The sequence below is a fragment of the Halichoerus grypus genome, chromosome 8, assembly GCF_964656455.1.
Source record: "Halichoerus grypus chromosome 8, mHalGry1.hap1.1, whole genome shotgun sequence".
In the NCBI taxonomy this organism is placed as follows: domain Eukaryota; kingdom Metazoa; phylum Chordata; class Mammalia; order Carnivora; family Phocidae; genus Halichoerus; species Halichoerus grypus.
Genome location: NC_135719.1, coordinates 146,981,178 through 147,266,017, shown reverse-complemented (window position 1 = coordinate 147,266,017; position 284,840 = coordinate 146,981,178). Strand labels below are relative to the sequence as shown.

The following is a 284,840-nucleotide window of genomic DNA, read 5'->3' as shown; positions in this document are numbered from 1 at the left end:
TCCCTGTCGTCAGTAACCACCACGCGCTGCTTCTGTTCCCACGGTCAGGGTTCTAGAGTCGCCTCCCCAGGAGCCTCCCGGACCCTCTGGGGCGGAGCTGGTTATAGCTACCCATCCTCTACTGTCCCCTCCCAGACCTCTGCCGCGGCTCCCTGGATGCTCCCACTCCACGCACAGTGCAGACCTCTGTCTCTGCCACCCACACCCCTGCCCCGGGATACCACCCCCCCAGCGAGGACAGCAGCATCCGGCCCAGCGGAGGCTGGAAAGATGAATTGAGTGAAGCTGGTGCTGTGTTGTGCCCCAGGAAGACACTCAGAGGTGTTTCATCAAAGCAGCAGAAATAAACCCCAATCCCATTCAACAGAACAAGACCAAGGCCCAGAGAGGTGAAGCAACTTGCTTAGGGTCACACAGCACTTGGAGGGTTCAGACTCCAAGTTTCGTGCCATCATGCCTGGCTTCTCTGCACCTCCTGTTGGTTGGAGGGAGGGAGGGTAGAGGGACGGGGGCAGGAAGCACAGCCCCCCTGCTGGTGCAGCTGGGGAAACTGAAGCCTGAGACCTAGATGCCACTACCAGGGGCGGGGGGGGGGGGCCATGTACCTCTCACGCTCAGGTTGGTGTGACCAAGAGTGACCGAGCGCTGGGCTGGACTGGCAGGGAGTGGGGAGCCAGGCTCTTGCTGGCCAAGAGGGACACAGAGCTAGAAAAATCATTACAGGAGGATGAATTATTCACAGCATCGTCAACCTCCTCAGGCCCCCGACAGCCGGGAGCTCGCTGAACAGCCCAGCACATCTTATTACCCACATGTAATGGCCTCTTTTCTCTGTCTCAGAAGAAAGTGATCCAACACCATCAAATATTAATGCAGGGCCGCAGTGGCCACTCACATGCTGGCCCTCCAGCGCTGGCCCAGGGGTCAGGGATGATGCCAACCCGGGAACCAGAGACTCAGCTGCGAGGGCGCAGGTGGGCCTGCCTTCCCCCGGGGGCCAAACCAGGAGGCCCTGCGCACCGCAGCCCCAGCCTCGTCCCTAATCTCAGGGGGGCCCCGGAAGCCACACTTGCTTTCCCACAATGGAGACAATGTTGATTTTGCACCCTGTTCCCAGGCTCAGTGGGTTTGGGGTCCCGGGGTGTGTCTGCCCGGGGCCGTCCTGGGGCTAAGGATGAGGAGGGACTTTGCGGTCCGTGTTAATGTCTTGTGGCCCCATAATAACAGACTAGCACAAGCTGGGGGGCTCGAAAACAGAAATTTGTTCTCTTCAAGTTCTGGAGGCCAGAAGTCTGAGATCAAGGTGTCACAGGGCCGTGCTCCCTCTGAAGGATCTGGGGAAAGTCCTTCCTGGCCTACTCCAGCTTCTGGGGGCTGCCAGCCGTCCTGGGCTTGCAGACCCAGCCCTCGGCCTCTGCCTCCTTCACGCAGGCTCCCTCCCTGCATCTCCGTCTCCCCCGGGCACCCTCATAAGCGGGTCAGCCATTGGAATCAGAGTCCACTCTATTGCAGTGTGACCTCATCTCAACGTAATGACGTCCATAAGGACCCTACTTCCAAATGAGGGAACATTCTGAGGTTCCAGGCGGGTGTACATTGTGGGGGGCGGGGGGGCACTCTTCAACCCATCATGGGAGCCATGCTGGTACTCGCAGAATTGGCCACAAGCTACCTGGTTTCTGATTTTGAGGTCTACCAAGTGCTCCCCACTCCTCTGGACACCTCTCTCATCCCTGGACCTGTCTGGCCCTCATGTATCATGGCCTGGGAGATGTTCTCTGACGGCCCCTCATTGGCCCCCAGGACCCCAGCTCCCAGCGCCTCGGAGCATGCTGGCTATTTCTGCCTGTACTGCTCCTCCTGTCTGAGCGGCCCCAGACTCATCCCAGTGTCTTGTCACTCAGTGGCACAGGGAGGGCACAGGGTGGCCAAGGGCTCAGCCTGTGCCTGTGGGCAATGGGTGACACGGCAGTCAGGACCATGTGGTGACTTTCAGGGACCCGAGGCACCTTTGCCATTAAAAAAAAATTATTTTTTAATTAAATTTTGCAAATGCATTGGCATGAAGACAAATATAATCCAGGCTGGATTCATTATTACTATATTCATTTTTTTTTCTTTTGGTTTTAAAGGAAATTAAACTGAAAACATTTTTACAGTTCCCTAAAACATCAGGGACCCCAGGCCCTGTTCCAGTTGCCCCTCACGGAGCAGCCGGGGGGGCTGCCGGGCCCCACCAGACCCGGCCCACAATGGAGGGGCGCCGGAGGCCGGGAGAACCTGGGAAAGAGAGCTGAGGCCCTCCCGGCAAGTGGCAGTGACCTGGGGCTAGGGACCAGGAGGGAGGGAGCACAGCCCACCCCGGGCTTGCGGGGCTGGGTCTCCTGTTGGGAGGCCACACCGCCGGAAGCTCAGCTCCAGGCCAAACTGGCTACAAGCGAAATTCAGCCGCCCACACCTCCAGCCCTGGGCGCCTGGGCAGATCATTTAATGCCCAGTGCCTCCATTTCCCCATCTGAAAAACAGTGATATCAAACGAAGCACTTGGACTAGAACCTGGCACTCGGTAGGTCCTTGCCAAATGTGACCAGCTGCTGTTATTATTTCCGTTACTACGGATTACCTCCTTGGGTCCACCCAGCAACCTGGGAGGAGAATCATTTTCCCATTTTACAGATGAGGAAACTGACCAGCAGAGGAAAGGGAACTGCCCAGGGTCCCAGAGCATGGTGAGCATTTTCTTCCTGCCAGGGGCTTCCAATGAGGGGCAGAGATTCCAGTCCCCGTGGAGCAGACTAGAATAATCCGAGTTCCAGTGCAGCCCAGACACCCCAGGCAGTGGCAGGGGCAGTTCCTTCCCCTAAATCAGCCGACTCCAGAGCCTGGCCCAGCAGGGCTGGATGTGGTCCCCACTGTATCCTGATTCCAAACCTTCCATGGCAGGCTCTGCGGCTTGTTTTCTTTTTTACTCATGACTCATATTCTGGAGACACCATGTTGCAAGAACAGTGCATTCTCTGAGGCCCACACTGGAAGAATGCAATCATCAGGACCGCCCGGAACCATCTGAACACTGTGACTGAGGGATTCGTATTTCCGTGATTCTCACCTCCCCAGGGAGCGGCCAGAACCCTAACAACAGGCAGGAGGGGGGCCACCTTCAGAGCCATGTACCCCTGGAGCCAGTGAGAGGGTGAGATCAGAGCCCAGCCTCCCCGCAGACCAGCACCCACTTCACCCCAAAGCATCAGCCTGGGGAACGGGAGGCCCCACGGGGCAAGGCAGAGGCCCCTACCTTGGGGTTTTTGCCCAGTGATTTTAGTCATGGGCTGGCATGAGCCAGTATCCGCTCTTCCCTATTCGTTCAGCCTTCATTCCTTTATTCACCAGAAGTCTCTTGCATACCCACGTGGGGCAAGCATCCCTCCAGATCCTGAAAACATAGACGTGGACAAGATGGACCCAGGTCTGGAGGACATGACAAAAACGGACAAGTCATCACACAATTTGCTCTAAACACCCCTGCAGTGAGAGCCAGGGAGGGAAGCCCACACCAAGCTTCTCACCAGCCCAGGCCCCAGAAGGCTTCTCAGCGGGGGCAGAAGCTTCTAGAAGGAGGGTGCCCAAAGAGAGGAGGGAGGGCGGGGCAGGGGTACAGCACGAGATGGGAAGGATCCTTTCTGTTTCACTCGGGGTGTTAGCCCGCATCTTGTCGGTGCCCCCACTGGTGTGTTTGCTCTTGCGCTCAGCAGACGGCCACTGAGACATCACTCTGTGCTAGGCTCTGCCCCAGGCCCTGAGGACCTGCAGGTAACCCCTAAGTCTTGCCTTCAGAGGCCTGATGCCATCATAGGAAGATGGACATTTTTGAAATGTCTCCTGATGCACTTTCCTCCTCCCTTCCTTTCTTCCTTGCCCCTTCTGCCAGGTGGCTGAACCTTGAGGATTCTTGCTTTGGGAGGCGGTGGGGACTGCCAAGAACAAGGGCCTCACTGGGGCTGGGAGATGGGGCCTCTGCCCTCTCTGACCTAGGGAACTTCCCACCTGATGGGAAGAAGAAGCTGGAAGCCAGTGGGGCGAGGTGGTGGTGATGAGGGCCCCTGAAGCCCCCAGAGAATTCCAGAAATGTGGCCAGAGCCCAGGGAAGCATCCATGGAGCCCCTCGGGTGGGGTCTGGAAATGGCACAGGGAAGTGTCTCAGGTAAAACCATGCACTGCCCCTCACCCAGACCGTGCATCAGCTCCTCACCGTGCTGACACCCCAGCCAACCCGCCCTCTGTCTACCCCAAAGCCAGGTGAGCAGTTAAAAACCGAATCCCAAACTTCTGATCTCCCCTCAGGCGAGTAAAAAACTTGGAAGGTGCTACTCAGTCCTAACAACAAGTAAAAAACCAAACAAGCCAGAAAAACCATTCTTCTTAGATCCATAAAAGAAGGAAGGTCACAGTGCAAACTGCTGCCCCCAAAATTAGAAACACCAATGGGCAAACACAGGGCCACAACTTATGGGAGCAGAAACCTTCATGGACACCTGAGCTTTGGAATCGCTGGAGGCTCGGAGTGGACGATCTGAGTCAAAACTCCAGGGAGACCCGTCACAGAGGACCCTCCCACTTCTGAGAGTTTTCACCTCTAGGTTTTTATAGGGAATATCGGAGAAAAATCCCTTCGTGTTTCTGGTGGGAGGAGGGGAAAAGGAACCATCTTGAAGTACACCAGAGCACTCTGTTCTTAACAAGGGCTGCCCTCAGGAGGAACCAGTTACCCCAGAGCCTAACCCGCTGGGGTTTTATCAGAGCCTAACTGACCTGGGGCAGGGAAATATCCAGCTCTAGCCCACTCTAGCCAGCCTGTGCCACCCAAGGGAGAACTGCTGAGAAGCTCACAGTTCAGAGGCACAGGCTCACTAAAAAACCAGGACCTCCTCATAGGACTACAGAAGTCGTCTCTCCCGCCCACACCTCACCACCACATCACTAGAGCCTACGTAGAGCGGTTCATTTTACCCAGTCCATTATGTCCTGCTAGCAGGAAAAAATTGCAAGACATACTAAAAGGCAAAAAAACACAGTTTGAAGAGATGGAGCAAATGTCAGAACCAGACTCAGGTATGGCAGGGATGTTGGAACTCTCAGGGAATTTGAAACAATGATGAATATGCTAAGGGCTCTCGTGGATAAAGTAGACATCATGCAAATACAGGTGTGCAATGGAAGCAGAGAAGGAAATCCTAAGAAAGAACCAAAAAGAAATGCGAGAGATCAAACACACTGTCAGAGAAATGAAGAATGTCTTTGATGGGCTTATTAGTAGACTGGACACAGCTTGAAGAAAGAATCTCTGAGCTTGAGGATATCTCAATAGAGACCTGCAAAACTGAAAAGCAAAGAGAACAAAGACCAAAAAACATGGAACAGAATATCCAAGGACTGTGGGACAACTATAAAGGTGTGACATAGCATAATGGGAAGGCCAGAAGAAGAAAGAAGAAAGGAACAGAAGAAACATTTGAAACAATAATGACTAAGAATTTCTCCCAAATTAATGTCAGACACCAAATCCCAGATCCAGGAAGCTCAGAGAACACCAAGCAAGGATAAATGCCCAAAAAACCACACCTGGGCATTTCATTTTCAGACTAGAGAAAATCAAAGACAAAAAAAAAAAAATCTGAAAGAAGCCAAAGGAAAACAGCATATTATCTATAGAAGAGCAAAGGTAAGATTTATATCCAACTTCTGCTCAGAAATCACATAGCAAGAAGAGAGCGGAGTGGAATATTTAAAACCCACAAATCTAGAATTCTGTATCCTGTGAAATCACCCTTCAAAGGTGAAGGAGAAATAAAGACTTTCTCAGACAAACAAAACCTGAGGGAATTTGTTGCCTGAAGACCTGTTTTTCAAGAAATGTTGAAAGAAGTTTTTTAGAGAGAAGGAAAAAATATAGGTCAGAAACATGGATCAAATGAAGTAAGGAAGAACACAGGGGATAAGTGAAGGTAAAATAAAGCCTTTTATTTTTTTTATTCTTAATTGACTCAACAGATAACAATTTGTTCAAAAGAATAATACTAACAATGTATTTGATTATGTATGCTTATGTAAACATCATACATATACACATATGTGTGTGTGTGTATTCTTATATACCCTTATATATAAGTGAAATGAATGACAACAATGGTACAAAAGATAGGAGGTAGGAATTAGGATCACTTTGTTATTATAAGGTGCTCCTAATACCCATAAAGCAGTATAGTGTTTTTGAAAGTGGATTTGGATTAACTATAAGTGTATATTGCAAACTCTAGAGCAACCATGAAATAAGGAAGGAAGGAAGGAAGGAAGGAAGGAAGGAGAGAAAGAAGAAAGAAAGAAAGAAGAAAGAAAGAAAGAAAGAAAGAAAGAAAGAAAGAAAGAAAGAAAGGAAGGAAGGAAGGAAGGAAGGAAGGAAGGAAGGAAGGAAGGAAGAAAGAAAGAAAGAAAGAAAGAAAGAAAGAAAGAAAGAAAGAAAGAAAGAAAAGAAGAAAAAGAGAGAGGGAGGGAGGGAGGGAAGAAGGAAGGAAGGAAGAAAGAGAGAAGGGAAGGAAGAAATAAAACTAATATGGTAAGAAAGGGGAGAAAATAAAATCATATATAATGCTTAATTAAAACCACAAAAGACAGATTTACAACAACATGGGTGAACCTTGAGGACATCATGCTAAGTGAAATCAGCCAAACAGAGAAAGACAGTGTAAGATCTCACTGATACATGGAAGCTAAAAAAAGTCGAAATTATAGAAACAGAGTAAAATGGTGGTTGCAGTGGATGAAATGGGGAGCTGTTGGTCAAAGGGTACAAGCTTTCTGGTGTAAAATGAAAGAGTTCATGGGATCTAATGTGCACAGCAAGCATGGTGATTATAGTCAACAATACTGTATTGTATACTTGACAGTTGCTAAGATTGTAGACCTTAAATGTTCTCACTACACACAAAGGTAACTATGTGAGGTGATGGACGTGTTAACTAACTTTATTGTGGTAATCATTTCACAATATGTATGTATATCAAATCATCATGTTGCATACCATAAATTTATACAATTTTACTTGTCAATTATACCTCAATAAAGCTGGAGGGGCAGAAAGAATAGTTATTTTAACACATAAATCCCCCAATACCAATTACTTAACACAATAAATATTTCTTACTCCAAAAAGAAAACCCACAAAAGGCAGAAAAAGAGTGGAAGACAAAAATAGGAACAAAGACCAAGGGCAATAAATATAAAACAGTAACAAATATGGTAGATATCAATCCAACTATATCAATAACCTCTTTGAATGTCAATGGTCTAAGTGCACGAATTAAGAGACAAAGATTGTCAGAGCAGATCAAAAAAGAGCCATGGGGCATCTGGGTGGCTATCGGTTGGGTGTCCGACTCTTGGTTTCTGGTCAGGTCATAATCTCATGGGTCATGAGATCGAGCCCCATGTTGGGCTCCCTGCTCAGCGGGGAGTCTGTTTGAAGAGTCTCCCCCTCTGCCCCTCCCCCCTCTCTAAAATAAATAAATAAATCTTTTAAAAAAATAAGAGCTAACTCTATGTTGCCTACAAGAAACCCACTTTATGTATTTATTTATTTATTATATTATTTCCTTTAGAAAGGGAGAGAGGGGAGAGGTGCAGAGGGAAAGGGAGAGAGAGAATCTTAAGCAGGCTCCACATCCAGCATGGAGCTCGATGCAGGGATCAATCTCATGACCCTGAGATCATGACCTGAGCTGAAATCAAGAGTCAGATGCTTAACCAACTGAGCCACCCAGGTGCTCCACAAGAACCCCACTTTAAATATGAAGGTGCAACTAGATTAAAAGTAAATGGATGGAGAAAAATATACCATGCAACACCAATCAAAAGAAAGCAGGAGTTGCTATATTAATTTCAGGGAGAGCAGACTTCAAAGCAAAGAATGTCACCAAGGATAAAGAGGGACATCACATAATGATAAAGGAGTCAATTCTCCAAAAAGACATCAGTCCTTAACGTGTATGCGCCTAACAACAGAGCATCAAAATACATGAGGCAAAAACAAATAGAATTTCAAAGAGAAATAATAAATTCACTATCATAGTCAGAACTTTCACCACCTGTCTCTCAGAAATGCACAGACTCAGCAGGCAGAAAGTCAGGAAGGACATAGCTGAACTCAACAGCAGCATCAATCACCTGAATAAAAATGACATCTATAGACTACTTCATCCAATGATAGCAGATTGCACATTCTTCTTAAGTTCTCATGGAACATTCACCATGATGGAACACATTCTGGGCACAAAACAAAAATAATACTGGAGAATTCCAAAACACTCGGAGATTAAACAACACACTTCTAAATAACACATGTGTCCAAAGAGAAATGTAAAAACATTTTGAACTGAATGAGAATGAAAACATAATTTATCAAAATTTGTGGGATACAGGAAAATTTATAGCATCAGGTTCATATACTAAAAAGGAAGGGAGATCTGAAATCAATCACCTAAACTTCCACCTTGGGGAACTAGAAAAAGAAGATCAAGTTAAATCCAAAGTGAGCAGAAGAAAAATAATAAGAATTAGAGCAGAAATCAATGAATTTGAAAACAGGAAATCAATGGAGAAAACAAATGAAACCAGAAGCTGGTTTGAAAGATCAATAAAATCAGTAAACCTCTAGCCAGGCTAACTAAGAAAGAAAGAGAATTCCAATTATCAGCATCAGAAATTAAAGAGGAGATATTACTACAGATCCCATGGACATTAAAAGGATAATCAAGGAATACTATGAACAACTCTATGCCCACACATTTGATAACCTAGATGAGATGGACCAATTCCTTGAAAGACACAATCTGCCAGAATCCACATAAAAAGACATAGACAATATTCAAAGACCTGTATCTATTAAATAAATTGAATCAATCATTAATAACCTTCCAAAGCAGAAAGCACCAGGCCCAAATGGATTCACTGGTGAATCCTACCAAACATTTAAGGAAGAAATTATACCAATCCTCTACAATCCCTTTTAGAGCATAGAAGCAGAGCAAATACTTCCTAACTCATTCTATGAGGCCAGAATTACCCGAATACCAAAGCCAGACAAAGATGTTACAAGAACCCAAAACTACAGACCAATACTTCTCATGAACATAGATGCAAAAATCCTCAAGAAAATATTAGCAAATCAAATCCAACAATGTATTAAAAAAATCATAGACCCTGGCCAAGTGGGATTTATAACAGATATGCAAGGCTGGTTCAACATTCTAAAATCAATTAATGGCATCCAACACATTAACAGGCTAACGGAGGAAAATCACGTGATCATGTTAATACATATGGAAAAAGCATTTGACAAAATCCCAAACCCATTCATGATAAAGTCTCAGTAAATGAGGAAGAGGCGGGAACTATATGATTCCAATGATGTGATATTCTGCAAAAGGCAAAACTGTAGAGGCAGGAAAAGATCAGTGGTTGCGGGGGTGGGGGGAGGGAGGGATGAATTGGCAGAACACGGCGGATATTTAGGGCAGTGAAACTACTCTGTATGATACCCAAATGATGGATACATGTCATTACACATTTGTCCAAACCTATAGACTACAACACCACGTCAACGACGGACTTTGGATGAAATGAGGCTGTGGTGGCTAATTTCATGTGTCGACTTGGCTGGGCTAAGGGATGCTCAGATGGGTGGTAAAACATTGTTTCTGGGTGTGTCTCTGAGGATATTTCAGGCAGAGATTCACATTTGAATCAGTAGACTGAGTAATTTAGATCTTCCTGACTCCACATACTAGGCTGTGCCAATCCTCAGAAGTCTGTTTTGGGGGACAAATGTTGGGAGGGGGCCTCTGCCAGGCTAGACGGAGCAGGGCAAGACCAGCACCAAGGATACAGACAGTGACCAAGGCAGAGACCCCACAGGCACAGAGGGCATGTACCCAGGACATGGGTCAGGTGCAAAGAAGCAGATGAGAACATGTGTGTCCTGCCCAAGGAGGTGGGCCTAGGTGGTGGTGGGTGGGGCCCAGGCTGGAGAGGGCAGATCCTGTGAGCACAGCAGAGCTCAGCATCGGGCACGGGGTCCCCAAACAGTGGAGTGCACACCTGCTGGGCCTAGACTTCCCCTCACCCCACAGGCCTGCTTATGCCCAGGGGTCCTTGGTATTCTCTGGAGCCAGGTGGTGGGCTCCTGGGGCAATAGTGAATGAATGAATGAATGAATGAATGCATGAATGGCAAGGATAATACTGACTTGTGGGGAAGTTGTGAGTACTAAGTGAGGGAGCCCATGGAAGGCCCCAGGTATCCAGCATCGCACAAAGCAGGTGCATAATTGATGTCCGCCTCTCCCTCTTCCATTCTCCTTGCACCTTTCACATACGTTCCAGGACTCTGAGAGTGGCATTCAAGGCCTGGCCCTCCTGGCCTCGGCTCACTGCTCCTCCTGGCCGCCTCCTGTCCAGCCACTCCCAAGGACCCAGCTCCCAACACATCCCAGGTGACTTCACCGGGGAATCTGCCCAGTGTGGGTTCACCAGTGCCACTGTCCATACATACGGCAGCACGAGAAATAGGAAACACCTGGCGTGCGGAAGTTAGGGATGGGGAAGCTTAGGGTGCTATGCAAAACCCCCTAGAAGCTCCTAGCTCCTGGGGCCAAACCCTGACTCCTGCCAGTGGCCACACCCCACACCACCTCCTTTTGTCTGCCCAGCGGGAGTTTGCCAGACAGGGGACATACCTGTCCCATACTCTCTGGCAAGACTTTCCCCTAATATGGGGCTGCGATGGGTCCCTTTGGGGCCCAGAGCCCACGGAGCCACTGTGGTGTCAAACACTGACCCCCAGACAAGGACACCACGTCTCCATGGTGGAAGGACTCATCCATCTTATGGTTGTGTATGTGAGTTTCCCAGTTGGATATACCTGGATTTAAAGCTAACCCCCAGCCTCTGCTTTCTCACCTGTAACCTGAGGGTATAGGATACCTACCCCTGGGTAACAGTGAGAATTGACTGAGATCATTTTTCCTCCAGGCAGTTGGCATTTATTGAGCACCTACTATGTGCCAGGGGCTGCCCCAGAAGCGTGGGATAGTATCAGTGAACAAAACAGGAAAGAAAGAAAAAAAACCCTGCCCTCGCAGAATTTACATTCTAGTCAAAGGAGGTAGAAAATAAACAATAAATCAAAACCATTACAATGCCAGGTGGTAGTAAATGCTTTGCCGAGAAATCCACCTGCTAAAAGGAGATGGGGTTGGGGGGGGGTAGCTACTGCTCATCTATATTCCTTACACGTCATTAGGAAAGGCCTCCCTGAGAAAGTGGAGTTGGAGGGCAGGCCTGAAGGAAGAAAGGCAGCAAGCCAGGTGGCCACCTAAGGAAAAAGCCTTAAGGCAAAGGGAATAGCCAGTGCAAAGGTCCTGAGGCAGGAGCACAACTGTGTGTATAGGAAGAGCAAGGAGGCGAGTGCAGTGGAGCAAAGCAGGGGAAGGAGTAGTGTGCTGGTCTGGTCCAAGGAACAGCAGGGCAGGGTAACAGGTGGCCTGCAAGACGCATAACAGCCCCGGCAGGTGGCCGCACCACAGGGTTTCGAGAAGATGTACTGGAGACCAGATTGCAGGGACAAGGCAGGAGCCAGGAGATGGGAAGGAAGCTACTGCAGTGGTCCAAGGGGGAGGTGATGGTGGCTGGGCAGGGTGGGCGTCTTGGAGATGGGGAGATGCAGTCAGATTCTGGATATAGCCTAAAAGCATGTTGTCCGGTGTCCAGCCACTTGCCTGAGTTGCCTATTTAAATTTAAGTTGGGGGCGCCCGGGTGGCTCAGTCAGTTAAGCGTGTCCAAGTCTTGATTTGGCTCAGGTCATGATCTCAGGGTCATGAGTTCAAGCCCCGCATCAGGCTCTGCGCAGAGCAGGGAGTCTGCTTGAGATTCTCTCTCTCCCTCTGCCTCTGCCCCTTCCCCCCCAACCCAGCTCATGCACGCGCGTGCTCTCTCTCTCTCTCCAAAAAATTTTTTTAATAAAAAATTAAGTTGCTTGAAATTAAATGAAAAAGAAGTCAGTTCGTCTGTCCCACTGGCCACACGTTAAGTGCTGACCGACAAGGGCAGCTCTCTGCCTGGAGGTGGGCGATGAGGGAAGGCAGAGGATGTCAAGAGTGAGCCCAGGGTTCCTGGGGGGCCCAGCGACCAACTGTTATTATTGGAATCACTCACTCACCCCTGTATAAGGGCCGAGGGGTGCCCTCAGGAGAGCCCGTGTCCCTTCTCTCCAGCCCCAGGGTGCTGGAAGCCTTCCAGCAAACACCCCAGAGGTGAGGCCACCAACCCCTCGCCCCCCCCCCACAGCCCCTTCCGAAGGCAGCAGGCCATCCTCAGGACCCCCGTCTCCTGGGCACGGCGAACGTGGGACAGGCCCGGGAGCTGGCACCCGGCCCCTCGGGTCCAGCTTTGGGCGTGTCCCCTCCCCTCTCCCAGCCTCAGTGGAGTGCTGGGCTCCTCTCATTCTCGTTCCAGGGTGTTCCGGGGCTTGTGGCGAGGACGAAGCCCGACTTGGGGAATGCAGTGGGGGTGTGGGTCTCCGGGTGCTGGGAGGTGGGGACAGAGGCGACAAAGGGACAATTTAACTGGAGAATGCCACCCAGCCCCAAATGAGTCATCTGCACCTTCAGGAGCCAAGAGGCCAATTGTGGCCTTTTCGTAATCGTGATCTGCAAAGTAGGGCCTCCAAGGCTCTTGCGGCAGTGGAACAACGAGCCCGTTCCCAAACCGATGCCTCTCTCGGGCCTCCTGACTCTCCCCCAGATCACCTGCTCACGCTTCCGAGCGCCCCCCCAGCAAAAGTGGACGGTGGAGAAGGGCTCCGGGTAGCAGCCCGGGCCACGGCTTTGGTGTGATTGGAGCAGGGGGGCAGTGACTGGGGGGCTACCACGCCACAAAAGGGCAGCTGACCGCAGCCCGGACTGGGGGGAGCGGTGTGTCGGGGAGGGGAGGCGGTGTAGGCACACCTGGCCGCTGCCAGAGCATTCGGGACACCTTTCCCCCACATGACACAAAAGCGTGTCTCTAACAGGTCACCCTGCCCACTCCGACTGCCTTGTAGCAAGATGGTTTGGGGCCAGGAGGGGACAGTCCCCTGTCCCCTTCAACCCCTGCGGAGATCCGAGATCTGTCTCCACAATGACAGGTGCTGAGAGGTCAAGAACACGAGCCGGCTTTGCCCTTTTCTGCTTCTTCCCAAGGACATCCGGTGACCCGAACCTCGCCCTTGATAAAGCACTCAAACCACAAATTCAAAACAGGAGTCCAAAGAGACCGATGGAAACCAGGAGAGCGGCCCTCTCTGACGTATCAGGATGTTAAGTGCAGCATTTTATAGACCAAAAAGTGTCGAGTTCGGGAGGTGTCTCTGCCCCTTGTTGACCCTCCGTCATGAAGGAGGCAAGGATGCACCCCAAGTTTAGAAACCACTCTCCTGCCAAGTGTTGGGGCTCAATGCACTGGACCAGAGGGCTTGGCTGCAGAAACAGGAGAATGGGGATTTATTTCTCAATTGGCAGGAAAAAGGTTACATTTGAGTTTTCTCAACATAAGTGCCCCCCGACATGTTCTTTGGCCTCCAGCTCCAGGCAGACATCAGGGAAACAAAGGCAGCCCGTCCTGCAGCCGCCTTCAGAGGCGACCACTGCTTTGCTCCTGGCCGCTCTCATGGATGGAGACGCCTCTCTGCAGGCAGGAGTTGGAATGAAGCATATCAATAGTTCACGGCCAGCTCCTTGGTGTCTGCGGCCGCAGAGGGCTCATCCAGCCGGCTCCGGGGTTGTGATCCTCGCCTTCCCGTGCTGGCTTCCTCGCTGCCTTTGCTGGGTTCAGAGCAGCACCCGGCTGTTGGGACACCAGCCCTGGGCAAGAGCGGGCCTGCCCGGGGGCCCTGGCGGCAACGCTTTGACCAGGCTGCGTCCAGCTGTGGGCACTGGCTAATGAGGAGCAGTCGTGCGCAGGTGGGCAGGGTCAGGGTGCTGTCCCCAGGTGAAACTGGCTCAACAATCCCGCTCACCCCGCTTAGCTTTGTAGTGTGGACCCCACGTATCTTAGGCTCTCACTGTCTTAGAAATACACACTCTGCAGTCTGCTCTGCCTCTAGGATGGGAAGCAGACAGACGCAGGGGTGAGGACCCAGCCGCTGGAGTAAGCAAGCTCTGATTCCGAATCTAGACTCTGCTGCTTCTTAGCTGTGAAGCCTTGCATAAGCCGGTTACCCTCTCTGGGCTCATCTGTGAAATGGGGATCATGCCGTCGGCCAGGGTCGTGGGGAGGGTTCAGTTCTATAATGCAAGAAAAGACCTTGGCATCAAAAAGACACTCAGAAAAGGCATCAAAAGCATATATACTAACGATTGTGTTGTTAAAAATGAAGAGATCCATGTACTCATCACTGGATTCTGAGTTTGAACTCTGTGGGGAGGAGCTCCTTGGGGGCGGGGGGGAGGCAGGACCCAGAACGGAGTGAAGGTGCCAGAGTGTGGAGGGCAGCAGGGATGACTGGGATCCAAACTGGAGGCGGCCCTTTGGTCAGTGGGACCGATGGGAGACAGAATAGGGAGAATGGTCCAGGGACTTTTCTCGACTGTGTGGCTGGAGCCCAGCCTCTGTCTCCAGGTCATATCCTCCTCTGGCTGACTGTCACTCCGTTAGCTGTTTGGTGATGACTTTGACCCTTCTCCTTCTCCCAGGTGGGAGGCTGTGGACATTCCCTTTGGGGCCAGCAGATACCGGCAGCCGGCCAAGCAACCTCCTCGCCATGACTCCTCCCCAAATCAGGAGCCCAGGGAGGGAGTCACGGTGGAGAAGACCACCTTGGGCTCCGCTTCTTGTCTGTCTGCACGCCTGCTGTGTGACCCTGGGCAGGTTGTCCAGCCTCTCTGAGCCTCCTCTGCTCATCGGTACAACGTGACGAATAACTACTGTAGAGGCTGTCACCCAGAGGGCAACCCCAGCCAAATTCCAAGGAAGACAGGGCCCAAGCATTGGCTTTAGGACCACTAGGCACTGAATATTTGTGTCCCCTCAAAATTCCTATGTTAAAGCCCTAATCCCTAATGTGATGGCATTTGGAGGTGGGGGTCTGTGGGAGGTGATTAGGTTTGGATGAGGTCATGGGGGTAGAGGCCCCGGGACAGGATCGGTGCCTTTATAAGAAGGGACCGGAGAGTTTTCTCTCCCACCCCCAACCACATGCAGTACAGAGAGAAGGCAGCCGTGTGCAAGAGAGCCATCAGCAGGGACCACATCAGCCAGCGCCTCAGTCTTGGACTCCCAGCCTCCATAACTGTGGGAGATAGCTGTTTATTGTTAGAGCCACCCAGACTACGGGATTTGTTACAGCGGCCCGAGCCGACCAAGACAGAAATGGGTACGGAGGCGTGGGCACTGCTGTAATAAATATCTAAACCGTGGAAGTGGCTTTGGAGCCAGGTAATGAGTAGAGGCTGGAAGAGGTTTGAGATGCATGCTAGAAAAAGCGGATACTGTGAGCAGGCTGTTCCAGGTGCTTCTGGTGGCGGCTCAGAAAGGAAAACGGAGAGCCGGAGAGACGGCCTCCATTTCTTAGAGACGACGCAAGTGGGCACAAACAGAATGTTGGGGGGGACGCGGACGTTAAGGGAGAGTCTGATGAGGTCTCGCATGGAAACGAGGAGCGAGTGAGCAGTCTGCGGAGGAAAGGGGATCCCATTACAAACTGGAACTGTGTTCGTGTCCCAGGTTTTTTGTGGAAGGGAGAACTCGTGGGAGGTGAAACCGGGTATCTAGCAGAGGAGGTCTCTAAGCAGAGTGTCAAAGAAGTGGCGTGGTTCTTCCCAATTGTTGATAGCAAAATTCAGGACAAAAGTGATGGATTGAAGATGGAATCGTTCAGCAGGGAGGGACCGACCAGAGCCTGAAGATTGGGAAAAGTCTCAGCTATCCTATATTGCACAAGATGAGAAAGCCTGTGTGGGAGAAGACACTGAGGCCATGGCCAGCCTCTGGCAGGAGGAAAGCGCGAGGGTGGCTCCGTGCACTGGCCTGTGCCCCGGGCAAGAACGCGGAGGGAAGGAGGCAGGATGGAGGGCAGAAGCGCCCTGGACTACTCCGGCCCCATGGGGCAGGATGGGACAGTGAACTACTCTGGCCCCAGGGACAGGACGGGACGGCGGACTACTCTGACCCCATAAGATAGGACGGGACAGTGGCTGCAAACCTGCGCTATTCTTCAGGACAAGAGGAGTGAGTGGGAAATTAGGGGGAGGGGCCCAAATGTTATGAGATCCATGAGTACTAGAGATAGAACCCAGGACATGGTGACTATTGCAGACACTGCTGTGTGACATATAAGACTGTTGCTAAGGGGCACCTGGGGGGCTCCGTCGGTTAAGCCTCTGACTCTTTGATTTCGGCTCAGGTCATGATCCCAGGGTCATGAGATCGAGCCCCACACTGGATGTGGAACCTGCTTGTCCCTCTCCCTCTGCTCCTCCCCCAGCTCTCGCTCTCTCTCTCTCAAATAAATAAATAAATAAAGTCTTAAAAAAGAAAGAAAGTTGCTAGGAGAGTAGATCCTAAGAACCCTCCTCTCCAGGAGAAATTCTTGTTCTTGTATCTATCTGGATGCCGGAGGTCAACTAAACCTATGTGGTCGCCATTTCACGACGTCCGCCAATCAATCCGTTGTGCTGGATGCCTTACACATACACGCTGATGCACGTCAATTACTTCTCAGGAAAACTGGGGGCAGGGGAGAGGAGGGGAGAACGGCCCAAAGCTGATCCAGAGATGGTCAGGGCTCCCACCTGGGTCTCAACGGGCCAGGCGGCCTCGGATCAAAGCCATGGTACAGGGCTGCCCAGAGCAGTGGGCATGCAAGCCTCCCAGCAGAGCTGTTCGAGCCACCCAGTCTCCTGACTGTCACAGCAGCCCAAGCAGACTAAAACAAGGGCCACGCATTCAGGGTCCAAGAAAAAGAAACAGGAGCAGCCAAGGTGGATACAGACGATGAACCCGTATGTCAGTCAAAAGTGTGGGTTCAGAAGCCAGACTTCCTGGACTCAACTCTGTTCTCCAACACTCACTCACTGCTGTGTGACCCGAGGCCAGTTATCGACCCCCTCTGTGCCTCAGTTACCAGATTAGAAAAACGAAAATAATAATGATGCCGACCCTCCAGGGAAACATGCCAGGGCCTTAGCAGGCACCTTGCCCACCGTCAGCTGTCATAAATGGCCAGAGGACCGTCTTGGGACCCCGGGGTGTGGAGCGTCACACACCTAGGGCCAGTCACATGTGGCCCCCGTGGAGCTGTGCGAGATGGATAGAGACCTGGGCGGAGCCATCTCCACAACTGGATGGAGGTCTAAGGAGGAGCTGACCCAAGGCGGCTTTGAAAGACGGGTCAGATCCAAAGAGGCCAAGCCTCCGGAGCAGCTTCCCAGGGGGTGTCCTGGTGGCCAAGTGTGGTTGCTCCTGTGGGTTTGTCCATAAGCTGTTTTTGGTCAGGAGCATCTGGTAAGGAGGCAGGGGGATGTGGGGCTGAATCAGACTGTGGGGGCTCACAGTCTGGAAGGGGGTGTCTGAACCGGAAACACAGGCCTAAGGTGCAGGAAAGCAGTGCTGGGGCGGACAGCAGCACAGGGCCGGGACTTCTCCGTAACTAAAGAGTCTCCATCTGGGGTCTCCCTTTTCCTGGGAGCTTACACATCCCCAGGGCCTCGGGGTGGGGGTGCAGTGAGACCCCCAGTGCTGTCTGCTCACACCTGATGTGGGGGTTCAGGGAAAGAGGCAAGTCACAGATGCAGCCTCAGCGAGAGCTGGGTCAGGCCAGGCCCAGGGGAGGCAGGGGCTGCCGGAGGGACCCGGGTGCCAGAGCCAGGCCCGGTACCCCCGGGGCCGCCCCCTCACTCCTCCGGGCCTGAGATGCAGCCACTGAAAGAAACTGCCCCGAACGCCAGCCCTCCCAGAAGGGCTCTGTGCTCCCGCGGTCTCGAGAAGGCCTTTGGCCAAAAGCGATACAAACCGGGCCTGCAGTTGAACAATTCCCCATCCGGGCGCCGGCCTCCCCGCCACGCGGCCTCCCGCCAACCTGCCGTCCTTACAGACCTGCCTCCGCCGCTCAGAGACCCCCAGCAGCAGCAGATCGATGCCCCAGTCCCTCCTCACCAGCTCCGGAAGGCCGGCGATTATTATTCTGTCCGACACTCATCAGCCTTCCTGCTCCAGTTTCTCTTGATCAGCGTAGAGGCAAAGCCGAAAATGTTCAAGGGGCCTCCGCACACCAAGCCCTGCGCCCGACCGTCATGCGGTCCCGGGGGGCAGCTTGAGCAGGGAAGAGGCGGAGAGGTCAGTGGACTGGGGAGGTCTCAGAGGAAGAGGAGCCTGCGTTCTCGGGGAGCCGCTGTTCACGAGCCCCCGGGGCCTGCTCTGAGCCCGGGGCTTCACCCACCTCCCTCACCCCACCCTGGTGGGGCTGTCATCCCCATTCCCAGGAATACCTGTGGGCCTCACAATGAGGACAACAACCCCTTCCTCCCCCACCGTGGCCGCTGTGAGTAGGGGTGGGTGGGAGAGCTTGGTGAGGCTTCCGAGAGGAGCTGCACCCCCCTGCCACCTCGGGGCTCACGGTGACCTGGGCACAGGGAGGAACCTGCCAGTGGGGAGGCGTGGCTGTAGGATGTCTGCGGGCCCCAGGCTCATGCTTGATGTCAGGGTATGGCATCTGTCCCGCAGGTCCCCTCCTCATTCCAGCAGCAGGAAGAGGAGGACGAAGGAGGAAAGGCAAGTGGGCACTTGCCAGCCAGACAGGTGCCTCTGAAGAACTCCCCCGGGACCTCCTCTCACACCCTGACAGACCGCCTTCTGTAAGGGCAGATGGGTAAAGTGAGGGGGGTCTCTGCCCCAAATAGGACCTGGGACAGCTGGGCAGCCGGGCCAGGGACAGAGCGGGAGAGGGTCGTTCTGGGTTCCCCCCGGGGGTCCCGCCTTTGTGGACCAGCCTTGGGGTCTGGCCTCTCCCACTTTGTGCCCTGGGCTTCATGCCCTGGGCTTCCCCTGGAATCTGGCTGCGCATGGGCCCGCCGGCCCTCTCTCTGCTTCTCCCCGGCCAGGCCAGAGGGAGGGACTCTGACTGGGCCGCTCATCTTCGCAGGACATGCCCTGCCCCTCACCCTGGCTGCCCTCCGGGCCAGGGGCTGCCCTGGACCAATCAGCTGGAGCTGTGGGTGGGGCACGTGGCCCTCCTTCGGGGAGGGACCCCCGTAAGGGGGCTCAGCCCAAACCTGCAGGGCGGGTGCCTAGGAGCCCCTTGTCCCGGAGGGTGGGTGGCGCTCAGTGCTAGGGTACCCCAGCAGGATGGGGCCCAGCAGGGTGGGGCCGTAGCTGAGGGCGGGCGCAGCGCTGCCAGGCAGACACTGGGGCCTTGGGCAAGCTGCTCCACCTTTCAGCGCCCCTGTTTCCTCCTCTGTACAGTGAGGTCATGGTCATCTCCATTTCATAAGGATGAAGTACAGGGTAAATGAGGGAATTGGCGTGATTGCGCCTGAGCGTGGTAAAGGCTCGGTGCTAGTGGTTGTTCATCACGTCACCACCATCATCAACATCGCTGGTATTCAGAGCCCTGGCCTGACATCTGACCCCTCCCAGGTGGCCTCCCAGAACCCTTCCAGACCTTAGGCCCCGAGCTGCTTGCACAGTCTCCTCTGGGCCCTCCCAAATGAACGATAAGAGAGGAGGTGGGGCGGAGTGAGGGGTGGGGGAGGATGGTGAAAAGCCGTGATTATCCCCGCTCGCAGCCTCAGCAGAAGGGAAGGCGCATGCCCAGCCCACCTAACAATTACCCACAATGAGGATGGTGAAGGAGCCAGATGCACCGCTGTGGGGGAAGAGGCTGGAGGGAGGGATAAGCTAATTCCTCCCCCGTTAAGAAGGTGGTGGAGGAGGGGGTCTTTTTGGAAGATGCCCGGGCCTTCATCCCCTTACCCGATGCTTTCGGAACACAGGTTTCTTCACGTGAAGACACGGTGTCCCAGCAGGCCGTGGAGGCCCCACCTGGACCGGTGCCTCGGCCTCCCGGTCTCCGCCCCGCCCCGCACATTTCCTGTGTTCTAGCGGCTCCGGCTGCCCACCTTTCTGACTCAGGGTGTTTTGCAAGGGCTGTTCCCCTGCCTGGAATGCTGTTCCCTCTACCCTTTGCTTGGCTAATTCTGACTCCCAATTTGGGTGTAAGGGTCACCACCTAAGTGACTTCATTATAGGCCTTCCCTGACCCCAGTCCAAATAGGGTCCTCATTGTAGGGTTTCTAACCGCCCAGCCCGAGGTCCCTGCTGTGAGGCTCCCAAGTCCCCATCAGGTCCATCCTCAGGGACATCCCGGGTGTGGGGATTGGCTTTGGAAACACCCCATGTTGCTGGAAGGTGGCCATGAGCTGAGGGGTTGGGGCGGGCAGGACCTGCTGTAGTCAGGCCTTTCCACCGTGGCTGCTGGCCCCGCACAGACCACCATCTGACTTCCAGCCGCCAACCGCCCACCAGCCAAAGGGCCAAGTTTTACTAACGAAGAATCTTTTCATGCACTTGGGCTGTGGAACTCATGTCTGAGCTAATTAATTTCCAGGTTCCACATGAACGCAAGAGCTGAAAATGAGCGCTTGCAGGAAGCCAGTCCCCCTTTCCCCTAAATTACAGGGGACAGCGCACAGCGGGGGCTGCTTCCTCTCCACCCACTCCCAGGCAGGCCCCCCGCGGGCTCAGGGCCACAGGGGGATGCGGTGTGAGGCCAGAGGCACCCCGGCATCCAGCCAGGACCCGCACACCCGCGCTCTTGGGACCCTGGAGATGCCCCGCCTTATGCCGGATTTCCCCCTCTGCCCACCGCAGCTCCACCCTGAACTAGACTGAGGGCTCTCTGGGGGCAGGGAACGGCCACAGACCTTACAGAAACCCACAGCCCCAGCTTTTCGGCCTGGCTGGGCTCCCTGTGATGGGAGTCCTGCATCTTGCTGTAAGATGAGGATGACACCATCCTCTCCACCCCGGGGGGCCGTGAGGCTTGGATGAGATCATCCGTGACCACGATCACAGTGCCAGTGGCCACTTACCAGTTTTGGAAAACTGAAAGGACTGGACACAGCCCTAGGACTTCCCAAAGACCACCAGATCCTGAGAAAGCTGGAGAGACACTTTCCTTGAAGCAAACTGAGCACAGACTGGACTTCACATCCATGGCAAGCGGGCAAAGTGCCTAGGCTTCGTGTCTGACCAGGCTGGGAGTCAATCCCAGTTTTCCTCGCTGACTCCGACCTCTCCAATCATCGCCCCCCCACTGCACCCCCTACTCCCCCTCGGAACAAGGTGACTACAGATCCCAACTCTCTTATCTGAGCCAAACCCTCAGGGCCAAGTGCCTTTTCAAATTTAGAATTTCTTAGATTTCAGAAAGGTCATGAGATACCTATACCAACTCTTACCTAACACCCCAGTGGGGCCAGGGGTAACACCTCGTAATCGAGCACCAATATCCCCACGGTGAAATGTGTGCACGTTCACCCAAGTGATCCATAAAGACCACAACAGTCTCTCATCAATTCAGGCCGGGAGCTGCTGCCAAAACTCAGGAACGGGTTTCACTTTCCGAGCTGGGATGCTGGAAGGTTCAGATGCCGTGGCCTGCTTGGCAGTGATCCTGGCCCCAGGGGCTGCAGCAGTGGCCACCGTGGGTCTTCCGGTGACAGTGACAAACAGAGTGGCATTTGCAGACGCAGGTGAGTGCTAGGTCCCGCCAAACCGACCCTGTCACGGTCGGGGTGCCTAAAGGAATCCAGGGGGACACAGGGTGGCAGACGTTTGGGAGGCTTCATTGGCACCAGGAGTCCAATTACCCTTGGAAGTCACCCTGTCCTTTCTGGACTCGGAGTTCTTTCCACAAAGGTCATAAGCCAGACATCGTAAGGCAGTCTCCGTGCAGGAAGAGGAGGAGCGGGGGCTTCCCCCAAGGTCCCGGGGTTGAGAGAGCCCCTTCCATCCACAGCCGGGAAAGCTCAGAGCAGGCAGGCAGCTCCGGAGGAACCCAGCCCTCCCATGGCAGCAGCTCCCTCCCCCTGCCGGACCCCAGGGTACATGGGGCGGGGTTGGGGGGGGACTCCTGTTTCAGAAGAGCAGACACACTAACTGAAACCAGAGAGTCACTAAAAAGGAACAGTCCATTAAAAGGGATTATGGGCAGGATCCACCGGCTGCTCAGCGCCCCATTCATGGCCTGCAGCCTGTTTCCTTGTCTGCGGATCCTTCAGACAGGCAGGCGGGGGGGTGGGGGGCTCCACTTCTGAAAGAAGCCCTCATTGCTGCCACCCCCTTTGGAGCCTGGCCTCCGAGTCAGGGCACGTGCCGAGCTGGGGCCGCAAGTGGGCCCATATTAAACTCCTCCCGCCTGCACAACCGAGCTCTTGTTTTTCTTCTGAAGGGTGTTATTTTAGGAGGGGTTCCCATACACACTAGACTTCGCTCAAAGCCCATCGTCCCTAAGGGGCCTTTGTTTTTAGCTCAAACATTACTAATTCTGGTTCCACCACAGGGACCAAAGTCTTCCAGGCTCCCCTCTGATTTATAAAGGGGTGTTCATTTAGAAGTCTAACGGCTGAGACAACCCAGCCCCCACCCCAAACTGCTCAGTCCCAGGCCCTCCCTGGAGCTTCGGCCCTCTCGCCAGGGGACCCCCCCCCCCCCGGAAGCTACAGCTTCCCGCCCCACCCTCCTGGCTCCCTCCCTCACACCCCTGAGGCACACAGTCTCCCCTTCTCTCGGTTTCCTAGAGCTTGCGGATCTTTCCAGTGGCTTCAACCAGTGGACGATGCAAACCAATGGATCCCCCAGACATGTTTGAGACAAGGGTTTTCAGGTGGCCTCTCTGAGGTCATCCCCGGAGACAGAGCACAGGCTGTGTCCTATCCTGCCCCAAACCTGTCCCCCCCCCAACCATGGCCCAGCTTCTGCCTGTCTGGGAACCAGGGCCTGAGGGGGCTGGGGGTTGCTCGGGCAGCTTTGGGTCATGTCCCTGCCACGGAGTGCCACGCAGCCCTCCTGCCTACCGCCCCGCTCTCCCCACCGTGCCCTGTCTTCATCTAAGCCTCTGCTCCCAGGTTACGGCCGCAGACACGCCTCCCCTGACTTGGGTCTCGTGTCCAGATACGGTGGCAGGAGTCACCCCCCAACATGATTGATTTGCTGATTTATGTCTGCCTTCCCTCCTGACGCGTGAGTGCCGTGACGGCAGGAACTGCAGCATCCCCACCACCCGCAGCAAAGCCCAGCACAGAGTAGGTGTGCAAAAATCATTGTTGAATGAATGAATGCAAGCAAAAATGAACAGTGGTGCATGGGATCCGCGGATGAGAACAGGGGAGCATCAGGAGGCTTCTGGAGGTGGGGTGGCAGCGCTGAGCCTGGGAAGGGGCCTCCCAGACAGGATGACAGGTTGGGGAAGGGCACAGTCTGCCTCAGTTTCCCCTGTCCCCCCAGCAGAGTTAGTAACAATTGTTCCGCTTTGGACAGTAAACCATGGGGTTACCTGACACGGTGACCTCCGTCCACCTCAGGCTCACAGCGTAAAGGCGGGGGAAGGACGGGGCCCAAGAGAAGGTTCAGTCCAAGGGCCGAGACCCCAGGTGAGATGAAGGAGCTCCTCGGGGCCTTTCCCTAGGAGACCCTTTTAGATCCTTCTCTTTGAGACACCACCAGCCATGACGCACGGGGAGTCGGGGCAGAGGCTTCCAGAGGCGTGCACTCCAGAGCACCGAGCACCTTCTCGGGGTACCCCCTGGAGTCAGCACCTGACCCCACTTGCCCCGTGGCAGCTCAGGCGGCTGCTCGCCCCCAAATCAGATGCGCTGACAAACACAGTGGTGAGCAGAGGGGTGGGCACAGGCCTGGGGGAAGGGCCCTCAGCTCCCCGAGAGCCCTTCCCATGCTGGGGGGCCAACAGGCAGCAAGTGGGCCAAACGCCGGAGCTGACATCCCCGCGAGGAGAGGGTCCTTCCCCAGCGCTGCTGTGGCAGAGCTCAGAAAGCCTGGGGTCTCCATCTTCCTCTTCACACCCCACTGAAGCCATCGACCATTCAAGCACAACCTTATTTTCTGCGGCTGGAGCCGTGGCCATCTCCTGCCAGAAAAACACCGTGGGCCACACCCAGTGGGCTCAGGTGCGGACGGAGACGGGAGGGGGCAAGCACCCAACTCCTGCTGTGACGAGACCCTCTTATCGGGAGCCAGGGCTCACGGCTGCTGAGGGGTCATGTGCAGCCAAGGGGGTCGGCAGGTCCACATGGGACCAAGGAGCATGAGCAGGGGCTTCCAGGGGCTTGGCGGGCACCCCACGAGCCACTGACTGCCCCCCTACTCCTCTGTCCCCCTACCACTGTCCCACCCACACACCCATCCCCTGGGCCCTGCCCCGGGCTGGAAACCGATGGGATGCATGCCCTCTCTGGCCAGGCTCCGGAAGACCCATCTTCTGTCCCATTGCTTACCCTGCGATGACCGTCACTCTGTCCACGTGGCCTTGGCTGTCTGGGCACAAGGAGGGCTGGGTGACAGGGCTGAGGGTGGGAACCATGGTGCAGCCTCCTGGGGGACACACAAGTTAACCAAGAATTATGATGGGGGAAGGAAGTGTCAACAGCGTCGTGCACGGAGCCATGTGAGCAGGGGCAGGCCCACGTCCACCTAGAGTTCTCAACAGGATCAAAGGACACTCTGTGAGTGTGGCCTCCCAGGCAGAGGGGTGACAGCTGCTTTCCCAGCAACCCAAAGGCATTCCCCACCCCCAAGCTGGGCCTGACCCCAGGTTCCTCCATCAACCCTTCAGAGAAGAAGGCATTGATGGGGGCGCCCCAGGCATCCCTGCTTGACGGGGATATGTCTGTGCATTGTCTGGAGTCACACAGGGCAGCCATGAGCCTGCCAGGCCCCAGGGGTGCTGGGGGTCAGAAGAGTGAGGCAGGAGGGGGCCTCTCCAAGGCTGGCAGGAAGAAGGGAGGCACACACCCAGGGGGCCCGGGATGGAGGCTGAGGGCAGGTGACTGTCGGGATGCACTCTGGAGGACCCAGCCCCATGGCAGGAGCAGAGGGGAGGGTACCCCAGGGGTTTGGAAGCCTCCAAAGCCTGCATTGAGTTTCTCCCCCTGCTCCTCTGGCCCCTCCCACCCACAGCTGGCCCCCATGACCCACCTGTTCTGACTCTGGTTTTCCCCTCCCCTTCCTCCCCTTGTCCCTGCCGGCTGACGCCAGACTCTGGTCACTCTCAGCTCCAGTGCTCCCTCCGCATTGTGGCTCCAAGACGAGCTTTCCATCTGCCGGCCTGACTGAGCCCCCAACCCCATCCCAAAGCTGTGACTGGGCCCCGCACCCATGGCACCCAGGGCAAGCTTCGTGTCTCCCGAAACCCCTGGTCCACCCACCCCTGCAGCCTCACCCCTCTCGCACCATCAGAGCCCCAAGCTCCGCACCTGTATCCGCCAGCCGAAGCCTTCCTGGCCGAAGCCTTCCCAGCCACAGCCTTCCCGGCCACACTCGGTCACAGGCCGTTCCTTCCGCCCGACAGGCTCCCCCTCCCACCTCCACCTGGCAGACCCCTTTCCGTCCAACCCGGATGCTTCTGCTCTCGCCTGAAAGGCAGTGCTGGGGCTGCTCTCGGCCTGGGTCACACCTCGGCTTCACGCTGGTGGCTATGACTGTCCCGTCTCCAGCCCGCAGACATCGGCCGGGCAGGGACACCCCACCCCTCCCCAGTAACTGACCTGTGCTCTCCATCCCCACGGCGGGGGTTGGCACAGACTAGCTGCTCAGTAAATATTAAATGAAGGAATTAATGAATGAGGCCCTAATGAAAAGCTAAAAATGGACCGCCCCTCCTGGGGCCTGACCTACTTTCGGAGGCTCCACCAGCTGCTCGGGGAAGCAACATTGATTCTTCTGACACGCGGCCGCTGCCACATCAATGAGCCTCTGATTGTGCCCGGCTCCAGCCCCCGGCATAGCGGGAGCTCCGGACAGGCCAGGAGCCACCCAGCAGGACAGGCCGTCCCGGGCGGCTGGGCCCACGAGGACAGGAGGGAGGACCTGGCTCTCGGGGGGTCGGGGAGCCAGGCTGACTGAGGTCCCGGGGCTTTGGGGTCAGGCTGCCATTCTGGGAATGGCACGTCCTGTCACATGTCAACTCAGAGCTCCCTGGCCCCGTGGAACCTCGATTTCCCCACCTGTAAAATGGGATGAAGTTGCTTGTAAGAACCAGATGAGGGGCGGCACACTTTCTCTATAAAGTTCCAGATAGTAAATATTTGAGGCATCGTGGGCCAAACTGCCTCCGTCACAGACCCTTGCACCCGCTGGGGCAGGGAAGCAGCCACAGCGAGATGTGAATGACAGCATGGCTATGCTCCAGTGGAACTCTATTTATGGACACTGGATTTTGAATTTCATATAATTTTACATGTCATGAAATAGGCTTCTATTTTTTCCCCCAACCATTTAAAAACATAAAAACCATTCTTAGTTTGCAGGATGTACAAAAACGGAGTGGGCCGGATTGGGGCCACCGGTCATTGTTGGCTATCCGTGAACTAGATTCCAGAAGCACTCCTTCATGCCTTTGTTCCCAGCATTCTTGTATATTTCTGGCTGGTTGCTTCCCAAAAGAGGTGCTTGGAGATTTGATACTAAAATAATTACTTTGTTTTGTCATTTATTCAATATCTAATATTTCTTAAGTATCGAACAAATTTCAGGGCCATCTATAGATGGATTGGACTACTTGAATGGTGGTGAGCTCCCCATCCTTAGGGGTGTGCAAACAATGGAATGACTGGAGCAGGGAAGCTGTACAGAAAATTTAGGCATTGGGTAAGGAGTGCAATAAAGTGTCCATTGAGCCCGCTTTGGGCCAGATATAAACAATTTGCATGCCTATGCTTCAGCTAGACCTAGGCGAATGGGCCCCATCTGCTCCCTCCCTTGGCCATGAGGAGCCATCATCTGGGAGTTGAGTAAAAAATCAATACCCACTTGCTTGGCAGCATGTGGTGCCAGGACTCTGGGAGACCTCAGACCCTAGGTGCTGCTGTCTTGGTTTGGGTTCCCTGGATGCAAGTGGCTTATTTGGGAGGGGTGATTCTAGGAAGCATGTGAAGAAGTGGGGGGGTTGGGGGTGGACTACAGGTTGATAAAGGGTGTGTCAATGAGCAATCGCCACCATGGCCACTGCGGGCTCAGTCTGCAGGAGACCTTCGGAGAGAAGGTGGGGAACACACCTTGCTCGTCCCACAGCAGGGGCTGGGGGTACGGGGAGGGAAGCTGGGGTACCTATCCACCACTCCCTCCCCTAGCCCTTTGCTCCTGGGGTCTTAGCTCTGGCACCATGCCTGCCCAGCACTCTGGGGTCAGAGGAGCCCTCACCAGGCGAGTGCTCGAGTAGGAAGCAGACAGCGCCGCCCGACGGGGCCACGCGCCCCAGTGTCCCCCAGGGTTGGGCCAGGGGCAAGCTGAGGGTCTAGCTCATGCCGGGTCTGGCTCCAGGCCTGCACAGGGCACCTGCTGTAAACAGAAAGCCAGACCTAGGTGCCACCCCCCCCCACAGTCCCGTGCCTTTGAATTGCGTGGCCGTGGCTGCATGGCTTTCCTACCTGAGCTTGAGCTTCCTTGTTGCCATCCCCTCTCGGTGTTGTTGGGAGGGCTTCATCAGAAGCAGCCTCATTCTGCTCTGAGAGTGGCCATGGTTGGCTCGAGCCAATAAGCGTATCCTACCCTCTGGCTATCCAGAGTGGTCAGGGGTGGGCATGTGACCTAATTCTAGTCAATAAGAGGATATTTCAGGATGTGTTGAGTGCTACCAGAAATGACTCTCTCTCTCCCTCCCTCCCTCCCTCTCTGTCTCTCTTTCTCTCTCTGCCCTCGAGATTTAAGCGTGTGAGTTTATAGCAGGGGCGGACATGTCCCCAAGAGGGGAATGTCTGGGGCTGCTGGGGGCACAATTTGGAGCCCAAGGATGAAACTGAGTAGAGAGCCTGAGTCCAGCCGGATCTGGAGTGATAGCATTTTGAGCTGCTGGATCGAGCCTTAACTGAAGCTTCTAACTTTTCAGCGACATAAGCCAATAAATTCCCTTGATGTTGAAACCACTGGGAGTTGGGTTTTTGACCTTTGCAAAGAGTCCTATAACAAATAGAGCATCCCTTTTGGTTGCCTGAAACCCAAGGGTAGGACTGTAAAATATGGGATTCCCTGAACGGGCATGAAGAGCAAGGCCCTTCCAGGCTAGGCTAGTGGGCAGAAGAGGAGGCTGGAAAGCTCAGCTGGCCTCTCTTGCTCATCGCTGCAGCAAAAGCACTCAAGACTCCGGAGCCCTGAGGCACCTGAATGACTGGCTTGGTGGCTGGCCAGGAGCCTCAGCCACAGTCCCGAGGCAAGGTGAGGGCAGTGAGGAGGGGGGGGCGCCACCCCCACGCGCAGCTTCAGGGAGCTGGCCTGCCGCTCAGCAAACACAACCCACAAAAGACACCCAGGGGCTCTATCCCTCTTTCTCGATCATTTCAGAGCTGGAGAAAACCTCCAGCGACATGATCTACGAGTATCACTTTGCAAATCCTTGGAGACCTGGGAGCCGTCCCAGCCGGGAAGCGGGGAGCAGGCAGGGCGGGGAGGTGTGGGGTTCGCTGGAGCTTAGAAATCCCAACTTTGCTTAACACCATTAACACATGTGAGCCTCCAGAAATGCTGGCAAGGAGTTCAGGTGTGGGAATGGTGGGTTTTCATTTTGTAACAATAATACAAAATAGCCACCAGAGCCCGGCCTTCAAGGTGTCATCTGCTCAGTGTGGGGGTGACCTGGTGGCCCCGAGGCCCTGGGCAAGGCCAAACAGAGAAGGAGTAAATGCCTGGAGCCAGAGGGCAGGGCCTCTTCAATGCTTGCTGTTGAAGCAGGTGACCCACCTGCCCACAGAGGTGGGAAAGGGGTGGCAGGTGTCAAATGAGGCAGGCGGCACCAGGGTGACATTTTTTTAATAACCCCGGAGTCGCCAATATTAGACCCATTTTACAAAGGGATAGACTGAAGCCTGAGAGGCAGGGTGACTTGCCCAAGGTCACTCAGACCCTCTGAACCAGAATGGGATTTGAACCCTGCTCTAAGCACCCAGAGCTGCACAAACCGAGCCCTACTTTCTCCCTCAGATATCCACCTGTCCTCCCCAAACCTGCTCCGGCTCCCCCTACCTCCACTGCCACCTACCCAGCCCCTCCCCAGTCATCAGCTGAATCCTGTCATGGACCCAGTGCCCAGGAGAGGTAAGGGACCATGGACCCAGCGCCCAGGAGACGTGGGGGACCACGGACATCTGGTGGGGACAGTGAGACATGCAAAAGGGACGGGAGGGTCCAGGGCACTCTTTGGAGCCAGGGGACCCACTGGGCAGAAGGGGTTTAAGGCTTCCTGCCACCATGCACAGGACCCGAGAGCTACCATGTGGGACCCTGCTGGGGCCATCTTCTGAAACCTAAGTAGTAATGCGGGACCCCGAGTCACACTGGAATTCTTGATTGTGTCCCTCGTGCCCCCCTTCTGCCCCCAACACCCACACTCAGCTGTGGTCCGAAAGCCACTCACTGGGAGAGAAGCAGAGAGAGGGCACCTCCCCTTGACCCCATCTCCCCCTGCCCTCCCCTGGCACCCCACCACCTCCCCCCTCCCTCCAAGCTCCCCAGCTCTCAGCATCGGAGCGGCTGGAGGGCGACAGGGCCCTGGGCATGGTGGCAGGGAGAGAAGTGTCGGAGGGTGTCTGGTGGCCCGCGGAGCAGCCATCTGCTCTCTGCTCGAGCCGCCGGGCTGTGGAGAGGAGCGTGAGCTGGGGGGAGCTGCTGGGGGCACAGCCAGGGACACATCCTGAAACCGGAGCAGGGGCCACCCCGCACTGAGCCAATGGGCCTGCGGACCCGGCATGGGGGAGGGAAGAAGGGCAGCTCATCATCGCCTTTTATGTCATTTCAGAAAAGTACACGAACAAAGAGCGCACAGCTGTGCACCCGCCACACAGAAATGACAATCACTAGCATTTTGTTCCAATTGTTTTAACTCCTTCCCTTTTCTAATGTAAAATATAGAAACATTACAGATAATAATGGAGTCCTCTGTGTGCCCTCAGGGTGGGGTGGGGACCATCCAGGACTCATATGTTTCTTGTCATCAACACCCCTCCCCTTCAAGGGAAGCAACCAAGCACTTCCGGGGTGCCGGTACAGGGGTCGGCCGCCATGAGACCTTTGCCCTTCATGACGATGCGGCAAGTGGCGACACTTGTCGCTGCTTCGTGGCGAGGGCAACCTACCTGCCACCACGTGGGATGTGACTGCAAGCTCTAGGAAGGTGTGTTACCCAAGGCAGGGCATGTAGGGTGGTTCTCTTGGCACCTTGGCAGTAACATCACCAGGACTCAGGAACTTCCGTCCATCTGCTCTCCCAGACTTGACCTGTTGTCCTGGCTGCCATATGCCTCAGGGTGGCCCTTGGTGCCCTGCATCTCCCGCATGCACAGTGCATCTTCAGAGAGAAGAGGAGCTATCTCTGCTGTGAGTCTCTTTGATGGGCTTCCCCACAGCCTTCCAGCACACACTTCCCCCCGCCTCTTCCTCCTCCACCTGCCCCAGTGGCCTCGGGCACCCCTTCCTGAGTCATGAGAGCAGTGGGGCTGCTGTGATTGGCTTGGTGGCTGCATGTAGGAAGCTGGGTGACCAGCACAGACGGGCACTCTGTTGGCAAAGAGGAGGGGCAGGCGAGGGGATGAGAGGAAGGGTGTGGGGTGGACAACAACCCAAGTGTTGGTCACCCTTGCCAGTGAACAGTAGTCAGTGGGAGGCAGAAACAGGAATGAGGTCAGATCATTCACACGCACCCCAGGCCATGCCCTGCACCACACTGCACACAGTACCTGCACCACGTCTACCACCTGCCATGCCCCCAAACCACCAAGCTGCCCTCCTCCTACACCCCCTGTGCAGCTCCACCACTGCACCACTTAGCCCACAGGTCCACCTTCACCACTGCATTCTTCACAGGGCTACATGGCTGCTCTATCTGCCCCCTGCACCTTGCACGATGAGGGGCCAGCAGTGTAGAACCATGTCTGCGGGGAGGCTCTGACGTGCATGGGTAGAGTCAGGAATCAGATCCTGGAGCAAAGGCCTCCATGGGCCAGCTTCAGAGAGTGGAAGAGAAGTCAGGACCAGAGCCAGACGGAATGACCAGTGGATGGGGACAAAGCCAGCTTCATCACTCCCCACTGTGGGTCCACATCCTCTGGGCACTCTTTGACTGGGCATTTGAGAGGGAAATAAGGGTGTGCTGGGATGAGGAGCTGTATCCATTAGAATTAGGTTTGGTAGCAAAGCAGAAAGCACCAAATAACTTAGAATTAAACACACAAGGACGTATTGTCTCAAGTAAAAGAAAATGAGAAGTTGGCTCTGCAGAGGTGGTGGGGCTGTTCCACAATGTCATCAAGGATCTAGGCTCCTTTTATCCATCTCTCTTTTCCTACACCCTTAGCATATAACTTCCATCTTATAAGTCACCTCCTGGTCTAAGAAAGCTCCCGAAGCTCCAGCCATCATGTCTTAATCCCGGGTAACAGGAAAGAGGAAAGGGGAATAAAAAGGAGGTTTTGCCCAGCTGTCTGAATCCCTTCTGAGAAGTCATGATAAGCACTTCCATTTCCAGCCAAAATGGAGAAAGTGCTATCAGATTTACCCTCTGATCTTAAACTAGACACACACACATACGCACATGCATACTAATGAAACTATGGTTTTCAGACACTGGATAAAAGGCAGCCCAGGACAGTGAGACCTGAGAAAAGGTAAACACATGAGGTGAACCCTACAACTGTCCCTGGAGAGAGTTTCTAGCCTACATTTCAGAGAAGAAAAACCCAAACAAAACTCAGAACTCTCTCTAAGTTGGAACCCAGAGTTCAGAGACTCTAAGACATCTATAATTCGTGGTGTAGAACACCAGAGAAAGGAGAGCTACACAGAGAGAAAGAGCTTCAGAGGTCTGCAGAGGGTTCTCCTCCAGTCTTTACTGATCAATACTGATTAGTAAGTACTGATTAGTGCATGAGTGTGAGAAAACCACAAAGCTGAGGGAGGAGCAATAGAAAGAAAGAGGCAGAATCATCCTCTGGGGTCATACAGGAATGAGAATTGTTCATCTTCCCAGGAGCCAGAGTGGCAAGACCTCATAACAATAGGGCATTGAGTAGAGTCCTCAGAAGGGTATTGCCTCTATAGTGGGGTCAAATTTGCCCTAAAGGCTGACCTAGATCTGCTTACAAAGCTGAAAAGCAAGGCTTGAAAGGATCAAACCGTCTCCAAGTAACTTAACTGCATCTCAAAGCAAAGCCAAAAATATTTAAAGGAACATGAAAAACTTTAGCACCTAACAAAGAAAAATTGCAATGCCTGGCATCCAATCAAAAATTACCAGGAATTAGGGGCACCTGGGTGACTCAGTCAGTTAAGCATCTGCCTTCGGCTCAGGTCATGATCCCAGAGTCCTGGGATTGAACCCCACGTCGGGCTCCCTGCTCAGTGGGGAACCTGCTTCTCCCTCTCCTCCCCACTCGTGCTTTCTCTCACTATCTCTGTCTCTCTCTCTCTCTCAAATAAATAAATAAAATCTTTTTTAAAAAATTACCAGGAATGCAAAAGGAAAATGTGACCCATAAGAAGAAGAAAAATAAATCAATAGAAACAGATCCAGAAATGACCAGATGATAGAATGAGGAAAATAGATGGTAAAACAGGTACATGTCCAAGAAGGCAGAGAAAATCATGAGCATAAAGAAGGGAAAAATAGAGTATGTTTTAAAAGACCCAAACTGAACTTCTGGAGTTAAAAAATACAATGTGTGAGATTTAAAAAAATACACAAATGGAATTTAACAGCAGATTAAACACTTTAAAAGGAAAAAATTAGTGAACTTGAAGGCATGGCAATAGAAATCCTCCAAAATGAAACATAGAGAGGAAAATGAGTGGGAGGAAAAGTGGATGGAGGATCATTGAGCTGTCGGACAACATCAACTGGCCTAATATATGTGTAATTGGAGCCCCAGGGAAGAAAAAGGAGAGAGGACAGAAAAACTATTTGAAGAAATAATGACCACAACTTTTTCCAAATTTGATGAAAATTATAAAACTACAGATCTGTGAATTTCAATAGCCCCTCACAGGGGGGAGAAAGGAAGAAAACTATGCCAGGCCATTATTATAATCAAACTGCTGAAAACCCACAGAAGAAAATGAATTCTCATTATGTACAGAGATACAAAGATAAGAATGACAACAGACTTCTTTTTGGAAACAATCCAAGCCAAAAGATACATGAAGTGATGTATTTTTTTGAAAGAAAAAAAGCTGTCAACATACAACTTAATACCAAGTACATGGAGGTAAAATAAAAACTTTTCTAGACCCTAAAAATTTAGAGGAAATTCATCACCAGGGGACCAGCTCATAATGCTAAAGGGAGTCCTTTGAAGCAGAAGAAAATGAAAACAGAAGGAATCTGGATCTACACCAAGGAGTAAAGAGCCCAGAAATGGTGATTATGTGGGTAAATATAAAACATTTTCCCTCTTGTTTTTTAAGATCTCTTTACAGGATACTTTACTGTTTAAAGGAGAAATAACAACAGCGTATTGTGGAACTTACAACATATGCAGAAGTAAAATGTACAACAAAATAACCCAAAGTCATAAATGGGAAGAAATGGCAGTATATTGTGGTAATGTTCTTATATAATTCATGAAGTAATATGGTATTATTTAAAGGTAGAGTCTGATAAATTAAAAATGTATACTGTAAACTCTAAACCACTAAATAGCAACAACTCATAACCATGCACAACCAAGGCAGCAGAGCTGATAAGCCAATAACAGGATAAAATGGAATAATAAATATTCTTCAATTGATCAAAAATATAGTCAGGAAAGTAGGAAAAAGGGAACTAAGAACAGATGGGCCCAATAGAAAATAAGTATTAAGATAATAGATGTAAACCACTGTTAATAGGGGCGCCTGGGTGGCTCAGTCGTTGGGCGTCTGCCTTCGGCTCAGGTCATGATCCCGGGGTCCTGGGATCGAGCCCCGCATCAGGCTCCCTGCTCCGCGGGAAGCCTGCTTCTCCCTCTCCCGTTCCCCCGCTTGTGTTCCCTCTCTTGCTGTGTCTCTCTCTGGCAAATAAATAAATAAAATTTTTTAAAAAAATAAATAAAAATAAACAACTGTAATAATAATCATACTAAATATAAATTGTTTAAGTTGACTGATTAAAAAGCAGAGATTGTCAGATAGGATGAAGAAGCACGACCCAATTGTACAGTGTCTACAAGAACCACAATAAATACAAAGGCACAGTTGGAGGAACAGTAAAAATGAAGAAAGAGATATACTATATTGGCACTATTCAAAAAAAGCTGGAGTGGCTATATTATTATACAAAGTAGATTTAAGAGAAAAAGAATGTTACCAGGAATAAAGGGGGTCATCTCATAATCATAAAGAGTTCAATTCTTCCTCAAGAGTTCCTAACAACCTTAAATGTTTATGCACCTAATAAAAGAACTTCAAAATGCATGATGCAAAAATTGTAGCACTGCAAAGGGAAATAAACAAATCCACAGTTATTAAATGGAGATTTCAACACTATTCTCTCAATAATTGATAGAAGCAGACAAAAAATCAGTAAGGATATAGAAGATCTGAACAACACTATCAATGAACTTGACATTTGTAGAATACTCTACTCAACAATGGCAGAATACATTCCTTTTAAGACACATAAAACGTTTACCAAAATAAAATATATTGTGGGCAATCAACAAGTCTCAATAAGTTTCAAAGGACTGAAATCCTATAAAGTATATTCTTCTATCACAATGGAATTAAATTAGAAATCCATAGCAGACAGATGTCTAGAAAAATCACCAAACATTTGGACACTAAACAACACACTCCTAAGTAAACCATGGGTCAAAGAAGAAATCACAGCGGAAATTAGAAAATACTTCAAGCTGAATACAGTGAAAACACAGCCTATAAAAATGTGTGGGATGAAGTTATCATGGTTGGAGGAAATGTTATAGCACTAAATGCTTCTTGTATTATAAAAGAGGAAAGGTCTCAATGACCTCCGTTTTCATCTTAAGGAACTAGAGAAAAGAAGGGAAAAACCCAAAGGGAGCAGGAGAAAGGAAGTTATAAAGAGCAGAAATCAATGAAATAGAAAACACTAAAACAATAGAAAAATCAATGAAACCAAAAGATGATCCTTTAAGAAGTCAATAAAATTGATAAACCTCCAACCAGACTGATCAGGAAAAAGAAGAGAGAGAAAAAAAAAACATACATTACCAATATCAGGGACAGCAGAGGGGACATCACCATGGATCCTACAGACATTGAAAAGCTAACAAGTGAATATTTTGAACAACTTTACGCCAAGAAATTCAACAACTTAGGTGAACTGGACAAATTTTCTGGAGGATATAATCTATTGAAGCTATTTCAAGAATAAATAGGTATCTGCATACCCATGTCCATTAAATAAGTTGCATATGTAGTTAGAAACCTTCCGTAAAGAGGGACACCTCAGTGGTGCAGTCGGCTGGGTGTGTCTGACTCTTGGTTTCAGCTTAGGTCCTGATCTCAGAGTCCTGGGATCGAGCCCCACCCCCCGTTGGGCTCCGCTTCCCCCTTCTAAAATAAATAAATAAGACTTAAAAAAAAAAAAAACCTTCTATTAAGAATATTCTAGACTCATCTTGCTTCTACCAAACACTTAAGGAAGAAATAATACCCATTCTAAAGAAACTCTTTCAAAAAATGGAAGAAAAGGGGATTCCAGCTCATCTTCTGAGGCCAGCATTACCCTGATCCTGAAACCGGACAGCAACATTATAGAAGACTACAGACCAGGGCGCCTGGGTGGCTCAGTCGGTTAAGCGACTGCCTTCGGCTCGGGTCATGATCCCAGGGTCCTGGGATCAAGTCCCACATGGGGCTCCCTGCTCAGCGGGAAGCCTGCTTCTCCCTCTCCCACTCCGCCTGCTTGTGTTCCCTCTCTCGCTGTGTCTCTCTCTGTCAAATAAATAAATAAAATCTTAAAAAAAAAAAAAAAAAAAGACTACAGACCAATACTCCTCCTGAACATACACAAAAAATTCTTAACAAAATATCTGCAAATTATCTCTGACAAAATATAAAAAGAATGCCATCATGTCACAGTGAGGTTTATCCCAGCAATATGAGATTGGTTTCACATTTGAATATCAATCAGTGTGATTCAGCATATTAACAGCCAAAAAAGAAAAGAAACAAAACATATGATCATCTCAATAGATGCAGTTGTTCGTTTTTTTTACAAAATTCAGTTTCCAGTCCTAATAAAGGCACAGTAAATTAAGAACAGAAAGGAACTTTCTTAATCTGACAAAGGGCCTCTAAGAAAAACTTTATAGGAAGTTACACTTAAAGGTGAAAGATTCAATGCTTGGCCCCTAAGGCACATAACAAGGTAAGGACGTCTCTCCACTCCTATTCAGCATTGCAGTGGAGGTCCCAGACAATGCAACAAGGCAAGAAAGCAAAACAAAACAAAATGAAAGTTATATAGATGGTAAAGAAAAAAGAAAAACTGTTCTTCCACGCAGAGGGCATAGTCATCTCTGTAAAAATATCTAAGGAACTTACAAAAAGGCTAATAAAATGAATGTGTGACAGAGCCTGGGTGGCTCAGTTGGTGAAGCATCTGCCTTTGGCTTAGGTCATGATCCCAGGGTCCTGGGATCGAGCCCACATCGGGGCTTCTCCCTCTCCCTCTGCCTGCCGCTCCCCTTGCTTGTGTGCTCTCTCTCTGTGTCAAATAAATAAATAAAATCTTTAAAAAAAAATAGAATGAATGTGTGAGATTAGCAAGATTGCTAGACAGAAGATCACTGTATTTCTATATACTAGCAACAGACAGTTGGTTAGGAAAGAGTCCCTGCCACAATTAACACAAATGATCAAAGAAAAAAAAATTGATAAAGTAGATTTTAAACTTAAAATTTAAAACTTTTCTCTTTGAAAGACACTTTTAAGAGAGTTAAAAGGCAAGCAGAAGACTGGGAAAGAAAACTTATAAAGCAGGTATCTGACAAAGAACTCGTGTCCAGAATATAAAGAGAACACTTACAACTGAGTAATAACACAAAAAATCCAGCTGAGAAACAGGTGAAAGATTTGAAACCGGGGAAAGACTTTACTAAAGTAGATTCTTAACATCATCAGTCATTAGGAAAACGAGAATGGAAACCACAAAGAGATATCACTACACACCTATTATGAGTGGCTAAAATTAAAAAGATTGACCATACCAAGTGTTGGCAAGGATATGGAACAACTGGGTCTCTCATGCTTCACTAACAGGAATGTAAAATGGTACGATCCCTTTGAAAACAGCATGGCCACTTCTAATAAGTTAGAGATACACCTACCATAGGATCAAGCCATTCCACTCGGACAAATTAAAGCAATATGTCTACACAAAGACTCGGACACAAATGTTCATAGCAGCTTTGCTTATCATAACCAAAGAGTGGGAAAACCCAAATGTCCATGAATAGGTGAATGGATAAACAAATCAGAGCATATTCTGGACTATGGCTCAATCATAGAAAGGAGTCAACTATCATGTTGAGCGGAAGAAGCCGCCACACTCCCGAAAGAGAGAGAGAAAGAAACATGATTCCACTGATAGAAAACTGTAGAAAATGCAACTTAACCTATACTGGTAGAAAGCAGATCGGAGGTTGCCTGAGGACGGGGTAAAGTGACAGGTGGTTTTCAAAGAGGCTTAAGGAAGCATTTGAGGTTGATGGAAACATTCTCAATCTTGATTGTGGTGATGGTTTCACAAGTGTACACATATGTCAAAACTTATCGAATTGTGCACATTGCATAAATTGAGCCTTTACAGTACATTCTTGTGCCTCAATAAAGCTGTACAAAACAGCAAAAGGGATCCCTCTCGACAACCTCTTCCACACAGTTCCCAGGACTCAGTCACTATGGGGACGCTGGGGAAGGTCAGCACTGGGCTATGCCTCGCTGCCAGCCTGCACCTGTTAAGGGGAGGGGGCAGCACACACGGGACACGCCGCATTCCTCCAAGAGAGCTGTCTCAGGGCTAGCACCCCCTGGGGACTGAGCACGGGGTCCCGGGGGCGCAGACCAGAGTCTGGGAGCCTGTGTGGCCCCTGCCCTCCAGCCCAGCAAGGACTGAATTCAGATTTGCCCCCTTTGTTTCCAGAGCCAGCACTCTCTCTGCCCTCTCCCCGGCGCCCCCTGGCCCAGGGGTGCTTGTTTGGCCAGAGACGGGCAGGAAGTGACAGAGTACAGGGGTAGATGTCCAGATGGCAGACGGCCCTGAGTCCTGTCCTCAAGTCTGGGCGAGGCCACCTGGAGGAGGAGCAGGGTCCAGGACCGGGTCCCAGAAGGGCAGTTCCACCAGTAAAAGCCCCCAAGCCCCTCAGGAGTGTACTCAGGTCCTGGCTGAACCCTGGAACTGGCCATCTTAAAAAATACCAACCTGACCTCCCTCCCAGCCAAACGCTTCCTCAGGTGAAGCCCTCCCTGATTTGGTCCCCCTTGTGCTGGAGCCCCTCACTACGCCTCAATTGAACTTTTTGCCTTGAACCATCAAATGTTCTTTATCCTGCCTGGGGTGACCAGCTTATCCTGGTTTGCCCAGGACTGTCCCATTTTAAAGCTGAAAACCCCCTGTCCTGGGACCCTGTCAGTCTCAGGAAAACTGGGTCAGTCACCCTACTGGCCACGTGACAGTCACGGGCCCCACTGGCCCTGAGGAGCACCCCGGGCTCAGGGACCTCGGCTCTGGCACCACTCGCCCGGCACTCTCGGGTGGGGGGATTTGGCTGTGTCCTCCCTGAGTCTGACCCCCTCGAGGTGGACGCTCAGTTCTGGCCCCTCTCGCACAGGGACTGTCTATGTCTCCATTGCGTCACCTCCGGGCCCCTCCTCTTGGCTAGCCCTGTTTCTGGTCAAGTGAGGCCACTGGCTGTGGGCAAAGAGCTCAGACATTGTGGCAGACAAATCTGGGTTCAAATCCCAGCCTCTACTTCCTGAGCACGATCGCCTAATCCCCATGCCTCAGTTTCCCCCTCGCAGGGGGCTGCGACTCCTTTCCTCACAGGGCTGCTGGAAGGATCAGCGACAGAGCACACAGGTGGCAGTGGTTCAGTGCACTTTTCTTTCTGGTCCCTTGCTTTTTAGGTGTGAAAGCCAGAGTGGGTCCACCGCCCTGGTTTGGGGGTCACCAGGGCAGAGCCCAGGGAAGAGGAGCTTGAGAGGCCCGAGGGTCCGGCCGCCCCAGCTGCTCCTGCCTCCCGCCCTCCACCTCGGCCAGAGCGCTGTCCCTGCCTACTGCGCGACTTAAAGTTGGCTGCGGCCACGGCTCAGAGCAGCCTCTGGATCTCTTGAAGGCATGGGAACCAGCTGGAACGCAGAGGAATCAGCAGAAATAATTTTCCTGCCCAGTGGAGTGGGGAATATTGGTGGCCACCTCTGTCACCCAGGCTTCAAGGAGGGCAGCTGGCTCAGCCCCACTGCTGCCTCGCTCCCTGTGTGTGGAGCTCTGTGCCTGGCACGGAGGGGGGTGCCCCGGTTATTTGGCCCTGGCACCAAGACTGCAAACTCCGGGACAGGGCTGTGTCCCTTGGCTCACGGTGAAGAGTTTCCGAACCGTCAGGTGAGAAGACAGGAGGGTGGCAGGTTCCCATTCTGCAGATGAAGACACAGAGCTCAGAGAGGGACGCTGGTGGTAGATGCGGCCAGAGCCAGACGCCTGACCCCTGGCCATTTGGACATCTCGGGGAATTACAGGCCCCCTGTGTGCTGACTGGCACTGTCCTGGGGGACAGCCACGGGGGGGCATCCACGACCAACCACCGTCTGGACGATTCAGAGCCACTGCAAGTTGCACTGATGAAATCCGGCGTGTCCTGAGGGCCAGGAAATGGCAGTCTGGGCAGAGGGCCTCGTAAGACCCTTCTCCCTGGGCACACCCTTCCATTCCAGGGGCCCAGAGCCCATTCCCATGAGCCTCTATTTTACTGGAGTGTTGCCTCCTGGTCTGAGCAGGGACGAGAGGAAGAGAGGCTGAGTGGGCATGCCTGGGGGTCAATGGGGTGGAGGGTAGTCTGGAAGGGACATGACGGGGCAGAAGGGCCTCAGCATCTGTCAAGAGTAGCAGCACCATGTCAGAGACTCAGGGAAGCCCATGGAAGGCCTTGAGTACCAGATGGGAGGTATCAGGGAGTAGGGAACGAGGCTCTCCATCACAAGGAGGTTCATCCTCCAGCATTCATTCGTTCCTTCATTCATTCAGCTAACATCTGTCTCGACTTCAGGTGCCTCAGCTCTGGGTGATGGGTCCCGGCAGGTTTTGGGGAGGCATGTGGAGCCAGGGCCAGCCCCACCTGCAGGGCCCACTATGTGGCGGAGAAGGAAAGTGTTGGGCGGTGAGAGCCACTTCACCGTGGGGAGGGGGATCAGGGCTCTGTGGTGAGCCCTTACTTCAGGGCTTCGACTCCCCTATTTCTCTATTAGCAAAATGGGGACCCTTTTGTCCTTTTGTTTCTGTCTTAGGTTGTCATCCAGAAGCTGACACTGAGTCCTCGATTTTTCCGAAAGCGCTCCCAGGAGAAACAGGTGAGGGATGGGGGGCAGCAGGATGGGGCAGGGGTCATGTGGGAGAAGTCCAGCCCTGGTCTTGCAGGGGGGCCTGGAGCGTAAGTTATAGCATCTTCGGGGGGCGTGGAGTGAACTGGCTCCTCAACTACCCGGGGTCTCCTGAGCTCATGTGCCTAGAACCTTCTCCAACTCCAGCCTGAGGGAGGCGGCAGGGAAAGGAAGGCTGAGGCCTGGTCAGCAGGACTGGCCAGCTTTGGAGTCCGAGGGGCTGGGAGGGGTGTCTGCGGGAGCCTCGTTCTCAGTGACCCCTACCTGCTGCCTTCCCTCCTCCACTCAGCCACTGGGACCCGAAGCCTGGCGTCGGTGGGCCAGCCTCCTCTGGTTCTCCCTCCCTCCATCGATTCTGTGATCATTTGTTCACTCTCCCCCCCACCCGCCTCCCCCATGTAGGAGCTCAGTCTCCAGCTGGGGAGATCGGTGTACACACCTAAACAATTACGTCAGATAACACTGGAGAGTAGTTAGAACAGTGAAGAAAATAAAACCAGGGAATGGGATTGAGAGATGGGGGTGGGGATTGTGGCCAGGGTGATCAACAGAAGCCCAAATGAGGGCAGGAAGCCATGTGGACAAGAGACCTACAAGCCCCAAGGTATGGTTTTTATAGGCCAGCCACTTTTATCCCTTCCTCCCACCTGCAGCTAAAACCCCACCTCCTCCAGGAAGCCTGCCTGACTGCTGCCGGTGCTCTAGGCTCCGGCTGGCTGCACAGGCTGCAGAGGCCTCTACAGACCAGCCCATCTGGCAAGGATCTTCAGGTTGCGCCCCTGGGTGTTCTCAGAGACACCTGGAGGTGGGTCTGGTGGGAGACAAAACGTGAATGGGGGTGACCACCAGACCAGATTGACGAGGGTATTCAAATCCCAGCTCAGTTGCTATTTGCTAAAGTGGCCTCAGGCAGGGGACTTTGCCTCTCTGAGCCTCAGTTTCCTCATCTGCCAAAGGAGGCTAGTGCCACCTCCCCCACAAGGGCTTTACAGGGATTAACTGAGACCCCCAGCCTGAGCCGGCTTCCTTCTCTCCTTCCCCTCACTGTGAACTGGGGGAGAGGAGGGAAGAGAGGGCTGGCAGGGTGCGGACGGAGGCAGAGGCGGGGCAGTGTGCGGGAGGGGCTCTCCTGGGCCCTCCCAGGCAGGCCCAAGCTCAAGTGTGCAAGCTGCCTGAGCTGAGGCTGGGCCGCCCCCACCCCTCCCTGCCCGTCCTCCGCCTCCCCAGCCATCTGCAGCGTTCGCAGCAGCCGAGCCAGGGCGGGTGGCGAGTGGCGAACGTTCTGGCACCATCTGAACAGGACCAGTGTCTGGGGAGGAAATGTGGTAGAGCCCTGCGTGTACGCTCCGTCCACATTCCACCGTGACTGTTGTCCCCTTGGAGCCCGGGGAGGGCAGGGACATTAGGGCTGGCAAGTAGGGGGTTAGCAGGCTGGGCTCCACTCGTCTGTGCGGCCTGAATGGTCAGGATCCAAGAGGGCAGGAGTGGAGATCACAGAGCCGGCCCCCACTCATGATGGGGAGACCAAGGCCCCAAACAAAGACCCCAGTCCCACAGAGAGCCTGAAGCAGGGACTCAGCCCACTCCAAACTGCCACCTGTCCTTTTGTCCTGACCCTCTGAGCCCAGAGGCAAAAGGGCATCCCTGATGTCCTGGGGGTTTGGAAAGCTCCCTGAACCTCCCTTCCCCTGTGTGTTATCCAAAAATGTCCCTGGGGCCTGAGGCAGAGGAGAGGGGGCTTTGCCTAGAAACCAAAGCCTCCAGTGGCTCTTGGCTGTCCCGTCTCCTTTACTTTCCTGTCTCCTGTGGATTGTTTTTCTTGCTTCCCTTGCTGCCAGCTCCTTTTCTCAGCGCTGTCCTGTGCCTGAATGTAGCAACCTACTCCCCTAATTAACTGAGTGGAGTAGAAACTGCGAAGTATATGACATATAGAATACAAGACTGACGGTGGTGATGGTTGCACAACAATGTGAGTGTGCTTCATGCCACTGAACTGTGCACTTAAAGGCAGTTATAATGGTAAAATATTATGTTATGTGTATTTTACCACAATGAAAAAATAGATAAAGTATTAATTGGCAGCATTTTTAATCTGCCATGTGCTTGGGAATGATATAAACATGTGTAAACTATGAGCCCATAGGTCCTGAGGGAGGACAGGAGTAAAGTGCATATGCTTTGTAACCTCTCTTTCCAACACGCAGGATCCTTTCTGCCCCCGCTCGCCCTCCCCCCACCTCCCGGGACGTCTTCCTGGGTTCATAGGCTAGCTGCTGCTGGGCTGGCTGGGCTGGCAGATTAGTCCCAGGGAGCTCTGAGGTCCTCAGAACTGAGGCTGGTTCTTGATGAGGTTCCAGCCTGGCTTGGGCCGTCAGAATCACCCTGTCCCAATGTCTCAGGGGGGGAGAGTGAGTGGTTCATCCCACACCCTGATTTCTCAGGGCCAGGACTGGGCGAGCGTGGGGCTCTGCTGGGGGCAGGGAAGGAGGTGCTCCACCTGGAGGTTCCCGGAGCAACACTGACCCTCCAGAGGCTACGTCTCCCTTCTGAGAGCTCAGGAAGTAAGGAAGCTCCTCCCCCATCACTTGGCTACCCTGGCCCAGGTGTCTGGATTCGGCTGAGAAGGAAGGCGGGAGAGGTACCTGTGGTGACCCAAGGGACGCACTGAGGTCGGGCTGGGGGCGCGGTAGAGTAAGGGCCCGGAAAGAGGTAGCTTAGCTTGGCCGAGTCAAGCCTTTCGTTTCCCCCCCACCCCGCCCCCACTCCCGCAGGTTCTACATTTGTAAACTGTGAACTCCAGGAGCTCAGGAATTTGGCGTCGTTCCCTGCGGCGTTCCCAGGCCTAGAGCAGGGCTGGTATACAATAGGTGTCCAATAAATGTTGGGAACTGAGTGAATGCGTGGATGAATGGGTTAGACAGGTCAGCACCTAAGGTTTCCCGGCTTTAAGGGCCCATTCACTCTTTCCCTCGGCGTTCCCCTCGTGCATTCGTTCCTCATTCATTCGTTCCTCCCGCACGCACACCAGGCACTCATTCATTCATGCGCTCCGCCATTCATGCTCGCACGCGTTCATTCATTCCCTGCCCCGCCGCCATTCCTTCCCCCGCTCCAGCGCCCCCCGCGGCACCCCCGCGCCGGGTGCCCGGCCCCGAGCCCCCCGAGTGCGCCCCGGCCCTGCGCGGCAGGGGGGAGCCGCTGAATCAGCCGCGGCTGCGCGGGGCCCGGGCTGGCGGGGAGCCGGGCTGGGGGCGGGGGGCGGGCGCTCCCTGCGGGAAGCCGGGGGGTGGGGGAGCCCCGGCCGCGCCGGCTCCCGGCGCGCTCGGCCTCGGTGGGGAGGGCGGCGGGACCCGAGCGCGGTGGCGGCGGCGGCGAGCGGCGCGGCTGCCCCGGGGCCATGTGGACGGGCGGCCGCCGGCCGGGCCGGCTCCGCCGGGCGGTGAGTACCTGCGAGCGGGGAGGGCGCGGCGCGGGCACCGGCGGGGGGGGGGCGGGGCGGGCGCCACCCACGCCCGGGGCGGGCTCTGCTCCGCACCCCCGCTCCGGCCGGAGGGGGGGGCGGGGGTGGGGGAGGCGGCTGTCCAGCCTCCTCTCCGCTGCCCGCGGCGCCCCCTCCGGTGCCGGGGCGCCAGGGCCCCGCCGCGGAGGTTTCGCTGGCCCCGGGAAGGGGGTGGGGGTGGGGGTTCCGGCCGGCCACTCCTGGGAACCGGGCGGTCTCGGGGCGGGGCGGGGACTCGGCCTCCGCGCGCGGCTCTGCCCCTCCCCGCCCCCCGCCGGCCCGAGCGCCTGGGTCCGGTTTGCGGGCGATCGCCCCCCAGACCCGCGCGTCCCTGCGGCGGGCCGGAGGGTGGGGCGGGGGCCCGGGGCGAGGCCAGGGGACAGGTGGCCGGGTGCCGGCAGGCCTCGTCCTGCCCAGCGTCAGGGGGCAGGGCCAGACCCGGCTCGGGGAGGCCGCCCCAAAGGCCGAGTGGCCGGAAGGAGGCTGGACCCCAGGCCGGTTCACCGAGCGTTTGCAGCGCGTGGGCGCGCGCCAGCCCCAGAGACCCTCCGTCTCGTTCAGGACCTGCAAGGCAGGGGCTGACATTCCCCTCAGTTACAAGCGAGGAAACTGAGGCCCAGGGCCGCTCAGCTGGCGCTCCCACCCTCCCAGAACCCCGGCGCGTTGGATGGGAATTTCTGCCCTAGCGCTTCCGCTTCCTGCCTGATTTAGAGGTGTTTCCTTCCTCGTCTGTGCCCCACCCCATCCCCAGTGTGGTTCCTCTGGGGCAGGAACAGCGTGGGCGACCTCCTGGAGTCTCCTGAGCAGCGGGATGGGAGCGAGTAGGCACCCAGGAGTGAGTGGGGGTGGCCGAATGAGGAGCAACTGCAAATGGGTCCTGCAGGGCCTCGGGCGCCCGCTGTGCACAGCAGGGGTCAAGGACTTGGGGCTCTGTGGGGCAGGGTCTCCCTGGGCCTGGCTCCTTCTGGGGTCCCATGCCCTCCATCTCTAGGGGCCATGGACAGATGGCTTCCCTTCATTGGGCCCCAGTTCCACCACCCACCAATGACAGCAAAGACCCTTTCTGTTCCCTGGGGTCCAGGGGACGTGGGAGAAAGCCCCTTGTAAACTGTGGTGTGCTATCCAGCCAGGCCCGGCGTGGCCCTGCTGGCTGGGGCAAGTGGCCCATGGAGGCGGCTCTGCCTGGCATCTGTGACGTGCAGGGCGGGGAGGCAGCAGCAAGGGCCCTGGCAGCGTCCCCGAAAACCCTTAATTTTCCCGACTCTAACTATAATCAGGGCGGCACAGAAAAGCAAGCACAGTGGCAGATGCAGCTTCTTCCTGGCTGCTCAGCACAAAGATGCTGGGCGAGGGGCGGCTGTGCCTCGGTGGAGGACCCTCCTGAGCTGCGGGCTCATATTTATAGCTCTGTGCTCTGCTGATCCTCAGAACCTGGAGCTGTTCGCACCTGGAATGCTGAGGGAGGAGGGTGAAGGCTTCCAGGAGCCTGTCTTATGGGATGGACTTTCCATGGGCTAAGGTGGGATGCAAGACATTTCCAGGTCTGGGTGGGAAGTGAGTCACAAGCAGTCTGTTAGATCATCTCCCATTCACTTGCAGGGACTCGGGCACAGAGTCTGGCCCACGATCCGAGCCATTTATTGAACACCTACTGTGTGCCAAGCCCAGGATCAGCAGTTTCAGGCATCATCCCCACAACAGCACTCTGAAGGAGTGCCCCTGCTCCTGTAGGCACTTGATGTTGACGAATGAATGAATGAAATGGAATGAAATGAAATGAAATGAAATGAGAGTAGCCCAGGAATCCGTGTCCTGTTTTGGAGACAGTCCATAAATAGTTTCTCAAATCCCAGGAGGTGAGGTCCGGGGCTGAGTCAGAGCTGAACACGTGAGGGTAGTGGAGTGTCAGGAGCAGCATGGGTCAAGAGCTGGGGGTAAGAGGGGAGAGTACCAGGATCAGAAGAGGACATACGTCCTATTGGAGTATGGATGGAAGGATCTAAAATGGATGGACAGATGTCAACAGATGGATAGATGGATTAAGGGATGGGTGGATACAGGAATACATGCCAGGATAGATGGATACAGGCATGAGAAAATGGATGGATACTAAATGGATTAGTCAGTGCTTGGATGCTGGGACAGATGGATGGGTACTCAACTGTCAATAAGATGGTGGATAAAGGAATGAACTGATGGATGCAGGAAGAACGGAGGGATAGGTACATGAGTGTATGTTAATGAATGCTTGGATACAGGCATGGAAGTGTGGATCAGTGCACAAATGGACACATGTCAATGGATGGATGCATCCGTGGATGGGCAGATGGATGCATGGATATGAGATACAAGTAACGAGGATGGATACATGGATGAATGGGTGGATGGATGAATACAGGAATTAGAGAATTAGTAGATGGGTGAGTACAGGTCAGCAGATAGCAGGTACAGTCATGGAAGGATGCACGAATGGGCACATGTTAACGGATGAATGGCTATAGGGATGGATGGGTTGAAGGCTGGTTGGTTGGATGGGTGGAGCATCTTGATTCCCTAGATGCTGGTGTCTTGTTCACATGACCCCCAGTGCTCCGGTTCCAGGATAGCAGAGTGGGGAGGCTGCAGGGCTGGAGAGACGGAAGGGGGCCATTAGGCCTCTCCAATTACGTGTTGTAGGATGAAGTAGCTGTGTAACCTCTTGTAAAGACAGGTGACCAGCAGGGAGTCCTGCAGGGAACTCCGTGCCCAGGGAGACCTCCTGGAAGGTTTGGATAGCTCAAGTGCACACCGCTTCTAAGGAAGAAAGGCTGGGGCAGAATCCAGGGTGCAAACTCCGATGGCACAGAGCATGCGCATGGATGCTGAGGACTCAAGAGAGCTAAGGCCTGTGGCTGCCCTCTAGGATTCGTTTTTGGTTTTTTAAAGATTTATTTATTTATTTATTTGGGAGAGAGGGGAAGAGGGAGAAATTCTCCAAGCAGACTCCTACTGAGCTCAGAGCCCCACATGAGGCTCAGTCTCACAACTCATGAGATCAGGACCTGAGCTGAAACCAAGAGTTGGACACTTAATGGACTGAGCCACCCAGGCACCCCTGGCCTCTAAAATTCTCAGGCCAGCGGGGAAATATCCAGAAGCAACGAGACAAGGTGGTTAAAAAGTACAAGTATGAGAATTCGCAGACCCTCCACGCCCTCATCCATGAAAGGGTGACAGTAATAGAAACTTCTGCACTGGCATGAGGGAGGCCCCAGGAAGGGGACTGCGCTCCTGCCAGTGTTTATTGCAGTCCTTGGCCTAGGGCAAGCCATGGTTGTTGACCAATGACCTCTCCTCAGAACCCAAATCCTTCTCTGTGAAATGGGGTAGCAAATCCTAGCTCGGAGGGTTACTGTGAGAATAAGTGTGGTGATGTCTGGAACCCTTAGTGGGTGCCCAGCATGCCCTGTCCATCCTGTAGGGTCCCACCAGCACCCTATAACCAGGTCTTCCTGTTCCAGCCCAAGAGGCAATGGGAAGTTGTGTCCCTACTCCCTCCAAGCTCACAGAGGCCAGCTTCACACCCATGAGATCAAGGAGGGGCCAGGCAGTGGTGGAGGGGCTGAGGGGGTGCTGGAGAGGAAATAGGGTGAGTACTTGACCTATGGGGTTCCCCTCCTGGGTCTCAATGTCAGAGCCATGGGACCTTGGACAAGTCACTTGGCCTCCCTGAGACTGCTTCTTTTAGCATGAAACTGAGTTCACAGCCATCCCACTTCACAGGGCTGGAAGCGGATTTGGGCCATGATGCATGTGCACGATAAGCATGGAGCTTGACACACAGTAGAGACTCAGGAGGTGGGACTGCAGCAGATGAGTCAAGAGGCAGGAGCCGCCAACTAGGAGCTGTGGAGCCCTTTCAGGAGTGCTGAGAGGTGAGCAGGCCCAGGATGCAAGCTTCGGCAGCCGGCAGCATCCTCTCGGGCCTCGGGCCCAGGCGGCAGGGAGCCCATGGGTTGTTATGACAACGGGAACTTGTCTGATGCAGCCGGTAACTCTAGGAGAAGCTCAGAGGACCAGCTGGCCAGAGTCCCTAGAACACTCCTGTGACCACACATACACAGGGAATGGGACACATTAGAGCTCTGTGTTTTAGGCGTCCTGAGGTCCTACTAGATGCCAGGCTCTGTGATAGAGGCGCCTAGCACCTGTGTTCTCACACCGCTTCCCACAACGGTCCCTGAATGGGGCATCCATCTGCATGTGACAGAGAAGGGACATGACTTGTCCACAGTCATTTTGGGAGTGTTGGAGAGGGATTTGACCTTAGGTCTGCCACCTCCTGCTGGTGATGGTGACAGTGATGGATGTGGAGATGGTGATGGTGATGGAGATGTTGATGTTAATGTTGAGGAGATGGTGGTGGTGATGGTGATGGTGATGGAGATGTTGATGTTGAGGTGATGGAGATGGTGGTGGTGATGGAGATGGTGTTGATGGTGATGGAATTTATGATGGTAATGGAGATGGAGATGGTGAGGTAGATGGTGATGGAGATGGAGATAGTGATGGAAATGGAGATCGTGATGATGGTGGTCATAGTGGAGAAGGGGATGGTGATGGAGATGGTGATGGAGATGGTGATGTGATGGAGATGGTAATGGTGATGGAGTTGGGTTATGGTGATGGTGGTGGTGATGAAAATGATGATGGTGATGAACATGGTGATGGTGATAGAGATGGTGACATGGTGATGGAGATGGTGATGGAGATGGTGGGGTGATGGACATGGAGATGTTGATGGTGATGGAGATGGAGTTGGTGATGGTCATGCTGATGGAGATGGTAATGGTGGTGGTGATGGAGATGGTGGTAGAAATGGATGGTGATGGTGATGGAGATGGAGACAGTGATGTTGACAGAGATGGTGATGGAGATGGAGACAGTGATGTTGACAGAGATGGTGAGGGAGATGAAGTTGGTGATGGTGAAAGTGATGGAGATGGTGGTGGTGATGGTGATGGAGATGGTGGTGGTGAGGGTGGTGGTGATGGAACAGAGTTGCTGATGGAGATGGATGGTGATGGAGATGGAGTTGGTGATGGTGATGTTGATGGAGATGGGGATGGTAATGAATATAGGGATGGAGTTGGTGATGGAGATGGTGATAATGATGGAGATGGTGATGGTTGATGGATATAGAGTTGGTGATGGTGATGGTGACGGAGATGAGGATGATGATGGAGATGGTGATGGAGACAATGATGGAGACGGATATGGGGATGCTGATGGAGATGGACTTGGTGATGGAGACGGAGTTGGTGATGGAGATGGTGATAGAGATGGTGGTGGTGATGTTGATGGGGATGGTAATGGAGATGGAGATGGAGTGGGTGATGGTGCTGGATACAGAGTTGGTGATGGGGATGGAGATGTGATGGTGATGAAGGTGGGGATGGTGATGGACATGGTGATTGTGATGGAGATGGTTGATGGATATGGAGATGGTGATGGGGATGGTGATGGAGATAGGGATAGAGTTGGTGATGGAAATGGGGATGGTGTTGGAGATGGTGATGGAGATGTGATGGTGATGGAGGTGGTGATGGAGGTGGTGATGGAGGTGGTGATGGAGATGGAGATGGAGATGGATGGTGATGGAGATGGTGGTGGTGCTGATGGTGATGGAGATGGACTTGGTGAAGGAGACAGAGTTGGTGATGGAGATGGATATTGATGGTGATGGTGATCGAGATTGTGATGGAGATGGGGATGGTGATGGAGATGGGGATAGTGTTGGAGATGGGGATGGTGATGGTGATGGAGGTGGTGATGGAGATGGGATGGTGATGGCAATGGAGTTGGTGATGGTGATAGAGATGTGATGGAGATGGTGTTGGTGATGGTGATGGAGGTGGTGATGGAGATGGAGATCGTGATGGAGGTGGTGGTGGTGATGGAGATGGGGATAGCATGGGTGATGGGGATGGTGATGGAGATGTGATGGTGATGGAGGTGGTGATGGAGATGGGATGGTGATGGCAATGCAGTTGGTGATGGTGATAGAGATGTGATGGAGATGGTGTTGGTGATGGTGATGGAGGTGGTGATGGAGATGGAGATCGTGATGGAGGTGGTGGTGGTGATGGAGATGGGGATAGCATGGGTGATGGGGATGGTGATGGAGATGTGATGGTGATGGAGGTGGTGATGGAGATGGGATGGTGATGGCAATGCAGTTGGTGATGGTGATGGAGATGTGATGGAGATGTGATGGAGATGGTGATGGTGATAATGATGGAGATGGTGATGGTGGTGGTAATGGACATGGTGGTGGTGATGGAGATGGTGATGGAGATGGAGATGGTGATGGTCATGGAGATGGTCACAGAGATGGTCATGGGGCAGGGGCTGGACAGCTGCTGCCAAGGGGGCTATCCAGGTATCAAGGAGTGGCTATCAGGGGACTGCAAGGCTGGAAGGATGCTTGGCTTTCTAAGAGCCTGAGATCCCTGCTCCCCCATGTTCTCCTCCCCAGTTCTCAGCCCAGAAGGGGTCCACTCCAGAACTACTTATTGAGCACTTACTATGTGCCTAGGCCTGTGTAGAGAGTGAGGACAGAGAAAAGCTTGCATTCCTGGGGACACAGAGAATAAACAAATGATTGCACATGTACCCTTTGCAGTTGGGGGCTGTGCTATGAGAAGAGCAGGGTTGACAAGAGGCTTTTGCAAGGGAACCTGATCTGATCTGGGGGCTGCAAGGGACAGGCTGTTGACTCGGGCCCTGAAGTTAAATGGGAGTTAGGTGAGGAGACAGAGGGAAAGAGAGAGGGAAGGAGAGTGATTCTGGCGGGGAGAACAGCACATGCAAAGGCCCTGAGACTAGATAGAGCTTAGCATTGTCAGGAACTTGATGGAGGTTCCAGGGGGCCCTTCAGGGTAGAGAAGACACCTCGGTATCTCTAGAGAAGACACTGGGCTGGCAGGGCCTTGCAGGGCATATGATCATGTGACATTGTCTGGTTATCTGGTCTGTTAATTTTAAAGTTCATACTGGTATGTTTGTGGGAAGGACCAAGCTGGACCAGCATAGGGTCAGGGGCCCCAGGGAGGGGTAATTGCAGGTGTACAGGTGAGACATGGTGGCACCTGGGACCAGCAAGGTGATGTTGGGGATAGAGGGATGTCCTGAGGTCTGAGAGAAGCTGAATTGCCAGGGCCTGCTGGTTGGCGGGGGAGGGAGAGGAGAGGAAGAAGGAGGGGTCCAGGCAGCTCCTGTGGAGCTGAGCTCATGGATTTGTTCAGACATTCAGTCACAGATGCTGTGGGGACATTCAGAGAGGTGTCTAATTGAGTCCAGAAAAGAAGGAGTCCCTAGCACTTGATATGAGACATCTAGGCACCACCAAGTGGGCAGGGGCCCCAGGTTCACACCCGTGAGTTAGCACTGCCAAGGAGAGTCAAGGCCATGCTCTGAGCAGCACCAGAAGCCCAGGTGGTGGTAGTGGCCAGGCGTTGGCCAGCCAAGGGCCTGGGGCTGCCACCTCCCAGTGAGACTTCCTTTGACTCATGCAGGTGCATCCCAGGAAGGAGTCCTGCCTCCTATCTTCCTGAGATGCCGGAGGCAGGCACATCTCCCTCCACACAAAGGAGAAAGTGCCTAGGCCTGGCTCTGGCCTTTCCTCTGGGTTAATCTCCTCCATTCTACTCCCCATTTAATTACACCCTGGGGCCCCATGAGCCAAAGGCTCTTCCCTCATTGCATTATCAACCACTATTCCTTGCCTTATCCCCTGTGTATTGTTGAGGAATTGCACACAGCTGCTAGTGACAGAAACTGGAAGTAACTACAGCTCACATAGACAGGGGGTTATTTCTCTCAAGTTAAAGCACCAAAGGCAGGTGATCCAGGGCTGATGTGATGACTCAGTAACCATCAGGAACCCAGGTTCCTTTTGTCTTTCTGCTCTTCCATCCTTTATATATGGGTTCTGCCACAAGTTTGCCTCATGGTGCAATGTAGCTGCAATAGCTCCAACCATCACTTCCATGTCGCAGTTAAGAAGCAGGAGGGTGGGGTGTGGGAGCAAAAGAAGCACATGCAAGCTGTCTGATCCCTTTTAAGGAGCTCCGCCTGCAGTCACACCCAATAACTTCTGTTTATATCTCCTTGACTACTCTTGGCTGCAAAGGAGCCTGAGAAATGCAGGCTTTTAGCTGAGTATCTTGCTTCCGGAATAAAATGAATTCTTTACTAAGGACGAATAAGAGAACGGTAGGCAACCAGCAGTCTCCACCATTCCCTCCCATTTGGCCAGATCAATGATGTTCTGATTTCCCCTTCTTCAGGCCCTGTGCTCGCCCTGTCATGGCAGTTGTCACAGCTGTCTCTGTGCTGCCTGTCTCTCCATCTCCATGCACCCAACACCACACGGGCCAGAGGAGATGAAGAGACATGAGTGGCGTGCTTGAGGCCCCGCCCCACTCCGTACACAGCAGGTGCTCATTCAGTGCAGGCTTCCTCCCCAGACAGACACAGAGCTCAGGACATGACCTTCTCTGTAGCACTTTCTAAGCCCTGAAGCCCAGCTCCCACTTAGTGAGAATCAATTTAGGGGGTGGGAGCCCCCCTGCCACGTGCCCTCTGGATCGATGGGCAGGCAGGCATTCAGCTGATCACTCTGGCCAATGAGGGACAGATGGCCCTGAACGCCCCCCAAGAGGGTGTGGGGATCCCAGTCCCATGGGAGGAGAGAAGTAGGGGTCCACGAGGTACTTGGAGAGGCTTGACCTTGGACTGACTAAGGAGGATGTTCTCGGGGGCCGACTCCCAGGCATGGGGCCCGGACCCTGGCAGCCCTGGGCAAGATGGCCACAGCTCCTTCTTGGAGCCCCAGGCCGAAGCCCCTAGGAAGGAAGCATGCAGAGAGGACCTTCAAAGCCGCAAACCAAGTCCCACTCTGGGCCAGAGCCCCGAGGGCCAGACATGCTGCCCCAGCTGGGCGGCACGGCCGGGCCAGGAAGAGACACAGGCATCAGCCGGCCTGCAGTCCACCCCAGAGCCCCTGACGGCCAGAGGCCCCCTTGCCCGGCTGGGCCGCCGACGGGAGGCCAGGCTGCCCTTCTCCAGGTTCCTGGATGAAGTCACTGTGCGAGTGCTCGACCCCGGGACCCTGGAGGCCTTCCGGGGGCCCAGAGGCCGCAGCCCGGAGCCCTCCCCGGGGGAGCAAGGCCCAGGCCCCGCCCAGGAGCCCCTCACAGGGGCTGCAGCTCCAGAGAAGACCCTGGCCTTGAACCCTCCGCTGTCCTCAGCTGAAGCTGCCGGCAGAGCGGGGTCAGGCCGGGCCGTGGAGACTAGTGGTTCTCGAATAGGCAGCGGCAAGCATGGAGGCCAAGCTGCCTCCCCCCGGAAGCCTCCAAGCCGGGTGAGTCTCATCCTCAGCCCATCCTCCAGCCGGCAGCTAGGCAGAGGTCTGCTGTGGTCCCCTCCCTCCTTCTTCCATGCGTCCTTTCTCCGTGAGTCCTTGCTGACCCCCTCCGAGTTCCCTCCTCACACCCCTTTGAGCATATCTGTAATAGGCAAGACCTTAAGAACCAAAAGAATGAATCTCTAAGGTGAAATTTCTGGCTTGGGGCAGGCAGAATAGTTCTGACCCGAGTGTGCATGAGTTTTTGCCTCCATGTTTTACCACAGGATTTCATATGATTATCCCTTCGAATGTTTGAACCTCAGACCCCTCCGTGTGAGGTAGTATGTCACTGTCCTATCGGGCAGATAGATGGATCTGTGTCCTTCACTAATTCCCCCATTTTACAGAATTGGAAACTGAGGCTCTGAGGGGATGCCGCTTGCCCCAGGTCACATGGGGGGTGGGTCTGGGCTAGGACCGAGGTCTTCAAATCTCAGAGCAGGTGTCTTTCTCAGCATCTCTGCACCCACGCCCCTGGGCACACAGACACCTTGGCCTCACTGATGGGCAGCAAGACGTGAGCCCCACGTAGCTGTCCCGGGGACCTGGGTGTGCAGAGCAGCACCCCCACCTTGGTGCTGACCTCTGTCTCCCAAACCATCTGTGTCCCCTGGGGCCAGGATGGGGCTTTATGGGCTCTTGAGGACATAGCCCCATCCGGACTTCTCCAGGCACAGGACCGAGGTGGGGGCCGCAGGGCCAGGTTGGCGGAGCTCGTGACCAGGACCCTCCCAGGATGGCTTCCCTACAGGGAGAGGTTGTTTTAAAAACAAAATTCTGGGTGTTGTTCTAACTCGTGATCCCAAGCACAGTGCACCCCTGGGAGGCTGGTGCCATCATTATGCTCCCAACGTCCAGAGGAGGAAACTGAGTCTCAGGTCATGGCAGAGGAGCCAGGGTTGGACCCAGGCAGTCGTAACCTCTCCCTCTGCCCCTCTGCTCCTCGCTCTTACCCCCCCTCCCCCCCACGGGACCTGCCTCATTCTCCAGGGCGAGCCGGGAGCAGTTTGGCCAATTAGGCAGCCTCCCCCTGCGGCTGCTGGGGCCAGCTGCGCCGAGCTCAGCCCCGGAGTCCGCAGCTTCGGGTAGACTCGGTGCAAGGACCCTCTGCGGGTGATGTGGACAGGTCACCCACCCCCTCTGGGCTTCGGTTTTCCTGGTCATGAAGAAAAGGCAGGAATGATCATGATCCTTCTTTTGCCTTGTCACAGGGAACTTCCGCACCCAACAGGTGCCCTCCTCCACAAGGGCCTGGCCCTGTGGGACCCCCGCCTGTATGCCACTCAGTCCTGCACATGGCGCAGCCCTCACTCTGGGGACATTGGGCCCTGGGGGAGCCCCATGACACCCAGGCCTCTGGAGGATTCCGCGTCTCAAGGCTCCTTGCACGTACCTCCCAGGACTGCCAGGCGGCACAGGGCTGCGGGGACCCGACGGGGCCCAGCAGTGGGTGCCTGGGGGCAGGGCTCCATCCTGAGGCCTGGGGAGTGTCCTTTCCCAGGGAGGGGGCGGGGGGCATCAGCCCTACACACTCTGCACCCCCAGGGCCAATAAGGTGTGATGAGCATCTGTTCTGGGTCCCCTCTGCTCCAGCCTCACATCAAATACTCAAAATAGGTGGGTCCGAGAGACACCGGGATCAGGCCTGTTTCACAGACCAGGAGCAGACTCAGAGAACAGCGGAGGCCTCCATGTCCGCACCGGTGTGTGGCGGCAGGAGGGTTAGAGGTCATGGGTAAAGATGCCTGGCACACAGTAGAGGTTCAGTCCCTGGCATGATGATAGTGATGAAGGTCATGATGGTGGTCCTTCGGCTGTGTGTCTCTGCCCTCCCAGCATGGACAGGCCTGTGTCCCCAGAACTCCCCCCAGGCTGGGGGTGGAGCTTTAGGGTCGCAGGGCAGACCCCTGGCCTCCAGTCCTTAACCTGAAAGCCCTTTTTTGAGGATAATGCCTGGAGTTTCACCATTAACACCTTGGTTGGGGGCGGGGGGGGCAGCTACAAACCAGGGGAGGGACCTAGATTTTAGTCCAGCCTTTGTCCCATCTGGCTGAGTGGCCATGGGTGACCCTGGTCCTCCTCTTCATTGTCTAGTGAACATGAAGCCACAAAAAAGGCAGGCCTCTGAGACCTCCAGCTCTCACTGCCCACAGGCCTGAATGACAGTATGAATGACATGAGCCAGCCAATTCCTGAGGTCAGAAGAAGAGAGCGGGAGGGCCAGGGCCAGGGTCATGGAAGGAGAAGCAGGCTGGGGTCTCTGAGGTTGCCCAGGTGGGGTTGTGACAAGACTCCTGATGCCAGGCCTGGGGGTCCCCAGATCCTGTCCCAGGGGCTTTCCCACTGAGTGACCCCGACAGTCACTCCACCTTCCAGGCCTCAGTCTCCCCAAGTCTAGCTAAGCTGTCAGGTGAGTTAGGTGTGGACGATGCCTCTCCCCAGTGGGGGCCCCCCGAGGTGCCTCTGAGGGGGGGCAGCTGCTTCCCAGCTCCCCAACTGTTGCCACGTGGGAATGTGGGCCGGAGTTGCCAGATCTTGCAAATTTTCAGTAGAAGCCAAAAATATGGAATTTAAAATGTAAACTCTCCCAATTTTTAAATGTTGGCTCAAATGTTTTTAAAAAAATTTTTAAAACCTCTTGCAGGCCAAATACAACATGCTGGCAAGCCAGATTTAGCTCTGGAGGCCAGCTTGCAGCCGCACTCAGCTGGGAACCCGAGGCCCTGCCTGAGGCTACTCATGGAGCCCGGATAGAGGCGGGCAGGGTGGGGAGTGAGACGCGGCCAGGCCTCTGGAATCCCAGGGAGAAGGACACTCCTGGCCCCATCTGGGGACAGCAGTGCCAAGCCAGGGCCTGTGTTCAGCTCCCCAGCTTGCTGGAGGGACCTTGGGCAAGCGCTCACCCTCTCCCCTCCATCGAGTAGGGACGGGAGAGCACACAGCTCCCCTTGGTCCTGCAGCGAAGGTCTGGGCAGGTGATCTGCTGTGTGCCCAGCACAGGCCAGCCCTGTGAGGGATGCTGAGGGACACGAAGCCAGCTTCTGACCCAGGGCACAGTCTGTGAGTGCTGGTCTCCCCCCTGCTCCTGGAAAACCCCGTTCTCGTCCTACCTCCCTTTGCTCCTTTTCAGTGTCCTTGGAGGGCTCCGTCCCTCCCAGCACCCTGAAGTAGCACCTCTGCGCCCCACACTCACTCCCTTGGCGCTCCTCCAGTCCTGTGACTTTTAGTGCTGCGTCTACACGGGCCGATCCCAGATTCACATCTCCTGGACCTGTGCACCCGCCCCCTTGGCCATGTCCCTACTGGGACGTCTGTCACCTCTGGACCTGAGGCCCGATCTTCTCCCCACCGCCTTCCGGCGGCGAGCACCTCTCCCACCTGCACCCTGGCCCCGCAGGCCTGGACTGGTCCTGGCGCCTCCGGCTCGACGCCAGGGGCCCTGCACTCAGCCTTCAGCGCGTCCCCCACGCAGCGGTGCCAGGGACAGTCCTCTGTTTGGCCCTGCAGGGCTCCCGACCCACTCAGGACAGAAGCCCAAGTCCTTACTGTGGCCCGTGACACACCCCCCTGCTCCCCACGGGTGACCAGATGCTCCCAGACCCACCAGGCCCCCCACGCCCAGAGCCTGCTGCTCCCACCAACTCGCCGTCGTTGCTCGCCCTTCATCTTGACCTCCCTGTGGCCAGTTCCAGCCCCAGCCTTCCCTCCCTCACATCAGACACTGGGGCAGCGGGGGCGCTGTGCTGACATCCCCTCTAATCGGAGGTGTCTGCACCATCAGGGCGCAAAGCTCCTCAGGCTCCTTCCCCGCTGAGTCCCCTAGAACAGGGCACACGGTCCATGTTTGTTGAATGAAGGCAAGAAGACATCTTCGAAGGCTGTCCACCCCAGATGATTAAATTTAAAAGGCTGGCTCTCCAGAGGAGCTCTAGCCCCAAGACAGTCCCTTACACATGGCTACCTTGTCAGTCGCAATGTCCTTTAAAACTTTCCCATGCTCCCTAGATGAGGGATTGAGCTCAGAGAGGTTGAGAGACTTGCCAGAGGTCACACAGCTGTGTAGGAGGCCTGAGTCTTCATCAGCGGGAGGTGAGTGACCCCCGTGGTAGCCGCGCCTGGGATTCGAACCCCCTGTGTCCCCTCCACATTGTTCAGCTTGTTTCCTCTCCTGGAGATGGAAGTCGGGGAGCAAGATAAGGGGGAAACTGAGGAAGTCAGAGCCCCGAGTGGATTTACAGAGACCCCAGGAGTGGAGCACTAGGGTCGGGGTCTGAGAGGTCAGTCCCTGGCCCCAAGGGAGGGCAGGGACTGGCCCAGGGTCACATGGTGAGGCAGAGCTGGGACCAGAAGCCAGTCTCCCTGTGTCCCAGACATGGCTCTCAGCACCAAGCAGGCCCGTTCCCAGACAGGGACTCTCGTTCCTTCTCTCTGTAGTTGGGAAACAGAAGGACTTGGAGTGGAATGGGCAGCAGTGCAACCCGGCCAGATGGTCCAGCGGAGGAGTCACTGGCTGGCGGGGGGTGGGGGGGGCGGATGGAGCGGGAGGACCCACAGCCTCAGAGGAGCTCCCTGAGCAGGACTCTGTGCATATGTGCCGTTGGGCTCAGGTGCCACCCAGCTGGGGGAGGGGCATGGGGTGGTGAGTGAATGATAGGAGCCAGGAGGGCAGGAAGGCGCTTAGGGTGGAGAGCAGGTGCCTCTGGCTGGGGAGAAGGCCAACTGCAATGGTTCTGGTGTCACCACTTGCCATTGAAGGCCCTCTGTGCCAGGCCCTGGGGATAGAGGCACAGTGGCAGAAACTGAGGGCCCTGCAGTAGGGGTGTCGTTTATAGGGCAGGGGCAGGGTGGGAGGCAAATGACCAAGGAGGAGTCCAAAGAGACCGGCGAGATGAGAAGTCTTTTGGTGGGCAAGGAGCTACTTCAGATGGGTCGTCAGAGAAGGAAGGCACTGGCCACACAAGATCTGGGGCAGAGCATTCCAGGTGCAGGGAAGAAGTGCAAAGGCCCTGAGGCAGGAGCCAGCTGGGTGAGCTTGGGACCAGCAAGGAGGCCAGTGTGGCCGCTGTGTGCCAAGTAAGGGGCAGGTTGGAGGTGAGGCCGGAGGGTTAGGCAGACTTGCCTCCCTCTATCGCCTCTTGGGAGTGTTTCCTGTGTGCCAGTCACCGTGCCCAGGTGCCACTAGGAGGATGGCATTCGGGGACAAAGACAGAGAGCAGGTGGGCTGAGGCAAGGGGCCAACAAGCAAGGCTCACGGGATGTTTTAGGAAAATAAAGGTGGCTGCTGGGCTGGACCACCAGGAGCGGACAAGGTCACAGTGTGTTGCAGGAAGAGGCGTGGGGCCATGAGTATGGGAGTCCCCAGAGAAGAGCGCTGGGATCCCACTTGCCTGCGGGTCCCTGGAGGGGCCAGAGGGGCCCTGAGGGTATTTCCTGCCCCATCATTTCACGCTGAGGACTCTGGACGTCCCACAGGCCCCTCATATTCATGGTCCCCAACCATCCCTGCCCTCCTCCTATAATGGAGGCACCACCTCCGGCCCGAGACCCGGGCAGTGCCCCCTTTCTCCTCTATCCAGCCCACCAGGCAGGCCCTGGCTTACTTTAGGTGACTTTGAATAAGCCCATTTCAGGCTCTGGTCTTGTTTTTCTCATCCGTAAAAGGGGCATCTCAGGAGTATTCCCAAATCTTGTGCTTATGAATAGCAGCGTCAACACGTGAACCTGGGGCTCTGGCCCTAACACCAAGACCATTGCCAAAGCCATAGCACCTCCTCACAGGGCTAGCCTCACTGCTCACCCTGCTCCCCAGCCACATACAGCTGTGAATGCTCATCACATGTGCATCCAGAGCTGTGTCCAGGCTCCCGAACCCTGGGTAAGGTGCTAGGCTAGCCCTGGGACATGGCAGGGAAAGGCCCTGCCCCAGGGATTATGCATCTGGTATGGAGACCTAAACCAAACAACTCCACTGGGTCTCCATGGAGGGCTGCCTGGAGGAGGCGACCTTTAAGGATGAGGGCACAGGCAGTGGGTCTGGGGAGAATTTGAGACATCGTGGAAAGGTCAGAGCCAGGCTTCGGGGTCTGGAGTAGCGGAGTGAAGGGAGAGGGTCCAAGGTGCCAGGACTAGAGCCCCTCTCCTTCCCCTCAGCCTGCCCTGCCCGCCCTCCCCCCCCCCCCCCGCCCGCCACCACCAGAGCAACTCAGTGGCCTCCCCTGACATTCCTTCTTGGGGGCGAAATTCCCAGACAGACTTTTTAGAAGAGCTGAAACACTCAATATACATAATTAATGCTCAATTTTTAAAATTAAATTTTAATACATTCTTATTAATTTTAGACAAACTCCCTGGCAGGTCATTCACTGTGAGTGATTGAGACAACTGGAGACATATGAGGGGTGTCCCTAGCCTTTGGGAGGGAAAGGCCTCTCTCTAAGGGCTGGGTTCCAGGCCCTGCTGGGCTCAGCTCTGGCCTTTGCTTTCCTTGTCTGTAAATTGGGAGTGACTGCTTCCCTGCTGAGCTGTCCCCGAGGAGCCACGGAGCCTCCAAGGTGTAAGGCTAAGGCATGGGGAGGGTGTGTGTTGGGGGGGGGGGTACTGCCAGTATTTATCCTTGCCATTCTGCTGAGGGGGGCTCCCAGGAAAGAGCGGGGGTTTCCTTTCTCAACCATTAGCCCCCAGAGGGCAGGGCTCACCTCATTGGCTGCGCCCTCCCACCGCAAGAACTTATCCCAGAGCTAAGGAATGTGTGAGAAAGCCTTGGTGGACGGAGGAACACTTGGACTTTTGGGGTTGGGTATGAACCTGGTTGGAGCTGACCCTGAGAAAGCACGGCTCCTCCCACCCTGCACGGGGCCCTGTGGAGGCCAGGCCTGCTGGGTGCTGAGGGTGCCCTGGTGAAGGGACAGGGCTCCCGCCTGGAACTCACAGCCAGAGACAAGAGGCAGGAAAAGACAAGCCACAGTGGTGTAGGATCTAGGCATGCACTGTCCGTATTTATTGAGCGCCTGCTGTATGCTGGGATCTAGTGTGCGGAGCTCGGTGATGGGGACCCGGGAAAGGTGGGCCTGGGTGGATATAGGGGGTTTTCGGGGGAGGCACTGGCCTGGCGGCCAATTCTTTGTCTTTAGGGGAGGAGGGTATTTAGAGGGGGTCTGGGCTCGTGGTCTCCCACAACTTTTAGAGTGAGTGTTGCGTCTGGCGGCCAATCCGGGCCCCCGGCAGATCCTTCCTTCTAAAATTCCTTCCCCCACCCAGCCCCTCCGCAGCCCGCCGGTGCTGAAGGGCCGCAGAGCGCTTCGTCCGCCTCCCCCTGCCCCCAACCCCGGCTCGCAGGTGAGGAAACAGGCCCGCGGAGTCCCGGGAGGGCCTGCCCCAGCACCCGGGGAGTTGGCGGCCGAGCCTGGCCGAGGCCCCCGGGCCGGGCCTCCTAGCTCGGCGCTGTTGGCCGGGCTGCGCCCTCGCCCGGCGGGGCGGTGGGGGAGGCGGCGTGGGGCCCGGACCGGAGCGGAGCGCGCTCCCGGCGGACGCGGCGGCGGCGCCCGGAGCGAGGGGCCGGGATGGGCAGTCATCAGTCTTCCCAGGTGTGTCGCGTGGTCCCTGGGCTCAGACCCCCGTCCCCCTTTAGTGCCAGTCGTGGCACGGAAAGACGGGGGGAAAGCCCCCGGGAGCGGCCTCTGCCGGGCGATGGAGAGCCCGCCCCGCGCCCCCCGCTCCGCGCAGGAAGTGCGATCCCGCCCGGGCCGCTCGCGGTCCCCACGGCTCGCCGGCGCCCGCAGGGTTAACGGCAGCGGGTGGGTCTCCCCGCCCGGCGCGCGGAGGGGCTGCCCGGCTGTGCGGGGCTGGGCAGGGAGGGTCTCCTAGCCGCGCGCGGGCGGGTCTGCGCAAGCCCGGCAGGGAGCCCCGCCGGCGAGCCGGGCGCGCAAGGGTTAATCCCTCGGGCCCGGGAGGGGCGAGCCAGGCCCGGAACCCCAGAATCTGAGGGCAGCGGGGTCTCTGATTGAGGAGTCTGAGGTCCCAAATGCCATCACCCTCGGATCGTGTGAGTGTCGTGTTCTGCAATCCCGTATGGCTCCCAATTCCCGGATTCGAACATTCTCCGACTAGGAGATCCTGCGATTCCGGGCTCGGCTTCCTCCGGGAGGGAGCGCGGAGCCGGAAGGGTTAACGGGCGGGGCGGGGCGGGGGGGGGGTGTGCGGTGAGCGGCGGGGGCCGCGGCCGCGGGAGAGTTAACGGGGCCGGGCCGGGTCCCCCTTCTTCGGGCGAGACCGGGATCGCCCCGGGCCGTGCCATCCCGAGTCCCCGGGCCGGTCCCCTCTTCTCCCCTCCCCCCGGGGGGGGCGTAACTCGGTGCTGGGGAGCGCGGCGGCCCGGGCGGGCTCACCTGTTACTCGGCCGCGGCCCGGCGCACCCCCCTGAGTCTCGGGGACCGCGGCCGGGGGGCAGGGGCTGGGGGCGCGCGGGCCGGGCTTGCGGCCGACAGAGCCGCGCGGGGCGCCCCGCCGCCGCGCCCGCCCGTGCCCGCTGTGCCCGGCTCCGCCCGGCGCGGCCGCGGAGCGCACGCCTCCCGCCTGCTGACCCTCTCGTTTGGTTTCTCGCAGGCCTCTGCCGCAGACATGGAGAAACTCAGGTGAGTGCAGCGGCTCCCGAGCCGCGGCTCGCGGGGCCGGGTCGGGGTGGGGGCGGGAGGGCGGCGGGGAGGGCTCCGCCCGGGCGCAGCCACCGGGCCCGGGCCGCCTCGGCGGGGCTGGCGCGGGCCGGTGTGCCGCCGCGGGGTGCGTGTGTGCGCGCCGCGAGACAATGGGGAACCCCGCGCGCGGGGGCTCCTCGGCCCGGGCCGTGGCGGGGGGAGGGGGTGCGCCGCGAGGGCCTGCGCCGGCCCCCCCACTGCCCAGTGCACCGCCCCGGACTCTCGACTGCCCCCCCACACCCACCGGGACCCTCCGGGCTTCCGCGCCCGCTGTGCGCTGGGTCCCCGCGCCGGCTTGTCCCCCCCCCCCCCCGCCCCCAGCTGACAGTTGCCTGGTTCTGAGCTTTTAAGTTTCCGCCTCGTGGGGGCGGGGGTGGGGGATGGAGTCCTCGCGGCTGGCCAGCGAGGCGGGCGCGTCTTGGAGCCATTTTGGGGGAATCCCGCGAGTCTGGGGAGTGTCCCCTGCGGCCTCCCTCCGGGTGCTAAACTTTGAGCCATCGTGGACTACACCGGGCTCCCTTCGGGGCAGGCCAGGGATCAGCCGATGTGAATATTCGCGACTTCCTCCTCGACTTCCCTTGGCCACCCTGACCCCCACTTTGGGAACACCCCTCCCGTGTTTTCCTTCCGGAGTCTGAGCTGAGGCGTTGTGTGGGCAGCAGGCCCAGCTCTGACTGCTGGGTTTCAGCACCGTCCCCAAGGTCCAGAGGGTCTCTTGACCTCCCCCCTCTGGCTGCCCCTCCTCCCAAGGCCAGAATCAGCATCCATGGGGAACGTGCTAGGTAGCCAGGACGCACATTCCCTGAGGGTCTGGGACCTAGCAGAGCCCAGGCTTGTTCCAGAACATGCCCCAGGGTCTAGGGGAAAGAGACCCAGCTGGCCCTTAGTGCTGTGGGTGAGTTGGGAATGCCCAGGGGGCAGCCTGAGACAGGTGGGCTCACACAGAGGCCCCAGACTGGCTGTTCAGAGCAGGGCCATCTCCTGGCCACTGAGCTGGAGTGCAGCCCTCTCTTGTGGGTCCCACAGGGCATGGACACAGTTGTCCCCGGCTGGGAGGAGGGGTCCAGTGTCTTAGGTCATAGGAGCTCAGACTCCAAATCTGATGTTCAGTCAGACCCGCCTTGTCATGGTCAAGGTCCAGGTGGGGCCAGTGAGGCCCAAGGAGCAGCGGCCCTGGCTCTGGCCCCACAGATGAGCTTAGGCCTCTGACCTCAGGACAGGGCCCTCCCCCGTACCCGTGCCCCCCGCCTTGGCTGTCATCTCACTGGTCTCCCCACCTGGGATGGGTCCCTAGGAAGAAGGGGACACTACTTAACTCAGCTGGGACTTGAAAGCAAGGTGGCATTCGTGGGGCACCCCAAGACCATCTTGGGGAATGGGGGTGGTTCTCTTTCTCTTTCTCTCGCTCTCCATGCCCAGCCAAGGCCTTGAGCACCCACCCCTGCATGCTGGGCAGTGCGGACAGAGAGGACACAGGTGGGCCGGTGAGCCAGGTGAGCCACCTGGGCAGATCCACTGCCTGAGACGCTAAGGGCATCAGGCATGGCTTTGCCAAATGGGCTGAGGGCTTCCCTGGGCCGAGTCCCAAAGGCCAGTGGCAGTAGCCAGGGCCTGGGCTTCTGGGCTGCTCTGGGCCACTTGGGCTTTCAGCCGAGGCAGGATTTTGGAGCTGGTGGGAATGGGGATCCCATGGGGCCAGGACGCACGCAGCATAGCATCCCACAACTGGGGAGGGTCCTGCCTTCCTCTTCTTCTCGCCCCATTAGTGTTCTCAGAGCTACGTCAAGGGCCTTTCCAGACCCGTCCTTCCCAGCCAATACAGGGGCTGCCCCTGTAGGGTTCCGTCCTGCATTTAGTGCTGGGGGTCCAGGACCAAGAGGTCCCGAGGGATGTAGGGGAAGTTGGTCAACAGGGGTAGGTCATGGGGCTTGGGGTCCCACAGATCTAGTGTCTGGCCTCAGTTTTCTCATCTGTGAAGTGGATATCCTAATCACCCCCCCGCCTCACCCCCCGCCCTGGCAGGGCTGTTGGGAGAATGATGTGCCTCACCTGAGACCTGGCCCATAGCAGGGGCCCGGATGGAGGTTCACTATGGGGCATCTGAACCACACTATGGTGGGATCCCCAGGCAGGAGCAGAGGCATTTGTGGTCGAACTGAAGGGGTCTTGGGGTGTCCAGAGAATGACCCTGTGCCTGGGCCCCGCCTCCTGCCCCTAGAGTGCATTTCTGCGCATTGCAAGCTGGGCCTGGGGGTCTGAACTGAGCTCCTGGAGGGCAGGTCCTTTGCCCCATCCCGTACTCGACATCCCATCCTCACTGTGGGGTCTGGAACCAAGCCTGGCTTGTGGGAAGGTCCAGGAAATATGTGATGAGTGAACAAAAGGACCCTCTCACTTTGCCCCTCAGTGGCTCCCTTTGTGGGTTCCCCTTGCCCCAGCCCCTCTGCCGACTCCCTCTGCTCACCACCCACCCCATACTGAAGTCCCCCTTCCCAGTCCCAAATAAGCTGCCAGACCTTTCTGCCTTGGCCTGTGCTGTCCTCCTGCCTAGAATGCCCTTCCACCTGCCTTCTTGTCCACATGACAAACTCTTTGTTCTCCCTGTCACCTTTTCTCTGTGGCTTTTGTGCCTCTCTTGCCCCTCACTCTCCCACCCCCTGAGTGGACTCATTCCCTGTCTGTGTACCGAGTCCTGCACTGGGCGCTGAGACTGAGTAAGACCCAGGCCAACCTTCCAGGGCAGGCGGGGGACACAGGCCCATCAACAGATCTTCCCAGGGATCCCAGGCCAGGGACACTGGCTTGGAATATCAGGGAGGGCTTCCTGGAAGTGGGGATACTTGAGCCAAGGCTTGAAGAATGAAGATAGTTTGCAAGGAAGATAGACTGGACAGACCTCCCAAGAGGCCCAAAGGCCATGGGAGGCCCGAGGAAGCAGGGATGCGTTTTGGGAAACAGGTGATGGGGTGGGGAGCGCAGGTTGATGGAGTGCCCTCCAGCGTACCCTGGAGGGGAGCCCCTTCTAGCAGAGCCTGGGTCTGCCCCCTCGATTTTTCCAGCCGCAGCGCTGCACAGGGGCTGGCCCGCGGTCGTGCTCCCCCAGGTCGGGCCACCTCTGACCTGGGGGCCCCGCAGGGGCTGGCCCACAGTCGTGCTCCCCCAGGTCCAGCCACCTCTGACCTGGCGTCCTGGGTCCCCCTGCCCTCGCTCCCTTAGCCCTCCTGCCGCTGACAGCTTGCGCAAGTCTTCCTGTGACACTCCAGGATTTGTGGCTATTAGCGAGTCCCGGCTGGCTGTCTGCGCGCGGGGCGCCGCAGCTAATCCCCAAATTAATCTGCTCCTCTGCCTTCCTCTGCACAGGGTCCCCTCTGCGTTCGCTCCTGCCGTGGCCACTTTGTCTGCCGCAGGCCTTTGGGCAAGCCCCGTCCCCTCTGTGATGTGGGAAAGTGGGTCAGCTGCTGCAGGCACGGGGCAGGTGCCCCGGAAAGCAGAGCTCTTCCCGCTGTGCGTCCACCCCGCCTGCTCCCCCAACTAGCATTTTTCAAAGTTGTGAACTGTGACCAGCATGCAGAAAAGGGAACAAATATCTGTGCAGTTTAGAGATTAAGTTTAGAACGGCCAGCACCCAGGTCAAGAAGATGACTGCTGCCGGCCCTCCAGGGACGCCCCAAGACCCCTCCCCAGTCGCGGCTCCCTCCGGCTCCTCGGAGGCCTCCAGGGCCCTGGCGTATGTGACAAGCAGTTCTTTGTTTTCTGCATCATTTGGCCACCTGAGAGCATCCCTAACTGACAGAGGTCGTTTTTTGCCTGGTCTAGAACCTCACATCCACAGAGTCTTCCAGCTTGTACTTCAAAGGCTGGTCTTTTTTCACTAAAACGTCATGTTGGCGTGCTGGGGGGGTGGGGATGGCCCACAGCTGGCTGTCTTGGGGCAGCACGTGTGAGTGACGTGACTGCCGTCCCTCTCTTCGCTGCTGGAGGAGTGGGGGCAGCTTCCGGCCTGGGCCACTGTGGACGGAGCTGCTGGACCTTCCGTCCAGGTGCTCTGGGGGCCGCGTGCTGCATGGCTGGGGGTACGCACCGGAGCAGAGCTGCATGGTCAGGAAGAAGCAGGGGGCCACGCTCGGCAGGGTGCTTCAAGGACCCTTCCAGCCCAGGGTCCCTGGGGGGCCCTGGGTCTCCACGGCCACCCGGCACTTGGCATCTTGGCATCATCGTCAGGGGAGGGGGGCATGGTGCTGTTTCTTGGGGTGGCGCTAACTGCACTCCCCTGGATTGCTGCTCATCGGGGGTTCCTCTTCTGTAAGTTCTGTGTGTGTTTTCCCATCAGGCTGTCTGACCAGCTTGTGGGTGTTCTTCGGCCTGGTCCTTGTCGCTCGCGCATGTGCGAATCCCCCCCCAGCGGCCGCTTGTCCTTGAAATGGTCCTCTGATGAGCACAAGTTCTTACTTTTAATTCTGTTGACTGTTTTCGGCTTTTCCTTTCGGATTAAAGCTTTTTGCACAGGGACACCCCAGTGTTCGGGCCGACGCTCTTTGATGCACTCAGATGACTGATGTTTGTTGTGGTTCTGCCCCTGTCGGTGGCCACTCTCCAGGCTGGAGACGCTGTGGGGAAACACCAGCCTGACATCCTGGAGATAGAAATGGACATCGGGTCGTGGCAGAAATGTCAAATCCCACTGACCTCCTCTCCCATGACTCTCCCCTCTAGTCACCTGGCCTCCTTGCCTTTCCTCAAACACATTGGACAGGCTCCTGCCCCAGGGCCTTTGCACAGGCTGTTCCTTTCGATCTGGAATGTTCTTCCCCAGATATCCACATGACTCCTGCCTTCCCTCCTTTCATATCTTTTTCAGATGTCAGGGGGATGGGGGGTTTCCTGACCACTCATTCCATTTATAATATCAACCCTCTACCCTGCCCCCCTCTGCCTTGATTTTCCCGGCCACCCCGATCTCAGCTATCTAATGATTTGCTTTATTTCTTTATCTTGTTTATTATCTGTCTCCGCCCCCCACCCCTGTCCAGAACAGCAGTCCACTGCTGATCCCCAGTGCTTAGAACTGGCATGTAGTAGGTGCTCAGTAAATGCTTTTGGATGAGACCGCACTGTGGCAAACAGTGGCCGTCCCGCTCCTCACAGTGCTCTAGAGGGGGGCCTCTCCCTCACTTGTGCCCCCCAGCCTACCCCCTCGGCCCTCAGGGACTAGTGTTTTTTTATTATTATTTTTTTAAATCACCCCCTGAAGGGTATTTGGTTGGCCCAGTGGTTAGAGAACATAAATCACCCCCTGGGAGGCCCTCAGAGCTGCGAGAGCCTCTGGTGGAGGGATTTGGCCTCAACAGGAGATGGGGGGCCCTACTGAGATGAGGAGGAGCAGGGACGGGGGGCTTCTGGCTGGGGGACCATTAGGGGCAAGAGCCTGGGGGCAGGTGGGAGAGGGGCACGTGGAGGCAGGGCCTGAAGGTGGGGCACTCTTCCTCACCGGGTGGCTGAGCTCTGACCTTCCCGGTATTCTCCGCCTCCCGCCCTCCCAGCAGTGAAGGATCACAGAGCTACGTCCCCAAGCATCAGGACAGTGCCCAGCTGGAAGAGTCCTGTCTGTGTTTGACCAAATGGTGCAGCCCACTCACCTGTGGATGCCCACGACACCTGTCCCGTCAGACAAACAGGCTTCCCATCCCCCCCTTCCAGTAGCCCCCTCTTCCGGGCCACACCAGCACCCTTCCTGAAGCCCAGAGCCGAGGGCACACTTCTGACAGCGCCAGATCCCCGCTGGCCCCCAGAAGACCCAAACTCCTGTGTGGCACCCAGGCCACCTTTAGCCCCGCGCATGGCTGCTCCCCGGGCTGGTCACTCAGAGGTGGCCTGTCCTGCCTCCCTCCAGACCCTCCTCAGGGACCCCTTCTCCCACCCAGGAGGCTCCACTGCCTTGGCCCTCTGGGTTGTCACTGTCGATTTAATTTGCTCATCGATTGCATGCTTGACAAATATTTATTGAGCACCCACTCTTGGCTAGAGGCTGTCACAGGCACTGAGGATACAGAGGGACCAAAAACTTCCTCTAGTTAGGGGAGACGGAAAACTTTTTAAAATAAGTATCACAGTGACCAGTGCTATGGAGACCAAAAATGCCCCCAAACAGAAGGGCAGTGAGTGGGTTGGGTTGGGGCCGCACAGCCTGGGAAGCCCCCCACCCCGGGGAGGTGATACCTGGGTGCAGGCCTGAGCAGGTGAAGGGTCACCAGGCCCGTGAGTGGGGGAAAGAGCTCCAGGCCGAGGGAATGGCAGGTGCAAGGTGCAGAGGAAGGTGCTGACCTATGAGAAATGGGGACAGGCCAGAGTGGCTGAGCAGAGTGATGAGGAGGCCAGGGAGGTGAAGGGGACAGATGGAGGCTGGGGGTGAGTGGGGCCTGCTGAGCGCTTGCGAGCAGAGCCACGGTGTGGCCGTGTCTGTGTGGAGCGAGGGGGCAGAGCTGGGAGGTCAGGACGGAAGGCAGGGCAGGGACCAGGAGAGTCGTGGTGGCAGCTCTGACCGCCCAGGCAGTGGCCGTGGAGGTGGGCAGAGGGTTCTGGTGTATTCGGGAGGAGAGTGGACAGGGTCTCCTGATGGGCTGGGTGTGGGGTGTGAGGGAAGGGGGGGCAGCATCCAGAACAACTGCTGGGTGTTGGGCCTGAGCAAAGGATAGAGCCATTGTCACCTGAGATGGGGACAGCTGCAGGGGGAGAGCAGGTTTGGGGACGCATAGGCTGCCATCTTACCCACAGGCCTGGGGTACCCCTGCCGCACACCTGCTCTGGGCAGACCCCCTGTCCTGGAGGGCAGCTCCATTCTCTGGGCAGGGTGGGCATGCAGTAGGCGTTCATTGAGGGTTGAAGGACTGGCTGGCATTGTGGTCTCAAACCTGCCAACTCAAGGAGAGGTTTCCCGGGGATTGGCCACCTGCTGAGACCCCTCTGAGGCCTCCAGGATTGCCATTGGGTTTTGTCCCTTTCCCCCAGACTGCCTACTCTCCACCTCTTGTCTCCTCCACCCCACCCGGCAGGCCCAGTCCCTCCCTAAGTGGGGTCCCCCAAGGCTCTCTGCCCTACTTCTAAACCTGACCCTAGTGGAGGAAGGCTTAAGTGCTAATTCTTACTATGGTGTGAATGACTACCTCACTTTGATTTCTCCCTTTGGGTTTCAAGGCACTACAAAGAGACCCTCCACATAGACTATTCTTTCTTCTGTCCTTCCCTTCAGAGTTTCCTACCCTCACAGTACATATGAGTCCCTACTCCCCTGGAAAGCCTCCCTGATGAAGTATGTGATCAAGAAGGTAGACTCACCTGGGTTTGAATCCCAGCTCTGTCACTTCCTGGCTGTGTGGCTTGGACAAGTTTCTGAACCTCTCTGATTCTCAGTTTCTGCATCCGTAGAGTGGGCATAATAATAATAGCACCTACATTAGAAGGTTGTTTCCAGGATTACATTTTTACCATGGATCTTGGCACGTGGTTAATGCTCTGGCTGTTAACTGCCTGGCCCTCTGAGAGTTGCTCCTTTTCCATCCCTCTGCGGGCCCCTGAGGTGCTGGGGCTAGTGGGCCGGTCAGGGGGCCCGCATCGGGGCAACAGTGAGGCGTCCGTCTTGCTGGAGTCACCGCTCCCAGAGATGGGGAAGACAAGACGGTTGTCGGGTGAAGGCAGCAGGACGTGGGGCCAGGTCTCCTGGGGTCCTCAGCCCCTCTTCCCACGTCCCTCATGGCCAACAGCATGGGGGTGCTCTGCCGGGGCAGGTGCTGTGCCTCTGTGTCCAGTGTCCTGGCAGGAGGGGTGGCGGCCAGGGCTGGGGGACCCGCGGTGACGTTTGGAGGGGCCGCCCTGGAGAAGGGAGGCCATCCTGGGAGAGGTGCTTACTAGGAGCCGGTACTAGCCTGGTGCCCTTTGAAGAGGCCCTTGCCCCTGGCCATGACTCCTTTGTCTGCCGATGGGCGGCACCCCCACCCAGGGAGGTGAGGATTCAGTGAGGACACCCCAGTGGTACACGGTACGTCTCACTGGGTGACTGACTGACTGATGGGATCATCGCAGGGAGCCATTTCCAGGAGGAGGTCACGGTGGTCACAAGTGCCCCTTTGGGCTTTGAACCTGAAGCCCAGAAAGGCGGGCTCCTTTCGGCCCACCGTCATAGCTCCCCTTTTCTTCCAGATGGGGTTTGCCCTCCTGGAGACCATCTCCTGCGGGCCTGGAGAGGTGCAGGGGCGGGGGTAGACGGGGAGGGGAGGGGAGGGCGGGACGAGCCAAGGGCCCAGAGTGGCGGGGCTTGGAGGGAGCACAGGGTTGGGGCAGGCTGGCCATGCCCCGCAGTGTAGGGGTCCCCGATAAGCCTCCCACAGCTCTGATTACTTTCATGATCCCCAGAATTCCAGAAAACAGGCCCTCCCACTGATCCAATTAATGTGTGCCCGTGTCTGTTTGCCGTGGCGAGCCGGCCGGTGGGGTGGTCAAATTAGGAAGTCAGCGTGGGTCCCAAAGGTGGTCATGAACCCCATCATCGAAGTATTGAATGGTGGCGCCTTCTCGCCGGGGCTCCAGGGTGGGATGGCAGGTGCTGGGAGGTTAATTTGGGAGCCCCTCGTCGCCTATGGGGCCAACTCCATGGTCATTCCATCCATCCATTTCCCCGTGGGTGCCCCCCCTGAACACCGACTCTGGGTGGAGGGCAGGTATGGCCTCAGGGCAGGGGAGGGGTCTGGGGCTAAGTGTTCATGGTCCCGCCTTCCAGGCCCCCCAGTCTAGAGTAGGAGACCAGTGAAAGGGCAGATGACCCGCGGTGCCCAGCTGGGTGTTATGAAAGAGGGGGTCGGGCAGGAGTGCCCAAGGAGCCCTCACAGAGCCAGGGGTTCTGGGGACTTCCTGGGGCCCCTGTGGCTTGCCCCACCCCGCCTGAGGCAGCCACCTTGGGTTCCCCTTGCCGGCTCAGCCCCAAGCCCAAGCCTGGTGCCCTGAGGGAAAGGACCAGACGCTTGACCTGCACTCGGCGCCTTCTGCCCACGTCTCCCTGGCCAGCCCCTAGTCGGCCCTTCCCCCCCGGCCTGGGCTCTGGGATGCACCCTGGCCCCCGCCAGGATGTTCTCGCCTCCGGACCTTCGAGAAGGAGAAGGAGGTGCTCGTGGGCCAGGGAGGGCTCAGCCATGCCCTTGGCTTCGTGGGTCCTGACAGGCTGGGAGCGAGGACGGACAGCATTCCCACGGAGCAGGAGGGATGGGGCAGTACCTGGAGGGTCAAGGGAAGGTTGTTCTCGATGTGGGAGACGTAACTCTCTCGTATGCCAGAGAGAATGCTCTGGAAGAGAGGGAGGGGCTGGTGCTTGGGGAGCAAGGGGAGAGTCGCTGAGCTGCGCCGGGGGGGGGGGGCTGCCTGGCGGGCTCTGTAGTAACAGCGGGCGGTGCCGGGTGTCGGGCAGATGCGGGTAGGTGGCTACACCTGGTGGGGACATCTGTGCGCGCTCCCTCGGGCGGCTTCGTTTCCTCAGCGGAGAGGGAAGCGAGGTGATCGGCTGGGAGGAGTGGGGCGGGCGCTGAGCAGGGAGCAGAAGGTGTGAAGTCGTTTTCCAGGCGGTGGGAAGGGGGTGGACAGGGGACGGACAGGGAATGTGAGAACATTCCAGATCATTGTGTCGGATGAGCAGACAGTGGGGCCCGTCACGCAGCTCCGTGATTTCCTGCCGTCCGTGGAGAGGTGGCCTTCACCAGGCTGGGGTTTGGCCCCGATGAAGGGAGGGCCGGGGAGGGCATGTGGAGAGTGGCGCCCGGCGCCCGGGCCCGCCGGGGGGGGGTGGAGGGACGGGCATCCCCGTGGTGAGCTGGGAAGAGAGCAGGGTGTCGGAAGTGGGATCACCGAAGGGAGGCGGCATTGGGGAAGGCCAGCGGGGCGTCTCCGTGGGCGTGGGAGCTGGTCCGGGCACTCCCTCCCTGCCCCTGGAGCGCAAGCCCCCCGCCGCGTGCCCCCTACCCCCGGTCATCATTGCAGTTGTGCGTTTCCACGTGCCAGCCACATGCTGGGTACCCGCGTTCTCTGCCACTGACAGCCCCCTCTCCCAGCTGGCCTCCAGAGGCCGACACACCATCTGTCCACAGGCCTTTGTCGCTGGAGGGGGTCGACAGGGCCCCGAGCCGGGTGTCAGGAGGCCTGGGTTTGGCCTGACTCACACATGACATTTCATGTGGGGACCATCATGTGGCCACTCAGGGCCAGGTCTTTGTCTATAATGCAGACGTGATGAGGACCCGTGTGGACAGCAGTGACCCGCAGAGAGGGGGCCAGCGCTGCCCCCACCAGCCCTCCGCAGGCCCCAGAGCCCGGCTGCTTACCTCTGTTCCTCTTTGGGGGCCAGAGTCCTCAGGCCGCCTCCTATGGGCCTTTCCTGAAAAGGCTGCTGGGAGCTCAGCTGAAGCCAGGGCTGCCCAGAGGCCGTGGGCACCTCCAGCGCTTGGCCACCAGGCTCCGCCATGTACCTGGCCCTGCACCAGGCTCTGGGACCCTGAGGAGGAGGTGCGGACACAGCCCCTGCACCCGGACAGCACCCCCTGCTTTGTAAGACGGGCCCAGGATAGCAAAGAGGGCTTCTGATCCAGCAGGAGGTCTGGGAGGGCTTCCTGGAGGAGGTGAACCAAAGAACCAACGAGCCAGGAAGGGATGTGCTGAGCAGGAGGGGCAGCGTGTGCAAAGGCTCGGGGGTGACTTGCAGCCGCTCTGGCCACTTGCCCAGGTCACCTGCCGTGTCCCAGCCCTGAGCACCCCTGGGTCTGCCCAGCCGCCGAGGGCTCACGAGGCCGCAGTGTTGCCAGCACAGGCAGCACTCACAGGCCCTCACGGGGGGGCGGAGGGGTGGGCAGCGCCCCCTCGTGAGCACGCTGCAGGGGAGGTGGTTCCAAGAAAACCACAGAGCACTGCAGTTTGCATTAAAATCTGTCATCCCAACGTCAGGGGAAGAGCAGCTGGCCAGGCATTGAACCCATGTGACCTCAGAGGCACCCCACTCCTTGATTGCCATGCATCTCAGTGTCCCCAGCTGTAAAATGGGTGTGGTGCACACCTCCCCCCTGGGTAGTCTGAGACGAGACGAGCAGGTTTATGCACGCGCCTGGGGCAGGTGGGCCCTTGGAAGGCTCTGGAGGTGCTGGTTGACCCTTCATGCCCACCTGCCCCTCGGGGGAGATCCAGCCAGGGTGGGCTCCCTAGAGGAACAGAGAAAAGGCTCTTCTGGGACCGGCAGGAAAGTGGGGACCACTGAACACAGGCACAGGCTGGGGCACAGGAGGGGCTCGAGGCAGGAGAGACGACACCGAGGTCCTGAAGGGACCGTCTCTGGCTCCTCCTGGGGAAGGCACGTGACACCAGGCCTTCTGCGGGGACCCGCTCTCGGGTCCAGCGGGACATCCTTCGGGCTTCACACAGCGGTCCCAACGAGCCCCCCGGAGGCCTAGCTGGGAGGGGCTGGGCTGGGCGCTAAGGACGGCAGGTGAACGAGGAGGGCGAGTCCCACGGAATAGCAGGCAAGGAAGCAGGGTGCTGCCCCCTCAGGAGTGAGACGGAGCGGGGACGGCAGGCTGGGCCAGGGGCCGGGGCCTGAGAGAGGAGGGGCGGCCCGGAAAGAGTTGGGAGAGCATGTCCCTGGCCGAGGGAGCAGCAAGGACCAAGGCCCTGGGGTGGGAAGGAAGGGGCCAGGGTGATGGAGGGGACCAGCACGGAGAAGGGCAGAGCAGTGATGAGTCCCGGGGGACAGGGACTTGGGATGGACACACGTGGGGGAATTTTGACCAGAGGTGGCACATGGTGTGACCGGGTTTCCTGGCATGCCATCTGGCTGCTGGGGGGAGACCGGAATGCTGGGGGAACGGGGCGTGGGGGGTGCGGGAGCCCCAGGCACCGCTGCTCAGTGACACCCAGGAAGCTTCTCAGCCCCTAGTGCGCCGCGCACCTGCGAGCAGCGACCAATCCCTGCCCCGGGGACCGCCTGGGCTGGGGCAGCAGGGGGGCGGGGGGGCCCCCCTGACACCAGGCCCTGGATGTGGAGGAGTTAACCCGGAGCAGGAGGGAGTGCGTGCGATCCGGGCAGAGGGGACACGGGGACAAAGTCACCAGGATGAGAAGCTGCCTGCAGCATGTGAGCAATGACAAGCAGTTTGGGGTTGCTGGAGCATGACTGCCGGGTGGGGCCCGGGCGCCACGAGCCGAGAAGACAGGCTGTCCTGTGGGGGCGCGCCGCGGGGACACCGGGGCCCAGAGACTCGCGGCGTCTGGGAGCTGGCAGGCCGCGGCTCCTTCAGCCAGCACGCCCTCCGTCGGCCTCCTGCCCGCCCCGCCTCATCCCCACAAAGACTTCAGCCCCCCACGACGGGCGCCGCCGCCGGCCCACCAGGTGCACCCGACCCAGTAACCTTGTCAACACCTTGGAGCGGGGCAGGATTTCCTCCCGGCACCCCAGGGCTCCCGGAGCTCACAGGCCCTTCCTCCCCATGCCCAGCGTGGCACCCAGTGCCACAGACATCAGGGGGAACAGAGAGGGCCAACGGCCCAGGCCCGGGCCCCAGGAGGTCCTGAGGGATGGAGGAAGGGCATCAGGAGGCAGTCTGCAGTCCGATGGGGACAGAGGAGGAAAGAGAGGGAACCTTTAGTGAGCAGGAAACAAGGAAGGCTTCCAGAAGAGGTGGCATTTGAACAGAGCCTCGCAAGAAAAAAGAGGCTCTGGGGACTGAGAGAAGGGAAGCCAGGACATTCCAGAAGAGGGAACAGCATGGGCAACTGCCTGGACGGTGGGTGTGAGTGTGGCCGCATTTGGGGGATCAGACAGGAATGGAGAGGGCCGTGGTCCTTTCCCCGCAGGGAGAGGAGGAAGGGGGCCTGGTGTGCGGGGGGGAGGGGGGCCTCAGGTGTGGCTATAAGCCCCTTCCTCCCCTCCCTCCCCTGGGCCAGTCAGAGGCAGCCACAGGTGGCCACAGCCATCTCACCTGGATGATGGGGGATGATGAGGTGAGGTGGGAGAAGTGCCCGGCGCTCCCTGTGTCCCCTTCTCCACCTCCATCCCCTCGGACCCTCAGCCCCTCAGAGCTGGCCAGGCTGGTCTCCCCACCAGCTCCCTGAGCACGCAGACCTCCTGCCCCTCCCAGCTGCCTGCCCCCCCAGGGTCCAAGGTGCCTCCCAGGCCCATCTCACTGGGTCAGGTGGCAATTGTGCCCCCCTGAGGACACCCCCTGTCCACGAGGGAGCCGGGATCACCAAGGCCCCGGGGCTCAGGGCAGGTCGGCTTCGGCAGCCTGGGCAAAGCCTCTGTCCATCTGTCTGCCCAGCAGTCCCCAGGCCCTTCGGCCAGCAAGGGTGGGAAGGTGGCTTTGCGGGCCCAGCGAGGGATGACACTGTGACGGGGGCCGCGGCTCTGCCATGCCAGGCCCCACTGGGGCAGTCACTGGCCCTGATGGCAGCCGGCAGCTGGCCAGGAGAGCCCACTGGGAGGCGGGTAATTCCTTCCTCCGCTGTCTCTCCGCTTAAACACTTGGCGTGCCTGTTGGGGGGGGGGTGGCCCTCCCTCCCCGCTGCCGTCTTGTCCTTCGGCACAGATGCCCCGGGAGGGGGTGGCAGCCCAGGAGAGGCCAGCAGATCTGGGTCTCCTCTCCTCCTCACCCCAGGCTTGCTGTGTGATCTTGGGAGAGTTGCTTAGCCTCTCTGGGCTCCCGTTTTCTCATCTCCAGGATAGGGGCACTCCCCAGCCTCAGGCTGGGAATGAGCCTTTGTGTCAGAACAAGAGTGTATTGTCAGCAAAAAAATGCCCTGTGTGTGACCAGAAGCAGTGTCTGGGTCAAGCCACAGCCATGCCCCCTACTCGCTGGGCCTCCAGGCAAGCCCTGCCCCTTCCCTGGGCCTCAGTTTCCCCCCAGGCCTCAGCCTCTTGCTACTCTTCTGAAAACTCACCCACCAGGAGCCCCCCCTGTGGAGGGGCCCTGTGGAGTGAGGACTGGCTGAGGGCCGGGAGGGGGACTCCCACAGGATGGGCTGTGGTCCAGGTACCCAGGGCAGACTGGCGGTTTCTGGATGCTCCCAAGGGCACCGGCCCGTCCTGCCCCTGCTCTGTTCACTCGGCGGCATTGGGGTCATCGGCCAAGGGTGGACACTGGGGCTGGAATTTCAAAGTCCCATCCACCCAGAGACCCAGCCAGTGCCCTGCCCACCACCCGTCCTCCACAGCGTGCTGGGGCCCCAGCTCAGGAGACCAGGGTCAAGGGCAGCCCATCTTACAGATGGGGACACGGGGGCTCCCAGAAGTGGAGACCAGTGTGCGGGGCACAACCCAGGGCTGAGAGCTTCCCCGCTTCCCCCTTGACCTGTCAAGTCTTTTTTTTGGGGGGGTGCAAAATTTGATCCTTAGTAAATTTTTTTTCTGATTTCTCATCACTATAGGAAATATGACAAATCTAGGAAAGTATAGAAGAAAATTTTCAAATTACCCAGAGCCCCACCACCCACCCATGACAACACTAACACTTCTTTCCCTACCTTACTCTTTGTGGCTGTCGATATACAGATCTTTTTAAATGGGATTATACCGCTCTCTCAATACCCGTGTCTCTAAGCGGTTTTTGGAAGCCCGATTTCCGGGGCTGCATCCTCTCATCAGATCTCCGCTCTGGCTCTGGGGCCAGCGAGGCCACCAGAGCGTCCCTGGAGAGACTGCGGGGGACAGTGGGGGAGAGCGCTCCCAAGCAGACTTGGCTGGGGCGCTGATGAATGTCCTGGTGCCCCCCGCAGGGTGGCACCGAAGAAGGGCAGGGCAGACCTGGGTCCCCTCCCACATCCACCCAGCCGATCCCGCTCCCCATTCCCCCAATCCCGCTCCCCACCCCCCTGCCCTGGACCCCTAACTTCTGCTAGGTCCCTCCGCCCCCAGGACACCCCTCCCCTGTCTAGACGTGTGAGCCCATCACAGCCGCCCAGCACAGGTGGGGCCTGGCGTCAACTGTCCCTCCACGCTCCTTGGCTCCTGGGATCTCCAGCCAATGGGTCCTGCCAGATGGGAGCCCAGAGCTGTGGGGACCCTGCCCCCATGACTCTTCTCTGAGGCTGAGACCTCGAGGCAGGCCTGCCGGTGGTGGGACATAGTACCACCGCTGGGCTCAGGCACCCAGAGCCAGCAGGTGCACCGGCTTGCCCCGCCCCCGGTTCCCGCACCCGCACCCTGACACCTTGCTGACCAGAAGGAGTTCTGCTGCCCGGTGGGGGCGGGTTCCACACCCCCCTCTCTCGGTCTGTGCCCATGGCGGCCCCGCCCCCGCCCCCAGCCCCACGCTGAGCAGCTCTGTCCTCTTCACCCACAGGCTGCGCAGTCCCTGGGTGCCCTCGTGCCTCGGGCAGCCCCGCATCCTGCAGGGCCGGCTGGCCAGGTCCTCGCCCTCGCTCTGGGACAGGTAACACACCTGTTGTCTCCCCGGTTCCTTGGTGTCTCTGCGTCTGTCCCCAGACATCCCTCCCTTGTCTGCGTCACCTCGCCCGAGACCGATGGGGAAGGGCCCCCAGCACGGCCTCACCACACCGTCCTGCACCATCCTTCTCAGAGCCAAGGCCCTGGACGCCCCACCGCCCGCACCCCCTGGCCCTAGCTGAGGGCTCTGTCCTGGGGCTCAAGCCTCCCCTGAGTGTCCAGGGAGGGCTCCTGGTAGAAGGCGGGGGTGGGGCGGGGGGTCTGCCCTGGGACGAGGCCTGCACTCCTAAGCTCATCGTTCTTCTCTGGGAGGCGGGAACACGCATCCAGGGGCTTCCCATGGGCCGGGAAGGAACTGAAAAACACCTCCTCACCCCCACACACCCTGTCAGGTTAGGTGCACATCCTGATTCGATTCACCAGGACCCAGGGCAAAGCAAGGTGACTTCACCAGGCTACAGTCTGAGTAGGGTTTCCTGAGCGCCCGGCCTGGGAGCGTGGCCCTTACCGAGGGCCTGGCACTGGCTGGTCTGGTCACAAAGGACTCCCACACCCTCCCTGTGCTTCTGTTGAGGGGCTGTTTCCAGACGCCAGAGCCTCCTAAGTCGACTCCTTGCTCAGGGGGAAGCAGAGGCCCCCGGGCCCAGGCAATCTCCCCAGATTCCCACGTCCACAAGGCCCTGGCCTCTAGCATCATCTCCCAGTGCTTCTGATGAGCAGGGGCAGGGCACGGACCACACGACGGCCCTAGCGCCCCGTGTGTGGGTGCCCACACCCCAGCTTTACAGACATGGAGACCAAGGCGGAGGTCAGGCAGGGCTCAGGTTGATGCCTGGGGAGGGGGCAGCCCTGGCAGCGATGGGGGCACCCCCCAGGTGACCGCAGACCCCCGGATGCCCAGCCCGGGAACTTCCTGGACCAGGCCGAGGAGGGGACATGTCCAAAGCTTCTGAGTAGCTGATCACCAGGACTCAGTGACCGCCTGTGAGGGGCAAGGGGCGAGGAGGGGCCACCACGGCCACTCGGAGTCTGACTGGGGACTGAGGGTAGCTGTGCCCTTCTTGGGGGTGGGGACCGCAGAGGGCAGGGATGCGGCAGCATTGAATGCACAGAGTGTCAGGTGCCCGTGGGCCGTGGATGGCTGGATGTGGGGGAGTGGGCCAGAGAGAGGCCGGGGCTGGAGATGGAAGCATGTGGGGCCAGGGAGGTGCTCCGTGTGTGGCCGGGCGGGGAGGAGATTCAGCCTGAGATGTGCAGCGAGGGGCTGGGGGCAAACAGGGCCCTGACGATCAGCCTGGGCAAAGCCGAGGGGTCTGCAGACTGGACGGAGCCCGAGTGGCAGAGATGGGGAGAGACGGGGTGGACTCCAGCCGTGGGCCTGGGCCTCTGCTGAGACTGAGGGGTCAGAGGTGTGTCCGGGGCTCAGGAGGGGCGGGAGTCCGGGGCTGGGGGTGCTGTGGTCCCAGGCCTGGCCGGGGCAGGGCTCGGGGGCGGGTGGGAGTAGTGTCTGAGGGTCGGTGGGATAGATCCGCCCCGTTATGTCTGGAAGGCCGCTGGGTGCCACGAGGCTCGGACGGGCCAGGCCGGCGAAGCGGTCGCCTGGTGAGGGGGAGGCCGTGACCAGGTGCCCACCTCATGGCCCTGTTGTACGCTTGTCTCCCCGCGGAACCTGTTCCGTCCAGATGGTAGGCTCCTCCGGGTGGGGGCCGCGCTGCAAGGGGCCAGGAACGGGGTGCGGCGGGGCCGGAGAGGAAGGGAGGACGGTCTGGTATGGGTTGGACGTGTGGCTGGGTCACATCAGGACTGGGCGGTCTGCATGATGGCAGGATCCGTGCTGTGGCTGCAGGTGGGTGGCCATGGTTGGGGGGGAAGGTCACTGGCTCTGGGTGGCAGGGGGTGGCCACTCACGTGGTCACACAGGTAGACGGACGATGCTCTCATCTTTTCCCGAGGGTGCAGAGCCCACCTGTACCTTGTGACAGAGGGCTGTGGGTGGGCCTGCAGCCCCCACGGGACAATTGACTTCAGGGGCTGCTGCCCCACCCCCTCCCCCGACACTGTGCCTGCAGGGGGAGCTCTGGCTGACATGGGAGAGTCCCTAAGAAGCTAAGAAGCTCGCCACCACGCTGGGGAGAAGAGCTGGGGCGGAGGACCATCTGGGATCTGTAGCTGCAGGGTGGGGCAGTCCGGCATGCTGCCTGGAGGAGGCAGCCAGACCTGCGTGGGCAGCGGTGGGCACTGTGCTGCAGGGCTCTCCTGGATTAAGGCTCTGCTTCCTCCTTGGAGTCTGACCCCCGTGGGGACCTGCCCCACCCTTCTCTGAGGTTCTCGCAACGTAGGCAACTTTTTATTTTTATTTATTTTTTACTAAAAAATGATGTAGACGTGGGCAGGAATCCAGGAATATTTAATGGAGATCTGTTGGGTGTGCGCCCGTGGTAACATGAGTGCTTACATGCTGGGCTGGAGACGGAAGGAGACTGCCTGCTCCCTAGAACACTGACTCCGGTTTGGGTCTCGGAGGTCCTGAGAACACGGGCTCTTGCTCAAGGTCCCACAACATCTCTGGGCAGAGTCAGGGTTCCCGAGCCCTGCCTCCCGCGGTTTTCAGCGGGACACCTAGGGACTCCCCTCCCACTCCCCTGCAACAGTCTCCAGTGGGTGCTGTCTCTAGTCCTCTTCCCCGGGCCCCCAGTGAACGCACCAGAAATGACCATTCAAAGGGGTGTTGGCTCCAGATTGTCCCCTGGGGCTGTGCACTTGTTCCAGCAAACTGGGCCCGCTTGCCCCCCCACCCCCCACCTCGGACCCAGGGAACCTCTCTGGGCAGAATTTTTCCCAGAACCTGGGCTTTGTGTCCCAAGGGCAAGATGGGGGCGGTCCAGTCTTTCCAGGGGGAAGCTGAGGCCTGATAGTGGGCAGCCTGGGGGCCCGTGGCAGCAGGGACCGGCAGCGAGTCTGTGTGACAGCAGCGGCCCTGGCCACCCGGTGATGCCAGGCTGGAGTTCACCTGTGCGCGGCACCACCCTGCGTGGGCTTCCTGGTTACGGAGCCCAGGGGCGTCCTGAACGGAGCTGGAATCCTAGCTCTGCTCCTGCCTGACCCCCAGCAGGCGCACCTGGTGCCCCGCACCCGCCGGGCAGCCCCGGCCTGCAGGAAGTCCGCGCTCTTGGCCCCCCTCTTAGAGATGAGGCCCTTCGAGCTCAGCCTGTAAAGGGGGCCGCGCATAGGTCAGTGCGTGTTTGGGAGTAGGGCTGGCTGTCCACAGGAGGGTGTGGCCCTTGCCCCGGTGGAGTTCACGGTCACCATACTGGGCGCAGCCACCATACTTGCCCCTCCTGCCTTTGGCCTGACTGTAGAAATGAGGGCATGCGGACAGTGGGCCATGATCGGGTGTCTCTGTTTCCTGGGGCTGGGGGCTCAGCGTCCTGGCGTGCTAGAGGAGCCCACGGTCTGTGGAGAAAATGGAGCCTCAAGAGCTGGGGCTGGGGCTCTGGCAGGCTTCCTGGAGGAAGGGGGGGCGCGAGCAGGCCAGGGCTGTGCAGAGTTTCCGAAGCTGGGCGCAGCTCGCTGGCCACTGTGGCGGAGGCTGCCTGGCATGGGGCGCACAGCCCATCCTCTCCCCGGCCCGGAGGTCACCCAGCCAATCCGGGGACGAGAGGGCTGCTGGACTTCAGCTTCTGCAGCCGGGCGCCATGCGGGAGCCAAAGCGGGGGCCCCTGCAAGCTGTGCCATCCGGAGGGCGGCCCCGAGTCGGAGAGCCGGGGGCTGACGAGCGCTCCTCAAACCAGGGTCCTTTAAGCCGCCCCGAACACTCGCCAGTTCCGGGGGCCAGCGTCCCTCCCCCGGGGGGACTGCGCAGGGATTTACTGAGGGCGGGGCGCCGCTGGAGGCTGAACGACCGACTCTCGGACCTCCCGCCCCGCCCGGGGAGGGGTGTTCGGTGCGTGCGCGCGCGTGCGCCCTCGCGTGTGTCCGTGCGGCCGGGCGCACACGCTGCGCACCCACGGCGCGGCGGCTGGCCCGCTCGGGCTCCGTTTCCCGCGCTCAGCGCCGCGGCCCGGCCCGCCGCCGCGTGTCGTTGCAGCGCGCTGCAGGAGCAGAAGGGCGAGCTGCGCAAGCGGCTGTCCTACACCACGCACAAGCTCGAGAAGCTCGAGACCGAGTTCGACTCCACGCGCCACTACCTGGAGATCGAGCTGCGGCGCGCGCAGGAGGAGCTCGAGAAGGTCACGGAGAAGCTGCGCAGGTACGGGGGGGGCGGGGCCCGGGGTCGGCCGCCAGGGGAACCCTGCCTGCCCCCCCCTCCCCGGGGGCTGTGGACCCCGTTCACCGACGCCAAGTCCAGGGCTCAGGGAGGGCAAGCTCCGTGTGCCAAGAGCGGCTGGGTCGGGATTTGACTCTGGCTCTAGGTCCTGCCAGGACAGGCTCTTCCAGGCACCTCTCCATCCTCTGTTCGTTCCTCCCATATATTCTTGCCGGAACAGCAGCATGACACACGGGCAGCCATCTCCAGACCCCTCCTGGCCCACCGGGGCCCCAGCCCCTGTCCCCTGGGTCCCTGATAGGAAAAGCGATGTCTAGCCCGGAGACGAACCGGTGTTTAGGGACCGTTCCCTTGAGCAGCGTGGCAGCAAGCGAAGTGTGGGGCAAGGTGTGCTGGACCCTGACTGGTTACTCCCTTAAAAACCAAACTTTTCTAAAAACTTGGTTCTGCATACTGAAGATATTTTCCTACATCTTACACACTTTCCAGCCTTTAGGAAGATACAAAGAGAACACAGAGTCTGCCCTTGGCTTGGTTTGTTTTAAAACATTGATGGCGCATAGGCTCCTGCTGTCCCGGCCGGGATCTGCCAGGAGGGCCGTTTGTCCCAGCCCCCACCCCCGCCCCGAGCGAGCCCTCCCCCATCTAGTTGCGTGGGAACCAAGCTTAGGCCTCGCAGTCAGACCTCGGTTAAGGTGTCGCCTCTGCCGCTTACTGCTTGAAGCACCTCCACCTCAGTTCCCCACTGGTAAGACTGGGCGGGGGCGCACAGTGACACGGCACCCAGGTTGTCGAGAGGACGCACACTGTCCCAAATCCTCTTCCACCAGCACACCACATGTAGTGGGAACCCGGCTCCTGATTCCCACCCAACACCTGCTCCCGCCTTCCCCCTTCTTCCCCGGGGAGCCCGGTTTTAGCCAGCATGTGTCCCCAGCACTCAGTCTGGGGCTCCCCGAGCGGCAGTCCTAAGTCTCTGCCCTGCTAACCTCGAGACCGAGTGAGTAAATGTGAGTGAAACACTCTGAGCAAGGACCGGACAGAGTCGCTTGGGAGTAGAGGCCTTCCCTTTTCATCTCCAGGGGGTCCTCGACCCTGGCCCAGGAAAGGCCTCTCCACATTTGCTCTTTGCTGTGTGCGGAGGAGCAGGTAGACCAGGGTGGGACCCGTGGGCAGGCTCAGGCGGCCTGTGTTCAGCCCTGCCCTGCCCGCCGGCTGGCTGTAGGGGTCCTGGGAGGGTCGGGCCGGGCACCGCAGCCACCCCATTGTTCCAGGATTCAGAGCAACTACATGGCGCTGCAGAGGATCAACCAGGAGCTGGAGGACAAGCTGTACCGCATGGTGAGGGCCACCACCCCGCTGCCGCCTGGGGGACGGTGCTGGAGGCCTCCTGGTCCTGTATGGCTGGTGTGTCAGGGCAGGGCCGGGCGGGATCTGGCACCTTCCCTCTCCGAGAGGAGTTCCCTCTCCCTCTAGTAGGTTCCGGGCTTGTTTTGTTTCTGAAAAATCACAAATGGGCCTTCAACACCTGCTGTCTTAGAGTCTGTCGGAGCAGAGACAGCTCGGCTTGGGACCCTGGACAAGGGCCCTTGCCTTTCTGAGCTCAGGTGGAGGCTGAAAGAGGACAGGCTCAAGGCAGGAGGGGGTGGGGTGCAGGGAGAGGGGCCAGGCTTTGTGCTGAGTGCAGACTCAGGAGGTAGGCATTACTGTCCCTGTGGTGTGGATGAGCAAGAGGCTCAGGGAGCCAGTGACTTGCCCAAGGCAGTCTGGCTCGTCCGTGCTGGAACACAGGTGGATTTGAACCTGCTGCTCCTAACCCCACCTTCCTTGGCCTTGCAAACACCTCATCGTTATCGACTGCAAGAGGGCACCCGGGAGGCCTATGGAGCAACTGGACTTGAGGCCCAGGCCTTGGCTGACCCCTGACCGGCTCCTTCCCATACCCCCCACCCCTCGCCCCAGGGCCAGCACTATGAGGAAGAGAAGCGAGCGCTGAGCCATGAGATTGTTGCCCTCAACAGCCACCTGCTAGAGGCCAAGGTGACCATCGACAAGCTGTCGGAGGACAATGTGAGTGTTGGACCACCGTGACCCTGGGGGCCCAAGCCCAGGCCCCGTGGCCTCCAGGCTTCAGGGGCTGGTACAGGCAAGGTGGAAGGACAGGGCTACCTCACCAGAGATACACTGCCAAGGGTATTCAGGAAGACCCTCTGCTGGAAGGAAATAGGGCTTGAGGTAGCTACCCCTGGGCCATATTATCCCATTCAAGGCGGTGCTTCCTGACCCCAGGTTTGGGGCATGCTCGCTCCTGCCCCAGCCAGCCCCCGTGGGCATCAGAGCCCATGTGGATGCTCTGATTTCAAGGGCCCCGTGAGACGGGCCCAGCCCCACTCAAGGACCCCTGACAGCTGACCATACATTCACTAAGGAGTGTCTGCTTCTTGCCAGGCCTGCTGAGGCTGTGAGATTATGGTGTGAACGACGCAGGCAAAACCCCTCCCTGCCCACGTGGAGTTTACACCTGAGCAGGGAAGACAGCAAGCAAGATAGATACGCAAACCGCATAGCGTGTTAGAAGTGCTGAATGCCACAGGGAAAAACAACACAGCAAACGGTGCTAGGGAGTCATTTGGGTGCTTCTGGAAGAGGCTGCTAGATCAAGACCTGAAAGTGGCCAGAGAGGTGGCCACGGGCACCGGGGGAAGAGCCTTCCTTCCGGTGGAAAGAACCGGAGTGGCAGAGGAGGGCCTGCAAGAACAGCAGAGGGTCCTCCTGGCGGCGGAGGGGGGGCAGGGCAAGGTCTGAGGTCAGAAATAGAACAAGAGGCCACACGGTGCAGGCTCCTCTAGGAATCTGAGTTTTATTCTGGATGAAGTAGGGAGCTACGGAAGGTTCTTGAAGAGAGGAGTAACATGACTGGACCTACGCTTTTCTGGGCTCACCGAGAACAGACAGTGGGGACAAGGGCTCATGTTCTGGTTCAGAGATGGAACCCACGGCATTAACGGGGATTTTGGACGTGGGGTGTAGGGGAAGAGAAGGGTCCAGCCCAACTGCAGGGTTCAGAGCCCGAAGGAAAGAAGCGACCTGCTGTCTCGGGGTGGGTGTGTGCCTGGGGAGGAGCAGGAGTGGGGCTGGACCGGGCACCGGACAGCTGCAGGGCATGCCCGGACGGCAGGTTCTGGAGTTGAGGGCGGAGATCAGGGTGCAGGTGCGGTGAGGAGGGAGAGGAGTGCAGGCAGAGGAGGGGGAGGCCCCGCACAGGGCCCGGGGCCGCGCTGGGGGTCTGTGAGGGATGCGGTGGCGGCTCTGAGCTGGCCAGCCAGTGCTCACGGCCCCTTGAGGCCAGGGGCAGCGGGTCTGGGGCCTCACCGGGGGTTCATTCTCAGCTTTCGGCCGACTGTGCCCTTCCCAGGGGACTCAAGGAGACATTGCGGAGGCTGAGGGCCCAGTGTGTCTCCACTTGGCAGGCCAAGCTGGGGGCACGAGGCTCAGCGCAGATGGTGGAGGTGGGGGAGCCTCCAGGATCAGGGGCGCAGGGGGCAGTGGCCCGTGCCTTCCATAGCCCGTCTCCGCTGCAGAACACCTGGTCCTGGTTGAGCTGAGACCGGGGGGAGCAGGAGGGTCTTGGGGCCCGTTGCTGGACCCCAGATTCCTCACTGTCAGAGCCCTCACAGCGGAGGACCCCCGGCTGGGGGCAGGAGTGAAAGGCCCAACCACAGGCACATGCAACAGAGATTTTCCAAAGATGAAAGCAAATCCTCTCAAGTCCTACTGTTTGCATCTGTTTTCGGCTCAGGAGGCTGAGTCCGTCCCTGCCCGGACCTTGGGTCACACAGGCCCTCTGCCCCTCTCCGCCCTGCCCCTCACCCAGCCCTGCAGCCACCCCCATAAGCAGGCCACACTTTAGGAAGGGGGTGTGCGGAGCAAGTCTGAGACGCGGGGAGGCAGGGGCCGCGGGCACGTTCCTTACCACTGGCTGGTGCCGGCACTCTCCGCTTTGGGGGGCGGGGGGACAGGAAGACCAGGCATGCTCTCCATGCCTGGGGCCTCCGGGAGTTCAGGGGCCACTGGAGGCCCTTCTTCCACCACCGCCCCCACCTTGTGGGAGGTTCCCATCTGGGGCGGCAGCAGAAGTGCCTGGCAGGGCCCTCTCTGCCCCAGCGGCTCCAGGTCGGAACCGAGGCCCAGACAGGGTCCTGCCCGGCCTGCTGCCCAGCCGGCTCCCCCCACACCCGGTGTCCGTGTTGGCCCTGGGCGTGGGCAGCAGGGACCTTGGCGCGGGGCAAGCCGGCAGCAAACGCCTTCTCTTGTCTTGTAGGAGCTCTATAGGAAGGACTGCAGTCTAGCGGCCCAGCTGCTGCAGTGCAGCCAGACCTACGGCAGGGGCCGTAAGGTGTCCGAGGTAACGTCAGCCCCGCCCCAGGGAGGCCAGCCCTCGCCCCAGGACTACTCGGGGCGCCTTTTCTGCAGGTCCCACCCCAAGGCCACTTCTCCCCTTTGAGGGGAAGGCGCTGGTTGAGCCTGGAGCCCCCGTCCCTCCTCACTCCTGCAAGTATCCTGGCTTTTCTGAACCTGGTGGAGGGCCACCCCCCCACACACCTCCTCATCCATCTGGGACAGCCTGCCCATTCCCTTTGGTCTCCTCTGGGGGCTGCTCCTTGTCCCTGCTCCAAGGCCTCAGTCCACTGTGCACTGATGGGGCAGAGTGAGCCCGACATGGGGGTGACTCAGCCAAGGCCCCAGGGCCCCCCCCCCCCCGCCAGGCTGCCCCAGCTCCACGCACTGCCCTCACCCAGACCTTGGTCCTCCGTGTCCCCTCTCGCCTGGGCCTGGGCCACACCTGAGACACTCACAAAATAGATCAAACAGTAGTGGGACGGCCCCATGAGGCACCAGGGGCTGGTGCAGAAGCCGCTGGGCGCCTGGCCCTCAGTCTGTGTTGCATCTGAGTCTGTCTTGTTCAGGAGCACCCAGGCCTCATGACCCAGCAGGGGTGCCCCCGACAGACCTCAGGGCTAGGAGAGCAAGTAGGCCTCTTGGTGGGAGGAAATGAGGGGGGCTGTAGCCCCGAGAAGGGCCCAGGTCAGACCCTGGTTCCACCCTCTGGGCTCTTCAGGCCCAGTTGTTGTGGGCTGGGGAGACAGAGGTGACCGGGGGTCCTCGGGCGAGTCTCAGGAGCTTGTGACATACAGAGTCCTGGGTGCTGGCTCTAGCCGGTGTAGTTTGAGAAGCCCTGGGCAGGTCCCTTTTCTTCCGTGTGTGCATCTGTTGGTCACGGTCAGGGCTGCAGGTGCCAGGCTGACTGCTACCCCTGTCCCTGCCCTCCCACCACCCCCTCCCCCCCCGACCAGCTGCCCTCCGACTTCCAGGAGCGCGTGAGCCTGCACATGGAGAAGCACGGCTGCAGCCTGCCCTCCCCGCTCTGCCGTCCGGCGTATGCCGACAGCGTCCCCACCTGCGTCATTGCCAAGGTGCTGGAGAAGCCTGACCCCAACAGCCTGTCCTCCCGCCTGTCTGATGCCTCAGCCCGCGACCTGGCCTTCCGGGATGGGATGGAGAAGCAGGGCCCACGGCCCCCCTACAAGGGGGACATCTACTGCAGCGACACGGCCCTCTACTGCCCCGAGGAGCGGCGGCGCACCCGGCGGCCCAGCGTGGACGCGCCCGTGAGCGACGTGGGCTTCCTGCGGGCTCACAACTCCACCGACAGCGCGGCCGAGGAGGAGGAGGAGGCCGAGGCGGCCGCCTTCCCCGCAGGCTTCCGGCATGAGGCCTTCCCAGGCTATGCGGGCTCGCTGCCCACGTCCAGCTCTTACTCCAGCTTCAGCGCCACGTCGGAGGAGAAGGAGCACGCCCAGGCCAGCACGCTCACTGCCTCGCAGCAGGCCATCTACCTGAACAGCCGTGACGAGCTCTTCGACCGCAAGCCACCCGCCGCTGCCTACGAGGGCAGCCCGCGCTTTGCCAAGGCCACGGCCAGCGTGGCAGCGCCGCTCGAGGCCGAGGTGGCCCCGGGGTTTGCGCGGACCATGTCTCCGTACCCCGCCGAGCCCTTCCGCTTCCCAGCTTCCCCGGGCCCCCAGCAGGCCCTGATGCCCCCAAACCTGTGGAGCCTGCGGGCCAAGCCGGGGACAGCCCGGCTTCCTGGGGAGGACGTGCGGGGCCAGTGGCGGCCCCTGAGCGTGGAGGACATTGGCGCCTACTCCTACCCGGCCACCACCGCCGGCCGCGCCTCGCCCTGCAGCTTCTCGGAACGCTACTACGGCAGCGGGGGCAGCCCGGGCAAGAAGGCCGAGGGCCGCGCCAGCCCCCTCTATGCCACCTACAAGGCTGACAGCTTCTCGGAGGGTGACGACCTCTCCCAGGGCCACCTGGCAGAGCCCCACTTCCTCCGGGCCAGCGGCGACCTGAGCCTGAGCCCCAGCCGCGCGGCCGACCCGCTGCCCGGCTACACGCCCAGCCAGGGGGACGCGGAGAGGCTCGGGGTGCAGCTGTGCGGGGCAGGCGGCAGCCCTGAGCCGGAGCATAGCCCCCACAGTTCCAGGGACTCCCTGGAGCCCAGCTCCATGGAGGCCTCCCCGGAGATGCACCCCACTGCCCGCCTCAGCCCCCAGCCAGCCTTCCCGCGGACTGGTGGCTCGGGGCTCAGCCGCAAGGACAGCCTCACGAAAGCCCAGCTCTACGGAACCTTGCTCAACTGAGCGCCTGCCTGCAGGCCGCGGCCACGCACCCCACCTGGGCCCCGAGGGCACAGCGCGCCTCTCCCCGAGACACCCGCCCTCCCCAGCGCCCCCCCACCAACCAGGACCCTCTCTGCCACCCAACCCAGTCGAGCCTGAGAGGAGGTCCCCTCCCTCCCCACAGCATCTTGTCCATCCCAGCCCCACCACGGTGGAACGTTTTTCATACCCCAGCATCCTTCCCCACCTGAGATGAGCATTTCCCCCCTTTTATAAAGTGAAACTATTTTTATAGAGAAAAAGGGTCTTTCTTAACGCACTTGGCCTCCAGCTCCCTGGATGGCAGCCTTGGCGTTTTCAACACAAAGCTCCTTTATTTTTCAGGGGAGGACAAGTGGGGCCTGCCCCTGGGAGGGGAAGGACGCTGTCTATGGAGACACCCCCAGTGGGCCGGTGACCAGGGAACCCGAAACTCTGTCCACGAAGAGGGGAACTGGAATGGGTGGAGGGATGTGAAATGTTTTTAAACTGTTTTCGCCGTGTGACCGATAACACCACCCCAGCTCTCCTGTGGTCCACTGTCCCGAGTGGGGCCGGTGCTCGTCCCCCAGTGTCCCGCTCCCCGGCACCACCTCGCTCTACCTCAGACGTATTGAGGCCCTCCAACTCCCGGTTTCTGTGGCTTGCTCTCCTGTTGTCTGCGATGCATGCCCTGTCTCAGTACTGTACTTCTGTTCATTAATAAAAGACATCGGTGGAAAGAACTTGGCTCCGGGTTGTTTCTTCTCCCCACTGCCTTTTGACCACGAGGATGTGTGGCCCTGGCTGCCGCCCCCCCTGTCCCCCCCCACCCCAGCATCTTGTGCAGCATCCAAGCACTTCCACTGTTTCAACCCGCTAGGCATTCTTGCCCTTTCTAGGATGTGCCTTCTGCTCCCCTTCCTGTTTCTGCCCCCCGCCCTTTCTCGGCTCTCAAACTTGGCTTCTGCCTGGAGATTCCTGAGGCTTTCCTTCAGAGCAGCTCTCATTTCTCTGAAACGTCTTTGGCCCCATTGTGAAGGGTGTTCTCACTGGGGAGGGAGGTAGTGGGGGGGGAGCTCCCCAACACACACACACGGAGATGCTGTTGGCGCTGTCCCTGGCCACCTGTTGGTGTGGGGATGCCCGTCCGTCCATCCATTCGTCCGTGGGGAGCTGTTCCTCCTACGGTAATCTGCCCTTCTGCTCTCCGGCCCCTTCAGATCGTCCCTCTCTTTGTCTGCAGTTTCCCTGAGGTGTGTCTGGTTGTGCATTTATCCTTCCTGGGAATTCAAAAGGGAGTCTTGTATCTGTGGACTGGTGCATTTCATCAGTTCTGGAAAATTCTCAACTTTCTTTTTTTAGTTTTCTGTTTCCTCTCTTCCTGGGACTGCCTTAGACCCCTGGCAGCCCCTCTCACTGCACCCTCTGGGCCTGCTGCCCTCCCTCCTGCATGTCCTGAGCTCAGCCCATGTGATTTGCCTTCCATTTCATGAGTTCTCGCTGCTTTGTCCACGTGGCCACCAAACACAGCCACTGGGTTTGTAGTTTTCCATTAATTTGTCCATTCCTGGATGTTCTGTTTGGTTGTCTCACAAACCTACGCTGCCACTTCAACAGTGCCCTGTTCCCTGGAGATCTTTTCTAGCTTGCCTTTTATTTCCCTGAACACATGGGCACAGCTGGTTCAGATAGGGTCTGGCATTCCTTCATGTGTTTCTCTTGTTTCCTGCTCTTGCTGCCTCCTTTCTTCAGGAGCCTGGTTATCTCACACACGCGCATCAGTGTCCTTGAAAATCTACTTGTGGGGCTCTGCAAGGCCTAGGGTGGAGGCCACTCCTCACGGGGCTTTATGTCTGCTCCCTCCAAGGGCCTGGGCCCTTCCTGCTGGAGACTAGCCGGGTCTGGGCGCAGGCCTTCAAGTGGCCTGGCTCACCCGGCTCCCTGTAGACCCAGGGTGGGTCTGCCTCTTGCCAGGGAACCCAAGGAGGGTGGGCATCAGCAGGGGCTCCCAGCATCCCTGCACTTGACCTGCCTCTGCAGGAGAGCCCAGCGCTGGCGCAACCCCCCTCCCCAGGAGATGTGCCCCAGGAAGCAGTCTCCTCGAGGAGAGGGAACTGAGAGAGGCTTGGGAGTCAGCTCCCCTCTGGGGGCCCAGTGTCCTCGCGGGCCAGACAGGAAGCGACCCTGAATGAGCTGGGGAGCAACTGGCAGGGCACAGGGAGAAACACGTGGCCCCTGGCACCCAGCAGACACTGAGGTGTTCCCAGAGGGGAACCCGAAGCTCGTCAGCCCCACACATCAGCTGTGTGAATGGGGGGGGGGGGTGCCTCTTCCTGGCCTCGGCTTTCCCTCCTCTAAGTGATCAAGTCCTGCCTGGCTCTAGCTCCTCAGGGTCGATGGAATCAGAAGGGCCGGGCCCTGGGTAGCAGGGTTGGGGATCCTGAGGGCCCTCTCAGATTCAGGACTTTAGCCCCCACATCATCACCTCAGAGCCTGCGGCCCCCCTAGGGCAGCCTCCAGACCTCACAGAGCTGCCCTGCCATGGCCTCCAAAACCAGCCACAGTCAGGGCTCTGAGGGGTTCTTGTTCCCAGAGGGCCCTGCTCAGACTTCTTTGGCTACAGAGCCAGGCAGCCTACAAAGACGGGCTGGCCTGGCCACACAGAGTTGGGGGGTGGGGTGTCTAGAGTTCCATCACATAACTTGAATAGCAGGGTCAGGCTGACACCACCTTGAGTGGGGGCTGGCATGGGATGCTATGTAAAGCAGTCCCAAACCACTTCTTGTAGGGCTGAGCTGGAAAAACTTGGTTTTCTCCCAAATTCCCCTGGCTCAAAACCAGCTCCACAAGACCTTGGGACTCATGAGTGCAGGTGGCTCTGGTCAGTGACTCTCTCAGAACCCCCTGGGTGGGGACTTGGTGCTTCCCTCCTCTTCCTGATAATGGGGCCGGCTGGCACCAGCCCTGTGCTGGCCATGGAATCCTTACTCTGCCCACAACAAATTCAGAGGCTGGGGGGAGGCAGATGGTGTGACTTTAGGCTCAAGGCTTCAAGAGCACAGGGCCATCCAGAGAGGCAAAGGTCCCTACTGCTCCAGGGGGAAGAAAGCAAGCCTCCAGGAGGAGGCTCATGCTGGGTGTTGAAGGATGAATAAGAGTCCATTGGGCATTTCAGGCAAAGGGAACAGCCTGTGGAAAGGCACAGATGTGTGATAGCTGAGGAGTTCCAGAAATGGCTCTATGCTTCCATGTGCCTGCCTGAGGGTTCAGCCTGGGGGCCCGCAGTTTCCCTCTGGATCTGTGCTGGGTGTTCTGCTAGATGGGAATTTCCGGGCTATGGTGAGGCCTTGCCCTCTACTTTCTTAGCCCCATCTACCCAGGCAGCCCGCCAGGCCGCAGTGTGGGCTTCCCTCCTCCAGCCCCTGCCCCACCCCCACCTGTGCATCCACCACCCTCCTACCAACCCATGCACACTTCTCCACCCCCACTGGCTCTGCCACTCCCTGGCCATGTGACCTTGGGCCAGTTTCCCCTTCTGCAGCCTAGGGACATTGATGAGATTCCAGGGGTCCCCATGACAGTTGGCTGTCCCGGTGCACGGGGAGCCACAGGTGAGGCTGGACAAAGCTTCCGAGAGGGGAAGAGCACACTTCAGAGTCAGACGGGTTTCCAAGCAGCAGTCTCCTCAACTGGACAGCAGGGTGGGGCCACCTAGCAGGGGGCTTCGAGCATCAGTTCCGCCTGGCAGCACACACAGCCACACTGGCACCCTGACATGAAACCGCTCTTCTCCCATGAAGGCTTCAGATCTGTCTCCCAGAGTCACAGGTGAGGGTAAAGGTAAGCACTCAGCCCCGGGAAGGTGGGTGGAAGGCACAGCCCACATTTCTTTTCATTCCAGCTCCACACTTTCTAAATTTAGCTCCCTTATTTTAAGATTGCAAATGATGAACTCCCCAACACCTTGCAGAAGATCAGAGTGAGCCTTTAAGAAGTCTCTTTGGAAGATAGCATTAGGGAAAAGAGAGCGATAAAGGCACGGAGTATGCCTGCCATTCTTCCCAATAAAAGAACCTACAAAAGGGGGGGGGAGGGCTGGCAGCCAGCTGGCACCTGCGGGGCCCGGAGTTGAGGAATCAAGTCCACAGAGGACAGCACCAAGAAGCAGCCAGAGTGGGGAGCCCTGGATGTGCCCCTGCCCCGGGAGGATCAGAGCTTTGGTTGGCTCAAGGTGACCTGCGTGGAAAAGAAACAGACTTTGGACAGAGACTTGGATGGTGTTTGCCCCGAGTGAAGCTGAGAAGGTAGCAATCCGCAAGCACTTTCCTCTGCATCTTCTCCCCTGCTTGTTCCCACGGGCCCACTCTATATAGATGAGGAAGCAGGCTCAGAGAAGCGAAGCACCTGCCAACATCCCAAGCAAGTGAGTGATGGGCTTGGGGCCTGAGCCGGCCTCCCAGCTCCAAACCCCACAGGGCTGCAGGCAGCCGGGGTGTGTGCTCAGCAGAGCAGAGGGGGCGGGCGGCTGCTGGACAGGGAGGTCATCCTCTGGCCACACCCAGCACTCACAGCAAAGCCTGACTGAATATAGTCTGTCAACAGTGCTCATATTAAAAAAGTGGTAATCGGGGCACCTGGGGGGCACAGTCGGTTAAGTGTCCGACTCTTGGTTTCAGCTCAGGTCAGGATCTCGGTCGTGGGATCGAGCCCCGCATCAGGCTCCACGCTCACCACAGAGTCTGCTTCAGATTCTCTCCCTCTCCGTCTGCCCCTCCCGCTTGTGCTCTCTCTCTAATACATAAATCTTAAAAAAAAAAAAAAGTGGTAATAATAACAGCTCACAGTGGGGAAAGCAATCAGAAAACCATGTGCTGAAATTCTCACTCAGAAGATACTCCACACAAGAAAGGCAGAAAGCCACCCAGTTCAGGCTGCGCTGGACAGCAGGACATCGGGACTCTAGGATCTGGGGCTGGACGGTGGAAAGTGGGGATGGGACAGGCAGATGAGAGGTGCCCTGGGAAAGCCAGGACCCCTGCACCGCAAGCAAGGGCAGCCCTTCCTCCTGGCCTGTGTCCGGATTCATTCACACATCACTACTCGTTCATCCGACAAGCGTGTGCCGAGGGCCTGTTCAGGCTGGATCTAGGGAGACACACCCTTATGAAAACACTTGTAACGGGTCCCACCACTCTCCCCTCCAGCTATGTAGTGAGAGCTATGCCTGGCCGAGGACTCCTGGTCCGGAGTGGGAGTGCACCAGAAGCTAGTCGATCAGAGTCCTTCCTGAGACTTGTCAACCCTTGGAACAGAGGAAGGAGGCAGCCCCTCTCTGGGGGCTTCTGCCACGAGAGTGAACCAGGCTCAGGCCGAGGCCCAAAGGACGAGAGAGGGTCTCATCCATCCTTGGCCTGCCATGATGAGGCCTGAGAATGGGGCCAAAATGCACCGTCTGGTCTAAGCTGGCTCAGCTCCTGCATCAACTGGTGGTGGGCGTATTCCTAACACTCCCAGCTGCTGTCTCCTGAGCGCCTACTGTATACAGGTCCTGCCAAGAGCTGTACGGACCCAACCTCATGAATCCTCACAAGCTGGGTATTACCAATTCTTATTTCATAGAAGGGGAAACCGAGGCACTGGGTGGCTCAGCACTTGCCTGCAGCCACACAATGAAAGGTGACGGCAGGGTTTAAGTTTGTCTATCTGACCCCAGAGCCTGTGTCCTGCCGATGGACCACACATGCAGTTATTCATCAACCGCCTACTGTGGGCCAGGGGCCAGGCGTACAGCAGGGAACAGACACCTGGAATCCTGGGAAGCTCACACTCCATGCACACACCTTGTGTCGGGGCGGGGGGACAACCTCAGGCAGAGCTCAGCACTTTAGGTAAAAAGACCGAGAATGACGGGAGCGTGTTAGGCACAGAGATCAGGGGAGGCTCCCTGAAGGTCTGCTATCTGCACATCCCATGAGACAGGCAGGGAGCCGGGGGCACTGGGGGAAATCACGACCCAGTGGAGGGGACGGCAGGAGCAAAGGCCCTGAGGCACCATGCCATGGGAGCAAGGTGGGGAGTGAGGAAGGGGGGGAGCCATTAGCCTATCAGGGATACGGGTGATATGGGAAGGCTCCATTTCACAGAGAAAGTGACCTGAGAGCAGGCTCCTAGGATCACTGAGCTTCCCACACAGAGCAGGGGAACTCATTTAGAGGGTGGGGGGTGAGAAAGAGTGTGGGCGAGAGGCTCAGCAGGGCAGCCCCGCGAGGGGTGAGGGAGGAGTGCCCATCACCTGCACCACGTTCCGAATCTGCTCCTTGGCCGCTCTGCCGGGGACAGTGCCTCATGGGGGTCTCCACCTCCATAGGGGACCAGGCCCTCGGAGCATGGGATGTGATTCTCTTTCTTTTCACCAAATCTGCCATTCTTGAGCCTAAAAAGAGAAAGTGCTCCCAACCTGAGCTCCGCCAACACCCAGCCTGGCAGCAGACAGAGTCACTGGGACCCTGCGTCCTGCATGAGCCTGGGGGTTCACATCTCTCACCAGCCTGAAGAGCACGTGCTCCCCCACCCCACCCACATGCTCAGCTCCAGCCTCCCCACCCCAGTTCAGGCACAGCAGGGGCTGTATCCACTCAACACCCACTGCCTGCCAGGCTCCGTACTGATAGTGGGGCGGGGTGTGGGGGCAGGGATGAAGGCTAGAAAAGGAGTAGGCCCTTAGGATAAGCCCCACCTCAGGGCCTTTGCACTGCCCTTCCCTCTGCCCGGAACGCCTGACCCATGAACCCCTGAGTAAGTCAGACATACTGAAATAAACGCATTTACGCACCAACCCTCTGCAAGCTCCAGATGCCCTTCCCAGGAATGGAACCCCTGGCGTGCCGACACCTCCCACAGACTCGACCTCCTTGGAGCCACACAGCAAGCCCACAGGCTGAAGGTCCTGACACCGCCTCACAAATGGGGAGACTGAGGCTCAGAGGAGAGATGACTCACGAGGTCTCAGCTATGCTGACCGCAGAGCTGGCCTAAAACTCAGGTTCTGGAGAGGCAAAGCTGGGCACCCCGTGGCTCCTATTCCCATGGCTCCCCCGCCCATGGGCCTCCTCCTTGGGTCCTCTGCACTTCCTCACTGACTCCCCTGCTGGGGATGCCCTCCTCACCAACTCACGGTCTGCCTCCACCAGGAAGCCTTCCAAGGCCACAGGGACACCCCTGCCCTGAGTCATGGTACCTGCAGTTCCTCACCTAAGTGGATCCTTGGGCTCTTAGGGTGGCCCCTCAATTATGGTCCTGGTGAGACTTAGTGCTAGAGCTCACCTACCTGCTCAGACCCCGGGGGGCTGGGTCTTCCTGCCAGTCTAACCCCTCAGGGCTCCTCAGGAGCCTTCTGCACATCGCTTCTTCACTGGGACAGTGCGCATACCCTATAGGCAGTGGGACTCCCTGGCCCATGCTTGGTGGGGAAAGGGAGGCAGCCTGGGCCCTATGACACTGGTGGGGACTGCCATGCTCCCACATGGAGTTCCTGAGGGCAGCTCTCAGACCCAGAGCCCCCACAGGCCCCTCATGGCCCCGGGAGTCAGGTCCATCGGCAGGATCAGCAGAGGGGGGCTGCCCCATCTCAAGCTCCCACTGGTCTGTCTCGGAGCCCCAGAAGGCCTGGGAGGGGGCAGGTGCAAGGAAGCTGCCAACACATATGTGTCGCTAAAATAACCTAAGAAATAGCAAAACACTCATGTTTATTGAGCACCACCAACAACCTGCCAGGCACTTCCGCTAATGCGGTCCTCACAACCCTGAGGCAAACAGATCTCTGTCCCCATTTTACAGATGTGGAAACTGAGGCTCAGAGTGTGGTGGAGGTAGCCTCCACCCAGCTTTGATCAGAGGCAACCTCAGTGCTTCCTCACACCCACCCACCCCAAGGAGGAATGGGAGCCCAGGGCCGGCCGGCATCCGGAGGCTCTGAACGAGGAGGCTCAGTGCCAGATCTTAATGTCGCCCTCCCAGGAGCAGGTGGCGAGGACAGAGGGCAGCACAGGGTGGAAGGTGGTGCCCACGCAAGCCTGGGCATGCCCTTGCAGCGTGCGCGCCCGGCTGGCAGTGCGGAAGCTGTACAGCAGGACCCGGCCGTCGGCACTGCCCGTCACCAGCAGGTCACCGTCTGGGGAGCACTCGCAGCCCACCGAGTAGCCTTCTACCTGCAGAGGGCAACACAGAGGGTGAGCAGGCCACACAACAGCGGCTCCTCCAGGCAGCCCGTGAGGGGGGCTGTTACACCCATCCTACAGAGGGGCAGCCTGAGGCTCAGGGCTAGCCACCCAGCATCCCCAAAGCCAAGGCCCGAGCTCCCCCCATAAGGCCGGGGTCCCAGCATGGATCCTGTTTCACGAAGCCAGTTTAGTGGAATGCAGCTGGAACAGCTTTTGCATAGCTGACCGTGTCTGGCCTCACCAACAGCCACTGAGTCCCTGGCCCCTTCTGCCCCAGTGAGGCAGGCCTCAGTGGGGAAAGGGGACAGATGCAGAAATGGCCCCCAGCCCTGTTCTGTCCTGTCTTCCCTCCCCCACCCCCATGACCTGTCCATGTGAGCCATTAAGTCAGGGAAAACCTTTCCTGCCCAGCACCTGCGGCCTGGAGATAGAACCAGATGTGGCCAAGGGCCGTCAGTGAACACCAGGCCACATGGCATGTGGTCACCTGGGAAACAGAAAATGGAATCTACCCAGGAAGAGGGTCTGTGCACTCTGGGGCCCCAAGTCCACTGCTGATGTTGTCTGGCAGGCGGCTCTGGGGCCAGGGCTCCACTGTCGCCCTGGGGGAGAGGAACACAGTACCTTGTGCCCTTCGTAGCGCCGCCTCCTGCTCATCCGGTAGGGCCACACGGCGGAAAAGAGAGCCAGGTAGTTGCCATTGGTCTGCGCCAGGAACACGGGCTCCCGGGGGTGCAAGGTGAGACTGGGGCACGTGTATCTCTCCTGAGAAACAGGCCACAGAGAGGCTGGAAAAAGCTCCCAACTGGGCCTCTGCCGCCAATAAACATGCCACCCAGCACTCTACTCCTGGATCCTTGTGTCCAACCCCCAAACCTGGGCTTAGGGGTCTGTTTCCCAGGCCTGCTCTAACAAAATGCCACAGACTTCATGGCTTAAAACTACAAACATTTATTCTCTTAGAGTCCTGGAGGTCAGAAGTCTGACACGGGTCTCACTGGGCTAAAATCAAAAGTGTCAGCAGAGCCGTGTTCCTTCCGGAGGTTCTGAGGGTAATCTGTTTTCTTGCCCTTCCTAATATTCCTTGGTTCATGGCCCTAGTGGTGGACTGAAAAATGGTCCCCCAAACTACAGCTATGTCCTAATTCCTGGGACCTGTAAATGTCACCTTATATGGCAAAAATGTGGAGGGGGTGTCTTTGCAGATATAATTAAGTTAAGCTTCTTGAGGTGGGGATATTATCCCCTATTACTGCCCTAAATGCAATCACATGTGTCCTTATAAAAGGAAGGCAGGAGATCAGACACACAGAGAAGGAGACATGGAGACAGAGCAGAGGGTCTGAAGAAGCAGGGGCAGACTCTCCCCCAGAGCCTCCAGAAGGAATGGGCCCTGACAAAACCTTGATTTCAACCCAGTGAGACCTATCAGGCATCTGGCCTCCAGAACGGAGAGTGAATTTGTTAGTTTAACCCACCAACTTTGCAGTACTTTGCTACAGAGTGACAGGAAACAAGTCTACACACCCGCCTCCCGCCTCCACAGTGAGTCCTCAGGGTAGCCCCAGCCCAGCCCAGGCTCCTCGCAGCCCACACACACAGTAACTGAGGAGGTGAACGGCCAGGCAAGAAGAAAAAGGCATGAACAAAGTGTTCAAAGCACAAGGCAAGAAACTGTCACTGTTTGACAGGCTGGGTCACATGGAAACACCCCTACAAACTCCCTTCTCAACTACACCTGTCCTTCCTTTATTCTAAGTGTCGTCCTGAAGCCACACTGTCTAAAAGAGCCCAAACTCAGAGAGCAAAGTGGGGAGCAGGTAGAAGAGAGCTGCAGACTACCATGTCCGTCGGAGGCGCCAGGGCCACGGTGACCTGACAAGCTCCCAAGCATGCTGCTCGCCTGCTCACCCGCACGGAAACGGAGGAGGTGTGATTTTTAAGAGGGCATTCAGCATTTTCATCTACCTCACCCACTTGCCCTGGTTTCTGCACAGGCTGTTGGAGGCAGGCCCATTCAGCCCCCTCCCAGAGCCTGTCCTTCCCAGCGGGCTCACTAGCTCCCTGCAGTAAAGGTCTAGAGACTGGTTTGCTCAGGGTCATGTAGAACCCTCTGAGAAAAGGAAAAGCAGGGAAGGGGAGAAGGTATATATGTACACCTAATATATATTTTTAAATTCGGCAGGGGGAGTACCAAAGAGATTAGCCATAGCTTAACTGAAATCTTATAAAATGATGATGATGAAGATGGTAGTGATGATGATGATGATGGTGGTGGTGGTGGGTGGTGATGGTGATGGTGGTGATGGTGGTGGTGATGATGGTGGTGGTGGTGGTGATGGTGATGATGGTGGTGATGGTGGTGATGGTGGTAGGTGACGGTGGTGATGGTGGTGATGATGGTGGTGGCAGTGATGGTGACAATGATGGTGATGGTGGTGATGGTGGTGATGATGGTGGTGGTGGTGGTGGTAGTGGTGGTGTGGTGGTGGTGGTGGTGATGGTGACGATGGTGGTAGTGATGGTGGTGATGGTGATGATGATGGTAGTAGTGGTGGTGGTGGTGATGGTGGTGGTGATGGTGACGGTGGCGGTGATGGTGGTGGTGATGGTGGTGGTGGTGATGGTGGTGGTGGTGATGGTGATGATGGTGGTGGTGATGGTGGTGATGATGGTGGTGGGTGGTGATGGTGATGGTGACAGTGGTGATGGTGGTGATGATGGTGGCGGCAGTGATGGTGATAATGATGGTGATGGTGGTGATGGTGGTGATGGTGATGGTGACAGTGGTGATGGTGGTGATGATGGTGGCAGCGGTGATGGTGATAATGATGGTGATGGTGGTGATGTGGTGGTGGTGATGGTGGTGGTGGTGGTGATGGTGACGGTGGTGGTGGTGATGGTGGTGATGATGGTGGTGGTGATGATGGTGGTGGTGGTGGTGGTGGTGATGGTGGTGGTGATGGTGACAGTGGTGGTGACGGTGGTGATGATGATGGTGATGGTGATGATGGTGGTAGTGGTGGTGGTGGTGATGGTGATGGTGGTGATGGTGGTGGTGATGGTGGTGACGGTGGTGGTGACGGTGGTGATGGTGGTGATGGTGGTGGTGGTGGTGATGGTGGTGGTGGTGGTGGTGATGGTGGTGATGGTGGTGATGGTGGTGGTGATGATGGTAGTGGTGATGGTGGTGGTGGTGATGATGGTGGTGGTGATGGTGGTGGTGGTGGTGGTGGTGATGGTGGTGATGGTGGTGGTGATGATGGTAGTGGTGATGGTGGTGGTGGTGATGATGGTGGTGGTGATGGTGGTGGTGGTGGTGGTGGTGATGGTGGTGATGGTGGTGATATGAAGGTGGTGGTGATAGTGGTGAAGATGTTGGATTTGATGGTGGTGATGGTGATGATAGATAATGCATTTATGGAGCACCCCCTGTGCCTGGCATTGTGCTAGATCCTTTATAAGCATTATCTCCTTCAATTCTCAGAACGACTCTAAGAGGTAAATAATATTCTCATCCTCAATTTCCTAAGAGGAAAATGAGAATCAAAGAGGCTACATAATGGGCTTGTAAGTGGTGAATCCAGGACTTTAACAGAGGTGATCTAACCTTGGGTCCCTGCTTGAACTTCCAAGTCACAGCTCCTGCCAAACACACTGAGCAAGGGTGGGACAGAAACCCAGGGGCTGGCTGGGGTGGCAGAGGGAAGGTAGAAGTGTCCTGGGTTGTGTGGCAGTCTTCTACTGATCTGGATGGATGGCCCCTCCACACCCTTCCCCTACAGAGTGGCCATGCCAGGCAGAGGATGAGTAGGACAGTCATGGAGGTGCTGTGATCTGGAACCTCTGGAAGGCTTTCCAGGCAGGCCTGGACCTACGCTTGTCTACCCGACCCAAGAGATTTCAGGCACCTGAATGGTCTCTAAAGATCCTGCCTGCTGAGCCACCCCCACCAGGAAGTGACCTAGGATCTCAGCAGCTTAGGGCTACATGGCTACATCCTGCAGCTGAAACAAACTGAAAAGCAATGCCAAATAGGGTTTCTCACGTGGAAAATCTGGTTGGAGATTTTGGCAGAGCTCCGGAAATCCCAGGCAATAATGGTGCGGTCAGCAGAGTCCCGGCTCGAAGCATCTGTGCTGCTCAGAAACTCAGAGCCTTCCTGGAGGAAGAGGATGTCCAAGGTCTGCTGGATGGTCGCCTTGTAGCTTCTCACCACCTGCAAGAGTGGGCACCTATCATGCTGGTGGGCCTCAGGAATACAGGGCAGGCACCCACAGGGAGGGCCAAGAGCCCAGCCAGCAGGTGGGTCCAGTGAGAGCAGTGCTGGGCTGCTAGGAGATACAGCCTTGCCTGATGGCCCCTCCCCACAGACAGTCCTCCCTGTCGCGTGCCCACCCCACGTCTACAGACACATGACCACCATCCATTAGCCACCCAGGGAGGCGTGATGATCTCTCCAATCACACCAGTCCTCTAGACAGCAGCTGGTGCCTGATAAAAGCGAGCTTTGGGAAGGGCCCATTGCCCAAGGGCACCAAAAGGGCATCAATGATGCCCACTGATACCAGGCCATATATTGTGAGAGGCTCTTGCTTCTAAAGACATCACATAATTCACAGCTCACAAAACCCCAGCCTACTCTCTCTGGAATAGTAACTGTACTGCAGAAAGCCAGAGTCCTTGGAGACCATAAAGGCAGAACCACAATACACAGATTAGCTTTAAAGATACTTTTACTTATTAGCATCATGGCCAATATTTCATAGCTGCCTGTCTTGTAAACCAATGTGATTAACTATCAAGCAGTTCTTTTTTCTCCAGAGCATTTTATCACATTCACCTTCCATTCTAAAGCAACTGGTTTAGGTTGGGGGAGGGTCCCAGTATCGGGACTAACAAGTATCTCCACTTAACAAACTCACTGACAGCATGCTTTAGACTGCAATATTCAACAAGAGGCCAATACAAGGTGGCCTCAGGCCTTCCGGCTGGTCCTGGCTGGCCTGTTTACCAGCTCCCAGGGCGCCACCATGTGGCCACAGCATAAACACAGTTCTCTGGTCCCTCACCTGCTGACTGGGGAAAAAGAAGTCTTGACAAATTTTTTTTAAAAAACTGGAGTTCACAACCTCTAAAATTTTGCAGATATATTTTCTATCATCCTCTTTCAAATGTATATAAGTCAAATTCACATTACACGCAGCACTCTATAAAGTCAATTTAGGCTGTTTTGAGACCCGTTCTCCAGATGAGGAACACTGAGGCTCAGAGATGTAGGGATTTGCCCAAAGTCCCACCACCAGGGTGGTGGCCTTCTCCCCATCCCTGCTGCTTCCCTGGGGCCCACAACCCAGTCTCCTACTGGCCACTCCCTACCTCCATAAATAAGGAGACAATTTCCTGGGGGAGGATAGAGGCAAATGACTGCTCTTCTCTGAGCCTCTTCAGAAGCAGCCCCTAGCCAAGTTGATTTCAGGGTGAGCCCCCCTGAAGCCTGAAGAGTGATCCAGAGGCAGAAAAGAGGGCAGCCCTGCAGGCCTCTGAATACAGGGCAGAAAGCCAGCCTGTGGCTGCTCCCCAGCCCTGAGCCTCACAGAGTGTGGAGAGGGGAGGACGTCTCTCCGTGCCCCCAGCCAGAGGGGCCCAGTGGGGGTGCTGGTGGCCAAATGCTCCACCTGCCCAGTCTGAGGCTGGGGCCTGGGGCGGCGGGGGGTGGGGGGGCATGGCACGGCGCCGCATGCCTTCACAGTCTCCAATATGAGCTCCCTTGAGTTTGCACAACAGTCCAACTCACAACAGTGCCACCCCAAGGCTGTGTTTGGAATCCACTTTGGTGGGGAGGGGAGGGGCGGGAGCAATGCCCATAATCATGGCTCTGGAGCAGTCTCTCTGCCGGCTCCTCCCATCCCAGCGCCATTCCAGTCACCCCTCACTTCAGCCACCCCAGGCTTCCATTGGCCCAGGCCACACTGGGCCTCGACGCCTTTCTTCCCCTTTTCCCAAAGCCCTCTCCGTCACCACCGTTCAGGTGAGGGACAGGAAACCCAGAGATGGCCAGGGTAGCAACTACCAAGAGAAGAGTGTCTGGCCCGACTCACGCCCCTGGCTGCGGCTGGCGCACTGAGCAGCTTGCCCTCCCTGGTGGAGGGGGGGAGGCACGGGGTAGCCCCCAGAGCAACAGGAGCTCACACAGAATGGCCACTGGTGGGCTCACACACGCGCCGGGCACTTCCCGGCTCCCTGGCAGTGAGGACCAGGAGCTCTTGGGCGCAGGTTCCGGCCTACATGCCACAGACCCCTCTCCATTCACAGCACCCTGATCCCCACAGGGGCTTGGGAAATGCACTGACCCAGGAAAGGAGACAGGAAGAAGAGGGCCCCCCTTGCTGCTTCTGAGTGCCAGGTAAATGGCAGCCACTGGGCAGGGGTTCCACATAAATGGTCTCATGAGAACAGCCCAGAGGTAGCTTTTCCCAGAGGGTGGCGTGAAGGCCCAGAGAGGAGCACGGTGCCAGGGGCCCTCGGCCTGTCCGTGACAGAACTACCCGCGAGCCCGACACACCTGCCTCCCAAGACAAACTTTCCAGGAGAATGAAAACCGTTGTTCTGTACGTTCCTGAGAATGGATGGAAACGGCCCAATTCATTAGGGCGCCATAAAATTGAATGGCCGGGAAACAAGCCGTGTTATGGGCGATCCCTGCCAATGACGCGCTGTAAGTGGAAAGCTGACCTTTGAAGTGATCGCCGCCGAACGTGATTTACTCGCCTTCACAACTGCTCCTGCCCCGGGAAAGAGCAGAGGTGCCATTTGTGCGTCTAGCTGGTGGGTTTTATGGCAACCTTAATTACAACGACAGCTGGTGTGTCCCATCCCAGGGGCATGGGATGGTGCTGCGCGGGCCTAACTAGCTGGATCCAGAAGGGAGCCCTCCTCAGACTCTTCTGGCAGGAAGCAGATACTTGGCTGAAGGCTCTGGCTTTGGGGAAAGTGGGAGACGTAATCCACACCACGACATACTCAGGTATGAAAATCACTCAACATCCCTGAAATCTGACAACTGCTCGGCCCTCCAGACAAACGTGGGAAACTCTGGGCTGACTCTGATTCATCCTTCCTCGCATTCCTGCCACTTCCAAAGGGCGCAGGGTTGGGGGCGCAGGCTGGGCTCCGTTCCTGGCCCAGCTGCTGACATACTGTGTGCCTGGGGGAGTCCCTTCCCTCTCCAGGCCTGGCCTTTTGGTCATCACCACAAAGGGCTTGGACTGACAACAAGCAAACCTCTGCCTCTCGGCGCTGCTGGACCCCAGACAGGAGGAGGACTGGGGTGCCCTAGCCCCCTGACCCCACCCCACCACTCCTCTGCACCCAAGCCTGAGGAAAGGCAAGGGGAGACACTGCTCTGGGTCCCATGGGACCCCATGCTCCCTCAGTCACCTGCCGACCCCACAGGACCGTGAGTTCCTGGGGACTGGCATCTGTCACATCTCCAGGTCGCCCTTGGGCAGCACTGAGTCTGCACAGCGCAGGCATTACTAAGGTGTGTTGAACCGATGGCTGGATAAGTGAATGAGTGGATACACAAATGATCAGTGAACAAAAGGACAGCTTGAAAAGCAGGGACTTTGAGGTCTCTAGCTCCCAGCAACATCCTGGCACTTGGGGCTAAGCCAGCACTTGGGGAGCCGTCATCCCTGCCCCATTAGACACCCTGGGGGATGCCACTCAGTCACAGGGTCCTCCTGTGGTCCTGGACATGGAGACAAAGGAAACCTGACTCTCAAGGAACTCTGAGGCCACAGTGGGGGTGGGAGGCAGAAGCAGAGCGCCTCATTCAATGTCACATCATCGCTGGCCCTGGGGAGTCTGGTGGAGGCCTCCCTCCCCCGTGGGAGGGCCCAAGCTCTCAGGCAGACACCCTGGGGGCCTGTTGCTAAACTTCTGGGTCCCGGGCAAACCACGCTTCTCTGCTTCAGCCTCCACACCTGTAAGGTGGGGAGAGAAATGGGGCCTACAGCTTGGGAGCAAACAAAGGCAATGTGCCTGGCTAAGTGGCTGACACGAGGCAGATGCTCAGAAACCTTCTCTTCTGGGGCCAGCCAGAGCCAAAGTCCCCAGCTCAGAGCTGTGGGTCCTTGGACAAGTTCCTTCTCCCCAGAGTTCAATTCCTTCTCCCTGTAAATAAACATTGGGGTCTCTTCAAATGCTAAGATGTCAGGAATCTATGCATAAAAGCAAGCTGGAGAAGGGAGCAAAAGGGCCTGTTTCTATAGTTTAAATTCACACAAGTAGCCAATCACAGAGCACACCAAAAGCACTCTGTCAATAAATTCAAAACGGGTCAGAAACTTATGTTAAAAAAAAAAACAAAATAGAAAAGAGGACCTGATTGAGTTTTTCTACAACCTGGAGCTGGGGGAACTTTCCTAGCCATGGCTCTGAGGCCAGAAGCAATGAGAAGAAAAATGGGTTAACCTCGCTACATGAAAATATTAATAATTTTAAAAACCATTGCATGGCACCAAAAAAAAGTAAGTAAAAATGACAAATGGGAGAAATATTTGCAACTTATATTAGAGGCAAAGGTTACTATCCCTAATACATAGTTTCTCAAAACAGGTGAGAAAGACCCAGCACCTGTACAAAAAAATGCTAGAAAAGTGAACAGAGTTCACATAAAAGGAAATGTAACTGGTCCTTTCATTTGCTCATAACAAGAGAAATGCAAATTTAAATTACACAAAGATACCATTTCTTACCTATCCAATGAGCAAAATCCCAGTTTGACAACACACTCCATTAGGTGGCTGTGGGGCTTTAGCTAACTGTACACACTGCTGACAGAAACACAAAACCATACAATCCCTGTGGAGAGAACTGGGGCAACATCGAGCAAACTAACACATGCCTTGTTTCTCAGCAATCTGCATGACCCTGCAAAGCAACCTGTAGGAGCGATCCCAAAGGCACACTGGCAAAACCCCAAAAAGATGTAAGTACAACACCACTGAAAGCTGCAATGCTTGTAAAAATAAAAAACTGGAAATAACCCAAATGTACATCCAGAAAGGACCGGTTGAATAAACCTTAGTACATCACATTCCAGAAGGTGATGCAGCTGCGAAGAGTGGGGCCTGCCCTCCCGCCCTGCTACGGGGCGGCCTCCAAGACATACTGTCCAGTGAGAAAAGCCCCAGGTGGCAGAGAAACAGTGTACAAGGTGAGTGGAAGAGGGGACAGGAATACGTGTGTGTGGCTTGCATCCATTAAAAACAACAGAAAGATAAACCAGAAACTAAAGAAGTAAATAAAGAGAACGGAGGAGACAGGATGAGACAGGATTAGAGATAGTACTTAGAAGATGTCTGTAAGGGGCCAGACAGTAAACAATTTAGGGTTTGGGGGACACATACAGTTACTGCTGCGTACTCTCCTGTGTGCATGTACATGTGTGAAGGCATGTGCCCAGATGTGTACGTTACAACCATTTGAGAATGTAGAAACCATTCTTTTCTTAAGATTTTATTTATTTTAGAGAGAGTGAGAGAGCATGTGCAAGCGCAAGTGGGAGGAGGGGCAGAGGAGAGAGAGAATCTCAAGCAGATGCCACGCTGAGTGCAGAGCCCAACAGCGGGGCTCGATCTCAAAACCCTGAGATCGTGACCTGAGCGGAAATCAAGAGTAGGGACACTTAACCGACTGTGCCACCAGGCACCCCAGAAACCATTCTTAGCTCAAGGATCGTACCAAGCCGGTAGCAAGCCAGATCGGGCCTATGAGCTACAGTTTTCCAATCCCTTCTCTAGAGTCAGGTATATATTTTATAAAATGATGCAACCAAATTAACATAAAACAGGCTCTAAGATGTGAAAGCAAAATTAAGCAAATAAAACTAACCATGTGTTGAGCTGGTGGCTTAGCCACACAAATGGGATTTATTTTGAGAGACACTAAAGGACACTAACATAATGGCACATCCTTAGTTGAATATACATTCTGAACAGAAAATCAGTAATTTGATGGTAGATCCTAACTGGACATACTCTGGGGACCAAAAGAACCACAAGAAATCTTAAACTGTCTTCAGTCATCGCATAGCTAGTGTTGATATATATACCCCAAAAATTGTGCGAAGGCAGATAGAAATAAAAATTTCCAGTATAAAAAAGAGAAAATATATAAAACCAAAGAAGTTAAAGAAAAATTCTATAATCCTAAATTTGAATTGGGGAAAAAAATCAGTATTTTTTCTTTTTTAAGATTTTTAAGTAATCTCCACACCCTACAAGGGGCTCAAACTTACAATCCTGAGATCAAGAGTCACACGCTCCATCGACTGAGCCAGCCAGGAGTCCCTGATGTATTTCTTTTCTTAACAACAAAAATATTTCCTAGCTCTGTCCACAGAAGGGGTCTAGAAACAAGGAGCAACCACATCACTCAGATTACGGTCTCTAAACCCAGCTAAACCCAGAAGTGATAGATGACAGACCTCGGCACCACAACAGTGATTGTAACTGTCTAGCATACATTTAAGAAGGTAAAAGAAAGCGGGGCGCCTGGGTGGCTCAATCAGTTAAGCGTCCCACTCTTGATTTCTGCTCAGGTCATGATCTCAGAGTTGTGAGATCGAGCCCTGCAAAGTTCTCTCCCTCTGCCCTTCCCCACCCCAACGTGCACTCTCTCTCCCTCTTAAAAAAAAGGGGGGGGGTAGAGGCAAAAGTGACCATGGTAGATAGAGACGTGGAGGATGTAGGAGTCCCCCATTGAACTTCTAGGGATGAAATACACAATGTTTGAGATGAAAAATACATTAGATGGGATTAACAGCAGATGAGTTGCTGCAGCAAAAAAAAAAAAATAATGAACTAGAAGACACAGCAATTGAAATTATTCAAAACATACTGAAGAGAAAAAAAAAAGACTGGATTTAAAGATGAAATCTAGTTTTATTTAACCCAAAATGGAATAAGCCTGCTATGGCCTCTTATTCTCTCCTACCAATTACAACTAAAAGCTCTGGACAAAATTCACAAAGCAACTACCTAAAGGCTTTAAAGAGTAAATAACAGCAAGTGGGTTGGGGAGGGAAATAAAAATTTGCAAGGTAAGGGCCTAGATTTGTGGGGTTTGGGGGAGGGGGTTGCTTGTTTGTTGTCTTTTAACTCCTGACTTTGACAAATGGACTTACTGAATTAAGGAACTACATAGTGAGCATGGACAGCAAAAATTCTGAAATAAATCTGTCATTCTGGTCAAAGGAACAAGAAAATGGGCCCCTGTAAGCCAGAGAGTATGGGGGAAATTTCAAAATACATCCTCTTGCTCTCCTGCCCTGACGCAATGCCAGCCCCAACCGCAGGACCGCAGTGCCCTGGGTGCGCAGCACAGGTACATAAAACCGGGAAGGAAAACAACCGGATAGAAGAGCTGAGGGAAAGGACCTTTATTATAACAATGGTAAGGGGAAAAGCCACATTATTTTCTTCCTCTATTTTCTCTGGCTACTTCGCCTTGAAAGGGATCCCAGTTATAGATATCGTGACGAGGCAGAAGGCTAACAGTCTGAGACAATGCCATCTCTCTGGGCAGAAGAACCAGGAAAGGAGGCCCTGGGGGGCCAGGCGGTGTGGGAGAAGTTCCAAAGAGGAGAGAGCTGAGAATCCTCTAGTTCTATGTGTGAACTGACAGGCACCCCAGAACAATCCCTAAGCAATACAGTCATGGAACACACTCTCAGAAGCACAGCCAAAACTAGGAGAAGCAGAATACCATATAACCACTGCCCAAGTCTGAAACTAACCCCTTCGTGGCCCAGCATCACAAACGGTTTGAACACTGCAATGAAAATGGAACCACTGCCCAAAGAAAGAGAGAAAGAATTTGGAATCTGAATCTAACATGGTCACTTGCCTGTTAAGACAAACAAATCACTATTCTCCATAGGACTTTAATAGGACCCAGGATTTTACCATATAATATTCAAAATATGCAGGATATATTCTGAAGTTACTTGACATATAAAGAATCAGGAAAATGTAAATAGTAACCACCACAAAAGAGAAATGATAGATGTCAGCCCTGAAGTGACCCAGATGATGGAATTATCAGACACATTTAAATAGCGATTATAATAATCCTCAATGACATAAAGATAAACACTCTTTTTAAAAAATATATATTATTTATTTATCTGACAGAGAGAGAGTGTGTGTGCATGAGCAGGGGGAGCAGGAGAGGGAGAAGCAGGCTCCCCACTGAGCAGATAACCCAATGCAGGCCTCGATCCCAGGACCCTGGGATCATGACCCGAGCCGAAGGCAGACACTTAACAACTGAGCCACCCAGGCGCCCCAAATAAAATCTTTTTTAAAAAGATTGAAAAGCAATGGAAATACCAAATATGCAGGGAAATAGAACATACTTTTCTATTATTAAAATATTTTAAAAATAATTTGCCGTTTCCAGCAAAAATAACAATGTATTGTGGGGACTGTAATATATGTAGAAATAAAATGTATGCCAACAACAACACAAAGACTATTAAGGGGAAACTGAAGATCTGTACATTGTAAGATGCTCACACAAAACGTAGAGATCTGATAGGATTTGAGGGTGGGCTGATAAGATAAAGACATATACTATGAACTCTAAAGCAACCACTAAAAGTAAAAAACAGCACAAATCCACAGATTAAAAAAGCAACAAAACAGATAAGATGAAATCATAGAAATACTAGTTCATCCAAGAGAAAAGGGGAACAAAACACAAAAACAAAGGAGAGAAGAGAACAGGTGCAACAAATGAAAACAAGATGGTGAGTTGAAACCCAAACACGCCAATGATTGCATTAAATGAAAACAGGATGAATACACCAGCTCAAAGGAAAAGACTGGTACACAGAACTAAACTAAAGATCAAGATCCAACTAAGTGCTGCCTACAAGAAACACATTTTACTTATTTTTTTATAGTTTGTCATCTGCGGGTCAGGTCATGATCCCGGGGTCCTGGAATCAAGCCCCTCATCAGGCTCCCTGCTCAGCGGGGAGTCTCCTTTTACCTCTCCCTGCTCATGAGTGCTCTCTGACACACGCTCTCTCTCTCTCAAATAAATAAATAAAATCTTAAAAAATAATAATAATAAAATAAATAAGTTAATTTATTATTTTTAAAGATTTTTACATTTAATTTTTTAAAGATTTTTATTTATTTGACAGAGAGAGAGAACACAAACAGAGGGAGTGGGAGAGGGAGAAGCAGGCTTCCCGCTGAGCAGGGAACCTGATGTGGGGCTCGATCCCAGTACCCTGGGATCATGACCTGAGCCGAAGGCAGATGTTTAACTGACTGAGCCACTCAGGTGCCCCAGATTTTTTTTATTTTAGAGAGAGCAAGAGGTGGGGAGGGCAGAGAGAGAGGGAAAGAGAATCCACAAGCAGACTCCCCACTGAGCGCAGAGCCCCATGCAGGGCTCAATCTCACAACCCTGAGATCATGACCTGAGCCGAAATCAAGAGTCAGGTGCTTAACCAACTGAGCCACCCAGGCCCCCCATTTATTTATTTTTAAGTAATCTCTACACCCAACGTGGGGCTTGAACTCAAAACCCTGAGATCAAGAGTTGCATGCTCTTCCAACTGAGCCAGCCAGGTGTCCTGAAACACATTTTAAATATAAAGACAGAAACAGGTTAAAAGTAAAAACATGGCAAAAGATGTATCATGCTGACAGTTATCAAAGTAAACCAGGAACGCCGAGGTTAATGACAGAGGAGATTTCAGAATAAAGAATATTATCAGGGATAAACAAAGTCTTTTCATAATGATTAAAGAGTCAATTCATCAGGGAAACAACAATCTTCAATGGTTATGTACCTAATAACAGAGCCTCAAAATAAACGAAGGAAAACTAATAGAACTTAAAAAGGAAATAAGACAAATTCACTCTTCTAGTCACAAATTTCAACCAGCTGCTCTTAACTAAAAGAACAAATGGACAGAAATATTAGAAAGGATACAGAAGACTTGAATAACACGATTTGCTAACTCAATCTAATTGAGACGTATACAACATTACTCTCAACAACAGGAGAATAAACATTATTTTCAATTACACACAGAACATTTACTAAGGTAGACCATATTCTAGAACGTCAAACAAGTCTCAATAAACTTAAAAGGATTTAAACACACAATGTATGCTCTGTACCACAACGGAATTAAAAATCAATAAAAGATATCTGGAAAATTCCCAAGTATTTGGAATCTAAATAGCACACTCCTGCAATAATCCATGGACTAAGAAGAAATAAAAAAGGTATTAGAAAGTATTTTCTTCATGAATAAAAATGAAAGCACAATATATCAACAGTTGTGTTAATGTAGCTGCAACACCCAGAGGGAAATTAACACAACAGTCTCCCCTTTCCCACGGTTTTGCTTTCCAGAGTTTCAGTCACCGAGGTCAACTGTGGTCTGGATGCAGATGATCCTCCTTCTGACATACTGTCAGAAGGTCAGTGGTAGCCTAATGCTACGTCACAGTGCCCATGTCACTTACTTCACCTCATCACACAGGCATTTTATCATCTCATATCATCACAAGAAAAGGAAGGGTAAGTATAGTTTAACAAGATCTTTTGAGAAAGAGACCACATTCACATAACTCATATTATATTGTTATAACTAAGTTGTTATAATTGTTCTGTTTTATTGGGTATTGTTGCTAATCTATTACTGTACCTAATTTATAAAGTAAACTTTATCATAAGCATGTATTTATAGGAAAAAACATAGTAGATAGTATGTATATACAGGGTTCAGTCCCATCCCTGCTTTCAGGCATCCACTGGGGGTCTTGGAACATATCCCTCATGGATAAGGGGAAGCTCCTGTGATACTGATCTAGGTTAGAAAAGAACAAAAGTCTCAACTTCTACTTTAAGAAACTAGAAAAAGAATATAAAGTTAAACCCAAGGTTTAAGCAGAAGGAAATAGTTAAGAAATCATTAAATTTTAAAAAGGAAAAGAAATAAAGAAAATCAATGAAACAAAAATCTGGTACTTTGAAAAGGTCAACAAAATTAACAAGCCTCTAGACAATTTATGCCAAAAAATTAGATAATTTTGATGAAAGAAAAAAGCTTCTTGAAGGACACAAACTACCAAAGGTCACTCAAAGAGAAAGAGAACACTGGAATAACCCTATATTTATTAAATAAATTTTATCTGAGATTTCAAATCTTCCCCAAAAGAAAATTTCAGGCTAAGATGACTTCACTAGTCAATTCCAGCAAACATTACAGAAGAAATAATAGCAACTCTAAACAAACTCTTCCAGCAAACTGGGGAGAAAGGAACAATCCCAAAGTCATTCTATGAGGCCAGCATTGCCCTGATATCAAAAGGAGACAAAGATATTACCAGAGAAGTACAGATCAATATGCCTTTGAACACAGATGTGAAAATTCTTAACACATTTTAGCCAACAGAATCCCAAATTATATAAAGGGGATAATAAATCATGATCAAGTGGAGTTTATCCCAAGAATGCAAGGTTGTTTTAATAACTAAAAAATCTATTGACAAAATCCACCATATTAACTGAGTAAATAGGAAAAACATTATCCCTCAAAAGATGTTAGAAAAGCAACTGACAAAATCCAGCAGTAATTCACGATAACAATACTCAACAAACTAGGAATAAAAGGGAATGTCCTCAAATTCATAGGGGCATCTACAAAAACACATAGCTAACATATGTAACTGTGAAAAAGAATGAATACTTCCCCTATAATACTGGGAACAAGGCAAGGATGTCCACCCTCGCCACTTCATTTCAACACGGGTCTAGAGGCTTAAGCCAATGCAATAAGTTGGAAGGAAGGGATAGAATGCAGCATGGGAGGGAGGAAGAAATGGCACCCAGATTGGAAAAAAAGAATTAAAGCTGCCTTTATTCACAGATGAAATGGTCATCTTTGCAGAAAATACAACAGTATCTACAAAAAAGCAACTAGAACTAATAAATGACTTAGAGTTATGGAATTCAAGGTGAATACACAAAAATCAGTGTATTTCTATATACCAACAATATACAATCAGAAATTGAAATTTTATAATACTACTTACAATAGTGTAAAAATATAAATACTTAGGGATAAACCTAACAACAATGTGAAAGAGTTATACAGTAAAAACTACAATAAGACACTGGTGAAAGAAATTAAACTAGACTTTTTTTTAAAAGATTTATTCATTTTAGAGAGAGAGAGAGCATGCACATGTGAGGAGGGTGGGTAGGGGCAGAGGGAGAGAGAGGTAGAGAAGCAGACTCCTCGCTGAGCGCAGAGCCCTATGCAGGGCTCAATCCCAGGACCCTGAGATCATGGCCTGAGCAAAAATCAAGTCAGACAATTAATCGACTGAGCCACCCAGGCGCCCCAAACTAGATTTAAATAAATGGAAAAGTATACTATGTTTATGGATTGGAAGACTCAAAACTGTTAAGAATTCAATTCTCCTCCAAAATTGATTGGTACATTACATACAATATCATTCAAAGTTCAAGCAGGCCTTTTTTTGGTAAAAAATTGACAAAGTGATTATAAAATTGAAATATAAGTGCAAAGAACCTAGAATAGGCAAAACAATTTTGAAAAAAAAAAAAACCTGGAAGACTTATACTACCTGATTTCAAGACTCATTAGATGAAAATAATGAGAAAGATAACAAGAAAACAATGGGGTATTGGTGTAAAGACAAAGAAAGCAATGGCAGAGACAAGATTACAAAAATAGACCTACACATATTCAGTCAACTGATTTTCCATAGTTGCAAAGGTGTGGGTATTGTTTTCAACAAACGTTGCAGGAATACTGAATATCCACATGCAAAACCATGAATTTCCATCCATTACCTTGCACCATGTGCAAAAATTAATATGAGATGGACCACAGACTAATATAAAACCCAAAACTATACAACCTCTGAAAATAAACACAGAAGCAAATCTTCGTGGCCTTAGGTTAGGCAAAGTTTGCTTAGACGCAACACTAACAACATGATCAGAAAAGAAAAACATTGGGAAATTAAACTTTATCAAAAATTTTAAATTCTGCTCTTCCAAAAATATAAGAATGAAAATACAACCCATGCACTGGAAGGAAGTATTTGCAAATCATACATGTAATAAACATGTATGTAAAGAACTCTCAAAACTCAGTAACACAGAAACAGTCTGATTTTTTTTTAATGGACAAGAAACTTAAACAGACATTAAAAAATATACATACAGATGGCAAAGAAGCTCATGAAAAGATGCACAACATCAGCAGTCATTTGAGAAATGCAAATTAAAACCACAGTGAGATGCCACTACACTCATTTCAGAATGGCTAAAATTTAAAAGGCCTATCATAGCAAGTGTTGGCTATGATGCAGAGCAATCACATTGTGTGCAGACCCTCACACAATGTTTGTGGGACTGTAAAATAGTGCAACCATTTAGAAAACTGGAAGTTTCTTCAAAAGCTAAACATATACCAGCATATGACCTAGACATTCTAATCCTAGGTATTTACCCAGTATCTTAAGTCTGCTGAGGCTGCCATAAAAAGGTACCACAGTTTGGGGCTTAAACAACAGACATTTATTATCTCACAATCCTGGAGGCGGGGAGTCTAAGATCAAGGTGCCCGCAGGGCTGGTTTCTGCTGAGGCCTCTCTCCTTGGCTTGAAGACTCGGACTTCTTGCCATGTCCCCATGTGGCCTTTTCTCTGCAGCACAGAGAAAGCTCTGTTGTCACTTCCTCTTCTTTTAAAGACACCGGTCCTACTGGATTAGGGCCTCACCTTTACGACCACATTTAACCTGAATTATCTCTTTAAAGGCCCTATACAGTCACACTAGGGGGTAGGGCTTCAACATATAAATGGGAGAGGGGCACAATGTAGTCTGTAACACCCAAAGAAATGAAAACATGTACTCACTAAAAGGCTTGCACATGAATGTTCATAGTAACTTTATTTGTAATAACCAAAAGCTGGAAACAACTCAATGCCCATCAATAGTAAATAGATAAACTATGGTATATCCTACTGTGGAATCCTACTTATCAATATGATGGGATAAACTATTATTTGTACACACAATAACATGGATCAATCTCAAATAATTATGCTGAATGGGGGAAAAAGCCACATTAAAAAAGAGTACATACCCTATGACTATATTTACACAAAAAATTCTGGAAAATGGAAACTAATTTATAATGACAAAACAGATCAGTGGGTGCCTGAAGACAAGTGTAAGGCATGGAGGGGCAGGAGAAGAAATTACAAAGGAGCACAAAAACGTTTGAAGATGATGGATATATCACTTAATTTGACTGTGGTGATGGTTCCATGGACGTATACATATGTCAAAATTTATTAAGCTGTATACTTCAAATATGCAGTTTAATGTAGGTCAATTATACTTCCATAAAGGTATTTTCATAAAGGGCTGACATGGAAAAAACAAAGGCAAAATAAAGATGTTTTTTATAAACAAAAACTGAGATAATTCACCACCAGGAAGTCTGTACTACAAGAAATGTTAAAGTAAGTTCTTCAGACTGGGGGAATGACACCAGATTGGTACCCAGATCAACAGGAAGGAAAAACAATGAAAAATAATAAATAATTAATAAATAAATAGTAACAACAAATGAAATATAATGAATGAATGAAAGTAATAATAAAAAGTAATGAAACAAAGGCGCCTGGGTGGCTCAGTTGGTTAAGCGTCTGCCTTTGGCTCAGGTCGTGATCCCAGGTCCTGGGATCGAGCCTTGTATCTTTCACTTGCTCTTGCTTACACCTGCTCTCTCTCTCTCAAGTAAATAAATAAAATCTTTTATTTTTAAAGATTACTTTTATTCTTTAAAGATTGTATTTATTTATTTGAGAGACAGAGAGCCTGAGAGAGAGAGCAGAGGGAGAGGGAGAAGCAGGCTCCCCACTGAGCAGGGAGCCTAATGTGAGGCTTGACTCCAGGACCCCAGCTGGGATCATGACCCAAGCTGAAGGCAGACATTTAACCACCTGAGCCACCCAGATACCCCAAATAAATAAAATCTTTAAAAAAAAAAAAAAAGTAATGAAATAATGTTAAGATCAATTTGAGGCCAACACATTTGACAACTTAGATGAAATGGACAAATTTCTTAAAAGAAAAAAGTTTACAAAAGTGACTGAAGAAGAAACAGAACACCTGAATAGCCCCATATATACCTTTAAAATATTTCTGTAATACAAAAATCTTCCAACAAAGAAAACCTTGGGTCCAGATGTCTTCACTGGTGAATTCTGTCAAGCATTAAGGAGGAAATAACACCACTCCTACACAAACATTCAGGAAGTACATGATGAGAGATTTCTCCACTCATTTTTTTGAGGCCAATATTAATCTTACATCAAAACAAGACTAAGACAACACAAGAAAGAAGTATAAGCCAAACAGAAATCTAAAATCCTTAACAAATTATTAGCAAATAGAATTAACCATATATAAAAAAATAATACATCATGACCAAGTAAGGTTTATTCCAGAAATGCATGGTTCATGTAACATTTCTTTTAAAAATCAATGTAATTCACCATATTAACTGAATATAGGAAAAAATACAGATATGGTAAAATCATTTGACAAAGTTTAACACCAATATATGATAAAAACCTTCAGAAAACTAAGAATAGAAGGTAACTCCCTTAAACTGATTTAGGATATTTTCCCAAAACCCATACCTAACATCATTCTTAATGGTGAAAGGCTGAATGCTTTCCCCATAAAGTCAGGAAAAAGACAAGGATGTTCATTCTCACCACTTTTATTCAACATTGTACTGGAGATGCTAGTGATTGCAATACAGCAAGAAAAAGAAATAAATGCATACACACTGGAAAGGAAGCTAAAACTGTATTATTCACAGACAATGTGATTGTGTGTGTGAAAATTCCTAAGTAATCTATGAAAAAGCTATTAGGACTAAGACATAAATTTAGTAATGTCACAGGACACAAGGTTAAGAAAGTTAATAGTATTTCTACATATTAGCAATAAACATTGGAAAATAAAATTTAAAATAAAATTCCACTCACAATAGTATCCAAAACCATGAAATACTGAGAAATAAATTTAATACAATATGTCCAACATCCAAACATTGGAAACTACAAAACACTGCTCAGGGAAAGAAACTAAAGAAGACCTAAATAAACACAGAGAGATGGTACACTCATGGATCAGAGGACTCAATACTGTTAAGATGTCAATTCTCCCAAAACTGGTCTGTAAATTGGACACAATCCTAATCAAAATACCAGCAGGCTTTTTTTTTTTTTTTTTTTGGTAGCAATTGACAAGGTGATTGCAAAATTAAAATGGGAATATAAAGAACCTAGAATAGCAAGAACAATTTTGAAAAAGAAAAAGTTGGAGGACTTGCACTACCAAAATTCACACACTGCTACAAAGCCATGGTAACCAAGAGAATGTGGTCAAGCAATCAATGGAACAGAACTGAGTATCCAGAAAGACACCCATGCTTACATGGCCAGCTGATTATCAACCAAAGGTCCAAAAACAATCTAATTGGAAAGGAATGTCTTTTCAGAAAATGGTGCTAAAACAACAGAGTATTCCACACAACAAAAATACAGGAAGAAACCTTACTGATACCGTACACAACAATTAACTCAAAAGGGATCACAGACCTAAAAGTATAAGCAAAAGTGTGGAAAATTTTATTTCTTTATTTTTTAAGTAATCTCTACACCCAACATGGGGCTCAAACTCATGACTCTGAGATCAAGAGTCACAGGCTCCCCTGACTGAGCCGGCCAGGTGCCCTGACAGTGTGAAACTTTTAGACGAAAACATAAGGGAAAATTTTTGCAACCTTAGAGTAGGCAAGAATCTCTTAGATAGAACACAGGAAATCATGGAAGGGGAGAAAACAATCGAAGAATATACAAAGAACTCCTAGAACTACTACTACTTCTGCTGCTTCTCCTTTTCCTTCATCATCATCATCATCATCATCATCATCTTAAGTGGGTCAGAGATTTGAACAGACCCTTCACAGAAGATACTCAATATTCAAACCCATGAATCAGGAATGTAAAATTAAAACCACAACCAGACACCACTGCACACCCACTACAGTGGCTACAATGGAAAAGAAAAGACTGACAAGGCCAGGGGCTGATGAGAGTGTGGAGGGAGTGAAACTCTCCCACACTGCTAATAAGAAATAGTTTGCCAATTTATCATAATTTACACATACACACAGCATACCACTTAGCAATTACACTCTCGGTATTTTCCAAGAGAAATGAACATATATATCCACACAAAGACTTGCTCATGGATATTCACAGCAGCTTCATTTATGGTAACCAAAAACTGGAAACAACCCAAATTGTCCTTGAACAGTTAATGTATAAACAAACTGATACATCCATCCACGGGAACACTACTTGGCAATCAAAAGTAATCCTGATACATACAAAACGGACGGACACCAAACACACGTGAACTGAGAAAAGCCAGATATAAAAGAGTACCTACTGTATGATTCCATTTACATAAAAGTCTAGAAAAATGCAAACTGCTCTGTAGTGACAGACAGTGGATCAGTGGTTGCCTTGGAGATGAAGTACAGGGAGGGATTTATTGCCAAAGGGCAGGAGAAAACTTTTGGGTGATAGAAATATTCTGTATCTTGACTGTGGTGGTGGCTCCATGGATGTATCCATCTGTCAAAACTAACTGAATTGTGCACTCTAATGCATGACAGTTAACTGTACATAAGTGATACTTCAGTAAAGTTGATTTAAAAAAAAAATAAAAAAAGACACAAGACCCAGGGGGCAAGGGTGGGGGAAAAATTAAAAACAAACAAACAAAAAAAGACACAGAAGCCTACTTTAAAGAGGTTCACTCACCAAATATAGGGCAATCTGAGTATTGGAATAATAGCCACAACTGATTGAAACATATCAAATATGTTATAAATCCATGAGTTCATAATGATACTTAAAAAAAAGCAAAACAGTGGCACCGTTTAAACGGCCAACTCTTGATTTCGGCTCAGGTCATGATCTCAGGGCCTTGGATCTAGCCCCAACTCAGGCAGTGAGGAGTCGCCTTGAGGATTCTTTCTCTCCTTCCCTCTCCCTCTGCCCCTCCCCCTGCTAACGTGTGTGTGTGCATGCTCTCTCTCAAATAAATAGGTAAATCTAAAAAACAAGAAAAGAAAAGAAGTGTGTCTTCTCTGGCCCTACTCCAGACCCACTGAGTCAGAATTAGAAGCAGAGCAGCAAGCACCCTGGGTGATTTGCGTGCACACCACAGCGTAGGAAGCACTGCTGCAGCTGTAACCACCAGTTTATAACACATACAGGGAACAGAGGAATGTGATAAATGACACCACAGGGGATGCAATAAGGAAAAGGAACATCCAATCAACGTATTCCCCAATGAGTAAGTTACAAGGTAAAAAGAAAAGGAACATATTAAACAAGACTTGAGAGATTTATCAACCAAATGTTTGGATTCTGATTTAAACAAAGCAACTGCTTGAAAATGTTTAAAATTATGAGGTAATCAGGGAAATCTGAATATGAATTGGATATCTGACTATATTAAGGAATTACTGCTAAACTGTTGAGGTGACAATGCTATAATAATACTTTTTTTAAGTCCTTACCTCTTAAAGAAACAAAAGTACGTACAAATGAAATAATAGCATGTTTCTGGGATATGCTTCAAAATAATCCAACAGTGGGGGCTGGAGGGAGGAGATTGCTGGGAAAATGGGTATGATTATAGAGAAAAGCTTGGCTGTAAATTTATAATTGTTGAGACAGCATGCTGGTTGCATGGAGATTCATCAAGAGTCTCTCCACTTTGATATATATTTAAATTTTTCAGTAATACAAGGTCCCTTTACAGTGCTCTGTGGGGAGCAGTAAGCTCCGCTAACGCTAGCTTTTCTTAGTGTCAGCAAGGTCTGAAGTAAGCAGAGCGGGGACTTGCTAAAATCAAGCAGTAAGTATGGAACAGACACAATTAAAGTAGAATTACAGCAACAGCAATACATATGTGTCCTGTTTTGTCCAGAACCCTGTCCCAGCCTGCCAACAGGACCCCAGGGTCTTCAGAGGCTGGGGCTGAGTCACCAGGCTGGAGGCAGCATGTTGTGTAATGAGACTCTGGAGCCTGGCAAATCTCCTACCTGGGTGCCAGTGGTTTCTATAGAAACCACCAGAGAATGATATTTCAGAGAGCACAAAGCGTCTCTACTGGCCTCCACCGGCTTTGTTCACACTTACCCATCAGCATCTGAGATCCAGCCTATCAAAGCAGGCCTCATGGCTCACTTTTAAAATAGGTACAGCTCATTATAAAGCACCTGCTCTCAAACGTTTCCAAGGAAACAGAGGCCCCAAGACGCCCCTCTCTAAATTCATTAGCATTTAACACGCCTTAATGAGGCTTAAAGATGGCGTGCTTTAATAACCATACGCTGAGGGAGGACACCTTTCCCTTTTACATTTAGGTATAACTGATGAGCTGGCTCAAGCTCCCAGAGGACCAGCCTAGGCTCCAAGCCTTCCTTAAAGGGAGTGTTGGGAGCACTATGTGTCTACACAGCTGGGAAGGGCTCCCTGTCTCTAAAGCCTCCCTTGGGGTGTTCAGGTCTGGGCCACAACTTAAAAATGGCCAGGATGAAGGCCCTGCATTGATAGGCTAACCTTATTTCCTAACCCCCCTCTACACACACACACACACACACACACACACACACACACACACACACCCCTATGTGCACTCCAACCAGACAGACTCCTTACCATTCCCTCACCTGTCAAGCCCATATTTTATGCCTCTTTACCTTCATGCCTTTGTGTATTCTTTATGTCTAAAATACCCTACACTGACTCTGCTGTCTAGAAAACTCCTATGCATCCTTTAAAACCCTCTGCCCACCAAGCCTCCCAAAAGTGCCAAGCAGACTCATCAGCTCCTTCGGTGGGCCTTTCATTACCCCTCCAGGGCAGCTCCCATCACTCTACATCCTAACTGCCCAATAGTATCTGTCCCCTCCCCTCTACTGTGACCTCAGGGTTTGGGGCAGGGGTGAGCCTCATTCTCCTCCATCCCATGGCCACTTGCCACCCAGCAGGTATTCAATAAGTGTTGGAAAGATTCCCTGATAAATCAATCTAAACCAAGCAGCTCGAGGACATTGGTGGGAGTGAGCGGGTGAGGAACAGTGAGTTATGTTGGGGCCTCTAGCCCCCCTGACCCTGGGAGAGGGAGCAGACACTCACCGCATGAGGCCTCAGCTGAGCCATTCCCAGCTAAACCCTAGCGCTGAGGAGGGGGCTGCTCCATACAGACCACATCACAAAGTTCAGCCCCTTTCAGACAGATGGGAAAACTGAGGCCCAAATGTGGGGGACTCACAAGGGCCACTTGGGCCTTCTCCCCTTAAAGGGATGGGGCGGGGGGAGTGGAGGGAAGGTCTGTGAAGCTGCTCCGCAGACAACTCAGAGAGGAAGATGGCACCATCTGTCCGGAGCTGCATGGGAGGGCGAGGATGAGGGCCAGGAGAGCAAGGGGTAGACCTCTCCCTGAAATTCCTGGAACTGTCTGGGGGTCCTGCCTGGGGCACCTTCTCTGGGTCCAAGCAGAAGCAGAACACATACCCAAGGGCAGCCTTCCTAGGTGTGACCCCTCAATGCAGCCTGAATTGCTGACCAGGTTGCAGGGAGGCAGGCCATGGGCTTCAGGCCTGGGGAGGGGGGACATGAAGAGGATCCCTGGGGAGAAGCAGCCATCCGTGTCTCACTCTCCAGGAGCCCCACCGACCACCCCTGGACAAGTCCTGAGCTGCCACCTTCTGTTGTCTCTGGGGGTATCTACTGGCCAGGTTCCTGGGCATCACAGACCCTCGGACAGCTGCTGGGGTCCCTGAGGCCAGGGTTCCCACTGCAGCATCTCCGAAGGTCCTACTTTCAGTTCTTCCCCCACATTCTGAGCATCTGTACTTCCTAGGCAATAATTAATTCATCTCTCTTTTAAAAATTAATCAAAGACATGGGGGGAGTGTATATGGGAGTCTCTGATCAGCCTGGAGGACCTATGTTCTCACACTGGGCAAGAACATCCTCAGCCAAAAGTGCAGACACTGGACATTGCGGTCAGGCACACTGCCGGGCTAGGCCAAAGGCACAGTCCCCACTCAGCTTTCAGCAACACTGAAGACCGCTCGTGAATGCCGATTTCCAGATCTCCTGGGGGGCACACCCTGTGGCGATCATCATCTGAGAACACCAGGATGGCAGATGGCACTAAGTGAACACCTACTGGGTGCCATGCACGTTACTAAGTGCTTTACATTGACTTCACTTAATCCTCAGAACCAGGGATTTGGGATTACTGGCCCCACTGTGCTGCTGAGGATGCCCCGATTCAGAGAAATAAAGTGGCCTGCCCAGGATCACACAGCTGGGTGGAGGCAGGGCCAGCATGACACCAATCTGTGGCCCACACTGGAGCCTGGCCCCTCCCTACTGCACATCACAGGCTGCCCAGCCAGAGGCACAGAGTAGCTGCTCAATTAGTGCCTGCTGAATCTGAAACGAATCTGAACATACCCACCAGAGAAGCCGTCACGTCAGAGACTGAAATTTTAAATTACGGATACAGAACACTAGGGAAAGGAAGAAAAGCAGAAAGAGACAATTACATATGTATCCACATTGCAGATCCTCTCAAGTGAAAAACTGGTTTTCCTCACTTTACAATGGAGCCACGAATTAAATCGGGTTCTAACAATACAGCCACCCCCCAAGGGCAGCCCAGCCCTGCAGAGTCTGGGCCCCTGTGCTACGCATGGCCTATGAGCACCTCTTCCCGGCATCCCCAACACTTAAGAAGCAAGGAGGGGCAGTGAACAAAGGCTCAGGCCTACTCTGGACAAGAGATGGAGGCTGTGGAGATCCCCTGTCTAGCCCCAAACACCAGGTCCTACCCAGTCCTGACGACTTCAACCAGGACACTGTGGGGGGGTAGGGAATCTATCTCTCTGATAAGTCACAGGAACCAACAAAGGCCACTGAGCAGTGCACTGGCCTTGGGCTGGGCTATAGAGAATGCCCCATGCCCAGCACACCTCCTTCTGACCACCACCCCTGTCCCTACTTCTCACTGTCCAAAGCCAGAGTGGATCTCACACCACCAGGCCTCTGGAAGAAGGAGCAGAAGAGATGAGCTGGCCTACCTCCCAGGCAGCCAGTCCCTGGGCAGAAGAGGACGAGGAAGAGGGGAAGGGCAGGACCTCTTCCTGGGTGCAAGCAGGCCCGGAAGCACACAGAACCACAGTAACGTGCAGAGGAGAGTGAGTGAGCGCCCCCCTCTCCCAGGGCACCTCCTGTGTCCCCACACCAATGAGCACACTGGAGACCAGCAGGAGCTGACCCATCTGATCAGGATCCTCAGTGAACACAGAAGAGGTGAGGGGAAGCACGAGGCTATGGCGTCCTCCCAGAGGACAGAGTGGGATCCTAGGGATCCCCCGGGTGGGGCCAGGGCCTGGGCAGCAGCAGGGGAGGGTGAGAGCACTGGGCCCAGAGCCAGGGGAACTCTGGGCAGGCCACTCCTTGTCCGTGGCTCTCATCGGGGACAAGCATCCTGCTGCCTGTGCCGTTAACAGGGGTACACACTCTGCTTCACTACTATTGTTCAAAGTCCCTGTGGCCCACAAACCAAATGGCTGCACTTAGGGACGGTGCATGAGAGAGTCCTATACTGACAGCTATCTGAGACTTGGGGCCCAGCAATCTCTCCCTGTAAGGAAAGGCACCTTCTCTAAGAAGTCCCTCCTGGTCTGCCCTCAGAACCACTCACGTACCCCCCCAATGGGCGCCCCATTTCCCAGTGCTGGTAGTCCATGAGAGCTTAGGCCCCTCCCCTGGCATCTTAAGGACACCTCTGCTGATTTCCAATCTTTCTATCCCACCTAACTCCAAATCCTGAATTCTACACTCATCAGGCTGCAATCCCTGCTGGCCGCCCGTCTGAGGTCTGAGGCTGGGGTGACTGGCTGATGTCAAGAGCTGAGGAAGATGAACCAGAGCACGATGGACTTTGAACCCTGGGACCAGGTCCGCGACCAAGACAGGGGCCCCAGAAAGAAGCAGGCCTCGCTGCGCTGGCCCTCAGCCCCACTTCCTTCTGCCTCATGTAGGTGGCAGTCCCTCCTCTAGCACCCCCTGCTCCCTCAGCCACCCCACTTTCTCCCACCCCCAGCCCATCCATCCTGCTGCACCGGCTCTGCCTCAGGATGGAGGTGAGCATGCATAAGCTGCACCTATGCTAAAAACCAACAAACTAACACACCAACCCCATCCTTCAGGGTGAACAGGTAATCCCTCCTGGAAGGGAGGGGGCAGTGGTACCCAGGACCTAAAACCACACACACCTCTTAATCTGTTCTGCATCGAGGGATTTACACACAGAGATGTTTGCCTTAGTGTTGTAATAAAGGAAACACTGGTATGATAAAAAATGAAGGACTGGTTAAATACATTATAGTATATTGAGTAATTATTAAAAATTATATCATCCAAAAACTTTTTAACAATATCGGAAACACTAATGCTATCATATTAAGTTGGGAGAAAATTACATAAAAATGTAAATATGCACATAAAAACCCTGAAGGAGGGAGACCAGCTGTCAGCGGTGGTTGCGGCTGGGTTGGGAGTGAGTGAGTGATTCTCCCCATCAGTTTTCCGTTTCCCAAGGAGCCGACAAAGAGCATGTTGCTTTTGCAGTCAGAAAGAGTGTGTGGAGAACGAGCCCCCTTCTGCTCTCAAGGCATGGGCGCACATGTGTCTCCAGGTCACATGGACCCTCCCCCAGCTGAGACGGCCCTTCCCGCGACCTTGCAGTCCAGGATCCAGCTCTCGGCCCGAGATCTCAGGCTGCTCCTTCGTCAATTCCTCTCCTCCATCTTCTTTGGAAAATAATTTACCTACTCTTTTTATCAAGAGTGAGACCAGCTCCTAGCAAACAAGTCATACCAGTCCGGGAAGGTGTGAAGTCCTCCTCCGCCACCACCATGCCCAGGCCAGTGCTGTGAGCTGGCAGCTGCAGGGAGGGCGTGGGGCAGGCCCTGTGCTGGGACCCAGGCTGAGGGAGACAGGCTGGGCGGTGCAGAGCCACCCGCACCTGCATGGGAGGCTTGGACCTGCCCCCGTGGGCACTGCAAGGTCAGGAGGAGCTCCAGGTAAAAGGGGAATGCATTCCGATTTGCGTTGCCAGAAGATGACACTTGCTGCAGGGTGGAAGACAGAAAAGGGTGGGCAGTGAGTGGCGCTGATGGCCCCAGGAGAGAGTGAGGAGCAGTCCTGGGGCGAGGCTGTGGGGACAGAGAGGGAGTGGATTTCATCGGGATGGGCAGCAGACGGAGGGGAAAGGACAGGGCCATCCCTGGCCCGTGTGGCACCCTGGTGCATATCAGAAAAAGACACCCCATTAGGTGGAGACCACCCCACACCCAGGGCATGACTTGGCCAGCAGAGCATGGGCTGGATTCCAGCCCAAGCCACTCCTCAGCCAGGAGCCTGTGTGCAGTGAACAACCTGCACAACCTCACATGTTGGCCCCAGAAGAGGAAAGCACAGGGGATCAAGGTGGTGGGAGGAGGGCAATCCTAAAGCTGCCACCGAGGTTTCTGGCTTGGTCTAGCAACTGGGTGGATCGAGGTGCCAACAGCTGGGCGTGAGGTGTATCCTGTAGCTTCTCTGAATCCTATAAATTAAGAAGATGTCCTACACATGGCAGGTGCTCAGCAAGTGTTCAATGAATAAATGAATGAGGCGAGACAGATAACCAGACCTTTTTATAGAAAACATTTAAGTCAAAGACTATAATTAAAAACTGAGAAATTTGCTTGATGTAGAAAGGGCACACAGAAGGTGAGAAGGGGCGTCCGCCCTGCCTTTCCTCTCTGAACACAACATAATGAGTGGACCACTCGGCACAGCCTAATCACAGGATGCACAGCGGCCTCCTCTCAGCACATCCTACCTCCTTTCTCAGCCTTCACGCCAGACCCGCTAACAAGTACCATGCAGTCTTCCTTCAGGGCAGTTTGGCAAGGCTGTGGCTGCCAGGACAGTCTGTCCACTGATGGGGCACAAAGAAGATCCAGTGCTTATTAAAACTGCACAGCCATCACCACCACCCCATACCTGAGGATCTATTTGCTGGGGCATGGATTTGGGTTCCACGAACCTTCCTAAAGTCATAAAATCTTGGTGGAGTTAAGTGGCAGATTCACAGTAATTTGCTCAAGAAATACTGCCTGAACCACTGACCCTGTGCCAACGCACAGGAGTTCTGGGGCTGCCAAGCTGGACAAGCCCATCGTGTCCCCCAGCCCTCACGTGGCTCACAGCCCGGTCGGGGAATGACACTGACAGGCAACTAGAACCCAGACTGAGGGAGGGAGGCGGCCAGACCAGTGGGGTTCGGGATCAGCTCCTGGAGAAGAGATGTGGTGGAGACTGCAGGACAGGTGGCATCTAGCCGGTAAAAGAGGGGAAATTCAAGGCCAAGAGAGAAATAGGCTCAAAATCCATGTGGGGTCAAGTTGGAGAGTAAGCCCACTGCAGTCTGTCTCCCCACTGATTACAACTGAAACCCTGGGCAAAATACAAAAAGCAACTCCCTGAAGATTCTCACAGAGACGAGAAGAGAGGTAAGGACGTGAAGTGGCTGGCTCAGACGTAAGCTGCTATTTTCCATCTCTTTCCCTTATTTTCTCTAACAGCTTTGACCTGAGATCAGGCCCCCAGTGGAGCCCTGGTGGCAGCTTCAAAATACAAAAAGCAGAAAGCAAAAAAAAAAGATAGAACCAAAAAGAGAAATACACAAATCCACAATACTGGTGGGGACCTCTCAATAACTGAAACAATAGAGACAAAAAATCAGCAAGGATAGAAGAACTAACTGAACAACACCATCAACTAACGTGAACACACTGTCATTTATAGAACTCTCCACCTAATAACAGCAAAATACACATTCTTCCCCGGAGCACATGGAACACAACAAAACAGACCGTATCCTGGGCCATAAATGAATCTTAACAAATGTTAAAGGACCGAATTCATGCCAGTTATGTTTTCTGATCATAACACAGTTATTCTAGAAATTAATACCAGAAAGATATCTGGGAAGTCTTACACATTTGGAAACTAAACAATATACTTCTAAATACCCCACAGGTCAAAGAGAAGTAAAAATAAACTTAGAAAATATTTGAATCAAACAGAAATTAAATACAGTGTATTGAGATTTGTGGGATGCGTGCTTAGAGGGAAACGGGGAGCATTAAAATGCTGATTATATTTTAAAAAACTTCATATCAGTCATCTAATTTGCCACCTTAAGAAATCAGGGAGAGAGAATATTAAACCCAAAGCAAGGAGAAGAAAATAAAAATAAGAGCAGAAATTAATGAAGTTGAAAGTAGAAAAATAGCACAGAAAATCACTGTTTCATTGAATGATCAATAAATCTCTAGTTACACTGATTAAGAAAAAAGGAAAAAGAAGAAAACACAAATGCCAGTATGAGGAATGAAAGAAGAGACAGAATCTAATAATAAAAGACAGAATCTGAAGGATAATAAAGGTGTAACTACTTTGGAAACAGTCTGGCAGATTCTCGGAAGGTCACCAGCAGAGCTACGCCACAACCCAGCGATCTCAGTCCTCAGTCAGACACGAGAGAAACGAAAACATATGTCCACACACAAAAACTTGTAAATGAATGTCCATAACAATACTCGTAACAGCCCAAACATGGCAACACCACAAATGTCCACCATCTTGGGAATGGGTGAACATAATGTGGGGATGCATACGATGGAATAATACTCAGCTATGAAACAGGAATGGAATTCTGGCTTCTGTGACAACATGGATGACCCCTGAAGACATGATGCTAAACAAAAGAAGCTGGTCACAAAAGACCACACATTCTCGGATTCTGTTTATACAAAATGTCCAGAATGGGCAAATGCACAGAGACCCTAAGAGCAGTGGTTGCCCAGGGCGGGGGGTGCAGGAGAGGGAGGGGTCAGGGGGTGAGAGGTGACCTCTAAAGGGCACAGGGTTTCTTTCTGAGGTGATGAAAGCATTCTAAATTGACTGTGGGTAATGGCTATAGAACTCCAATGAATATACTAAAAACTAATGAATTGTACACTTTAAATGAGTGGGTTGCATGGTATGTGAACTACATCCCAATGAAGCTGTTACCAAAAAACATAGTAAGTACTTAAAGCATAGTAAGATAAAAATAGCTAGGGCATCAAACCCATGATTTCTTTGGATGCCATTAGTTACAGCAAACTAAAAAATGGTTTCAAGTAAAACAAATTATGAGTCAATTTCAATAAAAATATGAAGATCTCAAAAATCTCAAAAACAGGTGCTCAGTGTAACACAGATTATTTTAGTGACAAAATGCATTATAAAGGACTCATAGGTTAGAATTATATAAATATTATATTTACATAGTCATTACAGGTCCAGAATCAATGCTTTTTATTTTCTGAAATACCTTATTGCATTTTTAAGGGCAGAAGTCATCAAAGGGGTGTTAAAAGTCTCAGGCCATCCCTCCTGAGTACCATGGGTCTCCTGTTGCCACCCACCGAGCTCCAGTCACATGTCGGACTGGCAGCCCCAAGAAAGGGCAACAGAGTGGAGCTGAAGAGAGAGGGCAGACTGGGCGGCAGGTCTCTGAGGTTCTGGTTTCTGGTAACCATTCCCCCAGCTCTACCCAAAACTTTGGAGGACCCAGGAGACACACAGGGACCCCCCAGCTGCCTGTGAAGGCAGCCAGTGAGGCAGACAGATCCATCACACATCAAAGAAACGTACGTCCTCAGTGGGGGTTTCCACAGTGCCTTCTTCTAGACTGGTTCCTCCTAGAGGGCAAGGACTAACTGGATTTTGTCACACCACATGCCTGGTGTCTGCTGGGGGCTCATAGCATTTTTATGACATCAATAAATGAAATGTGCAATTAGGGGGAGGGAAAATTTAGAATAAGCCCTGGGTTCAGATCCACGCCCCACATGGCTGCCAGCCCGTGCCGACAGCGACCCCCCCTTCAGAACAGCTTCCTCACCTACACCTTGGGGGCAGAAAGGCTGCAACTCACAGACCTGCTGGGACTATGTTTTCAGGCCTGAGGCCCACCAGAGCCCTGACACCAGGCACAGAGCTGCATGTGGCCAGGCTGAGTGAACATCTGAACAAAGCACACAGCACTCACTGACAAAGTGCTTTTCTTACACACAAGACTCAAGTTTCATTCATGCTGTGAACAGGAAGCCCTGCAAGGGTGTGGGGGTCAAGCCACCTGGTTCAAGGTCTTACCCCACTATCAGCGGGCCGCGCATGCTAGCTGCATGCTGAACTGAACCCTCCCGAACCTGGATGCCCTGCCAGTGGAATGGGGAAACAGCTGCCCCAGACTGCTGTGCACTGGCTGAGCTGTCATACAGAGTGCTCTGTATGGGGGCCGGCAGGCGGCAGGGATCAGCACCAACTGCTGACAGCGGCCAGAGAGCACCCCAGCCCCACTCCTGCTCAACAGATGGGGCACCAGTAGTTCAGAAAGGACGGAATCAGCCAAAGTCACAAGGAGTACAGTGGCCACACTCCTCTCTGCACCAGGCTCTCCAGGCCCTTCCCCATCTCTTCGTCTCTGTTAGCCTCCTATTCTCATATGCACACAAAGTTTGGTTTGAGGCAAAACTTAGAACTGCAGAAAATACAAAGAGTCCAAATAAAAAGTCTTTTTAATATAAACCTGATGAAAGAGACAAATGGAAAGTAATCAAAACCTCATTAGGGCAAATAAGCAACCTGCCTGCAACACACGAGAACTAATGGCACGGAGACTCTCAGGCAGCTGCCATCACGGGAGTGCACATTCCAGGGCAGAAACCCTACAAAATGCCACTCGGGATGCTCACCCAGGCCCCCAGACCGTGGCCCCCAGGGCTGTGGTTCACAGCTCTGACTCAACATTAGAATCACCAGGAGAGTTTCCGAACCTCATGCCCTGGCTGCCTCTGTACAGGGTGGGGGCTGGGCCAACCATGTTCGCTGATGCTCTCAAGGTGCTTCTGGCCACTGCATCAGGCCAGGTCAGCAGCCCCTGGCTGCTTAGCCGGCTCACAGCATTCCCACTCAAGGGAAGGATGCCCACGGCAGAAGCGACAAATGAGCAAATTAATGAATGGTGGCTCAGCTTCTGCTTCCTGGATGGGCTCACTAGATGGGATTTTTAAAACTTGGTCTTGATCAGGGCTGTTAGTCATTCATGCACTAGTACTCCCCACCTTCCCACCCAGGGCCTACTATCAGGTCAACACTTTGCTAGGTGCTAGGAATAGAGCAGCAAATGAAGCTAAATCGCCGTCCTCGGGGAGTTTCCGTTCTGCTGGGAAACTACACACACGAGGGAGAGGCTGTGATAAGAGGCCGAGGTAAGGGTCCAAGCAGTCGGGAGGGAGAGCCAGCAGCCTCCCCCACTGTCACCTGCATGTCAGGACACACACTGGCAGAGGGGCTGGGACAAAGCTCCAGAAGGAGGTCAAGAAACTAACACAAAATCTGGAAGTCAAGACAGCCCTTTACAAGCTTTATAAAAAGAGAAAGAAAAAGATGTAGAACAAGCATGAAATATTGATGATTCATGTCAAACCAATACTAGAGCAAAAGTGAGCTGACCTGTCAGAACCACGTTATAATGAGAATTTAGCCTAGAACCGGTGGGGGCCAGTGTTCTGGAGGCCCAAACAGGGGTCTGAATGCAACTCTCTTGGGAGCCAAGCAGAGCCCCAGCTCTGCCCACAGAAGGGAAGAGGAACCAGGGCAGAAGCCAAGATCCCAGGTCAGGAGCCACATGTCCTAGATTTGCCAGAGCTTTTCTAATTTCCAATGCTCAATCCTGCTCAACTGAGAGGTAATTTGCTGAGGTTGGGGTTCCATAATTTAATCTTACAAAAAGGGTGATTCACTAATTGTGCATTATGATTTGATTCATGATACAAGGGTGAATTTAAAACCTATGTTAACTTGGCTCAAACTACATAGTCATCTTAAAGTGAACTTTAAAGTAACTGCAAAGTAACTACCCTGAGCACTCCCCACAGTGCTGGCAGGCCCTGGAGAGCTGGGACCCTCTTATATCTCTGTGGCTCTACAACCCCCAGTCCCTGCTGCGCTCAGACCAGGGACATATGAGGCTGGAGGTAAGTGAGGCCAGTTACTGTCATTTACCAAACACCAGGGAGCGTGAGAGCTCAGAGCTGGCCAAGCACCACACTGTCAGGACCATAACAACACACCTCATCTGATGTAGGATCACCCAAGTCCTCTGCCTCTGTCCTCACTTCCCGAGTGGCCAGGTGCAGCTGAACTGCAGCTAGCCTTTATATCCCACTTGTTGGAGGGCCATTCCATCTGTATAGATCCCAGGGTAGCCGCTGCCCCCAAGCTGGGGGGGTGGGGGGGATGGGTGCTGCTTCAGGGCTCCATCATGATCAGAGGGATAGCAGACCCAGGTTACTCCATGAGCACCTGTCTGGTCCAGGCCCTGTGAGAGATGCTGGGGCACAGGCATGACTCAACTCAGCCCCCCACGGGCAGCCATAAATACCTGTCAGCTGAAGGAACTCACAGTCAAGAAAGAAGGCAAGGAGCTATCACTGAACTAGGTCACAGACAGTGCAGACCAATCAAGGATGAAAGCCAAGGGAGCTCACATGACAGAAGCAAGTAACCTCTATGTTCAGAGGCCCTCTGGGCCCCGGCTTCTCAAAGTGTGCTCCATGGACCATTTGCCTCTGCATCTCCTGGGAGCTTGTTAAAAATGCAAGACCTCATCTGCAATGGACTGGATGTGTCCCCCCAAATCTATATGTTGAAGCCCTAATCCTCAATGTGATGGTATCTGGAGGAGAGGCCTTTGGAAGGTGATAAGGTTTAGATGAAGTGATGAGGGTGTGGCCCCCATGATGGGACTGGTGTCCTTCTAAGGGAATGAAAAGATTGGAGCTCTCTCCCTCCATTATGTGAGGACACAGCAAGAAAGGAGCCCTCTGCAAGCCAGGAGGAGAGTCCTTACCAGAACCCACCAGGCTGGCACCCTGATCTCGGGCTCCCAGCCTCCAGAACTTTGCAAAATAAATGTCTGCTGTTTAAGCCCCTATGGTACTTTGTTCTAGCAGCCCCAACAGACTAAGACGTCATCCTCACCGCAGACGGCTGACACAGAATCTGCATCCTAACAAGAGCCCCAGGCGCTCGCCAGCACACGGGTAATGTGCAAAGCCATGCTTTATGGATGGCCTTCTCCTGCCCCCTGGCCATACCCACAGAGAAACCACGGCTGAGAGAGACTGTAGTCTGAGGGGTTTGCCTACAATCACCCAGCTGCATGCGTGCTACGAGGAGGCCGTGAGCCCAGGTCTCCTGTAGCTCAGGCCAGCAGCACTGGAAGCTGGGAGGGGCTTCTGGAGAGAGGGACCCCACAGTGACATGAAAAGCAGCCCACAGGTCTCCTGGACTCTAGGCCACACCCATGTTCAAGCACACTGCTGGGAGGAAGAAGTCAGAGATCCCACTGGTATTACACCAGCTCGAGCCTGCATGCTCAGCCGGCTCACACAGAACACATACTGCTGACCTGCTGGAAAGGAAGTCAAGGCACTTTGTAGTGATGAGAGATGTGCTCCAATATTCAAACCCAAGGCAGAGAGAGATCGGCCAAGAAAAGAAGAGAGGGAAGCCAAACAGCCCATTTGCTCTAATGAATTGGGCTGGCCCCGAAAAGTCCAGAATCCCAACATTCATCATTTGGCTCAGCTTAAGGGTCAGAAAATCATATGACTGGAAAGTAGCTTAAAAGTTATCTGTTCCAACTACTCTTCAGACTCCATTCTCTCAGAAGGCGGTGAGAGGTTGTCTGGCCCTGCAGTTGAGCTCCGGTGATGGGTTCTATCCCAGAACAGCATGCCTCAGCTCTGTCCTTGGAAACCTACCCCTTGCCTTCAAAATGCTGATTCACAGTGACCCAGTGATTTGAGTTCTGGGACCCAAGCTTAAGGAAGTAAACATCAAATATGGAGAGCACTAGATGCACAGGTGTGTGTCTTACAGAACTGGGTAGTCTGTTTGGAGATTATAACAACAGAGAGAAACTTGACTGAAGAACACAGTTCTCTGGAAAAGACATTCTCTGAGCACAAGTTCTCTGTAAGGAGGCTTCTAATACAGTGAGCACAGGGGCACCCACCTTGTCAGCCAGATTGGAAGGCTGAGTCTCCATAATCAATAGAATGACAGATGTCACAGCCAGACCTAGCCACAGCAGGGCCCAGCCAGGTTCAGCAACCCATGTGGTCTCTGTCATAACTACTCAGCTCTGCCACTGTAGTGTGAAAGCAGCTCCAGATGATACACGAATGAGTGCATGTGGCTGTGTTCCAATAAAACTTTACAAAAGCAAACAGAAGCCAGATTTAGCCCTGGGCTGTAGTTTGCTGACCCTGATCTCCACCTTCACATCTATTTAAGTGGCAAAAAGAAAGAAAAAAGGAACTATCCTCAATGTCCAACCTAGGGAAATGGTTTAATAAGTTAAACTGTTGGAAAACGACTCATTCGACCCGTATTTATCAAGTGCCGGTTTATGTCAGACTCTGCTCTGAGCACCAGGGATAAGGCAAGAAGGAAGTCAGCTAAGCACTCTGCAGCAAAGGGATGGATTGAAAATTCTTCAAGAGTTTGTGATAACAAGGAAAACCCTTACATTACAGTGCTGTGTGAAAAGCAAAATATAAAATTATGTATAAAAATAAGACCAAACAATGTTTTAAAAAAGACACACACATTTAAAACACACACACACACACACACACACAGGGGAAAAGAACAAAGAAAGAAAAATACTACAATGTTACTATTGTCTACCTTTGGCTGGCTCCACTACCCCTTCTCTTTACTTCCCCTCTATCTTTCAATTCTTCATGTGATCACATACTACTTTTACAATAAAACAGTCCCTCCTGTCGTATTTAAAAGGGGAAGCTGGTTTTGATTTTAATCTAAAGTCTGTGTCCCTCCTGCCTCCACCTGCAGTTTTCACCACTGTCTCTGAGGGCAGTCCAAAAAAGCCAAGCGGCTCGGCCCCAGATGTTCAACCACAGAGGAGAGAGCTGGAGAGTTCAGCACCTGGGACAGCGCCATGCACCCTGGCAGCCCGCCAGGCTCAAAAGTGAGCCACCCCAGGTGGGAGCCAGAAGAGCGGGGAGCCTGTGCCTTTCCTCTCTGGTCCTCTGGCTGCGCCCACTTGAGACACTCAGGCAACACCTGTCAGAGGAAACATAACTGAAGCAGGAGAGAGAGGCTGTCTCTGAGCCTGTTGATGCAAAATGGAACTAGCCCTGTGACCCAGACGGGGAGGAGAGGCAGTTGGATTGCTGGTAAAAAGGAAGTAAAAACAAACATTGCACAGATCCCTTTACCCACATTATTAGCTTGGGAGAGACTCGCAAACATGCCAATACCAGTCACAGCAACATCTGCTTCTAATTGCTTCTCCCCCAGCATTTTCAGAGCTTGTCAGATGGTGTCAGCCCTAGGAGAAAATCCAATATTTTTAACAAACTCTTAAATCAGATGGCGTCCTTGGTGAGTAATCTCTTACGTGTTTGGTCTTTGAGGCTAAAAACAGTAAGCACACCTTTAAGGGACATGGCCGTCAGCAGGGGCTGGGTAATCGAAGGTCCCTCTTCAAACAGCATGACTAAGAGTTTCCAACACACACAGCCCAAATATAAGTGTTCCAGTGTTGTTGTTGTTGTTTTTTTAATTCCACTGTGTCCACTTCTTTATGGGTAACTTTTCTCTCTTTTCCAAATATTTTTGTAAAAAGAAGTTTATGAAAGAAAAATATGAGATTTTTTAAAGAGTACATCTCTCCGTGCTTTAATTTTCCCACAAGATACCTACAGACAAAACTTTACATTTTCTTTTACAGACACTGTTTCTGTTCTTAGGTTCTCAAAACACCAGCAGCCCCTTCCAACAGCCTGTTGGGAAAGCGCCTTCCTGCAGTGGCTACCTGAACCTTCAAATCTGGGAAGTCCAAGGTGGGGCAGGAGGCAGACCTGGAGAGGAAGCCTTCAAGGAAGAACCTTTTGGTCCTGCAGCAGGCTGGAGCCCTTCAGGGTGGGACCTCAGGACATCCTGAATCCCAAATGCAGGAGGATACTCTGACAGTCTGTACCTTCTTCTTTCAAAGTTAAGCTTAACATGGGCTTTATTATAAACTACCCTGGCTGGGTGCCTCCTTTAGATCAGGGCAGTGCTTCTCAGATCTTGAAAATAAGTCATCCTAAAGTCATGGAGCACCCCTAGAGGCAGCCTGGCCTTGGCTCTTCCTCATTACTCCTCCATGAACCCATCATCCTCAAGCCCTGGCTTCTCACTGCTCACCCAAACCAAGACTCACATGACTGAGCGCCTCTCTGCCCAGGGCCAGTCTCCTTGCCTGGAGCCCACGCCCTGCCAGGTCAAGTCGGTCACTGGTCCCCATACACATTTCATACTCCTACCTTCTGTACATACACATTCTGCATGGCTGCCTTCCTCCTTTATTCCCTCACTCAGTCAACCAAGGCTTGCCGAGTACCTACTATTTTCCAGGCACGATTCTAGGAGCTAGAAGTCAACAGCAAACAAAACAGACAAAAATCCCTCCTCTGGCAGAGCTTATGTTCAAGTGAAGGCAGACAGACAAATAAATAAACGTAAAATCCACATACGCCAGGTGATGATAAATGATAGGGAGAACAGTGAGGTAGCAAAGGGGACTAATGAATGCCAGGGGGTGAGCATCAAGGTGGTCAGAGAAGTCAGAGAATGCCTTATTGGAGAGGTGGCATTTGAACAGAACCCTGTAGGAGAGAGGGAGGGAGCCTCTACAGAGAAAATGAGAAAAGAGCATTCCAGGTGGTAGGTGCAGCAGGTGCAAAGGCCCTGAGGCAGGAATGTGCTGATGTGTTTTAGGAAAGGCAAGGATGCTGGCAGTGAGAAGGCAATGAGGGAAGATCATGTGGGCCTTGTGGGCCACTGTGGGGACATTGGCCTTTACTGGGAGCGAAATCAGAGCCTGGAGGGTTCTGACCAGGGGAGAGGTACATCTGACTTGCGCTGTGACAGATCACTCTGGCTGCTGTGTTGAGAACAAACTGTAAGGAGCGGGGGAAGAGAGATACCACACTGGAAACTACTGCAATTATTCCAGCGAGAGTCAATGGCAGCTTCAACCAGAGTTACCACAGGATTTGCTCATGGTTTGGATGTGGGGGTGAGAGGAAGAGCAGAGACAGGGATGATTCTGATGGTTCTGGCCTGAACACCTAGACGGGTGGAGCTGCCATTTATTACGTGCGTGAAGGTAACAAGAGCAGCGCCTTGGCGAAGGGGGACGGGGCGTTGGCTGGGGTGGAAACCACTTCTCTGTGGGACTGATCATGACCAGCCTCTTAGCTCCAGAAGGAACATGGTCTCTAAGAAGCCTTCCTCACACCAAGCTGAAAGTGCTCACCCCCTGAATGTTGGCCGCCTTTCCCTCACTCCCCCACAAATCTCTCTTTCTCCCTCACACACATGCACGCATACACATGTGCATGCATGTGAACGCACACACATGAATGCATGCATGCACGCATACATGCACACGCACAGGAACGCACACATGTGAATGCACACACACGTACACGCACGCACACACACATACACATACAGTGCCTCTCCACACCAGTTATCTGCATCCACACATTATTCCCTTGAGTAACCCAAAAGCCAATTCATTCTATACCATCTGGAAACATTTGCATACAGTAGATGCTCAGTAAATGCGTTCAGTAACAGGCTACATAGAATCACACCTCTGATGTTTCAATATTCTAACAACTCAAGAATGTTCTTTAAAAAACAACTGCACATTACGCTGACCATGGATGAAACATGAATGGTAATTACCCCATCTCCAGAGTCCTGCACTTAGATGCTGGCCCACCCCCAGGCATTCACACCACCACGGCAGCTCCCCTGTGGAGAGGCCGCAGGAGGAAGATGGGCGTCACCTTGCCGGTCCTTATATCCCAAGCTTTGACTTCAGGGTGGAAGCCTCCACACACAAAAAGGCTGTGGTCTTTCGGATGAAATTTCAAGGTAGTGATCCTGAAGTCACTCTGACCACTGAAGAGCTGGGTTCCTGCAACACCAAACAGAGAAGAATGAGTTAAAAAATACTCAGATCACAAAATATATACCTTAAAACTCAGATGCCATCTGGTGCAGAGCTATAGGCAGACGCAGCCCATCTGGGCCCGAGGGGGCCACGAGACTTCCTGGAAGCACAACAGGGGCAGCAGCACTTTCTGCCTCACGAGCTAGCCAGCCCCCCCCCACCCTTGATTAGCTGAACTCCCCTAGGGCTAAGCTAATGGCCGGACCCATGCACGCCGCCACCTTTCCTGTGTTCTATAAATACTGCGATTCAGCTCATCTAAACCACACAATGCCCTACACCTGCTCCACAACTGGAAAAAGCCAAGGCTTGGGGAGATTAAGTAACATTACCAAAGCTGCACGATTAGTACGGAGATTATTTACCTAGGAGTCTAAAAACAAAAACGCAGAATGCTCCAAACTGGTCTTTTTAGGACCAGCCATCTTACAGTCATGACCTTACAACAACCCATGAATGGCTTGCTACGGGGTGTGGCAGGTAGGGGTGACACGATACTCTGGGCAACAGATGAGAACACGACACCACGGGGGCCTGAGCGCCAGCACGGACAGATGGTGTGGCCAACTGGGGGTCTCAGGATTCAAGACAGTCCTTGCCCTTTACCTATCTGTCATGAAACTGCAGTCAGGCGCTCGTGCACCTGCAAACGTGTGTGTACATGTACACATAGTGTGGAAAATGTCTGTTTTGTCACTGGGATCTTTTAGAGGTAAGCTATATAAATAGGCTGAACTCAGGGAATGTGGGGAACAGATCTCTGACCCTGAGCTCAGGTCTGTGGGGTTCCAAAGCCAGTCCTCCCTTCCTGTATGTGGTGCCACCTTATATCCCAGAGCACTGGCTATAGTTCTCATGTGTTCAATTCAACACCACTGAAAATGCATCCAGAAACCAGACTGGCCTTGGAAGCCATTCTCACGAGTGGCAGTCTCAGTGCTGCCTCTGAACACACCCCCAGAACCAGGCCATTCCGCAAATCCCAGGCATGGTAGCTGCTATGCACCACACCCACCAGGAACTGGAAGGTGGCATCCCTCAGAGATGTCGGCAAGGGCTCCCACAGCCCAAGAGGGACCACCCTGACTGCCCTTGGCTCACAGAAACTCCTCCGCTGGAGAGGCAGTGGGCAGTTAGGGACACAAGAAGCCGGTGCCCAAGAAGGAGACCAATGTGACACCAAGATCTCAAGCACCGCTTCCTCTTCTAGGAACCCAGAAACCGTGTTTGCTCATTCATTTCAGAAAGCACTCCCAGCTGCCCTGCTTTGTGTTCAGGACCCCCACACAGTGCTCTACCAGCTCACCAGGTAAGGAAATGAAAGTCACCGACTAGTACTCTCAAGTTACAGCAGGAGCCTTTATAAATCCAATTTGCCTAGATCCGTGGTCTCTGCACTCTTCTGACAGCATGCCCCATCAAGGAAAAGCCCTTAAGCACGTATCTCCGAGATGTGTGTTTGTTTATAAGTACACAGTGTGCTACCATGCCAATAAATTATGAGCATTAAAACACCAAAAATAAACCATTCTAAAGGATGAGACAAGGACAAAATAACCAGTATTTTCAAGTATATTTTAACATGCCATTTACTAAATGCATCAACAAAGCCCTTTGAAATCATTAAATCAAATGAGTTAACAACATTTTTAGTGAGAGCTACCGAACTGGCTCCACTTCCGTTTTTTTTTTCAAATGTAGGGAACTTTCTGTGACTCAGTGATTTGAAAGTAGCCCAGTTACGGCTTCAGTTTACTCATCGAAGCCTGTCAGAGCTAGCAAAGACTTCTCCCAGAGATGCACAGGCCTGGACAGAAGACATTCACCGCTGGCATCAAGGGAGATGTTGTCTACTCCCATCTGCCACTGATCCAAAGGAGTGTGTGAACATTTTACTAGGAAAGCTCCGTTTCCCCTCAGGTCAAAGAATGGTTCCTGCGACTAATCAGAGGGTATTACTGCATTCTCACATTTTTAACAACCAAATTCAAAATCCACCAAAATTTTCATTTAAAGGATTTTAAAGCAGACTAGAAAAACTGCTCCCAAGTTAAGAGTGCAGATATTAGCGTTTTTAATAGGTGACACATTCACGTACATTTTGGCAACAAAAGTTACAGAATGATGGAAACAAAAACATCTGTTTTCAAAACGTTCTTCCCATAGTACAAACTTCTTGGAAAGCAGTTACTCTCTTGTTCTTTATTAAAGTGTCACCTTTCCCATGATGGATGATTGTGATTTTTTTTCTAACATCTTCTAGGGTCCCACAATGTGCAGTTACTTATCATCAGAGAAAATTTGGGAAACACTTGAGGTTTTGTAAATGAAGATTCTACACTTCTTTAAGCTCAACAAGCCCCTGTTGCTGAAACACGCAGTGCACAAAGATTTTCATGGTCATCCTATGTCACTGCAATGGTGTCAAGAGCTGGCCACCTCAGGTCCTATCATCCGTAATGGTGAAGGGACTATAAACAACACTGTCCAACCCAAGGAGAGCAGTTAAGGCAAATATGGGTGTCTGCCTGGTGGAATGTTGAAAAGCTGTTTAAAACTGGAATCACAAACAGTGCTCTTTGGCAAGACGGACAGTACCTGATGCCTATTCTTGAATTATAGAAGAATTAAGTAGAGATTGGTATGGATAGAGACTGGGAAAAGATTCACCAACTTGAAGTGAATTGTTCTACGGGTAGTGAGATAACTTCTTAAATTATACTAATATTGTTGTCATAATGCTTTTTTTTAATAAATAAAGAATTCTTCCGAAAAGGCATCGGAAAAATGAACAGACTTAGTCTGGGGCCTATGTGTCTCTCTCATTAGGTCAATAGACAAGCAACTCTCTAACAAACAAAAACTCCCCTCCTCAGGAATTAACTTAACTGGAAACCTGGTATTCCTTGAGCTTCCTCTTCTATCCTGAAACTCGTTCAGGCTACAGTTGGTGGTCAGAAACCACCCATGATGTGCCCAGTTAACAGATGCCCCCTCCTAGGGAGGATGGGGCAGAGGGATGCCCACCGTGGTCTCCATACATCCGGGCCAGGACACGGAGCAGCACTTGTGGGGACCTCAGGATGGGCATCAGACTGCAGCTCAGGCCCAGGATGCTTGCTCCAGCCAAGCAGCTAGGGGATCCATCCAGGGGATGAGGAAAGGCACGACCATTATGTCCCCCAGATGGAAAAGGGGCACATAGATGCCACTGTGGCCCCCACACCACCGAGAAGGCCCCAGCAGGCCCGAAATCTGTCCTCCTGACAGAGGCAACTGTGCCCACTGCTGACCTCTTGCTCGTTCAGATTCACTGCCAGTCCTTAAGCCCAAAAGGAAGAACAAACGATCTGCCTAGAGAAAAATGTTCCTTGTTTCTTGGACCATGGCATATAACCATATGCTTATTTCAGAAACGGCAGTGAATTAGCCATATTTTTTCAAAAAGTGCAGTGATACAGTCTTGCCAACAATGGGGAAAAGATGGGAGGAAAGCGAAAGCTGAGTTGCTAAAAGATGAGGACTGAGCTTTTTCTGCTAAAAAAAACCCATGTATTTCTGCGTGTTATTCTTCAACCTCCTAAAGAGATTGAGAAGAGAATCTATGTCTCTTAAGTACTAAAATGTTCTTCTTAGAAGACAAGCTTTATGTCTTTCCTCCTAGTTTTGTTTATAAGAACTAAGTCTTTGCTGTATTTGTTTGTTAAAAGGGTCCGAAACTAAAAGATTTTATAATTTCTAATAAGCTTCCAGATACATAATGGGAAACACGAAGGGAAGGAGGTCGAGCACAATACTGTGGCTCAGAAATCAGGACCCCAGCCACCATTGTCCAGCACTGTGCTCGGAACAGGAGGTGGTGCAGTCTCAGAGGGGCTGAAAGCCACACAGACCCAGGTGCCATCCCAGCCCCGTCACTTCCAGAGGAGGGACCTTGGAAAGGTCCCTTGGGCAGGTCCCTCACTGTGGTGTGTCCAGGGCCACACAAGGCTGTCCGGAGGGCAACACACAACATACATACTACATATAACATAAAGTGTTCTGGAGGACTTGGCAAAGAGCAAACAACAAAAGGGAGCCTTTGACTATTTGAAAAAAATTAAACCCCAAATTACTGAATTCATCCTTGCTTAAATTAAAAGCTAAAACCAGGGGGCTCCTGGGTGGCTCAGATGGTTAAGCATCTGCCTTCGGCTCAGGTCATGATCTCAAGTCCTGGGATCGAGCCCCACATCCGGCTCCCAGCTCAGCGGGGAGCCTGCTTCTCCCTCTCCCTCTGCCTCTCCCCCTGTTTGTGCTCTCTCTCTCTCTCTCAAATGAATAAATAAAATTTAAAAAAAAAAAAAGAAAGAAAAGAAAAAAGCTAAAACCAAAGGCTGTAAGTTTTTAACAGCAGGAACCTTGAGAGAGGAATGATCTGGAGTTTCTATCTTGAGGCTATGAGAACACAATGCCCTGGGCTAGCCTTTACATTTTGTTGAAGAGACATGGACAAAGGCTGGAAATATTTATCGGAGACTATCTCCAACGTGAACACTAGCCACGCTGAAGGTGAAGGTCCTTTCTCGTCAGATTTGTTCCCACTCTACCTTCTCATACATCAAGTACCTTGTTTATCACGTCCTCTGGCGATGCTACTTTAAGGACAATGGTTAGTTGCTACGTAACCTTTAACCCTGAGACTATCTTTGCTTGTTTACATGTTTGTTATAGAAAGTTCTATTTATTCACTGTATGCTGCTTATAGGAAATTGAGTTTTTAAATATTTAATCCACTAACACTGGCTTTATTGATCTGGTTATAATGAACTCAACAAGTACAAGAACTGTTCAGATCCTCTTGGAGTTAGGAAAAATCACTTCTTTTCCTCCTTGAATCAATAATGATACAAATAAACTGTAAATCGTCATTAGAGCAAAAATATGTTTAAAACAGATTGCAGAAACTTAATTTGTTCTCTTGACACTATTATAACTACCCATGCTACCATCACCAATGATGCTAAGATAAGGCAGCTGGTAACACTAGCCAGGGAATTCCTCAGAGTTGCCCCCTTCATTTCTCAGCTGGAGACCCAGGTGACCACCCACGTGGCTGGGGCAACACTGCCTGTCCACCCTAACACCTACCTTGGGGAACACTATCGTACGCAAGGCTCTGGGTCCCCAAAGGGTCCTCCTCTTCCACTCAGCATGTCTGGCCCCCAGCCTAGTTCCTAGCACACAACAGACATTTGATCCAGGTCAGATGAAAGCCAAGTATGGGACCCCAGGAAAGAGAGGGGAAGTTCATGCCCTCCTCTGCAGGGAGATGGCCCCTGTTACCTCCAGGCTTGCGTGCGGCTTGCACGTGTCATGCCACAACCCTCTGTGGCAGGTGTAATTAGCCCATTTCACAGCAGGAGAAATGGAAGCTTAGGGAGAAAAAAAAAAAAGAAAGCAAGCAAGCAAGCTCAGGGAGGTGAGGCCTCGTCCAGGGCCACACAAGTCAGCCATGCTGGGAGAGAGGCAAGACCTGTCTAACCCCAGAGTCCTGCTCTCTGCACCCTTCCTTGCCTGCCTGCAAGCTATCCGTGACCTTTCCTTCTCCTTAGCTCTTTGTTCACATCCACGGACTCACGAACATGTAGGGGAGATGTTGACAAGGGAAAGCTGATGCTGTCGGCTCGTGGTGATTGAGCTTGTGTTCCCAGGCAGGCGACATATGACTCATTTCGCTAAAATCAATATCGTTACACTCATCCTCTGGGAAGTACTTGGCCAGCTGTAAATCTAACCATTCTGACTCAAAGTTAACGAGAAAAGGAGCTTACTAACTTTCAAATCAAACTCTATGAATCAGAGGGCGCCTGGGTGGCTCAGTTGGTTAAGCGACTGCCTTCAGCTCAGGTCATGATCCTGGAGTCCCCGGGATCGAGTCCCGCATCGGGCTCCCTGCTTGGCAGGGAGTCTGCTTCTCCCTCTGATCCTCCCCCCTCTCATGCTCTCTGTCTCTCATTCTCTCTCTCTCTCGAATAAATAAATAAAATCTTTAAAAAAAAAAAAAGAACAAACTCTATGAATCAGAAACAGGGGCCGTCTCGGCATGCCTGGTGGAGTCCTGGGAAGGGTCCGGGTGAGAGGCAGACGGGCCTGTGTCTGCAGGTCCCCCGTGGACAAGTGGGGGTCTCTGGGTCAGCCCAGCGGGCCTCTCCAATCTGCAAACCAGCAGAATGAAGTGTAGCTGAAGAAGCTGTCCTGAATCAGAAAGAGGCCCAGCAGCCGCAGGCCCCAGACCGATGACAGGCCCGCAGACGGCGGCTGCCTGGCGGCAGCAGCGAAAACACAGCAGCCGTGGCGGTGAGCTCTCTTTTACGTCAAGGCCGCCCACTGCTCTCAATTATCTGGACAAGACTGAATTTTCTAAAAATTAAAAAAAAAAAAAAAAAAAAAAAGAGTTCTGAACTTGCAAACAAGGTGTGTCCAAAAGTTTTGCCTCAAGTTGGCTTTCTGGGGCCCCGCAGGCTCCTGTGTTCAGGCTCTGGTCGGGTTCCGGTCAGTCCCCAGAGGCTGCTGACCCGCAGGGACAGCCACACGGCCGCACAGCTGCCACTGAGCATGCACAGAGCCGACGCGCCGCCCGGGCCGTGATGGTAGCCAGTGAACTAGCACCGTCGAGGAAAACCCGCCTTTTATCCACCCAGAGGGTGACGGCACGGGTGTGTATGGACATGCGGCAGGACCTGCAGGCACCTCCCAAAGTGTGAGACACGGGCTGGCAGGGTGTTTCGCTGATGTTGAATAACGGGATTTAATATCCGTAACTAGGGCCGGCTTCTCACCCCAAAGCTGTACGGAAAGAGGGGAGGAAACAAGGCTGAGACTGGAGAGAAAAACTCTTCAGAGTGAAAGGAAAGGGTGTGCGTGGGAATGGGGCGGGGTGCCCAGGGCCGAAGAGGGCACAGCCCTGAGAACAAGCTCGTTTAAAAGTGGGCCAGGAACGGGGCATCAGTGAAGGAATGAGCTTAGAAGAAAGAGGGGTGGTTGAGGACAAGGGAAAAGCAGAGGAGTCAGCGGGGGTTGGGGGGGGCACCTGCATTAGCGGGAGGGAGGGTGGGCAGCTGCTCTGGGCAAGAAGGCACTGGAAGGGCAGCACCAGGACCAATGTGAGCTCAGACCTCACTGGGCTCCGGAGCCCCTCAGAGACTCCGTATCTAGATCCAGTGGCAAAACCCCTGAGCCCAAAGGCCTGACGACACAGAACGTGCCAGGACCACCAGGAGCTGCACGTGTGCCCGCTGGCTGGGGGCTCATGACGTAGCTGGGTGTCTGCCCTCCTGGCCTCCACAGGCACCTGAAGGATGCCTGAGTCCCCCTGAGCTGTACTGGGGGGACACTCAGTCATGGTGCTCAAAAGCCGAAGAATGGAGACGCCCAGGCCTCTCTGCAGGCACCTCCTCCAAGACCTGGTGGGTGGCACCACTTAGCCCAAAAGGAGCCCCATCTGCAGCCTCTTCTCTAAAGCCATGAGCTCCTGGTCCTCTTCAGCAGAGTTCGAATTTGGATGCTTCCCACCCTTCCCAGGCCAAGGGTACGCAAACTGTCAGGGCTAACATTTCTCCCGCTGCAGTGGTGGCTGTCAACAGCCAGAGAGGCCTCCTTCAGAAGGCCCAGGCAAGATCCATCTCAGTCGCCTTCCTCCTGGAGACCCTAAGTTATCCTCCACAGGTGGCGAGCCAGCTGCCCAGGGGAGAGCCAAGCAGGCTCCCTTAAGCAAACACTTCGTCCATGGCAGGGAAACAGACGTGGCAGCCTCTGCCAGTCACACAGGCCAGAGGTGGATCCCAGCTCTGTTACTGCTGGCTGTGAGGCCTCGAGCAAGTCCCTGAATGTTCCCGGCCTCAGTGTCTAGGTCAATTAAATGGGGATAAAAACACTGTCTTCACAGGTTAGAGTAAGGACTAAATACATAATAAGCAAGGGGACTAACATCTCTTTACTCATCTCAGCTGGATACAGGCCAGAGTGCTAGGAACCGGGGCTACATCACCCAGGGCCTGGCCCACGGTGCACACTCAGCCAATGGGATATTCCCCTTTCCTAGAGTGCTTCTGTGATGGGGGCCCCAGTCACGATGACCAGAACACACTTCTTGGGAAAACAAGAGAAAGGGTCATGTATGGGTCCAGTCCCAGCTGGCTGCTCATTTTCATGCCCCATAACCCCCCAATGAAAGACACAGGGACCCCCAGAGCAGGAGGAGATAACCAGGGGCTGGGGATGGCAAGGCTGCGGGCAGTGGGTATCTGAGTAAAGAAGGCCATGGACCTTCTCCAGCACTGGGTGCCTGGAGCTCTGGAGAGAGGGTCAGGCTGGGCTGTGGGAGGTCTGCATGCCCACCCAAAATAAAGGGCAGCTGCCATCCCATCGCCAGGAGGAAGCGGCTAGCCTACCACCAGTACTATTTTGTCATGGAGAAGCAAAACATGGAGGAGAAGCTGGGAGAACCCAGGAAGGCCTGTTTTCTTCCCAGCCTGCCCCTCAGACCCACACAGGGGACCAAGGGCCACACTAGTAAGCCGGCTGGGGGATCATCAGACTAAGGGCTTTTGAAGCCGAGCCACCAAAGCCACCCTGTATGAGGAAATGGCCCAGCAACTGGGGTTCTCTGGACACTCAGCAGGAACAAGGTCATTCTTTCCCACCATCTGACGGGTCTCATGGGGCAGTGATGGAGGAAGGGAAGGGACATCTTTTGCTGAGTGCCTACCTTGGGCCAGGCATTCTGTAAAGCACCCACAAACATTATCTCAGCTATTCCCCTCAACCACCCCACCACCAGACAGGTCCTGTTACCCCCTTCCACAGATGCGGAAACGGAGGTGAAGGAACTTTCCCCGAGGATACCCAGCTCAGGTAAGTGGAAGAACACACCTGCACCCCGTCTGTGCTCCTTCTATCCCACTGCGCTGCCTCCAGCATCAGGCACCTGGGACCAGGTGGTATTGCACAGATGTCTGGATTCACATCAAGAGAGCTGACCAGGCCAAAGGAAGGAGGACAGGGTGCCCTCTCCAGCCAGGGCCATGGGGCTCCAGGGAGAGGAAAATCTCCTTTGCAGCCAACAAATGCAAAGTACGAGGCCCTGCGTACCTCTGAGGCCTTAACAGCCAGGCTGGGGGCAACTGCCCGAGGGGCTGGAAGCTGCAAGAGACCAGTGCCAGCAGAACTGAACTGAACAAGGTCTTCGGGGGGATGCTGAGGAGACTGGCCGATTTGGCGTGCAGGACAGCTGACTCATAAGCCAGGTGACATTCGGGCCCTGGTGGAGTCGGCCAGGGTTCCCTGAGGCCACCTCAGCCTTATGCACTAAAGACGTTTTGTTAGGAAGATTACAGACTGAAGCGGGAGCACCAAAAATAATGAATCTGTGAGCGGATTTTATTTAGGTGTTGATTCATGGTTGTCTTATAAGCCAACAGCCCGTCAGAACTATAAATTAACGAGATAAAATGTTGCTGGCCCTCCATATTTCAGGCCGGGTATTGACATTTTAGAATCCACAGATTTTTAACTGTATTGATTGAAGACACCAGGATAAATGGCCTTGGCGCCAAATTCCCATTAACGACAATGGGCACCGAGTGACTAATTCCCAAAGCACTGCGGTGAGAACGCCCTGCATTGCCTTCTCCTGGCAGGGAGTTCTAATTAGATTGAAATGAAAAAGCCAAATCGCCAAGGGCGGAAAGAGGCAGATCAAGTAAAAAGGAAAATCAGACTCAGTGATGAGAAAGGATGAGATAAGTCAAACCAGGCCGAGAGCCATAGGGGCTGCCCAAGCCCACCAACCTCTGCTAAAGAAAGCACCTAGTACAACCTGGGGTGGGGATGCAGAGCTGAGGTGGGAGACCTGGGGGGAGCCTACTCGCCTACCGTGGCAGCCACTGATGGGTTTCACTGCCCAGCAAGGGCCAGCCTCCACTCACACACTGAGCAGCTGCTCCGAGCCAGCCCTGGCCAGATGATGGAGACACCAAAACTCCCAGGACAGGTCCCATTCTCAAGGAGTGCCCACACTAGTCAGGGAGACAGACACAGAAACCAGCAACCCCCTTGGCAAGAGAGGTCCCATCTAGGGGCTGAGGGGCTTCTCCAAGGGTAAGGTCCAAACCCTGAGACCCTTGTCCCCAAGGGACAAAGAATATCCAACAAGCTCACCAACAAGCTCACCCCACCAGATCTTGTACATAGTAGGTACTCAGTAAGTACCTACTGAACGACTGGAACTGAGCTCTCAACAGATGAACCAGGTGAGGAGTGCTATTCCCGGGAGGTGGGTGGACTGGAAAAGTCCTCCATCTCAGGCAAAGCCCTGAGGACGGGGCTGCGCCTTCCCTATACCACCCACCACACCACAGCTGGAGGAGCGCGCTGGGCCTGGGGCCAGACAAGCTTCTCTCCCTGAAGTTCTGCCACCAACTGGGCAAGGCATGCCTTCTCCCCTCCTCCTGCTCTCCACCCTGCCTCGGGTCATTCCCAACCAGCTGCAGACACTAGGGAGAACTGCCCAGAGTACAAATCAAGCCGTGATTCTCTCCTGCTCCAAACTCAACAATGGCCCCCTACCGCCATCTGCTGTGGCAGTCCCTAACTTGTCAGGCAGGAAGACTTTCAACATCTAAAAATTTCGGAACCACCCCCCACACACACACCCCCACACACAATGGCACTGTCTCTTTAACATCTGTTGATTGAGAAGATCCATTAGGACAAAGGGCCACTAGGAATCCATTAATGTTATCAAATGAACTTGTACTTAATTAATCCAACATCCCACCCCCCCCCAGTATGCATCACTCCTTCGCTCCGTGGGTGGGCAGTGCAGGTACCCAGGGGTGCTCAGTGACCCTGGAATGGGGAACAGTGCCTGGAGAATGCATACCTCATAGGCCAGGAACTGCATGAAGCTCCAGCTCCCGTTCCTGCACCTCCAGACTCGCTGCCCCAGATCCCCGCACCCCACATTTCCACACACACCACGCAGTTCATGTTCCTGTACCAACTCTGTCCTCACTGTCCTGTCTACTGAGAACCCATTTCTCTCCCCCTCAACCGTGCCCCTTCACCTGGATCCTCTGTCCCCCTCATTCCTGCCTCAGGGTAGGTTCCGCTTTCTCCCAGAAGTCTTTTTTGATCTTCTAGGCTAGACGTTCTTGCACTTCCTGTATCTCACTCCCTCACTGTAATCTGGGATTCTCTCTGCACTTCTGTCTCCCCCAGCAAACGAGAGCTTCTGGGGTGGATTTTGGGTCTTGTTCACCTCTGTGTCTCCAATGCTGAGCATGGCTTACTGGGCACATAGAAACACGGTGAGCCGAGCAGACCTGTGCGTGAAAAGAGGAGTCTGGTGGTGCCGGCCCTGAGGGGTGAGTGGGGCCTAAGTGAGACCCCGTTTGTAAGGCTGTAGGAGAACATTACCTGCTGCAGTCACCACCAACTAAGTGGCACCAAACCCCTGAGCCACGGCCCCCTCATCGGCCCTGCGGGGCTCACGGTAAGATCACAAATGGTTGGGGAAACACTTTGTTGAGAAGAAAAACACCACACAGATGTAGAAAGAGCACAGGATTTGCACTTGCAGGCATGGCTCTAAATCCCCACTTGCCACGCGCCACTGGGAGGCTCTGAGCAAGCTGCTCGCTGCAGTGAGCCTCAGGCTTCTCACCTATAAAACGGGGGAAAGCAGCACGGGCAGCAGGCTGGGGTGAGGACGGCACGTTCTGTATAAAGCCCGCGGCACAGTGCTGGTCACTGACACAGCCGTCGGTCTTCTCATCAGCCCCACTGAGGGCGCGTGGGGCTCAGTCAGAGGAGCTCAGGACCGCCCCTCAGCAGGCCAGAGGGGATGAGGGTGCTCGGGTCGGGAAACAACCCCCACAGTTACCCCAATCCATCCACTGTGCTCCTTCCCTGCACCCCCTCCATGCTGCGGGGGAGGAGCTGTGTGGTTGGGCCCAGAACTGTCATCTCCTGCTTGCCAGGCCCTGGGAGACTGCTGAGCGGGAGAGGCCTCTCTGAAGACTGAAGGGGACACCCCAGGGAAGGGTGGGAACTCTGTCCAGCAGAAAAGTGACCAGAAGAAGCCCAGGGAGGCAAAGGCAACATGGGTGCTGAGACCAGCCAGCCTGAGTCAGGGGCAGAGGTTTCAAGCCAGCTCTGGCCTCACCTGAGGAGCACAGACAGGACCCCACTCGGGGGGCTGTGGCTGGATCGGGGGCTGAGAGTGCCTGTTGCACAGGAGCCCCCGGGAGTGTCAAGTTCCTTCCGCTGCCTTCTCTCTCCTTCTCGCCCTGCTTGTCAAGAGCCCCCTTAGGATTTACCCAGCACAAATCCATCTTACCCAAATGCCTTTTCAGTGTAGGCACTAAAGCAGAACTCGTTTGCAGACTTTCCCTATGAGCTGGAATCATTCCTTACAGCCTTTCAACGATAATGAATTGACAGGAATTCTAAACTGATTTCAACCAAAGGACACCGTGATAAAGCTAAATCTATTTTGGTACAAATTACATGTCAGAAGTTGATTAAAAAGCCACCTCTTTATCCAGCCCCACAGCTTGGGGCTGAGACAACCTTGCGGCTCTGTCCTCTGTCTCTCAAACCCCCTGTGGAGAGTCCTGGTTCTGGGCAAACGCCCTGGAAACCTGCTCACCAAGTGTGAGCCTCTCCTGCGGGCTCTCTCCTACTGCCCTGAAACCGCGTGCAGCTTGTGGCTGCTGACCGTCCAGAGAAGCTTCCGGGTGAGGAAGGGGTGCCTCGGGGTAACAATGCCGTGAAACACACCTGTTTCAAGGTCTGTTAGGTGTAGAGCGAAGTCGAAGCCACCGCTGAGGATGCGCCGGCCACAGGGAGACCAGCGGGCAGCCCGCACCGCCTCACTGTGCAGGGAGTAGGTCTGCAAGCAGCGGCCCGAGTCCACGGCGTTCCACACCTACAAGGCAAACACAGTGCCAGATGTCAAACATGGGGGCCTGACCTCCGGGGCTCAGCCTGGCCCCTCTACAGGAGGAGAGGGTCTCATAGTGGAACTAGATGCCTGTTATTTTACCAACCAAACAATACTGTTAGACTTTTCCTTGTTGAAGTGTAAAGGCTTGGGGCTGGCGAGGTGAGGGGGAGTTTTTCCCAAAACCTTTCCTGGGGTTAAGGGAACCCCCAAGAAAACAGCATGCCCAAGTTCTGCCACTCAGCCACCCAGCCCTTCCCATCCACTTTGCAGCTGCTCACCACCAAACATCCTGCTCTGTTCACTGTCTTGTAGCCCAGTCTTGCCTGCATCTCTGACATCTGTCCTCTGAGACGGGGCTTTGTGAGCCCTGGAGTGGACACTGCACCAGGTCAGGCTATCTTCAGGGTCCCGCTTTAAGAGTAAGATCCAAAACAGCCTTGCCACACCTGTGCTTACAGTGGGGTAAAGAGCCAGTATCTGCCCAAAGGGCCAGCTGTTCTTTTTTCTAGGGAGAAGGTATGGTCCCTCATTCCCACCCTGGCTTTCAATGGTGATGAGGCCCGTGGCAGAAAGCCCCATGTACATTCAATGACTTCTGAAATACATTCTTAAACCCTCAAGTATAAACTGCACATTCTAAGAGCCAGGGCCACCCCACACATGAGAGAGCCCTTCACCAGCTCTCCCAGGAACCCCAGGGAAAGGCTGGTTAGCATGGAGCCTGACAGGGCTGGCTCTGGGCCTGGCACGCACACACACTTAGTAGGGCTAGGCTCCTACCTTCACTGTCACTACAGGAAGCAGGGGATGCTCCCAGCCACCATTTGAGGTGGCTTAGAGGATCGAACATGAGAAGCAGGGAGAGCACCGGCAGCCAGAACATGGGCATCGGAGCCAAGTGCCTCCCATGTGATGCTTCTGCTTGCAGGTCATGTGACTTGGCCAAGCAGCTTGGCCTCGCTGGGCCTCAGTCTCCTCCTCCATGAAGTGGGGATAAGAAGAGCCCCATCCCAAGGACTGTGGTGAGGAATGAGTGGGGCTGGTGGGCGTGCTCCTTGGGGCTTGCCACACACGCAGCTCTTACCAGCAGTGCTCTCTGGCCCTCTCTCAGTTACATCAGAGAACCCAAGCTTCATGTCCTTCATTTCCCTGATAACCCAAAGTGTACCCACACATCCACAGACCCGATCCAGAGACAGACTTCCCTTTCAAGATGGGAAAATTTATCCTGCTGCATCCAGAAGTTCCTCAAAATGCAAAGGATCAGAGTTCTGAAAGTATGTTTCCTGGGCATATGTAAATGTCTGAGCTTAAGAAAACAAGAGGTCAATAGCAGCCATCAAAGAATGCTAATAGAGCTCAGATCCTTTTTTCCTTCTTAGGGGTTAATAGCTGGGGTCTCAAACTGAAAAATCAAGAAAGAGCAGCATTTACATTTGAAATATGGACAGAGGTGTGCCTGGCTAGCTCAGTTGATACAGCACGCAACTATTCTTTTATTTATTTATTATTTATTTTTTAATTTTATTATGTTATGTTAGTCACCATACATCATTGGTTTTTGATGTGGTGATCCACGATCCATTGTTTTCGTATAACACCCAGTGCTCCATGCAGTACGTGCCCTCCTTAATACCCATCACCGGGCTAACCAATCCCCCTCCCCCCTCGCCTCTAAAGCCCTGTTTGTTTCTCACCATAGTCTCTCATGGTTCATCTCTCCCTCCAACTCCCCCCCCCATTTTTCCCTTCCTTCTCCTAATGTCCTCCATGTTATTCCTTATGTTCCACAAATAAGTGCGCAACTCTTATCTCAGCATGAGTTCCAGCCCCACATTGGGCATGGAGCCTACTTAAAAAAAAAAAAAAAGTTAGAAATATGGACAGAAATAATGGAAGAAACAGCCAGAAGCCTTCAAAGTGGAGTGGGAGTTTGTGGTAGAACAGAGTGCAGTTTTTTCAAAACTATGTACAAGTATGACTCTTTAATAGAAAAAATAAAGTAAAATTAATGAATTACACCTACAGGGTTAACATGGCTGAGCAATAAAAAACATAATATTGATTACATAAGACAAGCTGCATATATGCAGCAAGATACCATCTAAGTTATAAAAACAGGAAACATTGCTTCTATCAAAAAAAAAAAAAAAAAGAAGAAGAAGAAGAAAGGAAAGAACAAGTGTTGGGGAGAATGTGGAGAAACTAGAAGCTCCGTGCACTGTTGGGGGGAGTGTGAAAAGGTGTAGCCTGTGTGGACACAGTACAACAGTTTCTTTAAAAATTATGCGAAGAGGCGCCAGCGTGGCTCAGTCAGTTAAGCATCTGCCTTCGGCTCAGGTCATGATCCCAGGGTCCTGGAATCAAGTCCCACGTCATCCTCAGGCTCCCTGCTCATCGGGGAGTCTGCTTCTCCCTCTCCCTCTGCCCCTCCCCCCTGCTCATGCTCTCTCTCGCACTCTCTCTCAAATAAATAAAATCTTTTTAAAAAATTATGCATAGTCACCACAGGATCCAGCAATTCCACTTGTGTGTATATACCCAAAAAACTGAAAGCAGGGTCTCAAAGAGATACCTGCCCACCAAAGTTCATAGCAGCATTATTCACAGGAGTCAAAAGGCGAAAACAACCCTAGTGTCCATCAACAGATGAATTGATCAACAACACGTGGTCCATCCATATACTATTCAGCCTTGAAAAGGAAGGAGATTCTGACACCTGCCCCAACATGGATGGACCCTGAAGACACTATGCTGAGTGTCTTCTGACATAAGCCAGACACAGAAGGGCAAATACTGTATCATTCCACTTACACGAGGTTCCTAGAATAGTCAAAATCATAGCTATAGAAAGGAGAATGGAGGGGGAGTAGGGGCTGGGGGAGGGGAGGGTGGGAAGTCAGTGTTTAATGGGGATAGAGTTTTAGTTTTGTGAGCCAAAAAGAGTTCTAGAAATGGATGGTGATGATGGTTGCACAGCAATGTGAATGTGCTCAATGCCACTGAACTGTGCACTTGAAAATGGTTAAAACAGTAAATCCTGTGCTGTATGCTTTTTATACAATCTTAAAAACACACATGATGAGGGGGCGCCAGGGTGGCTCAGTCGTTAAGCGTCTGCCTTCGGCTCAGGTCATGATCCCAGGGTGCTGGGACTGAGCCCCGCATCGGGCTCCCTGCTCAGCAGGCAGCCTGCTTCTCCCTCTCCCACTCTCCCTGCTTGTGTTCCCTCTCTCGCGCTGTCTCTCTCTGTCAAATAAATAAATAAAATCTTAAAAAAGAAAAAAAAAAACACGATGCAAAATTCTATCATGTTTATTTGTGCATTTGCAGTAAGACTGTAACAATATGTATGAAGATGAGGGTCACTCCAGGGAGTGGCGGGGGAGGGCGGGGCTGACAGAAGGGTACTGTGAACACTATGCTGTATTTCTGAGAAAGAAAGAGAGAGAGAGAGAGAGAGAGACTGACTATGCTCTGAAGCAAATATTCCAAAATGTTTCCATCTATTAAACTATTCATTTTTGGGACCCCTGGGCGGCTCAGTCAGTTAAGCATCCGACTCTTGATTTCAGCTCAGGTCATGATCTCAGGGTTGTGAGATCAAGCCCCGTATTGGGCTCCGTGTTGAGCATTAAGCCTACTTAAGATTCTCTCTCTCCCTCTGCCCCTCCCCAACTCTAAAAAAATAAATAAAAATTTTTTAAAAACTCATTTTTTCATTCATTCAACAAACATTTCCTGAGTACCTGCATTAGCCAGGCATTGTTCAGCAGTAAACAACTAAGACAAAAATCTCTGCCTTCAATGAGACAGACACTAAACAAGATAAACAAGCAGAATCTATGTAGCATACAAGGTATTGGTAAAGACCGAGGGCATAAGTGAGCAGGAAAGGAGCTCTAAGGTCAGGAGAAGGAGTTGAAATGGTGGCCAGGAAGAGCCTCTCAGAGAAGGTGGCTTTGAAGGAAAACCTGAAGGGGTGAGGAAAGGAGCTGTACAGAAATTGGGGAAGAATCCTGCAGGCAGAAACAGGACCCCTCTGGCTGCTGTGCCAGGAGGAGCATGCGGGGCAAGGGAGACATGGGAAGACAGTGTGGAGCTTCTGCAAGAATCCAGGGGAGAGAGCAGCACGGTTGGAACCAGTTGGAGGCAGTGGAAAAGTGGCCTTGCTTGGAAGGTAGAACCAACAAAATAAGGAGGAGGAGAAAGTTAAGAAAGGAGGAAGAGGAGGAGCAGGGGAAGAAAAGAGGAGGAGAAAACACCAAGGCCCAAAGCAGCAAACCGGTGAGTCTGAATTCGTGGCCAGGGGGCCTTCTGAATCAGCCATGGAGACATGTTTAAGGAAATCCATCAATCTGTAAATTGTCCGATAACTCTCCTCTGAAGTGAAAAATGCATACTTGGCTCTCCTGGTTGATATATACACAAGCATAGTGTCAGAATCAATGCAGACCAGTCAGCCACTTCTCAAAGCTACCCAGGGTGAAGGAGAGAAGAATCTCTGCTAATCGCTCTCCCTAATTGAATTTAATGTTCACTGTCAGGTTTTAAAGATTAATTCCCAAACACTGTGGCAGACTGAAGTGTGTACCTTTTTTCAATTAAGTAATTAGAGATCCCAATCTGCCTCCATGGAATTAAGGAGTTAAGTCTTCTGTCAAATGTTCTAAGATGACTTGATGCATTAACTAGAGAGAGACATTCTATGTGTCCAACAGAAGTCAGATTCGGAAAGAACACGACAAGTAAAATGTACATTTGCTTGGCTGTCCCATATTTACTGTGGTTTCCATGTCCTGGTTATTGATACACGGGCCCACCAGGAGTTCCTCACAGTCTCTTAAGACCTACTGCTTTAGCAATGTTCTTCCTGCCTACCTGTCCACCTTGTTTTTGATTACAAAACAAATACAATCTCCTTGTAAAATATTCAAATTATATAGGTATGCAAAAAAACAATATCCCATAGGAATCAACTATAAGACTGTGGTTTCTCTGATTATATTAGAAGTCTGCTTGGGGAGGGGTGGGGGAGTGGGGGACAGAGAAACACAAAGAAGAAAATAAGAATCATCCATAATTCTACCACTTGGACATAATGGCTATCAAACTTCTGGGTGAACCTTGCCTCCCATTTGGCCCCTCCCTGAGAGCTCCTACCTTGCAGACCTTCCTAGTTCAGCTGCACCTCCCGGCTTCTTCTCCACCCCTTGACAGCCCCTGCTGCCCCAGGATATCATTCTAGAGACCACTGTCAGACTCACTAGCTCAGCAAGCCTGTGCAACCAGGGCCCAAACCTTCACCAAGCCACCTGCCTACAAAAGCTTTGGGATTCCTTTACAGTGTGTGTGTCAAGGGCTAGAATTGCACTGAATCTACAGACCAGTCTGGGGGGATGTCTTAACAACACTGAGTCTTCCAATGCATGAATAGGATATGTCTTTCCTTTTATTTAGGTCTTCCTTAATTTCTCTAAGCAATGGTTTGTAGTTTTTTAATGAAAAAATCTGCACATCTTTTGTAAAACTTATCCCTAATTAGTTCATGTTTTGATATTATAAATGGTATTTCTGATTTTTAATTTCTGGTTCTTCATTTCCAATACATAGAAATACAATTACTTTTTGCATATTGACCTTGAATTCTGCAATTGCTAAACCAACTTTTCAATTCTAGAAGTTTTTTTTGTAGATTGAGTAGAATTTTCTACATAGACAATTGGGTTCTCAGCAAATAAAAGACAGTTTTACTTTCTCCTTTCCAATATGGATATCTTTTGTTTCTTTTTCTTGCCTTATTGCACTGGCTAGAATCTCCAGTACAATGCTGAATAGACATGGTGAGAGTGGACACCCTTGCTTTGTTCCTGATCTGATGGGGAAAGCAGTTTTTTTACACAGTTAAGTATAATGTGAAAGCTAATGTTTTCATAAATGCCCCTTATCAGTTTGAGAAAATTCGCTTCTATTTCTAGTTTGCAAAAGTTTTTATCAGACATGAATACTGTACATTGTCAAATGCTCCTTCTGTATCTCTTCACATGATCATTCAGTTCTTCTTTTATAGTTAATATGCTGAAATGCACTGATTGATTTCCAAATATTAAATGAACCTTGCATTCCTGAGACAGATTTTACTTGGTCATGATATTATAAACACATAGAAATAAGTATGTATGTATACATACACACACACACACACACACACACAGGTGGATTAATCTGCTAAAATTTTATTTAAAAATTTTGTACCTATGTTCATGAAAGATACTCATCTATCACTTTCTTCTCTTACAATGTCTTTTTCTTGTTGGGTATAAGGTAATGATGGTCTCACAGAATGAGCTGAAAAAAAGTTTCCTTCTCTATGATTTTCTAGAAGAGTTTGAATAGAATTGTGTAGTAGCTTCCTAGGGCTGCCATAACAAAGTACCATAAACTGAGTGGCTTAAACAACAGAATTGTATTATATCTCATGATTAAGGAAACTAAAAGTCAGAAATCAAGGTCTTAGCAGGGTTGGCCCTTTCTGAGGGCCGTGAGGGAAGGACCTGTTCCAGACCTTTCTTTTTCACTTATATATAGCTCTCTTCACATTCACATGGTGTTCTCTCTGTATGCTTGTCTGTCTCCAAATCTCCCCTTTTCATTAGGACACCAATTATACTGGATTAGGGCCCATCCTAATGACCTCATTTAACTTGATTCATCTCTGTAAAGACCCTATCTCCAAATAAGGACACATTCTGAGGCACTGGGGATTAGGACTTCAAAATATAAATTTTAAGAGAGACACAAAACTGGTATTATTTCTCTTAAATATTTGGTTAAGATTCACTAGTGAAGTCATTTGGGCCTGGAGTTTCCTTTGTGGGAAGGTTTTTAACTATGAATTCAAGTTCTTTAATAGATATGGGGCTTTGGGAGTTATCAATTTCTTCAGGGGTGAGTTTTTCCTATTTGGGTCTTTCAAGGGATTTATCCATGTCATCTAAGTTGCAGAATTCACTGGCATAAAGTTGATCATAACATTACCTTAGTAGCCTTTTAATATCCTTAGAATTTGTATTAAGTCACTTCTCACATTATGTTAGTAATTTGTGTCTTTTCTATTTTATTCCTGATGCGTGGCTGCAGGTTTATCAGTTTCAAGGATCTCAAAGAACCAGCTTTTGGTTTTACTGATTTTTCTCTACTATTTATCTGTTTTCTATTTCAATTATGTCTGCTCTTATCTTAATCTCCTTTCTTTTGCTTACATTGGGTTGAATTTGCTCTTTTTTTGCCTCATGTCTTAAAGTGGAAGCTGAGATCATGGATTTGAAGTTTTCTTTTTTTTTCTTTTATTAATATAGGCATCTAGTGCTATAAATTACCAGCTGAGAACTGCTCTAACTACATTCCACAAATTTTCATATGTTGTGCTGTCATTTGCATTCAGTTCAAAATATTTTCTAATTTCCCTAACAGTTTCTTCCTTGACCCAGGGATTATTTAGAAGTGTGTTTTTAGTTTCCAAATATTTGGAAATTTTCCAGGTACCTGTTATTGATTTTTTATTTAATCCCATGACCATAAGAGAAAATACTTTGAATGATTTCAATCCTTTTAAATTTACTGAGACTTGTTTTATGGCCTAGAATTTGGTCTACCCTGGTAAACATTCTATGTACACTTCAAAAGAATGTACATTCTGCTGTTGTTACATAGAGTGTTTTATAAATGTCAATTAGGCCAAATTGCGTGACAGTGTTATTCAAATATTCTATATCTTTACTGATTTTCTGTCTACTTGATCTATTGATTATTGAGAAAAGGGTGTTGAAACCTGCAACTATAATTGTGGATTTGATTATTTCTTCATTCAGTTCTACAAGTTTTGCTTCATGTATTTTAAAGCTCTTATTAGGTGTATAAATATTTATGCACCTAATGGTACGTCTTTTGATGAATTGACCGCTTCATCATTATAAGATAATTCTATTTCTGCTAATATTCGTTGCTCTGAAATCTATTGTCTGATATTAATATGGCCACTCTAACTTTTTTATTTTTTTTTATTTTATTTTTTTAAAGATTTTATTTATTTATTTGAGAGAGAGAGAATGAGAGAGAGCACATGAGAGCGGGGAGGGTCAGAGGGAGAAGCAGACTCCCTGCCGAGCAGGGAGCCCGATGCGGGACTCGATCCAAGGACTCCAGGATCATGACCTGAGCCGAAGGCAGTCGCTTAACCAACTGAGCCACCCAGGCGCCCACTCTAACTTTTTTAAATTAGTATTAGTATGGTATATCTTATCCTATCCTTTCACATTTAACTCCTTGCACCTTAATATTTAAAGTCAGTTTCTTGTAGGCATTGTATAGTTGACATTTTATCCAATCTAAGAATCTTTGTCTTTTTAAATGGGTATTTAGGGGCGCCTGGTTGGCTCCGTCATTAAGCGTTTGCCTTCAGCTCAGGTCATGATCCCAGGGTCCTGGGTTCGAGCCCTGCATTGGGCTCCCTGCTCTGCAGGAAGCCTACTTCTCCCTCTCCCACTCCCCCTGCTTGTGTTCCCTCTCTCACTGTGTCTCTCTCTGTCAGATAAATAAATAAAACCAAATAAATAAATAAATGGGTATTTAGACTGGGGTGCTTGGGTGGCTCAGTCAGTTAAGTGCCCAACTCTTGATTTTGGCTCAGGTCATGATCTCAGGGTCGTTGAGACCAGGCCCCAAGTCGGGCTCCATGCTGGGTGTGGAGCCTGCTTGGGATTCTCTCTCTCCCTCTGCCCCTCCCCCTGCCTCCACTTGTGCATACTTTCTACATACATACATACGTACATATATACATAGATAGGTATTTAGACCATTTCATCTATTATTGATACAGTTTGGGTTTAAATTTGCTATTTACTTTCTTGTGGTTTTTTTAAGGATGCTATTAATTTCTTTATTTGAGAGACAGAGAGAGAGAAAGAGTCGGAGCCAGGGAGGAGCAGAGGGAGGACAAGCAGACTCCTCGCTGAGCACAGAGCCTTACTCAGGGCTTGATCCCACGAACCTGAGATCATGACCTGAGCCAAAATCAAAAGTGGGGTGCTTAACCGACTGAGTCACCCAGGCACCCCATGCTATTTATTTTCCATTCATCTCATCTATCCTTTGTTCCCTCTTTCCCTTTTTTGCCTTCTTTTGAATTGAATATTTTTTGTTTCATTTTATCTCCCATTGTTAATTACTAATCATAAATCTTTGTTTTGTTTTATTACTAGTTATCTTAAGGTTTATAGCATTCATCTGTAACTTACCACAGTCTACCTTCAAGTAATATTAGTGCTTGTTTTATAAGAACCATAATAATAATACATACCATTTCCCCTATCTCAGCTTGTATGCATTATCATACATTTTATACAAACCCCATAAAAAATGGTTATTGTTTTTATTTTAAACAATCATCATTTAAAGTTATTTTTAAATAAGAACAAAAATTATTTACATTTATCCACATATTTACCATTTCTGGTGCTCAGCATTCCCCTGTGTAAATGTAGATTTCTATCTGGCATCATTTTCCTTCTGCTTTGAGAAATTTATTTAACATTTCCCATAATGAAAGTCTGCTGGTGATGAATTACTTCAGCTTATAAATGTCTAAAAAAGTATTTTGCCTTTCTTTTAAACACATATTTTGCTGGGTATTAAATTTTAGACTGACAATGGTTTGGTTTGTTCTTTTTTCTTTCAGTACTTTACGTTGTTCCACTGGCTTCTGGCATTATTTCCAATAAGAAGTCTGCTGTCATCCTTATCTTCATACCTCAGTATGTAACTTGCCTTTTTCTCCCCATCTGGCTGTTCGCAAAATGTTTTTCTTTATCATTGGTTATATGAAATTCCATTAAGACGTACCTTGGTGAACTTTTTTCTTCATGTTTCTTGTGCTTAGGGTTCACTGCGGTTCTTGGTTCTATTCTTGTTTCTAATTTTCATCAAATTTGGAAAACATTCAGCTGTTATTTCTTTAAATATTTTCTTCTGCTCTTCCTTTGAGGACTTCAATTTCATGTATATCAGGTGAGCTTGAAATTGTCCCACAGCTCAGTGATACTCTGTTCATTTTTTCCCCAAGCTTTTTACTCTCTGTATTACATTCTAAAATGTATCTATGACTATGTCTTCAAATTTGCTAACGTTTTGGGGCGCCTGGGTGGCTCAGTCGTTAAGCATCTGCCTTCGGCTCGGGTCATGATCCCAGGGTCCTGGGATCGAGCCCCGCATCGGGCTCCCTGCTCAGCCAGGAGCCTGCTTCTCCCTCTTCCACTCCCCCTGTTTGTGTTTCCTCTCTAGCTGTCTCTCTCTCTGTGTCAAATAAATAAATCTTTAAAAAAAAAAAATTTGCTAACGTTTTATTGTTTCTGATTTGCTATTAATCCTACCTAGTGCATTTTTCATCTGAGATTTTTTTTTCAGTTCTAGAGTTCAATTTTGATCTTTGTTCTATCTTCCCTGTCCCTCCTTAACATGCTCATGCTTTTCTCTGCCTTTTTTGCATATATCGAGCATATTTATAATAGTTGGCTTAATATTCTTATTGACTAATTGCACCATCTGTGCCATTTCTGGGTCTGCTTCTATTGATTGACTTTTCTTCTAATCATAAGTTGGATTTTTCTACTTCTTTGTCTTCCTTGTAATCCCTGTTTGGATGCCAGACACAGTGAATTTTACTTTAGTGGATGTTTTATATTTATGTATTCCTGAGGTTTGTTCTGGGACATAAATAACTTGGAAACCATTCACTCCTTGCCAGGATAGTTTCAAGCTCTGATAGAAGGGACCAGAGCACCACTTAGTCTAGGGCTATTTTACCCTGCTACCAAGAGAACACTCTAATGAATTATGAGGACTTCCCACTCTGGTTTGTGGCACTATGAACTATTCTTGGCCTTGTGAGCTCTGGGGATTATTCATCCTATTCTTTTTGAGTGGTTCTTCTCCCGCTTCAAGGAACTTCCTCACACACATGCTGATCAAGTACTCCACTGAAGACTCTGAAGGAGCCTCCTACAGATCTCTGGAGCTTTCTCTTGGTGCATCTCTGTGATCTCTGCTTCTCTGTCCTAAGAACTCTAGTAGCCATGATTTCCTGGACTCCCAGCTTTGTCTCCTCGGGTCAGAATGACCACTGGGACCCATCTGGGTTTCTCCTCCCTGTGCTGCAGTCTGGAAACTCTCACCAGGCAGTCAGCTGGAGCACTCACAGGGCCCATTTCATTTTGCTTCCCCCTCTCTCAGGCATCACTGTCTACACTGCCTAGTGTTCAATGTCTGAAAAACCACTGCTTCTTATATTTTGTCTGATTTTTTAAATCATTTAAGATTGGAGCATAAATCTGGTCCCTATTACTCCAGCTTAGCTGAAAGTGTAAGTCCCCATAAGTTATTTAGAAGTGTGTGGCTTAACTGCAAATGTTTATAGTTTTTCGTATTGTTCAGTATCTCATTATTTATTACTAATTTAATTCCACTGTAAACAGAGACTAGGCTCTCTGTTGTTTCAGTCTTTTTAAATGACCTTCAATCCTTTGTTTATGACCTATCTTAGTAAAGTACTATTTGAATTTGAAAAGCAAATGTATCCTGCACCTGTTATGTATAGCGTTCTATAAATGTCAATTAAGTGAAAGTAGTTGATCTTCCATCTTTTTTGATCTGTCTAGTTGTTCAACCAATTACTTAGAACGGAGTGTTAAAATCTCCATGTATAAGTATGAATCTTTTTATTCTCCCTTAATTCTATGAAAAAATTTTCATGTATTTTGAAGCTCTGTTATTCAGTGCATAAATGATTGTTATGTCTTCCTGATAAGTTCTTGATTCTTGAATCACTATGAAATGTCTTATCTCTTATCTCTGATAATGTCCTTTGTCTTGAAGTCTATTTTATTGGTTAGTATTAACAATACTTCCAATTTTCTTTTATGCCTACTATTTGGATGGTATCTCTTTATTCCAGCTACTTACTTTTAGCCTATTTCTTTCTTTTTTTACTTAAAGTACACCTCTTTTTGAGAGCATATAATTTAGTCTTACTTTTGTATCCATTCTGACAATCTCTTTCAACTGTAGTGTTTAATCCATTTACATTTAATGTGATTGTTGATATGATCAGATTTACATCTATCATTTTGCTATTTTCTGTTTTTACCTCTGTTTTATTTCTCTATTCTTCCTTTACTGTCTTCTTTTGAAATAACTATTTTTACAATTCCATTTTACTTATTGGCTTGTTAGCTATTCCTCAATGTTATTTTTTTAGTGGTTGCTCTGGGGCTTATAGTATGCATTCTTAATATTTCAAAGTCTTTTTACAGTTAATATTGTACCAGTTTACAGAAAATATAAGAAGCTTGAAACCATGTCTTTTATCCAAGCCCATTCTTTACGCTATAGTTGTTGCATGTATCACATCCACATGTTATAAACCCCACAAGTAATATGATCATTTTTGCTTTAAATAGTCATATGTATTTTTTTTTATTTAAGAGGAAAAAATGATCTTCTATATTTTCCCACATATCTACCATTTCCAGGCTCTTCACTCCTTCCTGAAGATCTGAGTTCCTATCTGGTATCATATTCCTTTATCCTAAAGAACTTCCTTTAACATTTCTGTAGTGTCTGTCTGCTGTCAATGAATTCTCACTTAGTTGTCATTTATCTGAAAATGTCTTTAATTCACCTGCATTCTTAGGGAATACAGAATCATGAGTTGACATGTTTTTATGTTTTTTTTATCAGCACTTTAAAGATGCCATTCCACTGCTTCCGAACTCCACAGATTCTGATGAGAAGTCAGTGATTTTCATATCATTATTCTCCTCCACGTAGTATTCATTTTTCTCTGGCTACTTTAAAATTTTTTTCTTTGGGGCACCTGGGTAGCTCAGTCGTTAAGCATCTGCCTTTGGCTAAGGTCATGGTCCCAGAGTCCTGGGATCGAGCCCCACATCGGGCTCCCAGCTCCGCGGGAAGCCTGCTTCTCCCTCTCCCACTCCCCTGCTTGTGTTCCCTCTTTTGCTATGTCTCTGTCAAATAAATAAATAAAATCTTTAAAAAAAAAAAAAAAAAATTTCTTGGGCGCCTGGGTGGCTCAGTTGGTTAAGCGCCTGCCTTCGGCTCAGGTCATGATCCTGGAGTCCCTGATCGAGTCCCGCATCAGGCTCCCTGCTCGGCGGGAAGCCTGCTTCTCCCTCTCACACTCCCCGTTTGTGTTCCCTCTCTCGCTGTGTCTTTCTCTGTCAAATAAATAAATAAAATCTTTATTTAAAAAAAAAAAATTTCTTTACCTTTGGTTTCCACATTTGACTATGATATGCCATGGTGTGATTCTCTTTGTATTTGTCCTGCTTAGAGTTTGCAGTTTTTTTTTTCCTTTGAATCTGTAAATATACATATTTCATCAAAAAAAATCGGGGAAGTTTTCTGGCATTAGTTATTCAAATAGTTTTTTCTTCCTCATTCTCTCTCATCTCCTTCTGGAACTCAATTATACATACAGTATTACACTATATATTACACAAATATCTTTGGATATTGTCCAGAGGTCCCTGAGTATCTGTTCTTTTTTCCCCATATTCTTTTTCTCTGTTTTCAGGTTGAATAATATCTATTTGTTTTATCTCCAAGTTCACTGGCTCTTTCTTCTGATATCTCCATTCTGCAGTGGAGTCCAAATGATGGATTCTTTATTTCAGATACCGTATTTTCCAGTTCTAGGATTTCCATTTGTTTTTCTTTATAGATGCTATTTCTCTACAGAGATTTCCTATCTTTTTTATTCATTGTGAATATATTTTCCTTTGTGTCCTTCAGCACTTTTATAATAACTGTGTTAAAATACTTTGCTAATTTCAACATCTGGATATCTTGCAGACAAGCTTCACTGATTGCCTTTCTCTTGACTATGGGTCCCCTCTTCCTGTTTCTTCCTATAGTGAGTAATTTGGGGTAGAATACTAGATATACCAAATTTATGTTGTATAAACTCTGGATTGTTATGTTTCTCTGAAGAACAATTTTTTTTAAAAAACAGTCAGCTTACTTGGCTCTACTCACATTTTAAACTGTCTCCTCTGTTGTATGCAGCAGCAGAAATTTCTATTCAGTTCTCCTAGTCTTAGCTGAGCTGCTTAGGACATCTCTGCTCCATGCATGGGTTCAGAAGTCATCCAGAGATCTGGGTAGAGCCTATACACAGAATTTATGGCTCCTCTTCTCTGATTCTTTCCTTTCTAAGATTTCCCTCCTTACTTTCCAGCTGCTGTGGTTGCCCCAAAGTCTGTCCTCTGCTTCTTCAAGTCAGTAACACTGCAGGTTTTCTATCCAACTTTTAGCTGCTCTGCTTGGCACGGACTGGAGCCCACCCTTAGGCAGGAAAACATAAAAGCAGGAGACTCACCCAGTGCCATTTCCTTGTTCTAAGAGCTCCCTTCCAGTATCTGCCTGCTTTTTGTTGCTCTCCAATACCTTCAGGTAGCTTCTTGTTGTTGTTGTTCAGAGTTTATGGCTGTCAGCTGTACAGTTATTCTGATAGGAACTGCTCCTTCATTACTGGAAGCCACATCTAATACCCAGTTTTAAGCATCTGTTTTGCAGTACTGGAGGGTAACACATCACCCCACCTCCCCACTTCCACCCCCATGCCTGCCATACACACACAACCCTTTACCCTAATACTTCAGTAACAATCTCCCTGCACCCTGCCTTCTGGTAGGAATATTTAGAAGAGTGAGGAGATTGGAGTATTTGTTGTGTGTGTGCGCTGCTGTGTCACAGAGGTGACAAGAAGGCCAGGAGTGATCTATAAACTGCAGGCAGGAATGAGAAGCCAGGAATGATTTGAGGAGACGATCCCACCCACACTACCCCAGCCCTGCCAGCTTCAGGAAAGCTTGTACAGAGCCTGGGAAACCTGCAGGGTTCCTAGGATACATGGCATAGAAATTTGAACCAGTTTCACTTGATTCCCTAAGGGCAGGGTACCTCGGCTGATAGATGTGTTACAAGGGGCACACATTTGCAGAAATAGTGAGAACCTAAGAATCTTTTCATTTTACACCATCTTCCTAAGTGCTTCCTAAAATGTTTTCTATACCAAATGATGCAAGATCCCTTAAAGGAAAGAATGAGGAGAAACTCAATTAGAATCTGTAAGTACATGAGCATTCATTATACAGAGAATTCCAAGAAATTATTCTCTCTATTCAATAAGGTCAGTACAAAGGGAAGGAGTTTTAAATGTCAGCAGAAGCTGCAAAAGGGCAAAGAAGAGTTTTCTTAGCATAGAAAGGATTAAGAGCAAGACACATCACAGAGGTTGCTAAAGAACGCATGGGGAGCTGGAGGTCATCAAGTCCACCCTCCTTGTAGAGTGGGGTGACCCCTCAGCAGCCTGCAGGGTCCCTAGCAGGTGGTGCAGCATGTCCAGCAGTGATGAGTACAGGACTCCAAGAGGAGTCAGAGCCCCTTCTGAAAGCATCACAATCCCGGACATTATTCTGAGACAAAATACCACCTCACCTCCCACCTCCAGGTAACAGTCATCAAGAATTCAGCAGTTAATACACATCAGGCATGCTTTTAAGCACTTTGCAAGAATTAACCCAAACCTTACCACAATCGATGAGGTAGATATTATTATAGATGCTATCTGACAGATGAAGGAACTGAAGCACAGAGAGGTCATCTCCCCCAGGGTCACACCGTGAGAGGTAGAGCAGAGAATCGGGACCAGGCAGTCCGGCTCAAGAGCCTGCTGGCTTAACACCAACACTCTTCCACCTTCCACCTGCAACATACCCCATGATCCGCCAACTGCTCCTAACCCTGCTCTGTGGAGAACACAGCACCAAGCCAGACTGACCCCTCTGCCCACTGACAGCCCCTTAGCTGTTTCACATTAACTCCCCCACTGAATCACTGCCTCCTAATGTGGCGCTCCAAAGTACTATAGACCTCCTCAGGTGCTTTCCCCCTCACCTGTCAGCTCCATCGTCCAAATATACCCCAAATGTATCCACTTCTCATCAGCTCTGCTGCTACCACCCTCATCTGAGACACCAACAACTCTCCCTTGCACCCCCACAAGAGCCTCAAAACTGGGGTCTCAGCCACCACTCAGCCCCACAATCTGCTGCCACACAGCAGCCCAAGTGGCCCTCTGAGTCAGAAGTCAGGTCCCACCCCTCCCCTGCTGGACACCCCCCCCCCCCGGCCGTGGTTCCCCATCTCCACTCAAGCCACAGTAGCCACCTGGCTGCTCCTTGCACACATCAGACCCTCTGCCGCAGAGCCCGTGCACCTCCTTTCCCCATACCTAGAATGCTCTCTCCAGACAGGCACAGGGCTCACTCAAGTCTCTACTCAGACACAGTCCCTAAACCACCCGATTTAAACACTGCTCCCCTCACTCTCCTTCATCTTAGCTGGCTCTACTCTACTTCAAAGCAACATATTTATTTCATTTGTTTGTTTGTTTTTTGTTTGCTTCTCCCACTAAAATGTAAGTTTTGTGAGAGTAAGGATGCTATTAATTCTCTATCTTGTTCACTTCTATATTCCCAGGGTGTTGAACAGGGTCTGGCTCAATATATATTTGTTGGATAAATGAAGGGATAGATGGAATGGATGAATGACAGATGGATGGAGAGACATACAGATAGATACAAGGATGACTATCTTAGCTACAGTCATCTCCAGCTTGGACGAGCAGATCTCCCCTCCATAACACCAATTTGTTTATTATTAAGTTGTGGAATCAAAGAATGCCAAGTATAATGCCCTTCGGCCACGAGAGACCTTCCCTACTCTGAGCATTAATCATGAATTCTTTCAGTTGGGTGCTATTTTTCAACAAGCCATGATTATTCACCTGGTAAACACCTCTCTCTCTATGTTCACAAGAATAGCCTGGACTCTGGCACCACGGGGACTTTGGGCTGGTTCCTGCTCCTCTATAAAAGAAGGATGAGATGAAATCTCTAAGTTTCTAAAGGCCTGGGTTCTTTAAGAGTCACCTTCCAAATCAAGATTCACTTGGTCTCCGGCCTCAATACACACAGATCCTATGAGCCTAAGAACTCACAGAAGGATGAATGATTTTGGTGAATGAATGCTGGTTCTTGGCAAGCACATCTGTCTTTAATCCTGCAATGCCCTGGATCCTACTGCCAGCCCAATGTCCATTTGCCCTTTTTCTGGTATGAGCATCCCACCCTTCCATGGAGAACCATTCAAACCCCACTCAGTCACTGGGGTACATGAGGCACTGAGTCTAACTTCTACAAAGGACATGTAACTCAGGCCTGGCCAACTGGAGGCAATGAGGTACAAGCCCAGGCCTTCCATGGGCAGTAAAACGGAAGAGGCATTTCCTTTCCACTGGGGTAGCAAAGGAGTCGCCCTGAAGCCAAAAGGGGGCCACCAGAGGCATGACATGTCCCTGGGACCGGGGCATGCCAGAGACAGAGAAGATGAGACCAAGACACAAGGACACCTGGGCCCCCGAGGGCAGCCATGCCTGAAGCTGCACAATCCTTGACCTTGTCACCTCTGAGCCAACAGACTCACTTCTCTGCTTCAGCTACTAGGAACTGGGTGTTCTGTTGCTTGCAACCCAAAGTTTTCACACAAATCCTTCTAATCCTTCTAGAATTTTGCCATGAGTCAACACTAGTGTTACTGACGGCTTCTTACACAATCTTTCTTCTCTCTCAGAAGACAGGCTGCAGTCTTGCGTCCTCCAGTCTTCCCAGCTCTGCCATTCCCCATCAGCTCTCAGCATGGCCACACCTGGAAGCCCTGCGGGGCCTCACTCAGCAGTGCCAGATGCTCCTGCACACCAGCCTCGCCTGCTGGGAGCTGGGAAAAGCATGGGGGGAGCTTTCCAGGCTGCCTGTCACATCATCCTTCAGCCACACCTCTCTCCCATCCTGAACTAAGAAATAACTCCCTGCTCTCTACTCTTTTATGCTAAGAAGTACTCTCTCCTTCAAAAACGAGAGGGGAAAAGAGGAGCGCCTGACCTGGTTAGAAGCAGTAATGATATCATACTTTAACTTTTGTGCACCACATCCCACAGCACTTCCCAAATGACATGGACTCGCAAGTCAGCAGGGAAGTTACCTCCATTTTACAGGTGGGTAAATCCTGTAAGGGAGACTTAGAAAGGGTGGACCAGGAGCACCCGGGTGGCTCAGTCCATTGAGCATCTGACTCTTGGTTTCAGCTCCAGTCATGATCGCAGGGTCATGAGATCGAGCCCCGCCTCAGGCTCTGTGCTCAGTGGGGAGTCTGTTTAAGATTCTCCCTCCCCCTCCCTCTGTCCCTCCCCCCCAAATAAATAAATAAATCTTAAAAAAGAAAAGAAAAGAAAAAGAAAGGGTGGACCACTCTCATTCATTCACTGGTTTTATTCAACAGAGAATTATTCAGGGCCCAGTATGTGCCGGGCATGTTGCTCACTGCAAGAACCCCAGGGGAACAGAGCCGCTCACGAGAGCCTAGTGAAAAAGACAGACACTGAGCAAATGCATAAATAGATACCCCTGGAGAGAAATGCCATGGAAGGAGAGAACAGGGCTCTGGGAGGTAGTAACAGCAGGTAAAATGTAACTTCAGCTGGGGAGGTGGGCAGGCTTCTGAGGAAGGAATGAGGCCAGTGGGAGGAAGCCTCCAGGGAGGGGAGGGGGCAGGCCTATCTCCCTCTGTGTACAATAGCAGCTGAAGGGTTCAACGAACCAGAGCAAAGCAATAATCAGATTTTCCTTTTTAGAAAACTCATGCTGCTATATAAGAGGCCAGAATAATATGGGGAGACCAGTGAAGAGGGTGTCCAGAGGGACAGGCCGGGTCCCAGGGGACAATGGGCAAGCCAAAGAACAGAGGACACACTGGACATCCATTCTGGAGAAGGGTCACCAGGATTTGGGAGTGGATCAGAGTGGGCAGTGAAGTGGAAGGAGAGGAGCTGAGAGGTGGGGTGCTGGGGCTGTGGGGACGCCGTATGGGAGCACATGCTCCCGATCACACTGTGATTGCGGCAGGGAGAACAGAACCTGGGACTTCTCCTTCTCATCACAGTGCCACCTTTACAAGTGACGACAGTAGCAGGGAGTGGGGATACACCCCCACCTGAGCCAGGACAAGGAGCTGGCTCAAAGTCACTGTGTCTGCTTCTTCCACATGTAGAGACAGGGGCTCCTCTTGGCAGTTACTTAGTGGGGGCTCCGTAGAGCACGGTCTTATTTAGTCCTAATGGCCTCCAACCTAATTCCTTCCACAGGCCCAGTCAGAGGGTGGGAGGTGGGGTGGCTGGGGGGGAACCCTGGTGTCCTGGCTGTCATACACAGCCTTGTCCCAGGGGGTGGCCTCCTGAAAGCTCTTCCAGAGACCCAGCTGAGACAGTCTCTCCCACCTGCACCCAACAGCCAGCCGGGGCAGGGCCCTATAACAGAGGTGACCACTCTCAGAAAGTGAGGTCACTCAGGTCCTGCTGCCATGGCAACCGCCACAGGACAGTGCCAGGCTGTCTCCACTCAGCACCAGACTGAGCTCTGACAGGCCCACACTGCTGGCCAAGGCCATGTTGTCACCAGCTCTCCATGATGGGGTTGGGATAGGGGTGGTCGTTTTCATCAAGACTCCTCAGTACGCATAAAAACGAATGCCAACCCCACTCCCAAAACTCTATCCAGAAACCCAATAACGAGGTACTCTAGGAGTTTTCTGGTCGTAGGGACTTATCTGGCTACAGGCTTCTGCTGAGCACACCCAGGGGCTCAGAGGGGGGTTGTAAATGAGACCAGCCTAAGAGGAAAGCCTTCAGCTGACGAGGGAGGCCCCACTCACCTGTCTAGCCCCACCTCTCACCTCTTCCTCCTTCACACATCACCTTCCAGCCACGTTTCCCAAATGTGCCCTACTCTTGGCAACCTCTGTTTTTACACATGCCCTTCCCTCTACTTGAAGCAGTTTCTTTCCTCCCCACCAGGTTGGCCCCTACTCTTCCTTCCAGTCTCAGTTAAGATGTTCCTTCTTCCAGGAAGCCCTCCTGATCCCCCAGGCTGAGGTAAGGTACCAGCGGATGTTCTCACAGTGCTCCATGCTTTCCCTCTGGCAGGGCTGGATGCACCATGTGGTAAGGGTCTGGTTGCCATCTGACCTCCTCTGTCCTGAAAACAATTCAAGAGTGATCATGGTGGCTGGAAAAGGGTGGTTGGGGGGTCGTGCAGCTGGCAGGAGTGCTTGATTTTTCTATTTTTAGTCATTACTCCTTTTCCCCATTATCTTATTTATACTGTCCTTCTGATTTTGAAAGGAATCTATGCATTTTTATAATATTTTCATAACCCCCATCAGCACCACAAGAGCTATCATTTCTTTAGACCCCCACATGCCCCACACTGCCAGCTGCTTCATTACCAACAGGTGAGGAAATGGTCACACCCCTTTCTGGTGGGTGTACCCAGGCCGTTTTACAGAGGAGGAGCCCGAGGCTCCAGGTACAAAGGAAGCAACACAAAGTTACACAATGAGCCAGTCACAGGCCCAGGACTCCTGGCCAGAGTCCATGTGCTTCTCCCTGTGCCAGGGTCACCACCCTGGGCCAAGAGCAGTGAGCAAGGCACCAAAAGGAACACAGGGTGACACTGAGTCTAATCCTTGTGCTCAAAGGCACCGCTGTGAACCCGCTGCCAGTGTCTTTGCAGTATTTTTCTACGCACACTTTGTTTTTCCTGAGATCCTACCGAATATACAAATCTGGCATCCTGCTTTCTTCACTTAACATTTTCCAATGTTCTTAAAAACTTCATTTTCAGAAATACAGTTACTCATCAATTCCAGAAAAGCCGAGCACAGATACAGCAGGGGCCTTGAACTTGACCATTTTCCCCTGGTGCCAACAGCTACATGCACACAGCAAGAGGATTTAACAGCCTGATTCAGCACGGTGGGAAGGAACAAATTGCTTGAGTCTGGGAAATACATTACCTCAATCTCACAAATGGTTTTCGAAAATCATTAGGCCACAGAAATGTCATTCTGCAGGCCTGGCTTCTGCTGCCTCCCCACCTGCCTAATAGCACCCCCTGTCACCACATCAGGCATCAACAAACTCAGAGCACTCAAGTCTGGGGTGGGAGCAGGCTGAGCCCCTGAGCCCAGAGGACCCCAAACCCCTCCTGAAAGACAAGCACAGTGTTCCCTCGGCCCACCCTGATCTGCTCAATTCAGCGACAGTAAGGTGTGGGGGGGGCTAAAACTTGACAAAGAACAACTCCTGTCTCCACCTAGAGGTTCGCATACCCACGCCTCAGCATAAGTTGCTGCGTGCGGCCCAGCACCACTGTTAACTCCCCAGAAATTATCTTTGTGATCTCCAGGTTGGTGTCCAAAAATAAAATCATAGTAGATTTACAGGTCTCAAGTCCAATGCTCAGAAATAATCCTCAAATCTAATTACTTCTAAAAGGGGCCAGCTAAGAACTAACTAACCAGTTCACTCAAGCTCAGGCCAGGCCTGGGGTTCTTTGGGGTTGAGTATTTATCACTCCCTAACAAACCATACCTTGAATGCATTAAGTGGTATTATAAATGCAGCCCCCAAAATCTCTAATAGTCTTGAATTAGTCTGACATTACTTCAATGAGCACGAAATTATTTTACCTATAAAAGTTTAACAAGTGATTCTAAAGGATTAAAAAGAGTCACATAATGGGGTAACAGGAATAAGTCTGTAGCACTTAAGTCAACGACCTTTGTGGTCACAAAGCCTGTAATTTACAGAAGCTGCCTGGCTGTGAGCATGGCAGTCAGAAATCCCTTCATCTGTGGCTGTGCTGACAGCAACAAGAACCTCTGTGTCAGGGAACAGCAGCTCCTCCAAGAGCCAGGTGCGATCAGCAACATCGGTACTGACTACGGAAAACCCACTTGTCTATTAGTTAATCCGAATCCCCTGCACTCTTGTTCACTAGCTTTTGGACATGACACGGCTTCCAATTTTTTTTTTTAACAGAAAAACAGCACAACTGCCGCTTAACTTCTAAGCTGTTGTTTTTAAATTAGTTATTATCAGTACTGTGCTATGTGCCCCATGTTGCAATTTACACATTTTTACTGATGCTGATCACCAGCAATGTACCGGTTGTGGCTCTGTGTCATTTGTGAACACCCCTCAGGCCCCCAGGAGCAGGTGTGTACAAAGCCAGGCCCGCTTCTCCTCTGGACCTCACGGCCACTTCTTCCCACCTCCCAGGAAGAGGATGGGCCACAGGGCTGAAATAGATGGGCATGGGGGGGGAAGCAGCACAGGGGGTCCCAATGTCAGCAGGGCCCAAACTTAACAGGCTGAAGGCTTGGAATCATTACAGATTGAGCCTTCTTTTCCTTTACCAGGACTGCTAACCTAAAGTCCTTCCCCTTAAGGTCGGTATCACCTGGCAGGCAGTGCTGAGTCCAAGTGCAGGGTACTAAACCCCACAGCAGTGGAAACAGGCTCCTGGGGGGCTGCCTACACTTGACACTTGACACTCAAGATTAGGATGGAGCTGTCTTTCTCTCCCAGCCCTTCTTCCTACAGGGAAGTCAGAAGCTCAGTGGAGCAACCAAGGGGCTTCAGAACAAAGGTGTGTGGATCCTGTTAATCCATAAATGATAAGCCTGTGACCCAGCAGGTCTCCCTTTTGGCTCTGGCAACTAGGCGGCCTCCGGCTGACTTCCCAGGCCCTAGGTCCAATGGCTGGGCTCATCTCTCCTCCACCACTCCCAACCCCTGGGCTCTATGGTTTCTAAGCTTTCTCATCTTTACAAAAGTAAGCTTTAAAATCCTCTTGCTGTGTATAACTTTTTATGATAAACTAGTTGAAAATCTCTTTTGGAAGTTGTCGTGGCATAAATTATAAATAAAGACCAACAAAGCGAAGGCTCTGAGGCAAAAATCTTATTACCACCTTGAAGGAGTTCAGTGTCATTTTTCTTCCAGTAAACATGTAAATCTGATGTCCAAAACAATACAAGCTGCTTTATTCCATGGCTTATTTGCATGATTTTTAATGGCAAACAATAATAAAGTGTAACTGAACCCTCTGATCCTAAATTCATCTAGACTTTGCTGCAGAGAAATGCATTAATAATAAATTCCAGAGTTCATGTGACAACTCATAGTGTAGGACTCTGAGACTCCAGGGCACAGGAACACTGAGGAAGCAGGGGGGTGGGGGGGAGGAGGACAACACACAAAGGGTGACAACAACAAGGACATCGGGGCCTGGGTTCCACAGGGCACATCAGACACCCCAAATCCTAACCCCACTGTGCCCCTTCCGAGCAACATGGCCTGAGCAGAGGACCATGTCTCTGAACTGCCATTTACACAGCTAAAAAATGAGGCCAACACGACCACTTCCCAGAGTCGTGGGGAAGTTGCACAAAGTAGAAAGCACAACTGAAGTCACCATGAACCATTTGTTCTCTTTCTTATCCTTCACCACCTGCCGCCAAAATGACCCAGCAATGGTGCACACGGGGCTCAAGACCCTAAAAAGTAAGACTGAAGAGGAGCTGTTTGGGCGCCTTCCTTTAGGACCCTGGCCAACCAGATGAGTCAGGAGCATGTGTGAATGTATCAACTGTCCACCCTCAGTCCAGTCCCAAAGCCCCAGCCCAGTGCAGACCTGAGGGGGACATCTGAGGCCAGTGCAGAAGAAGGTATGATGGGCCCTGCAGCCAGTGTGAGGAGGAGAACGCCTGGGCCACGGGCATCGGAATGACAACTGTCCTGACAACTGCTGTCTTGGCCTTCAGGATCTGCCCTGGCCTTGGCCTCAGCGAACAATGAGACCTGTCCTAAGCCAGGACAGAGCTGGCCCAGGCCTTGGATGGAGTGAAGCCCGGGAGCCCAGAAGACCAGGCCTGAAGGGGTCCCCCTTATACTGCGGGCTTTAGAGAGACGTCAGCCCTGCGGTTCACGGTGGCAGCTTTCCTGACCCACATCTAAAGGGAAGAGGATGTGCTTGAGAGCACGCCTCTGTGTGTTTCCACATCTCTCAGAAGGATAAACCACTTCTCTCAAAGTAGAAAAATGACCCCTGGCTCCAGTGAAGCCCGAGCCCCTCCTGCGTGTCTTCCAGCTTCACCTCCCAGCCAGGCATGACTGCATGCTTCTCAGGCACATCCCTGCCACCCTATCTATCATCCCCTGGGCAGCCACTTGCGGGACTGAGGGCACCGTTGGTGGTCTGAGGACCCAGTGGGGCCTGGGGGCCAGACACCTGGTGTTGGGGCCTGGCTCCGTCCCCTCTCTGAGCTTCAAGACCCTAATCTGTAGGACCGAAAAGGTAATATCCCCCCAGCCAAGGCTGCCGGGAGGCTGAGAATATGCACAGCGCCAGGCACTAACAACAGCGATTATTCTTACTCATGCTCCAATCACTCAACAAATATTCTTCATGCTTTCCAAATGCACTCATTTCACATCAGCCCCGAGCGCTCCCAATTAATGAAAGAACAAATTAAACTGTCATTACTTTGCTTTAATTCTGTAATTAAAGAACTTCAAGAGGCGACAGGCTCTAAATAATGCATGCTTTTGTCAAAGAAATGTTGAGTGCTGGGCAGAGAGAAAAAAGTAAGGGGGGAAAAGCTTCGGGGAAAAGGGGCGAGAAGAAGATACGAGGCAGGAGCCATGATATTTATCCCCAAAGATCAGAGGGAACAATCAAGTGACAGCTGAAGGACTTAATTTGTTTTTGAATTAAGGCTTCAGCTATCACAGAAAACAGGAAAATATATGGCCCCCAACCCGCACTCCCGCTCTGCATCTGCCAGAAACAGAAACGGTGTCGGGAGTAATTCAATCGGTGGCTTTTCCAGTTGATGAGGCAAAGCACGGCAGTCATTTTGACATCTGCTTGTGTGTGACTCTCCTTTTTATGTCAGTTCAGGGGAAAGAGAAATAAAGGAAAAGCATGTGGCACGTAAATTTTTTTAAATGTGTATCTCTTACCCAGCAGATCATGCAGCTGCCACACGTTACAAACCTAACAAGGTTGTCCTGTGCAGGGGTGGAGAGAGACAGGCTTGGGGTTGGACGAATGGGATTCAAACCCAGCTCCGTGGTGCCCTGACCCCCCACCCCCACCCCCAGCAAATCCAGGCCCCCACCTCTGGGCGAAACAGGGGCAGTGAGTGAGCGTCTGGTGAATCAGCGCCTGGGGGCTGACGACCAGAACACGAGGTCTGAATTAGGAGCCAGCAACCAGGCCTGCAACTTCAAATTAAATAACTTACTGAGATGTTTTCTTCTCGTTAGGCATTAATGTTTTCATAAATCTCATACACACTGTAATTGCTGCGTCCTGATTCTCTGAATCACAGAAAGAAATGGCTTTCAGACATGGCTTCCATTTATGCTTCTATTAGCTGCAGAACCCAAAGGATGAAATGTTATTAAATATAACTTTTTTTTTCCTGCAATATCGCCAAGTTCCAAGAACAGCTTGGAGGTTTCCCTGAAAAGGTTGGCAAATGTGCTTAGTACACAAAATAGCAGCTGCTTTACAAACTGCATACTTTTATTAAATTACTGCCCCTGCAACATCCTGCCAGCCACAGGATTAAAAGGGAGAAGAAATTAAACTGATGGGAAAGGCTTCCATGCAACAGGTCCAAGTCACAAGTGATAAATCTCCTTCTAAGTCTGTAACATGTGGGGAAATGGAGGGGGGTTTAGTTGGGGTTTTTGGGGGGTTCTAATATAAAATTTTAATTAACACGTACCACTATATCAACATTGAAATGTCACTTACTTATCCACACTGCTAGACACGTGATATTTTTTTTTCTTTCCTTCTTTCCCCTCTGGGTACCCACCAGGGTATGCAGGGTCTGGCCGCATGCCTGGCCTGCCGTGGGCACTTACTAAATACTGGCTTAGTGACCGAGTAAGTGTGTGTACCCCCAGCAGAGGGCTGGCCACAAAACAGGTAGTCAGGAAAGGTCAAACTCCTCACTCCATTCGGGGGCAGGCCACATCTAAACCCACTCTGCTACACACACCTACTTCCCTTACTGGAGCCCCCCATACCCCGAGGCCTGCGCTGCCTACACAGCTGTCTCTCTTCCGCAAGGAAGCACTCAAGGGCAAGCAGCGGCCCTGTATCGGAGCCTCTCTCCAGCCCTGTGGGACCCTGGGCAGCTGCTCAACTCTTAAGAAGAGGTCTCTCAGCTATAAAATGAGAATCAAAAATACCCAACGGAGCCCAGCACACACATGCAGTAAGTGCTCAATACATGATCGCCGCTGCGGCAACTGTATATCTTCACAAAGATCCCTCCTCCTCCTCCAACAGCATCCCTGCAGGACTGCATTGACCGGGCTACCCTGCCAAGCACAGGCTGGTCCAGAGCTTTATTCCCACTGTCATTTCATCCTAAAAGGACCTGACAGATGTGAGGGCATGACTGCCCCCATTTCACAGATGGGGAAACTTAGCACAGAGAACTTCAGTAACTTGGGAGGCAGGCTAGGAAGCAGCAAAACTGTTCTCAGGAAGATGTGGTCCATATGAAGATGTGGTCCATATATACAATGGAATATTACTCAGCCATCAGAAAGGATGAATAGGGCGCCTGGGTGGCTCAGTTGGTTAAGCGGCTGCCTTCGGCTCAGGTCATGATCCTGGAGTCCCGGGATCGAGTCCCGCATCAGGCTCCCTGCTCGGCAGGGAGTCTGCTTCTCCCTCTGACCCTCCCCCCTCTCATGCTCTCTGTCTCTCATTCTCTCTCTCTCAAATAAATAAATAAATAAATAAATAAATCTTTTAAAAAAAAAAAAAAAGGAAAGGATGAATACCCAACTTTTACATCAACATGGATGGGACTGGAGGAGACTATGCTAAGTGAAATAAGTCAAGCAGAGAAAGTCAATTATCATATGGTTTCACTTATTAGTGGAACTTAAGGAATAGCATGGAGGACATTAGGAGAAGGAAGGGAAAAATGAAGGGGGGGAAAATCGTAGGGGGAGACAAACCATGAGAAACTATGGACTCCGAGAAACAAACTGAGGGTTGGGGGGCGGGGGGATGGGTTAGCCCGGTGATGGGTATTAAGGAGGGCACGTACTGCATGGAGCACTGGGTGTTATAGAAAACAATGAATCATGGATCACTACATCAAAAACTAATGATGTAATGTATGGTGACTAACATAACATAATAAAATTAAATTAAATTAAAAAAAAAAAAAACATTCTCCAATAAGCCCCCAGCCTATCCGCAGGGCCAAGTTGAGCTCCACAGGACACTCTAGCCAGTGGCCCTATATGCCCTTCACCCTGCCACCCCCACGCCCCTCCGTGCCAGCACTCCAGCCTCTGCCTGGAAAACCCCTGAGGTGGGAGAGGTCCCCCCCGAGATCCAAATCACCTCCCCGCAGCAGTGCAGACAGCCTTAGTCCTGCCGCCAAAGATTCAGGTCACGCAGTTAGTCCCATGGACATCTATCCATCCCCCACCCTGCAGTGATGGCTCCCTTGAGGAGAGGACCCTCAATCCACATCCCTGCACATCAGGGCCCAGCACTTAGTAGCAGCTCAGCTAATGCTTGATGCCTAAGTGGGTAAATGAACAGAGTTGTCTCCTAAGTGTCCACCATGATGCTGGTACCAGAATGTTCTGAAAACTTCAACCAGGAAGTGGAGCCTTGGCTCCCTGGCCTGGTTTCAAGACCAAATCAGGCAGGGCTGTGTGTGCCTTGTTTGATTAAAGTGATTAGCAGGAAGTAAACACAAGGCTGTTTATTGGCTCCACACAGAACCCTCGCTCAAAATGCCAGGGACCCGGCACTTTGACACAAATTCAGGAGAGGCATCTTTAATCATTTCAGGGTTAATAAAAAATGTCAATTACATTTGTCATCATGGCTATCCTGGGGGAACAATCCCAGCACAGACAATCTCTGGCCAAATGACAGCCTGGTCTGTTTGTCACACATCCCTCCAGCTGCCTCGCTGACAAATTAATCGAGTTGGTTACCTCCCCCTGGCCTGTCCCTTCGTAAATAATCAGAAGTAATATGGATCTCCCAAATAATCTGACCTAAGAATTGCTGCTCTCACTCTCCCTAAACAAGAAAAGAGAACAAAGCAAGGAATGAGACTGTAAATATCCTGAGGGTGCAGACTGCCTGAGGGTGGGTGTGGTGGAGCCCAGGGGGGCCTGTCTTTCCACCCCAAGGTGCCTCAGTGCCAAGCACACCCCCACGGAGCCAACAGTCTGCATCACACTGGCCAGGCCCCCACCCCTGTAACCCTATGAGGGGTCCCATTCTACCCCCATTCTAGAAGCCAGCAAACAGCAGCTGAGAACAGACTAAGTAGATGCCACAACGGAGACTCAAACCCAGGTATCTGGCGCCACCCTGCTGCCCGCAGCCAAGGGGATCCTGAGTGTGGCTGCCTGTCTACATTTTGAGAGTAGCTATTTTGCAATCAAGGAATTCCTGCACATTCAAATTGCCAGGTGCAAACGCATCCAAGAGGAAAATGCTCCCCTGTGTAACTGACACTTAACACATAAAGATAGGAGTGGAGTCAGGTTGAAATTGGAAAAACGGAAACACTGCTTTCCACCCCAGGACCACTTCAAATGCTCTGAAATCGTTAAATTTGCCTAAATTAAGCATTCCATCTTTATCGGAGAATGACGTGAAAATGACTATCCAAGGGCTCTCCAGTGACAGTTTCCCACATTTGTTTTTAAACAATGAATCTTTTCCTTGATATGTAGATTTGGCCATGGACCAAAAGTCAGGGTCCCTACCTTCCCCAACTCTAAGTGGGGCTGGGGCAGACCTCTCAGCCGCCCCCATAGCACATGGGAATGGGGCACACTGGTGCTGCTCCGTCTACCACAACATGCTTTACAAGTGGGAGGAGTTTTTGTTACATGAACCTCAAATATTCAAAATCACTTTTATTTTCAGAGAAAACACAGAGAGTATGAAGAATATACAAGTATTTCCCGGATTTGTTTTAAAGGTTTTGCAGTTTGAAGGGTTAAGCTGAGCACAAGTCCTCTGAGACCACTGTTAATTTCTGCAACTCACTGTCATATAAAAAGCCTCCGCCCCCACACAGCAATCAGGGGCTGCCCGACTGCCCTTCCAGAGAGTTCTGTCTCCAGTGAGAAATCCAGATGACACTTTTTCGACAGCCTAACAGTCATTAGGTTTGCAAGTTAACTTTCACGAGACAGGCAAAGGCTCTTATTTTGATGGCTTCCCTCCATTTTGGCATTTTATCACCTTCATAAACACTAATAGCTCTTGAATACCTGCTGTGGGTGTGGCATGCTGTGCCAGGCTGAACCGCACAATGCCACACAAAATGCCATCAAATGAGTCACCAGTCTCCACTGGCAATCAGCTCTGTGATGCCCAGGAGTCCGGGGGCTGAAGCCATGGCAGCTTCCTGGCCAAGACTGGTGCTGGCAACAGGCAACAACTCCAGAGGGCAGGGCTCCTCGCTGTAGGACCCACCAGGTGCCAGACACAACCCAGTATGACAACATGACACCCTTTCATGCACCAGTGCAGAAAGAGAGGGTCAGAGGGGAGAGAGGCCCCTTACCAGGGGCCCTGGAGTTAGAAAGTGCCCAGGAAACTGAAGCCCCATGCCGTCTCCACACCACCCCTTGCCTCTACTTACAGGAGGGCGCCCCCACCACCAGAGCCAGGCCATGTTCACAGGCAGGTGGTCAGTCATGTGCTGGAGGACATGCAGAACCCCAGAGGGTTTCCAGAAGGAACTCTGGCTTTGGAGCCAGAGGGTTCTGTGTTCAAATCCCAGTTCTGTCTCCTACCAGCTGTGTGACCCTTGGCACATCACTGCACCATTCTGAACCTTAGTTTCCTTAGATGTAAAATAGGGAAAATGCATTGAACTTGAACTTCACAGAGGAACGAGGGTTTGAGAAGATTAAATAAGATTCAATGAGATGAAATATACAAAGTCACCCAACCTGTCTCATCTCCCTAAACAGCCCTGCATGTAATCAGCTGGGGATGAAAGTGCATAAGAATCAGACCTCACATCAAATCCCACCTCCCATATTTGCCAGCTGGATGACCATGGACATGGGGTATAACCTGGCTGGGGCTCCTCTGCCCCTCCCCCCGCCCCGAGCCACCATACAGGCGGTGCAAGGGTTAAGGAGACTATGTCTGGCAGGGAGTGAGCGCTCAATAAAAGCTCATTCAATTCAATTTGACTTAATTAAAAAACCTTACTCATAGCCTCGAGAATGGCAGGAGCACAGAGGGCTAAAACTACAAACCCAAATCCATTTGAAGCCCATACATTTTGTATCCTGCCGATGAATGCATTTTCTTATTAAGCGACAATATCATAAACCTCTTCTGAATTCCTGGCAATGTAAGAGTCATATCTTCATTGGGCTGAAAGCTGTTGTCAAATCACAAAGAACTTGAAGGGTTCTAAAAGAACTGATGAAAAGGAATAACTGAAACCAAGTTTACTGAACAAATCAAATTATTTCACTGCTGCGCCTGTCTTTGCAAAGCTTCTCCAAATTACACTTCATTATGAGACTAGGAAATTAGACACCAGTAACAAAATGAGAAAACCAGAACATATAAATATTTACATAATCATCAGAATAATATTCTTCTGTGCAAATCCACCTACAACTTTGTTTATTCTTATTAACTCAAGTTTAGAAATGGGACAATCGTGTGAAACGGGGCCCTGGGGATTTCTCTCCCTGATTCAAACCATTTCTTTTTCTCATTTTTCTTATCTTTTTTTTTTTTTTTCTTAAGCAAACAGTGGTGCTCCAGGAGAGAAGAGGATGAGAGAGCAAGGAGGAAGGGAGGGCAGCTTCGATCCTCAGTTGTGAGCTCAGGCCCCTGAGCAGCGTGGCCGGCTGGCCGTGCTCCTCTCCCCTCTCCAAAGGACACGCTAACACCCTAGGGCTGTGGGTGAGCACAGGGATGGCGAGTGCTAGCGAGGGACAGTGTGAGTGGAACAGTAATAGCAATGACAATGACTATAGCAACCCATGTCCCCGTGTCTGGGCGCTGGGCAGTACCCAAGTTACCCCAAATTCCCACAACCACCCTCTGCTCACTGAGAAGTAGGATCCCCATCTACAGATAAGGAAACCAAGGCTGCTGGAAGTTGAGTAACCACCTTGTCCCAGGCCACAAAACTAGTGAGCAAGAGCCAGGGTAAGAGCCCAGCTTTGGGTGGTTTTTTCCAGCAAACCAGCACCATGTACCAGGTACTAAAACCACAACTGCAGTGAGGCTCGGCCCCGACAGGTACTGGCTGGTGCCTCGATGTTGGTCTTGCTACAGCCAAGCTGTGGGGTCTCTAAAGGGGAGGGCAGGGCCAAGGCCGGATGGTGGCAGTGATGGTAGGGGCCAGCTCTCTGTGGCTAGATGCTTTCCCAAGAGCAAGGCTAATAAGCGGGCTAGTCCTAAACAGAAGTCCCTGGGATCGGGTTTCACCTCCCCCTTTCTCACCATCACCTTCGGCCCTTAGTCATAACAATCATGCATTCACTCATTTATTTAACAACCAAGCATTGAGTCCCTACTCCAGCTCCAGCCCTGTGCCAAGCACTGGAGAGACCCAAATGGCTAAGGAGCAGCCCCAGCCCTAAAAGGGCCTTCTGTGCTCCACCAGGCAAGACTCTAACTGTTGTGCCACGTTTTCCAAAACAAAAAGGCAGAACAGATGGTTCAGCATATGGCATGGCACAGGGACAACAACTGAAAGCAGGGCACCCTAGCAAACTGAGGCCCTCTGGAACCAGCGTTCTAGCTTCCGGGGTGTGTGTATGCCCGCCACATCTCAAGCGGCTTGAAGGCAGACACTCAGACTTTCTCTTCCACAGAGATGATGCCTCGCCAGATGTCACTAGGTAGGAAACAACCTCAGGGACAACCCAATGACCTGGCGAAGTGAAGCCAAGCTACATAGAGACTGACTTTCTCTTCTCCTCTCCGCAGTGCATGGAGGCCTTCTCACCCCAAGAGACAGTGAACACCCGACTCGGAGGCTCCTCGACCAGCCTGAAGGGCAGCTCAGGCCACAGTTCATGGCCATGCTACCACATGGTGCCATTACACGGGAAGTTAGGATGACAAAAGTATCTGACTGCATATCCATGGAGACATCATTAAGATGCCATTAAAACACCATTAAAACATGTGAGCTCAATGTAAAACTATTACATTGCAAATTATACTGCTGTAAAATAAACAAAGGAAATGGATTCCAAAAAGCATTAAAGTAACATAAAGCAAACTGAACCCCTTTTTCAAGTACAAGAGAATTCTAAGTAAGAAAAGCACGCAGTCCATGGTGAAAAGCCAAGCCCAGACTCAGCAGTCAGCCCTGCATTCCCACCTTGCCACAGTCTCCAACTAGCTGTATGACCCTCCACAAGCATTTAATCTCTCAGAGCCTCAAGGTCCTGTATGAGAAATATTGCACTGATTAACTGATGGGAGGATTAAATGAAATGAGATGAGAGAGAGAAAGGCACACGGCGAGGCTCAGACCCGACATGTCCCAAGAGCCAAGGAATGCAATGTCTGAGTCTGGGCCCCGAACCTCTCCACTAATCTGAGAAGACTCGAAGGGCCCACCCTAGGGGCTAGTGCTGTGATAGTTCCCCACAAAGAATGAGATTAATGACTGTGCCCAGTCAGCAGCCACGGTTCTCCCCTCCTCCAGGCCCCAGAGGACCAGCCAGCCCTTCTTCATCTGAAGACACTCATCTACACTTAGGGCAGTCATGTCACGTGGGTGGCTCTCCCCGGAGATCCACACAAGGAGTTCTTCCCAACTGCCCTTCAAGTCCTGGGAGTCCCCATCTGGAATGGAATCTGCTCCCTGAGGTCTGGGCAACACCCTCCCACTCACCACATTAACCTCACTGCCCAGGGCCGAACGAAGTGAATGAATCAATGAATATGTGACTCCTGCCAACCCTGCCCCCCACCACTGGACCTGAGGCCCAGACATGCTCTTTCCACTCCAAGACAGCTAGGAGAGCAATTCATTAAGTGGCCCCCAAATTTTTTTTAATCACATTATCACTATTATTTTAAAAAGATTTTTTTGAGCATACAACATTAAGTACATAAATTCTATGCCACTGATATATTACATACATTATAAGACATGTACACACACAAACAGAAATTTTAGAAAGATGATACGAAAAACATCTAAGTGAAATGTCCAGTGCTGTCTCCTGGATCTGTTTACACAGCACCAGGGATGTGAGCCCTGCTTTTAGGAGCATCCTCTGGATGATCCTCATCTTCTGACCAAGGATAGGCATCTAGAGACATGTGAAATCCTCAGCTCCAGCACCTCACAAACTGACCTCAAACCCCAGGACCCAGCTCTCACGTGCGTAACATGTGGTCACGCCTCAGTTTCCTCCTCCAAGCACACTGCCACTCTTCTAACATGAGGTGGAAACGAGATGATGTCCAGGAAGGTGGATACTATCAGCACCACCTAGATACACAGAGTACAGTTCGTTGTCATGCACCCAAATAACAGCCACAGAGAAGGGAAATACAATGGAATACTCTGCAGCTATGACGAAGCACCAGGGGAGCTCTATGGACTGGTGTGGCCTGACGGAACACGTGGGTAAGTGGGGGGAAAAAAAGCAAAATGCAAAAGAGGATCTAGAATATGCTACTTCTTATGAAGAAGAAGAGCAAATAAGAAATAACTCATTTGATGGGGCACCTGGGTGGCTCAGTAGTTAAGCGTCTGCCTTCGGCTCAGGTCATGATCCCCGGGTCCTGGGATCAAGCCCCACATCGGGCTCCCTGCTCCATGGGAAGCCTGCTTCTCCCTCTCCCTCTCCCCCTGCTTGTGTTCTCTTTCTCACTGTGTCTCTCTCTGTCAAATAAATAAATAAAACCTTTTTAAAAAAAAAGAAAGAAAGAACTCATTTGAGCAAAAAGAAACATGGGAGGAAAACCTAAAGACTAATCAGACTGGCTACCTAAAGGGCAGGGCTGAGAACTGGGCAGATGGGATAAAGGGAACGGGGTGGGAGTGGAGGGGATACCTCTCTAAATAGAACTTTTTGTATAGACTTGACTTTTGGAAATATGTTAGTGGTTTGCATGGATGGAAGGAAGCGGGGGAGGAGGTGGAGAGTAGGGAAAGGGTAAAGGGAGGAAGTCTACAAGAATTCAAAGAAAAACAAATGAACCAAACTGTATTTCAAACAAATAATAAAAACCACTCTGAAGGAGGAAAGAGAAAAAAAAACCAGGCCAAGGAACATCTGAACACATTTGGACTATATGCTCTCAAGCTAAAGGCAAAAGAATTCTAAGAATGAATTCAAATTAGTAAGCTTTTTTGCAGAGGTTAGCAATCCTGAAACAACTTTTTGACATCCTGGTATTGAGCAAGTATGTAAATATGTTGTAAAAATGGGAGCCAAGTTTCATACTACTGGAGAAGGGAGTTACAAATGTGAAAATGGAAAAAGGCAGAATGAACCACCACAGTACTGGATAGAAAGATGAAAAATCCATGTAAACTCGCAGTAATAGAAGGAAGCGGACAGAGGTGTGTACGGGTGTGTGTACGCACACATCTCCTGCCCACATCTGTCTTCTGAGAAGTACTGACATCCCAGTAGCAGTGAGCACGCCTAACACCCAAATCTTGGTTTCTAAATGCCTTTCTCCACTAAAAGGAACCAGAGCTCCTTGGAGCTCTTTAGAGATGCAGCAGAAACAGAACAAGATAAAACTGGAACATCTTGCTGTGTAAAAAGTAAGAACGTGTTCAAAGAATGATGGAGACATCTCAAATGGAGTCAGGAGCCAGCCTGAAGGAGCTTCTATTGGTCAAATTATAAAATCAGATTAGAATTTATTAAAGTAAGTCCATGAATCCACAACAAAATAAATAAACAGACTGATTGAGGGGGTAGGGGGATGACTCCTCTTTATAACAGGAAGAAATTATAGAATTAAAAATCACCATTTGTCCACCATCATCATAGGAACTGATACAGGTAGGACTCATCAAAGAAAGCTAAATCACTGGATAAAAGTCTGAGGAAAAGCAGGTTATCTAGGTAGTGTCAAAGTGTCTCCCCACATGATACTTAATTACAAAAAGTAAAATAGTAACTATACTGGAGAAACCTGGCAGATGTCATCCTAACCAAATGATCAAAATTAACACCTCCAGCAATCGGATCAATTGACAGCATGTGCCTCCTGATATGATGCACCAAGAAGACACAGCATCACCCCCGGGACATTCCTGCCAGGAAGTCCATAATCTGAATCTAATCATAAGGAAGCACCAGACAAACCCAAAATGAAAGACGGTTTACAAAATTACTGGTTTGCACTCTTCAAATATATGAATGTCATATTTAACTGTTCTAAACTAAAGAAGACAGGACAATAATGGTAACGCATGATCTTGAATTTTCTTTTGTTATAAAGGCCATTATTATGACACTGTTGAAAAAAATCTCAGTAAGATACATACAGTAGATTAGACAATAATGTTGTTTCAGTGTTATTTTCCTGACTTTGATCACTACACTGTGCTTATGTCAAACAATTCCTTGTTTTTAGAAAAAACACACTGTAGTATTTGGGGTAAAGGGCCATCAGTCTGCAACTTACTCTTAATGGTTCAGGAAAAAAAAAAATGTACGTGTGTATGTGAATGTGTATGTATCTATATACCTACACATCCATACCTCTATACATCTTTATATACGGAGAGAAAAGACAAAATAATATTAACATTTGGGGAATCTGGGTAAAGGTTTTCTGGGAATTCTTTCTACTATTCCCACAACTCTTCTGTATGTCTGAGATTATGTCAAAAAAATTTTTTTAACAATTTTATTTTTTATTTTTTTATTTTTTTAAAGATTTTATTTATTTGAGAGAGAGAGTGAGAGCACGAGAGCAGGGTGAGGGGCAGAGGGAGAAGCAGACTCCCCACTGAGCAGGGAGTCTGATGCGGGGCTCAATTCCAGGACTCTGGGATCATGACCTGAGCTGAAGGCAGACGCTTAACCGACTAAGCCACCTGGGCGCCCCAAATTTTTTTAAAAGAAGAAGAAAAGAGACAAGTTTTCTTTTTTGGGTGAGTTTTTTGTGAGGTTTCTGTTTTTGCTTTTGTTTTTGTGTAGGCTGGTAAATTTGATGCAATTATTTGTAAAGTCCATTATGGCAGGCTACAATTTTGGGAGAGTTTTGGCATTGTGACAGTAAGCTTTCCAAAAAATAACTAGTAACTGAGAGGAACTGAGTCTTACAAGTGGGCTAACAACCACTGACTTATTACATTTTCTTTACAGTTAGTGTTTCTACAAAATGGTTTCCTTTTCTTTTCAATTCTTTCTTTATTTTCAAACTGCTATCTTTGACAGACTTCTTAGCTCCTAACCTAAGCGAGATGAGAATAAACCGCTGAATTCTCCCTGGCTCTCTGCTTTCAACCACTGTCCTAATTCACCACTGGCTGCTGCTGAATTGAGATGCGCAAGAGTAACATGTCTACTGCACAGAAGTCACGCACACAAGAATAGCACTCATCCTTGAGGGAGAGTCACAGCGGAAGTTCTGAACAGAAATGCACGCCTGTTTCTCCAGGTCAAATAGCTCTCTAACTGTTAGATTCTCTGCACACCGCCCTCATAATTAATTCAGCACTTATGGATTTTTTTCCCAATATATAAAGAGGGAGACTTTAATAAATAATCCTTTAACTCCTTTTATCAAATGTATATTACTTTTAATTTGTATTAAGCAAAACCAAATGAAAAACCAATTTCTTTCAGTTAACTAGGGAATTGAAGTAGCTTGCCAGGCAGTTATGCAATTCTAGAAAAATCCTTTAGAAAATATAATTAAGTCTAAATGTTCTTAAACCACTAGTCTCAAAAGTTGTTTTATTAACGGAAGCTCCAAGGATACAGATAACCAAATCAATTCATGTCAATATTTTAATGTCATGCATTAATTAGCCACACTAATAAAATAAGAATGCACCTGAGAATGAATGTCAGGGGCCAGAGAGAGTGACAGGTTAACTAGCTGAGCCGAAATAGCATTGATTTAAACCTGTAAGTGTGGTTAATGTCTCCTTCTATTGACTCACTCACTTAGGAAATCCTTGCTACCTGGAGACCCTAGACAAGCCAGAAAGAAGGCCTTCCCCAGCAGTTTGTCCAAGCAGGCTGAGGCTAGGGGGCGCCTCTGGAGTGGGCACCTCCAGGGCCCCTCCCCACTGGCCAGAAAGACACAGGCGCCAGGTGCGGGGAACCAGGAGTAAGCCCCATCCGTAAGGTCCACCCAGCCTGGTCCTCCCGAAGCTCACCCTACTCCCTCCCTGAGCCCAGCAGGGCACAAGCCCCCTCACTGGTCACCCGGAACAAGCCACAAGTCCCCTCTGTGCCTCAGTGTCCTCGAATGCCAATGGCAAAAGCAGACCCGCCTGTCTTAAACTGCAAGGTTGCCAGTGCGGGAAGTCATTTTGCCCACCACTGGGACCCTCCGTTCTTTTCATTAAGTCAACACACATTTACAGAACACCTACTTAGTGCCATGCTGGTGATAAAACAGTCAAATTCCCTGCTTTCCTGGAGCTAATTGCTCAAAAATCAAGTATTATTATTAATAGATTAAGAACCCGGGCTCCACAGTATATGACTCCATTAGTACCTTCACCTCACCTTAACCAAATGTTACAATTCTTCCGTTTCCCCCGAGAGGGTCGGGACGTCAGAGACCAGGGGTTCTGGAGATGGAGGGGCTCAGATTGGAAGGGCAAAGGTGGACCTCATTTCCAGCCTGCCACCCGCCACTGGCCAGAGCCAACAGGCTGACCTCAGGACTTGCCTTCCTGAGATCAGACACCACTCCCTGGGGACTCCCAGTCTTTAGGATCTGGCCAGAACCTTTACGGCCAATTCCATTTTCTCTTCCTGGACCCTAAAATCTTTCAGATTCAAATGCAATGAACATTCACTGAGCAGAACCCACCATGTGTCAGGCGATGTACTACATGTGTTATAGACTGAACTGTATCCCCCCCAAAATTCACATACTGAAAGCTTAACCCACAGTATGGCTGTATTCAGAAGGGACCTCTAAGAAAGTCATTAAAGTTACATGACGTCATAAGGGTGGGGCCCTGATCTGATATTAGTGTTCTCAGTAAGAGACACCAGAGAGCTTGCTCACTCCCTCGCTCCACACGGGAGAAAAGCCCATGTGAAAATACAGTGGGAAGGGAGACATCTGCTCCCTAAGGGGAAAGACCTCACCAGGCTCCTGCCACCTGCTGGCACCTGGATCTTGGACTTCCAGTCTCCAGAACAGCGAGAAAATAAATTTCTGTTATGTAAGCCACACAGTCTGTGGTGTTTTGTTATGGCAGCCCAGGCAGACTGAGACATGGCATTTCATATATATTATTGGACTGAATCCTTGATTTTCTGAGGCTCTCAAAGGCTGTATGTGTAGGGCGGCGTAGGCCTCCCCCAAGCCACTGGGATCTTGTTTATAACAGGCATCTTGACAGATAAACAGTGAATTCTCCTGTAAGACGGAGAGACATATATCCTGAACCATTTGAGCCCCTGGGACTGGAAGGGATGGCTCCTTCTCTTTCCCTCCACTCCAGGTCCCACTCAGCTGCTGCAAGGTAAGTCTCTCGTCAACCCCAAGTGGGGAGTGCATGAAGTGCCCCCCTCCTCATGGCAAGCTGGCCCCTGCTGTGCTGTCTTGCCCCAAGAGCTCCCCCTGTCCCCATGGAGAAAAGCTGCTGGTGACAAGCTGAGGGTCAGAGTTCTAGAAGGGGGTGGACCTCCTTTGATAGAGCAGACAGCTGAGGGCAGAGGGTGGGGACGGGTCCTGTTCTGCAGCCACAGATCAAAGCCAAGGGAAGAAAACACAAATGGAGAAACAAAATGTTCCGAAGTTTTACAAATGAACACCCGCACTAGGTACAAAGTCTCCAGTGGCCGCACCACACACTGACTCAGGAAGCGCGGGTCTGAAATGACTGAGACGGAAGTGAAGCTGACACGCTCTGGAAAACTACATTAGATGACTCACAGTGCCCGGGGGACCACAATGACTCCAGTGCCAGAGCCGCCAGAGAAAGCTCAGTAATATTGCTTCGTGAAAGGTAAGAAGAAAAACAAACCAATATCATGAAATTAATACATATGAGATTTTAAAAATGAATGTGCAACTAAATTAAAGTTACATTCAAGGTAGAATAAAAATTAAGTAAGGTACTATACTTTTGAAAGAAGTATCAGATAAAAAAAAAAAAAGAATGAACTACATATCCTTCTGATTAGAGAAGTGAGATGGCTCCTCACAGGGGCAGCTCCAGGTAGGGCACCTCCAAGGGAAAAGCAAGAGGGAAGGGTCTGCTTGCCTAGTGAGGCTTAACAGGCCAGACCCGCAGTCAGTGGCCTGAGTGACCAGCTCAGGGCTAAGCACTCAACGCTCAGGAACTACCCTGTCCATAGATAGAGGAACTGAGGCCCAGAAAGGCTGAGATGGTGGCCCATACACATGGCTAGTGAGTGGCAAAGGTAGGCCCAGCGCCCAGGCCACCTGACCCTGGACACCATGCTGACCCACCTTGCCACACACACACACACACACACACACACACACACACACGGAGCGGTGGGGAAGGCGCCCGAGCTCAGGTCCTCCTGCCCCTCCAGGGCCCCCCACCTCCCAGGCCACCCTTGCTGTCTGGAGGCAGAGGGCACCTGCACCTAGCCTGTGTCGGGGGACCCAAGATGGTCACCGCACGGCCGTCTGTCTCACCGCGGGCACTGCACACACTCAGAGTTCTGGACGCCACGCTCTCATGCACCAGTGGCTATGCCTTGGTCAGAGCACACCACAGATGTTCCCTTGGAAAGGGACAGTGGCCTCGGTGAGCACTCCCCAGGGACCCAGGCTTCCCTGAGAAAGGAAAGGATGCAGTCTCCAGCTCCAGGTGAAGGAGCACCAGAGTGAGGAACGGCCAAGTCACAAGAGCCAGCTGGCCGTCCTACAAGGTAACCCACCCCAGTCCCCACGCCTCTCCCCTGCTTGGCCCTCCCTCTCCCCGCCCAGAACACTAGCAGGGATGACGAAGGAGCCAAGACTAGAGGTCAGGTGGCCAGCGCTGCAGCCCCTCCCCTCCTCTCCAACCTCGGGGTCCCTGTCCCTACAACGGGGTGTGTGTGGGCAGTGAAGGAAGCCCCTCAGTGCGGGCCTACGGCCAGCCCCACCAGGCCCAGTGCTCTGGCCAGAAGTCATTTTTCTCACGGGCAGCGGCAGCCCAGACACCCCTGAACTTGTACATTGAAACCGGCTATTTTTCCCTCAGTGGTGAAGGATGTCAAGTGACAGGACCAGTTTAATAAAGAAAGTGATGACTGGGGCCCCCGCGCACATCCCTCACCACGTGCCACTTCCAGCCCGTGCCTTGGCAACCTCCATCAACACGCTGACAGCTGCCAAGGCCGTCACCTGCACCGCAGTGGGAGGCCGGCCCCACAGAGACAGCTCCTTCCTCCGGGGAACTGTGTGTCACTCCACAAATGTTTACAAAGCGCCTACTGCGTGTCGCTCACTGTGATCATGCTGGGGATACAACAGTAAGCAAAGCCATGCATCCCTGTGCCACGGTTTACAAATGGGACGCAGTCTGCGAGGTGACAGATAAGCGCTGTGAGGGAGAAGATTAGGGGCCAGTGGGAGGGGGCACCTGACCCAGCCTGGGGGGTTGGGGCGGGGGCTTCCTGGGAAAAGGAGGAGGAGGAAGTACTCAGATGAAGCACGAGAGGTGAAGAGGAGGGCCCCAGAAGGCCTCAGAGGCACACTGAGGGATCTGGGCTCTATTCTGGAGACAGAGGGGAGCCTTTGGAGGGCTTTAGGCAAGACACTGGGTGCTGGACTGGTGTTTAAGATCTGCCTACCACTGCAGTAGCTAGAGGAGCGGGCACAGCCGGCTATGGACACAGCCGGCAGGGTCTCCTAGGGTCTGGGACGCGGACAGCAGGGACGACTGGGCAGCAGCCACACCCGGCCGCATCTCCGGGGCAGGGGACCATCTTTCGTTCTATGTGCCCTACCACCCGGCCCCACACCTGGCACCTAGCAGGTCCTGGTAAATGGGGCATGGAGGCTCTTCCCCTTCAGTGGGAGAGATGCTATGAGACAGCGTGGGGCGGGCACTCATTCCAGGGGGCTGGGGCTCCAACAGACCTCGCACTACGACAGGCTCGGGGGCACTGGGAAGTTGCAGAGTGAAAAGCAATGGAGAACTCACTGTAATCCACCTTCTAATCCTGAAAAAAGTACATGCAGAACACTTGACAAATGCTGGCTGGGTACAAGCTGGTGCCTGAGGACTTTATGGACTTCTGACAGCTCTACACGCCCGCTGAAATACAGTGCCACAGCGCCATTGTCTAAGATTCATGCTTTCTTCAGAGAACTTGGAGCACAAATTTATAACTTGTTGTCAAATAGATGCCCACTGTTCTCTGGAAGGGCAATCCCATTTGGGAAAAATAGCCAATAACTCTTCTGAGTTGGAAGCCCATTCTCGGGTTGATTTCCCAAAGCACGAAAGAAGAAAAACAAAGAAAAGTGTAATTGCAGAAAACAATAACCCTATAGACATAACCCAATATAGAGCCCATTATCTTCTCCACACTGACTTTTCAATAATTTTGTGATGGATTCTCCCGGAAAGCTTAATTTGTACTTTTAACCACAAGAGTTAGTGGGCCAGAAAAAATTAATTCCAAGCACTGGCTCATAGAGAAAGAGAAATAAAGGACATATCTATTAATTCTTTAAACTGCCCCGTGCGAAGCTGCGGAATGCATATACACGATAACACCGTGCCAAGAATAACCATACACTCGTTTTGTGCTTATGCAAATCCAGCTCAGGGCGGAAATGTCAGCACAGAGCCCCTGGAAGGCTCGGGGTCTAACCCTGACCCCGCCTGGATGTCCCTTGGTGCATGTTGAGGGCTCCTCCCCTCAGATGACTTCTCTGGCTACATACTCTTGCCTGAAACAAAGCTGAAATCATTTTAATTCTGCCCCCAGCTCATTATATGCAAGAGCTTTGGTAAACAGTCCACATGTTTCAGCCCGGAAACACCGTTAGATTAACAAAGACCCCTGAAATGAAGCCTGTCATTTTTGAGAAGTCCTTCAAAACAAAAACTTGACCAGGCCGTCATGACAGCCTGCCGAGTGCGTGCTGACATGGGCCCTTCCCACCATCAGCGACTTGCGATAGTGCTGCCTAATGGGTTTCATGCACGGGCCCGCCAGGCTGCCAGGGACACTTACTGTGAAATAGACAGGTCAGGCTTCGGCCTGGGTATGTCTCCCTGTCAAGAATTCAGTAATCAGTGGGAGGGGCAGAAAGAGTAGAGGTTTTAGACTCTAACAGATGTGAGTCCAAATCACCATCTCCCTCATTTTCAGCTGTACACCCTACGGCAACATTTGTACATTCACCCAACAGCTACGCCCTAATATCTGCTACAGGGCTCCCCCGCGCTGGGCACTGGTCAGCTTGAGTGCCAGCCCCGCCCTGTCACAGCTCAGGCCCATGGGGGCCCCCGGATGGGCACACTGAAGGCAGCGGGCTGGAGACAGGCAAGCATCACACCGAGGAGGGCAGGCCTGATCCTGAGCCCCGCGGGCTGTGAGGCTAGTGAGCGACATGCGGATTCGGGCTGCCTAGCGGGGAAGGGCGAGGCCAGGGAAGAACATTTCTCAGACTGCCGTACGAAAGGGCGGTGGCACGGACCAAGGAGGTACCAATGAAACCTGAAGGAGACAGACCAAGAGGCACTTCAGAGGGAAGCCACAGGCTATACAACCGACAAGAGGACGGCAGGTGGGGGCGGGGGGGAGTCACCAAGCAGGCAATGGGATCATTCACCATGAGGGGCAGGCAGAAGAAGCATGTGTGCAGGGAAAGCTATCAGCTTGTCAGGGCTCAGTTTCCCTATCAGTACAACGGAATGATTAAATTCTTGCTCTGCGTGACTGTGAGACGCCCAACAGAGTCTGGTCCCTAGCAGATGCTCCCTAGCTGGTGAGGGTGGCAGCCGCTGCCGGAAGGAGCCCTGAGATCAGCCCAACTCCTGAATCTCACTGACTGGGAAACCAAGACCCTGACCAGGAAAGGCTGATCCCAGAAGCCAAGCTCTGGCCCCCGAGGCCCAGGATGCTCCAGCCCAGACACCAAGCAGCTGGAAGAGTCCTCACCTTCAGGACCCCAGAGGAGGTTAGGGCCCCTTGGCTAAGCACAGGCAGTCACATCTGGGTCATCAGACAAAACACCCTGGGGTCAGTGGGTAGGTCCCCAACAGCAAAGAGTATGTCCTGCAAACTCTCAATATGCAAATGAGGTCTGAGGTCTGATTAGGATACCAGGTGCTAGTGTTTGTTTACATACTATACAGACTGTTAGGCCGTGAACAAACTTGTCACAGAAGTGCAGCTAATGCCCTGCCCCCGTTACACTTTCGCTGGCACCTAGAACGTGGTGTGGAAACTCCACAGGCCCTGCAGCTTGGCTCCTCTACGTGGTATGGCCCTGACAGGGCCTGGGCTCAGGGACACCCACTCCGCCAGCCTAGGAGGCCGTGCCCAACTAGCCTGGGCCGACCTAGCAGCTTTCCACGAAAGAGGAAATGAACACATCCCAAAGCCTTCCTCCCCTGAGAACAAGAGATAATGAATTCCTCATGTATACCCACTCTGGTTGGTACAGGGAGAGCCCGGTGACACAGGCAGTGGCAGCACTGGTTGTCCCCCCTGTTCTGTGACGCAACACCGGTCACCAGCCTCCCCAGAACCAGCCACGAGCCTGGCCTGAGCGAATGATCCCCCTGCACTTCCTGGAGTGACCTATGCCCCCACTGCAAGGCACCCGCGACACTGGGGGGAACATACTGCACCCACCCAATCAAGAAGATTTGGCCAGCGCACTTGGTTCACCAGGGCCCTGGTTTGGATGCAGAGGCTGCTTCCAGAACATCTGGAGAGGGTCTGAGCTGACTCTCGGTACACAGACGAGGCTTCATTTCCGCAGCAGAGGCTCTGGTTCTAAACACAGATAAGAAGCCGAACACCCCTTCACAGAGTGGCAGAGAAGATAATGTTCTCTAGCAAGCCACGCACAGAGTGTTCAGACAGAACCTGATTAAATTTAAAAGTAGCCAAAAGTTCACTTTTCAAGGAAAGCTTATGAATTCATTTTTAAAACTCGTGGTCAAACATGGTCTTTTTCCTGAGGTTTTTAAGAGGCAGTAGGTCAGACTGATCATTATAACTAAGCATTTTGAATTATTTGGTTCAGTGCATATTTCCTGAATGTTCCCAGGTACGAGGCTTTGTTGCCACACCTGAAGGTGATGGACTGCCCCCTGTGACCTCGTGGTGTCACTAAACAAGATGTGACTGAGCAAAGGGGTGCCATGAGGCCCAGAGGGTACCCCAATGCAGCTCATGGGTCCAGGTGAGCCTCCTTACCCAGGGCCTGCCGACCCCTGACAGCAAGTCAGTTCAGGATGGCATTCTCCCTGGAAGCTTCCTGCAAAGACTGTTCCAGCAGGAGACCGGAGTGGGGGAAATCAGTACCAGAAGTAATTAAATGACCAAGGAGACAGCAAGAACTCGAAGAGAGACACGTATTGGCACCATTTCTTATTACTATTATTGTGATAACACATAGCAAGAACAGGACTCCCAGACAAGGAGAAAGCAAGCTTCGGGGCATTTTTAAATTGGGCAAATTACAGAGAGGTGAGAGATTAAATGAAAATCCATCACATTACAGATACAGCCTGCAGTTACTGAAATCATATTTTTTTCATAAGTGAGTCATACCAATAGAACTCCAAGGTCTTCATAATAGTTTGCAATAAACTCTGTGGGATACTCACCACTTCTCTCTTGAAAAATTGACATCATAAGCCAAAAAACAGCACTTTGACGTTTCTGTCTTCTTAAGGGCAACCAGCTGGAAAAGGGAATCCAACACCATCCCAGGAGGGCGGCGCAGAGCTCGGACTCACCAGTGGGCAGGCAAATTAAAACAACAAGATCCTATTTCACACCCACCAGAGGGGCAAAAATCAAAATCCATAACAGCAAGTGTAGGAGAGGGGGTGAAGAAATGGAACTCAAGTACTGTGGTGGCGTCAGCGGAACAAACACCCAGGATAGCAACCCGGCCACATGCCACCTGGACACCAGGGTGCGCACCTGGAGGGGTCTGAGAGCCTCCCACAGGTGCACACAAGGAGGCACACCTAAGGGTGTTGGTTTTAAAACAGCGTGCACCCTCTGTGATGCCCATCCATTATAAGTGGGTCCCAGTTCCCCTCCCGCTAAATGGGAGCCAGCCTTCGAGACTTGCTTCTAGATGCTGCCTGCCTTCTGAGGCTAGCTCATAAAGACAATCCAGTTTTGGCCTGACTCTCTTGCTGCCCTGTTGTGAAGAAGCCCAGACGACACGGAGAGGCCACGTGCAGTGCTGCAGCCAACAGCACAGCTAGGGACCCGGCTGACATGCAAAAGCACCCTCAGCTATGGCAGCGAACAGGTTCCAGCCGCCCCACAGGACACCAAGTAGAACGCAGATGAGTTCTTCTTACTAAGCCCAGCCCAAACTGCAGGTTCATAAACAAAATACACATTACTGTTTGAAGTTACTAAGTTCAGAGGGGCTTTATTATACGGAGGTAGATAAGTGGAACACATGTTCACTGCCATCTTATTTCCAAGAGACAAAAGAGTAAGAACAATTTAACCTTCAACCAGTGGGGGAATGAATAAACTCTAGTTTATCCACACAGAGGAATACTGCACAGCCGCTACAAATGAATGTTCCAGACAGATAGACAGATGTGTCTGTGTGTGGAAAATCTGCAAAAGCATGTTTCGTGTTTTACAAATTACAAAAGAACATTGAGTGTGGTAACATTCCTATAAATCTTTAAAATACGAAGCTAGTATTACATACTGTTTATGGTTAAACACAGTAGTCAGCGTTCAAAAGCATACCCCCCAACCTCAGCACAGTAGCCATTGCTGGGGAGGGAGGCAGTCAGGGCTTTAGCTACATCTGCAATATTTTACTCCTTACAAAACAGAGAGACCTAACACAAATATGGCAGAATATTAGTGACTGTTTAATCTGGTGGTGGGCCCATGGGAGTCTTTTATTACCTTTTATTTTCGGTAGGATTAGAGTAAGTCACAAATCACTCATTTCTATGCCCGCTTGGCTTGGTTTATGTGACTAACAGTAATGGTGTTTCCGTCTCCTCTCCTCTTCCGGGAGCTCCCTGAAGGCAATGCGTGCACTCACAGTCCCCCTACACCCAGTGGGCACCTGACAGACTTCCCCTTGCAAGACTAATCAAAGGAACTGCCAGGCCCCAGGGAGATTCTGTTCCCTCCCCTGGTGTAAGAGAACCAAGCAGAGAGCAAAGGATATTTTCTAACCCAAGGGACCTGGCAGGACTAGAAACACAGGATAAAAGACGACAATCCCATTAGAAAGAAAGATGAGCTCCTTCCTAGTCCTGGGGTGCACTCTTCTCTTCTCCGCCTTAGCACTGCTAAAATTTCAGCCTTGGCCGAATGGTATGTCACAAACAGGCACTTGCAAATGCAGGATAGGCAGGGAAAAAAAGAAGTAAATATCTCACTATAATGGCCCCCAATGCATGAGATGCTGTCTGAGGACCAAAAGCAGGCAGAAATAAAAAGGCTCACCCAGTGGAAGAGGTGGGAGAGGCAGTGGAGAGGCGGGGTAAAGCTGCCCGGGGGGTGAGATGAAGAGGAGGAAGAGGAACGGGGCTGGCAGGACACGGCCAGGGACGAGAAGGCAGAGGGAGGCAAACAGCTAGGCATGGCTTCACCCAGGAACCAGCCCTGGAGACAGTCAGCCTCCACCCTGTTAAGCAGCGCTCAGGGGGTCTCCTGTTATTTGCGGCCTAGCACATTCCTAGCTGACACAGTGGTGAACATGGCATGATGGGAATCTGGCCATCTTGATTTTCCTCTCTCTACCTTTTTCTATTTTCTAAATACTATTACCATAATAAGAAAAATTTTATTTAAAAAAAAAAAAAGTTGTACTTGGTCTTGGCTAGTAATTGCGGCCCTAGGAATCAAGCCTAAGAAAATAACTACACAGAAGCTAAATATTATGTACATAAAGATGATCACTGAAGTCTTGCCTATAAAACAACAATAAAAAACCTGCTGGAACAAACCTCAGTGTTCAGCAATAGGGATGCAATTTAGTAAATTGTGGTACAACCACATGAAAGATGATGACTATTTTGAAGGCTATAAAAATAGGGATAGAGATTAAGTTTCAAAAACAGGATCCAAAATGATACACGAACAATGCTTAGAGAACTGTAAAAAATATGTTCACGAGAGAAGGGTAAAACACCAAACCCAAGTTATTTGCTGTGGGCTGGGATGCCGGAGCCATCAAACGGAGGTGGGGGAGGAAGGGGCCCGACACCTTGGGCAGGTTGGGACCATGGAGGCAGGAAGGGCCTGCTTGCCCAAGAGGTGGCAGCTTCCAAGCCTCCAGGTGCCCTCAGAGGTCCAGGCAACACAGCTGGGTGAGGGAGGCACTCCTGGGGTGCCAAGGGTGCTGTCCACTCCCAGCTGCCTTCTCACACAGCCCCAGTGCATGGGGCACCTGACATGAGGAGCCAGGAGAAATTTCAGAACATGGGCTGGTGTGTGCAAAACTCTTCAGAGAAGAAAATTCCCCATTAACTTCGAATATACCTGTTCTCAGAGGATTTAACACAGGAAGAATTTCTGCACATTTACATGCCTGGCCCAAAATACAAAGCCTAGCCTGGGGACGTGAACTGCCTGTGTTTGCAATGTCACGCCATTCGTGGGAGATTAGATGTGAGGTTCCACCTCCTTACCCGAGATCTTCCTCCAGCTATAAAAACAACTCTTGATGTCAGTGTCTGAAATTACTTGCTCAAAATTGTAATTATTATATTAATGTGGATGTCTGTAAAACTATACCTCGGCTTTCTAAATGAAAACGCCAGGCTGCCAAACCTTCTAGAAGAAATTAAACTGGTAATGTGTTAAAGACTATTACATCCCCAAAGACATTACCACAGAATATTCCCCCCATTTCAACAAGGCAAGATGCTGGACTATATTGGAAACCTCTGTGAATTGCCTAATTATAGTTAATAAGGTCATCATCTTCCCATGAAATAGCCTTTTCTGTTTTCCAACAGAGCTTTCAACAATTCTAAAAACTGTTCATTTGAAGACTCCCTGAGAAGGCTATCACATTATAGGGCAGACAGCAGGGGAAGGAAGTGAGAGGCAGGTGGGAAGACGAAGAGCCCGAGAAGCCACAGACAGAAGGCCCCCAAGGAGAAGGGAAACAGAACTTTCTTAGAGTGTGGCATTTGAAGGCCAGAGTCCCAAGAAAACAGAGAAGAGGCAATGGGGTGAGTCGGGGGGTGTGAGGATGCCCCCATTCCTGCCCCACCCCGTGGGCCCATCTGAGGGGGAGGAGACTTCCACTCACTAATCGTAGCCCAAGGGTGAACCCCAGGGCTGTCCCGTAAACCCATAGAACCTGCCCTTTACCCTCCTGGCTAAGACTACCATAACCAGGGTTCAAATGTTTCCATTTTATACGTGCATGGAAGTCAGAAAGTCAGTAGGGGGGCGGGGGGAGCCGTGTGTACAATGTACAAAATCATGGGCAGTGAGAAAGTAGGTCATAAGGACATCAGTAATGACCTTCATGCCCATCTAAAAGAACATGCACAGAGCCTAAGCATCCAGGCCAGTGCGGGGGGAATCGGTCACCATGATGAGCCCATCCATGACGGAGGTGACGGAAGGTGGAGAGCAGTGGCCAGGAACAGCTCAGGGTCACCACAGTGAGCGAGAAGTCGGGCGGAAAATGGGATCAAGGCTCTGTGTCTGTCATGCAGACACATCACACAGCATCAAGGTAGAGGAGACGTGCTCCTGACTCACTCTCCATGCCTCACTGGCAGTCAACCAGGAAAAGACTCGGTCTCTAGCACCCCTATCTGCAAGAGGAGGTAACACTCAGGCAGCTCTTCCTTCCCTGCAGGGGAAAAATGGCTCACAGCAAGCAGCCTCGGAGCAGGGAGGGGGTGGCTGGAGCAATAGACTGGCTGTTCCGGTCCTTCCAGGGGAGGTTGCCCAGGTCGTGGGAAAGAGCTTGGCCCCAAACCTTGCTCCACCTCTAGCTCTGCAGGCCTGAGGTACTCTCTCGTGACCTCACTGAGTGACTGGAAGACTGAAGTATGGAAAGCACTGGCACGTGCTAAGTGTTTTTCCTAAGAGCTCCTCGAGGTATGGCTGCTGCCTCCCTTAGCTGGTGTCAGTGCTGGTCTGGCATGGGAAATGCCCACAGGTAACAGATGGGTGAGGCTATGAGCACAAGAATTGGCCATGGAACGCACCCATAGAACAGCCCTGGTGCTAAGTAGGCCTGTTTCCCTAGGCCCACAGAGAAGGGGGACAGGGGTAGGATTCAGGCTTGGCTCACCGAGGCTCACCCCCTTGTCCGGTGTAGCTGGACTGTCCTGCAGGGACTCTTTCCTCCAAGGTTAAATGATGCTGCCAAGTCACAGGCTTTGGGGAACAATGTGATTTCCAAGTCGCTGGCCCAGATCTTACCCCTGGGCCAGCATGGGTCCTCCGGACCAGGGCTGGTGAGGGTGACTCTCCCTGGGATGGGTAGCATGGCATTTTCCCTTCAGTTCACATCAAGCAGCTCGTGGCTGCCAAGGTATGAGATCATACACGTAAGCCCCAAATGCCTGCTAGATCAGAGTATCACACACAATCCGTGACATCACTGTGCTGCTCCCTAGGGTCACATGGCCCAGCAGTCCCTTTCCAGTGAGTACAAAGGCAGGTCAGGTGGACCGTGCTGCAGTTTATGGCAGCCTGGAATAAGGGAGCCATAAACTGCAGCAGACAGAGACAAGGGGATCCTGGAGCTGAGTCCTAAGGGATAAATAGGACTTTGACTGAAAGAGAAGGAAGGAAAAGACAAAGGCATAGAGGGATGTGTCATGTTTAGGGAACAGCAACCAGACCAACTGGGAAGAGTTCAGGCTCATGGAAGATGGCTGGTGATTCGACCAGCAACAGGGGGAGGGTGAAACAGGGTTTAGCTTGCATCCTGTATTTTCTGGGCCACATTCCATACTGTGGGCTGGGGCAAAAACAAAGGGTTTACATCAAGGAGCAACAATCAGACTTTACAATAATCAATAACATAAATACCAACAGCAGTCATCATTTGGATATCTACTGTTTACCAGGAACTGTACCAGGCCCTTCCCCAGTACCCCCTTGCTCTTGCAACAACCATGAAGATACATATCCCACAGAGACAGACCAAATGGCAGTGATGACAGAGAGGATGAAGTAAGATGAGTAGTAAGTCACAACTTAGCAATGGACAGAACAGCAAAGGCTGAACAACATTTGCTCTGTGAGGACTGAAACCCTATGTGTCTTATTCACACGGTCTCCTAACCCTCGAGCTGCCACTAACAGGTACTCAACAAGGATGTGGGCAGCATCTACAGAGATGCAGAAGGAAAGAGCAGCGGCAGGGCAGGGAGGAGGCCTTACAGCCAGCGGTGCTAAGGCAGCCCAGAGCCATCATCAGGAACTGCAGAGGCTCTGGGGCGCCTGGGGGGCTCAGACGGTTGAGCATCTGACTCTTGATTTCGGCTCAGGTCATAATCTCAGGGTCATGAGACTGAGCCCCACATCGGGCTCCGTGCTGGGCGTGGAGCCTGCTTAAGATTCTCTCTCTACCCCTCCCTTGAGCGTGTGCTCTCTTGCTCTCTCTCTCTCAAAAAAAAAAACTGTAAGCTCTGAGATTACCCTGCTAGTCACCTAGCAAGTTAGTCTGTCACAGTTTTACACATACCAGCAGAAGACATGAGACTCCCGGGTCAGAGACAAAAAACAGATTATCACTTAGAGCAACAGTAGTAGCCAGAGTAAGAATGCAGCATGGGTTCCAAGTCCCCCTTCCCCCAGGGTGACTCGATGAAGGCCAGGTGTGACCTGCACAGAGTGGGATGCATTATAGGAGGGAAATCCTGACGTTAGGAAGCCCCAGTCTTAGATAAGGGGCTGCAATAAACCTGCCCAACCTCTCTCCTGGAGGGAAACACTGTCTTTATTCTTGGAATACAAGTAAATTCACTCCAAATGCAAACACTATCTCTAATCTTCCAAAACTGCTGGCTATATAAACATCTTTGAAAAGGTAGGCCAGAGGAAATTAACTGTTCATGGCTTTGCTTAAAAGACTGTACAGAAATGTGAGTGACCCAAGTACTGTCTCCCAGCAGCCACCACATGTATGCAGCCAGCGTGACTCCTACCTCCACTTAGACACCTTTAGCTGCCTGCCCCCCATCTGAGCATCTCCTCCCCTTTTCTTGTTTAGAAACAAAACTAACATTTACTTTCCAGTGCCACTGGGCAGAACAGAAATGAGCCTCCGAGAAATGAAGTAACAGGCCCAAAGCCTCCTGGGTCTTCCCAGTTCTGTCCGGGGCACCTAGAGTCACCTGTGACTCCCAGCATCATGCAATCTATCACCAAGCCTCAGCCATTCTGTCCCCAAACCATCCCTCAGAGCCAGACACTGCCCCTCTGTCATCCCCCTCCAGCCACTGGCCTCACTTGCCTGACACTGCTAACAGCCAAATCGCAGCTCTCTCTGCTTCTAGCCCAGCCCCTTCTCCATCCAGAGACAAAGGAACCTTTTAAAGATGTAAATAAAGAAGCGTCACACCCCTGCTCAAAGCAGGTAGTTTCCTACCTTCTTCCTCTCCCTCTTACCACACAACTCAGCAGTTTCCACTCCCAGATACTTACCTAAGAGAAACGAAAGCAAAGGTCCACACAAGTGGTCAAAAAAGTACTATCTCTAGGGGTACCTGGATGGTTCAGTCAGTTAAGTGTCCAACTTTTGGTTTCAGCTCAGGGTCATGATCTCTTGGGTTGAGATCAGGCCCTGCCTCAGGCTCTGTGCTCAGCAGGGAGTCTGCTTGAAGATTCTCTCCCTCTACCCCTCCCCTAACTTGCTTGCACTCTCTCTTTCAAATAAATATTTTTTTTAAAAGTACTATTTCTAATATCTCCAAACTGGAAATAAACCAAATGCCCATCAAGCCCAGAATGGATAAACGAAAGTATGGTCTTTTCACCCAACGGAATACTATTCAGCAATGAAGAGGAATGACGCACACAGCAACAGGGATAAACCTCACAAACGTTACGTCAAGTGAGAGAAGCCAGACCCAGAAAATTACATGTTGTATAATTCTATTTTATATAAAATTCTACAACAGGCAAAACTAATCTGTAGTGACAGAAAGCAGATCAGTGGTTGCCTGGGGCTGGGGGGCTGGAAGGAAGAGATAGACTGATAAAGGACATTTGGAACTTTCTGGGTAGTGGAAATGTTCTCCATCTTGATGGGACCAAGGGAGGGGGTATGCACAAGTGCAGAGATTTGTCAAAACTCAGCCAACTGTACCCTGAAAATGGGTGCATTTTATTATATGTAAATCACCTCTCGATAAAGTTAATTCATTTTTTTTAATTTAAAACTGTCAATGGCTTTTTCTACTTCATTCTGAATAAAATCCTAAGGCCTAGGGGCGCCTGGGTGGATCAGTTGGTTAAGCGGCTGCCTTCGGCTCAGGTCATGATCCTGGGGTCCTGGGATCAAGCCCCACATCCGACTCCCTGCTCAGCGGAGAGCCTGCTTCTTCCTCTCCCTCTGCCTGCCACTCTGCCTACTTGTGCTCTCTATCTCTCTGTCAAATAAATACATAAAATTTAAAAAAAAAAATCCTAAGGCCTAGCATGTCATAGAGACCTCTCACAATCTGATCCCTACCTAAATCACCAACCTCTCTCCCCTTTGCTAATATCAACACAAACCACTCTCCCCTTTGTTAATATCCCAAATCTAAGGCAAACCACAGGGACCTCCCTTATTTTTCCAATAATAAGATTAAAAACAAAACAAAAAGGCTACAGATCATCTTGAATACGTATACTTGTAGAGATACTGAAGAAATAATCAAACATCTATATTTATACTTATTAACTTAGCTTTACATACATATTTAAAATCACCTATTAAAACAGATTTTAAAAATACCGTATTTTCCCATTACCACACCCTCTCTCTAGGCATCCTCAAGATCAGTGTCTTCCTGGGGTGCCTGGCTGACTCAGAGGAGCAGGCAACTCTTGGTCTTGAGGTTGTGAGGTCAAGCCCCAGATGGGGTATAGAGATTACTTAAAAAAATAAAATCTGGGGCGCCTGGGTGGCTCAGTTGGTTAAGCGACTGCCTTCGGCTCAGGTCATGATTCTGGAGACCCGGGATCGAGTCCCACATCGGGCTCCCTGCTCAGCGGGGAGTCTGCTTCTCCCTCTGACCCTCCCCCTCTCATGCTCTCTGTCTCCCATTCTCTCTCTCAGATACATAAATAAAACCTTTAAAAAAAAAATAAATAAATAAAAAAAAATAATAATAAAATCTTAAAAAAAAAAAAAAATGAAGGGCACCTGGGTGGCTCAGTCGGTTAAACATCTGCCTTTGGCACAGGTCATGATCTTGGCGTCCCGGGGTCAAGCCCTGCATTGGGCTCCACACTTAGCATGGAGTCTGTTTCTCCCTCTCCCTCTGCCACCCCCCCCCCCCGGCTCCTGCTCGTTCGCTCTCTCTCTCAAATAAATAAATAAAATCTTAAAAAAAAAAAATCAGTGTCTTCCCCACTCTCAGGACACATTGCTATACCAGCTAAAGGGAACCTCTGAGGTGGAGGAACAGAAATTATTACTAAGCACCTAGTACCGGGCACTACCCTGAGCATTTCTGGGTAGTGGTAGTGGATCATTTCATTTAACCTTCACAAAACTGCACAAAGTAAATACCACTGCAGTTCCCAAACAGTGCACCACGACACCCGAGGGAAGCCCCGCAAACTCACAGAGGTGCCAAGGGACACTTTAACTTTTTAAAGAAAACACAGCAGTATCTGTTAATACCATGCAGACTACTAGCTGAGGTACTTAACCATTCCAACATTAGATCACTCTGTATTTCTTTCAATGACATCATATCTTTGTAAAGCTGGGTTTTCAGTAATTGTTGTGATAAAGAACAAGTATCACATGAAAATCAACGTGGAACAGGAAAGGAGGGCGGCAGTGCCCACCAGCCTCCAACATCTGAGAACCTGTGTGTGCCCAAGAGGTGTGAAGTTGCTAGGACCCAAATACTCACTGTCTGGCCCCAACACCTTAGGAAACGGGACCAGAGGGCTGCTAAGTGTTTGTATGGGCCTGGAAAATGGGGGGAAAGTTACTGTGACACAAAGGGCGCTGTGAACTGAGAAAATCTGAGGCTGTCTGTACAATTTTCTCTATTTTACAGATGGGGAAACTGAGGCACCAAGAGGTTACAGAGCTAAGGTTCAAGCCCAATTACAGAGCTAAGGTTCAAGCCCAGCACAAAGACACATGCCCCTCACAAACCAAGTTGCCATTAATTGGTTTACCAAAGACTGCGTGCATGGTGGGCAAACGGTTCAAACAAATTAGGTGGTGGGCAAAGTATCCAAAGACCTGCTCACAGGTCTTACAGTTTGTAGTCCAGAATTAAGACGGTGTGCTATAATCTGAGAAACTCCTTACCATTCAACTATAAAGAAAACGTCTTCTCTAAGGACAATTTGAGGACAAGCCTGGCTTTGCATGCTGCTTCTTGCCATACCAAACTGTTCTCAGCCTCTGCACATGCTAGTCCTTCGCTTGTTCCCTCTGCTTCACACTCCTGAGTCTTCACGTCTCCAATCTCTGCCTGCATGGCATCTTCCAGGGGTTCTCCCCTACCCACTGGCCATTTTTCTCTCTTCCCCAATAAACAGCAGTTTGTAATTTATAATTACCTTGTTAATGAATTAATCTCTTAGTCTGTGAGCTAGTATAGCTGGCCCCGGCATGGTGTCTGGCGCCCCACAGGTCTTCAATGAGTAGTGGCTGCTATTATAAATGTCCTTCCGCCCCTGGGCCACAGGGTCAAGAGCCAAACAGAAGCAGCATGGGAGGCCCATGTTCTATGCTCTCCATCCTCCCTGGGAGGCCCTTGAGCGTATCCAAACTCCAGAAGGGTTCCCAGAGAGTTCCCGGAGGCCAGGGATTGGCACTTACATGTTTGATGGAAGCAGCTCTTGCTTCTTCCTAATCTCAGTGGCTGCAGTCCCCAAGATCATTTTAAAAAATAGAGCTTTAACTATCTCCCTCTGGAAACTCAGAAGGGCCCTGTCCCGGAGTATTCTTATTTTAAAACACCTATTTAATAAAATGGTAAACTTTTGAGGCTACTGCAAACAATTAAAATTGAGAGAGATCCATGGGGAGATGGAAGAGGAGTGGGTAATTATTATCAACAAAACCAATGAGAGGGAACAAATGTATTGGGCCAAAAATCTAATAAAATAAGTATGAGAATTCTGGCACAGCTCTGCGGGAAGCAAATTACTCTTCTGCGTCTTCACAGACAATACACGGGAGAGGCAATTTATTAACTTGCGCCATGTTGGCCTCGGCATTAACCTATATCCCTAAAGTACTTAACTCTTACCCAGGAAACTGCTTACTTAACTTGCATTAGGACACGCAGGGCCAATGTAGGCTTACTATTCACAGCTTCAAATTCAATTTAAAGGGATTCCTGTTCCAATTTCCTGTAGAAAGTTACTCCATGTTCTAATACATCAGTGTCAGGAAACACGGCCTTTACTTAATTTCTTCTCATTATTCATACAACCAGGGATCACCCAGAGCAATTTCTCCTCCTTTGTGTGCCTAACAGCAATGATGGGGCTTTTACTTTTCATCTTTTCAAGCACCAGCTGCTGTAAGGTCTCCCCTTCCTTCAAAAGCATGCCCTTTAGAGACCCTTGATCAGCTTCCTGGGGGTCTCTGCATGGTGACATAGCTTGTAACAATAACATTCAAGTTTAACTAATATTTCTAACTGATTCATATTCCAAAAGGCAATGAATGCAGAGTCAGAAAGCACAAAGACGAGCCCCAAGCCACCATGTCACTTAGGCCAGGCACATCTCCCAGTGTCCTCAGACTCCTCACTTATAAAATTACAGGCTGGGTCCGGAACACCGAGTCCCCAGCCTGATAAGCCATGGAGCCATTTGCTCAAAGACAGTCATGTGAAGAAGCCAGGTCATGAGACAGACAATGCAGAGCTACTGGGGGGAGGGGGGGGGCGGGGGGAGAACCATGTCTCAAGGCCCCCAGCTCACCCTCCCCAGAGGCAGCCCCCCAAAATCTCCATGGAGCCCTTGAAGCCCCCAAAGCATAGGCTGCAAACCATCGATCTGACTTATCTCAACAGGCCCCTCAAATAAAATAAGTCTAGTGCTCCAAATTTCCTTTGCAGAAGCAAAACATTTTTAATAAGACTGTAATGGAAAAATAATTCATGCATTTTATTTCCTATTTAATGCATTTATGTATTTTCTACAATGAGCACACATTATTTTAATAATCAGAAGAAAACAAACATTATTAAAAAGAAAATAATTCACATAGCTTTAAAAACACACAAAACACCCGAGGCACAGAAAAGACCAGCAGGGAAGGTTTGCGTATTCTTCCAGCGTCATCTACCAGCGTTAACTGCTAATTACTTTCCTCCCTCCAGAGCAGCAAAATATCACAAGTGTTTGGAAAAGGTCTGATGAGTCACCAAACGCTCTGTGGTTCTCAGCTGCGTCACTGAATCCCATGCAGACCTGCGTAAATATTCCTAATATTTATACCCGCCCCCAACCCTAGGCTTCAGAGACTGGGGGAGCAGGGTGAGGAGAGGCGGGGGGTGGGACTGGAGGAAAAAGGAGTGGCACTGAGGGGGTAGGGGGCCTGGGCTGTGGATCCTTCCCCATCTCAGGTCTCTTCAGCCCTAACACCGACCACACAGGGCTGAGCAATATTGGAATTCAATATATGTAAAAGTGGGTTTTCAATAAATGGAGGCATTTTTAAGCCCCAAAATTTTAACTGCATTTATACTTAAACCTTGGGAGTCTATAATAAAAGAGGGGGATAGAGGCAGAACTATCTAAAGTCAGGGCTAACACAACCCCACCCCTATCTGCTCTATCCTCAGGGCCCAGATTATATCACAGAAGCATCATGGGAGGCCTCCCCAGGGGTTTTCCCTCCAATTCCACACCCACCCGTTCTGGAACTTTCCATGGCTCCAGTTCCTATAAGAAAAACTCTATATTCACCCACATGCCTCACAAAGCCCTGACCCCCCCCCCCCAGGCCATTACCATGACTCTCTATCTTAGCCCTCTCCCCTGCACCTGATGAACAAACATCTGTGCTCAGCTCCCAGGGCCCTCAGCTGGCACTGCCTCTCTCCCAGCCCCACTGGCCCTCACCCCAGGGCCAGCTCAAATGTCTCCTCCCGCGCCATCAGGTGTGGCTCTCTTCCTCTTTGCTTCCCAACACCAGCCAAGCATCCTTCCCAAGGCCTATCTCGATTTATTTGTCTGGACACTCAGCAAGCACCTCGAACTCTCAGGGGAGAGTCCCCACTCCAACCTCGGGATTCCAGACTCAATCTAGCGAAACAGGGCATTGGGTCCTGTTCAGGCCCTTAAGTGCAAAACTGTGGTTCCTCCTCTTAATAATTTTATGCTTCAGGGGAAAGCTGCCACCAAAGCCTGCAGAAAGAACACAGCCAGAGCTCCCAGGGTACAATGTGATCCAAAGGGTTTCTCTGGCTTCCATGTAATAAGCAGCCACCAGTAGCCGCTGCCCTGGGAATGCACCAGCTTCCAAAAGGACACCCCGAAGAAGGCAGTGGAGGAGTTTAAAGGCATCCCTCTGCCCCTGCCCACCACTGCCGCAGGCCCCATCCAGAAGCTGACCACCGCCACCCAGGAGGCCAGCCACGCTTATCTCAGCCAAGCTGACTTTCCAATCCCATCTCTCCTGAGTTGGGAAGATGGATAGGGCTTTGAATTAAAAGCTTTTCCTCACTGCCTCCTGGACTACGAGAGGCATGTGGACCTGAGAGTAAACGGGGGGTTATTCATGTCAAAGGAGGACAATTACCCAAAAAATGCGAGCACATCAATAAGAATGTGGAAAGCAACTTTTCCAGAATATAGGACACAATGCAAATTAAATGTCTGAGTGCTGAGTATATATCATTACCTAATCTCTCAGAAACTCTCCTATTACTGTTACCACGCTAACTGCCAGCTCAGCCCAGCATCAACCTTCTTCCCCTGGAAGGACCTCAGCAAACTTTGTCTTCTGTGCGTAACCCACCCTGCTCTGGAACTGCGGCCACCATCCTGCTGACCCACACAAGGAGTTAACAAAGCAGGCTCCTCGCACTCAGCACCTTCAGTCCTGGTCAGCAACCCTCTGCCAGGGAGCGGCTCGGAGTCACCAGAAGAAAGAGAGAGAGAGACAAAGAAAGGAGGGAGCAGCTACAGATCTACTGCCCCATCTTTAAATCATGTTTCACATCTGTCCAACTGCCCTGGGCCTGCCCCTCTTTCTCTATCCCATGTGTGTCATTCATTCATGCATTCATTCATTCACTCGCTCATGACACAAATGGCTATCCAGCACCACTCAGTGTAAGGCAGAGAGCACAGGAAGTTGCAGCCCTGACCTTAAAGAGCTCAGCCCAGGGGACAGAGAGAAGATGGGCAGGTGGCTGCACACATATGGCAGGCACTTGCTCTGGAGGTGCACAGGGACAGGAATTAGTGAAGTTGGGGGGTGTGGATTCCAGCTCTGTCACCTGGCAGTAGGGTGACCCTGGGCAAGCCACCTGAGAGGGACCTGGTACCAGCCACCCTGCTGCCACACGGCCTTCCCCATTCAACTCCCACCTCTTCACACTAAATACAGACTCCATCTGCTCCAGTCTCAACTTCTTCACCTGCAAAATGAAGAGAAAATGCCTAAAAGTGACTTGTGGAAAGTGGGGAATTGTGAGCATATAGTGAACACTAAGGAGATGGCAGCTACTTTCTTAGTGTATCACTGAATTATCCCACACCTGCCTCGGTACCCGGAACAGGAGGCATACCCGCCTTACCTTCCTCACTCAAGCCCACACCGTCAATACTGAACAATCCAAGTGGCCTCCAAAGCCAATCACTCCAGGTCTCAGTGCTGGGACACACCTCTAATGAGAATGAGCACTTCAAACCTCCCTACTCTGTCCTCTGCTCCGAAATTGGGCCCACATGTTTTGATTGAGCTGGAGCCTCTAAGCCTTGGGAGAATCCCAACATCTGATGTGTCCCTTCAGGGGCCACATGGGAGAATGGAAAGAACTTGGGCTTTGGAAGTAAACAGTCCTGGTCTCCTGTCCTAACTCTGCCACCTGCCAGTGGCATGCTCCTAGGCCCTCTGAGTCCCCTTGACCACAGCATGGGCATGCTACCGACACCTCAGGGGGTTCAGGAGAATTCACTATGTACACGATGCCAGGCACTGAACCGGGCACATAGTGGGATCTCAGCAAATGGGAGTCATCATCGCTACCAAAATTCAATCCCAGGGAGCCGACCATCTTGAGTTCTTGTGATACCAGATAAAGTCCATGCTGGCACAGCATCCTTCTACTCAGGGCCTTCATCAGGCAAGCCAGAAGCCAGGCCAACAGGAATTAACTTAATGCTCCGTTTGGCAGTGCTTCCCTAGGTCCATCATCCATTCTGATTCCCTGGAAGCTGCCGGCCAAGCAAACCGGAATATTGATCGCAGCAATCATCCCAATGCAAGTCTGAGGGCCAGGCACTTTATGTGCGTTTCAATTAGAAGAGTAGGCTTGCCATTCTAATTCTGCTTCATTCCAGCCAGCTTCACTCTGGGCAACAAATGGGCTCCTAAAAAGTTGAGTTAATCACTAATCTATTAATGGAATCACACCTCCACATTGATTTTACATTATCATTTCGAAATGATGCATATTCATTCTCCATCTTCAGTTTCAAGCATGGGAAAGGAAGCAAGAGTTACCTGTGCCTATGCCAAGCTCCAGGCATCACTCAGGGCTGCCATCTTGCTGACTCTGCATGACAGCCCCACTTCACAAGAAACAGGCGGGAAAGGCTGAAGACCTTCCCTGGGCACCCCAAAGATAACCACGGCTCAAGGACAAGCCTGCCCAGCTCCTTCCAGGAGTCCCACTGATCCCAATCATTCCTGAGGCTTTTGTGTCCAATTCACTCCCTCGATATTTGGCCATGCGTGCTTTGGTTGGAAAGGTGGCCAGGTCATTCTAATTCAAATGAGCCCAAGTCAGATTTACTTCCTGCATGGGGGCTGGGTGCTCCCTAAGATGCGGAGATGAGTAAGAAACAGATCCTCCAGAACCAGGGCAGGGGATCTGGTGGCAGATGGGGTGGAGGGGAAGGAGACTCGTTTTTCTCTGTACATCTTTTTGCCTCTTTTTAATCTTGTACCAAAATTTGTGTACTTCTATTCTTAAAAATAAGTTTTCAAATGAAATAAGGAGAAATGGTTTCTTCCCCTTGAGGAAGCTTACAATCAAACAGGAGGGATCAGATGGATCTACAAAGGAAATTTTAATTCCCCCCAACAACCATTTATTGGGCACTTTTGATATGCAAGCCCTGAGCTACTCAAGACAGGTTCACACATGTAGTGAAACTCAGCTGTCGATTCCTCCGGGAGGAAAGAACCTCGTGACATAAGGGTGTCCTCCCAGTGGCTCTCCCCAAAGGTTGGCTGCCTAAGTTTCCTCCCCCTGGCATTTTACTTCATCCCATGGCTTTGCTCCCCCTGTGGCCACAGGTGTTATTAACTTCTCTGCCTGCTTAATGACGTCCTCTGGAGGTCACGTGGAGAGAAAACTGATTCAGAATCCCGAAAACTCATTCAGCAACTCTGCGGGAAGACTTGGGAGGGACACCTGTACTCCTCTTATTACCTCATTTAGCTAAAGGTAGCTTGGAGATCACAAAACCGCTCGGCATAAAAGGGCCTTGGAGATCACAGTCAAACCTCTGTGTTTTCCAAATGAGACACCAAAGCCAGAGCTGACCTCACTTGCTCAGGGTCTCAGCTGGTGAACGGCAGATCCACACATGGACTCCTGGCCCCTGACAGCCAGCTCATTGCTCTCTCGATCCCCCGCGGCCCACCTGTCTTGTCCGTGTCCACAGTAATAATCACACAAAGAAATGAGTCACTCACTTGCCCAGATCACGCCTGTAAAGTCAGAGGGTTATTTTTTTAGGAAAAAGTAATAACAAAGGAAAGGGGAAAAAAGTATCTTAAATAAAGGTTGTCTTCCGTGACACGATGGATGGATGGAAAGCTTTGGGGCGCGCGATGGAATGGTGTGTGATTACACGGAGGTAATGATGGCTATCACATGTCAAGAGAGCAGACGTCAGTACCTTTTGACAGAGGGCACTTGGGAAGAAGTTACAAATAGAAAGCTTTCCCTTTACTTTCCAAGGGGTAGAATAATAATTCACCTGAATTGCCAAGATCTGTTCCAGACAGCATCTGTGCAATAAAGAGAGGGACAGAAAGCTCTGCCCCCACCAAGCCATCACAGGCAGTCATAAGAAAAGCAGTCAAAACTGGGTTTTTTAAAAGCCTCACACAATTGAGCAAAAGTACTGTCCAGCACTTACTACTTCACCAGCACCTTCTAATGGCAGTCACACCCCAGGAAGAGGCACCTAGGAGAATGAAGTGGGGCCCCTCCCAGGAGTCCGTGCTAAGATGACACCCTAGAACTCCAGGGGGAAAGGGCCAGCGCCAGCATACAGAGGACAGAGAGCTACCAGCAGTGTGAGTTAGGGGTGATTCATCACGCCCCGGCTTCTTAAACTCTCCAGTACTTTTCAGTTCCTCTATATGAACAGTTTTTCTTTTAGAATTAGAAACAAAGTGAAAAGCCAAAAACAAGAAAAAATTAAAACATTTTTTAAAAGGAGCACAAGAACCTGCTGGCACTAAGCTATGGGGAGAAGGAAGTGACAGATTCCAGTGGGAGGCCAGGGGTGGTGTGGAGGGGGAGGGGGCATCCAGAGGAGACAATCTGAGGAGCCCAGACGAGCAAGGACTTGCATCACGGTGAAGTGGGGACATGGGGATGTGGGCTCAGGGTCACTTCTGCCAGGGCTATGGAAGGGACAAGAAGCCTAAGACACTGGGGGGAAGGCAAGGGTCTGGCCCCCAGGACACTCAGAACTCATGGGCAGGACTGGTCTGAGACTCCTGAAGCAACCAGAGGTGATAAGCAAGGAAATGCTTAATTAGGTGGTGCAAGGGGGGATCCAGGCGGGACTGAGGCCACCAAGGAGGCTGGGCAGAAGCAGCTCAGTACAGCAGAGGCTGCGGCCGCAGGGGAGGGGGAGAGACCCCGCCTGCTCCCGCAGCCGCCAACGCGCCCCGGAGGCCCAGAGGAAATATTATTGCAAGACAAAAACTGAATTATGAAATCCGCAAGCAATAATTAGTTTAAATTACTACTTCTACTTGAATAATTAAACACGCTTATTTTCACTCACTGATGTTTTATTCATTACCATACATCTTTCCTGAAAGTTGTTTTTAACGTGAATATTCTTTTATTTGCAAAGATCCCACAGAGATTTACTATGCTAATTTCAAATCTTTCTTCTAAAATAAAAACAACAATAACAAAAACACTCCAGATTATCATCCATTAGTGACTGCTGTGTGGGGTCCATTATCAACTTAAGTCACAGCAACTGACTAGAAATACTGTGGGTAGTTGTAAAGTTATTCACACACCAAAGCTTCCTTCCTTTAAAATTCACTACTGAACGGGTAATATTTAAATAAGCTCGGAATGAGTACGAAAATAAAAAGAACCAAGTGCAGCAAGACCATTTAGGCACAGACAGAAAGAGCCTTGGCTTTTTATCACACTCTCTATTAATGAAAATGTTTTTGCATTTCCACAAATAACGTTTGGATTTTATAAGTCTTATTTTTACACCCTGGAGCCAGGATACCCATAAGCACAGTAATAAAGGCTTAAGGTTTTTATTAAGCAAAGTTACCTTTGGGAATAAGTACTAACTTAAATATAATCCACGAACTAACTCTTCCCTGCTGGGCTATTAGCTGGTGTTGGCTGAATGGCAAAACTCCAAATCCTAGCTAATGCCAACAAGCTGAGCCTAAGTCAAACCCTGAACAAACAGCAAGGAACAGCCTGCCACCACTATAAACCAGCTCCACAAAGGCCCAGAAGCCAACAGCCCTCCGAGGGGCCCACAAAGCCTACTTAATGTGCAGGCATGCGGGTTGTTCCGCAGAACTGACGAGGCTGCACTCACTGGATTACTCTGACAAATATCAGGGAGTGCCAGTTACTCTGCCATAAGGCACAGGCTGCACCGCGCGCGCAAGCGCACGCACCCAGCTCTGTGGCTCAAGCACAGCCTCCCCGCCCCCCCCCCGCCCCCGGGGAGGAGCACCCGACTTGAACCCACAACTCCTCCCAAAACATTTGCTGAGTGAAACTAAGTATCTGAAGATTTTTTAGGGCCCCAATTATATTTTCTCTGTCCCCCAACATCCTTTAAAAGCAGTCATCCATCTCAAGAATTCAGCAAATGTGTAGACCCACCTCCCACGTGAAACTTAAGATAATCATGGAGCCTATGGAGCCACCACCTTTCATGCGGTGTTTTCCCTCCGTTAATATAAGTAAATTCAGCTGAATATTTTTCACACTGGTTGCAAACAGTCTTCCGGAGCAACAGGAAAATGGATTACTCAAATTTTGAAGTTTCCAAATCAAAAATGACCATCTACTGAACAGAATTATGAGCTGTGGCACTGGTTTGGCCTTTGGAAAATGAAAGGACTCCAGAGGCCACAGGCCAGGGCTTAGCTGATTCTAGAACTCAACAGTATCTGCGTCATCATCATCGTTAGAAGCATCCAGAAAGCAGAGCAGAGCTTCTGCTGGGCTTGTTTCCGTGGCAACAGCTTCACTGGCCTGTTGCAGGAAAGGAAAGTAGGAAGGGCATGGGAGCTGGAGAGGGAGAGAGAGAGGCAGAAGGGGGGAGGGCAAGGAGGAAGAGCAGAGAAGAGAAGGCGAGCAGGGTGGGCATGGTGGAAGGCCCGAGAAAGCAGGATGGAAACGGTGAAGGAGGAGAGGAGGGGAGAGGGGGAAAGGCAGAGAGGAGTGTGACCCAAGGAAGGGACAAAAGGAAAGCAGGGACTCCTGTCTGAGGCTGTACATCCACCTGTGCACAAAGAATGTTCTCCCTTCCCTCACTAAAGGTCACACTTCACTCCTAGTCACCACCTCAAGACACACTCATCTGGTAAACATGGGGAAGCTGAGGAGAGGTCCAACTCCAAGCCCTCACAAAGGTCAACAGAGGTCTGGCTGGGTTCAATCCAGAAGGAAAACAGCAAGCAAAGGAGAAGGCATGGGGATGGGTTAGCACCAGAGCAGCCAACTGGGAGGGGGGGGGGGGGACAACTGGCACATGAGAAGTGTGTTCAGCCTCATTAAGGCGAAAATCTTCCACGAGTCGTGCTCAAGATTCAACAAGGGTGAGATTCAGTCTGCTCCCTGCCCCCGCCCCCCTCCCCAAAAACATTAACAATAAAAAGAACAAGGGCTCTAGGGCGCCTGGGTGGCTCAGTCGGTTAAGCGACTGCCTTCGGCTCAGGTCATGATCCCAGGGTCCTGGGATCGAGTCCCACATCGGGCTCCCTGCTCTGCGGGGAGCCTGCTTCTCCCTCTCCCACTCCCCCTGCTTGTGTTCCCTCTCTCGCTGTGTCTCTGTCAAATAAATAATAAAAATAAAATCTTTAAAAAAAAAAAAAAGAAAAGAACAAGGGCTCTAAATGCAACATCAAATCCTGGGTTGGATCCTGAAACAGAAAAGGGACATTAGCAGAAAAACTGGTGAAATCTGAAAAACTCTACAGTTTAGTTAACAGAGTTATACTGATATTCATTTCTTAGTTTTGACAAATGCACCAGGATTATGTAAAGTGGAGGGGAAGGTAGGTGACGGGTACATAGAAACTCTCTGAATTTGACAACTCTTCTATAAATCTAAAATTATTTTCAAAAGTTTTAAAAGAAAAATAACAAGGGCAGTTTAAAAACAAGACTCCTGTTTTTCTAACAATGATTTATCTTTTTCATATAAAACCAATGCCCTTGATAGGGTTTAACTATCATAAAGTTTTACGGAATGCTGGCTGAAACACTACACTAAACACTGTACTCCTGCAGCAGAAGCGAATTATTAAATTCAAAACGTGTTAGCAGCGTCCCTTCCCTCCGAAGCGAAGCTATAAGGCGCGCCTCCAGCCATCAGGGAGCAAGGGCCCGTGCAACAGAACGAGGACAGCTTTGAGGAGCCTGCCCTCCCAGTTTCATGGCACTCCACGAGGAGTCAAAAAGGTTCTATGTGTAAGAAGTGAAGGAAGCCAGTCCTTCTAAAAACAGATTCTGTGCATCGCACTCCTGATTTCCTGCCTCCTGAGTCTTTTCCAGACAGTCCTCCTCCCTTGTTTTACAAGTCCAGCCCAGCACCCTCACCCTATACCCCTGCAGTCTGCTGGGTGGCAGCACGCTCCTCCACACCCTCCAGCCTTGACACGTTCTGTTCCTTCTGCCCAGAACGCTCTTCCATCTCTTTGCCACAGAACTACTACTCATCCTCTGAGACTCCTTGTGACTCCCACTGGCACCGCCCCTCCCTGGGGCTGTCCTTTGTGCCCCATAGCATTTTATCCTCCACTCCACGACAGCAGGTATGATGCTACACTGTAAGTATCTGCCTACCCGTTTCTCTTTCCCAGAGGCCAGGAGCCTTTCAAGGAAGGGTCAGACGCCCTATCCATCTCAGTATCCCACTCCCTAGCACCCAACTCTTGCATCAGATGTGGAATGAATGAAATGAGTCAAGAATGCAGGCAATTCTTTTGAAAGAGAAAATATCAACAACAACCTTCCCTCTTGTGTTAAAAGGCCAAAAAGGTACCATCTGTAAGAAGTGAAGGAAGCCAGTGCTTTTAAAAACAGAGTTTGATACGGAACCACAGGTCCACTTCCACAGACATAAGCGCTGTGCAAGTATCCTCTTCCGACTGGGAGGCTGAAAGGCTTTTCCAAGGTTTTGGTTTCCTTGACAACAGCATGGCCAGAGACAAGCAGGGAAATAATTAAAAAGTATGTTCCCTTCGTGTCGAACTTCTTAAGTGTTTTTAAGCAATAATGAAGAGGCCACGCTCGGTGTGGACAGCGTAAGTACGGACAGAGCCGAGGGCGGGCAGGGGCGCAGGAACCACAGCCCAGACAGGGCAGATTCACAACTGCACTTTCCAGGGGCCACGTCCTGGGCCAAACAACACTGCATGTAATCCTCACAGTGTCTTGGATGGTTCGTGGTATTATTGCCCACATTCGGCAGCAGAGACACTGAGCTACAGAAAAGTGCCCTGAGCCTTGCTGCACCCCACTGCCCCCAGGCTGGCCTCTAAAGAAATGCCCCTTGGCCTCCCCTCTGACCCTTGGATCTCATCACAGGGCAGCCAAGACACGGCCCTGGAAGAAGCTGCCTTCCTCTGAGCACCACCATCCAGCGGGCCCACATCCCCACCCAAAGCCTCTCGTGCTGGCTCCAGTCCCCTCACCCTGCCCCCGGGCTGCAGGAACCTGCGAAGCAAGATGGAAGGCACCGGCCCGGGAATGGTGGTCAGCTCTGAACTTGATTTATGTGTCTCCTTCTCTCTTCAGGGTGGCTTTTCATGGTCTGTTTTGTTTTAACAGCTTTACTTTATTCGTATCTTTTATGGTAAGCCTCCTGAAATCCTTTCTGGATTTATGATTTATAAATAAATAATAAATAAACAAACGCACAGGCTGCAAGGATCGGCCCAAGTCCATTACCTGGGAGTGTAAACACAAACATTTCAACAGATGGGGAGGAATCACCGCTTTGATTTAGCTCCTGGCTACAGTCCTCAAAGCCCCCTCCAAAGCCTGCCACCACCACCCCCCAGGGATGCTTCCTGCACGGGCGAGAGGTGGGGGGAAGGGCCAAGGCATGCAGGCAAGATCACCCCCAAGACTCTCCATCCCCCTGAAGTTCAAGGAGGCCCACAGGAGCGTGGTAGACTGAGCAGGGATCATTCACTCATTCACAAGTGTTGCTTAAGCCCCTACTATGTGTTCAGCTCTCCTCTGGGAACTGGAGATACAACAATCAAGAAAAACAAGTTCCCTGCATAATGGAACTTACATTAGAGTTCTTCCCAGTGTGCAGATTAATTAAGACTCAAAAAGATTAAGGACCTTGCCCACACTCACGTGACTACTTTCTGGAGCTCCCAAGCAGGAAGCTGACACAGAACCACCCCAGAATGCAGAGGCAGAAAAGGGTAAGTCCAAACACCAGCTCCGTGTTTAGGAGTCACACTTCCTTCACTGTCCATCTCTGATCCTCCATTTTCTCATCTGTCAAATGGGCTTGAGGATACTGCTGACGCTTATGTAATGAAGCACTTGCTACATGCCTGGTACTCCCCTAAGATCTCCCCATTTTTCTTCTTTAAACCTCAGAAAACTGAGATTGATGCTATTATTATCCCCACTTACTAATGGAAAAACAAAGGTCTCAAGAGTCATATAACTTAGACCAAGTCACAGAAAGCACAGGGCCAGGGCTGAGCCCCACAGTCCTATGCCCCAGCTGTGGGTAAACGAGGTGCAAAGCCCTAGTGCGGTGCCTGATCCAGTGTAAGCACAAGAGGCGGCAGCCGACCACGTGCCCTGACTGTCAGGCCGAAAGCCGCAGCAGGTCCTGCCTGGCTCCCTTCCGTGGGCACCATCACTGGTCCCTCCCTGCAGCATGACAGTCAGAGCACCGGGCTCTCCTCCCCACCCACCTGGCTGCTCATCTCCTCACCTTCCGGGACCCAGCTCCACCTCCCCCTTCCCCAGGAGCCTGTCCTGCCTTCTGCCCCCACCCTGACAGACACACCCCACTCCCCTCTGCAGGCCAACACCCTGCCCAGGTGGCCCCTGGAGGGCCTCTCACATTTTCACACTCTAGTCTGTTTCGATGCCTGGCCCCCATTAGCTTTCTTGTCAGCAAGGGTACATCTGGTCCCTCTGAGCCCAGAGCCTGCACAGAGCCAGCATTTTTTTTTTTTTTTAAGATTTTTATTTATTTGTCAGAGAGAGAGAGCAAGCAGGGGGAGCAGCAGAGGGAGAGGGAGAAGCAGGCTCCTCACTGAGCAAGGAGCCCGATGTGGGACTCGATCCCAGGACCCTGGGATCATGACCTGACCCGCAGGCAGACGCTTAACGACTGAGCCACCCAGGCATCCCCAGAGCCAGCATTTAATCGACGGCTGGATCAGTGGATGACCAAATGAAGAAAGAAGGGGAGACACCAAGTCTTCCCATACTGACTCCAAGGGCCATCTCCCTCATGCACTCTGTGTCACCTGGTCCCTGGGGCCCTCACTGCTCAGACTGCAGACAGAGAGCCTAACACAAGGCCTGAGCGATTCACTGGCCACACAAGCCTAGCAGCACATCCCAACCACCAGGAGCCAACATCACGCTGGAAAGCCGGAAAATAGGAAGCCCACATCTGGAAGAGCCCAAGTTCCTTGAGAGGCCTGCTGGCGTCCATGGGCGCACACCATATTATATGTTCAACGAATCAAGGTAACTGGAGGCAAATTGGATGGCAAGCCTCCCATGTTTAAGAACTTGGCTTCGCAGGCAATTACAGAATAAACCCTGGCTTGAAGTTCTTGATAATACCTTCCATTTGTAAGGGTTTTACAGTTTACAAAGTGGTTTCACACACCCAACCTCGTCTGATCCTTACAGCCCTGGAAAGTAATTATTTCACAGATAAAGAGTGTAGAAGCCCAGAGAAATCAGGGTGGGAATGTGCCAACCTCACGTGCATACTCACAGCTTGCCAAGCGCCGGGCCAGGCTCCGGCCCCTGTATTCAGGGCCGGGCTCAGGGCTCTCTCCAGGGCAGCACACAGCCACCAGGGGCCTGGCCACAGGCACCCACCATTCCAGAAGAGGCCTCAGAGTCCCTGACCCCCGCTTGCATCTACTTCCTAGCCCACTGGCAACGTGGGCTCCAGCCTGCACTGAACCTTTCCATCCTCACCCCTTTCCAAGGGGTGGATACTCCCCAAGGTGACCAGTCCTGAGTGCTGGAAAGTTCTTCCTCACAGGGTGCCAACCTCTTCCCCCATGTTTCCACCATTAGTCCTGCTTTTGCCCTAGGAGCAAACCAGAGTACAGCCCATTCCTCTTCCCAACACAGCCCTACCAGCACCTGAGGACAGCCACCATGCTCCCCCGCATGTCCCTGTCACTGGGCTAACGGCGTCATGGCAAGACTCCAAGGAGCCAGGGTATTTCAGAATACACTTGAATGAGAGCAAAGAACATGGAAAGAGACCAGGACGAAAACAAACAACTTTTCTAACCAAAGGTTACAATGAAAATGTGTTTTAATTTGTGTTTCTGTACCTTTCAAAATAACACTTCAACTAGTTCAGAAAGAGACCACTTGTGTTTATAAAAGCTCTTCAGTTTTCCCTGCAGTTGTCGGGCTGCGTAAACACACTGTGAGCAGGGAGAGAAATTGCTCCTTGTGATACTGTTAATGCTGGCTTGTATGCGAATTAGAATTCTAAACTCAGCAGGTTAAAAATGTTCTGAAAGCAATTTTGGTGTTAGTCTAAATAATTATAGATCACATTCACTTAGAGAAGGGCCTTTGCCCCCTCGGGGCTCCAAGGGAAAATTCCAGGCATGATAGTTAAGCAAAATAGTTGGTTATTACGCAGGCTTTGCAGGGGCAGTACAAATTGGTATAATCCTTTTGGAAAGCAATCTGACAGGAGACGTATCTGGACCCATGAAAATGTACAAGCCTTTGACCCAGCAGTCCCACTTCTGGGAATCAACCCGAAAGAAATAATCCAACAGAAAAGGATTTCATGCATGAAGATAACCACTTCAGCATTATCTATAATAGCAAAAATTAGAAACCACCTAAGTGTCCAAGGACGGCTAAGTAAATTACAGTTAATCAACTCGATAGAGCATCATGGAACCAGCACAAATTGACGGCCCTCCAAAGACGCAGAGGCGGCTGGTGGCGCTGCGGCGGAGAGGCTGGGAGAGAATGTTAAGTGGGAGAAGCAGGCTGCAAAACTGTACGCGCACTCTGTGAGAAACACAAGCCCATATGGACCAGAAATTGATGGGAGGGTGTTGAAAGGATAATCGTAATTGAGGTGTATGCTGGAATTGGGAGGTTTTCTCCCATCATTTTGTAATTATTAAATCTCCTTCAAAACAGGCAGAAGGGAGGGCAGAGAGAAGGGGCAGGGAGGCCGAGGGAGGCTGGGACCCTCCAGGATCATGTTTCAGTCACACCGTTTGGAAATCTAACCAAGCAGGACGAGGCAGTGCCGCGGCCGGGGCTGAATCTACGCACCTCCACCAGAGCCGCAGGATGACACCGTTATCACCCACACGGACATCCCACTAGAATGAAATTACAGACATAAATCAAACCATGCTACCCAGATCTTTTGGTGGGACCCTTTTACACTCTGAAGTTACTGAGGACTCCAAAATTCTGCGGCTTAATGTGGGTTATTATCAATCCACATTTAGCATATTTGAAGTCAAAATTGAGAACACTTAAAAATATTAATTTATGTAAAAGTATCAATAATAAACCCATTATATGTCAACATAAACAACATCTCTTGTGAAAAATAATTATATTTTCCAAGACAAAAAAACCAGCGAGAAGGCACTGTTTACATTTTTGCCAGCTCCTTAACGGCTGGCTTAATAGAGACAGCTGGGCTCGCAGAGCTGCTTCTGTAGTTAATCTATTGTACACGTCCCGTTGCCTCTGGAAAACTCCATGTACGCTCATGAGAGAATGAGAGTGAAAAAGGCAAATAACTTCTAGGTACTATCAGAAAAACAATTTTCACCCCCCAGACCCCATGAAAGGGTCTCAAGGACCCCGGGGGCTCACAGACCATACTGAAAACCACTGCAATGAGTTGCGGCGTTAAAACCCCGCTGCTGCAGGACCCGGGGGGGGGGGGGGGGGGGCGCGTGCGCAGGGGACGGGTTTAAAATTACGTGGATAGTTGGAACTCAACTATGTTGCCTTTTATTTTCATAGACTGGATGGAAATACACCAAAAGTCTACAGTCATTGCCTCTGGGTGCAGAGATAATGGGCAATTTTTTTCTTTATACCTTCCTGATTTTTCCATAGCGTACATGTATTTCTTTTATGGTCAAAAACAACATTTCATTTTTGAGGAAAGGCTGGGGCGGCCGTGGCGCACCCGTGCCCTGCGGAATAAGCTGGATGGGAAGAAGGTCATTTTAAATCATTAGTAGCCAGCATCAGTGTGGGGGAGCATCACGAAGCAGGGCTGCTCCTTAATATACCAATCGATCCCTGGCACCAAGCGCACATTCATCACGGCGGGCACAGCCTGCCCCAGACCCACAGAAAGCCTGGAAGAGATGATGAGAATTGAAACTGGCTCAAGCTAATCACTGCTAGATGAAGGTCAAATACAGGTGACTATTTATCAGATCTTGAGATGGGGGAGGACATGCCATGCTCTAAGGCCAAAGGACAATTACAAAGGGAAAGGTCCATACACTTGACCACAAAAAAATGTCAGGTTTTCCCTGGAAAAAAAGAATAATAATAACAAAATACCAAAACTCAAAGTCAAACAACACATGGTGGGCGGGGGAGGGATATGATGACAGGTCAATATTGTTAGTATGTAAATTGCTACATAAGAGAAATGCTAAGATGGCAGGAGACTGATGGACAAGACCCACAAACACTTATTGAGCATTAACGAGGTGCCGGCCTGGTTCTAAAGGAGCTGCACACAAATGAATTCATTTGGTTCTCAAATAAGACACCACTCAATTAACAAATGTTTAAAAAAGTTAATAATTCTACCACTGTCAAGGGGAAAAAGAAGTGGTCACGTTTACACATAACTGATGGCATGTGTCATAAACGGGAGGCCACTGTAGGCACTGAAAAGAACAAAGTAGATCTGTGCGCTGGGAGGAAAAGCTAGCAGCTGGAGGACGCTATGGAGAGGGTGACGTCTGCACACCCCGCACGGAGACCCCAGCCCTCTCCCCAGCTCAGATGCCTGAATGCAGGCAGCCAGGGCGTGAAGAGTGCTGTCTGGGAAACTGACCCGGCTACCCACAACACCTCAGGAGGTTCACATGGGGGGGATCCTGCCCTAGGTGCCAGGTGGCTGCCTCATCACCCTGCAGCAACCTCCCTGTGGACAGGCCCCATCCTCGCACACACACACACACACACACACACACTCACTCACACACATAGCCTCTGGTTAGATCGGCTTTCACCAGCCTCCTCCCTGAATGGGAATGAGCAGTACAGCATCCCCTCACATGAAACACAGACACCAAAACAAAAGGATAAAAGGAGGTGACAAGGGGCAGGAACATTTTCCAAAACACAGGAAAACTTTCAAAGAACTCCAAGAGCTAAGAAAAGACCTTGTAAATATGCAATAAAAAAATGACATATTCTTTACAAAAGGAACATTCAGAAAACAAGAAACAGCTCTTGAAATGTAAAAATATGATAGATCAGAATAGAACACTTTTCTGTATATAAGTTATACTTCGGTTAAAAAAAAGTTTAAGTATATGGAAATACAAAAATCAAAAAAAATTTAAAAAAAAGGATTGAAAGATAAAGTGGAGGAGATTTCCCAGAAAAACAAAACATTAAGGCAAAGAGAGAACTAGAAAGAAAATTAGAAACTCCATCCAGGGACACCCAGACCAACGAACTAATCTGAGTCCCCAAATCAAAGCCCTTGACAGGGAACCTCCCCAGGGGTATGGCCCATCTCCCTGTGGCCCCTGCTCCACCGGAGGGGACATGGTGCCCGATGCCTCACCCCTAGTGAGGGAAGATGGGAAGACAGGCCTGGAAGCAGCTCCAGGACCCCTGGCTAGGGCCACTTTGTTGCTAGGTTTCTATAGCCATCTGGTCCTCCTGCAGTTTAGCCTGGGTTCACAGCACTTTGTTACGGGGTTGAGGTGTGGGAGTTCCCAGGGTCCTGACACCACTGGCCTCCCTCGCACACACTTCTGACCATCCCCCGATGCCCTTGCCCCTGCGCCCTGCCCCACTCCCCCCACACGGGGATCTGCACCTGGGGGAGACGCCTGAGTAGAGACAGCAGAAGCTACGAGAAATGGTGACAAGGTTGGACTAACTTACCCACCCCTTCTTTTAAGGGGTAAAAGTTCACAAAAATTTTAAATGCTGCTTACAAAAACAAAGTACCTACGGTATAATTAAAACCAGTTGATTCTCATGGGAAAAAATGCGGAAAGGAAAAGCTGCTTACAAAATATTCACAGTTGTTATGCCTGAGTGGAGATCTATGGTTTTATTTTTAATTTCTACCTTTTTTTGTATTTTTTTCCCAAAATTTTACTACTTTTATGATAAAACTAAGTTAAATCTAAAACAACGTATTTTTTTAAAGGAGGAGGACAAAGCCATCACTGGGCAGTAAAGGGGTGCCTTTAAGAATCTTCTGTGTCCAAGTTTTAAAAGCAGCAAGAAATAATTTACTAGACTGTCTCAACTCCTAACCGTGCCAATTTTGCAATCTGCATTTTTCAATTACATTAAAAGCATTTTCCCAAATTGCTCTATTCTTCCCTTAATGACACGGGATGAGACTGGATGAGGCTGGTTCCCTGAGGCCAGATCCGCACCTTCACACAGCAAGGTCTTCTCCCCCTCAACGTCTGGCAAGCACACAGCCCTGAACTGTTAAAGTTCAATGGAATGAAGTTTTCAAAGAGCAGAAAACACAGCTTGGGTTCTGCCACACTTTCCTTTTCTTATTCCTCCTTCAACTCAAGGTTTTCTCTGCAAGGCAAAAGCTTGCAAGGCCCTTCTGGCAAGCAAACGGAAAGTGGGAAATGTCTCATTTGTTGGCCTCCGAAACGTTGCAGCTTTCATACGGGGGAGAGGAGTGTCAAAAAAAAAAAAAAAAAACCCACTTCACTTCCCACAAAGAGAAGGTTCCAGCTCAGGATCTCATGGCAATTCCCAGAGAGGCTCGGCAACCCTGCTGTCGATAGGCCTGAAGCCCTTGCTCCCACCCCTGGGACAACTGAGACGACCATGAACTTTCCCTGAAACAAAAATACACAAAAGGTCGAAAGGGAGAGGAGGAAACAGTGTCCAGAGAGGGAAGCATCCGAATACTTCCTACACAAGATCCCAGCTCCACATCACCACCTGACTTCACTGTGTGCCCTCAGGCAAGTGTCTTCCCCTCTCTGGGCTTCTGTAAAACAAAGATGGATCCAGATGATCTCTGCATACATGCAAACGCACCACCCTGTCTCTCCCGGCCTTCACCTAATTACCCTCAGTGCAATGTTAATCATTCACTCCCCAAATACCAAACGCCCACCACCACAACCCAACCCTCCTCCCCAGCTGTGTGGCTCTCATTTCCAATAGATTTGCCTCGTGCTTGGAATAAATTGCCAATCATCTGCATAATGCTCCACGACTCCTCACTCTACACATCAAATCATTTCTCAATCTCATTTTGTAAAATCCATCAAAAATAATTCTTTCAAAACTGAAATAAACCTTCACTCTGGCACTTGAATCCATAAATTCCTTGTCTTTGAATCTGAGATATATTACTTTCTACAAAGCACATCTAAGATACCCTAATATAATCAGATACGCTAACAATGATAAATCAACGGGATCCTGTAATACATAAAAATGCAAATCCAAACCACTATGGAAATCATCTCTTCTCGTTATGTCCCTTAACAGAACCACAAGACTTTGAGGCTGGGACAGAGCCTGGGTACCACTTGAGCGAGGGGATATGCTTTTCCATCCTTTATCCTCAGAGGCAGAAGAGCAGAGTGAATTTTAGATCCGTTTGCTCTCTGGTCTGACAGCTTCCCATCTTGCTTCTATAGTTTACCAGCTGTGTGACCATGGACAAATCCCTTTACCTCTCTGTGCCTCAGCTTCCTTGTCTGTAAAGTGGGAAGAAGACCAGCCCTTGCCTCACAGGCCTGTAGCCAAGAGGAGCTGGAACATTTGGAACCATTCCCAATGGGTGGTAAGCACTCGGGGATGGTGAGCTCTGTCCAGCCTCTCAATAGTACTCACTGTCAGAGGCCACAGAGCTCGCAAACAGCACAATGAGACCCCCAATCTGGGTCTTCAGCCTCCAGAACAAAATCCTTTCCTTCACACGCACATGGGAAGGGGGCCTGAGACCCACGTGAACCTGGTGCCACGCTAGGTGGGCGCCTCTCCCCTGCCCCCAGACTCACTCTCCTGGGCCTCTTCAGGTACGAAATCGCTCCTCTCCACGCTGCCGGAGGCCCAGACACAAAATGCGCTGAGAGCTGGCAAACTGCTGTCCAATTCATTTTCTTCTATCACATTTTAAATGTGATCAGTTTAGAGACACAGACCCCAGCCCCCCAGTACATGCCTTCCAAATAAATGTGCAGTTCATGAAAAGGCAGCAGGTAAACAGCTCAGTACAAACAAACCCAAAAACTTCTTAAATTTTAAAAGTATCTATCTCAGGAGTACTGACATTGAACACTTGGGAAAACATGTATCTGTAGACAGATTATTAAAAGATTCACAAAAACAAGAGTTACATTAAGTTGAAGGATTCTGGGTGACTCATCTTTTTTCTAATTGTTTAATCAATAAAAGAACAAGGGAATTAGGAACATGTTTCTCGACCCCTCCCATATGCTATGCACTGTGCTTCATCTTCTCATTTCTTCTACATAGAAACAACCCTCATAAGCAGCCATTATACCCATTTTACCAATGAGAAAACCAGGGAATCAGAGAGGCAAAGTGATTTTCCCAAAGCCACACAGCTACCAAGCAGCAGATATGGAATAGGAACCCAAGGGTCTCATATAACAATAGCACTGATGCTTTGCCAATCTATTTAGGTTCCACTCACCAGACAGAAAACCTTTAGCTCAAGCCTGGGTGTAAATCAAAGCCCATCTTACCACACCAGGGCAGCAGAAAAGACATTTATGTATAGCCATGTTCGCTCAAATACTGGCCATTTCAAAAACAAAAGCAGGTGATGATAGGAAACAACACAGAAATGACAAAGCAAAGTCTTGAATTTGAGACAGTCATAAAAATACATTTGGGGAAAGTTTTTAATAAGGTAGAACAACGCCCCTTACAAACAGCACAAAAGATGGGGGGTGGGGGGAGCAGAATCAAACGTGCACACACTCTGCAGGGAGCCCGATTCTGTGAACACATGGGAATGGGGGTGGGGGGGTCCAAACCAGGAACGACCCCCAGTGTTAGTGAAACACTGACTCAGGGTTAGGATTACCAACAGTTTGTTTTCTCCTTCAGTCTTCATATTCTCTGCATCTTCAAAGTTCTTCACAATAAGCTTTTATTACATTCATGATCAAAAATGAAAAGGTTTTTCTTTTTTAAGTATTATAAGGAAGACTGTTATTGAAAGAATTCCTAAAGCAAACCATTTTGTAAAACAAATGATTTCCATAGCACCTCATTCATACATTTTATTTAAAATCCTTCTGTGTTTCAGAACTCTGAGTTCTGATGCATGGACCGTGGTCCCTGGAAGCAGGAAACACGTCGGATGCTTGTGAGAATGTGCCCGGTGCCTCGCAGAGGGCTCTGCACCCAGGGCCGGTGGTAAGGGCCGCCTGAGTTTGGTTGAAGGAGGCCACGTCTGTGGTTTTTCCAAGGGCTTCAAAGTCTGAATCCTACCTTTACGTGCAGTGGGTATTCAAACGTGTTGAGCCAAATGAGGACACAGGGAAATGAAAAGAGTAGATAAAAGGGTATCCGTGCTGGGATTACAACTGTGAGAAACAGATGCGTGCTACAGACAGGGGCATGAAGGGATCATCAGGAAAGAAAACAGAGCATCAGTGCAGAGTTATGAGTCATTGTTTTATTTTACTTAATTTCTCCAGCTGTAAATTTTTCAAAACTAATATAAGCATATTTTACAGCTCACAGAACATTTAGAACATATTAAAATAAGTATCTTTCCACTGTAATATACCCAATTGAAATTTATGAATTCCAAAGCTACATTTTAAGGAGATGAAGGAACTGGCACTTCACGCTCTTTAGATTAATCAGATGGATTGTGTTGTTTTTCTCTTGATCAGAAAAGAAATCATATTTCAGTAAATGTTACCTTGAATCAAGGATTCTCTCACATTCTAGAAGCTTGAGTGAGCTTATATTAAGTCTTACTGTGCCCCCTAGTGGCAAATAAAATCTATGCACGTAAGAGACCATCCTTTCCCAAAGGCTGGAAATAAAATCCAAAAAAAATTTTTTTAATCTTTACTGATCACTTAGCATGTACAAAACTTTGTGCCAGGTGCTACGGAAAATACAAAAATGGGTCTGGCACAGTTTCCATCCTCAAGAGGCTCAAAATCTACAAGGTGTGGCAGATACAGTTCATGGCTACACAGGCAGAATGAGAGGCCACTTCATGGTAAGGAAGGGACAAGACTCCTGGGGAGAGCAAACTGTGAGCACACGGTGAGTGACAACTATGTGCCAGGCACCACACCAGAGAGTCCACATCCAACACTGGTTCTTCTCCACAAAAACCCAGCCAGGCAGGCACAGTCGTGTCCACCATACATACACCGGCTGAGGTTCGGGGAAGTAATTTGCCCAAGATCACACAGCCAGTCTGCCGCAGAGGGAGGATTCAAACTAAGTGCTGTGACCCCAGCCCCCAGGGTCTTCCTTCCCTCCTGATGCAGTGGGGCTCAAGAAGGCACTCTGGCAGAGTTTAACCAAAAGACAAGGGGAAACGCATCCTAGGAAGGGAGCACAGAGTTGGGGGGGCGCCCTGTCATACCCACCTCTTCTAGCTCTCTCCCCACTGCACCGTCTGCTCTCTACCCAGGACTGGGCTACAGGGAGCCAGGGCTCCTGCCGGCGCCCACAGCCCCATACTCACTCCAGACTCAGCATCCACAAGCCTCCCACTGCCCCCTCCACCTCATAGGCCCCCAAGATCTGCCGCGTCACCACCCTCTGACCCCAGGGAGGGGAAAGAACACCATCCTGCCTGGGGCTGCCACCTGCACACCAGGGTACACATGCACCTGAAGCCCCAGCGAAACCAAGGCCTCAGCCAGGACTTCCCTCCCCGGTTCCCAGCCCTGCTCCCACCTAGTCCCCAATCAGTTTGCCCATCCCGGCTCCTCCAGCCCCTGCCACACATTCTTCACACTGAAAAGGTGCTCGAAATCAATTTGCCAAATAACTCTGTCAATGAAAACTGTCAAAGATCTTGAGCACAAGCAGGGAGAGAAGCAGAGGGAGAAGCAGGCTCCCCGCTCAGCAGGGAGCCCAATGCGGGACTCAATCCCAGGACCCTGGGATCATGACCTAAGCCGAAGGCAGACGCTTAACCAACTGAGCCACCCAGGTGTCCCAACTGTCAAATATCTTAGAGCAGTGAGGATCCTGGCCCAACCATTTGCATGTATGGCTTATTAAAGCCCTGCTTTTTCAGGACCCCACAGGAAGAAGGAGGTCAGGAGACACTGACCCCAGCAGCCAGCCATGACGGCAGTCGTGCCCTGTCCCTGGACCACCTCCAATGCCACCTCCGCAGCCTCGCCATGAGGGACAGACAGTGAAGCGGACAGGGCTCCCTGGAGGCTGCCAGGCCAAGCAAGAGGCCGGTGCACACATCACCTGCAGCACACACACCACCTCCTCGGAAGGGCAGGCACAGCAGCTGCAGCCGGCCCCACTGAGGGCAGTTCCACAGCAAACGGCCCAGGACCCAGGTCTCGGTGAATCACTCCAGGCAAGGCTTTCCTACGCAGTCCTTCTGCCTGAGCAGCTTCCCAAGCTGGGCCAACTGCGCCCCCTTCTGGTCACAAGGTGTCACAGCTAGTTGGCTGATGCAGGGTCCCCTCCAAGGATACGTCCACGCATCCCCAGTACATAGCACCTAGCACACTCATCTACTCCACAAACACCCACTACACGACACACAACACCCAAATCAATGGCTTCACTCAGACGTGCTCTGTTTAAAAACTATACTACAGCGGGGATGCCCCTGCTTAGGAAACCTAAACTTGGCGGGCAAAAGTGATCCAAGCAGGGCCCACAGAGCACCTCCCTGATGCTGGGTGCAAACCAGTCCTCACAGGGCTCCCAGCCTGCCCCTCGCCATCAGGAGACGCGACCCTGCAGATGGCGGGCAGGTGGCAGGCATCCACTAGGGCATACCTGCTGCCCTACGTCCCTCCACCTGTCTCTGCCCACAGCAACCCAGCCTGTCCTTTGACATCTCCTGGCAAGCTGCCTCCTCCTCCAGCCTGTGCTGCCAGCATCTCCCAGATGGCCCTCTCCCTGCAGGGCCCTAGAAAGGTGCTGCCCATGCCCCTCAGGTGGCCCACCTGTAACCACACTACCCCCCACAAAAACACGTGCCTGGCATTAGACTGGGTGCTTCAGACACACACGCCTGGGCACTTGTCCCACCTGAGAAGTGCCAACCGTAGGCCTCATCAGCTTGTTTTATCGGGGAGGAAACAGAATCTGAGAGGTTAAGTGTCTTGCCCACGGTCACAAAGCTGTTGGGGATGAAGCCAGACCCCGAGGCCCAGATCACTCTAACTCCAGCCCACATCCAGGGCCAGCCAGACACGGCCTGGCACTACACAGGCCCCACACGGGCCCACCAGAAACCCTCCAGACGTGCTCCTGACCCAAGGGCCCAGGCCCCACTCGGCCCTCCACGGGCGCAGACTCAGGAAGGAGCGCGGAGAAGCCCCAGCACTGTGGGGTTGAACCACGCATGTTTCAGTGCACACCATGGACACCAGAAGCCTCCTGAGCAGACCTGAGCCCCCACCCTCACCGAAGCCCAGCGTGCAAATCCCCGGGCTCCACACTAAAGGTGGAACATGGCACTGTCCCCGCACAACTCCATTAACCTTGCCAGAAGAGAACACAGACAAGTCGATTCAGGACTCAAATTGGCCACTTAAAAATGATACCCAATAGTTTAGCTCATTTCAAAGCCTTCACTGTATTTAGGCTACCTCTCTTCATTTCAGAAAATACCTCCTAGGAGAAAAGCCCAAAACATAACTTGCAAATACAATGTCCGGGGCAGGATAGTTCCAGAACTGTAAGGAAAACAGACGGAGGAAGCTGACATTTACCGAGCACCTGTGGGGTACCTAGCTCTGTGCTGGGGTTCTGTAAGCGTTTTTCTCACATGACTACAATTATGCCCTTTACAGATGAGACACCAGACTCGGAGTGGGGCCAGCTAACCAGCCGCTCCACGGCAAAGCTGGATCTCAGCCACGTCCCTTCGACTCCAAAGCCACGTTCTTTCCAGGAAGCTTTGGTTCAGCTTGCGTTGACTTGGCACCTACTACATACAGGTGAGTTGCTAGGTGCTGAGGAGAGTGAGGAGGAGGGACAGAGTATAGCCCGAAGGGCTGGGGACAGGTTACAGGAGGTGTGACACACACGCTACGCGACACCCCTGTGCACCTGGGGACTGCTTACTCCAAGTCTGTATGACTTCAGCTTTTAAAATAAATAAGCAACAATGAAAAGAGTTTCTGTATAAACCGGAAGTCCTCCACAGGGCATCCACAGTCATTCCTGGTCTGGGCCCTGCCTATTTCCGCAGCCTTGGGCCCCTCACCCCCCATCAGGCCCCTCAGCATTTCCCATGCTTATGGCCAAGAACATCCTTCCGCCCCATCTCACCCCCTGCACCAAGTGAACCTTCCCCTCCTTCTGGAAGACTTCACCGAGCCCTTCCAGCCTGGGCTGCTGTCCCTCCCAGTGGGTTCACGGTTCCTGAGCCCAGGGCTATGAGAGCCTCTCCACTTGTCCACAGCCCCTACCACACCGCATGCCCTGAAGCCAGGGACCAGGTCTGTCTACCTCTGCTCGCCTGGCATCCAACACAGAGCCCGGCACAGAGCTGGCGTGGCTCAACACTCCACGTGGCTCACAGGGGCCCAGGATTTGTCCTGAGCCTGCTTTCCTCTCCCTCTGACTGCCCTCACTCAATGACCTCATCCCCCAGGGCTCCAGTGTGTCTGCATGTCCTCAGTGCCCCCATGAGGGATAAAGACTAGCATTCTCTGGTGGCCTAAGCAAGGCAGCGTCAGCAGGGAGGGGACAGAATGGACCAACAGTCCGGGGGGGTCACTGAGAACACACTCCTGAATGCAACAGGGAGAATTACAGAAATTCCCAAACAGAGATGTTCAGCACCCCCACCTCACTGTTGTGAAAAACAAAACACCCCAGCAGTTTACTTCTAAGAGTCCCTGAAAAGGCAGCCTCACTCAAGTCTTACCTTGAAGGTTTTATCCATGGAAACGGAGAGAAGCATGTGGCTCTTAGCAAAGACTGGACACCACTGAATGCTGTTGACAGGGCCCCTGTGGCTTCTCAGGTGGAAGAGCACTTTCCTGGGAATCGTGGTTTCTTTATACTGACTGTCCAAATATGGCTGAATAAACTCGGACACTCTGGGGGCCACACAGAGAGGGGCCGGGGCACGCCCTGCAGATGGACCCTGGGCCTCCACATCTTTATTCTTGCCAGTTTCTGTGCTTAATGCCTGTGACTGTCGTAGTCTTTTCGGGGTGTAGGGCACGATACAGTCCTCACACCTTTTCCTCTGAAGGGAATTGCCATTTTTACCTGGGGTTTCAGATTTGGTTTGGGCACAGAAGGATGGTTCAGGGGAGTTGTAAGTTCCCCAGGAGAGTTTCACCTGCCTAAAGCGGGCAGCTGCCAGGGGCACATGGCCAGCTGGAGTGTGGCTGGTCCACAGGGAAGGTCGAGGAGGCTTATCTGTGGGGAAGGTGACATCAGGCTCCGTCCTGGGCCACTGTAGCCTCTGGCTGGGACAAGATCCTGGGTCACTTCTCCAGAGCCGAACCAGTGGGAGACAATGGCCAGCAGGGTCTTCACAAGAACCATGCTTTGTGGGCAGTGCTGCCCCCTCCGTCACACCTGGGGCTTCAGATGCAAAATCCTGCCCAGGAGGTTTGACCACATCAGAGGTGTCTTTCATCTGGCTGACAGCATGAATACTTCCCACGGACTCAGTCTCAGCCTCTGACTCCGAGTCATCATAAGCCACCAATGAAGCCATTGAAGACACAGTTTCTTGCAGTCCTTCGAGGACAAACTACCTGAGACCAAACAAAGTCAAGTGTCAGAAAATACGCATGGAAGAATACTTACCACCGTGTGTAATTAAAAGAAAACATGCCACCCAGCAAATCCACGATTGGAAAACTCTAAGAATAAACATTAAAAAATGAGGACTTTTCTATACACCAGGCATAATTAGAAGACTTAATTTTCTTAAATGAAGGCTATGGGATATCTGTGAATAATTTAAACAAAAACTTAGCAAGATCTGTAAGAAGAAAACTAAAATTTTATTGAAAGACATAAGAAAAGGACCTCGCTAAATGGAGACTGGATGCCTGGACAGAAAGATTCAGGATTTTAAAGATGCCTTTTGGAAGGTCAATTTAGGCCTTTGAGGGTAGGTCTGAAAATACTAAAATGGAAAGATGTCCAGAACCCACCCTTACCTTCACCCTCCCCTTGGGTTCCAGTGCCTCCTTTACCCCCTGCCTAGATATCCCATCTCAACCATAAGCCAGTTGGGGAGACAGACCCACAACACAAGACCACGGCATTCGAGGCACCAGTCCCCCCAATTCTGAAGGTACGGTCCAAATCTGCCAGTTTCACCCCAAACACACACAGAGCAGTGAATTTCCTCTTTCTAAAAAATTCTTCCTGAAATTCTGAACCATCATACACGATAAATTGCTGCCAACTAGTTTCTGGAAAGTCCTTCAGTCTGCAGTTCAAGCCCGTGCTCTGAAGAGGAAGTACAGTCAGGAGGAAAACGAGGATGCCCAGCACATCCCGGGCAGCAGAGGGCGTGCTGGAGCAGCACTAATAGCCACACACCAAGTTCTGAGATGCCCCAGGTGCCCTACCTTAGCGTACCACAGAGCCCCTCCTCCACGTATGTGGGGTCAGGTCAGCACCAGAGACTCCCTCTGGGTCCCTTGTTAAGCCACTCAGCCTATCACCCAGCTCTTTCCCTAGAGAGTGGGTTTCGCATCCCCTGGAATCCAACCACTTCACCCCGTCCACACCTTTCCCCAAAGGGTACCCATCGCCTGAAGGGCTCCATTGCTTAACACATTACATCATCATTCAACAAATGTAGTCTCCCTCCTCCAAAAATCCCACCACCACCCCTCCCCCGCAGCCTAATCTAGGCAGGTAACACCTTCCATACACAAAGCCATCCTCTAAATAAAACTTATATAATGGACTAATTATAAACTAGCAGACTGTGCTCTGCAAACAGTGTGGCATTTCTGTTCTCTAAATACTTAGCCTGGTCCTGCTCAGACATCTCACCTGTCTCAACTCCTGTACACAGCACCATGCCCCACAGCATGCCATTCCTTCCTGTCACAGGGAACCCACCAGGTTCCCCCCACCAGGGTGTCTGTCTGTGCTCAGCCATTAAGATGGATTCCCACCCACCTAGTTGTCTGCAGCACTTGACTCAAAAGAGAGGCCAATGGCCAGAATTTAAAAAGAGGTCTACGGCGGGGTGCCTCGGTGGCTCAGTCAGTTGGGCATCTGACTTGATTTCGGCTCGGGTCCTGATCTCAGGGTTGTGAAATCGAGCCCTGCGTCAGGCTCCGCGTTCAGCGCGGAGTCTGCTTGAGATCCTCTCCCTCCCCTCCCCTCCTGCAAGCTCTCTCTCTCCCTCTCTTTCTCTCAAATAAATAAATAAAATAAATCTTAAAAAAAAAAAGAGGTCTACAGCAAAACATCAGAGAGCAGGAGGATGGGGGCCCATGAGCCCACTTCCTAACAAGGAAAGGCAGCGAGGACTGAATGAATGCAGGAGGGTGGATGGCAGGGCTCCGCGTACCACCTGCTTCCTGTGCATTTCACTGGTTTATTCAGCACTGATGGGCTACTCACCAAGCCCCACAGCAGGCGCCAGGAACACCGCGGCAAGCCACACAGTCAACGATGGCCTGCGTTCCCCACGCTCACATGCAGCGGGAGAGACAGACCACAGTCAAGTGAAACACCGGGCGTCAGGGAGTAAGACATCCTACGGAGAAGAGTAAAGCAGAGGCGAGGAGAGGTGGCGGTCAGCTCGGCTGCAGTTTCACAGGGACCTGTGGGCACCGCTGGGGAGGAGGGGAGGGAGCAGAGGGGTGAGAAGCCCTGGAGAAGGACACCGACAAAACTAATCAAACGGGGCCAGAGAGGCGGCGGCAAGGGTGACTCGAGGAAAACGGGCAAAAGATGGAGAAGAGTGGGAGCGCCCGGGAACAATGGAAACTTCAGGGGGAAAGTGTTTGCTGCCTTTTATGTTTCTAAGGCAAATGGGGGGGAAGGAAAATTCTTCATGGTGGGGGCGGGGACCCAACCAAGAGGAGGAGGTGAGGGCGCCGCAGAAACGAGCGCGGAACGCGGGAGCGGCGCGGCGCGTCACCAGCAGTCAGCTCCACGACGACAGGACTGCCCGTGTTCTGTTCACTGTTTGAGCCCCAGCGTCTAGAAATATTTGTGAAATGCAGCCTGGGGGGGGCACCCAGAAAGTAAAAGAAACGGAATACTGTCATTCAGCAACACGTCCTGATTACCTACTCTGTGCCAAGCCTCATGCTGGGTCTGGTGTGCACAGAGATTAAACACAAAACACGGACCCTGCGCCGGAGACCGCAGACTGAGGAAGGCAACCAAGAAGACACGACCAGGGACGGGTTTTGAAGGATGAAGAGAAGTTAGCCGAGCTGTCAAGAGCTGCAGGTAGGGCGGGCCCAGAGCTCTGCGCGTCCGGAGGGCAGCGGCGATGAAGGACGGGCGAAGGACGGTGAATGGCCCGCGCTGAGGGGCGCGGAGCGCTCGGGCCGCCCCGCCGCCGCCGCCGCCGCCGCCACCGCCCGGTCTCAGCCCCCTCCCGCCCACGGGCCCGCGGCTCACCACACGCACCGGAAGCGCTCGGTCCTGCCGAAGGCCGTCCGGTCTGCACTCCGCACCCCAGGTGCGTTCCGCTGGTTCCGGGGCCTCCAACCAATCATCCGCGGCCTCCGCCCCGCCCCCACGCGAACAGCCAATGATGGGGTAGCCGGGCCGGAAGTTGTTCCGGCCGGAGGGAGTTTCCACGGACGCCCAGGAGGCCGCCCGTAGCTGAGCCGGCGGCGCTGAAGGGCCCGGCTGGGCCGGTAAGTGAGGGGATGAGGGAGGGCGGGAGGCCGGGGCGGCGCCGGATGACCTGGCTCTTCCGCCGCCGCCTCCAGGCGAGGGCCCGGAGTATCCTCCTCAGAGCCCGGCTCGCTGCCCGCCGGGTTCTGGCACCACGAGGGGCGTGGAGGCTGTCACGGCGCCCCTCGCCCCCTTCCTCCGAGCGCCCGCGTCCCCGTCTGTCGCCCACTCCCGCCGGCACCGACCCTTCCTCGTCCCCTCCTTCTTCCCCTCCCCCAAGGCGAGAGGCCCCCACTTTGAACGCGTGTGTGCCACGTGCTGGGGGCTTTGCCTATAGTATCGCACTCAGTTCCCTCCGCGGTAAAGTTAGGAGGCTGCTTTATGCCCATTTCACAGATGAGGAACCTGAGGATGAAGCAGAGAGGTAATGGCACTTGCCCAAGGTCTTGACACGAGAAAATGCCCAAGCTGGGATTGAAAGCTAGGTCCGTCCGACCCCAGAACTCCTGCTCTTCCCACTGCATTGCGCTGCCTCGGGGAGCAGCTGCGGGGAGTTCACAGCCGCCTTTCCGCCCTCCCACGACTACGCGTAAACAGTTACTCACACTAATGCGGAGGGTGGGGAACGGGAAGAGGGTGGAGAGGTTACATGGAGGCCAATCTGGGGTATGGGGTGGCTGATGCAACGACCGGCTAATGGCTCGGTCTCCACCCGTCCCCCCCACCCCCACCCAACCCACCCCTGATTGGACAGCCTCACCAAGGAGGTTGGTCAAGAATCTCAAGTGTTTCTGAGAAACTAAGTAATTTATAAAAAATCCCTACGTGCAAACAGCTGAAGAGTAGGGTAAACAGGAAAAAGGAGAGAAGACCTTTTTCTAAAAAAGAAACTGAAAGAAACAGGGGAAGACTATAAAAGAAGACCTCTGGCTGCTCGGGGCAGTCTCAGCCACTCAGCTGCCCAGCGTGACCAGTGGCCACGTCTGCAGTGCGTCCCACATCCTGGGTATGTATTCCCATCTTCACGAGGCTTAGAGCTCGTTGGAATTTTTACCAGCCTTTTACCAAAGCACTGAAAACCTTGGTTTGGGGGGCAAGGGGTTGTCTCTCTTAGAATCAGGCTCTTGTGCATTGTATTTCATCCCGTTGACCCGAAGCTCAGGTGGTTCACAGCTTCCAAAGGGAATGGAGATACTCGGTGAGCAGTTGCCTTTTTGGCCCTACAGCTCATCTTGCAGCACCTTCGGGGTGGCTCTCACGCACAGGTTTCACTGATGAGGCCTCCTCATATACTCAGCATCCTAACGTGTTAGCTTTCTCATTGTCATACGCAAGAGTATCTTAGGCCTGGCTTCATAGAAGTTCGTGTCTTCTTCGCCTTTTAAGGTAACATGGATTTTATTATTTGAAGGGAAAAATAACCTTTCTTTTCAGTGTTTAACAAAGAAAAGGTGGACGTAACCTGTCCCAAGGTTTGAAGTGTTAAAGGACTCCTTGCTCCACAGAGGTCGTTTTCTTGTCTTCTGGGGACTTGACCATCCAAAGACATTGTCACGCATGCTGTGGGGCCTGGACGTGAAAGACGGTATCCCACCTCCTGGTGGTACTCCAGGCATCCAGAAACAATGCTCTTCCCAGCTGCTCTAGGATTGGCTGTTTATGCCCCCTTTCCCCAAATTGTAGACCAGTGTATTCTGATCTGTGAGATGATTTCAGGATGGCCCAAGTCATTGTCGTGTTCTGTTAAATGGTTCTATAATTCTTTCTCTTCCCCATCCCGAAACCACCCAGTTTCTTCAAGTGCCTGTTATGCTCTTCCAGAACAATGAAACCCTTCAAAATGAGCACAAGATTCAAGATCTTTAAAAAGAGGAATTGAGAAGTAATTTTTAAGAGCTTTTTAGCTTTCTCCTTAAAGGTGCATTAGGATCTGCCATGGATTATGAAGTTTTGCTCTAACTCCCAATACTTTTTTCAGAGATGATAGTTAACTCCATAGATTACAGCTTTGTTTCTTTGTTTTAGATTTTACTATTTGTTAAATAGATAAAACAGCTCTCCTAACAAAGATTCAAAGCTCTATTTGCCCTTTATGCGGTAAACACTAAGACAGTCGTTCATAGAGTTTTTGCATCTCGGACCCCTTTGGAAAAGTAACCTGGATACTCTGCTTAGAACCGTGCACATACCAGTGTGTATGCAAACTGTTGATGTCATTTCAGACATGCTGAACTCTGGGTTAAAAACTTCTGAAGTTAAATTTCATTCTAAAAGTTAACAAAAAATAAAGGAGCATGTCGACTAGACGCGAGGAAAAAGGAGAGCAGACACACGAAACGGGGGTAAATGGATGGGCCTGTGAACTAAGAGATTCTGTTATGTTTTCCTGTCTTTTTTTTTTTTAAGATTTTATTTATTTATTTGACAGACACAGCGAGAGAGGGAACAGAAGCAGGGGGAAGGGGAGGGGGAGAAGCAGGCTCCCCCTGAGCAGGGAGGCCGACGCAGGGCTTGATCCCAGGACACCGAGATCATGACCCGAGCCGAAGGCAGATGCTTAACCATCTGAGCCACCCAGGTGCCCCTGTTTTCTTGTCTTTCAAGAGGTTGCATCACATACACATACACACATGCACACAAAATTTATCATGTGGGTGGTTCCCATGCAGTGTTTGCCTCATGATCATGAGAGTGAGGAGACCTTACCTGCTGTTCCCTCATCAGCTTTAGCTCCCGTGTGCTTTCAAACGGAATTCTGCTTTGGGAAAACATATTTTTCCCTACAACATGGACCCTAGGTGCAGGCCCCATTCGTCTAGCTGATCCTCTACAGTTACCGGCTCCATTGCAGGGGGAGATTATCTGTCCAGGGCATACCCAGTTATTCTACCTGGTCCTTTCTTTAGGAATTTTTAAGGCTAATGCTTTTGGTCCTACTCGCAGACTTCAGAACCTTACTGCTTTCACCCGTTGCCTTGTATGCCAGATACTACACTTTTGGAAGGACAGGGATAAAAGAGAGTTCCAAAGAGAGCGACCAAGACGGTAGGCAGATGTTAGCAGTGGGTTAAAAAACTAGACTTGAGGTGTGAGACCTGGAGAAGGCACCATGTGGCCAGCCTGGCCCTCCCCAAATCCCAGCAGGCTCAGCACAGTGGCAAAATGCTAAAAATGAGGCTGTGTAAAGTCCACATGGGGAAAATCTACCTTAAACTGGAATAAGCACTTGCAAAGATAACATGAGAGGGTATAAACTTTAGGGGGAATATTGAACTGGGTGACTTTTTTTTTTTTTTAAGATTTTATTTATTTTTTTTGACAGAGAGAGACATAGCAAGAGCAGGAACACAAGCAGGGGGAGTGGGAGAGGGAGAAGCAGGCTTCCCGCAGAGCAGGGAGCCCGATGTGGGGCTTGATCCCAGGACCCTGGGATCATGACCTGAGCCGAAGGCAGACGCTTAACGACTGAGCCGCCCAGGCACCCTGAACTGGGTGACTTATGAGATTGATTAATTCAGTAAATGTTGATAAACTGCTGTGTACCAGGCATTAGAGGCACATAAAAGAGTAAAACCCAGTGTTTGCTTTTCTTGTCTGGTGGAGAAGACATGAATAACTAAATGCCACATGAGTGCTGTCATCAAGTTACTAACAGAATGCCCAGGGACCACCAACGACCCAGCCATCAGCTTGGCCGCAGAGGTACAGGAACCAGGAAAGGCTGCAGAGAAGAGCTGAGGTCTGAATTAGTAAGATAACCTGCAGTGTGCAAGCAGCAGAGAGAGTATCACATTCCGGGCAGGGGGAGCAGCTGGAATGCTGAGGGAACACAGGGTTTCGGAGGACTTTGGGGTCGGATCCTGGCTTAGCTCCTCTGGCGGTGGGACCTCGGGGCCGTTCTGACTTCCCTGAGCCATCACCTCTCATCTGCTAATGCAGAGCATATACCAAGCCATCCAACTTTGACGGTTGGACAAATCTGGGATCGTGTGTAAAGGAGCTGGACGTGATGTTTGATCATTTGTGGCTAGAAGTAATTTTCATCCTTTGATTGTAATTTGATGCGGGCCTGAGTGTTTGTTTCTCCTCTCCAGTGCTAGTCAGGTTGTTCCGCATTCCTTCTTGCAGGCCTTCCTAAACTGTGAGCTTTGTTATCTGAAGCAGTTATTTCACCCAGCTTCCCTTTTCTGGGAATTGAGGTGATTCTCAGCCAGGAGGGAAAAGAAACTGCTTACTGTCTCATCCTGGTTTCGGTATTATGCTCTCATTGATTTATATAAAGATAAGTCTAGTTAAAATTTATATCCTTCTTAAACATTTAACAAAATAATAAAAATAAAGTACCCCAGGAGCACCTGGGTAGCTCACTTGGTGGAACATGCGACTCTTGATCTCAGAGTTCTAAGTTCGAGCCCCACGTTAGGGCTAGTGTTTAACTTAAAAAAAAAAAAAAAAAACAAAACAAATTACCCCTCAGGTTTGGGGTTTTGGTTCATAAAGTTAATAGAAAAAATTTAAATAATTAAAGACATAATAGTCACATATTGAACCTCTCCTGGTGGGGCCAGTGCTGTGCTGGGCTGGTTATTTACCTGAACCATCATGCTCCATCCACACAGCAATCCTGCAGGTAGTGTTACCGTCGGCCCCACGTTACCGTTGAGAGGCTGAGACTCCTCACAGTTAAGTAACGTGTAGGACGGTATTCGAGAGTGTGAGCTGTAGCTGCCTAAGTTTATATCCCACCCCTTCCACTTCTGTTATCTCGGGGAAGTTCTGTAACCTCTCTGTGCCTCAGTTTGCTCATCTATGAAATGGAGACAATAGATCTCTCTCACAGGATTGCTGTGAGACTTCAGTGAATGGATGTGTATAAGGTGTTCAGAAAAATAGCAGGTGTGGAGGTGCTGGGGGTTGGCTGCCCTGGCCCAGCCCATTGTCCTTGTCCTCTTGTTCAGGGCCGAGTGGCAAGTTGTAAACGGAGCTGGGGTTCGGCCAAGCCCTGGAACCCTAACAAATAATACTCATAATGGATTTATATCTTGCTTTACAGTTTACGGAATGCTGCCTTTTAGTTTTTCCTCATTTCTTCTCATAGCAGCCCTTGAGGTAGCTGAAGAGGTTCCTGATTGTGCCACTTTCTAGATGAGGAAGCTGACACTCAAAAAAGGGAAGTGACTGACCCAAGAGGGAACTGACTATGGTCAATCTCTACACCAGGCAGCATCAGGTGGCCTGCCCTGTGTCCCACCTTTTTCAAGGTTAAAAGTAACGACTAATAAAAGGTGCAGGTACACCTTTTTCAAAGGGCTGCAGTGAAGTAGGACAGCGTGTAGAATGGACAGGCCATGTATCCTTCTTTTCCTCATTTGGATCCCAGAACAGATAAGGCCCTACCCTCATCCTAGATATGATCTTGTCCTTGACCCCAGACCTTGCTTAACCTGAGAACAGAGCAGCTGGCCAGCAGAGGAAGCCATTTGCTCAGTGACCCGTTGGCTATGGCTGCAAGGGCGTGGGACTCATCCCCAGTACAATTAAGATAAAGAGTAAATTGCAGTTTGCTGAGTGTTTTTAGTTCTGGTGAACTTAGGTTTGTTAAAGCACTCTGGTACTTTGTGCACAGACACAAGTCCTTCCTGGGTGCTGGGTGCTAGGTGAGGCACACTTGGTCTTAGCTGGAGGAGTCCTGCCAGTGGTGAGTCCTAGCAGTTCCTTCAGTCCTCATCGCGGGCATCTGTTCGTCCACTTTTCTCCTTTTTCATGGCCCTAAATTTCTGCTTATACTTTTACTAATGTTATTTTATCCATGCCTTTTATTATAACTCCTCTCCAACCTTTTTGGAAAGACGAAGGACTAAGTAGAGCAGGAAAGGTAAAATAGCTACAGTGGCTCCTTAATCAATCTCTCCCTCCTTCCCCATCCCCTTCTCCCCCTTCTCCCCCACAGTTTTGTCTGGACCACGGAGCAAATCTTCCAACCTCCTAGCCAGCTGTAAACCTAGGTCCCAGAGATGGCAGACATGCCCAACGGTGAGCAGGGGTGTGCCTCCCCGCTGGAACTGTTCAACAGCATAGCTGCTCAGGGGGAACTTGTGCGGTCCCTCAAAGCTGGAAAGGCGTCAAAGGTATGTGATTTTGTTGGGTTCTCTACACGTGCATCTGGGCCAAGCCTGGGGTCATGTTACCCGGAACAGACTGTTCCCTCAGTAACTGAAGTGTTTTGGCTATAACTTTAAATTCATTTTCTCCTTTATTAATGCATGTGGTATAAAGAAAAGCCACTGGGAAAAAAATAAAATAAAAAATAAAGAAAAGCCACTGAAATCTAGCAGTCATCCACCTGCCTGTTCCCAGAAATGAACATTTCAGTCCTTTCAGCTGATTCACTCTCAGAATCACACTTTTATATTGCTCCTGTTGATATTCAAGTTTGGGGCTTTAACTGTGGAAAATGAGGAGTTAACACTTCTGTCAACACTTCCCATCCGTCTGGTGTCCCGTGCATGTCACAGTGTCAGCATCGACGTTCTTCTGACTGCATAAATGCTACAGACAACTGACCCATGGAGTAGAGTATGAGTGTTTTTCCTTTCCTGCCCTGGAGTTGATATTTGTCTTGATTCCTGTCGGCTCCGTGCTTTTGCATACTGATGGTAGGAGCTCTCCGGGCCCCTTCAGGTTCGGTGAGTCTCCTCCTGAGGCACTCACATCAGGCAGCCTGCAGCTCATCTCCATGAGGTCTCTCCCAGCACTCCGCCTGCTCAGACAGACTGCTGCCTCTCACCATCCACACTGCCCACCTTAGGCCCTTCCCTTACCTCCCTGTTGGGTCTCTGTTCCCCGATCCTGTGTCTCACTCCTCCTTTGTTTACTCTCTTGACAGAGCAAATCCTCTAATGGTCTCTGAAAAAATTTGTGCTAAAGAAATAATTTGGGGGATCTTGCATGTCTGAAAGTACCTTTATGTAGTGTTTGATTGATAAGCAAGAAGTGATTTTCTCATGGACTTCAGAAGCCTGGGTAGCTATGGAGAAGCCAGATGCCATTCCCTTGTTTTTTCTCCGGAAATTTGCGGGAAGGTCTCTTTGTTCCAGTATTCTGAAATTTCTGGGGATGAGTACATCCTTTCTAACTAGAAACTTATGAGCCTTATGCTGAGAAATTCTTTTGTTTCTGATTTCTTCTCTCCTGTTTTCTCTATTTATGGATTTTTTTTCCCCCTGAAACTGGTCCTCTGCTTTTATTTTTTGACTTGTGGTTTCCATTTTGTTTTCTTCTTGTTGTTCTTTCAGGTGTATTTCCTCAACCTCTTATGTTGCTTTGTTTGTTTGTTTGTTTTTTAAGTAAGCTCCTCACCCAACATGGGGCTCGAGCTCACAACCCTGAGATCAAGAGTTCATTGGCCTCCCAACTGAGCCAGCCAGGTTCCCCTTCCTCAATTCCTAACCCTCTAGTTGTTTTTCATTTATCCTGTCATTTTTAACTTCTGTGAGCTCATTTGCTTTCTGAATGTTCCTTTCCTCATTGAACCCCATTCTTGTTTCCTAGGTACAGTAAGTATCCTTTTATCTCTGAGATCTTGATGATGATTTTCCTGATGTTCTCTGTGGGACAGAGGAGCTGGGCTGTGTGGCTGTCCCTGACCTTCTGTGCTCCTGGTGCTTTGCCCCCACCGTGCAGAGCGCCCCCAGTCTGGACACTTGTAACTTGACCTCCCTGGCACAGGACCTCTGCCTGGGGAGGGGGGTGGGGGTGGAGAGCCAAGCAGCTTCTTTTTAAACGGACTTTCTACCTGTCTTCCTGTTTCATAGCCAACGTTCACCCTCACTTCCACGGATACCCCAGCCCTGGGACTCCCCAGCAGCTTAATTCCAGTGTTTTCACGACATCCTCACATTTGTTGTGCTCGGTCCGTAGCCAGTCATCCAGCAACTCTACCGCTTCCGAAATCTTGTTGCTGGCATCCTCTTTTCATTGCCTTTGTCCTCATGGGGTTGTGCCTTTCTGAAAGGTCTCTCTGCTGTTGCTGCAGGATGTTTCAAAAGTGTAATCCTTGCCATCTGTATCTTTAATGCACATGAGCGCTGCCTTTACATTCTGCGATGCCTCCACCCTTAGGTCACTCAGCTTCTTCTTCACCATCACTTCCAACCCCGTTGTTTCCTTTTCAGAAGCCCCCCTGGGTCCTCCCCAGATGGAGATCAACCATCTCCCACCCATCCTGGTAGTTTACTTTGACTCTTTGGACCCCAAATAAGCCATTACACATTAAATAGTACTGAAAGAAAGTGATGTCCCAAAAAAGGAGTTGGTTAATCACAAGAAGAGGTTTACACACCAGATAGGACTCAGCGGATGAAACTAAGTTGTTTTTAAAAATCTGAAGTAAATAAAGGACCCAGATGTTAATCATTTGCTCTTTAAACCCATTTTTGGAAACTTGACAGTGGTATCTGTGTCAATGTAACATTAAGTTTGAATAACATTTAATAAGTGTTTTTAGTTAGCAATTCTTAGTGATCTCCAGTTCCGTTCATTAGTAAACAAGCAGTACTTAACACAGTTTAGAATTACTCTTCCAGGTGTGTTCTTTGATTTTTGCAATCAGCTGACTCTTAACAAGAGAGATCAGAGGCTGCATGATGAAGTCAGAGTTAAATGATGAAAATTCAGAAGTAAATTTGACCCTGGAATGTGTTATAAGAGAAGCACCTGGTAGTTTAGAAACTCACTTTATGCAAAACACTCGAGCCACTCTGGGAACACCGATACAGTGAGGACACCGTGGGCTCTTTCTCCAGCTGTCTCGGCCATGGTCCTCAACGTTCTTTTCTGCTCCATGTACTAAGGGAATAAGACCCCCTGCTTTCAGTAACAGCTCACTAAAAAGCAGGGTGTCTCCTGAGGGCATAGGTCAGAATCTAGGGGCTCTGAGGAGAGACCGTGGCCAAGGGCATGAGCAGTTTGGGCAGGACTCAAGAAATGACACTGGATCACAGAGGTTAAGACAGAGAGCAAAGTCTTTTTTCTTGTCCTTTTAGTTTATGTAAACTTTTTTTTTTTTTTAAGATTTTATTTATTTGAGAGAGAACAAGCCTGAGAGAGAGGGAGATCATGGGCAGGGAGGAGGGGTAGAAGGAGAGGCAGACTCCCAGCTGAGCAGGGAGCCCGATGCAGGACTCAATCCCAGGACACTGGGATCATGACCTGAGCCAAAGGCAGATGCTTAACCAACTGAGCCACACGGGCACCCAAGGTAAACTTTTTAAATTGAAGTGCACCATTTATTCAGAAAGATACGGAGCTCATAATCAGCTTACTGTATTTTCACAAAATGACTACACCTGGGTAACCAGTGTCCAAATCGGGAAACAAGATAGCAGCCCCCGGAAGCCATCCTCAGACACCTGCAGTCACTGGCTCTACCCTCCACCCTGGGTCTGCACCATAGATAGCTCTCCCTGAGTTGGCACTTCAGATAAAATCAGGTTGTACATAGTCTTTTTTTGTTTTTTCCTCCCCCGAGAACGTCACCTTTTAAATCCTGTTTCAGTGTTCTGGTCCATGTTAGATTGAGAACAAGAAAATAGACAAGGCAAGCTTGCCTGTCCATTTAAATCGCATTCTAGACTACACACAGTTCTCGAGCAGGGACACTGGTTAAATGTTTGACTTTCAAAGAGCCTCCTAGTTGCAAGCAGAGTTAGACCAGATAGAGTATGAAATGTCAACATAGCCAGTGATAAAAGGGTATTGACTAAAGTGTACTTCAAAGCACAGTAATTCTTTCCATGGATAATTCAACAAATCATGCTTGCTAAACATTTATTTTGTTGCACTGAGCTTAGGCACTGCAGAAATTAGATGAGTAAAACATACTTACCTATCCCACCTGGGCAAATATCCTCTCTCTTATAGGAGGTATATCCACAGAGTTACTGAGCCCACAATTCTAATTCATTGTAATAACAAAATCCAGGTAGTTTCAGAGTGTGAAACACAAATCTGTGTCTGCAGAAGCCATCTGTATCTTTAATGCACATGAGCGCTGCCCCACGGTGACAGTTCCCTGTGGCTCAGGGCCCGTACCTGACACAGCAGTTCCCTCCGAATGGAGGTTGGTGATGTGTCTCTCCACTTAGGAAGCCCACTTCATAGAACTTGATGTGGGAAAACTCTAAATGGGAATGTTTGTACTTCCTTTGGCAAGCAAATTGGCCTGTGTATATTCTTTGTTTGTGATCTGATCCAGCAAGGCCAGTTACAGGAGCAGAGCTTTGGGGCATAGCATGACTAATCTACCTAATGAGGCCTGCTCTTCCAGAGGCCAGCCTTCAGGGGTGGCTCATGTGGGCTTCTGGAGCAGGAGGTCTCTCTACCAGATTTCCAGAGTACCCAAGGATATATTTTTACATTTGTTTTTCTTATGCTTATTTTTAAACACTCAGTATGCAAACACTTTGGACAGCTTGATAAGACTCCAAAGTACAGTAATACAACTATTTCCCACTGCATCCCTCCTTAATTTAGGACTTGAAAGCCTGTGTTTTTCCTTGCCTTTATCTGCTTCCCTGATGTCTAGAGTTGCTGTCCCTGTCCTCAGTGGCATTATTTAAGCTTCCACAAATACTCATCTCAACTGTGTAGAACATAAAAACAAGGTCCCACATAGAATTCCTTATACTCAGTTCAGGGAGCTTGTCACACGTTCTCTGGCATCAGTAGCGTTTGAGAAATCTTCAGCATATTCACTGTGTCATAAATAACAGTGTGTATCATGTCCATTTGTCCCATAGTGTTTGTGGTAGTAATCCATAGGACTAGAACAGCATAATAAATAAAAGACAAATAAAAGAAAATAAAAGACATTCAGGCCCACGACTTGCTGTGTGTCCAAGGGCAAGCTCCTTCGCCTCTCTGTGTCTCAGAGTCTTCAGCTGCAACGGCACAGTGACAGTGGTGCCTGCCTCCAGGGGGTGTTTTGAGGCTAAGGAAGGAACGTGTGTGAGGGCATTTAGCACGGTGCCTGCCACGTGTCAGCAGTCACATTCAGCAAAACGTTAGCTATGGTGGTATTTTTAGCCTTCATCCTCATTTCCTTTGTCCAGGATGAAATCGATTCTGCAGTAAAGATGTTGTTATCATTGAAAATGAGCTACAAAGCCGCCGTGGGGGAGGACTACAAGGCTGACTGCCCTCCAGGGAACCCGGCACTTGGGAGCAATAGTGGCCTGGATGCTGCAGAAGCTGAGGAGGATTTTGTGGACCCGTGGACAGTACAGACGAGCAGTGCCAAGGGCATCGACTATGACAAGCTCATTGGTATGTCCTGGGAGAAGCCCCAACTTATACAAGTGATTCCCTTGAGTTGATCCCATTGGTGTGTTTTTATTTTGAATTATAAACCCAGTCAAGCTTCAATGCCAAGAAAAAAAAATAGATCCTAAAATCTTTTGGTCATGCAATACATTCCCAAAGGATTCTTTTTAACTAGAATACGATGTAAAACTTATTTTGAAATAATGATCTATAGTAGATAGCTTAGTAGAAGCTTTTTCCCCTTTTTTGAGCGATTCAGAACTTGAGGAAAGGTCTATTAGAATGGCATCTTTGCAGTCATTTAAATCACCTCTCACTTAATGGTTAAAGTCAGGAATGGATTACCTAAGAGATTCCAGTGATAGTGATTGTAGAGCTGAAAAGCTAGAAGTGACCTTAAGAAGGATGACTCCTCACAGGGGGCAGGTGGCCACTGGCAAGCCCCTCCTCATGGGGCTTCCTGCTCAGGGAATCCTTACTCTGAGATCACTGGTAATCACCAGTGAAGAGGCATTGCTGAAATGTTTTCATCAAAGTCAAAAGCCATTTTCTATAATTTTGAGTGTAGACCATCAATGAGGGAAAATTTGTTTTAAGACATGTTAATTCAATGCAACAATTAAAGAATATTAAAATTACGGTGTCATTGTCCACAGATCATACCTTAATAAGCAACTGGGGGAGCAGAGGTGTGAAAAGTTGCTAGCCAGACTGAATTCTGGATGTTTCCAATCAAAATCCAGTCCCAGTCAAAACAGTGTTTTATTCTGCAATTAGTTTCCTGTTTGCTGGTTGTGATCTCAACTGTCCTTGTGAAAGAAATATGACTTTGGGTTGAGAGAAGGGACTGGGAGCAGAAGGCCTAAAGAGTCTGGGTTCATTAAGATTGTACACAATAGGGGCGCCTGGGTGGCTCAGTTGGTTGAGCGACTGCCTTCGGCTCAGGTCATGATCCTGGAGTCCCTGGATCGAGTCCCACATCGGGCTCCCTGCTCGGCAGGGAGCCTGCTTCTCCCTCTGACCCTCCCCCGTCTCATGTGCTCTCTCTCTCTCTCTCATTCTCTCTGTCTCAAATAAATAAATAAAATCTTTAAAAAAAAAAAAAAAAGATTGTACACAATACACTAGTCTTTCCCCTTCAGTAATATCCGATCGCCAAACCTCACACCACCTAAGGTGGCCATATCTCCTTTGTTCCTATTTTTTTTTTCCCAGTTCGGTTTGGAAGCAGTAAAATCGACAAGGAGCTGGTAAACCGGATAGAGAGAGCCACAGGCCAGAAACCACACCGCTTCCTGCGCAGAGGCATCTTCTTCTCACACAGGTCAGAGGCTTCCTGCCCTCCTCTCCTTTGAATTCCAGACATGATTAGGACGCTTTTCCCTCAAGCTGCCTGCTCCTGGGGGGACAGCGCTAGCCAATCATCTGAAGACTGGTGTCCACCTTCTGTCCATAACTGGCTGTGGGTTCATGCCCTGTCCCTTCACCCGCGGCCTTTACTTTATTCATTTATGAACTGTTCACTTCACAAAGAGGAGGTCACATACACAGCAGATGAGATTCATGCCAGATTGTGTGCTATAAATCATAAAATGTCATAAAGACAAAAGAGAAGAATATGTCCAAGTTTAACATTTCCCACGCGATAAGCAGTGGCTTCCTGAAGTTCTGTGCCCTGTTCCTGCTATTGTCCTGGCCCACTCATAAATCCTATCATCAAAAGAGAAACTAACAGAGTGTACCTGGAAGAGACTATCCCTACCCTAGACTGTAAATTCCATGCAGATAATAATCAGAAAATGGGCAGCTTCCAGAAGTGTCCTTGCCTCACCTGCCCCACAGGTGAGCCCATTACATGGTCCGGGGTAGGGTTGTTCTGTCCTGCTTGCTCTGTGCAGTCACAGGAGAGCACACACGGGCCAGAACTCGGCAGCCTGCCGGAGCACTTCCAGTTCCCTGTGCAGAAAACTCCAGACCCTGCTCAGCCCTCTTCCTGGACAGAATATCGTCAAAGATTTTTATCTTAAGATTTAATTCACGTTTTTAAAGTATACAATTCACATTTTTAAAGTGGTCTTTAATATATTCATATGGTTGTGCAACCATTACCACCACTGTCTAATTCCAGAACATTCACACTACGCCAGGAAGAAACCCCTGTCCCCATGAGCAGTCACTCCCCCGTACCCCCCTCCATGCACCACCACCACTGGCAACCATCGTGTGTTCAAGGTTCCGCCACGTGGTGGCATGTGTTCGTACTACCCTCCCTTTTATACCTGAATAGTGTTCCACTGAATAGATAGCGCCCCACTTTTTGTTTATCCATTCACCAGTTGCTGGGCATTTGGGTTATTCACTTTTTGGTTCTCAGTAATGCTGCTCTGAACATTTGTGTACAAGTTTCTGTGTGGACATGTGTTTTCATTTCTCTTGGTGGGAACAGAATTGCTGCATCGTAAGGTAGCTCTAGAATTTTCTGAGGAACTGCCAAACAGCTGTCCACGGTGACTGTCATTTTGCATCCCCACCAACAATGCACAGACAAGGGTCCCAGGTCACACCCTCACCAACACTTACTATTTCCTACTTTGTTTTTTATAGCCATTCTGGTAGGTATGACTTGGTTATTCATTGTGTTTATATTTCCTTAATGACTCATGACATTGAATGTCTTTTCATGTGCTCATTGGCTACTTTTATATATGCTTTTCCCTCCCACCTGCTGCCCCCACCTTATTTTTTTTTTTAAGATTTTACTTATTTATTTGAGAGAGAGAGTGAGTGAGCGCGAGAGAGAGCACAAGCAAGGGGAGCAGCAGGGAGAAGGAGAAGCAGACTCCCCACTGAGTAGGGAGCCCAACGCGGGGCTCAATCCCAGGACCCTGGGACCACGACCCGAGCCGAAGGCAGCCACTCAGCCAACTAGGCCACCCAGGCACCCTGCGCCTATTTTTTTTTTTTTTTTTTAAGATTTATTATTTGAGAGAGAGAGAGAGGGAGAGCAAACAGGTGGAGGGGCAGAGGGAAAGAGAGAGGGGGAAAGAGAATCTCAAGCAAACTCCCTGCTGAGCGTGGAGCCCAATGCAGGGCTCCATCCCAGGACCCTCAGGTCATGACCTGAGCTGAAACCAAGAGTCAGACACTTAACTGACTGAGCCACTCAAGGGCAGGGCCCTCCTGCCTATTTTTATATATTCTTTGGTGGAGAATATCTATTCTGATCTTTTACCTGCTTTTTAATTAAGTTGTTTGTCTTTTCATTATTAAGTTATAATCGTTCTTTGTATGTTCACCAACCAGAAGCTCTCCAGACCACATCCTTTTGGTGTTTTATGGGGGCTTCATTACATAGGAATGATCATTAGTGATTAAGCTCAATCTCCTTTTGAGGGGATTGGGGCTGATAAGTACCAACCTCTAATTAGGGTTGGTTCCCCTGGCAACCAGTCTCCATCCTTAGGTTACTTAGGGACTTTCTAAAAGTCACCTTATTAACATAAACTCATGTGTGGTTGAAAGGGGCTTTGTTATATGAATGTCACATTCATGCCTCTTAATCACTTAGGAAATTCCATGAATTTTAGGAGCTCTGTGACAAAGACCAAATATATATTTCTTATTATAAATTACAATTATCTCACTACTCTATAGAAATACAACTGACTTTTGTCTGTTGATCCTATATCCTGCAGTTTTACTTCATTTATTAGCCCTAGTAGGTTTTTTTCTTTTTTTGAGGATTCTATAGAATTTTCTGTATGTAGAATCATGTCACCTAAGAATGAAGATAATTTTACTCCTTCCTTTCCAATTTGGATTTCTTTTTTCTTGCCTAATTGCTCTGACTGGAACTTCTAGTACAGTGTTGAATAGGAGTGGTAAGAGTGGGCATCCTTGTCTTATTCCTGCTCTAGGGGAGAGTCACTCTTCCACCATTAGCTATGGGTTTTCCATAAATGCCCTTCATTATGCTAAGGAAGTTTCCTTTTCTTCTTAGTTCATTGAGTATTTTTTATCATGAAAGGTGTTGGATTTTGTCAAAATCTTTTTCTGCATCTGTTAAGATAATCATGTGGTTTTTGTCTTCTATTAATTTAATACAGCATATCACATTGATGCATTTTTGTATGTTGAACCAACTTTGCAAGCCTGGGACAAATCCCACTTGGTCATGGTGTATCATCCTTTTTATATGTTGCTGGATTTGGTCTGTGAGTTGCTGAGGATGTTTGTGTCTGTATTCATAAGGGTCTATAGTTTTCTGTTGATGTCTTTGCTTGGGGTGTCAGGATAATCCTGGCCTCGGAATGAGTTTGCAATATTCCCTCTTCAATTTTTTTGGAAGGGTTTGTGAAGGATTGTTAAAAAAAAAATTTTTTTTTAAGATTATCCGTTAAATTTAGAGATGGAAAGAGCACGAGCCGGGGGGAGGAGCAGAGGGAGAGGGACAAGCAGATTCCCCGCTGAGCCTGACGAGGGACCCAACCCCAGGACCCCAAGATCATGACCTGAGCCAAAATCAAGTCAGATGCTGAACCAACTGTGCCACCCAGGCACCCCTGTTAATTGTTTTCTAATACTTGATAGAATTCATCATGAAGCCATCTGGCCCCAGGCTTTTCTTTGTGGGTCGTTTTTTGAATACTACTTCAGTTTCTTTGCTTGTTATAGATCCATTCAGATTTTCTTTTTCTTTTGGAATCGGTTTGCTAGTTGTTTCTCTCCAGGAATTGGTCTTTTTCATCAAGGTTATCTAATACGTGGGCATACACTTGTTCTTAGTATTCCTTTGTAATCCTTTTTATTCCTGTAAAATCAGTAGTAATGTTCCTTTTTCATTCTTGACTTTGGTAGAGTCTTCACTGTTTTTTTCCCTCTTGGTCACTTTAGCTCAAGTTTACCAATTTTGTTGATCTTAAATCAAAACTTTTTATCTTGGGGCGCCTGGATGACTCAGTTAAGCATCTGCCTTCAGCTCAGGTCATGATCTCAGGGTCCTGGGATCCAGCCCCGCATCAGGCTCCCCGCTTAGCAGGGAGTCTGCTTATCCCCTCTCCCTCTGCCCCTCCCCCTGCTCCTTCTCTCTCACTCTCTCTTTCTCAAATAAATAAAATCTTTAAAAAAAATTTTTTTTTAATCTTAGCACTTTGCAGTTCTTATTGCCCATGTGCCTTACTTTATTTACTTCAGTATAGTAACCCTGTAGGCTCTTGGCTTAGGGCATCATAGGACTTGCAGCTTTTGGCCATTCTCAGATTTGAGAATGCCCCTCTGTCTAATTTTATCATCTGTAAAGTAGGGAATTAGATGGGCTTTGAGTAGGCTCCCTCACCTGCTGGAAACCATCCTCACAAAGCTGAGCTCAGAAAGCGAGCCTCAGTCCATTCCCTGCACTGCTTGAGAGCACCTTGCCCCCAGGGCAACGCATGGTGGGGCTGTCAGAGACTTGAAGAACAGCTGGTGGGACAGCTGCATTTTTTTCTTTCCTATAAACCCGTAAAAGTTTGATTTGGTTAATTCTGAGAACCAAAGAAGGGCTTTTTTCTTCCAAAATTAAGGTTTTTTTATTCTTTCCTTATTTCAAAAGCAGTGTACGATTGGTCCCTGGAGGTAAAAAAAAAAAAAGGCTCAACACAAAGAAACAATTCCCATAATCCCATGAGCCCAGAGAGCACTGTTAACCCTTGGTTTGGGGTATGAGGAGGAGTCACTTTTTAGAATACTCATGTGGGGTCTCCTACCCAGACCCCTGGAAAAGGTCCTCTTTTACTTTGGAACACTTTGTGGAGAAACAAAGAACATTTACACCCTAGAGTAGTGGTTTCACACCCTGGCGAACATTGCAATCCCTGAGGGAGCTTTTTAAAAATACAGATTCCCAGACATCACCCCAGACCCACTGAATCAGAATCTCTGAAGGTGGGACCCAGGTAGATGTAATATGACCAGGAAGGAGAACCCTTCATGTGCATCATCCGTGGACCCCAGTCCTTGGGGAAGGCGGATGAGTCCGGAATGACTCCCAGCTGAAGACACTTGGTCCCAGCCTGGCTGAGGAAGCCCAAATGAGATTTTCAGCTAGGGACTTCCCCTCCACACTCCCAGGAGGTCTTCCTCACTCCCCTCCCTGAGTCAGGACTGTGTGGAACCCTGCAGTCTCCCCAGTCTGGGTCTCCAGAGTCTCGGGGCTAGGGGTTCTGACCAAGGATTGTGTAGTGTTGGCTTGGTGTCATTCCCAGGAAAGGTGTAAAGCAGATGGTGTGTGGACGTTGGTATTTGAAGTTCCCTAAGGGGTTCCATTGGCTGCCCAGCCGTATCCCTCTTTTATTCCAGACCTGCGTGTCTTATACTTTTAAAACAATCACGGGAGAAAGAAATCATGTCAGTAGAAGTGCCCTGTCATTTTTCTCATATGGGCACCAAGGGTAACAAACTCTAATCATTGTGTTGTTTTCTCTGTCTTCTCCAAGTGATCAGTAGTGCCTTAGTGTTTATCTTAGAAAATCACACCATTGCCCTTTCTCCTTTCTCCTTTAGAGATATGAACCAAATTCTTGATGCCTATGAAAATAAGAAGCCATTTTATCTGTATACGGGCAGGGGCCCCTCTTCCGAAGCAATGCATGTAGGTCACCTCATCCCATTTATTTTCACAAAGTAAGTATTGAATTGTATGCCTTTTCTCCCTTTTATTAGCAAATCAGGAATGTTGCTTATAAACCATGTCAGAATGACAGGACAGTCCTAGTTTGTGTTTGTTAAACAACGTATGCGGGGACTGGTGCCGTTGTGGCTTGTTCACTCTGTTCCCGGTGTCACGTTAGAAAGTGTGGCGTGATGGAGCGAGCCCAGCTTTGGAGTCAGCCAGCCCGTTTCCTCTTGTCCCTCTCCCCGTGACTGTAGCAGTCCCTCCCTGAGCCTTCGTTTACACGTACCCTAAAACGATCGCCAGCCTGCAAAATAGCAGCTCCACAGCATAAGACTGTGTGATTGTGTAGACAAGAAAGGTTTGACATACACTCTCAGTAGGAACCTCAGTTCCTCGGATGCAGAACGGGAGATGGGACGGCAGCCTTCTTCCCATGCCTCTCCTAGGTGGCTGCAGGATGTGTTCAACGTTCCGTTGGTCATCCAGATGACGGATGACGAGAAGTACCTGTGGAAAGACCTGACCCTGGACCAGGCCTATGGCTATGCCGTGGAGAACGCCAAGGACATCATTGCCTGCGGCTTTGACATCAACAAGACTTTCATCTTCTCTGACCTCGACTACATGGGGTAAGGAGAGGGTGCCCGGCTGCCTTCTAGAGAAGCAGATGGAGACAGCAGCTCCTCGCGGCCACAGCCAAGTCAGACACATCTGAAATGGCCTTAAGATCTGGGGAATGTTTTCCTTTCTTTATGAAACGTCAGGATATGGTTTCTTGGTCTTGCTCACCAGCTGAGGCTTCCATCCCCAGCTTGAGACAGAATTGTAGTTTCTCTCCAAGGACAGTCAGTTTGCCGGGTTAGGGTCTTTCTCTTTCTTGGCGTGCCTTTTTCCTCGAAGAGAAAAGACTCGCACACAGTCCCCTCACGGTCCACTTCTTTCAGAAATATTGCATTTGGAAAATCCTTGTATTGAAACTTTTTTTTTTTCCAGATTTTACTTATTTGTCAGAGAGAGAAATAGAGAGTGAGCATAAGCAGGGGGGGAGTGGCAGGCACAGGGAGAAGCAGGCTTCCCGCCGAGCAGGGGGCCCGATGCAGGACTCGATCCCAGGACCCTGAGATCATGACCTGAGCCGAAGGCAGACGCTTAACCGACTGAGCCACCCAGGCGCCCCTGAATTGAAACTTCTGAGGTCTTCTTCATCCCAAATGACTACCAAGAACTGTGTTAGAAAAATAAGACTCTGTCAAGTGTCCCAGTAAGAAGTACTCAGCAAGTACTTCCTGAGCACCTGAGATATAGAGCTCCCCCCAAGGCGCTGGCAGTCCCCAAGGAATGGTAGGGGTGTGGCCCCTGTCCCTGAGGGTTCGCTATACTAGCCCAGGACAGGGTGCGGTAGAAGCACAGGATGGACTGTGTTCACGCTGAGTGCAGAGGTGCTTGCTTATTACCATTTCCCCAGAATGTCCCCTTGAGGACTACATCCGAGTGGTGACTTTATATCCACAGAAATAGTTGCCTTGATAAGAAGTCTGGCCTTTCTACCAACTAGTAAATGAATTCATAACTTTCTAATTTTACCTGTGAGATTTTTAAAATCACTTCTCTGTGGGCGTGGAGGCATTGTGGTGTCCTTGAGGAAACATGAGCTTCGAAGGAAGGAAACAGACCCAGGTTCGAGCCCTGGCACCTCTGTTTAATGGTCATGAGTCTCAGCAAACCTGGTCCACGAAACAGGGTTACATGAGACCTTAGGTGTCACCATCATTATAATTTTCACGGTGCTTTATTTTATACCTCTTCCCCTCATTCCTTAAAAGGACCTGATTCACCTGCTCGAGCGCTTAGCCACACCCTGCGTCCTGCTGCTCTTCTTAGCGCCAGGCCGGGGTGGCAGCTGCCCAGTCACCGCATCCTCGGGTGCTGCCTCTTGCCTCCCATGGCAGCCCCTCACGGCCTCGGTCCCCCAGCAGCCAGCGCTCTCCGTAAAGCTCTCTTGTCTCTCCCCACCCCGCGCCTCTTCCACTCTGTCATCATCAGGATGAAGTGCTCACTTTCCATTTAGCTCACGGGCCCCTCAGGGATTTGGCCCGTGTTACTCTCCAGCATCAGTCACTGCCACCTCCCGCGAGGTGGGACACTCCGCAGTTCCACAGCCCCCAGAGTTCCCGCCCCTCTCCTGACCTCCCCGTCCCAGCGCAGAGGAGTCTGATGCCATCTCCAAACGCACAGGCAAGCGTCACCTCCTCCTGGGAGCTGTCCCTCCCACAGTCCGATTCAGATGTGCCTCCAGCACCCCAGGCTCCACCTGGGCCGCACCGGGTACAGGGTGAGGGCTGGCCCTGTTCTGCTGGGTGAGTAAGACAGTCACGGAGCGCTCTCTGTGGCTGGTGCCCTCCTAGGCCCTGAGAACCCAGCAGTGACCCAAGCGGAGTCCCTGCCTCGCTGGACCGAGGTGCTGATGGGGCAGAAGCAAACACCCCCTGTATCCTCGAGGATGAACACGTGGTAGGCACGTGAAGGGGGGTGAGCTTTTGAACAGTGCACGTGAGGGGGCCACCACATGCCCCACCCCGCTCTCGGCGCATTCTGAGAGAACGTGGGGCCCAAGGTGACTTGCCCAGCCTGTCTGCTGACCGCACCTGGGCGTCCTCCACTTGGCTCAGAGGAACTTCCTTTTTCTTCATGAACTCGAGGTAGAGCTGAAAACCCACACAACGTGTAACTCAAAGGGTCTGTGCTGCTGCTTCTCGGAAAGACCTCTTAGGTTGAACCTAAAGTCAGGAGAGAAGTTTAAAAAGTTAAACCCTGTTTTCAAATGTCTTATTCCCTTTAAGAGTTTTTTGTTTTTTGTTTTTTTTTTTTAACAAGTTGAGCTTTTTTTTTTTTTTCCTTGAAATTGAACTCAAAATCCAGAACTTTGATTTAACAAAGCTCCTTCCTGGTCTGCAGGAGCTGAAACTACAACCAAGCCAGCCTCCACCCTCTCTTTGGGTTGGGGCGAACTGGCGAGGGCCCCGCGGGGAAAGAAGCCCAATGCAGGCAAGCTGGCTCCAGACACCCTGTCCCCGCGTATATTTCTGGCCCTGCGTGTAGGCCCGGAGAGGCCTTTCTGCCAGGAGCCGTGAGGGATGGAAAGACACTGCACTGGGAATCTGAGAGCTGGTGTTCCAGACTCAGCTCTGCTCCTGGTTGGTGTGGTTCCTTTGGGCAAGTCCTTACATTCTCTGAGCCTCCGTTATCCTGTAAGTCGGGGGTTTCGTACTAGTGAGAGGCAGTCTAGCGAAGGGGTCTGTCAGCGTGCTCTGCCTGGATTCACATCCTGACCACCGTTTACTCTGTGATGGGCACCTGAGTTACTTGCTCTCTGCCTTGCTTGCTCAGCCCGCTCATTCATGCAGTAGGTATTCCTTGAGCATTCCAGGGAGCACCCGTGTCAGGAGCACTTTGCATGTTGCCAGGTTCCTGGCGTGTCCTCTCTCTTTAACACACTCCCCACCCCCACCCCTGACCAGTGCCCTGGGGCCAAAACTCAGCAGGCTGCCAAGTGAAAGTCGCTGTCTCCCCAGTCCCTCTCCTGCTCCTGAGTGGGACTCTGCTCAACTCGGTACAAACCCTGGTGCGGGGCCTTTGCAGTCCTCCCTGCCTCGTGGCTGCCCCCCACCCAGGCAGCCAGTGCCCCTGCATTTCTCACACCCCAGCCCCAGCCCCCGCCGTCTGCCCAGAGACATTCAGGAGTTCTCCATCCAGGGAGAGAAATCTTAAACTCTTTCAAAAGCTGCGAGATGTGGTGAGAAAAGCATAGGCATTGTGGCCAGACGAGCCTGGGTTTGGATCCCAGCTCGTGTAATCACTGGGATCTGTGACATGACCCTTAACCTCTCAGAGCCTCGGTCTTTACCAGGAAAGGGGAGGCGAGGCTGCTACTTCAAAGGGGAGTTGAGTGGTGTTAACCTGTGTCCGGCACTTAGCACAGCTCCTGCTACATAATGTGAACACATAGTAAACATTAGCTCTCCCGTTTTTTCCCTTTCCGTCTTTGTGGGGCCTGACACCTGGTATGGTGGAGAGTAGAGTTGCTGAGCATATTGGAGATGCCATGTAAGAAGTCCCTCTGGGTTCTGCCCCCTCCCTGTAATTGCTTCATCCTCAGCCTAGGTCCCTCTGGTAGCAGAATGGCTGCCACAGCTCCAGGCCTCATATCCACATGCCTCACCATCCAGGAGAGAGCATCGGTTGCTTGAAGCAGCCACTGTGGCCCAGCCCTGTTGCTGGGCATGGGGTCATCCCACCCAGACAGCATGGCTACCGACAGTGGACGGGGCCGTGGTGGCTGGACCGGTTGGTTTCTCTGCAGACAGTCTCTGGCAGCAAGGTGCAGACAGTCTCCCACAACACAGAACAGAGTCTGTCTCACAGGAAAGCGCCTCGGGGCTCCCAGGCTGGAAGCTGTGCAGCACACTTGACCGCTGACCCGGGCAGAGTTTCAGTGCTCCATGTCACCCCCTGACTCTGAACGTGTTGTGTTCTTGCCTTGTCCGCCCGTCCTCTGGCGTCAGTCTCACACAGCTTTCCACACTTCTCTGGCAGCTCCGCCCGGCCTGCCGCAGCTCTCTTTACCTCCGGATGCCCCTGGGCACCATGCTGCCCAGTGTGTGTCCTCAGCCCGCACCTGCGTGCTCAGGCTTCACCATCTGCGGCTTTGGCCTCGGCGGGAGGCCGCCCTCTGAACCTGCGGTTTGATTCTGATTGTCTTTGCAGGATGAGCCCAGGCTTCTACAAGAACGTGGTGAAGATTCAGAAGCACGTTACCTTCAACCAAGTGAAAGGCATTTTCGGTTTCACCGACAGTGACTCCATCGGTAAGGAGCTGGCTGCGGCCTCTCTGGTGGCAGCATCGGCCCCTCGCTTCCCACAGTGAGCCCACGGGCAGGTCTCCCCGGGAGCCGGAGGAGCTGGTGCGATGCCTGTGGCCCCGCTTCTGGGCCTCGGGGCTGCACTTCAGGAGACCGTCTGTCACCCCTCAGTCACCCACTGAGAGGCCTAGAAGAAAGGAGAAGGGTGGGGATGACTAGAGTTCCCCTGCCCGTATGGGCACCTCTGGTCGAGGCCAGGAGCCTCCGCTTCCCCCGTAGGAGGACGGGCTTGCCCAGAGGCCCCATGGAGCCCACCCTGCCCACCCTCACTGTCCTTCCATGGCTCGGCCCCCTGCACTCACACTCGTGTCCCTTTCCACATACTTCCATGCCCGTCAGATGCATCGGCCTTCTCCTTCTAGACCCTTAGCTCCTGAAGCTAAGAATGGATCCCTGAGACTTGTGGGTCTCCTGATCCCCCCCCCTACTTCGTTTCTGGGGCACAGCTCCAGGCCGAGCGGCCGCGAGCCCGGGCCAGCATCCCAGGGTGTGCCTGCGGGTGCCGCGTGGGAGAGTTTGTCCTGCTGGGAGGGGGCCACGGCGCGGGGCCCTGGCGGTGAGGGGACCTTCAGGGACAAGTGCAGAAATGCCATGGAGAGGCCTCACTGGGAGGCTTTTCACATGAGCAAGACCCTTTTCTTTAATATTCCGGTCAGATGCATTCCTGACAATTGGGGCGTAAACCCTGTGCTTTTGAAAGGGTATTTATCCTCGGAATGCCAGCATCTCATGGGAGGATGTCCCAGGGAAGGCGGCACTGGGCGAGTAAGAGACGGTAGACCTACGACTAGCTGTGCACACTGTGCTGCCAGGTACCCGGGTTTGAATCCTGGCCCGGCCAGCTGCTTGCTGGGTATTAGCTTTGGCGGGCTGTTCCGACAGCCTAAGCCTGCAAGTGCACGTTGGTAAGGGGGGCCACGTGGCACTGTTAGGTCGAGTTGTGAGCAGTAGACGAGCCCGGGGAAGGCCCCGAGCACAGCCCGGCGCCCGCAGGCAGGGAATGGCCGCCCCTGCCATGTGTGTGTGTGTGTGTGTGTGTGTGTCTACGTGTATGTACACGTACACCCGGCGCTGGTGGTGGCGGCAGCATGAGTGTGCCCACGCGGCACGGCTGGCGGGGGCTGGCCCGGACCGCTTGTCGGAGGTCACACAAGGTCAGGGCCCTTGGACCCCTTGTGTGGGTCTAAGCAAATAGCAGTAGCAGTGTTAACAGCAACATTCAAGGTATTGAGAGCAGTGTTAGGTACCAGGGTGTCATAACCTGTAATGATTAAAGGTGAGGAACAGTCTGTGTGTCCCTGGGTACAGACTGGCTAAACACTCCCCAACACGCTTACGGGATAGAACGTACTTAACAACCACCCAAGTGATGGAAAAGGTAAGGAGAAAAACTGGATAGTGTGCAGTCACCACAGAAATGCGGTGGGAAATTGAGAAAACATGAAAAGAGACGCACACTGGGACTGTAGATTTGTCTCTCCTCCCTACTCTTCTGTGGTTTCAGATTCTCTTGAGTGATGATCACTTCTCTAAAGGGGAGAATGCTTGTTCATGTTCATCCCTTCTGCTGGCTGAATTAACCAGAACAGGAGTCGACGTCGTGTGTAAAAATATATTGTTCACACTTTCAGGGAAGATCAGCTTTCCTGCCATCCAGGCTGCCCCCTCCTTCAGCAACTCATTCCCTCAGATCTTCCGAGACAGGGCAGACATCCAGTGCCTCATCCCCTGTGCCATCGACCAGGTCAGGAGGCAGAGCGAGGCGTTTATCGGTCTGGGGCGCTGCACTCTGATGGGAAAGGAGGTTTTAAGAGGTGTTGGGCCGGGGCAATCCTGTAAGCTACTTGGGAGCTGGGAGCATCCCATGGAGGCCGCGGAGGTATTGTTCACGGGCTGACAGCCAGCCCATTTCTGCCAGCTTCCTCAGAGGCCCCTCTCGCCCCACAGGATCCTTACTTCAGGATGACGAGAGACGTCGCCCCCAGGATCGGCTACCCTAAGCCAGCCCTGCTGCACTCCACTTTCTTCCCCGCCCTGCAGGGGGCCCAGACCAAGATGAGCGCCAGCGACCCCAACTCCTCCATCTTCCTCACGGACACCGCCAAGCAGATCAAGACCAAGGTGAGCACCGTCTGGGGTGGAGGGGCAGCCTGTGCACACAGAGCAGACGCGCCTGAGACACACACACACACACTCACACTCACACTTGCAGGCACGCGCACGCATGGCAGGACTGTCCTTCCAGCGTCCTCCGCCACAGCGCTGGGTTCCAGGGTCAGTAACTGCTGCTGCCTGCGACCGCGAGGCGGCCTGTCCCTGTTCCCGACACCAGATGAACTTGTTCTGTCTGTGCCCTTTCATTTAGGCAAAACTTTGAATATTTCTTCTCTTTTTTTCTTCTCTGCTTTTCTCAGCAGTGCTCTGCTCTGGAAGCAAAGTCGTGGCAGTTTTCATTTTTTTTTCTTTTTTTTCTTTTTTAAGATTTTATCTATTTATTTGAAAGAGAGTGAGGGCGAGAGAGAGAGCATGAGTGGAAGAAGGGGCAGGGGGAGAGAGAGAAGCAGGCTCCCCGCTGAGCAGGGAGCCTGACACTCGGGGCTCAATCCCAGGACCCTGAGATCATGACCTGAGCTGAAGGCAGCCACTTCACCGACAGCCGCCCAAGCGCCCCATGCGGTTTTCTTTAAAGTAAATGATAGAACATATTCTAGTACCTTTCCAAGCAGCAGCCGTAGTCCAGCAGGTGGACCAGGTGCTTTATGTTTTCTGGCTTTATTTCTCCCGGGGAAATAGCGGTGAGTGCCTTTAGAGGGATGACAGCCAGAGAGGATGACCAGTTTGGCCAGGGTGGGGCGTAGGGGCCGCACGTTCTCATGGAGACTGGGAACCGGTGGGGGCCCTTCAACAGGACAGTCGTGTCCATCCCAGCATGCAGCAGGCATCAGCAAGTATTTGTCAAGTCACCAAAGAAATGAGAATTAGGAATCTGAGCTTTTTTCTTTCCCAGGGCCCTGCTTCTCTCTCTGGGCTGAATTGCCAATATAGATACACCTCCCTCACTGTCCCACGAAGCTGTTGACATTTTATTTGGAATCCAGTGTGTGTTTGCGGGTGGGAAGTTTATAGCAGGAGTGACCAGATCCGTATCTGAGGCGTGTAATGCAACCCTCTGAGTCACCGCTGGCCCCCAGCCCTTCCAGACTCCCTAGCGGGTTCTGGTTAACAATGGGGAAACCCTTAATGTCCAAACCCTTTTCCAGGAAATAGCCACCGCCAACTCTACCAGCCTCTGTTGGAAGCTGGTATATTCAGGGCGTTTTCTTGCCCTTTCAGTACTGGCTGAAAGTTTTAAAGCATGGAGTACAGAAGTGGGAAGGAGGGTCCTCTTCTCTCCAGAAGAGAAGGCATTTTGTTTGGTTTTTTAGTTGTTTTAGTGCATTTAGTACATCGTTTTAAAGAAGTCATTTTTGGGTCCAAGGCATTTTTCATGCACTTAGGGACCAGCAAAGGCCCTGAGGTCTGGGTGGGCAGTGAGCGTGAGGTCAGGAAGCACACAGCTGCAGAGGCCCCGAGGGTTGTGAGCGGCCTGTGGGGCAGGACAAGGTCAGGCCAGGCCGTCGTTCTGGGTCCCCACACCCACCTTCCATTCCAGAATCCACCTCCACCCCAGCCAGGGGCGGGGATCTGCTCCAGCGCCCCTGAGAATAGCAGTAGCCGTGCGGGGCACACAGCAGCTTGGTTGCGTCATCTCCTGCCACGTGCTCACCCGTGTGATCTCACTGAGTCCTACCAACCACCCGGGAGGCCATGGTCATCTTGTAGGCAAGGAAATCCAGACTCAGAGGGACCAGGCAGCTTCCTACGTCCACACAGCTGGGGAGTGGTGGGGTTGGGACCAGAACCCAGCTCCCCCGTTGCGTGGGCCCTCCCGTGGCCTAGAGTCGGGAACCCCAGGTTGTCCGTGTCCTGCCGCTTCGCTGTCATTGGCGGGTGACCTTGCCGTCCAGCTGAGACATCTGCGAAGTCGGAGCGGCTGTGCTGACTTCATAGGCTTGAGACAAGGCGTATGTGGGATCAAGTGCAGCCCAGATTTAAGACTTTAGTTCCAAATGAAGAGTTGGTGAGCTCCTTTGCAGGATAGGCCAAAACAGGCCTTCCCCAGGCTGTCCCACGGGCCCTGCCAGAGCCCGCCAAATCAGTCCCTCCTGCAGGCAGCCTTGGAGTGCGGAACCTCCTCTTCTGGGACGAGTGTCTGTAACGCACTTTGCCAGCCTGGCCGCCCACTTGTGATCACGAGACCCCTTTAATGTTAACCCTGTAGTGCGCCCGCCCAGAGCTGGCCTCAGGCTCCAGGGCCGCGGCTCAGTGGCCCCCACAGGCCCCCCGCCCTGCGGGCTTGGAGCAGGCAGGGCGCACTGGCTCTTGGAGTGTGGCGGCTGAAGAAGGCTCCCATGGCCTCAACCGAGACACCCTTGCCAGGCATAGTTCCCTTTTACACCACATCACACTGGTTTGGGTACATCTCACTTGCTTCTGTCATTTTGGATCCTGACCCCTGCATTCTGGTCCCCACAACCAAGCTGTTCTCCACCCCAGCCCAAGCCCATTTTCCTGTTGGTTTCCCATGAGCACAGCCCCGGCCGCACTGAGGCCCGGCCAGTCCCAACACCAGGCAAACGTAAGCCACTGTCAGAAGCCTGGCGTCCCAGGAACGGTCAGCCTGGCTCTGCCATTCACTGCCACATACGGCAGGTTTTCACCTGGGAGGTGGAGAAAGCAGTACAGGGTCATTGGGTTGTTGGGGATTAAATGATGCGATCGTGGTGATGTCCACCATTCATGGCACATGTGCGTGCCATCATGGGATGCGGGCCTGCCCAGGGAGGAGTGCGTAGGTGGCAGCAGCACCCGTGCATCTTGGAAAACGTGCAGCAGACACACCTTTCCTCGTCTTGCTCTCAGACGAGGATTGGGAACTGTCCCAAGGCCCTTGGAGAGCCTTTAAACCAGCCCTTGGAACCTGGGAAGCTCTGTTCTCAAGACTTTCTTCCTGGTACTGGAGTGCCTTCCCTGGGGCCCATCAGTGACCTGGCTTGGCCTGCGAGTCTGAGCACAGGAAGAGGCCGTGCGGGCAGGAGCCGCCCCGCTGCGCCATCAAACCCCCAGCGCCTGCCCGAGGGCACCAGAGCTCAGGAGAACCCAGTCCTAGTGCTTTCTTTTCCTGTTTTGTCGTTTCCATGGTTGGTGCAGTTTGCTGACGTTGATGTTATTTTACAACTTGCTCTTTTTTTATGAAGGAGAGGGAAGATGAACACGTATTTGCCTTTAATCCGCCCGCCCCCAGCACTTCCCCTTCACGCGGTGGGGGGGGGCAGAGCAGGTGCTGCTCCCCGCGGCCGGACAGCCTCTGCCCCCGGTGTCCGCCTGCTGCTTGTCCATGGGCCCCGGAGCATCCTGTTAGTAATCTGCCCTGTGGTCCTGGGGAGGAGGAGTAAGCATCTCAACCTAGGAACCATCAGCTCTACCCACCCTTTCCCCCGGAAAAGAAAAATAGGGTGACATTTGTACATAGTGGGTCGCACATGCTGGTGGGAAGGTTGAGGAGACTTTGTCCTTTCTGGCTTTTCTTCTCTCGCTTTTTGGCCCTGATTTCTCCAAGATTATCTTCAGTGATTCCAAAAACCGTTGTGCTAGTTTCTGAGTCTTTTTTCAGCTCCGGAAACTGCGTATTTGTAGGTGGGGCTGGCTGCAGGCTCTGTCTCCCTCCGCATGTCTTCTGGCTCTGCTCCCCGCTTCGAGCCCCATTCTTGTGGCCCCCATTCCCCCTTCCACGGCGGAGAAGGCGGCAGCGCCCTTCCCAGGTTGGCTGTCTTACTCGAAGGTGCTTGTGTCCGTCCGTCACCTACGGACACTTCCCCCACGTTTCAGCACGGGCGGCGCTTTGGCTTTCCCAGCTCTGTGCTGTGTTTTGTGGGGGTGGGGGCTTGAGAGCTAACCTACCCTCCTCTCCCCCCTCTCCTCACTTGGCCTCACTGGGGACCTGGGCTTGACGGACAGTCTGGAGCGATTTGTGGGGCTCCTTCCCACCCCGACTGTGAGCCCCAGCCCCCCTGCCCTGGGACCTGATGGGGCAGAAGGCAGCCCCCGGCCCCAGTGCCACCCGCGGCTCCCAGCCACTTTCCCCACGCGGGGTGGCCCAACCCGACCAGCGTCCTGTGCTCTCGCCGCCGCAGGTCAACAAGCACGCGTTTTCTGGGGGCAGAGACACCGTCGAGGAACACAGGCAGTTCGGGGGCAACTGTGACGTGGACGTGTCCTTCATGTACCTGACCTTCTTCCTCGAGGACGATGACAAGCTCGAGCAGATCAGGAAGGTGAGCCCGCAGGCTGCAGGGTCCAGCCGGCCCCTGGTGCTCTCACACGGGACGTGGGGGGCCTGGCAGCCGGGCTTAGGGTGGCCGGAGCCCCTCAGGGCTGGGCCTTGGGGAGCAGGCCCTCAGCTGAGACGAGGTGAAAACTGAGGAGGTCCACTGCCCTTAGCCACGCGCCAAGAAGCCTGGTGACAGATAGTCTGCAGAGGAAAGCACACACCAGTGTGGTGGTGACCCACCGCGGCCTCCCCTTCCTGGACACCACGGACCAGGAAAGTCCAACAGGACAGAGTCAGGTGCAGACAGTGCCCCGCCGAGTTAGCGGGGCTTCGAGGCTCACCCATGAGGCAAGGGTCTCGGCACGGCGTCTCGGCAGCAGTTTGGTGAGAAGTCGGAAGAGCCCGAACGGTACCTGTAGCCTTTGCCTCGGGTTTTCCAGTCCTTAGAATCTTTTCCACGGAAGTAATTCTGACCAAGAAAGAAGTCTCCGTACAAACGTGTTTAAAGCTGATTGTGGCGAAAAGTCCAGAACAGACGTACAGCACAGGGGATGCTGACGAGGAGCTGCCAGGGCGGGCGGGCGGGCGGCCGTGGAGCTCGGAGCGGGGGCGGTGAGCGGCGAGTCGCGGCATGTTAAGAAAGCGTTGTTTAAGGTGCAGGTCCTTGGACTTCCGGGCGCCACCCCTGCGCCGGGCTCTGCACGGGGGCTGCGGGCGGGGCTGGCGCCCAGAGGCGTGAGGTGCCCAGGCAGGAGGAGCCGCTTGTCACTGGGGTCTGTCTCCTTCCGGGCAGGATTACACCAGCGGCGACATGCTCACCGGCGAGCTCAAGAAGACGCTCATCGAGGTTCTGCAGCCCCTGATCGCCGAGCACCAGGCCAGGCGCAAGGAGGTCACAGACGAGATAGTGAAAGAGTTCATGACTCCCCGGAAGCTGTCCTACGACTTCCAGTAACTCCTTTTATATGCGCTTATAAAGAGATGTAATTTACCGATAATTCCAGCCCAATCAAACCCGCACCACCCATAGGCTCTGTCACACGGTAATTACTGGCCTGGGGTCTGGAAGCCCTGTGTGTGTGTCAGCACTGTTTTTCCCCGTCCTCCTTTCTTTCTCTCGGGGGCAAAACCCTTGGGGTGAATGGGTGCCAGCTAACGTTTCACGGTCCGACAGTCCAGCTGGAGTCTCTCCCACAGAGCAGCCCCCACGTGTGGGACCTGGGGCTGCACGTCCACGGGCCGGCCTGTCCAGTCCACAGGACAGCTGCTGCCGTTCCCCACACCCTTCGGACCTGCCCTGGGAAAGAGTATGGAGTCTGTCTGCATACCTGGAATCAGAACAGCAGTAGCATAAATTAAAGCGTGCTTTGAAAAGTCTACGTGGGAAAGTTTAATGAGCACAGATGTATTTCAGCCCGTGTCCAAAAAAATTTAAAAGAAGAATTGTCAGCTGAAAGCTTTGCTCTATGTTTGGCTAAGAGAGCTCGCAGCTTGAAAGCTGCTTTTCACGTTGAATATTGGCCCAAGTTGGCCGAGTTTTATTATAAAATTGAGTCTTCTGTGGGCGAGAGTCCGGTTCACTTACCACACTCCAGACCATGCATGCACCGCACTCCAGAAATCATGCTTTTTCCCGAGCGTACTAATACTTCCTTCCACCAAATAATCCTTGACACTCCGCCCTGAAAGCCAATGGCCGCTTCACGCTGCGTGTGCCGGATGCTGAGGGGTCTGTTGTCTTTGCAGATGCTTTTGTTTTGACACTTGACTGCCGTGGAAGTCTGTCTGCACAGAGCAGTGCCCTGGGGCAGGTGGACGTAGCTAGAGAGCGCGTGGCAGCCCTCAAGGCCCTGAGCGGCGCGTCCACGGGAGGCCTGGTTAACCGTGCACCCTGTGTAGTTTGGAAAAGTGGAAGACCTATCTCAGGGAAGGCCCTGGGTTGAGGGGTCTGTGCTTTCTGGAGGTGTAGGGTCCACTCCCTCATGTCACTCGTTGGCATGAATAAACTTCCTTCGGTCCTGCCTGTGTCACTGTGCTCTGTCTGGGGTTCGAGGAGGGAGCAAACCTGTTCCAGGCCCAGGGAGGGGTGCTGCACCTGCTGCCGAGCGCTGCGGCCCCTGCGAGGGTGGCCCTCGTGTCCACAGGGTCACCGGGGGGTGACGTGGAGTGGAGAGACGGCCTGGAAGCCCCTGTGGCCCGGAGATGAGAGGCAGGCTCCCAGGAATCCTTAGCCAGTGTCCTGCTGCTGGCCCTCAGACCTCATGGGACGCCTCCAGCCGCCCAGCAGGGATGTCTCGGCATGAGCAGCCATCCTCCGCACACACGGGCTGGGCTGAAGCTGAGCCGCCCGGCCGCCTGAGACCCAGGGCACAGGCCCTAGCGGGATGGAGCCCCGGGCTCCCTCTACCCGCCCAACCTCACTTGCAGGTGGGGATATTGAGGCTTAAGAGAGAGCAGTGTCACTTGTCCAAGGCCACACACCGAGTTTGTGACAGAGCCTGCCTCTTATTTGCTGTGTCCACATAGAGGGACTGTCTCACAAATGAGGGTACCGAGGGTCCCACCCTGGGAGATGCTGGGGTACCAACGTGCAGGACAAACTCATCCGTCTCCTCCCCTGGCTTCGACACCCCCTGGCCAGAGCACCCAGCCCCGCCCACCTGGCTGGCTGTGGTCTCCGCGGCTACATGCCATCTTGTTGCTCCCTTGCACCCATAATCACAGGTGCACTGAGTGGCTAAAACGAGGGGTCTTATGTGACGTCCCCAGGGCGGCAGAGCACCAGGGCGGAAGTGCGCATCACCGTCGGGACTGCTCCTCCACACGGGCTGCAACTTCGGGCAGGCCACCCAACCTCTGGGGACCCCCAGCCCTGCCCCTCTAAGAGAGAAGAGCAACCGTACCTCATGCTGGGGTCTTGGGAGCAGTACCCTGGGTCAGAGATCAGGTGCCTCCCCCAGTGGTCGCTGCTGGTAAGGGCCACAGCCGCTCCCACCCCCACATTTTTCTAAAAAAGCAGGTTTAAGGGGATCCCCCGGGTTAGGATGGACAGGTGCAACAGCCCGGCAGGTGTTGGCAGGAGGTCAGGTCGCAGCTCCTGTGGCGTGGGGACTCCTGCCAGAGGAGCTCCCAGCTGTGGGGATCGCAGCTGAGCCGGGGCCAGGACAGGGCACAGTGGGGAGCTGGGAGCAGGGAGCACACAGTCCAGGATGAGAACAAAGAAGGGGGCTCCCTGCCATCCGACAGGTGCAGCTCTCCCAGGGAGTTCTGTGCCCCTTGGCCCTTTCCAGGGGCCCATGATTCTCCCGTCGGCTGTGGGAACCCTGGGGACACCACCCTTTATCGCCCACTTGAAATTTCAGGTGCAGCCTGGACTTCGTTAAGGCGGCCACGGTTGATGGGAAGACACAGCTGGGCCCTCCTTCTCTTGCCCGTTTCTAAAAGAGGGGGTTGGGTCGGCCCTCCAAAGGACCTTGTCACCTAGAGAGCACGAGGACCTGGGTCCAGGCCTTCCTGCAAAGCCATTTGGCCAACGTGGGCGGGGCCATCGGCTCGGTGACTGAGTCCCCACACTCCCCAGCTGTGACTGGCAGGGCTGGGAGTACTGCCAGTAACTCTCTTCCCAAGGCCAAAGCAAATGGGTACTAGTGCTCTTCTTGCCAAATGGACATGGGGTCCAGGGTTTTGATGAATTATCAACCTTTTGTTGGCTGGTACCCTTTTCCTAGCACCTGGCTAGAACGCCAGCATCCTTCACTTGAAGCTGGATGAACTTCCTGGAATCTAGGGCAGGACTTCCTTCATTCCACAGCCCCTGAGCACCTACTGTGTGCCAGGCCCTGTGCTGGATAGAGTCCAAATCAGACATGCGGGTGGAGTGGGGTGTCAGGGGTCGGGGGCAGATGAGTGACCAAAACAAGGAGCCAGGGCCCTGTGAGAGCCTAATAAGCAGCCTAGTGGTCAGGCTGGGAGAGCTTCCTGAAGGAGGTGATGCCTGGGATGCGGACTCAGCCAGGCAGAGGAGGGGAAGGGTGTTTCTGGCGGAGAGCACTGAGTGTAAGGAAATACTTGGGTCAGTATGACAGGAGCGGACTGGGACGGGAGGGTCCACGCATGTGTTCTGGGAAAGTTTCCAGAACACAAGAGGTCTCGGTCCAAAGACATGGTCAAGGCTAGTGTCTGTGAGTGAGGAAAATCGAGGCAGGTGTTGGCCGGCTTTACCTGAGCTCTGGCCCGACGGCCCCCCGTGCCTGGAAGTCGTGTGGTACCAACAAGAGGACTTCAGAAATGCAGGCGTGAGTCTCCCCCCCCCCCCCACCACCACCATCACCCCTGCCACAGTGGGCAGGCCCAGTTCCCTCTCTGAGCTGTTTGCTCACCTGGTGTCAACCTGTTGTGATGACCCGTGTAAGGGACCTGGCACCCAGCAGTGTTCAGGATACACCACCCTCCCTCCCTCCCTCCTCCAGGCCAAATGTCCGGCAACACGGGCCAGGGCAGCTGGCTGGAACCCAGGTTCGCTCAGACAGGGCTGGGTTTGGGATGTGGGTGGTGAGGAGAGCAAGCCTCGTGCTGAAGGCTGAGTGGCCTCCCATGGCAGGGTTCAGCGCCCCAAAGGCTGAGGGAGTGGAGCCAGCCAGAGTGCTGGGCCTCAGTGTGCCCATCTGCATAGTGGGAACATTGGCCACACAGGTCTGGAGGGCTGGGCCTCTGAGGATAAGCTGATCGCCTGCCCCACAGACCACAGAGCAGCACCACTGAGCATGCTCAAAGACACTTTATTGTCAACAGCTCCCCACTGAGTCTCGGGGATCTCCCAGCAGGGCAAGGGCGTGAGCAGGTCTGGCAGCACGCTGGCCGTGGCCGTCCGGTCAGTGCCCTCTCTGAGCAGCCTGGTGCAGGGGAGCGAGCGGGCCGGTGCCCAGGAGCTCACTAAGCAGCCGAGGAGAGCTGAGCGGGGGGTCGGGGGGGCCTGGCGGGGAGGGCGGCCGAGGGACTGGATGGAGGCACAGGGGTGCTCTGAAGACGCGGCGGGCGGCAGGGAGGGGTGACAGGGAAGCTGGAACTCCAACGACATGCTCAAATGACTCCGTGTGACGGATGTCCTCATCCAAGAGGCCCACTCCTCCCTGGCTCGTGTGACCCTTAGGCCACCCCCAGGCTGATGGCAGACGGGCCCCTCAACCTCCTTGTGGTCCGTAGCCGGGCAGGCGAAGCCCCGAGCACGGCTGACTCGGGCTTCAGGGAGGCTCGGGCGGTCCTGGGCGGCGGCTCCGTGGGGCCCAGACCCCGACGCTCTCCTGCGCCCCCTGCAGCCACGAGGACCTCGGGAAGCTGCCGGCGGGTCGGCCCCTGGGGCGTCGGGACTGGCTACGTGGACAGGCCCCGGATGAGCCTCAGCACGGCTTCGTAGGCGACAAAGACCACCATGTTGACGGGGAAGGCGCGGCAGCAGTTGAGCGTCAGCCCCTTGAAGAGGACCCGCGGCCCGTCCTCCCGCACGCTGGTCACCACGCAGTGCAGAAGGCCCCGGTAGCGCCGCTGGCCCTGCCCGTCCGCCTGCAGGCGTGACTTGATCACGTCCATGGGGGTGGCCACGGCCCAGGCCAGGACCCCGGCGCAGCCCCCGGCCACCAGCACGCCCAAGACATCTGCAGGGAGAGAGCCGCGAGCGCCTCAGCCGCACGCCAGCCGGGGACACAGAGGAGGCCAAGCGGGGGCCCCCGGAATGGAGCCCGGAGCGTGCGCCACCGATGTGACCTGTACAAAGCCACACGGCGGGTCCGTCCCGACTCCCCGTGTGCTGGGCACGGACGTTCCCACCCCGGGAGGCTCCGTGGCGCCCGGATCTGGCACGACCGCACCCACGCCTGCTGCCCCGGCCCCGCTCGCCCGGCCCCGGGCCCCGCTCACCTGGCTGGCTGTGGCCAGTGGGGGTGAGCTGCTCGCAGAGGATGGCGTACGACAGGAAGTAGGTGGCGAAGGAGTGGCCGTCCCGGAAGAGCAGGGCCGAGCTGCCCTTGTAGAGGCCCCGCAGCCCCTCCTCACGGGCCACCGTGGCCAGACAGTGCAGTGGCCCTCGGTACTTGGGCCCGGGCACCGAGCACGCAGGGGGCGCCGGACACATGGGGGGCGCAGCCGAGGGCCACGAGGCCGAGGGGCGCCGCTGCTGCGTCTGCGTCTGCGTCTGCGTCTGCAGGCGGACCTTGGCCACCTCAGTGGGCGAGGTGAGGAACACCTGCCGCGGAAGGAGCAGGGCTAAGAGGGCACCGTCCCGTGGCCCTGGCCTCCTGCTGCCCCGGGCTGGCCCACCCGTCCCGCCGCAGCAGGGTTCACAGCCGGTGCTTGCTTCTGCCGCGCAGGCCGCGGGCACGGAGCGGGCCCGGCACACCAGAGGTGTTGGGTAAGTGTCTGCGACTCGGGTTCGTGGGGGTATTTATCACATAATTAACATGGGAATGACATCCATGTACTATGTGATTAATACAAGTATTTAGTGTAAGAATAGTACAATACTAAATGCATTTAATAACATGACTAAGTAACATAATATCACCAGTAATACTGGCTGCCATCCTGTGGGTGCTCATACCTGTCAGACTCCGTGCTGACAGGGGGCTCTGCACTCATAACCTTACTGGGTCTTCGCCACGCCTCTTACGAATGAAGAGACAGAAGCTCCGAGAGGCTCCCTAGCTTGCCCAAGGTCACTCAGCTAACGAGAACCAGCTGGGCCCTCACCCACAGCCCCCCGGCCCTCCTCCAGTCTCTGCCCTGGCCCAAGCCTCCGTGTCCCCCTCTGCAGGGCTGGGTGGCCTCTCGGGCGGCTCTCTCGGCCTCTCCCGACCCCACAGTCCTGAGGCCCCCCCGCCCCCCCCCCACTCACGCGGACCAGGCCAGAAGCAAATCCTGACAGCGTGATGTCGGGCTTGGCAGGCTTGGCCTCGGGGCTGCCGTAGCGAAATCGGCAGATGTGCGCCAGGCAGTGGTGGTAGGTCCCGAAAGACACGGACGAGACCAGGGACACGGTGCACACGGGCAGCGACAGGCCTCGGTAGAAGCCCCGCACCTGGCGGGTGGACAGATGGGACCCGAGGGCCCGAGTCAGGCCAGAGGCCCAGCCGGGAAGGGGGCCGCCCAGAGGGGCCCTGGGCCGAGGGGGCTGGTAAGTATCCCCGAGTCCCTCCTCTGGACTGGGCTCTCAGCTGGACGCTGGGGACACCTCACAGCTCCACCCAGCACGGCTTTCAAGGGATGCCCAGCCTGGAGGGGATAGAAATGCAAACACTCGGGGTACCCCTCTGACCCTCAAAGGCCCCGGATGCCACCTGTCGACCCTCTCCTGAAGGCAGGACCTCATTCTGAGCACCTCCTATGTGCCAGACGCCTGGCTCTCGGCCTCAGAGAAACCCAGCAGGTTGGTACAATCATTGCCATTTGGAAGGTGACAGAGCTGAGCTCAGATGGCTTCAGCACCCCCTGGCCGGTTGGGAGTGGCAGGCCTGGGGTCTGCGGCCCTGACATACTCCTGCCCATTTCCCTGGGCCCCGGCCTACCCGCTCTTGGCGGTATGTGTCCCAGACGCAGTGCCAGATGCCCCTGTACTTGGGCTCTGTCTGGATCTTGACCTGTGAGAGAAGCGGACTTCAGGAAGAGGTGGCTCCAGGCCAACGGCAAGGTCAGTAGGCCTGGGGGAGGGGACGAGCCAACGCCTTGAAGGTCATGTGCGTGCTGACTGTGGGCAGAGCAGGGATCAGGAGCCCCATGTAAGACGAGGAACCTGAGGCACAGGTGAGAAGAGGGGCTGACATAGTCCTGAGGAGCGTGGGGAGGGCTGGTCTGATTAGCAGGCCAGAAAGGTCTCTGGCCACAGGTGGATGCAGGAGACTCGGAGGGCAGCCTAATCCCAGCCAGGGGCCTTTGGATGGACGGCGGAGGCCTGCCTCTTGCCGTACCTTCACCGTGTCCAGGGGGTAGCCCACAGCCACACCGCAGACGCCTGGAAGGAAATCAGAGGGACCAGGTGAGGAGGCGGAGGAACCTGATCCCGTCTCACAGCAGGAGGCAGGGCTGAACCCCACCAGCTCCCGCTGAGAATAGACCCACACTTCTTGTCCACACCGTGTCTCATCAACCCTGAGTGTGCTGATGCAGAGAAGGAAACTGAGGTTCAGCCAAGCTGCTAGCAGTTTCTCCTTCCACGTCTTGGCCCAGCCATGCCTTGTTCCGAAAGCCAGGGACGCATTTTGGGAGAGCCTCTGTTCAACACTTGCTGGGCCCTGCCTCCAAGCCAGGCAGCTCTTGTCCTCAAGCCTGTGAAGGGTCCGTCTGCCTTTCCGCTGCTGGGTGTGTGTGTGGAGAGGCACAGACCCAATGAAGGCCATGAGGTGGGAAAGCCCAGGTCACCCAGGGCTCTGTGAAGGACGGCCTGGCTCTCCCTGCAAAGGGCCAGGTGCCACCATCCTATTCCTTTCTCCTTTTCTGACACCAGAGCCTCAATGTCCAAGCCCCCAGCACTGCCCTGGGGAAGCCAGAGAGCCACAGAGCCCTGAGGTTACATACCCCAGGGGTGAGGGGTGGTGAGGGCCACCTGAGGACAACAAGGCACTTGGGGGCTCTGCCCTATTTACTGGGCATCCCAGGACTCAGTAAGTGTGCATGAATGAATGACGAGTGAGTGAATGAACAAAGGACTGACTGAATGACTTGATTAGAATTACCCTCCTTGACCCTCACAGGGACCTCACCAAACTCCTACTCATCCATCAAAGCCCTGCCACAGCATCACCCCCTCTCTGGAGCTCTCCCTGACCCCTGTATCTGGGCTGCCTCTGTGCCAGAAAACATATTGATCGGAGCGCCGGTCACGTGGTTTTGCTTCTGTCCCACGCATGCCATGTCTGTCCTCCACAAGGACAAGGACAAGGTCTTCAAGAGCCCTTCCTGGCTTTGTGATCTTGGCCAAGTCAAGCCCCTTCTCTGAGCCTCCTCCTTAGGGGGCTAACACGCAGGGAAGCAGCTGGCCTCGGGCCTGGGGCAGAGTCAGACCTCAGAAAGGTCCCCGGGGAGGCCAGGGCTCCAGCCTGCCCTGGGTCAGCACTGCCCTCCCCTCCTGAGGGAAGAGGACACCCCACGCCATTCCCAGAAGTATCGACCAGCACCCATGACTATTTCACAAGACCGGCAAGGCTAAACGTGACTCACCCAAATTAGGCTCCCAGCCTGCAGGGTCGAGGGATGGGGGAAGCCCGTCCCCGCCTGTTTGCCAACGGGCTAGTTATCTCTCTGGATTTGTCTTTTGCAACCAGCCCTTTCCCCAGAAGGGAAAATAGTTTGGGAGGCCAGCAGCCTGGGACAGCAGACAGCCAGCCAGCGGGTGTGGCCAGGGTTCAGCAGGGCCTCGCCCCCTCCCTGCCCACCCCCTGCAGTCCGTGTTTAGGGACCCAGGCCTGTTTGTCCTCGCTGCCCACCCTCCCCCAGCCTCTTGTTCCTTCCCACAGCTCAGCCATCCCGCTCCACACTGACGGCCCAGGCGGAGACCACCCTCTGCCCCCGCGGCCCTCCCCCCCACCCCTGCCTGGGGCCCCCAGGCTGAGCGGGCCAGGCCAACGCGGACTCACCTCCCCCTGTGCCTCCTCCCAGCACCTGCGGCCCTCACTGGGGCCTGACCACTTCCGGGGCCCCTCACGGCCCACTGCGTGGGAGGGCTACTGCCCCCCGTGCCCCCCGGGTCCCTGTCTGTTACCTCCGATGGCTCCAGCCACAAAATCCATGGACAACACGGCGGTGGGGAAGGCCCTGGGGTCTGCCTGCCTGACAGCAGTCTGCCACCACCGGGGTGGCCTCGGCAGCAGCTCGTCAGCTCCTGGCCGACCTTAAATAGCTGGGGCCGGGGGAGGGACAGGAGACGGGAGCCTGTGGACCAGTGGCCTCGAAGGCAGAGGCCGTGCGGGGCAATGCCCAAACCCAGGCACTGGGCAGCTGGACTCCCTCCCACCCACCCCCCAAAGGACCCTTGTCCCAGTGCCCTTGGGACCCAGGGGTCAGGGAAGTATGTGAGAGGCCACGGGAGGTGGCGGGCTCACTGTCCACACTGCCAGGTGCAGACACCTCCGGGGAGGTCCGGGGATGGGGCTGAGGTACCCCTGTCCCTCCAAGCCTTCATGGTGTCCTCAGGCCTCCCCAGGAGCCCTCGAAGCTCCATCCTATTCACTCAACAAACACCATCCGAGCTGGGGCTGAGCTGAGGCTGCACGGAGGCGGGTAAGACCCAGTCCCCGTCCTCAGGAGGCTCCAGCTGGCAGGAGGGAGTGGGGGCAAGCACGAGCAGGCTGCATGAGCCCCCCTTCTCCCCCCACCCCACGAGCAAACACTGGTCACAGCCCAGCGTCTGCTCCATGCCCTGCACACTGCCCTGGCCCCACACTGTCCATGTGCACCCACATCTGTCTCCCACTCCCCGGGCCCCGCCGGGTCTGCCTCTGCTCAGCCCCCGGTGCCCAGCACTGACCAAGCCCTGAGGGGCCCACTGCTAGGGAACCAGGGGCCAGGGCTGCTGATCAGGCCTCTCACGAAGCCAGGTTTCTCCTGAAGGGAAAGCAGTGCTGACGGTCCCATTTTACAGATGGAGCCACTGAGGCCCAAAGAGGGGATTTGTCTGAGGCCATACAGGTGGCAGGGCTGGATGTGATCGCCAGACACTCTGGAACAACCAGCCCCTCTCTGATGCCGAGGGCCAGGCCCTGACGCCCATGAGCTTTGTCCCCATGGCCATCACCCAGTGGGCCCTCCCAGGGGCTCAGCACATGCTCCCACATGACCCACACGGCAGTGCTGCGAGATGACCATGGGGGCACTCAGGCTTAAGGAAGCCGTGCACTTGCCCAGGGCCACACAAAGTGAGAGTCCTGCTGGCCAGAAAGCTGGCAGGACCGGGGTAGAGGGGCACAGGGTTCGGACTGCCTCATCCAGGTGGCCCTCGGGTCAGGGACTGTGTGTCTACCTGTTTTCTTGTGTTCTGACATGTGGACGCAGGCCGGCCTTGAACATGCTGGGTGCTGATGGAGGGGCAGCCCCCTCCCCGCCTGCCCAGCCAATACAGGGTGAAGGGGAGACAGGCTGGCAGAGGCGGCTTCCATGTCAGAGGGCAAAGGGCAGGATGATGCCCTGCCTGGCCTTTAGAGAGACACAGCTCAGCGTCTGCTTGGGAGCCAGGCTGTTTGCATCCAAAGATTTTATTTATTTATTTGTCAGAGAGAGAGCAAGCACAAGCAGGGGGAGCGGCAGGGAGAGGGAGAAGCAGGCTCCCCGCTGAGCAGGGAGCCCAGTGTGGGACTCGATCCCAGGACCCCGGGATCATGACCCGAGCTGAAGGCAGACGCTTAACCGACTGAGCCACCCGGGCGCCCCGGGCTGTGCATTCAAGCCCAGCTCTGAGATCACAGCAACAACCACACAGACAGGAGTCCCTGCCTCATGGCTCTTACGTTCTAGGGAGGGAGACAGACACCAAGAGATGAGGTGACAAAAGCACAGAGACCTCCAAACAGCAGTGAGCGCCAAGGGCAGAAGCAGAGGAGGGAAGAGACAAGGGGCATGTGGGGTTGGGGGGAGCGGGCAGCCCAAGACAGTGATATAGGAGACAAGTGTGTTTTCCCAGTCACGGCAGCCAAGTGTCACCCACCCTTTGTCTCCTGAACAAACATGCCCAAACTTTACCCTTCCCCACAGCAGACACAGAAAACACGCCACCTCACCCTTCGGGCTGTGGTTCAGGTGGAAAAGCTCCCCAGCCATTGTGAGCTTCGGGCAGGCAGGGTCGTGCCAGACCCGTCTCTGAGCCCATAGCACCCAGCACAAGACAGCCACCCTGGGGAGGCTGGGGGAAGAAAGGCGTGAGAAAACAAGTCGGTGGATGGATGGGTGGATGGATGGACGGATGGACGGACAGCTGGCCGGGGGAGGATGGTCGGACAAGAGGATGGATGAATGGGTGGATGGATGGACGGAGGGGGTGAGTGGCCAGGTGGATAGATAGGTGGATGGAGGGATGGACAGACAGACAGATGGACTGAAGGATGGACAGATGAATGGATGGGGTAGAGGGGTTGGGGGTGAGTGGATTGACAGTGGAAAATACAAATGAATGAACAGAGTCAGCGCAGGGTCACCTGCCCACACTTGGCTTGAGCTGACTCAGGAGATGGCAAAGAGGCTGGGTGGCTGGGCAGGCAGGGGTCCTGGCCAGGGAGAGCCCCACACAGTCTGGGGGAGAGCTCAGGCGGGGCCCCCACAGGCTGGGTTTGGCTCCTGGCTCCGCCCCTCCCAGCCGGGTGCCCTTGGGCTGGTAGTGTTACCTCTCTGGGTCTTGCGTGGATAGCAGAAGGCAGAGTCCACGGGAACTCTCCGGGGCCACTCCTCTCAACGGGGAGCTTTACTGATGAGCACCGCGGCCGGCTTTAGGCCCTCGTCCGCCAACACCAGAGCCCCACCGAGTGCGGCCCGCCCGGCTGGTCTTCCAAGAGGAGGCCGACATCGCACAGGAAGCCCAAGCCTGGGCCGCCGCAAAGGGCTCTGGGAGCAGGGGGCGTGGCGCTGGCCCCACTGGGCACAGGGACTTGCCGGCCGAGGGGCTTGACACATTCCAAAATGCATTTTTACATTTTATCAGAAAGAGAATAATTATAAGTTATTTTTTTAAAAATCCAGACTGAAGAGATAGAGCGTACAAAGCAAATGCCTCACCGTCCAGGTCTGGGTCCTGCTTTCTAGTCAAATGCAGGTAAACACAAACATTTTCTTTTTTGTCGTTTTTTTGTTTTGTTTTGGAGAGGGGAAGGGCAGAGGGAGAGAGAGAGAATCTCAAGCAGGCTCCACGCCCAGCGCAGAGCCCAACACTGGACTCGATTCCATGACCCTGAGATCGTGACCTGAGCTGAAATCAAGAGTCAGATGCTCAACCGACTAAGCCACCCAGGCGCCCCAAACATTTTCTTTTTTACTGTCATTTTGTGCTTTGCTTCTTTCTGTTATCAACATGCCTGAAACACCATGGCTCCCACGAACTCCCACACCGTGCATGTACCACGGTGTGGCTGAGGGTTCACAAGGGGGACAGAGCTGAGCCAGGCTTGGCCTTGGCCCTGCGCGTCCTCACGTGGGACCCAGGAACCTAGGCCTCAGGGTCCTCGTCTATGAAGTGGGAATTCCATTACCCACTGCCGTCCCGCTTTGGGAGTCCTGAGGGGCCAGCGTCTGGAGAGCCCTTGGAGCCGTGTCTGGCAGGCTGTCAGCACACCACGTATCCCCAGGATGATCTAATTCACAAGTGATAGAAGTTGGCTCGTTTCCAGTTTAGAACACAAAGTCCTCCCACAGGCCGGCTTTGGGCTCTTTTGTTGTCTCCGTGGGGCGCACTCTCAGAGGGGTCTGCCGCGTGAAAGATAGCCAATCCATCCTTCATCTTCACGTACTTTGCCATTGGGGCAGGATCTGGAGAGGTCGAGGAAGGGCGGTGGGATTTCCGGGCGATGGAAATGGGCCAGGAGCCCAGAGCGGGCACAGGGCCCCAGGCTGGCTCCAGAGACTGGCAGCCCTGGCATTTCCAGGGAATGGGGCTCCAAGGTCAGGAGAGCCCAGGTTCTCACCCAGCTGGACGCCCCTGCCTTTACCGCGGAGCCTGGCACAGGTGTCCGACCCAACCTCCTGGCCCCCGGAACCACTCCTGTGTTACAGGTGGGGACCCCGCGGCCCCCGGAACCACTCCTGTGTTACAGGTGGGGACCCCGCGGCCCCCGGAACCACTCCTGTGTTCCAGGTGGGGACCCCGCGGCCAGAGAGGAACAGCGGTGAGAACTGATGAGAAGAACTGGAGGCCAGCTCTGCCATGAGGACACCCATTGACCTGTCTCCCATGATCCCGTTTCTCTCTGTGACCAGGGACGACCTCTACCCGTGACGGGGGTGGGGCGGGAAGGGCTCCCAGCATCTGGCGTTAGAGGAAGTGGAGGTGGAACGGGGGGCCCGCCGGCAGCCGCGGGCCTGACCCTCAAGTGATAGGTCCTCCTGCCCCGTCCCTACCTCACCCCGGCCGTGCCTCTTCGTTGCTGGGCGCCTGAGCCATACATAGCTCAAGCGCTTCCTGGCCCGCTTCTGACGCATCTCCCGCTGGCCACGTTTCCAGCCCCTGGCAACCCCTTCATGCCCTGCCCAGGGGGCGTCTTCAAGCCTGGAGTCCCCATTACCGGCCCTGGGCCTCGGATGTCGCATCTGGACAAGATGACCTCCGACCCCACCCTGATCCGAGACACGGGAAGTTGGGCTGAGCAGCGGGAAGCTCTCTCCAAAGCAGGACCCGAAGCGAGATGTTTTAGGGAAGGGAGGCTATTGACTTCTGCCAATCAATTGATTACTCCTTAGGGTGTGCATGTTGTTGTGCAGGCCTCCTGCTGGGCACTGGGATCCAGGAATGACCTCGACACTACCCTCCCCCACCTGCAGGCCCAGCCTGCCTGGGGAGTACATTCTACCTATTATCCCCAAAATTAGCAGCTTCAAATGACCAACATTTCTTGTCTCACAATGTCCAAGTGTCAGCAATCTGGGAATAGCTTGGCTGGGTGGCTGTGGCTCGGGGTCTCCCATGAGGCTGTCGTCAAGCTGTGGGCCTGGGCTGCACCACCCGAAGGCCTTACGGGGGCCGGACGACCCCCTTCCACGGTGACTCGCTCACATGGCTGTTGGCTGGAGGCCTCGGTCCTCGACACATGGGACCTCTCCGCAGGACTACTCCCGACATGGCTCCCAACGTCCCCCCCCAGAGCTGGAGATCCAAGAGGGAGAGCCGGGGGTGGTGGGGACCGTCTTGGAAGTGACACATGGTCATTCCCACTGCTTTGTATTCCCTGGAGGTGACACGCTCATTCTAGCCCACGCTCAATGAGAGGGGAATTCGGGAGTGGGAAGTGTGCAAGGATTAGTGGACGGGTCTTCCAGCCACCACCGAGAGGCTGGAATGGGAACAGGTAAGAGTGGCCAGCCTGTCACAGAGAGAAGCCTGTCTCCGTTGGGGCTTCATGGAGGCTTCCAGGAAGGGGGCACAGCTGAGCTGCTTGTGAAGCAGGCAGGGACTCACAGGAGCGCTCAAGAGTGTGCATCCCGGCGTGGACCAGAGCCTGAGGGCAGGCTCCCCGGGGGGGGCCCCTGCGGGCACACAAAGATCCCCAAGAACACAGACGGGGTGAATGAGAGAAGAGAGGGACCCCCAGGCCCCGTGAGGGGGTACGCCTCGGAGGCAGGCCTGGCCCCAGCCAGCACTCAGGCTCCCCGCCACGTGGCATAGAAGCCGAGGGCCAGGCTCCCAAGGGGGCTGAGGACAGGGACTCCAGAGGACAGAGCCCGAAGCAGCAGGGCAGGTGGCAGAGGGGAAATTCTGGCTGGGGGAGGGGAGGGACTGTTCCCGGGCAGCTACCCCAGGAAGATGCTGCCTGGCTGAGCGGCCATGACAGGAGGAGAGCCATGGAGGGAGGAGGGACACAGAGGTAGCACAAGGCCCTGCTGGGAAGAGGGGCACTCCGACTCCAGGATTCCTGCAGGACAGCAGATTCCAGGAGGCTGAGGGTAACCAGCCCTTCCTGGGCCTGTCTCTGGAGCTGCCCCAGGCTCCTCCCGCATCTGTGCTCCCTGCGGGCCTGCCTGCTGCATCCACGACTGTCCCAACACGCCTCAGGGCTCAGTACGTGCCGTTCTCTGCCCGCTGTCACACCCCCTCCGGCCTTCCGGGGTGCCAACTCCAGCTGGCCCAGCCGCCCAGCCCAGGGCCCCTGTGGGGACACACTGCCCTCCTCTGGCCACTGCCCTTGGGTGCTTGCTCACATGGCCCTTCGGCCTGGGACAATGGTCTGCTCATCCGCCCCCCGGAGAGTGTGCCACCCCAGAGAGGGCAGAGCCGGGCCGGCTCACGTTGGGCCCCAGTGCCAGCCCGGAGGGTGGGCTCCAGGGGGCCCGCGGGCTGCACGACCTCCGAGTGAGCAGCAAGCACATTGGGCACCTGCCATACTTGGCTGGGCGCCTCGGGCCCCGCCCCTCTGTCCCGCCCAGTTGGCCCAACCCAAGCTGCAGACCACCGCTGGGGCCCTTCAGGTTGGGGGCACCCTCAGGCAGGCCCCCGTAGGCTCTATTTTTAAACTTGAAGCATTTGCTATGAGTCTATTTATATCGCTCCCATCTTGAGTTTCTGGTCACCTCCTAATCTGGCCGGAGCCTCCCTCTCTCCAGTCTCTCGACCACTCCAAGGTCAAGTGGGTTGGGAATGGTGCCAAGCACAAGAGAGGCCCACAGCTCACCCGGAGAGGCAGCCCCGGGGAAGGCTGTAAACATTCCCAATGGAATGAAGATGCAAGACGCCCACACAGCATGCTGGCAACTTTGGGGTTGACTCAATTCCAGCGAATCACTTCAGGTCTACCTAACGAGAAAACTCTGGGCCCCGTGGACTTGGGAGGACAGTGGCTGGCTGTCCCCAACAGGTCCCCAGCCCTTCAGCCTCTGAGGCCCAGAGTAGACTCACTTAGTTGGGGGCTGAGTCACTCCGAGAGCGGACTGGATGAGAGGCTGGAGACATCCAGACGGCAGCCACTGGGTCCCTGGGAGAGAGACCTGTCAGAGCCGGTTCTCATCAGTGTCGGGCAGCAAACCCACAGCTCAATCCCCCAGAGCCCCCCTAAAGTCCCCCACCTGCTCACCGCAGTCCTCAGCAGCCTTCAGAGACCTTCTGGGGCCAGGGTTTCCCCTCCCCAGTTGGATAGTTGAAGATGCCTTTAGGAAACCCCTAATCTCTCAGATGAATAATTAACTCTTGTGTTTTCCTACAAAGGTGACTGCCCTGTGTGAGCTCCTTCACTCGCTCTGGCCCCTAGGATCCTTCAACCCATTTTCCAGATGACGAACCTGAGGCCAAGAAGACTCACAGGGTCACACAGCCAGAAGGGGCCCGAGTTGAGAGTGAAAAGCAAAACTGCTGGAGTGAAGCTTCCCGAACTTGTGCTTGGAGACAGTCTCAACCTGTGGTCCCCAGAGTCACCCAAAGACCCCTGAAGGGGTCGCTTTAAATGCAGCTTTCGAGCCCCTCTGCTCCCGGAGTTTGATTCCTTAGGTCTGGGAATCTGTGTCTTAGCCAACATCCTGGGAGACTCCAATCCTGGAGGTCTAGAGTGGGGAGCCAGGGCCCCCACCCCCTCACCCAGGCCTGGCTCCTCAAGCTGCCTGCTCACCCCTGCCAGAGTTGGCAGGGTGACCCCCACTTTTCTTTTTTCTTTAATGTAGGCTCCACGCCCAGCATGGAGCCCAATGTGGGGCTTGAACTCACGACCCCGAGATCAAGACCTGAGCTGAGATCAAGAGTCGGATGTTTAACCGACTAAGCCCCCCAGGTGCCCTGTGACTCCTGCTTTTGAGTCAAAACTGACAGGCAGGGGTGCAAGAGTCTGACTCTGCAGACACACGTGTGCGCACACACACACCCCAATCCAGCAGACACACGTGCACGCTCACACACCCCAATCCAGCAGACACACGTGCACACACACACACACCCCGATCCAGCAGACACACGTGCACGCACACACACACCCCGATCCAGCAGACACACGTGTGCGCACACACACACCCCGATCCAGCAGACACACGTGCGCACACACACACCCCGATCCAGCAGACACACGTGCGCACACACACACCCCGATCCAGCAGACACACGTGCGCGCTCACACACACGCACACACACACCCCAATCCAGCAGACACACGTGCACACTCACACACACACACCCCAATCCAGGAGAGGCATGTCCCCTTCCTGCATCTCCCTGGCTCCTTATCAGGGCAGACTGTAGCCTAGCAGGGAGAAACTTTGTTTCTGACGTTTTTTAGAAAAAACTATCACCCAGAACCCCCAGCATCCCTCACCTCTTTCTTCGCAGAGCACAGGTCCCCGGAGAAGGCTCAGGCTGTCAGCCAGCGGGGCCTCCCACCGGCCTCACCCCCCACCCAGGGTCCATCACCTTCCACAGCTCTGGCCATCTGGTGATTTTGTCAGCTTGCACATTTATTGAGCACCCACTGTGTGCCTGCCTTGTTTAGGGTTAATAAAGAAGACAGAGAAGGTCCCTGCCCTGCTGGAGCTCACATTCTAGTGGGAGAGAGGTGATAAACACACAGAGAAACAAATAATGTCACTCTAGGAGTTGAAAGAAAGCAGTGTGGGGAGGGGCGGCCGGCTGTCCACTGTAGATAGGGAAGGCCAGCCAAGCCCCTTGTGAGGAGGTGAGGAGGGAACAGGGGCCTGAGTTCTGGAGGTGATCAGGGCAAGGGAAGAGCTTCTCAGGCAGAGGCAGCAGCCGGTGCAAAAGCACTGGGGTGAGGATGGGCTTGGCTTAGGAGCTTGTGGCCAGGTCACCTTGTGCCTTGAGGCACTAAGCCTAGGTTTTATTCCAAGAGAGCAGGGAGTCAGTTGGACAGCCCTGCCCTCCCCACCCCACCTCACCCGGGTCAAAACAGCCTCCCGTCACTGAATCCAAGTGATTCCAGGGTGGCGAGAACAGAGGTGATTTTCTTTTCCTCTATTCCTGCTGGTGTTTCTAATTCTTCCACACAGGACCCGTCTTGTGTAAGATATTATAAAAGCTGTACAAAGTAAAAACTTGCACCATGCACTTTTCAGTGACCTGGCTTGACCCCTGGTCCCCTGTGACACTCCCTCCCCAACTTGCTGTCCTGTTACTGCTCCGGCCTTGAGCCCCTCCTGCTCCTTAAAGTCTGGGGCCCTGTAGGGTGGCTTCCCCCGGGATGGGGGTGGGGCCTGGGGCGCTGGGGAAGGTGAGGAGTTTGAACAACCATACTCTGCGCTCTAATTTTATCCTCAGGAAATGAAACAGAACAGACACAGAACCCGACTGCTGATGCCATAATGCAGGTTCCAAAATACAGGCATTGCGTACTCATTTACTTGGCCGTGACTTCCTTGTTTTCCCTTTCCGGTCTCTCCTGAACTGCCACCAGAGCCCCTGG

General features: G+C 52.1%; 4 protein-coding genes across 17 annotated transcripts; 2 read left to right on the top strand and 2 right to left on the bottom strand.

Moving 5' to 3' along the window:
* Positions 1 to 44,237: 44,237 nt before the first annotated feature.
* On the top strand, positions 44,238 to 89,731 carry BEGAIN (brain enriched guanylate kinase associated). Of its 5 annotated transcripts, none has more exons than XM_078054228.1 (8): positions 44,238 to 44,356; positions 62,469 to 62,497; positions 77,914 to 78,003; positions 82,105 to 82,266; positions 83,559 to 83,625; positions 84,247 to 84,354; positions 86,606 to 86,689; positions 87,657 to 89,731. In XM_078054228.1, exons 1-8 carry the CDS (start codon positions 44,315 to 44,317, stop codon positions 88,986 to 88,988), a joined length of 1,914 nt encoding a protein of 637 aa, XP_077910354.1. In that variant the 5' UTR covers positions 44,238 to 44,314; the 3' UTR covers positions 88,989 to 89,731. The 5 variants fall into 5 exon arrangements, with proteins under 5 accessions (XP_077910354.1, XP_035955918.2, XP_077910355.1 ...); XM_078054227.1 differs by having other exon boundaries at positions 44,239 to 44,356; positions 87,639 to 89,731; XM_036100025.2 differs by lacking the exon at positions 77,914 to 78,003 and having other exon boundaries at positions 87,639 to 89,731.
* A 6,985-nt stretch (positions 89,732 to 96,716) lies between these two features.
* Positions 96,717 to 236,461, bottom strand: WDR25 (WD repeat domain 25). 7 transcript variants are annotated; one of them, XM_036100030.2, is made up of 8 exons: positions 236,301 to 236,319; positions 235,278 to 235,413; positions 232,591 to 233,437; positions 150,512 to 150,659; positions 137,520 to 137,650; positions 101,256 to 101,426; positions 97,832 to 97,972; positions 96,717 to 97,195 (listed from the first exon to the last, which is right to left on the bottom strand). In XM_036100030.2, the coding sequence occupies exons 3-8, from the start codon at positions 233,395 to 233,397 to the stop codon at positions 96,974 to 96,976; spliced, it is 1,620 nt and encodes a 539-aa protein (XP_035955923.1). In that variant the 5' UTR covers positions 233,398 to 233,437; positions 235,278 to 235,413; positions 236,301 to 236,319; the 3' UTR covers positions 96,717 to 96,973. The 7 variants fall into 7 exon arrangements, with proteins under 7 accessions (XP_035955923.1, XP_035955920.1, XP_077910350.1 ...); XM_036100027.2 differs by lacking the exon at positions 236,301 to 236,319 and adding an exon at positions 235,956 to 236,250; XM_078054224.1 differs by lacking the exon at positions 236,301 to 236,319 and adding an exon at positions 235,956 to 236,250 and having other exon boundaries at positions 232,591 to 233,433.
* WARS1 (tryptophanyl-tRNA synthetase 1) lies at positions 236,412 to 267,795 on the top strand. Of its 3 annotated transcripts, none has more exons than XM_078054225.1 (12): positions 236,412 to 236,533; positions 242,464 to 242,641; positions 247,625 to 247,838; positions 249,051 to 249,159; positions 254,376 to 254,495; positions 254,934 to 255,116; positions 259,252 to 259,352; positions 261,038 to 261,150; positions 261,354 to 261,527; positions 265,640 to 265,780; positions 266,570 to 266,727; positions 267,523 to 267,795. In XM_078054225.1, the coding sequence occupies exons 2-12, from the start codon at positions 242,528 to 242,530 to the stop codon at positions 267,542 to 267,544; spliced, it is 1,449 nt and encodes a 482-aa protein (XP_077910351.1). In that variant the 5' UTR covers positions 236,412 to 236,533; positions 242,464 to 242,527; the 3' UTR covers positions 267,545 to 267,795. The 3 variants fall into 3 exon arrangements, with proteins under 3 accessions (XP_077910351.1, XP_035955929.2, XP_077910352.1); XM_078054226.1 differs by lacking the exon at positions 236,412 to 236,533 and adding an exon at positions 237,349 to 237,519; XM_036100036.2 differs by having other exon boundaries at positions 266,570 to 267,795.
* A 2,743-nt stretch (positions 267,796 to 270,538) lies between these two features.
* On the bottom strand, positions 270,539 to 275,641 carry SLC25A47 (solute carrier family 25 member 47). 2 transcript variants are annotated; one of them, XM_036100040.2, is made up of 6 exons: positions 275,522 to 275,639; positions 273,732 to 273,775; positions 273,333 to 273,404; positions 272,663 to 272,845; positions 271,690 to 272,014; positions 270,539 to 271,427 (listed from the first exon to the last, which is right to left on the bottom strand). In XM_036100040.2, the coding sequence occupies exons 1-6, from the start codon at positions 275,547 to 275,549 to the stop codon at positions 271,147 to 271,149; spliced, it is 933 nt and encodes a 310-aa protein (XP_035955933.1). In that variant the 5' UTR covers positions 275,550 to 275,639; the 3' UTR covers positions 270,539 to 271,146. The 2 variants fall into 2 exon arrangements, with proteins under 2 accessions (XP_035955933.1, XP_077910348.1); XM_078054222.1 differs by lacking the exon at positions 272,663 to 272,845 and having other exon boundaries at positions 275,522 to 275,641.
* Between the last annotated feature and the right edge of the window lie 9,199 nt (positions 275,642 to 284,840).

Excerpts from the sequence above, each read along its gene's own strand:
- WDR25 (XM_036100035.2), bottom strand. The coding sequence starts at position 233,397 with ATGGCTTCATTGGTGGCTTATGATGACTCGGAGTCAGAGGCTGAGACT. Across the intron at positions 137,651-150,511 it reads CCTAACAGACCTTGAAACAG|GAACCCAGCTCTTCAGTGGT; the intron begins GTGTGTTTCACG and ends TTGGTGTTGCAG. Across the intron at positions 101,427-137,519 it reads GGGATATAAGGACCGGCAAG|GTGGTGAGAAGCTACAAGGC; the intron begins GTGACGCCCATC and ends CCACTCTTGCAG.
- BEGAIN (XM_078054227.1), top strand. The coding sequence starts at position 44,315 with ATGTGGACGGGCGGCCGCCGGCCGGGCCGGCTCCGCCGGGCG. Across the intron at positions 82,267-83,558 it reads GTCACGGAGAAGCTGCGCAG|GATTCAGAGCAACTACATGG; the intron begins GTACGGGGGGGG and ends CCATTGTTCCAG. Across the intron at positions 83,626-84,246 it reads AGGACAAGCTGTACCGCATG|GGCCAGCACTATGAGGAAGA; the intron begins GTGAGGGCCACC and ends CCCTCGCCCCAG.
- SLC25A47 (XM_036100040.2), bottom strand. The coding sequence starts at position 275,549 with ATGGATTTTGTGGCTGGAGCCATCGGAG. Across the intron at positions 272,846-273,332 it reads ACACATACCGCCAAGAGCGG|GTGCGGGGCTTCTACCGAGG; the intron begins GTAGGCCGGGGC and ends TCCACCCGCCAG. Across the intron at positions 271,428-271,689 it reads CACTGGCCACAGCCAGCCAG|ATGTCTTGGGCGTGCTGGTG; the intron begins GTGAGCGGGGCC and ends CTCTCCCTGCAG.
- WARS1 (XM_078054225.1), top strand. The coding sequence starts at position 242,528 with ATGGCAGACATGCCCAACGGTGAGCAGGGGTGTGCCTCCCCGCTGGAA. Across the intron at positions 249,160-254,375 it reads GGCATCTTCTTCTCACACAG|AGATATGAACCAAATTCTTG; the intron begins GTCAGAGGCTTC and ends TTTCTCCTTTAG. Across the intron at positions 261,151-261,353 it reads TCCCCTGTGCCATCGACCAG|GATCCTTACTTCAGGATGAC; the intron begins GTCAGGAGGCAG and ends CTCGCCCCACAG.